Genomic DNA, 283,034 nt, shown 5'->3' on the forward strand with positions numbered 1-283,034 from the left:
ACCAGTAGCGAATGCTTTTACACAGCAAATATTACGTTGCTTTGGGGAGGAGGGGGGGTGTCACAGTCGCCGAAGGCACATTTGACGTGGGGCGGCCTGCCTTGCCGTCCGTGGGACCCAAAAGGGAGAAGCATCCGTCCTCGGGACCGCCTGGGTGGGCAGCGCCAGACCCCCGGGCCGTGTTGCTGGGGGCGCTTTCTCTGCTCCTGGGATCCCAGCCCCTTCGAGGATGGAGCAGCGGAAGGCCGCCGCGGCGAGGCTCTCCTCTCTGCCGGAGGAGCTTCGGGCGGGCCGGGCCGGGCCGGGCCGGGCCAGGCCAGGCGCGGACGACGGCGGCCCAGGGCCTGCCTCTGGCAGCTGAGCCTCCCGAGAGGAGGGGACGCGAGGGCGGCTGCGGAGACTTGCCCTGCTGCTCCGCGTTGGCTGGCCCGGGGCTGGGCTGGGCTGGGCTGGGCTGGCGTCGCTTCCCCTCCCCTCCGTCGGGCGTGCGGGCGGGCGCGAGAAGGCGGAGGGCTGGGCATGCATGTCACGTCCCCCCTGTTGGCTTCTTGGGGAGGGGGAAGCGGGCTGCGAGCCTGGCAGTATGATAATGACTCGGGCGTCTGGCAGGAGAAAAGCCCCTGCTTGCACCCGGGTGTCTGTCACGCCGCTTCAAGGAGAAGGAGGCAAGATGGCTGCGCGGTAGCGGCGGAGGCTCGCCTGCGCTGAGGAGGGCTGGGGCGGACGCGGGGGAGCGAGGAGAAGGCGCGGGGAGGCCCCTGGCTGGCAGCGCGGAAGGGCTGAAGAGGACTCGCGCTCGCCAGGTAACCCATCCCTTTCTTGCCTTGCCAGGCAGACTCCTTCTCCCCCGTCTCCGTCTAGGGAGATTCATCTGAATGGAGGAGGGACCTTTAAACTGTGCATTAGGGATCCGTTCCAGGAGCAAATCCTCCTCTCCGGTGGCTTTGGCTTTCTCCGCTTCTCAAAGTCACTTTCCATAGTTTTAAAAACCTTCCTCTTTGTAAGTGGAAGCGTAGAAATTCGGGTACAGGCACAAGTGCCAGGAGCGGGGGAAGCCGTGGCTCTCCCCCTTTCTTTGCCAAGACAAAAGCCTTGATAAGCGGGGGGGGGGTGCGACGAAGGGAGCATGCCTGACTCCATAGAAAGACAAAACACTCCTTGGGAAATTGTTGTGAAGCCTGTCTGTGGGGGTGGGGGGTTACGTTTCTGCGCAAGTTTTCTTTCTGAGCTTTTCTAACCCTGAAAACGTCTGAAATGGTATTTCCTCCAGTCCTTCGGATGATGGACTGAGAGGAGTCTGCTCCGTCCTTCGCCCCCCACCCCCCACCCCCGCCGTATTGCTGGTGAAATTAGTAAAGGAGTCAGACTCTTCTTTAAGGCAGCAGCGGTGACATCACCCTGATGTCACTCAGCAACTGCCCTAACTTTTTTTTTTTGCGATGCAGCCTCGATCTCGTGGTGATGGAAAAGGACATTGGATTTCTTAATTTGGTGAGGTGCCAAGAAGGAGATGCTTCACATAGTGTGGTCGTTTATTTCTTCACGGCCAAATGCCACTTTCTTTCTGTGCCGGGGTGACCTCAAGAGCAATTAGCTTGCTACCCAGGCGTACCAAACTGATTTGTATCTCAGACCTGGGAGCAGCTCAATGGGAAAATCCCTAGGAGGAGTAGGCAGTTAGTGATGATGAAACTCTTTACTCAGCATTGCAGTTTGTGGTGGTTGGAGGTTCTTGAGGAAGCTGGGAGGGGGAGGGGAATGAACTCTGGGGAGAGCATTTTGCTATAAGCAAGAACAACAGATCCTACTAACCTGGACTAGAGCTGAAGCAAAAAGTAGGGATTCATCAGCTGTCCATCAGGTTGTGACCATCAAGTGACTGTGCAGAACAGCTGGATGTTTCTTTAGGCATTGGCAGCCATGTTACTTAGTGGGGTGGAGGGGGACATCCAGATCCCATGATAGCACTAAGCCACCGAGAAAGAGGCTAATATACAAAGGGGGGGGGAGTTCTGAATTTGCAGCATGAACTGGAATGTATTGCCTACTCTGTATTCAGTCAATCTCTTGAGATGCCAGGAGGGTTGTGGGATACAGCTATGGCAACTCTAAGGTTATTTGGGCATCAAAGCCAAAGTTGATTTTTTCTCATTGTTTTAAAATTGTAAAACCGAATATTCACATAGTCTCACACGCTACTTGGAATGTGCAGGAAGAAAACCAGTAGACATGTTAGCAAAGCTAGGAATTAATATTAAAATAATTAGGACCCATATCAAGCAGAATAATTCCTTGATTTGAAAACATGTGATTCTCTTCCTCCCCTTGCCCCGTCTCATTTTTAGCTGTAGAAAATTCACTTTCAGGATCTCTTTTGAACAGCTTCATAGTGCTGCTCTTAAAGATTGCCCTTTTGCCCATTGTTAACATAACTCCAAGTGAATCACTACAGAAGACCTCTGTTGTTGGTTCACCATAATGTAACTTTTACGTTTTTTTAACAAAACAATTTCTTCACAGTTTCAAGATTGCTTTATTTTTAATTATTTGCTCTTCTGTGTTTTCAACTTACTTTATTTAAGAAATAAGCAAGTCTTTGGAAGGGAAACCAAGATATGTATTGAAAATACAGAATCATGGAATCCTACAGTTGCAAGGGGCAAATTCCCTGCTTGGAGCAGAACCCAATATAAGCCAAGTGGCTGTCTAGCTTCTGTTTGAATGGAAGTCAAGAATCTCTTCAAGTTTTCCATCCTCCACCCCGCCCCCCACATGTTTTCTGCTTGTTATGTCTAGAGAGTCACCCCTATGTGATGCTGGGACTGATTTTAGCCTTATAAAATTGCTGAACAAGGGGGAATACTTTTATGTTTTATGTATTTGTTAAACTTGTTTTTTGTTTGTTTGCCCTAAATTTTCATGCCAAGATTTTTGACTGTGCCTCTTCAGAATTAGTTGAAACATACAGTCCTAAGAACTGGTGTGCTGTAATTGTCAACAAATTGGAACTGGAGGAATGAGAAGATTCAACTTCTAGTCACTGCATCACTGGGCAACTTTGGGGAAGTTATTATGAACCCCAACATCCATCACAGGGTTGTTGCTACGGGGAAAAATAGAAGGAGGTAGTATTCTATATGCTACTTGAGGTCCAGAATAAAAAATTGACTGCAGGTAGTCTTTGACTTACAACAGTTTGTTTAGTGGCTGTTTAAAGTTACAACGGCACTGAAAAAAGTATAACTGGTTTTCACACAACCGTTGCAGCATTATTATTATTATTATTATTTATTTGATTTTTATACCGCCCTTCTCCCGAAGGACTCAGGGCAGTGTACAGGCAAAAGTAAAAACAGACAATACAATATACAATTTAAAATGCAAATTAAAAAACTTATTATAATTGGCCTAAAACTTTAAAATATATAAAAAACTAAAACCCCATTTAAAAATTGGTAGTAGAAAATTTAAAATCAATACAATTTAAGCCAGCCCCGCGCGAATGAAAAGATATGTCTTCAGTTTGCGGCGAAAGGTCCGAAGGTCAGGTATTTGGCGTAAACCCGGGGGAAGCTCGTTCCAGAGTGTGGGAGCCCCCACAGAGAAGGACCTTCCCCTGGGGGCCACCAGCCGACATTGCTTGGCGGACGGCACCCTGAGAAGTCCCTCTCTGTGAGAGCGTACGGGTCGGTGGGAGGCATGTGGTAACAGCAGGCAGTCCCGTAAGTACCCAGGCCCTAAGTCATGGAGCGCTTTAAAGGTCATAACCAAAACCTTAAAGTGCACCCGAAAGGCCACAGGTAGCCAGTGCAGTCTGCGCAGGAGCGGTGTTACACGGGAGCTACGCGAAGCTCCCTCTATCACCCGCGCAGCTGCATTCTGGACTAACTGAAGCCTCCGAGTGCACCTCAAGGGGAGCCCCATGTAGAGAGCATTACAATAATCCAAGCGAGAGGTAACGAGCGCATGAGTGACTGTGCACAAGGCATCCCGATCAAGGAAGGGGCGCAACTGCCAAACCAGGCGAACCTGGTGGAAGGCCCTCCTGGAGACGGCCTTCAAATGATCTTCAAACGACAGCCGTTCATCCAGGAGGACACCTAAGTTGCGCACCCTATCCTTTGGGGCCAATAACTCGCCTCCAACAGTCAGCTGCGGCTGCAGCTGACTGAATCGGGATGCCGGCATCGACAGCCACTCCGTCTTGGAGGGATTAAGCTTGAGCCTGTTTCTCCCCATCCAGACCCGTACGGCTTCCAAACACCGGGACAGCACTTCAACAACTTCAAGCATCCCATGATATTGTGATCTAAATTCAGATGCTTGGCAACTGGTTCATATTTATTACGGTTGCAGTGTCTTAGGGTTGTGACCTCCTGATAAGCAAAGTCAATGGGGAATCCAGAGTCACTTAACCGTGTTACCAATTTAACAAATGCAACAGTGGCAAAAAAGGTCATAAAATGGGGCAAACTCACTTAACAAATGTTTCACTTAGCATCATAAATTTTGGCTTCAATTTGTGAGGACTATCCTTATAGTATACATTTAAGAAACAAATAATACAACAGTGATAATGTTCTTCAGAAGCCCAAAATGCTTCATATCAGTTACTGCAGTATCAGCCCTGGTGGACAGGGCCAGCTTGCCCCCTGGGCTTGGACCAGGGGAGGGTTTCAAAACCCGTCGCTACCTTTTTGCTCGTGGGTGCGTGCACGCAATGCTTCTGTGTATGTGCAGAAACATCTGGGCAGGTGGACGGAGTCTCCCGCTACCGCCGCTACCAGTTTGCCCAATCCGGGGTGAACTGGTAGCAACCCACCACTGGCTTGGACCTTCCTGTTGCAAGATTTGCGATTTAATGCCCTTCCTTTCTTTCTTGACAGCAGGAGAACTGAAAAGTTAATTAACGATTGCAGTTAAATACCTAGATTTTAAATGTTGTGCTTGATTGGAAGGTTGTGTCCTATTCTTTGCCCAGCACCCAGTCTATGTCCTGTGGCATAAGAGTCCCCAAAACATGCCGTGTTCAGCCTTACAGGTTTATACACATTTCCATTTTGTTTTTTTTTTCATTGCAAAAGTCTAAAAAAGAAGCTGTATAACCAACAGATTAATTTCAGTTGTGTACAGTTGCCAGGAGACAGAATACAGGAAGCGCAAGTCAATTTAGACTTAGAATAAGTGCAACATTGCCATTGAGAACTAGTCTCTCATCAGGGCTGGATGAGGGTCAGTGTCACTGATTCATTGTGCAATTAAAATTAATATTTGCATGCTTGAGAAAAGTTACTTTTGATAAAACTGTTGTGCTATTGGTAATATTTGTCATCCTACATTTTTAGGGTCTCATTACAATTCTAACACTGAAATCAGCAATCTCAGAATATTTATAAACGTTAACACATTTGCTGCTATAATTTGTCATGTATCCTTCCTTCCTTAACAAAAAATAATCTCATGCATATTGTCCACCTTGTGTGAAACCGGCCTTTCCTGATCTTTCCCCTGCAGGCCCTTCATTAACCGAAATACATATGTAAAAAAAGTGCTTGTCCCACATGGCTTGCAGACCTTCTGCTATAAATTCCTCCAGGCAGGTAACTGAGGCAAGGCAAAACGCAAGTAAAGGAACAAAAAAAAAGTTATTGCATGCCCTGATTATTTTGGGAGAGAAGGAAAAGTTCTGAAATTAATGGCTTGGCCCTGTGGCAGAAATTCTTCTAGAGGCCAATTTCACAGTCAAGTTTAAAACTGTCTGAATTACAGGCATGCTTTATGCATGGGAAGAACCACCTACTAGATTTCTTCATGAAGGACAAAGATATTTGTGTGCTATGTCAAGGTGTGTGTACGTGCTTCCTAAATGGCCCTTGGTCTGGTCTAGGAATCACTGGCATATCCTCTCTGTAGTAGAAGTGAAAAAAATATTTGGGAGGTATTTATATTCATTTTCATGGGGTATAAATAAGGCATCTCTGTTTCCTTCATTCCTTCCCAGCAAGTCCAAGTTTGGTTAAACTTTTATTCCCTTTTGTTAGCCTTGGTTTATGGGCCTAGGACAACTTGGCATGGCCACCAGCTCAGCGTAGTTGGCTCACTGCCACCAGCTCGCCACCACCGCCACTGCTAACTCGCTGCCGCGAAGTCCCTGCAGGACAACACCACACAGCCAATTCACCATGGGGGCAACTTGCTGCGGCAGCCAGAGGGAGAGCCAGCTGAATGGGTGGGCACATGAGCAAGCAAGCAGGTGGCAGAGCGCAGAGCAATGGTGGCTCCCCTCTGGAAGCAGAGCCAGGCAGATGGGTGAACGAATAGGTGGGCAGAGCGCAGAGTAGTGGCAGCAGCTGGGGGCTTCCCATTTTCACACACCCCTGCCACTGTTGTGCTGAACTCCAGAGCCATTCGGGGTTCGGACTGTTTGGTGACAGTGGTGTTTGGCTGTTCGGTGGTGGCAGTGGGTGGGGCAGGAGGCAGGAGGTGGTGGCCAGGCACACACCCCACCACTGCTGGGAAATCCAGACTCGGTGCAGCGGCAGCAAGTTGGCAGGAAACTTGGGGGCAGAGGAAGAATAAAAAACCCTAAAAAGTATTACCTGTCAGCTAAAATTTAAAGTGATATAGTTGTAAATTTTACTGTCTCATATTAAGATATATATTTCCTAGCTCTGAACTTCCTTTTTTCCCTGTTAAACATGTTAGACATTCTTGATGCATTCCGCGCAACTCTCTTTGCTTTGCCTGTACTTTGAGCAAATTTTTGGTGACTGGCTGAACTCTCCTTCCTTGAGGAAAAAAATATCTAAAGCTGTGCTATACAAAACAGCTGTAATTTACTGTTTTGGCATAAAAGACACAATGTTCTAATGAACTCACTTCCTCACCATATCCCTGCCAGTGATGCAAATGAAGGAATGGAGCTGCCTTTAGGCTACTAGGCTGGCTTTCCTAGGGCAGCCTTTTGCTTTTGGCTTGGGGCTACACGTCAGGCTACTTTTTCAGTGCCACAAATCTGGCTGCATCTACAGAAGGATCCTGGAGGTGACTGTGACTAATTTTAGAGCACTGGGCTGTGGAAAGAGCACTCCTCATCTCCTCCCACATGTTTAGGACTGTGGCCTCCTAGCGGGGCTGGCACTCTTGACTGGCTTCTGCTGCCCGCCTGCCCACCCGCCTGCCTGCACGTGGCTTGGTAGGTTTACAAACATTGCTGGCCTTGCATGCCTGCCTGTTCCTCTCTGACTCAGCAGACTCCAGCTCAGTCCCAGGCTAGGCAGCGGGAAATGGAGCAATTTTCTATCTCCTGGTCCTCCTGCGGCCTGTGCGGTGGCCACATAAGGCATCGTGGTTCCTTTCTTGATTCATTTGGAGAAACTTTATAAAGCCTGCAATTTTCAGCTTTGGCTGCCCAGACCCTTGCCAATTATGATTATCCGTATGGTCCACAAATGACCTGCGATCTTGCAGGGAAAAGGGCTACTAATAAGTTAAGTTACGTTGTTTTTGGAATAGGATGTTTGGAACAGAGGGACATAGGTGGGGCTAACTTAGCAAAAATGTGAATTGCTATGCGGGGGAGGAAGGACAGTGCTTGTGTCTTTTTGCTGAATATAGGGTTATTTTTGTGCTGGAATGGATGGCACTGTATTTTTTCAGCATTGTATAGTTTCCTCCAGCTGTTTTTTATATTGTACCTGGAAAAAGAGAATGAAATAAATTAGATCAAATCTGATGAACTGTGATGACAACAGATCATTCCAGTCTTTCTCTTCCCTGATGCTGGGATCTCTAACTGGAATGCTGAGAGATCTCGTGGGATCCCCTGCAAAACTGGCTGCCATTGAGATCAGTCATAGAACTCTGAGCCTTCCTTTCCCCCCCCACCCCTTGGGATTCTGCTCCAAAGGGCCCTCCCTTCCACATGTCCGTCCTTCCTCCCACCAGCCCCCACCTCCTTCCCTAAGTAAACTGGAACAAAGTTACCCTTGTACAAACAGTCAAGGGTTTTAGAAAAAGTTTTATATAGGGAATATCAAGATAAGCCATAGGTTTAGCCTTGTTAACAGCATTTGAGACTGAAATGAAACATTGCTGCATAAAGAATTATATTTTTGTTAATGACTGCTAAAGAGACTTCACAGCCCATGTTTGATACAGCAATGTTGGCAAAGTGCCCTAATAGAGAAACTGCGTGCGGGGCAACTTGCTTGATATAGCTGACTTCAGTAGTGGGTTTCAAATCCCGTTGCTACCGGTCTGCTTGTGGGCACACACGCTTCTGTGCATGCACAGAGAAGTCCGGGCGGGTGGGCGGAGCCTCCTGCCGCTACTGGTTTGCTCAATCTGGGGCAAACCAGTAGCAACCCACCACTGGCTGACTTTCTAACAGCTTGGCATAGCTGTACTGAACATGCAAAAGTTGACACCAACTTAACATACTTCACCTAATAATTTATGGTCTGGTATTTATTAAAAAGCACCCAGTCCTGTATAGTGTTATTCTATAATAGTGTATTAGCATAAGCGATGTTTTATTGTACAACAGCTAAATTATCTCACTGTTCTAGGTAATGAAATTTAATATTTAAATAAAAAAGCGAACCCTCTGGCCTGGAGAAACTACTGTTAGGGCCAGTCCATTAAGAGAAAGATGCAGGGGGAGTGTTTGGAAGAGAAATGGTTGCTGGAAGGGAAGGGTGTGCCAAAATCCCCAATTCATCCCCTCCACCCACCAGCTCCAAGACCCTTGTGCTGAAAGACAGCCTTTTCCAGGAGAGTTATTCTTAGCTGGGAGACAGATGGGAAGAAGATTGTGAAAACTTCATGTGGCATTGAAAGTTATTTTTCCCCGTTTCAATCCTCTGTTGGTATTCTAGAGGTATGAGTATTGTCTTTTCCTTTGCTCACCTTAGGGCTATGCCAGAAAAGAGGGCAGATCTGATAGGGGATTGAGAGGAGCCCCTGATGACCACAAGGGATGGAGCGCGGGCACTTCCGGCCAGAGGTTTTGGCAGAAGCCTTTGGTGCCTTGAGTCCCAAAGGGTGGTGTGTGCTCTCAGCCAATGCCAGTCCTGTCTCACCCTTCAGCCTCATTCCTGGGATCCAGCATGAACAAGCATTGTACTGGGATAAAGCACTCGACAGACAATGGACTAGCAGTTCTCTTTTTATCTTGATGGAAAGGAGGGTACTTGTTTAATTGCAAAATTATGCCTCCCTACTCTCAACAATTTGGAGGCATTCGGTATTTGTTAGCAGCTAAATACTAACTTCTCTTGCTGAGGATTCTCTCTGGGCTCAGGTAGTGGCCAGGAAGGGCAAGTGTGAATTGATTGGCCATTCTCTGGGAGCATTAACCCCTGGGCTGGGGTCTGGTATTAGTGACCACAGGCAAGCATGTGTGTGCAACTCCATTTGTGCGAGCAGCGGGCGTTTGCGTGTCTGTGTGAATCTCCAAAACAGGCTTCAGAATTCCAGATGTATCCACTACTGCAGTAACTCATATACTAAGGGGAAAACTGCATTGCTTTTCAGTTTGCAAAGTTCAAGGTGCCAGTAGTAACCTACATGGTGTAGGGCATGGACATCTGCAAGATTACTTGCTTCAAGCCTGGTGATCCTGTCCTGGGGCTTTTTAGCATGTGACACAGGTGGCTGAGTCAGTTAGCAAGGTTCTGCTGCTGGTATGATGAGGTCAAACGTGGCAAGTTGTAAGAATTATTTGCAGGATTCCTTGGAGTCCTCAGGAGAAGAAAATCTGACCATGATATATGGCAGACACGTTGAGCATGAGATCATTGCTCTCCAGGGCTTTTCTGGGTAGTGGAGGCAGCTTCTGGAGCAAATCAGTTGGCTCTTTTCTTTTTCCAGGGGAAGCTGCCTTGGTAGGAAGCAGGGTCCTGTCCATCAGGTCCTGTTGCCAAAACCACAAAGTTTTAAAAGGCCTACTTGGGTTAGGGGATAGACTTGTGTGTGAAACTGTGTGGGAGGAAGGTTAAGCCGGAGCAAGGTGAAAAGCAGATGAAAAACATTGGCCTGTTGATTGATTGCACCGAGGATGCCCTATAGGTATGCTACACAACCTCTTCTCTCAACTTCTTTCTTTTTCTCTTCAAAGTGTTTGGAAATATATTTCCTTCTGCCTCTGAAGAAAATGAGCAAGAGGCAGTAGTATATCCAGCAACTTTTCTGAACACATTTCTATGGGCTGATGCTGATCTTTCAAAGATAAGCTGGACGCATGGTGGTGAGATCTTTCTCCCCATTCCAGTGTACCATGATTTGCCCCAATGGCTCAGGGACAAAGCTTTTTTAGGAGCAGGATTCCCTCCTACCCTTAAGGAAAAACATCTCAACAGGGTTTGGGCAGAGCAGGGGAAACAGCAATTTAATATGTTGCTTTGTGCAGGTGCCCCAGGAGGTGGGGAAGGAGTGAAGCTGTGATCTTGCAGTTGTGACCTCCATCTTGAGTTTTTATCCGACTCTCATTCAGACATCCTTAGATAGGCACACTTTACCTGAGTTGTTATTGTTGGCTTCTCTCTCTGGTGGTGGAACTCTCTCTTAGTGTCTTCTAATCCAAGAGTTGGAAGGGATCATTGAGGGCACTGAGTTACTGCACTCAGAGCAGATATCCAAATTAAAACATCATCCGCAGCTTTCTAGGAGCACCTGGATCAGATTATTTGCATAAACTGTGCCAGCAACAAACTTGTAATTCTGGGTGACTTCAATGCTAGGGTGGGGACAGATAGTGATACCTAGCACAGAGTCCTTGGGAGACATGGATGGGAAAGCAAAACAGCATGGCCTGCTGCTTCTGAGCAAATGTTCCAAGCACTAACAGGATACTCAGACTTGCCAGCAAGTACAAATTACCCGGATGTGTCTCTGGTCCAAATGTTGGCACCTACCAGTATACCAGCTATACTGGACAAATTTTGATATGAACAAAATGATTGGGGGAGAACGATCATGTCTTTCTTGAATTCACCCTAAGGAAGGGGTGTCAAACTTGCAGCCCGCAGATGTCACGTGCTGGCCACGCCCACCCACATTTTAGTGAAGGGGAAAAGTTGCGATACATCACGTGACAAAAATGTGACGTGAGTTTGACACCCCTGACATAAGGCAACTCTGGGCAACTGAACCAAGTCAGACTAGTGTTTAAAGCTTTAAGACAGCTGACTTCAACAAACTAACTGAAAGATTATGAAGGATTCCATGAATGGAAATCCTAAATAGAAAAACAGTATAAGACTCTTAGAAAACCTGAAAAATGATATAATGAAGGCCCAAGCAAAAACAATGGCATAGAGAAAGAGGAACAAAAGACATCAGATGAGACCAGCAGAGTTGCACAAAGAGCTCTCTGACAAATTGAGGACAAAAGAAAAATCAAATATAAAAAAATGGAAAGAGGAACCCATATCTAAAACAGAATACCAGCAAATAGTCCAAATCTGCAAGGAGGGACTCAGGAAAGCTAAGGCCCAGAATGAGCTAAAACTGGCCAAAATAATAAAAGTTTCTTTCAATATGTAAAAAACAAGAAGAAAGTCTAGGAAATGATTAGTTCACTAGTGGGAACAGATGGCAAGAACATGACAGGGCAGCAGAGAGAAAGCAGAACTACTTAATTCTTTCTTTGCATTTGTTTTACACAAAAGGAAGAAACATCCCAATTTATCAAAAGCAGCAGCAAGGTAAATAGAACAGGAACAGAAATCAAAATAGGCAAGGAATTAATAAGAGAATAACTAGCCACCATGGATGAGTAGAAATCACCTGGACTGCATGGTTAACATCCCAGTGTTCTGTAGGAACTGGCCCGTGTTATCTCAGAGCCGCTGAATGCAATCTTTCAAAGCTCTTATAACACAGGGGAATAACCAGAGAACTGGAAAAGAGCTAATGTGTTTTCAATCTATAAAAAGGGGGAAGATGGACCCAGGAAATTCTAGGCCAATCAGCTTGACATCAATACCTCATGGAACTACATCAACATGGAAGCATGCAGTGGGGCACTTCAAGGTTCTGTCTTGGACCCAGTTTGCTTCAGCCTCACTTGTGTCCCAAGTGAACTCATTTCATCTGGTGTTCTCCTTTCTTTGCATCCTTGGCTATGTCCCTGGAGTGCCAGTCCAGGGGGACTGCAGGGCATTGCTTGGTATAGCACCATCTTCCAGGCCAGAATTCCAGCGTTTCTCTGTGTGCCTGTGCATGTGCTTTTGGTCCTCCACCAACCTCTTAAATACCTAATTTTCTCCAGGGCACCAGGGCTGCCTTTTCACTTTCATACCAGGGTGGCTGATGGCACAAGGAAATAAGTTGCCCCTAAATTTTTCCTCTGGAGAGCTAAGCTGATCACGAGTGGTGTGTTTGGCTAGCACTTAATTCTCCACAAAGCATTTAAAAAAGAAGAGGTGAGGTGAGCCCCTATTGGCTTTGTCAATTGTCATGGGGCGCTAAGAATGGCATGCAACCTTGGGGGTGATTGGTGGCTTAAAGGCTCTCCCTCTGCTTTTTAAAAGTTTTTTAACGTGCAATTTTTAACTTTAAGTCTATTTTTATGATTTTTAATTTTTGCTTTTCATGGTTTTTATTTGTAAACTGTCCAGTCACTTAAGTGAGATGGGTGGTGTAGACATTCAATGTAAGTGTGTGTGTGCATATGTATGTATGTATGTATATGTATATGTGTGTGTGTATATATCTATCTATATCTATATCTATATCTATATCTATATCTATATCTATATCTATATCTATATCTATATATTTGTTTTCGTACTTTCAACCTTACACGGGAAAAGACCCGAATACGCCAAGACCTACATATGTATATATATATATATTCAACATAAAATTATATAATATATATTATATGTGTGTATGTGCATATACAGTATGTGTATATACTTACACACACACACACACACACTGCTCCCATCACCACCTTGACTCTTTTTTAACCACCTCCCCATGGCTGCCCCTATTTCTAATAGATTAATTGGTTCACCAATTCACAGGCTTAAATTTGTCTCCTGTGCTGTTTCTTTCTGCATTCTTGTCTCCATGTAGTATCAAAACCGGCTGGTGCACTCCAGCCTATTATGCTATTTAATTTTCTTTTGTTTTCTATTGGGGAGGTGGCTGTTTGGCTCTTAATAGACTTGGAACCTGCTGAGCCAGCTTTAACCTCCCACTCTATGCTCCATAATCTAGTATTGGCACTTCCCCTTAAAAAAAAAAAATAAGTGAGCTATTAACCAACTTGGTTCAGCGACAGTTCCAAGGTTGCTCCTGATTATAACCACAGGAAGGAGGAGGGAATTCTTCCAAGGCTACTGATTCAAGTCCTTTGGAAGAAGTTCTGAAGCCAGCTTCTTCCAAATTTCTCATGAAGGGATTATCCAGAAAATTATGTAGATCAAGCTTTTTAAAAATAACATTTTGTAAATCTGAGTCTTAGGATGGAAACAGTGTTTTATTTTGGCAAGGCAAGAGATTTGAGAGAGGGGCATTGTGTCACTGTGTCTGTCTCCAGGTTCTGTTCCGCTTTTCAGGTTTTGCATATTTGTATTTCAGAAATCTGGGACAAAAGCAACACAGATGATAGATCATATTCTGGGAAGACAGGCTTCTCTTCTCCAGCTGTTCTTGTGTACCCTGACACGATTGCCGCCTCTGGCCTTGTACTAATTTACAATAGAAGCCAGTGCTCCCCAACCTTTCCGGCCTTGCGGACTGGAGGTGGGGGGGGAGGGGAGGGAATGGTTCCATGTCAGCAGCAGATGAATGGGCAGGTCCATTTGCGTGAGCAGCAGGCACTCATACACATGCGTGAAACCCCATTTGTGTGAGCGGTGGGTGCGCCCACCGCTCACACAAATGGAGTTTCACACACATGCACGAGTGCCTGCTGCTCACACATATGGACCTGCGCGCGTGCACTCGCCTGCCACTTGTGCAGCCTGGTCCCGAATGGGCCACAGCCCAGTAACAGGTCTGCGGCCTGGCATTGGAGACTCCCGATATAAGTGATTGGTTGAAACTGCTTTCCACCATGTTCTGATACAGAGAGAGGAGGGGGGAGGGAGAGAGAGGGAGGGAGGGAGAGACTGACGATACTACTACCCTAAAGATGATGAAAAACTTTGTTGTTCAGAGATTGTTGTTTTATATCAGGCCCCACACCCACAATTGTCAGGCGAGGTTACTATGAAGGCTAGAGTGGATTACATGCATATCCTTCATTCAGCTCCCATTTTAAGCAGAGTCTAAGGGTCAATGGACTACATAGGGTTGTGGGTGTGTCACCCCAAGCTTCTTGGAAGCTGCAAAGGGGCAGAGATATTGGATTTGCAGAGCTGGTTACTTGAAGCTATTCCTGGGGGGCTTGTTTCAACTCGCCTCTTGTTCTAGCCCAGCACAGAAGCAGACCGCTTTCTGAAACCCTTCTTGATCACACCTCTATTCCCTTCAAGTCCCCTGGAAAGGAATGACACGGCATTGTATTCATTCAGCAGTAGATAGGCCAAGAATCGTCATGCTCATAGTCATTTCTGAGATGTCAACCAGACAGTTTACCTTTCTCCTGCCCAGTAATTATTTCTCATTAGCACAACCATTTTACCAGTTACTGGGTTGTTTGTGCTGTTAACCATATTCACGGCATTTATACTATATTTTTGGAATGCTTAATTTCATTCCTGCAGAAGATACAGGTAACCCTTGGAGTTTTACAATTCATTTAGTGACCATTCTGATGGTGCTTTAAAAAAATGATTTATGACCGATCCTCATTCTTATGACCATCCCAGCATGTCAGGAAGTGATCGTAATACGGCTCTTGACTGCTAGGTTGCATTTACAACATTTGCAGCCTCTTGCGGTCCCATGAGCGCTATTTATGGCCTTCCCAGCCAGTCAGTGGAGAAATTGGCAGGGAAGGTTGCAAGTCACAGTCACATGATGTCTCACTTAATATCCACAGTGATTCACTTAATGACTGTGGCAATAAAAGGCTGTAAAATCAGGTGCAGCCATGTGATGTCTCACTTAACAACTGCACGGCATAGGGACAAATTTTCCTGTCTCAATTGTGGTCATAAGTCAAGGCCTCTATTTAAAAAAGCAAGTGATGGTGACTGTTCTGTGGCTTCCATAGGTCATCGAATTAATTAATTTAGAGTACTTCCCATTTGGACAACTACCCTACTCCATATAAAATCTAACTTATTGGAAAATAAGGTATATATTCTGAAGAATTTTGAAAAGAATCATTTTTTCCAGCTGCCAGAACAGTAGGAACTGTTTCTAGTCCAGAGGAATAAGTTCTAGGAAACTGTTGGCATATCCCTACATTGTCTCAAATATGGTAGACCAGCAGAACATAATATTTTAGACTTCTCTAGAATATTCTACATTTTGGACTGTTTTGGATTTTTTTTTCCAACGAGGAAAGCTGGAAAGTGATTTTCTGCTGGAGTGCTTCAGAGGGACTGAAATAATAAGACCCTGGAAAGTTCTGCACTGCTCAAAGAGACTTGGTACAGATTGAATGGCTGACTCATGCTGCTTCTAGTGGGGTACTCATCCTGAGGCAGGTTCTGGAAAAACTCAGCTTAAATGTTTCAAAATTTAAAGAAGAAACAGCTAGGCTTTTATCTAAGAAAACATCTATATTTGTGTAAACAACAAACTGCACAGTGATCATGATGGTCCCTTAAAGGCAGCATTTTTAGAGTGGATTTCAAGCTCCATTCACCTTCCAATGGTTTTGCAGTTAATTCTTACAAAGAACCTGGCACCTTGTGACTAACAGAGTAGTGGCTTTTTAGGGCTCCCCAGAGAACCTATGGATGACATAAAACATTCCAGCTTAGCATATGTTTGGGCAGGAGCTATTTCCAAAGGAGACTTGGTTTTGGAAAACAGAAGTTCTATTAAGTTACTGCACTGAGCTCAAGTGCATGCATCATACAGAACTCCAAGTATATTGTTCAAGGCCACGTGAACTCTTTAACACTTTTTATTTCCTACTTCAAATTCTGTGGAAATGCCTTGGTTTTGCTTCTGTTTCTGATCATTTATGCAGTCAAATTTTGTGCTGAATAAATTTTACTGTACTGGTAAATTTATTTATTCTGGGAGATTAGGGACGTTATATTGAAGTTACAAAAATCCCGGTTGCCTTATTTAACTTGCTCGCAGATTATGTAAATCAAAGATTTCTATAACATAATGTCATTTGCTATAAGTTGTTTTGTGCTTGAAACAAATTCTGGGCTACGAGTGGTAGAAAGACACTTTATTTAATTGCTTCCATGTAGGATAACATTGTACATTGAACACTGAAACAGAAAGTCCTGCACTAAGAGATTTGAGTAGCCAAGTTACCGAGAAATGATTAAGATTTAACATAACATAATAACAGAGTTGGAAGGGACCTTGGAGGTCTTCTAGTCCAACCCCCTGCCGAGGCAGGAAACCCTACATCATTTCAGACAAATGGCTATCCAACATTTTCTAAAAAATTTCCAGTGGTGCATTCACAACTTCTGCAGGCAAGTTGTTCCACTTATTGATTGCTCTAACTGTCAGGAAATTTCTCCTTAGTTCTAAGTTGCTTCTCTCCTTGATTAGTGTCTGCCCATTGCTTCTTGTTCTACCCTCAAGTGCTTTGGAGAATAGTTTGACTCCCTCTTCTTTGTGGCAACCCCTGAGATATTGGAACACTGCTATCATGTCTCCCCTAGTCCTTCTTTTCATTAAACTAGACATACCGAGTTCCTGCAACCGTTCATATGTTTTAGCCTCCAGTCACCTAATCATCTTTGTTGCTCTTCTCTACACTCTTTCTAGAGTCTCAACATCTTTTTTACATCGTGGCGACCAAAATTGAATGCAATATTCCAAGTGTGGTCTTACCACACTTGGAATATAAATTTATTATTTATTATTTATCATTGCGAATTTTCTTAGTAACAATAATTTATTAAGTCTCAAAAACTGTTATAAAAGAAAGATACAAGAGTGTTTTAATAATCTTGATTCCATTAAACATACCCAGTATTATTTCTTGCATTTACCTGAATAAAGTTGACCCATGCCTTGTTAAGTTTTGGAAAGAGACCAAAGAGGGATATTCAACCTTCTTCAAAATTTGAAAGAAAATAATAAAGATGATCCAAACCTGAGCAGAATGCAACATAGTGGATTTAACAGATTCAGTCAAATATCAGATTCGCTGTGTATCATTGACCCCAATAACAATTGAATTAATTCTCCAGAGACATGCTGGACTTCTGTTCATTCAGTGTTTAGGCAAATGCTGGACAATATCTGATACATCTGAATTTGGATTCCTGTAGGGTTGGATTTGTTGTCTTTTCTTCCAACTCCAGGATTGCAGAACTGAGTCATAATGCCTAAAGAATTGTATTTCAGATACAATGTCAGAGAAAAACGTGAAAAAGGATATGCCAGCATTGGGAGGAGAATTCTCTTTTCCCTCTTCTCCCTTATAACCAGGAGATAAATAAAATAGAGGTTAAATTTCCTTCAACAGATTTGTGGCTTGATATGTGTAAAGAAGGAATTTTGATTAAAAGAAACATTAGAGAAAATTTTGACTTACTTCTCTATTTCAGCATAGCTCAACTCCAGATTTCCAGACTGAAAGGCACTGATTTCTTACAGTGAAGCTGCTCTAGTGCCACACTAGCTATTTTCTTGGGTCAGGCACATGGCAGAGACCATAACAACATTGGACTCAATGCTTCTTGCATCCTGTTTCCTTCATCCTTGGAGACATCCCCACAATTGGGATTTCAAAAACTCAGAAATAGTCAGTCATGGAATGCAAAGGCATCTAAGATAGCGTGTCTCATCTCTAGATGAGGGTATAGTTCACAGGACAGTCTAAGGTTGCTTTTAAATCATAGTTCCTGGTTCTTTTACAATGACAAACCAAGAGTCTCCTAAAGTGAAATGAAAATCTGCTCTATTTACCTTTGTTTACACAAGGAGAGCAGAGGGATAGTACATGAGGCTTTGTGCAAATTCATGTGCTCACTTGCAAAATCGAAAATTGACATGATGTACAAATCGTAACAGTCATTGATTTGTGTATCATATAGTTCATACTGATAGTACTCCACAATGACTAAACTGCTTACCTGTGGGGTTGATTGTTGAGGATTGTGTTAAACAGCATAAAAATATCCCTGCAATGCACATTTTAGAAAGCATTCTTGAAAGGAGAGAGGGGATCAGTCCCAACTTCAAAGTGAGTATTCTGCAGCTTGGGACATTATCAGAGAAAGCAGTTTCGGAGGGAGGGAGGGAGGGAGCACCCACAACCCCAGGAGGCAATCTGTTCCATTAAGTAATTGCTCTTATTGTCAGAAAATTTTTCCTTCCTTCTAGATTGGATCTCTTTAACAAGCTTCCATCCATTGCCTGTCTTACCCTCTGGTTCTATGGAGAATAATTCAATCCTTTTTTTCTGTGACAGCACATTAAGTAATTCTTCTCCTTGAAAGGCTACACATACTTCTCTTAACCATTTATCATACGATTTAGCCTCCAGACCCTTTTTCATCTTTGTTGCTCTTCTCTGCACACTTTTTGGGATCTGAATATCTTTTTTGTATCGCGGTAACCAGAAGTGTATGCACTATTCCAAGTGCAGCCTCACTAGTGAGGTATAAAGTGGCATTATCACTTCTTGTGATCTTGATGCTATCCCTCGGTTGATGCAGACCAGGACTGCATTGGCCTTTTTGGAAGCTGCAGCACATTGCTTGTTCATAAATAAGCGATGGTCCATACCTAGATCTCTCTCACAGTTACTACCATTGAGCCAGATACTACCTATTCTGTACCTGTGTGTGTGTTTTTTCCTGCCCAAGTGCAGATCCTTCCTTTTCTCACTTCTGAACTGCATCTTGTTGGATAGGGTCCAATGATCAAGTCTGTCAAGATCCCTCTGGGTCTTGAGCCTATCTCCTAAAGTATTAGCTATTTCCCCCTGCATGGTGTCATCTGCAAATTTCATGAGTTCCCTTTCTGTCCCCTTGTCTAGATCTTTTATAAAGATGTTGAAGTAGTGGGCGAAAGAGAGAACCTTGGGGTACCAGACTGCATGCTTTCCTCCATGTAGAGGTAGCTCCGTTGAGGCCAATTTGCTGGATGCAGTTGATCAGCTGATTGCAAATCTACCTGGTGATGGTACTTGCTATCCCACATTGATCTACCTTATCATGAAGTAGGCTGTGGTGTACTTTATCAAATGCTGAAGTCCAAGTATATTATGTCCACAGCATTTTGCTGGTCCACTAATTTAGCCACTTTTATCAAAGAAGGTGATAAAATTTATCAGGCATGATTTGTTTTTAACAAACCCATAGCAGCCTCTTGTAATCACCTTGTTTGTAGGTGCTCACAAATCCTTAGCTTAATTACCCTTTCCAGGATTTTCCCGGGTATTGATGTCACGCTGATTGGCCTAGAATTTCTGGGTCCATCTTTCCCCTTTTTGTAGATTGAAAACACATTAGCTCTTTTCCAGTTCTCTGGTTATTCTCCTGTGTTATAAGAGCTTTGAAAGATTGCATTCAGCAGCTCTGATATAACACATGCCAGTTCCTTCAGAATGCTGGGATGTTAACCATGTGGTCTAGGTGATTTCTTCTCATCCCAGAGTGGCTTGGCATTAATTCCTTGCCTATTTTGACTTGTATACCTGTTTTATCTCCCTTGGTGCTCTTTTGATAGGTTGGGCTATTTCTTTCCTTTGCTTATAAACAGTTGTAAAGAAGGAATTAAGCAGTTCTGATTTCTTCCTGCTGCTTGTCACCTTCTTGCCATCTGCTACCATTATTATTATTATTATTATTATTATTATTATTATTATTATTATTATTATTATTATTATTATTATTATTATTATTTCAATTTCTATACCGCCCTTCTCCCGAAGGACTCAGGGCGGTGTACAGCTAAAATGAAAACAAACAATACAGTATACAATTAAAACAAGAATTAAAAAACTTATTACACAATTGGCCTAAGACTTTAAAACATTTAAAATTCTAAAAACCCATTAAAATTCATAATATAAAGTTAAAACCAACAAAATTTAAGCCAGCCCCGCGCGAATAAATGTGTTTTCAATTCGCGGTGGAAGGTCCGAAGGTCAGGTATTTGGCGTAAACCAGGGGGAAGTTCGTTCCAGAGGGTAGGAGCCCCCACAGAGAAGGATCTTCCCCTGGGGGCCGCTAGCCGACATTGTTTGGCAGGGACGGCACCCTGAGAAGTCCCTCTCTGTGTGAGCGTACGGGTCGGTGGGAGGCATGAGGTAACAGTAGGCGGTCCCGTAAGTACCCAGGCCCTAAGCCATGGAGCGCTTTAAAGGTAGTAACCAGAACCTTGAAGTGCACCCGAAAGACCACAGGCAGCCAGTGCAGTCTGCGCAGGAGTGGTGTTACATGGGAGCTACGTGGAGCTCCCTCTATCACCCGCGCAGCGGCATTCTGGACTAACTGAAGCCTCCGGATGCACCTCAAGGGGAGCCCCATGTAGAGAGCATTACAATAATCCATTAGTGGACATTGGTTCCTCAGTTTAGTTTTCCTGACTCTCCTCTCGTTGAGATTCAGGCTATTTGCTAGTATTCTGTTTTAGTTATGTAGAATGCTTTCCATTTTTTATATTTGATATCATCCCACAATTTATCAGAGAGCTCTTTGTGCAACCATGCTGGTCCCATGTAGGTTTTTTTCCCCTTTCTCTATGGTGTTGTTTGTGCTTGGGCCTTCATTATCTCCTTTTTCAGGGTTCCAAGCATGTTGAACTATTTTCCATCCATGGAATCCTCTCTCTTAGCTTGTTGAAGACAGCACTCTTAAAGTCTAAAAAAATAATCTTGGTCCATTTACCTTAACCTACAATGAATTAAATATAACATAGTCACTCTCCTCCAAAACTCCTATAACTTCTACTCTCTCAACCGTTTTGTCCCTATTAGTAAGAATTAAGTCCAGCACAGCTGTCCCTCTAGTCGAGTTCCTACTTCCACCTTTAGGGTGACCAAGTTGTCAGCTGGGCACATCAGGAACTTCTTTGAGCTCCCCCTGCAGAGTTTGGGAGTTTTGCAGAATTCAGAGTTTTAACCAGAAAGGGAAAGAACCACAGCAATGTGTCTTCCAGCATTGCTCCTGGGATCCAATAGCATGATTCCAAGCCCATGTACTTGACTCCAGTGAGGCTTTTTTATTTTCTCCACTTGAAAATTTGGATGGAACTGGCTGCTCGAAGTCATGATGAATGTCAGTAGGCTTTTGTTAGCACTGACAATTTTTCTGATTTTTTTTCATGGACTTGTACTTGCTAATTATCTAGCAGGGATGATGCTTCCTGCTAGTGCTTTCCCAGCTGTTCCATCTTAATTTCCTGTTTTTTTACTTTGGGAATGTTTGTTAATGCTTGCTTATAGTGAACTGCCCTCCTGCTTCAACCCCAAACCTCCAAAGACAAATATCTGGGCATTTCTCAAGGGCACATAAATGGGCATTCTGCCTGCCATTTTAATTTTGAGGCGGTTGTTATTGATATGGCGATCAAAGAGCAGTGTTTTTTCTGTCAGTGACTGGGAATTATGGCAATAGACATCCAATGCATCTGATCTTGTAGCTGCCACTCCAATGTCTTTAGACCAGCTCTAAATATTTCACGGGGTCAAGCACATGCAGGGGTCCATAGGCCAGTGCTTCTAGGGTTTCTTCCCTCTCTTGCCAGCCTGGAGAGCATTGCAAGATAGGGTGGGAGATGAGAGAGCCCCACAGCTTCAGCACTGACACTCCCTGAGCTGCAGTGGGGCCTGGTGTTGGCCAGCACAGCTGCAGAAATGATTCCAATGACCCATTTGGGAATATGAGTACTATAGGGTGTGAATCCCAGATCGGTATAAATGTTGCTCATTGAGTGGCCCGGCATTAGTCAGCATTGCCAAATAAAGCCCTCTCAGATATGGGTGTGATACTACTAACCAAAATGTGTATATCTTCTGTGCCACAAATAATTGAGATGTGACACCTTATTTTCATCTATCAAATGGTGAAAGGTGGCTTCATTTTGTAGCAGTCAACTAGAGTTTTGAAATGTGTGTCTAGTAACACGCAGTTGTTGGATGGGTAAGTTTGACACATCCCTGCCATAAAAACTTTGGAAAAGGATCTTTCTCTTGCCTGAAGAACAAATACTTCTGCCGCCTTAGACCTTGCTTGGCTTCTTTCCAGGAGCCACGGATTCTGGAGACCTGAGAGCCACGACTTACTTCTCAGTCCTGGGAATGTGATTGGAGGCTTGACTGGGAAGATGTCTGGGTGGAGCAATTCCACAATTCGAGGGCTTCCAAGTTGGATCAGAAAGAGAAGGTCAAAAGTGGGAAGCGGTGGCGGAGGCTGAAATTGGCTCACCCTGGTCGGGGGCTCGAGAGCAAGCCAAGGAGCCCTGCCCGATGGCTCCCAGAGCTGGCGCCACAGATGGCCGCCGCTGTGGCCGAGGGGTCATCCGAGGGGCTCCTGAAGGCACCTGCGGCGCTGGACTTTGGGGAGCGCCGGGCTCGGGCCATGTTCCGCAGGCGGAGGCGCAGAGAGGTGCAGGCCTTCCTCCTCGGAGCCTACCGGGGTGTGGCTCCCTCCCCTTCCAGGGGGGAAGACCGTCTTCCTGCCTCCTGCAGCAGGCCAGCCCGCTCCGATTCCGTGCAGTACCGCAGCCATCCTGGCGATGTACGTGCAATGTGCGGGAGGCATCATGGCCCCCACAGCTGTTCGGAGAGGGGAAGGGGGGGTCTGTGTCGGCTGAGTCCCTAGACCAGGGCTGCCTCCTCGGCGAGCGTCCCTCGCCCGGGCCGGAGCGCCTTGCCTTCGCCGCTCCTCCATGCCCGCCTCCCCGGGCGCGCTTTCCGCCAGGCGGCTTCGGCAACCGTAAGTGCTTCCTTCGGCGCCCTTCCCCCGCCTGCAGCTTTCCAAGATGTCCGTCCGTCCGTCCGCCCGCCTCCTTTGTGTCCCCGGAGCTGCTCTGGGAGGGCCGGTGCGGGGAGCGAGTTCTTGCCGCCGCCCAAAGCCTCGCTCGCCCGGCTGCCCTCCGCCGGAGGGAGCAAAGCTCGGGACCAGAGCCTGCCAAATGGGCGGCTTTGGGTTTCTCTGGCAACGTTGGCTTTGCGTGAAGACCCAGAGCGGGGGATTCCGAGCGCAGAGGTGACCCTGCCTCCTCCTTTGTGTCGGGGGTCTGTCCGGGGCTGTTGCGGCGACGGAGTGGGGCCTTCCTCTGGAAGCGATCGGCCACAAAGGACTTGTAACTTTCTGGAGCTGAATTCAGAATCCTGGCATTGGCCAAACGGAGAGCGGGTTCCTATCAGTGTGGCTGGCCTTTCTTTTGTTAAAACTACACAGCTTTAATATTGGAAAGGAATTGTCTGGCCTTTGATGTTTTAATTTGCCTCATGTACTTTCTTGTTTATGGGAAGGATACAGTGGAGCCTAGTGCTTCCTTTTGAAAGAGAGAAGAAGCGTCTTTGTCTGGTTGAGTGATCTGGGACCGTTTAGGCAAGGGGAAAATCCAGGGCACAACTGGTCTTTGCCATGCCATCCATCTACATTCCGTCTCGGCAGAGCTTTGTCTGCAGAGGAGGAGGAGGAGGAGGACGACGACGACGACGAGAGGAGCCCAGGGTGGTGCTGAGGTGTGTGTGGGGTGGTGGTGTCTTTTTTTGCCGGGACGGGCGAGAGATGAACGCACAAAGGCTCCGAGAGCTGCTGCGTTAAAGAGGAACAAAGAGACAGATCACAAAAATTACATGACTTTCCAACAGATGTGAATGGTGACTTTATGTACAATATAACAATGTTTAAAAACCCTACTCGCTCAAAAATAATGCTGTATTTAGCATTTGGGGAGCTAAAATTGAATTGTAATTCTAAGGCTACAAATACTTCATTCTGTTACCAGATCTGCTCTCTAGATTGCAATTTTGTGGCAGCTAAATGCATCATTAGAACAACAGTGATTTGTTTCTTCCTCCTCTGCCTTTGCTTCAGTTCAAATGCTCAAAGGAGAAAATAATTTTAAAGATACAGTTGCCTCCTTTTGAGGCACAAAGTCCTAGAACAGCTCCTGCAGACTTGTAGAGCATGCTTCAAAACTTTTTGAGGCTGTTGTGTACAGAGAACATATTGGTATTAAATTAAAATGCAGTGTATGATCTGCAGTGCAATCCATCTTTTGTCTACAGACTGAGTTTTCATGGAACATTCAAAGCACATGTAAATTGATGTGCAAATGCAAAACCCTTTGTGTATATAGCCCAGTGTCATGCCGCATGGTAGCAGGTTTGGGAAACCCCTGTTGTGATTCATTTAAGATGAAATTATATGCTTCTCTACAAAATAGAATTGCTATTGGTGTAGCTGGTTAGATATAACCGAGGTGGACAAATTATGAATTTAGATTAGATAGTGTTACTGAAGAAGTCGCAAATTTTTGATGGATCTTTCATGTTCCTGGTTTATAATGAATTTCAAAAGCAGTTGGATTCCTCCCAGAAGGCATCCCAAGTCTCCAAATTCACGGGTCGTCAGGAAGCCTCTGGAGGCTTCTTAGTGCATGTTTGCTAAGGAGGAGCATGACCATGGGGATCAGTTGGTGGAACCTCTTCATCTTGGATCTGTCAATTCAGGTTAGTTTTGCTCCCATTTGAATCTGAGTCATTGAAATGGAAGACAATTGATTTTCTAAAAGATTTCCCTTTGAGTTTGTCCATGGGGATTTGAACTGAGGCCTTTCAGATTCAGTCATAGCTAAGAGTTGTGTTTTCTCAGAGTGGGAAATTCTACAAAAAATGTCTTGGGACTGGTGCTTTCCAAATGTTCATAAATGGGCTCCACTTGGGCAACTGGTGAGGTGGCCAAAGTTGCAGATGAAATCAGGCTGGTTAAAAACCAAAGTCATTGTGAGGAGTTCCAGAATAATATTTCAGAGGGATGGTCAGCTATAGGGCAGATGTATTTTATTTGTGATGTATATTGGGGCAACAATTCCTTCATGTATAGAGTGAAGACATTTGAAGCATCTGTAACTAATCAGGAAAAATATCTCACATTGTAGTTAGCTCATTATGAGTGTCAAGTCTGCATGTAACATCTGTGAAAAAGTGAATTCCATTTTGGGGATAATTAAGAATGGGTTTCAAAACAAAGCTGCCAAGGCTATAAGGCTGTTAGACAAATTTATAGTATGTCTGCATCTGGAATATGTACAATTTTGGTGTCCAAGTTTGAAAAAAAAAAGGATAGAAAAGACCTGGAACAAGTACAGGAACAATCAATTTTTGGGGGGATTCTAACAATTTTCCTACAACAAAAAGATAGAACATTGGACATGACTAAAGTATATAAATTTCCCATGTCCTGGAAAAAATTGACAGAGTTTTTCTTCCTCTTTCCAAACACCAGGGCAAGGACCACCAATGAGGTTGATTAGAAGTAAATTTAGAAAAAATAGAACATTTCACCCTGCACAGAATTAATTTGTGGAATCTATTCCCACAAGATCTGCTGGTGGTCACTCAATTGGATGGCACTAAAAAAGGATTTTGTAGACCCTGTTTGATGTAGATATAAGGCATCTGATTAGAAATCAGAGGACTATGACCCAAAGGTGCTTTTTCAAGAGGCAACTGGACTTTCTTTGTTTTTCCTTGAGGATGTTTTGCTGCAAGGGATATAAATCCTTCCATTCTCCACCATTCACTCAGAACCAAAGAAGCTTCTTGGATGGGAAACAAAACATCTTCAAGGACAAACAAAGTCCAGTTGCCTCTTGAAAAACCGCCTTTGGGACAACCATGACCTGGATGGCGGAGAATCTCCATAAATAGGAGACAGTGAGTTCTAGTCCCACTTTAGGCATGAAAGGTGGCTTCCAGCTGGTCCCTCTCTTTCAGCCTGACCCTCCCTGCAGGGTAGTAGTTGTGGGAAATGTAGGAGGAGAAGGGTGGGGGAGAAGTATTAAGCATGTTTGCCACCTTGATGTTTTTATAATGATAAAGGTGGGATAAAAATAAACAGATTAATAAATTGCATAAATTCACAGTGTTTGGAGATTTGGGGTCAATCTGGCTTGGGGGGACAGCATTCCCTGAATTCCCAATTGCAAGAGAAGAGTGGTGGGAGAGGCCATTCTTCCTTGTTGATAAAGCACATAGAAAAACAAGAGGTAGTTTACAAAGTGCCCCAGTGTCAACCATACCTTTCATCCCCTCCCTGAAGTTAATGGTATCCTTTCTGTCAAGACTGTTCAATGCTGTTGTCTACTACAGGAGGTCCTCCATTCCATGTGGGATGGAGCTCCCTCTTGGGCTAACCTACCAGTAGGCTTTCCTGCTGCCCGTGGTTGTGCTCTGGAGAAGGACTCTTCAGAAACATGCCCTACATGATGGAGAGGCTACTTGCCAACTCTGGCTTGTTGAGACCTACTCACAAGCTATCTCTATCTTATGCCCCATAACTGCTGAAGCAAAGTCCTACCTTCCTGTAACTGAAACCAATGGCTATTCTTTCTCTGATCCTTCCTCTATTGTCTGCCCTCTGCTTAATTTTAAACTCACAAAAACCTTATGCCATGTATGTGTGAATCCTAAGTAACAGTTTTATGTTACTTTTTTGGTATTGTGGACATCTCTGTGCATAAGAGGAGAAAGAACAGCAAGGAATACTGTCATTCCCAAACTTCTTCTTTGTGAGATGGAAGTCGCTCTTTCTCCAAGGTAAAAAACAGGTAACTCTCTGTCTTTTTGGCTATATGGAGAAGAAACAAATGAGACTGGATGGAAAAACTAGACATTTGGCGTCCTTGCAGTGAAGAAATCAACCAAAGTGGGTTTGAGCTAGGAAATTGCGACTTTTTCTCATGATTCAACTCTCTTTATTCATTCTTAATTGGGGAGCTCCCTGCTCTGTGGTGCTATAATCCCCTAATAGCATAAATTTGCTGGGAAATCCCTTCCCCCCTAATTTTTTCTTTGGAATTAGGGTTGGGCAACAAATATATTATTATTATTATTATTAATAATAATAGTTTAATCTATACAGCAAATATAACAGTTGAAAGTTGAATGAAAAGCTTTTCACTGAAACAATGTAGCAATTATATGTCAGACTGCATTTTAATGGAAGGGTTGAGCTGGCTTAATTTTGCATAATTTAGGAGTTCTCAAATTAGGAGTCACAAGCAGATTTGATGGTATTGTGTGTGGGGGGGGCTCCTCCACAGAGAGTAAGAGCTCAGCTGGAACTTATTCCAGATCTACCTGGATAAACCAACCATCGGATTGTCCAAGTCAAGTGAAGACAAAGGCCAGGGCATGATCTGATAGGGCTCTGGGTCTGCATATACTTCTGTGGGCAAACCTGCAAATTCAGCAGAGGGACTTGCTTCCAAATTGTGGACTTCTGAGAGTCCTGCCTGCAGGAACACTGGATGAGTCAGAGCAGGAGTGCTACCTAGCCAGTTTATCAGGTATGTGCTAAGCAATTGTGAAATTGTGTTTGGAAAAGCAGGGAATGAGAAGCAATTAGATTTCATTCTGTCTCCCCCCCCTTAATTCACACACGCACACACATACATTTTTCCATTGGTCTTTTTTCCCTTTTTCAGTCTTAAAAGCCTAAAATCCATCTGATGGTTTCCTTTGCTGCTAGTGTTTCTGTAGAAACTGAGTTGGCTCCCGGTTAGCCCTCTGTGAGGTAGCCCTCTGCAGGGTAAAGGGGAGCCGTGTCAAATGAGCTCCTAGTCCTCCACAGTATCCAAAGTACAGCAGCCCAGGGGAGTGGGGGTGCTGGGATGCCAGCAAAACCTTAGGAAGTCAGTGCAGAGACGACCTTTCTTCTTTTGGGGGTGGTTTATTCCTCCTCCTCTTAAGCTTTGCATTCCTCTCACTCCAGAAGAACCACATTTACTTTTTAGGAACATAGGGTAAAAATATTTTGTGAGGTGTTAGCACATAGTAAATGTTTGGGAACAGGCAAAAAGGAAGGAAATATCTTGGAAAGGAAGAACTCTGTTTCAAAGAACTTTCCTTAACATTTAATGAGAAATGCAGAAAGTCATTCATGTTTTAGATAGCCTCCAGAGGTATCTGTAGATGCTTTCATCAAAATAATCACAGCAGAGTCATAAAAGTTCTAATTTATGTATTTATTTATTTAATTAAGGTAGAATGTGTGTGTGTGTATGATCCACATAAAAGGGACAAAGTTTATAACGCAACTCTCTGTATCCTTTGCTCCCCCCCACAACCCTCCTATGGACACCTCTGAAGGTTTCCTAATTTCCTAATTTGATATTTTCTCCCAGGTTGGAATTTGAGTATGATCCCAATTATCCTGCTCATTTCAGTATCTAAAATCTGTGCAGGTACTTGAGCTACTTTCTTATGTGGGAGAAGAGCTGTGAAATCCCTTCTGTTTTAGAACAATCACTTGAAAGGCAAACATCATGCAATTTTGAAACTGCCAGTGGTGGCAATTTTCTAACCAAAGGAAAGTTCAATCCAACTAGCTGGACATTCCTCTGTTATTAGTTCATAGAAGACCCTCCTCCAACAGGAGCCCTGAGCAAGTGCCACCTCAGGAACCTGAGAGAGAAATTGGGTTCTGCAAGAAAAGCCCCCAAGGGCTGAGAGCCTCAATAAACTTTGGCAAAGGGGCAGAGAGAGAATCTTGCTGTGGGGGGGTGGGGGAGGTGGAGAGGTAGGAAGAGCTTGACCATATCAGCTTTCCTGAACTGAAATGTAGTATTGTCATGAAGTACGTGACCATTTTGAGTTGGGGGGCCCTGATCCAAATTGTATTTTTGTTATTTTTGTTGCTAACATTTAAAATTCAAATGATGTCATATGAATGGTCCATCTTCCAAAACCTTCAACTACCAATCTCCTTTGTAGCTATTCGTGTTTCCCCGCTGGCAGAAAGAAGTCTTGTCTCTGACTGTGGTTTTTGGACAGCAACACCCACCTCCATGCTGGAGACCTTTTGATAGATGTGGGCATGTTGCATGAGCACTTAGAGATGCAGTCATTGGTATACAGAGAGAAGAGCAATGGAGAGAGACTACACAGCCCTGGGGGCGCCTGTGCTAATTGAACAGATTCTCTATGTGATTTTCCCTAACTTCACCTGCTGTTTTTTATCTGTCAGAAAGCTTATAATCCACCTACAAGTGTAGACAGGCACAGCTACTGGTAGCTGAGTCAGTTTAAAGTCAAGAATTTCTGGAATGATGGGACTGAATGCCTGAAGTCTACAAAAAGGACCCTTGCATATGTCCTTGGGGATTCAAGATGTCGCAAGATGTAGTGCAGTGCCATATTGACAGCATCATCTGCTGATCTGCTTGTGCAGTAGGCAAACTGCAAGGGGCTTAGCAGAAGATCTGAGATGATTTTCAGGTGGGCCAGCACTAACCTTTAAAAGGTTTTTATAACTACAGATGTCAGAGCAATCGGTCTGTAGTCATTCCAACTCCCTGATGGAGGATTTCTTGGGAACTGGGATGACAGTAGAGCATTTGAAGCAAGAAGGGGCATAACACATCTCCAATAATTAAAGATGGGGCCAGTTGTTCATCACAGGATCACCAGAGGTGGGGGGCCTAGAAGGAGTGGTGGTCGGCTATTATTGGTGTATTTGAGATGGGGAGGGTAGCAATATTTGGCAGTGATCTCCTCTCAAACCTCTGAATGTAGGAACACATTCAGGCCATCTGCCAGTTGATGATTCTCTCCAATAAGGAAGGGCAGTCTGCTGTAGCCAATGATGTTCTCCAGGCTTCTCCACACATTTGCTAATAATAATAAATAATAATAATAATATTTTAATTTGTATACCGCCCTTCTCCCGAAGGACTCAGGGCGGTGAACAGGCAAATAAAATACAAACAAAAACATACACCTTAATTAAAACCACCCTTAAAAAACTGATTCAAAATTAGCCAAAAAATTTAAAATAACCTTATACCCCATAAAAATTACAGAATTTAAAACCCACAATTAAAAATTTAAAATTTAGAATTTAAAATCAAGCTGATTCTCAGCTTTTCAAAGTAACTTTTCTTTGCTGCCCTGATCTCTTTTGTTGATACATTCCTGGCCTGATTGGGCAGCATTCTACCTCCATTCCTGTAGGCTTCCTCTTTGCTGCTTGAGCTTAGCTATGAAGCAAGATTTATTCTTACTGTATATGCACAAGCTTTTTTACTTGGCACACATATGTCCTCACAAAAACTAACATATGATGTCAAATTATCAATGAGTTCATTCAAGTTTGTTGAGGCAACTTCAAAAATGCTCCAGTCTATGCAATCAAGGCAAGTCTGCAGCTTTAACTTGCCGCCTCAGTCCAGGACCTCACTGTTTTAACCACAGGTTTTATGATTTTAAATTTCTGTCTATAAGCAGTTACAAGGTGAATCATATGATGATCAGAGTTGCCCACAGCCACTCTTGGTAGAGAGTGATAAGCATGAGGGGTCCTTGGTGCTCTTTGAGCTTGCTTGTTTTCTTGAAAACGTTTCATTACCCTAACTAGGTAACATCATCAGTGCTATTAAAGAGTGCTGTTTGCTGTCAGTTTATATTCTGGTGTTTTGCTGGTCTGTGTGGGTGAGGGGCGGTCTTAGAGATTCTTTGGGTGGGCTGTTTACTGATGGCTCTTTGGCAGGTTCTTGATTGGGGTATTGCTTACTACCTGATTGTTGGTCTGAAGTTAACCTTGGAGTTAATCTATGCTGATCTAAGTGCTGATTACTGGTAGAGAGGTGCTGGAGTCCTTTTGTTCCCTTTTGAGCTGGTTGATTATCTCTTTTGTATAGTCTATAGATATTATTTATGTCCATGTGTCTATTGATGGCTAATTTGTCACAGGGCCAGGCGTCTAGAAATTCCCTGGCATTATTGAAGTTGGCTTGATCTAGTGTGGTCACAGTTTCCCAACTGAAACTATGGTTAAGTAGTCTATCCATGTGTTGTGAAATTAAAGAGTTTTCATCATGTCTTCTGACAGCCAGTTGGTGCTCATGGATGCGTTCTGCCAAGTCTTCTGCCTGTCCTACGTAGTAGTTGTTGCGGTCCTTACAGGGTATGTAATGTATTTTCTTCTGGGGCTGCTGGATCTTTTGATTTGCTTAGGATGTTTTGAAGAGCTTTCGTTGGCTAGTGTGCCACACTGATTCCATGTGGTTGTAGTAGTTTGTTGGTGGTTTCTGAGATGTTCTTGATATATGGCTGTGTAATTCTTTTTAGAGTTTGTGTTGGTTGTGTTATATTGTGTTGAGTAGTCAGGGACTTTTTGATAAAGTTGCATGGGTATCCATTTTGTTTTGTAGGTGCTCCATTATCTGCTGTTCCAGTTGCTGCAGTGTGTTTGGGCTCTTTTAAATAAAGGTCTTACACACCTGGCCCAACTCATCAGAAGAGTTTTAAACTAAAATTGAGGGGGGAGGGTGACCAATCTTTAGAATCTCTAGGACACAAAACCAATCATAAATCCCAAGAGAACAAATCAAACAATGAGGTAGGGACTGAGGAAAAAACCCCTCAAACAACAACAATTAGGAGATGGAGGAATCATACCCATGGACAGGCATAAAAGTCTTAAATGCTTATATACAAATGCTCAAAGCTTGGGGAACAAACAGGGTGAAGTAGAAGCAATATTACATGAGGGCAGGTATGACATAGTCACCATTACAGTAACCTGGTGGGATGAAATCTGTGACTGGAATGTAATGATGGGTGGATACAAATTGTTCAAAAGAAACAGATCTACAAAAAGAGAAGGTGGAATTGCATTACATTTGAGAGATCACAACATATCTTCAGAAATACACATAAGCAAAGATAAAATCCCTCCAGAATGTATATGGGTCAATATGAAAGGAGGGGGGAATGACATTGCCATAAGTGCATATTACAGGCCACCCCACCTATCAGAAGAAATAGATGAACTCTTTGCCAACCAGTATACAAATGTATGCAGGAAGCTTACCACAGTAGTAATGGGAGACTTTAACTATCCAGGTATCAACTGGGAGACCAAATCTGTAGTGAGTGAGTATCAAACAGATTCCTAACCAACGTAGCTGACAACTTTATTATCCAAAAGATAGAGGAGGGAACTAGAAGTAAAGCTATACTGGATCTAATTCTTACTAATAGAGAAGAAGTGGTAAAGGGTAGAAGTTGCCAGACCTTTGAGTGAAAGTGACCATGTCACTATAATGCAAACACAAGCAATAGAAAATAATCCAACCAGTGCCTTAAACTTTAAAAGAGGTGATTTTAACAAATTCAAAGAGACCGTAGAAAAGATTCCATGGATGAAAATCCTAAAGGGGAAAACAACTCAAGAAGCATGGGAAACTCTGAAAAATGCAATCATAAAAGCCCAGTCCAGCACAATACCACTGAAAAAGAAAACCAAGAAAATCAAGAAGAAATAATCATGGCTGCACAAAGATCTCTCTGACAAACTGGAAGACAAAAAGGATAAGCACAGAAAATGGAATGAGGGACACATAACTAAGGCTGATTATCAGCAGATAGCCAGAACATGCAAAGATGAAGTCAGGAAAGCAAAGGCTCAGAATGAACTAAGGCTTGCTACAAAAGTCAAAGATAATACAAAAAATTTCTTCCAACATATTAATAACCACCCCATAGCCAGAAACGACTAGCACGCGTGGGAACCTTTACCTTTACCTAGTAGTGAACTAAAATATTCTTGCCTGTAGTTAGACAGCTGTCATGCTGAGTGTATGTTGGCAGTTCCTGACTGTTAAAATCTTCTAAGACAAGGAGTAGGGAGCCTGGATGTCTCTGTTCAGCCCATAGGATTTGGTCAGCTAAGGTTTGCAATGAGTTGTTTATGTCTGTATGGAGTGGTATATAGACCCAACTAATATGAATGAAGAGAGCACTCATGGGGCATAAAAGTGTCTGCAATAGTGTCTCTAAGTCCTCATCACAAAATTTCTTTAGTATGGTAACATTCTTACATCAGTGATTGTTAACGTAGAAGCAGGTGCCCCCTCCTTTCTTGTTACCGAATGCCTCCCACCAACCTGTACACTCGCACAGAGAGGGACTCCTTAGGGTGCCGTCCGCCAAGCAATGTCGGCTGGCGGCCCCCAGGGGAAGGGCCTTCTCTGTGGGGGCTCCCACCCTTTGGAACGAACTTCCCCCTGGACTTCAGCAATTGCCAGACCTTCGGACTTTCCGCCGAGAGCTGAAGACCTATTTGTTTGTTCGCGCAGGACTGGCATAGGATTTTAATAGGATTTTAATTAGTTTTAGAATAGAATAGAATAGAATTTTATTGGCCAAGTGTGATTGGACACACAAGGAATTTGTCTTGGTGCATATGCTCTCAGTGTACATAAAAGAAAAGATACGTTCATCAAGGTACAACATTTACAACACAATTGATGATCAATATATCAATATAAATCATAAGGATTGCCAGCAACAAGTTATAGTCATACAGTCATAAGTGGAAAGAGATTGGTGATGGGAACTATGAAACGATTAATAGTAGTGCAGATTCAGTAAATAGTCTGACAGTGTTGAGGGAATTATTTGTTTAGCAGAGTGATGGCCTTCGGGAAAAAACTGTTCTTGTGTCTAGTTGTTCTGGTGTGCAGTGCTCTATAGCGTCGTTTTGAGGGTAGGAGTTGAAACAGTTTATGTCCAGGATGCGAGGGATCTGCAAATATTTTCACGGTCCTCTTCTTGATTCGTGCAGTATACAGGTCCTCAATGGAAGGCAGGTTGGTAGCAATTATTTTTTCTGCAGTTCTAATTATCCTCTGAAGTCTGTGTTTTTCTTGTTGGGTTGCAGAACCGAACCAGACAGTTATAGAGGTGCAAATGACAGACTCAATAATTCCTCTGTAGAACTGGATCAGCAGCTCCTTGGGCAGTTTGAGCTAACTGAGTTGGCGCAGAAAGAACATTCTTTGTTGTCCTTTTTTAATGATGTTTTGATGTTAGCTGTCCATTTGAGATCTTGCGATATGATAGAACCCAGAAATTTGAAGGTTTCTACTGTTGATACTGTGTTGTCAAGTATTGTGAGAGGTGGAAGTATGGAAGGGTTTTTCCTAAAGTCTACCACCATTTCTACGGTTTTGAGTGTGTTCAGTTCCAGATTGTTTTGGTTGCACCACAAGGCTAGTCGTTCGACCTCTCGTCTATATGCGGATTCGTCATTGTCTCGAATGAGACCAATCACTGTTGTGTCATCTGCGAACTTCAGTAGCTTAACAAATGGATCATTGGAGATGCAGTCATTGGTATACAGAGAGAAGAGAAGTGGGGAGAGCACACAGCCTTGGGGGGCCCCTGTGCTAATTGTACAGGTATTTGATGTGATCTTGCTTAGCTTCACCTGCTGCTTCCTGTTTGTTAGGAAGCTTGTGATCCACTTACAAGTCTGTTCCGGTACCTGTAGCTGGTTTAGCTTAGTTGATGCTTAAAATGTTAATGTTTTAACATTTTAAAATTTGGGGTTTTATTCTAAATGTTTTAATTCGGCCATTTGTATAATAAGTTTTTTAAATTATGGTTTTATGTGTATCCTGTTGTTATTTTTTATCATGGCTGTAAACTGCCCTGAGTCCTTCGGGAGAAGGGCGGTATAAAAATTTAATTAATAATAATAATAATAATAATAATAATAATAATAATAATAATAATAATAATAATAATAATAATAATAATAATAATAAAAGAAAAAGACCTTTTTCTAATCCCTGTTGTGCTGCAGACCGCACTTCCCTTTCCACTCAGATAAGCTGAGAGGCAGCTGGTCCATGCAGAGTGAAGGCATTTTGTAACCCTCTCAAGTTTGGTTTATAGCTGCCTGACATGTCATGAGACCCACAGTTGGACCCTCGGATGATCCTGTAATTTTTTTATAAGGGATCCTGTCAAAAGCTCTTCTTTGTGTTACTGACTAAGCAGTGAAGGCCATGAGAAACTTGGTTAGAATTGTGAAAGCAACAAGGATACTCATAGCGGAGCCAAGAAATAGTGTTTAAAATTGTGGCATAAAATAGTTCTCCAGTCCTTGATCGGTTTCCCCTGCATGTTAACTTTAAACATTCACCCACACAATGGTTTTGCTAGCAGTTTCCTCTCTGCTTGCCCCTCCCATTTGAGAGAAAAGATCTCAAGCTCTTTGAAGTCACAGAAGAATGGAAGGGAGTGTCTTTTGCTGGTTCCTCAACAAGCTTCTCTTAGGTGTCATTGCTTTCAGATGTCTCCCCCGTAACGCCTTGGTGGACACAATAGGCTTCTTGTGTCACTAATACAAGTGACACTATTACAGTATGTAACAAAGGCATAAGCCTTTCTAGCTTCCCAGCACCCTTGTGCATAATTTTTTTAGAGTAAGCAAAAACCAGCTCTTTGGTCAGAGCCTGAAATAGGATTCCCTTAATAGGGACAGAAGGTTCCTTTTTTGGTGGCAGCCAGCTTTGGGCCTCAAGCTGATGTAGCAATAGCAATAGCTATTACAGCCTTCACAGTGCCTTACAGCCCTCTGTAGGCAATTTATAGAGTCAGCCTGTTGCCCCCAACAATCTGGGCTCTTATTTTACTGACCTCGGAAGGATGGAAGGCTGAGTCAACCTTGAGCCGCTCAGAATCGAACTTCTGAGGTGAGCAGTGAGTTAGCCTGCAGTACTGCATTCTAACCACTGCGTCACCTGGGCTCCTGAGTCGCTGAATGAGAATGACTGTATATGCAGTGAGACATTAGTTAAGGGGTGCTGCTATTATGGGTGATACCAAAGTGAGCTGTTCAGGTCAAGCTGGGCAGCTGTTCCAGAGGCAATACAGCCAGGCCATATTTGGTTTCCTGGGGAAGACCACATATTTCTTTGTTACTTGTGGAAAGAAGATTGAAAGTAGGACACAGAATAATAGAGTTAGAAGGGAGATTGGAGGTCTTTGGTCCAACACCCTGCCCATGGCAGGAGATCCTATACCTTTGTGGACTTTCTTTGCACTTGATGGGATGGATACAGAATAACAGAACAGAATAATAGAGTTGGAAGGAACCATGAAGTTCCTTCAGTCCAACCCTCCACTGAAGCTGGAGACCTTACACCATTTCAGGTAAATGGTTGTCCAGTCTCTTCTTAAAAAACTTCAATGATGGAGCATCCACAACTTCTGGAGGCAGGCTGTTCCCCTGATTAATTGTTCTCGCTGTCCGGAAATTTTTCTTTTTCTAGGTTGCTTCTCTCTTTGTTTAGTTTCCATCATTTGATGACCGTCTCCAGGAGAGCTTTTTATCAGGTTCGCCTGATTCGCCAGTTGCGTCCCTTCCTGGACCGGGATGCCCTATGCACGGTCAATCATGCTCTCGTTACTTCTCGCCTGGAATATTGCAATGCTCTCTACATGGGGCTCCCCTTGAAGAGCACTCGGAGACTCCAGTTAGTCCAGAATGTGGTTGCGCGGGTTATTGAGGGAGCAGCACGGAGCTCCCACGTAACACCTATCCTGCGCAGACTGCACTGGCTACCTGTGGTCTTCCGGGTGCGCTTCAAGGTATTGGTGACGACCTTTAAAGCGCTCCATGGCTTAGGACCGGGATATTTACGGGACCGGCTTCTGCCGGCTTCAATCTCCCAGCGACCGGTGCGTTCTCACAGAGAGGGACTCCTTAGGGTGCCGTCAGCCAAACAATGTCGACTGGCGGCCCCCGGGGGAGGGCCTTCTCTGTGGGGGCTCCTACCCTGTGGAATGAGCTTCCCCCTGGACTCCGACAACTGCCCGACCTTAGGACCTTTCGCCGCGAACTTAAAACCTATTTGTTTTGTCTTGCTGGACTGGCTTAGTTTTTTAAACTTTTAAATTGATTTATTGGGGTTTTTAAATTTTAGTGATTTTATAGGGTGTAATTGTATTTTAGCTTGGCCAATTGAATAAGTTTTTTATGGGTAGTTATCCTTTTTGTCGTTCAGTTTATCAGAGAGTTCTTTATGTAACTGTGCTGCTTTCCTCTTAGATTTCTTGTTTTTCTTTTTCAGTGGTGTTGTACTGAACTGTACGGTGAGTGGGAGGGGCAGATATGGCGGAGGCAGGGGGCCGTATCGTTTTTTGGGAGCACGTGTTCGATGTTTAAAAGCGATCACGTGCTCCGGCCCCCCCAGTCCTCACTCGTTCCCCGGATGGTCAAGACCCTCAGAGCTTGGGTCTTCGGCTGATGCTTTGCAATGCCCGGTCCGTGGTTAACAAGGCTCCCCTGATTTGTGACCTTATTCAGGGGGAGTCCGCGGACCTTATGGGCATTACGGAGACCTGGTTGGGCACAGAAGGGGGTGTACCCCTGGTCGAACTGTGCCCTCCGGGTTTCCGTGCATTCCATCAGCCGAGGACCCAAGGTAGGGGTGGGGGGGTGGCGGTTGTGATTAAAGAAAGTCTGGAGCCGAGGGAGTCCACTGTTCCTCAGATAGCTGGCTGTGAATCCCTCCTTGTGAAGTGGGGCCACCGGAATCAGATGGGGCTGTTGATCACGTACCTGGCTCCTTGCTGCGTGACTACAGCCCTACCTGAACTGCTAGAGGTGCTTGCTGGCGTGGCGGTTGAGATCCCCAGACTACTGGTCTTGGGGATTTCAACCTGCCATCTGCCGCTTGTCGCCGACGGTGGTTCAGGAGTTCCAGGCCTCCATGACGGCCTTGGACCTGATTCAAGTAACTGATGGCCCTACACACATTGGGGGAGGCGCGCTAGACTTGATTTTTATCTCTGGTCAGTGGGTAAATGATCTGGATTTAGGAGATTTAGTGAAAGAACCAGTGTCATGGTCAGATCATTTTCTTCTTCGCCTAGACTTTCAGACCGCCGCTCACCACCGCAGGGAGACGGAGCCAATGCGTTGGTTCCGTCCCAGGCGCCTGATGGACCCGGAGAGGTTCCTGACGGAGCTTGGGCCGCTTCCTGAGGATCTTACCCACGGCACGACTGAAGAACTGGTTGCGGCCTGGGAACGGGCCGCGGCTGGGGCTTTGGACCGTGTCGCCTTTGCGGCCTCTGACCCGGCGAGATCTCAATTGGCTCCTGGTTTTCCGAGGAGCTGAGAGAGATGAAACGCCGGAGAAGACGCCTAGAGAGTATTTGGAGGTCTAGCTGCCCGAGGCTGATCGGACACTAGTGAGGTCCTTTACTAGACCTACCTAGTGGCAATGAAGGAGGCGGCGCCCACGCTTCCACCCTCATTGCATCGGCAGATAACTGCCCGGCCGCCCTGTTTGGTGACCCGTTCCTCCTCCATCAAGAGGGACGGGATGACCTACAGGGACGAGCTGAGGAGTTTAACGGTTATCTATACGATAAAATCGTTCAACTTCGGGATAGTTTGGACCAAGATTGCGAGGATCCAGCTGAGATGACAGAGACACGTCTTGTTGAGGTTATTTGGGATGAGTTCGATTCTGTGGCTCCCGAGGACATGGACAGGTTGCTGGGGAGGTTACATGCAACTACGTGTTTACTGGACCCGTGCCCTTCCTGGTTAGTGCTGGCTGCTCAGGAAGTGACACGAGGCTGGCTCCAGGGGATTATAAATGCTTCTTTGATGGAAGGGGTTTTCCCCGCCGCCTTGAAGGAGGCAGTGGTGAGACCTCTCCTCAAGAAGCCTTCCCTGGACCCAGCTATTTTGGGTAATTATCGTCCAGTCTCCAACCTTCGCTTTGTGGCGAAGGTTGTAGAGAGTGTGGTTGCATGGCAGCTCCCCCGGCACCTGGAGGAAACTGTCTATCTAGACCCGTTCCAGTCCGGCTTCCGACCCGGTTATAGCACGGAGACGGCTTTGGTCGCGTTGGTGGATGACCTCTGGAGGGCCAGGGACAGGTTGCTCCTCTGCCTTGGTCCTATTAGATCTCTCAGCGGCTTTCGATACCATCGACCTTGGTACCCTGCTGCGCCGGTTGGAGGGATTGGGAGTGGGGGGCACCGTGTATCGGTGGTTCTCCTCCTATCTCTCTGACCGGTCGCAGACGGTGTTGACAGGGGGCAGAGGTCGCCCCGAGGCGCCTCACTTGTGGGTGCCTCAGGGTCGATTCTCTCGCCTACCCTGTTCAACATCTATATGAAGCCGCTGGGTGAGGTCATCAGTGGTTTCGGGTGAGTTATCATCTGTACGCTGATGATACTCAGCTGTACTTCTCCACCCCGGACCACCCCAATGAAGCGGTCGAAGTGCTATCCCGGTGCCTGGAAGCTGTACGGGTCTGGATGGGGAGAAACAGACTCAAGCTCAATCCCTCCAAGACGGAGTGGCTGTGGATGCCGGCATCCCGGTACAGTCAGCTGCATCCGCAGCTGACTGTGGGGGTGAGTTAGTGGCCCCAAAGGAGGTGGTTCGCAACTTGGGCGTCCTCCTGGATGGACGGCTGTCTTTTGATGAACACCTGGCGGCCGTCGCCAGGAGGGCCTTTTACCAGGTTCGCCTGGTTCGCCAGTTGCGTCCCTTCCTTGACCGGGATGCCTTATGCACGGTCACTCATGCTCTGGTTACGTCTAGGCTGGATTATTGCAATGGTCTCTACATGGGGCTCCCCTTGAGGTGCACCCGGAGGCTGCAGTTAGTCCAGAATGCAGCTGCGTGAGTAGTAACGGGAGCCGCTCGTGGCTCCCACGTGACATCGCTGCTCCGTAGCTTGCACTGGCTTCCTGTGGTCTTTCGGGTGCGCTTCAAGATTTTGGTAACTATCTTTAAAGCGCTCCATGGCTTAGGACCCGGGTACTTACGAGACCGCCTGCTGTTACCCTTTGCCTCCCATCGACCCGTACGCTCGCACAGAGAGGGTCTCCTCAGGGTGCCGTCCGCCAAACAGTGTCGGCTGGCGGTCCCCAGGAGTAGGGCCTTCTCTGTGGGGGCAGTGACGCTCTGGAACGAACTTCCCCCCGGCCTGCGTCAAGTGCCTTATCTCCGGACCTTCCGTCGTGAGCTCAAAACATATTTATTCATTAAAGCGGGACTGGCATAATTAGTGATGTATTCTAATTGGGTTTTAATATTTTTAACTTTTTAACTTAAATTTTAATAATCAGCCTTTAAAATTTGCTCTTTTAAATGTTGTTTTAAATTGTATATATCTTTGTTTTTATTCTGGCTGTACACCGCCCTGAGTCCTTTGGGAGAAGGGCGGTATAAAAATTTAATAAATAAAATAAATAAAATAACTGAGCATTTATAATAATATTTTTCAGAGTTTCCCAAACGTCTTGAGTTGGTTTCCCCTTTAAGATTTTCATCCATGGACTCTTTCCCGAGCTCTTTCTGAGTTTGTTGGAATCAGCTCTTTTACAGTCTAAACACTTGCCTGTGCTTGTTTCATATTCCAGTCCAGTATGTCATGGTCACTCTTCCCCCAATGTTCCGGCAACTTCAACCCCTCTATCATTTAATCTCTTTTAGTAAGAATTAAGTCCAGTAAAGTTGACCCTCTAATGCTTCCTCTACCTTTTGGATGACAAAATTGTCAGCTACTTTGGTTAGGAACCTATCCCACCGCACAGGATTGTTATTGTGGGGAAAAGAAGAGGAGGATGGAGGTTTGCTGCCTTGAGTTACTTATTAAGTATAAAAGGTGGGATAAAAATGTAATAAATAAACTGGAGTGTACTGTGAGAAAAATAGCCAAGACAGTAAGAGGTCTGGAAAGAAAAAGTTACAAAGAATGTTATGCATACTGAATGTGGCTACCCTGGAAAAGAGAAGTCTAAGGAGATAAATCACTGAGTTCAAGTATCTAAAGGACAGTTAGAAGATGGGACAAGTCAGTTCCCGATGGCTTTAGAAGAGAGGACAAGAAAGAAAGGGGTTAAACAGCAAGGAAATAAATTTTGGCCAAACATCAGGAAGGAATTCTGAAGGTTAAAACATGTTAACCCATGAAACAATTTTCCTCAGAATTTGGTGAACTCTCCTTCACTGGAGGGGTGGGAACAGAAATAGATGGTCAGCGGTCAGGGATGCTGATAGAGAGAAGATACCAACACTGGTCAGGGAGTTGGACCAAATGATGCTGAAGGTCCCTTCCATCTCTTTGGTTTCCTAATTCTATGTTCCTGTGCTTCTGGTCAAGACCTCAGCAGACCTGCTGAGGAAAAGTATAACTTTTGTCAGTTTCAACTCCCCACTCCCCCAAATTTACTTAGCCTGGGCCATTTTTGCAATGAAGAGACTTGCAAGGATGTGCAAAACAGTAACATAAAAACTAGATAACTGTTGAAAGTCTGTAGAGATTCTCAGTCATCCAGGTCATAGTTGTCCCAACTGGAACTTTCTGGTTTTTCTTTTGAAGACGTTTTGCTTCTCATCCAAGAAGCTTCTTCAGCTCTGATAGGCTAGTGGGGAATGGAACGATTTATATTCCTTGCAGACAGCTGGTAATCTGCATCCTTTTAAATAGAATAGAATAAATAGAACAACAGAGTTAGAAGGGACCTTGGAGGTCTTCTAGTCCAGGGGTCTTCAACCTTGGCAACTTTGTGGACTTCAACTCCCAGAATTCTGGGAGTTAAAGTCCACAAGTCTTAAAGTTACCAAGGTTACTGACCCCTGTTCTAGTCCGACCCACTGCTTAGGCAGGAAACCCTACACCACTTCAGACAAATGGTTATCCAATCTCTTCTTAAAAACTTCCAGTGTTGGAGCATTCACAACTTCTGGAGGCAAGTTGTTCCACTGATTAATTGTTCTCACTGTCAGGAAATTTCTCCTTAGTTCCAGGTTGCTTCTCTCCTTGATTAGTTTCCACCCCTTGCTTCTTGTCCTACCCTCAGGTGCTTTGGAGAATAGCTTAACTCCCTCTTTTTTAGAGGGTCCTTGAAGCACTTGAAGGTAACCTTTGACTCTGTTTGAAAGTGGAATTTTGGAGTCTGATGGCATTGTTTGAGCTAATATCCCTCTCTTCCCCAATGCAGAGACTGCAGCAACTGATAATCAGGGTAGAAATTGCAGGAAATGCAATTGTTTGCAGAACTGCTGATAAAGTGCAGTTGTTTATATAATTTATTTCAAAATTTATAAAGCAGTCCAGCTCAGTTTCTCTGCCTTTTTATTCAGTGCAATGGTAATGGTGTTATTACTTGAAGGTTTATTTCTTCTATTTCTTTTGAACAAACCATCATCCCGTGCCTGCTTTCTATTATATCAACATTGGGGGATAGCAATAAAGAGGAGATTTATGTTTGTTAACTACAGTGTTCATATCTTATTTCCAATGTGGAAAAATAATGATATGGCATGTATACAGGGCTGGAAAAATAGGGAAATCTTCAAACAACATCCTAAGTCTCATTGTTCAGTCTCATTAAAGGTTCAGGTTCTATATTTGTTTCCAAACTCTATATGTAAGAATTTTAAAGCAAATAGCAAGCAAGCTCTTGTGAAACTGAGCTGCTGGCTTCTATACTGTACTATAGTTGTATCCTGTTGTCAACTTATGTGATATACTGATAAGATTTTCCAGGACTCTGAAGCAGAGGCAGGAAGAGCTCAAAGACAATCTTGGAAAGAAAACTGGGGGAGGGTTGAGCTGAAAGAGGACAATGGAAGTTTGGCATTTGCTTAGTACACCTTTAATTCTTCCTATTTCCGACACAAGGGCTGTTCACTTCTGCAGTGCCGCCTCCTCCTCTTCCAAGCCCAACGGCCCTTCCTGGGACCTTCCTGAGATGGCCATGGTTTACAGCCAAGGGTCTCTGAGCAGCAGCTTCTAGCTGTTATCAGTGAAAGTTTTGATGGTGATCTTTTGAAACAGGCTTTGGCAAGGGTGCCTGTGAATACTATATCACATGTGACATCCTCAGATGACATCCCTAAAATTCCAAAATTAAATAAGAAATATTCTAATTTTTCCTTGAATGGCTGAAATCTTGTGAAATTACACGTTATTGTGATTATGGGGTTCCTTCTCAGATTTTGATAAATCTCGTAGATGCCACTTATGAAAACTTATATTTGTTTTATTTATTAGATTGTTATCCCACCCTTGAGTTATAAGTAATTCAAGGAGGCGAACATACTTAATGTTCCTTCCTTCTCTTTCCCCCACAAAAGCAACCCTATGAGTTTGGTTGGACTGAGAGTGACTTGCCCGAAGTCACCCAGCCTAAGACAGGGTTTGGGTTAGGGTTAGGTTAGGACTACAAGTCATTATCTCCTGGTTTCTAGGCCAGCATCTTAATCACTGCATCTAAAATACCCTTGGAAGTTGTGGTGGTTTCATGAAATGGTGACTGTTGGGGGGGAAATGGCACCTCCAACACATTTTTGGACCACCAAGTTTGCTGGATCACAGGCTTGGGAACTAGGTTATTGAAATGGGCTGATTGTCAATTCACAGAAATGTATGCCACTCCGTGTGATCATTTTTAAGATGCTCCCGGTGTTTTTCCTAGAAAAGACTAAAAGGAAACAGCCATTATCAAACTAATTTTTTTTTTTGTAATTTCCTTTCCAGACCAGTTTGGACAGCAGTTCGGTTGATGGACCCAAAACAGGCCACATGGAAAAAGAGCCATGTAGCCATGCCGAAGAAGGAAGGTTAAGAGGGACCCTCCCAGCTGGCCTGGCCAATGGCGGAGGAAAAGCAGTTGCTGGAGGAGGGGCCATGCTAATGGATCCCGGCATGTGGCTTGGCAGCCCGCATGCCAAGCAGGAGGTCACCTGGGAGAGCACACCTGCTGCCCTGAGGCAGGGAGACTCTTCCAGCAATGCCAATTTGGAGGATGCTCAAAACCTAGTGGCTTTCTCAGCAGCAGCAGAGGCTGCCATGTCCTCTCATGGGCTGCCACCTCTCACATCCCCTTCCGCATTAAGCATGCAGCTGTATGAAAAATTTAATGCCGAGATGAATCGTGAGATAGATGAGGGTTTGGCAGTGCCTCCTTCCAACAGCTGCCCTGGAATTGAGGATCTGAATGCCCTCAAAGCTGCGCTTAATTTGGCCAAGCAAGGCATGAAACCACCCAACTGCAACTGTGATGGTCCTGAGTGCCCAGACTACTTGGAATGGCTGGAGAAGAAGATCCAATCGGCCACCGAGGAAGAGGAGAGCTGTGTTGCCCAGCCCTTCAGCCAAGTTCACCAGCCCCCCTTAGACAGGGAGGCTAATGCCAAGCAGGGGCCGGCTGCAGGCAAGCAGGTGGCTCTGTGCCCCATGGAAGTCCTTCCCCTTTCTCAAAGTGCACTGAACATTGCAAAGGAGAAGAACATTAGTCTCCAGACAGCCATTGCAATTGAAGCCCTGACACAGCTCTCCACTGTTCTTCCAGAGCCAGCCACACAGGCTCTGCCCCCTCCTGGGAGCCCCATGCAAACCATGGCCTTTGGCTCCAAAGAGCAGCCTCCCCTCCTCTCAGCACACAACTCCAGCATGGTGCTACCTGTGTCTAGTGCTGGAATGTGCCAGAGCCACACCTCCAGATCTGAGGTGGGTCACCGCCTGCTCCCAACTCCAGTGGCATCTGCATCACCCTCCTGGCCACAGGGGGTGAAATGTGCTCAGGATGAAGCCCCCTATTGCCTTGACCGCAGCAATGGCCATCTAGAATCTGATGGCCTGTTTCCTACCTGCAACTCTACCCCCCTGAAGGCAGAGTTCAATGAGCAACAGAGGGAAGAAACTAAGCCCAAGGCCAGAGTGTGGGACCTGCACATCAGTACTTCCCCATCCTCCTTGGTCAGTGACACCATGGCGGAGCTGGAGCAACTGCTGGGCAGTTCCAACGGCTGCATGCAGTCTGTCTTCAAGCAGCCAGGAGGAATCCCAGGCAAAGCAAGAGTGGTCAAACCAAAGCAGGAGCACCTCATCCACAAGGATGAAAATGCCCACGCTGGCTGTCACAACTCCCCCTCTTCCAGCCCGCAGTTGTCCCAGCTCCTGCAGGAGAATAGTTTCCACAAGAAAACCCAGAAGGCCCTGCAGCACCACCTTCATCACAAGCGCAGCCTCTTCCTTGACCAGAACGGACCTCAGGGAGGGACTCAGGAGCTGCTGCCCCACTGGTGGGCTCCCAGTGCTCAAGTTCAGCTGCCTCCAAAGCAGCTGGAGAAGCCAGTCAAAGAGAGGAAGAAGAAGCCTGAAAAGAGTGGCCCGATGAAGCCATTCCGCAAGCAGATCCAAATCAAGAAGTCCAGGCAGAAGGATTCTCAGCCTCTCTTCTTGCCCGTGAGGCAGATCAACTTGGAGGGGTGTCGTGCAGCTGCCACTGTCAAGTGCCCAAGCAAAGAGGTTCAACCAGAACAGCTCCTCTCTTCCACTCCTACCAAGTTTTTGTCTCCCACTTCATTGGCCACCAGCCATTCAGATAAGTCTCCATTGCAGAAGCTACTTGAAAATAGAAGCCCAGCTTCCAACACTCAGGAAACCTGCCATCCTGGCCAGGAGGAGACCCAGCGTTACTTCCCAGAGAATTCTGTCTGTGAAGTTGTGCCCCTAACCAGCAACCCTGTGCTGGGCTCTGCTCCATGCTCCTCTGCTGTGGCTTGCAGCAGTGGGCATGAGGAAGCCTTCCACAGGACAACCGACTCAACAGCCCATCCATTCTTCACCCAGAATCCTACCGCAGTGGATAACAAGCTGGAGGAATTTATTAAAGAATTTGAGACTGAGTTTGGTGACAATTTCACCTTTCAGAATCCAGATCTTCCAGCCCCACTGCTTCTCAATGAAGGGCCTCTGCCAACTCATCCCCCTTCCCCCCTGCTCCCACTCTCTTCTCTGAGCCAGTCTCCAGAGCCACCAGATGGTTTGGGTGTTGCTCCCCAGCCTTCAGCCCAGGAGAGCACCCAACCTTTGGCAGACATTCCCAATACGGGTCTCAAAACCTCCCTCTTAACAGGGGCCGGTCAATCCTTGGAAAATCCCTTTGCCGCTCGGTCCCCGAAACACATAAAAATAGAATCATCTGGTGCTATTACAGTGGTCTCCACCACATGCTTTTACTCTGACGAAAACCAAAATCCAGACCCAGCAATCCTGGAAGGAACTCCAACCAAGAATAAAGAGCCATTTATGCCAACTCTCAGTGGATTTTTGGAATCTCCCTTGAAATATTTGGACACCCCAACCAAAAGTTTGCTGGACACCCCTGCCAAGCGAGCTCAAGCTGAGTTCCCAACTTGTGACTGTGTGGGTAAGTCAGAGACTCTCCCCCACCGGGCTTTGCAAAAATGAAAGGAAGGTTGGCTTCCTTAGCAAAGAGGAGGGAGGGTGTGAAGGAAAAGTGAGACTGCACACGACACTTTTTTCCTGCAACCCACACATGGAGAAAATTTTATAGTCTGAGCAAGTAGGTGAGTGTGGCATCCCCTTGTAGGTGAAAGTGGTTTCTGGGATAGTGCTGGGGTAGAAGCCAGAAGAGGAGAGGAACTGGCTCACATGCTTCCCAGGTACCTCTACACCAGTGGTCCCCAACCTTTCTGGCTTTGTGGACCGGTAAGGGGAGGGGAGAGAGAAGAAATGGTTCAGTGTGAGTGGCAGGCATGCACGCTTGTGCAAATGGAGCTGCGTGCATGTGCTCACCTGCTGTTTGCAGGGCCTGCTTCCAAACAAATGGGCCATGGCCCAGTAGCGAGCCGCAGCCTGGGGGTTGGGGCCCCTTGCTCTATGCCACATAATGAGCAAAAACAGAGCAGCTGCATTGGTTCTCAAAGGCAGAGGTTTGAAATCCAATGCTGAGGAGAATCTTGCTGTCTGGGCGCAGGTGGTCCATCCAGCTTTCAGGGCAAGCTGCAGTCGCCTTGCTTTGTTCACAGAAAGGGCTGCAATGCCACTGGCTTCCCCTGAGAATCTCTCTCCTCCTTTTTCTCACCTTGTAGGAAGCCCCACCATGGGAATAGTTATCTGATGCAGGCAACCTGAGGCGCAGGTTAAGATGATATTGGGCTTGGGATAGAATGGGGGTCCTGCACCTGTCAGGTAGTAAGCCTGAAGGGCTACTGAAGGGTCATCCAAGGTGAGATGCCTAACATTTGTACCAGCTAATTCTCAACTAATTGAGAAACTGATGAGCCCATCCACCACAGAGTCTTATTTTTTGTAGGCGTGAATAGAAAGGTATTGCAGATATAAGCAAATCACTCCTCAGGCAAATATTCAACCTGAAGAGGCTGAAGAATCCCCAAACTTGCCATGGCGGAGAATAGTGATAGCAATACCACTTAGACTTATATACTGCTTTACAGTGCTTTACAACCCTCTCTAAGTGGTTTTGCAGAGTCAGAATATTGCTCCAACAATCTGGGTCCTCATTTTACCTACCTCGGAAGGATGGAAGGCTGAATGAACCTTGAGCCTGGTGAGATTTGAACTGCCAAATTGCAGGCAGCCGGCAGGCAGCAGAAGTAGCCTGCAGTATTGCACTCTTACCACTGTTCCCCCGTGGCTCACGAATTCTTCAGAGTTCCCCCAAATAAGAACGGTTCCTCTGCCTAAGTGGCAGACCCCCCAAAGTGCACACTGCAGCTTTTCACCAGTGAGTCCGTAGGTTCCACTGAGCAACAAGTGGATTGTTTAGTGTTTGCTTAGCATGGTTGGGAGCACACAACTTAAATGGCTGGTCTGGCTTAGCAGGATGGATGAGTGCAGTCTGTGTGCATAGGAGAGTAGAGTAGAGAGAGTAGATGAGCGTGGGACAGCCCTTCCTCCCCCCAGTTTCTTCTACTAGGCCAGGCTTGGAAATGCAAGAGGTGTGCTTGGGGGAGAGATGTGGCTGTTTTGGTCCCTTGTTCTGATAATGTATCTTGCGCTCTTGCTGCCTGTGAGTGTGTGAGGCCATAGGGAACAAGGGCCACCCTCTCATTTGCAAGTGTTTCTGCACGCTTGGAATAAAAATTAGGGTTGCTTAAGAAGCAGAAGCTGCTTAATGGTGCTTAAAATCAGCTAACCTACAACCAATCACAATTACAGCTTGTGGAAAGGCGCCTGACCTTCTGGAGAGTCAGCAGTCATTGCAAAGTCTGAGTGAGACATGACAGTTGGTTCTGGTCTTGCCAGAATCTCTAGCCACTCAGTCACTTGATAGTGAGATGGGCAGGGAAGCATATAAATGTAATAAACAAATCTTCCAAAGGAGTTTAATGGCTTCATGCTCTGCACCCCTAAAACTCCCAAAAGTTGCCAGATCAAATGTGTGACATTGAGGCTTTTAAATAAAGTTCCTCTCTAGAAATACAAGGAATAATTTGTGATAGCTAAAATGCTGTGATCATTCAGAGGCTGGATTAGAACTAGTGAATCAAGTTCAAGTCCCTGTTCGGTCACAGAGTTAGATAGGCAGCTTGGGCCAGTTATTCTCTTTAAGCAATCCTATCTCACAGGGCGGTGTGAGGATAAAATAAGGTTAGACCTTGTTTACTGCAATCCCAGAAGAAAGCCCGTTTATAAATGCAGTCAGTCCATCAATAACAACACATTCCTTGGATTGCTGCAGTGCTTGAGGTATTTGGGGTGGAGGGAATCTATCCTGCTTTTAGACTACTAACTGAGAAGCAGAACACATTTAAAAGGCCAGTTTGCTGCTAAAGTGCTATAGCAGCAGGGAAAGCATTGGTGACCCTACAAAATCCCCCCCACCTTGTACTTCCCCTTGTGTTGTTGCACACTGATGAAGCTGCTACTTAAGAGCAAGTTCCGTAAGAAGTATTTCTTGGGCAGTCAACAGCCTCCTCCTAGTGCAGCCCTTGAACTGATTGGAAATGGCAGGGGCTGCCCTCCCCCGGGTGTGTGTGTGTGTGCTACTCTTCCAGCTCTAAGGGATGCAAGATAGAAACAGAGTTTTGGGGCAGGACTAGTTGCTTCTAACCCTCTGGAATCCATATATAACTGCGCCAACAAGGACATAAAATTTTGCCTAATTCTGAAGGAGTCTGGGGGCAGCTTACAGAGGGACTCCTGCAAAGCAGAGCATGGGGATGGGGATGGGCAACCATGGGCAAGAAGCAACCGTGCCAGATGCCAGTCCCTTGAAATTTGGCAGCAGAGGCTGGAAGCCCTTGAACCATTGACACTGTCTACTGAATAGCACTTCCTGTTTAAAGGAGAGGATCCAGTTTGATCATTGGATGCTTTGCTTTGTCTTTTTTCTTTTTTTTGAAAAAGCCTTTTTATGTAGATTTTCTCCAATTGAAAGGGAAAGCCTTAAAACAGCCTGCCTTGAGGAATAGTGGAACACGGGAAAACCCCATTCAGAAATCCACTAATGCTTCACTATTTTTCTTTGAGGAGCTCAGCTCTCCATCAGGATTTTTTCCTTCATCTCAGCTCCATTGTTTCCATCCTCCATAGGCCTGGCATCTTTTAGTTCCCTCTCTCTGCTGCTGCCTAACCCTTGGCTTTGCCCTTTGTCCACCTGATTCGGTCTCCTGGGTCTCGGCCTGTTGGCTTCTTGAGACTATCTTATTTACCCGGACAGCCACCGCAGGGGCTGCCCTCCACTTGCCCTGCCGATTCCTCTGGATGGCAAGAGCTGTTTGCAGGGAGCCTCTTTAGGGGAACTGCTTCACTGCGAGGAACATGGACATCTGTACACCCTGCTCGCTCTTTTGGAGGAGGCCGCTACCCACCAGAACTTGGCAGGGTGAAACGAGCCCCTGCAGTTTTTATGGCAACAGTTTGGAAGTGATTGACCATTGCCACCTTCTTCAGGAGAGAGGATTAGCTCAAGGTCACTCAACTTGCTTTTGGACCTAAGATAGGACTAGAATTGACAGTCTACATGTGTTGCTAGTCCAGCACTCTATCCCTAATGTTAGCAGAGGCCCACAAGTCAATGACATTTTAACTAGTTGGCATGTTGCAGACACCCAGTAATTGTAGGTTGTTTGGTTTACATTGGTGTGTTGCATTAATCAAGCCACTGTGGCTAGTCGATATGATTTATAATGGCAATCAAAGGTAGCTTGTTGAACAAACTATACCTTAATGCACTGTGTGAGCCCAGTCCAGTGGTAGTCAACCTGGTCCCTACCACCCACTAGTGGGCGTTCCAGCTTTTATGGTAGGCGGTAGGGGTTTTGTCCGATACTGAAGCACTTTCCTTTTTTTTAAATTTAATTGACTTTTTTAAAAAAATTCATAGCATTATTTAAAAACATTTTCATTAGGTTTTCATAAAATTCCCCGTGACAATTTAAATTTCTGAAAATATACTATTTGTATTGCCCGTGCATAAGTTTAGTTCACGTTACATAAGTGAAACTTTGAAACTCTGAGCAAGGCTCATTGAAGCTGATGGGCATTGAAGCTAATGACGGTGAATGACAAGCAATTTAAATACGAGTTATGGGAAGGGAGAGGGAAATACCAAAGCCAGCTCAGTCCCTAATTGACATTCTGAGTAATTAACACTGGCACTAAATCAGGAGCGACAGGACTTGGCTGTTTTTCAGAGAATCTGTATTCTGGTGTTCTCTGGTGTTCTCTGGATCAAGCTGGGAAAGCTGCTAGTGCTTTGAACTTGCCAAGGAAAGCCTTTCAGCAGGGAAAAGGCTTTTCTTGCAGCAGGCAATAATCCTTAGATCAAGAAATCGGATTCTGAAATCAAGATTTGCTGGAAGGCAGTTTGTGTTAAGCTTAGAAGTTCAAGCTCTTTTTCTTGAAATGTGCCTGCACTCTCATCCCAAAAGTTCTTCCATCAAATTCAGAAGCACTCATTTCATAGTTTTTTGTGGTCCTTGGAGAGACTAATGTTGCTGATGCTGAAGAGGCCTTAGATCAGTGGTAGTCAACCTGGTCCCTGCCACCCACTAGTGGACGTTCCAGCTTTTATGGTGGGCGGTAGGGGTTTTGTCCGATACTGAAGCACTTTCCTTTTTTTAATTTAATTGACTTTTTAAAAAAATTTCATAACATAATTTAAAAACATTTTCATTAGGTTTTCATAAAATTCCCCGTGACAATTTAAATTTCTGAAAATATACTATTTGTATCGCCCGTGCATACGTTTAGTTCACGTTACGTAAGTGAAACTAAATGGCGCTATAGTGCGACCTCAAACAAAAGAGCCTCATCCCAGAATAGCTCACGCATCTCCCCCTACACCACCCAGCTGTAACAGACAAGCAGAGCTGGTAGCTGCCCCCCTCCCCACAAACCCAATCCACGATGCACGAGAGGCATGCGCAGACGATGATACACAGCGCATTTCTGTGGAATCGGTGGGAGGTTAGAAAATTTTACTACTAACAGAGATACAGAAGTGGGCGGTAGGTATAAAAAGATTGACTACCCCTGCACTAAGTGAAAACGGAATTCGGCAGCTTATAATTTAGGTAAAAAAGCTGACTATTATTTTAGCTGTCACATTATGCTAGAATAGTCTGTTTGAACACTGCATGATAGATCAGCTCAGCAATTACATTTTATTTATCTGGGTTTGGTGTGCTGTAAGAACTCACACAGCATCTCATCTGTTCTTCGTTGTGTTGGGATAAGGCTTGGTTACCTTTGGACAATGTCCTGGTTTAGGAACGGGGACTCAGAAAAGTATTTCTTTTCAGTTTTTAACACAGCATTTCTCCCCCTCCAAATCTAGTTCTCCATCTGTTTAAGACTGCCATACTTCTGTTTTGGGAGGGTTTATGGCCCCCCCCCACCCCGCATTGCTTTGTGGCCTCCCCATGAAGTGAAGGTGGTAGATTGGGAAGGAGTGATCTGGTGAGTTGGGGGAGGGAAGGCAACACCTAGCTCTAAGCTTAAGTTTCTCTGGACTCTGTTTAAATGTATCTGACCTGGATGTACCAGCTGTTTTTCTGCAATGGTGACTGTGGGCAACACGATCCTTTGGTTATCCTTTGATCTTGCAAAGTCATTACTGTGAGGTATATTTTATGAGCTGGAAGAAGCCCCTCATCCCAGAAGTGCTGCAGGAAAAGAAGGAAGGTTATCTAGGAAGACCGATGGATGCCATCATTTGTCTCCTTTAGCTTTCTTTTGACTCCTTAGGTTGAAAGTCCGACTTTGTTTTCTCCTGTCAAGAGAGTTTTGTCCTGGGGCAGGAAGAAAGGCTCCGTGAACCTCTTGTGGAAACACTCTGGAATGACAGCATCAGAAATCCTTCCCAAGCTCTGTGGGATGAATGGGGGCTATTCAGGGAGGCATCATTTTGCAGCTGCTTGTTCTTTGGGCCAGTGCATTATTTCTGAGTTGTTCATCATACAGGCATTAACGCTGCTTGGTGGCAGTGTCCCAGATGTTTTATTTTAATCTGAAACATTTTTGCTTTAATCATCTTTTGTTGACTAGGGAGATTTTTTTAAACAATTGAATACTATCCAGTACAGCAATTGACTATCAAATATTCAATTGGTTGAAAGTTGAAAGGAAACAGTGAGTAAAGTGGCCATCAGAAAGTAATTCCCCTTTGCTGTTGAGGTTTCAGCTGCTGTTGAGAAAAGGTTACAAGGTTTACTTCTTTGAAATATCCCTTGTCTGCCAAACGCAGGAAAGTGGGCAACGTGGAGCATCTCCTTTCCCTGTTCATGCCAAGAAAAGCACCCATCCCAACTTACAAGAGGCATTTAAAGTTTGCTCTGGGTGCTTGTTCAGTATGGGAACAGTCCCTTGAGTGACCTGTCATCAGTCAATGATTTCCATTCCTTGGCTACAAAAAGCGAATCAACTAATTGCTTGTTCTTGCTTTTTCAACAGAACAAATAGTTGAAAAAGATGAGGGGCCATATTACACTCATCTGGGATCTGGACCAACTGTGGCATCCATTAGGGAACTTATGGAGGAACGGTAAGCCACGATAGCGATCCTGAAGAATTTGAAAAGAAAATGTCTCCACTGGTATATCAATTTTGCATACCCAGAAATGAAGCCACTAATTTTTTTAGCAGAACAAGGAGGACTTCTCTTGATCTTGACAGAGAATATGGATTAGGATGGCAATGATTGCATTTGCATTTTTAGCAGCTGCATCAGGCTGTTGGCTCAAGTTCAGCTTGTGATTCACTAAGATAGTCACATCCATTTGTATAGATTGCTGTCCACCTGCTCTACTGTAGGTTTTGCATTTGTTCCTATTGAAATTTATCTTGCTGGATCCTCCTCCATCATTGCAGCTTGTCCCCTGAATTTTAGCACTCTCCTTTAATGCATTTGCCCTCCCCCCATTTCTATGTCATCTGAAAATCGGCTGGTTTGAAATGTTTTCTAGTCCCTCTTTCAGATCACTCAATAAAAATGGCCATGGAATGTACCATTTAGCATTTCCCATATGCTGATGTGGAGCCCTGAGGTTCATTCCCTGTGCTTTGTGCCCATCCACCGGCATTCTATTCATCTAAGGATAGTGTTGTCCAGCTCCCTTTAGCATTTTCTTTTGTAGGATTTTATGCTTTGCTGAAATCAAGGTACACCGTTTTGCTGAAATTCCCCATGTCAACTAAATTGGTTTGGTAGGAAGCATTTCCTCTTGCCCACTCCCTCCCCCCCTCAGCCCGCATAGCTGGAAAGGTTAGGGATTACTGTTCTGAAGCAGAATGGTATATTGGGACTGTGAATAGCCCCTGCCCCTTTTGCCTCCCTTAAGCTGACTTTACCCTGATTTATGGGCTACAGTATAGATCCATTAAGGAATCTTGTCCAGGAGTCCTTGAGGCTTGCACTACAAAGGGAATGCAGGGATGCACAAAGAGGGACCTGGACGTAGGAAGTATGACTTCACAGAAAGAGTAGCAGAAGCTTGGAACCAACTTTCAGCAGAGGTAATGGATCAATGACCAGTAACTTAGTTAAAACATGCTTGGTATAAAACACATGTCCATCGCATCTGACAAAAAAAAATAATGGTAAAATAACAAAATAAATAAATTAAAAAGAAAAGCAAGCAAGCAAAAAAATCCTCAAAGGCGGACTCGATGGACCCTTTGGTCTTTTTCTGCCATTTCCATGTTTCTTATTTCTCTGGATGAGTTTCTACTTTTGCAATTGCCTCATACTCACCTGAGTGCTCAGAGTCATTCCTAAGCGAGCTCTCCCTGAGTCACCCTTGCATCTCGGATCAAGGGCACTGCTGGAGATGCAGGCAGGAGGGAGGCTGGGGAAGGACCTCCATGCATTGGTGGTGGCTGCTGCTGCTGCTGCAAACTTGCTTCCACTGGAAGAGGAGCCTTCTGAGATGACCCCCACCCCCGGTCACCATCCAGGGAAGGGCAGCCATTCCTTCTTTGCTTTTCTCCCAAGGTTGAGGGTCATCCTGCTACCTGATCCTCCAAATCCTTTTTCCTGCTTGCCATAATGAATAAAACTAAATGGGTCAGAACAAGGATTTAGCAAGTTGTGTGAATACTAAAACGAAGCCAGCACTAGGGGCAGAGTAGTGCAAAGCAGCAGTTTCTTCAAAATCTATTGCAACACTTGTTCTGTCCCTTATTCATGTACACATAGCCACAGAGTGCAAACATAAAAAAGGCCACACTTGCAGTATTGTGATGTTTTTTTTTATTAAAGAAAACCTCTCTGCTAAACTAGAACTTGGAGAGTCAATTTGGCCTAGTAGATAAGGCATCAGGCTGGACACAGGGAGACCTGAGTTCTAATGCCATCTTAGGCCCAAAATCAGCTGGATGGCCCTGGACCAGTCACTTTCTCTCAGCCCTGGGAAGGAGGTAATGACAAACCACTTATGAAAAACCTTTCCAAAACTGCAGGGACTTGTCCAGGCAGTCTCCAAGAAAGGGACATGATTGTACCAAAGGGGGAAAAAAATCTAAAACTTGCTTCTTATAATAGTCAAATATTAACACGTTCACAACTCTTACATTTGACTATTGATCATGAACATTAGAATTCAATTTGCATGAAACCATATTTTATTTCATTTAATTTTAATTCAAGTTGATGTATTAAGGTAAAAGTCATATTCTGCAAACTTTTCCATGCAATGTTTCTGTTTTATATTTTTATGTATTTTTTTCTTTTAAGTAAGTTTTTAAAAATGCTCTTGCTCAGGTAGCCCCATCATTGTCTGTTGTGCTGATGATGTACCTTTTTTCCACCAGGTATGGTGAGAAGGGGAAAGCCATCAGAATTGAAAAGGTGGTCTATACCGGGAAGGAAGGAAAGAGCTCTCGCGGCTGCCCTATCGCAAAATGGGTCAGTGAGGAAAATGTAACATTGTCGTAGAGCAGGGCTTCTCAACCTTGGCCACTTGAAGATGTGTGGAGTGCTGGCTGGCGAATTCTGGATGTGTTAAGTCCACACATCTTCAAATGGCCAAACATTGAGAAACACTGTCCCAAAGAGTTGAAAAGAACATTGTTATTTGTGTCTTAGGCTCTCTCTTTTTTAGCTTCATTTGTGTAACTAGAGTGCATAAGGTGGTTGGACCGTTTTGATTGGACCAGCCTCTAAGCCCTGCAAATAATTAGAAGGAAAGGGGGTGATGGGGTGTCTTTTCAACTGTGATAACTCAGAGTCCCCTTGCTTAGAGAGTTAGGTTACTAAGCCATTTATCTTTTGCAAGAGTGCAGCCATGGGAGAAGTTCTAGCCTTCAAGTCCTCTGGCTTGAGGCTTGTCTACCAAGCCAGCCTGGCCTTCAGAATAGAGAGTAGGGCCCTATCCAGCCAAGCTTGGGCTTTGTACAGTGGACTACTGTTCGTCATGGCAACCTTTGTCATGGCATGGCTTTGTCCAGTCTTGCCAAGTTGCCTTGTCCCCAGGGAGGCAATCCAGCCTGCCAAAGGAACAGAAGGGGGGGGAGAGGGGAGGAGTCCCTTTTTGGACCAACCAACATCTTTGCTTACATTCCAGGTCATCAGGAGGCACAACATAGAGGAGAAATTGCTGTGCCTAGTGAGACACCGTGCTGGCCACCACTGCCAGAATGCTGTCATTATCATCTTGATCTTGGCTTGGGAGGGGATCCCTCGGTCCCTGGGGGACACCCTCTACCAGGAGCTCACTGACACACTCACAAAATTTGGAAACCCTACCACTCGGCGATGTGGGCTGAATGATGAGTAAGTTTGTCTGGCTCTTCCCTAAAAGCAGGAGAGGAAGGCGAAGGGAAGGCTCTTCTTGGCTAACTCCTTGGCTCCAAGGAGTTAGCAACCCTGTTTTGTGTTGGTTTGTTGTTGCCTTCCTGTAATACCTTTGAACTGAGAAGTAAAATGGTTTGCTTTTGGCTTCCACATTGTCTGCTGCAAGAAAAGTAAGAGTCTTGCAGCACAGAGACATTTACTAAAAGAGAACCTGCTGATAAATGGATTGGAGTTTAGATGCCCTCCTGCGTTATCTTTCTTCTTGGGAAATGGAGGCTTGCATTGGGCAGGTGATAACCCGCCTAGAGGGAGGCAGCTGTCTTGCAAGTTTAAAGACCATCTGATAATATCAGGCATTTTAATTTTTTAGCATCAAATTCCTTCTGTTTCCTTATTTCTTTTTTCTTCTTTTTTTTCCTACTTTGTCTCTAGTGGACTCCTTTCTTCTCTTAAAAGATGACTGAGGACTATGTGTAGAGAAGGATGAAGTGCAGGCCCTTTGCTAGGCTAGGACATGATCTTCAAACAGAATAATAAGTAATAATAAAGCCCACAGGATACATAGAAAGATACTGTTAAGTAAACATAAAGATTTAAAAATAATAGAGTTTAATTGTAATTTACTTTCATTTCAAGTCAACTCCAACCTTGACTAAGAACTTTTCTGCACTGCAACCTTAACCTGCTTGACTCCTCAATGGATGCTGGCTAGAAAAGCTAAGATAACCCATTTTTTAAAAGAAAAGTTTCAGCCATCCAGCAGCCAGGGGGTTGTTCCTTGGAACCCTGATACCTGGTGCTTGGCTTAGGAAGATGGGATGTTTCTGTTATGGTACACAGAAGCCAACTGAGAGGAAGGGCTTGACTTACAATGGAGTGAAGGACGGTAGGGAAACCAATCCATTCACCCTGAGCCAGCCTAGCCCCTACCTTGTGGGGTGTCCCAGGATTTGGTGCTGCTATTCAATATGAGGTCTTTAAGTGCAATCATCCATCACCATGGGGTGAGGCATCACCAGTATGCTGATGATACTCAATTCTATATCTCTACCCCAGGGAATTAAGCAATGCTATGGATGTCTTATCCCCATATCTGGAGGCTGTGAAGGTCTGGGTGGGGAACAGGCTTCAGATGAACATCATCATCAGCAAGACTGTGTTTTTGGGGCTTGGCTCCTGCTGTTTCTAGGACTATGCCATCTTTGGTGCTGGATAGGGTTATATGGCTGCAGATAGATCTGATGCACAATTGGAGGGCCCTCTTGGACTCACGATTCCGGCTCAAAGAGCAAATGGCAGTGATGCTAAGGCAGGCCTTTTTGCACATCTTCGTGTTGCATGCCAGTGACACCATTTCTGCATCAAGGGGCTCTACTCAATTACTTGTGCGCTGGTCACCTCCAATTGCACTACTGTACTGTACTCTACATGGAGCTATCGTGGAAGAGTATCTGCAAGTATTAACTGTTTCCATATGCAGTGGTATAGGCAGTATGCTTCCTGAACATCACGTTATGCCTCTGCTCTGTGAGTTGCATTGGTTGCCAGCCTACATCCAGCTCCAGTTCAAGTAGTGGTTTTGACCTTTAAGGTCCTTCATGGCATAGGAATAGGTTATTTGAGGGACTCCTCTCCCCAATTACATCTGCTGGTCCCACCAGACCCACCAAGAGAGGCATGCTGTAGGTCCCTCTTGGAACTATACTTAGACCTGGGAGCCAGGCCTCCTTACTGTGTCACCACCTTATGAAACATTCCCCTTCCTGAAGTGGAGTCAGCTCCATCTGTCCTAATTTTCTGGAAATTTTTTTTTGTCATCAGGCCTGGGGGTCTCAGTAGTAGGATCTTGAGGTAGCTCCATTGCTTATTGAATTATCTCTCTGTGTTTATATAACTATGTTTCACATGTCACAGTTTCTATACTTTTTATTGGGGTATGCTACTTAGAGTAAGTTCTTGTCAGATAAGCAGCCATATAAATTTGATAAATAAATATATTGGAGTGCATCTCAAACAAGTGAGTCTGGATAGCTGTCCGCAATAAAACCAGCAAAAGAATAAAAATATTCAGAATAAATAGACAATTGACAGGTGAGATATAAACCACCCCCTCCCCAATCATCTGAGCCACATCTTTAGGGTCTTGTAAAAGACCAATTTCTGATTTCTTCTTATGTCTTACCAAGTGGCTCTCTTTAATAGACAGGACCCATAACAGGTACCATGACTCAACTTCCAGACAAATCTACCTAGATGACCGAGAGTCTTCATTGACTATGGGCAAGACGTCTCTCCCACATCAACAGCAACACTTTCTGGAGGAAGAAAACTAGTGTGACTCAGTGCCACTCACTCCTGACCCTGAAGCTGGTCCATAAGGATATCATGATCATTAGTATCCAAAGGTTTAGCATAAGCCTACCTATATTGTGTCAATTGTGATGTATCTGGCTGCCATTTGCTTAGGAAACTGCTGAAGATGCTGTGCTCTTGGTTCTCTGCTCTTTTGTGTGGGGTGGGCAGCCTAGGACTCCTTTTTACAGACTTGATAGCCTGTGATCCCCACTCCCTTTGGATTCATTGCAGCCGAACCTGTGCATGTCAAGGCAAAGATCCCAACACCTGTGGTGCTTCCTTCTCTTTTGGCTGCTCTTGGAGCATGTATTTCAACGGGTGCAAATATGCGCGGAGCAAAACACCCAGGAAATTCAGATTACAGGGAGACAATCCCAAGGAGGTTAGTGTCCTGGTCATTCTTGTTCTAGAGCAGTGGTAGTCAACCTGGTCCCTATCGCCCACTAGTGGGCATTCCAGCTTTCATGATGGGCGGTAGGGGTTTTGTCAGATACTGAAGCACTTTCCTTATTTTTAATTTAATTGACTTTAAAAAAAATTCATAGCATTATTTAAAAACATTTTCATTAGGTTTTCATAAAATTCCCCGTGACAATTTAAATTTCTGAAAATATACTATTTGTATCGCTCATGCATAAGTTTAGTTCATGTTACGTAAGTGAAACTAAACGGCGCTATAGTGCGACCACAAACAAAAGAGCCTTGTCCCAGAATAGGTCGTGCATCTCCCCCCCACACCTCCCAGCTGTAACAGACTAGCAGAGCTGCTGCCGGTGCCCACCCCCCAAATGCAATCCACGATGCGTGAGAGACATGCGCAGACAACGATACACGGCGCATTACTGTGGAACCGGTGGGCGGTTAGAAAATTTTACTACTAACAGAGATATAAAAGTGGGTGGTAGGTATAAAAAGGTTGACTACCCCTGTTCTAGAGGGATTTATTGGAATCTCCCAGTTTAACAGATGGAAGAGTAACAGTGAAGGGTGGTGGCTTTGAGGAGGGCCTTTCCCTCCATGTAGACAGCCTGAAATACCATAGACTGGTTTCTTGATTTCCCAAGAATCTATATTCATACAAATAGCCATACATTTATTGATTAGTCCAAATATATTTACTTGGAAGGAAGAACCACGTACATCGGATTTTCTCCCAAGATTTCAGTCATAGTCATGGAAGAAACTTACATTTTCAGACAAAAAGAAACCACATTATCTAATGCTATTTAAGGCTGCAGAATGTACTTTTTTAAAGACTGTATTCTCAGTTGATCCATCCTGTGGGGATGTTTGGGAAGAGGTTTCTTCTAGAGTGAACTGCTTTGAAAACCACATTTTCTTATCAATAAAAGTACCTTTGGAAAGAAGTTGGGGCATTTTATATAATAGGAAATAATGAAGGATTGACTACCTGCCTTTTAAAAAAGATTTTGCATTTTATTATTTTTACAAAGGACTCAAGGTAGTGAACCTATGTAATATTCCCTCCTCTTACTTTTCCGACAACAACCCTGTGAGAGTGACAGGCCTAAAGTCACTCAGCTGGTTTTCATCCCCAAAATGGGCCTATTACTCACTGTCTCTTGGTTTCTAGCCTGGTGCCCTAACCACTAGACAAAACCGGCTGAGAAAGGGTTAATAACTTCAGAGAAGGAAAAGAGGGGAGTCTGTGAACCTTAATCTCTTTTAACTTCCAAATTCTCCTGGGTGTAGAAACAGTTGTATGCATAGCTCAAAGCTGTGTAACATGTACCTCCAATCATGAGTTGGGAAGATGCGATTGTGTTTATGTTCATCTGCTTTGCCTGAAGAAAGGAAGGCAGTTGCTTTGCAGAAAAACTGTTCAAGTTCAAACTTATTTCCAAAGGAACTTGGGGTAGAGAGAGGAAGTATTTCTAGGAGTTGCTACTGAGAGCAGCAGGCTCACTAGAGACACTAAGGAGCTAATCTTGACCTTTTCTCTTTCCAGGAAGAAGTTCTCAGAAGAAGCTTCCAGGATTTAGCTACAGAGGTTGCACCACTTTATAAGAGACTGGCACCCCAGGCCTATCAAAACCAGGTGCCTAGATAAATTTTCCATGATTTGTTTGGGCCTCTGATAAACATCTACCTACCAAAGGTCTGCAACAGACAAAACATGGAATCCAGTAGCTGAAATTCTCAAAGGCTCTACAAGTAAAATCATGTGACTCCTAGGAAAAGGGTTGCAGTCCCCAAATCTCAAAGGAAGAACTCCATCATAGAGTTTGCTTTTTTGCATGGAAGTTGCTATTTCCTTATGCTACAGTGGGGTAAAGCTGCTCTCCTTGGGAGATGCAGTATAACAAAATGGGAGAACATCCGTTTGGCCTCCAGTTTTCTGTTTACCAGTTTGTTGTCTTCTTGTAAGAAAGCTAATTTGCAACAAGCTGGAATAGATCTTTCTTGCAAGTCAGTTTGAGTGGCTCTTGCATGGGTCCTGCCTGTTCAGAAAGTATGCCAGGTATCAGTGAGTCTCACCTGTTTGGAAAGAGAATAAAAGCAAGGTTGTTCCTGATCCACTTGCCTATATGGGTTGGGTTTGTACATTGTACTTAGCCATGGTGCAGTTTGTGCTTGTGACTGGTGAATCCTGCCATTGTGATAGGTGTGAGTCTCTGAGTTGCCCTTCCTCATGAATTCCCCATCTGCCCTGGAGGAAAGTCTTCCACTGCTCAGTTAGACATAAACTTAGAATAACTGTATTGACACTTTGAATATACACTAATCAGAATACATTAAAATGAAATTTTGTTGCATACAGGTCTCAAAGGGTCACCATCTCCAATATACACTACATAAACATGACAAAATAAATAAATAAATAAATAAATAAATAAATAAATAAATAAATAAATAAATAAATAAGCATATAACCACATATATGACACAGAGAAACAACACAGTCTAGTCCGGATGTAAGCATATACATGGCGAAAAAAACAAATCTTGCTAGTTTACCAGACAGATGGCGTAGGAAACAAAGCTGTTACAGAATCTGGTAGTCCTGCTAAAAATACTTTGAAACCTCCTCCCAGAGGGGAACAACAGAAACGGACCATAAAGTGGGTTTGTAGGGTCTCTAACCGTGCTTTGAGCTCTAAGCACATAATGCTTATAAGCAGTATCCTGAATACAGGAAGTGAGCTTCCTAAAATCATCTCGGCTGTCGTTACCACTCTCTGAATGGACTTTCTATCTAAGGCACTGCTGCCATCAAACCAAACAGTGATGTAATTTGTTAAAATGCTCTCAATCGTGCCTTTGTATAAAGTGGCCAGGACAGAAGGAGAAAGATGTGCTCTCCTCATCTGACGCAGGAAGTGCAGATGCTGGTTTGCACACTTCACTAAGGATGACATGTGGAGAGACCAGTTCAGATTGTTAGTTATTTGAGCCCCCAGGTACTTAATATTGTTGACCACCTCTATAGCTGCATCTGATACTGAGTGGAGTATGACTATGACGGCTCTTTCTTAAATCTACAATGATCTCCTTCATTTTATTAACATTTAGAACCAGGTTATTTTTATTGTACCAGTCCATCAGAGCCTTCACCTCTTCCCTATAAGCATCTTCATTGACATCTCAGATAAGACCCACCACTGCTGTGTCATCCTCATTCTTCAAAATATGATTCGTAGTAAATTTGGCACAGCCGTCATGGGTCATCAAAGTGAACAGTAGTGGTCTCAAGACACAGCCCTGTGGGGAACCTGTACTTAAAGAGAAACTTTTCTTTCAACTGGCACAAACTGACGCCTATCAATAAGGAAATCAGGTATCCAGTTATATAAAGGACTATTAAAACCTAATAGTTTGTTCACCAAATGCTGAGGAATGATTGTGTTGAACACCAAACTAAAATCAACAAATAGCATTCACACGTGAGTATTCTTCACTTCCAGGTGCACCAAGTTAAGATGAAGAACATAGGAAAGTGCATCATCTATAGAGCGGTTCTTCCGATAGGCAAACTTAATGAGTCAAATGTAGGGGGAAAGCATGAAATCATATAGTCCTTTACCAATCTTTCAAAACACTTCATCATAATGGAAGTGAGTACAACTGGATGGTAATCATTAAGGCATGTGGTTATAGATTTTTTGGGCACTGGTACAAGAGATTAAAGATGTCTGTGAGAACAGTGGCCACCTAGTCAGCATACTCCTTAAGTACTTGCCCAGGGATATTATCAGAATCTGCGGCTTTTCGAGTGTTGACTTTCAGCAGGACCGTCCAAACAGCAGTTGTATTAAACCTGAGCACCTGTTCTTCAGGAAGGGGAGCAGCCTTCCTTGCTGGAATATTGTTTGCAGCCTCAAACTGTCCCAAAAACATATTTAGCTTGTTTAGAAAATCCGTGTCATCCTTACATGTCAGGGAAGCTGCCTTATAGTCAATAATAACCTGATCACCTTGCCACATTCATCTAGGGTCCATAGGATCTTGAAAGAAATTCTGTACTTTCTGACTACAGGACCACTTTGCTGTTTTCATAGCACATCTCAAATCAGCTCTTGCTATTCTAAGTGCTACCACATCGCCTGTTTTGAAAGTGTTTCAAATCAGGAGATGTGTTTCTTACCTTCAACATCGCATGGACCTCTTGAGACAGACAAGGCTTGCTCGCCTAACAATAGGGCCGTTATAAAATAAAATCTTGGATTTATCAATGGACGAGATCACAGGCCTTCCAGATTACATGAAACTTGACCCAAAGCTACATTTCTGACAGGAGTGGGGACAAATAGTCAGACACAGTTGCTTTTTCACATTAAGGCCATAATGTGAAGTGTGATGCAATAACACAAATCACTTTTCTTTCCTTTTGATTAGGTTACAAATGAGGATGTAGCAATAGATTGCCGACTTGGACTGAAAGAGGGGAGGCCTTTTTCTGGAGTGACAGCATGCATGGATTTCTGTGCTCATGCACACAAGGACCAGCACAACCTTTACAATGGGTGCACGGTGGTAAGGGGTGCTTTCCTTGTCTTCAGTTCTGCCTGTGAAATATTCCAGAAGGGCCAAAAGCTTGTTAGACTGTCCCAGGAAAGGCAACGAGCCTTAAAGGTTGTTTTTCACAAACTACTCCTCCTCCTCCCAATTCAAGCCTTTGAAATATTTGATAACATGGACTCTAGTCTATGGATACTTCTTCCATAATTACTGTATTCTCACTGCTATTTTCTAGTAAAAAATATAAATTTCACCCTTTGCATTTGAAAAAACACTTTAGTCCACCTAGTCAGAATTTATTTATACAAAAATGAAAGGTGGCTTTATACCACTAGGCTCAATTGGGGTTCTGTGTGGTAGACAGTAGAAGGAAAATTCTTTTTTTTTTTAATGTTTTTGTTTTATTTATATAACATTCAATTTTCATCAAAACAATGTGTGGTCTGGGTACAGTTATTTTTAAACAATCATGATACACGTTATTTGTTGTGGTATTCTTCACCGTAATATTGATAATATAATAATCTATATATATAAAAGTGAAATACTACTCATGCATCATCACAAAATCTCCAGAATCGTAAAGCCTACAAACTTGAAATTTGCCATGTATGTTCCTCTTGGCTTCTAGGTGCTCACTAAGAAATGATTTTTTGAAATGGCCATCAGAGCATTAGTATTTCCTATATTATTATTAATATGCTATCAGTGGTGGGTTTCAAATTTTTTTACTACCAATTCTGTGGGCATGGCTTGCTTGGGGCGTGGCTTGGTGGTCATGTGACTGGGCCTGGCTTGGTGGTCATGTGACTGGGTGGGCCTGGCTTGGTGGTCATGTGACTGGGTGGGCATGTGACTGGGTGGGCATGGCCAACTCAGTGTTACTCACGTCAAGGAGTGCCTCGCCTGGCGCATCCTCTCCCAGCCATTCCTTGTCACACCCAGCCTCAATGTATCTATAGTTCTGTAAAAATGTTTTTCATCCTTTTTTCAACTTTATTATCTACTTACCATATAGATGTACTTTCATGGACCACTGAAAGGAGGAAATGGCTCACATGCTTTGCCCAAGAGTATGATAGGCAACAGGCTTTTAAGGGGTTGCCAGAAAGAAGTGGGGGGGGCAATGTATTTTCCTGAAACTGAACAAAGAAAGAAGCAACCTAAAACTAAGGAGAAACTTCCTGACAGTGAGAACCAATATAGGTGCAGAAATATTTCAGTCATAATTTCACATATAAAATAGCCATTCCTGTAATACAACCTGCATATTGTTCAAAACAGTAATCAGTATTATGGCTGATGTTTGACAGCAAGCCTAAAAGTCAAAGATCACAAGAGTGCTTCTTTCTCTGTATGTATACAAAACATCACATACCAGGAATAGCATATTAAGCTGGACTGATGCAACCTGATGTACAAAATAAACACACGTGTATTTATGCTCTGGATTATGGACATTGAATGCATGTAAATCCCTGAAAAATATGTGGTAGCCATGGGCAAAAGAAAGGCAGTAAAATCACTCTAGGTGTAGGGACAGTGTAAAATATTAACACATGATAAATAATGGAACAATTAAAAATAATAGCACAGTTTTTCTCTCTCTCTCTCTTTTCCTCCTTCTTTCTTTCTTTCTTTCTTTCTTTCTTTCTTTCTTTCTTTCTTTCTTTCTTTCTTTCTTTCTTTCTTTCTTTCTTTCTTTCTAAATCATTCTAAGGTTTGATAAAAGTAGTCACAAGCTTACGGTGAATTAAGTCTTTCTCCAAAACTTAAACGAGGATTCCAGCAAAAACCACTAGGACAGCATCAAACTCAGGTTTCGACTTTTATCCAGAGCCCACCAGCTTCAAAAGTTCGGGACGGACCAGGTCTCTCCCAATTACCCCTGGCAATCAGGAAACCATGGGTGTGTGCCACCTCCGAATCCTCAGCCACTCTTGAGACCGCAAGAGGACATTGATGCTCCACTATCATGGGCTTTGGGAGAGTGGGCAGCACAGGGATGGAAGGCAAGCAAGGCTAGGAGGCATCAGAAAGGAAGGTTAGGATGAGGGATGTCTATAGGGATTCTCAGTCATCCAGGTTGTCCCAAAGATGCTTTTTTTTTTCAAGAGGCAGCTGGACTTTCTGCTTTTTCTTCAAAGACCTTTCGCTTCTCCTCTAAGAAGCTTTTTCAGCTTCTTCCAGAAACTTCCTCAGAGCTGAAGAAGCTTCCTGGAGGAGAAGTGAAAGGTCTTTGAAGAAAAACCAGAAAGTCCAGTTGCCTCTTGGAGGGGGGGAGGGGGAGAAAAGCACCTTTGGGAGAAACAGATGAGGGCACCTGGGCCTAGCCTGTGCCCTCGTGTCCAGGCATCTATCCCAAGGAAGGACTCAACCCGGCTGGGGCGGGCTTGAAAAAGGGTCCATGCTCCATAGCCCTCCAACCTGCAAAAGTGTGGAGGGGGATGGGGGCGCATGTCCCTGCGTTCAAGACCAATCATGCCCGAGTTCCCCTAACATAGTGCCTGGACACGGGTGGTGGATGGGTGGGTGGGTGAGGGATAAAACTTACGGGTATGGCATCCCCCCCAAAAAAAGCATCCCCACCTTTGGATTGGGCGGCTTCTTTGCCCAGCCCGGCCTGGTTGAGCAGGGCCCTCTGCTGCACTGTGCTTTTGCAAAACAAGCCCACTTCGACCAAAAGCGGGTGGGTGGACGGCTGCCGTTGTTACTCACGTTGTTGCTGAGCTCCTGGAGATGCTCATGCTGGCGATCTAGAGGGCAGGGGAAACCGGCTGCTGCCTCCTAGCTTGGGAGCCAGCCGGGGGCAAGCTGGGCAGAGGCAGTGGCAACGGCGGAGTCCAGCACTTGGGCCAGTCGGAGCTGCTCTGCCAGGGGGCCGTGGACCAGTAGCCAGCCTCTCCTGTCCTTCCTGGAGAGTGCCTCTGCTGATGGGTGGCAGGTGGGTGATGCCCGGGGAGGGCAAGGTTAGTGCGCTCTCAGCAGTGCCCTGCGGTGCCTCCTCCAGCTCAGGGCATTGGGCTCAGCTGCAGCCTGGACAAGCCAAGGAACTGTGGGGAGCCTGCCACGTGTTGCACCCTCCTCCCGTGCCTCCACTGCCTCGAAGCCGTCGACCTAGCAAGTTTTGTAGCCATGTGGCTGCAAAACTTGCCAGGATGCCCCCATCCCTGCCATGGCTGCAACACCGGCAGCTTCGGGAGACACTGGCAGCGGGGATGGGGTCACTGTCCCAGCAAGCTTCATAACCACGCAGCTGCGAAGCTTGCCTGGCTGCCCCCCATCCCTGCCACAGCTGCAACGCCAGTGGCTTTGGGGGATGCTGGCGGCGGGGAGGGGAGTAGACTAGCACAAATGCTTACCTGTGTGTAGGCAGGAGGAGGCAGTTCTGTGGATGCATGTGGCAAAGGCGAGGTAGGACAAGTGTCTGAGCACCGGTTTGGGGGCATGGCCAGCCGGCCATCACTACTGATTCGGCAACCTTGGCCAAATTTCTGCCAATGGTTCGTGTGAACCGGCTGAATGCCACCTCTGGCTCTGATGCTAAGGAGCTCTACTCCCCCTCCCCACCTGAAAAGAAATCTATTCCAAATGCAAAACACAAGCAGAGGAGAGGATTTTCAGTTTCAGTTTTACTTTCACAGCAGCAAGCAGGGGATAGGATAGGGGAGGCTTCTGTGGGGCAAGGCTGAGGGAGAGAAGGGGATAGGATAGGAGATATTTCTGGGGTAAGCCTGAGGGAGAGAAGGGTGATAGGATGGGATTGGATGGGGATGGGGATGGGGATAGGGATAGGCTTCTGTCGGGCAAGGCTAAGGGAGAGAAGGGGAGAGAAGAGGCCGATTGTAACTGCTCATTAATTTTAAAGCTGTAAGTGTCGATTTAGCAAGCCCAATCACATAGTTTCGTAGCGGAACATGGGTATTCAGCTATTGTGATAATATAATAACAATAATACTTATGATCTTCTTTAACAATTCTCCACTTTAGCATTTCCTCCTTTTATATCTCCTCTTTTCTAACTTCTGTTTCTATTGTCCAGCCATTGATAAAATATGCCCCATATAAAAAATACTCAGTTTCTGTTTTATCCTTAATAGTAAATGTTAGTTTATCCATTTCTGTGCATTCTAATATTTTCTTAATTACATTCCCCTCAGATAGAATCTCATCATTTTTTCATTGTTGCGCAAATACAATTCTAGTTGTGGTTAGTATATGCAAGAACAGATATGTTGTCTTTTTATCATCTTTTTCTGGTAGAATGCCAAACAAAAATATCTCTGGTTTCAAGTCTATATGTTGTTTTGTCATTTTTTCCAGCCAAGTATGTATTTTCATCTAATATTTTTTAGCTTTTGGGCATGTCTACCACATATGGTAATATGAACCGGGTGATTGATTACATTTTCAACATACATTCCAACATTCCAGTTAATATCTGGTCTAATTCTGTTAACTCTTTATTAAAATCATACATTTTAGCATCTTTCTCGTAAAGAGATTGTATCTGCAAATGTGGCCACCATGCAATGTCTATCCCTTGGCTACTGAGTTCCTGTTTAGTTTTTAATTCCCCTTTGTCATTCAAAATATCTTTGTATCTTACGATTTTTGCCATATTAATAACATTAGGATGTACCAATGCCTCCATTGTGGAAAGCCAGATTGGTATTTTCAAATAGTGTTGTTCTTTTATCTTGGACCAGATTAATAACAATGCATTTCTAACGTAATGTCTCTGAAAATAGCTGTGTATCTTATTCTTCCCATATTATAAGAAACCGTGCCAGCATGTCTTACATGTCTCAAGCTAATCCATTCTTTCACCCATGTGAGTATCAAGGCCTGATAGTACAATTCCCAATCTGGTAGTCTAAACCCCCCTCTTTTTTTTATTTATTCCTGCACCATTTTCAAACCTATTCTTGCTTTCTTTCCTAACCATACATATCTTAATATTATTTTATTTAGTACTTCAAAATATTTTCCCAGTTTTATTGGTATTGTTTGAAATAAGTATAGTAGTCTTGGCAAAATATTCATTTTTATAGTGGCCATTCTTCCTGATAATGACAATTGTAAATCTTTCCATTTCTCCAGGGCTAGCTTAATTTGCCTCATCAGTTTCATGTAATTATTTTCTGATTGTTGCACATTTTGCTGTTAATTGTATTCCCAAATACTTCAATTTTTTAACTATCTATATGTTAATTCTTTCCAATAACACTCTTTTTTGTGTGTGTGTGTAAGGTTCTTAACTAAAATCTTTGTCTTATCCCTGTTTATTTTGAGTCCTGCTACTTCCCCATATTCTTCTATTTTTCTGATTAGTTTTGGTCCAGTTTCTATGGGGTCTTCTAATATGAAAACCAAGTCGTCTGCGAATGCCTGTAGTTTATATTTCCCTTGTTTTATTTCCATTCCTTTTATTTCTTCATCTTGCCAAATTTTCTTGGTTAACATTTCCAAAGTCAATACGAATAGCAATGGAGACAATGGACATCCCTGTCTGGTGCCTTTCTTGATATTAAAATTCTCTATCATGTCTCCATTTACTATCACCTTAGCTGATTGTTTACAATATATTGCTTTGATCATATTGATGAATCTTTCCCCTAAATCCACATATTTTAATTGTACTATCATGAATTGCCAATTAACGTTGTCGAATGGACTTAATACCCCTTCTAATTGTTTATAGAATTCCGCCGGTAGCCCATTGGGCCCTGGTGTTTTATTATTTTTTTGTCTCTTAATCGCTTCTGTCACTTCCATCATTGTTATCCGTTCATTCAACATATCCTTCACTGTATCCGGTACCTTGGGAAGTTCAGATTGTTCCAAGTATTGTTGTATTTTATTTTCCCAAATTTCCTCCTTATCATACAATTTCTTATAGTACTCTTTTATGATAGCTTTTTTTCTCTTCATTCTGATAGTGAAGAGTCCCTTTCTCATCAATTAGTCGATGTATCCATTTTTTCTCTTTTTTCAATATATATGCCAACCATCTTCCAGATTTAATCGCATTTTCAAAAAAGTTTTATTCTGCACTTTTAGTTGTATATGCCAATTCTTCTTTTTTCACTGTTCATTTTATGTTTTATTATATCTATTCGATTTTTCAATTCCTTTTTTTGTGGTTCTCTCTGTAATTCTGATTCCAATTTTTTATGTTCTTCTTCTAACATTGTCTTATTTTGTTTCTTTTTCTTTTTCTTTCCTGTATTGCTAGTTCCCCATGTATATGCTTTAACAGTATCCCATAGTTTGTAGGGAGTTCTCTTCCATCCTGTTCTCTTTGAAGAAAAAATCCAATTCTTTTTCCATCTTTTGTATAAATTCTTTTTCTTGCAATATTGCTTCATTTAATATTCAAACATTAGGTTCTATTTCTACCTCTTGCACACGTTTTCAGTTCTGATGTCATCCATACCATATGTATTCTGGATCAGAATTTATGCCTATTTGAATAGAACAAATGTTGATTTTTCTTAGGATGAATCTCTCTCCATACATCTTGCATTCCTATTTCTTCCATTGTTTTAAAAAAAGTGTTTGGAAGCATTTTCCTGCTTTTTTTACCCTATTTTACCGATCATATAGTCAAATTTTGCATCTACGATTGCATTAAAGTCTCCTACCACACAAATATTTCCATATTCCAATTCTATAATTTTCCTGTGTAATTTTCCATAAAACTCATCTTGCTTATTATTAGGTGCATATATCCCTATCAACAGTATTTATTTTGTTATTGTTACCTCCACCATCAATATTCTCCCCTCTTCATCTGCAAAGATTTGTCTAGCCTTTATTGTTTCTTTAATGTATAGAGCCACCCCCCTTTTCTTTTGCTGTGCTAATGAAAATTATAGTTTCCCAATTTTGGGGTACTCTTAATAACTTGCTATCTTGTTTTTTGATGTGGACTTCTTGAAGGCAGATTAGATTTAATTTTAATTTCTCTAATTTATTGAAAATTATTTTTCTTTTTCTTGGTGAATTTAGTCCATTTATGTTAATTGATAATAATTTTGTTTCTTCTTCCATTGTTTACTCATAGATAGGTTTTGTTGTTCTAGTTGATCTTATTTCTCTCTGTTCTTTCTGTCTTGCTCTAGTAGAAGGAAAATTCTTAGGGATTTTTGAGAAATGCCATTAAACCAGATCTGTTAAGAATGAAGACACAGCTTGAATTAATTTCAAATGTTGGAAGTATTAGGCTAAAGATATCCTTCTGAGGGTGAAAGCTAGTGGTCCAGTTTTGTTACACACCATCAATTTATAGTAGAAATCTCTGGTTTCAAGCAAAAAGAAGCTATTTGTTGAACAGCCACAATTACCATTTTCATTCTGAACAGAATTGTTCCTTGTCCCTTTGGCCAGGATATGAAAAGGGTGGGCTTTTTGTAGGTAATATGTGGTTTTCTGCTACCCCCACAAAAACCCTATACAGTTGACCCCCTCCACCCCCCACTCTTGTTGATCAAGTGGTCCATCAGGAGAAGTTGGGAGGAAAGCAGCTGAGGTTCACCCTTCTTTTTCTGGGATCTGTGGGTTTCTCAGACCTCGTAGCTAGAAGGAAAGAAGCTGTGTTCAGCAGAGTCTCAGACTCTCAGGCATATATTTGTTGTTTCTTTCTTCCTCTCAGCAATCTTTATGCAGTTTGAGTCTTTTGCTTTTTCCATAAGACCATGCTCTTGATTTGAGTCAGTAGAAAAGTAGGCAAATGAGAAGGAAATCTTCTCCCAAAACAAGACAAAAATGTTGATTTTTCTTAGGATGAATCTCTCTCCATACATCTTGCATTCCTATTTCTTCCATTGTTTTAAAAAAAGTGTTTGGAAGCATTTTCCTGCTTTTTTTACCCTATTTTACCGATCATATAGTCAAATTTTGCATCTACGATTGCATTAGTCTCCTACCACACAAATATTTCCATATTCCAATTCTATAATTTTCCTGTGTAATTTTCCATAAAACTCATCTTGCTTATTATTAGGTGCATATATCCCTATCAACAGTATTTATTTTGTTATTGTTACCTCCACCATCAATATTCTCCCCTCTTCATCTGCAAAGATTTGTCTAGCCTTTATTGTTTCTTTAATGTATAGAGCCACCCCCCTTTTCTTTTGCTGTGCTAATGAAAATTATAGTTTCCCAATTTTGGGGTACTCTTAATAACTTGCTATCTTGTTTTTTGATGTGGACTTCTTGAAGGCAGATTAGATTTAATTTTAATTTCTCTAATTTATTGAAAATTATTTTTCTTTTTCTTGGTGAATTTAGTCCATTTATGTTAATTGATAATAATTTTGTTTCTTCTTCCATTGTTTACTCATAGATAGGTTTTGTTGTTCTAGTTGATCTTATTTCTCTCTGTTCTTTCTGTCTTGCTCCTAGTAGAAGGAAAATTCTTAGGGATTTTTGAGAAATGCCATTAAACCAGATCTGTTAAGAATGAAGACACAGCTTGAATTAATTTCAAATGTTGGAAGTATTAGGCTAAAGATATCCTTCTGAGGGTGAAAGCTAGTGGTCCAGTTTTGTTACACACCATCAATTTATAGTAGAAATCTCTGGTTTCAAGCAAAAAGAAGCTATTTGTTGAACAGCCACAATTACCATTTTCATTCTGAACAGAATTGTTCCTTGTCCCTTTGGCCAGGATATGAAAAGGGTGGGCTTTTTGTAGGTAATATGTGGTTTTCTGCTACCCCCACAAAAACCCTATACAGTTGACCCCCTCCACCCCCCACTCTTGTTGACCAAGTGGTCCATCAGGAGAAGTTGGGAGGAAAGCAGCTGAGGTTCACCCTTCTTTTTCTGGGATCTGTGGGTTTCTCAGACCTCGTAGCTAGAAGGAAAGAAGCTGTGTTCAGCAGAGTCTCAGACTTTCAGGCATATATTTGTTGTTTCTTTCTTCCTCTCAGCAATCTTTATGCAGTTTGAGTCTTTTGCTTTTTCCATAAGACCATGCTCTTGATTTGAGTCAGTAGAAAAGTAGGCAAATGAGAAGGAAATCTTCTCCCAAAAACAAGACAAAAATGTTGATTTTTCCATTTATAGTAGCAGTAGGATTCCAGCAGTGCCAAGTAGAGGGAGCCCATTTTCCTATTTCTTCCTAGCGTTTCCTTTGTAGAAATGTGTTTGTAAGCATGAGTACCTGCAGGAATTTTGATTTCCCCCAGCGGGACATGGCTGATATGCATTAATGGGGCTTGGATGTGTGGGTGTCTGCATATGAGAAGAAACACCTGCAGCTCTCTCTTTGTTTGACCACAGCCTAGGATGTGGCAGTCAGGCATTTTCTGACTATGCAGAGAAACTTTTTAGATCAGCCCTCTCCAGCTGGATGCTCTTCACATAGCTTCACCTTCCCTGCTCCTCCAGCCAAAGTGCTGGCTGGACATGACAAGCAAGAGCTGAAGTCCGGAAAGACGGTTGTGGTGTTTTTGCATGTTGGAATTTCATGTGTGGGTGACTGTTTTGCTTGCCTTTCCAGGTGTGTACCTTGACAAAAGAAGACAATCGCACCCCTGGGAAAATCCCTGAGGATGAGCAACTGCACGTTCTTCCCTTGTACAAAATGTCCACCACAGATGAGTTTGGCAGTGAGGAGAATCAAGCTGCAAAAATGGGCAGCGGGGCCATCCAGGTCCTCACCTCCTTTCCCAGAGAGGTGAGAAAACTTCCTGAACCAGCAAAGTCTTGCAGGCAGAGGCAGCTGGAAGCCCGGAAAGCAGCTGCTGAAAAAAAGAAAATGCAGAAAGAGAAACTGATTACACCTGAAAAAATCAAGCAGGACGTCTTGGAGCTCCGGACCCTCCAACAGAATACAGGTAAGGACAGCAAAGGCTTTGTAATGGCCGGTCTTGGTAGCTGCCAAAAGGTTCAGCAAGACAAGAAGGAAGCCTGGTCACAGGTCTGGTGGAGGTCAAACTGTCCAGGTAGTCAAAGCAGTGCCCTAGCAACAGAACACTCCCAGGCAAGGCATCTCGGGTGTTGTCCCAATGCTTGAAGGACCCATGCCAAGGCTTCCGTACCGGGAGCGCTTGCTTTCCATACAAGTACCGTTGGTGGTGCTCAGATTTGTTTGGGTGACGGCAGTGGTCAAATAATTTAACAACCAGTTCTCTGCCCTAATGATTTCTTCCAACAACCAGTTCAGCAAACTGTTCAGAAAGTTAACAACTGGTTCTCCCGAAGTGGTGTAAACTGGCTGAATCCCACCACTGGGTGACCGACTTAATAAGGAACAGTATCCTGCTCCCTGTCATTCTCGTGGCATTCTTTCCAGCCATTTGTTATTATTTAGCTTCCTGTGGCTACATATCTGCTTCTGAAGAATGTAGGATGGTCAGATGGAAGGACACTGCTAAGAACTGGCCTCAAATTTTGCAGTTTCTTTCTTCTCCTACTACATGAAGGGGGACCAATTTAAGAAAGCCACGACATTCCTCTTTCTTTTTTAACCCTGATCCTGATTCAGTTAACTTACAGAGGTAGTCTTCGCACCTTCTGCTTTCTACAGTCTTCTTATCTGTTATGGCATCTCTGGGTGCTTGTGTAGAAACATGGCCTCACCAGGAATTCCAGAATGCCTTTCAAGTTTTTATTAGAACAATCACTTGTATAATGTGAGGACCTGTTCTAAAACAGGGTTCCCAAGAAGTTGCAATCTAGATGGTTCTATACATTTCCATTCTTCCTCAGCTTTTGAAGGTGGTATCAGGTGATGGCAAGCAAAGTAATTGGGCTCCATTACTAACTTTTTTCATTGTTGTTTTGTTATAATTCCTCCAAGTACATATCAGGTTATTAATCACCAGGAGCAGAGCAGCCTAGAAAAGCAGTAAATGTTTGCCTTGTTTCCTTCTCTGTTGTCTTGTCATACCAATTCGTGAAATAGGTGAGGTTGAAAGAGCGCTTTCTGGGTAAGCTTGATTGCTGATTTGAACTACAGTCTCTCACAGTGTTTAATAATTTAAAAGATGCTCCCAGAATTCCTCAGCGAAGTCCGTGGCCCATATCTTCAGTGCTTGTGCTAAGGAAGCCAAGGTGACTCTGCAAATTCACATTGATTCCTTTTGTGCATCTGCAGATACAGCTTTGAAAAGTGGATTCTCCCAGCCAGCCATCAAATCTTCCATCAAGGTGGAACCTCAGAGTCATTATAATGCATTGAAGTACAATGGAAATGCAGTTGTGGAGAGCTACTCAGTGCTTGGCAATTGCAGACCCTCTGACCCATACAGCATGAACAGTGTTTACTCTTATCATTCATACTATGCACAACCTAATCTGCCTTCCGTGAATGGGTTGCATTCGAAGTTCTCTCTTCCATCTTTCGGGTATTATGGATTTTCCAGCAACCATATGTTCCACTCCCAGTTTTTGAATTACGGTGAGAACAAGAATGCACCCTGGATAAGCAGCCCCTATGAGAAGAAGCCTGACGTCCAAAACTTACAAGATAATTTGAGCCATGCTTACAGGAATACTGAACTACTGGATGACACACCACCCACTGTACGGAGCAAAAATCACCATCAGCGCACCTACGAGAAAGCCTGCAGACATGCAAGCAAGACCCCAGTGGTGCCTCAGAGATGTCACTCTGTTCCTGCAGAAGCCTTGTCATTTGCACAAAACACAAACTGTTTCAGCAACCGAACAATCAAGCAAGAACCAATTGATTCCTTGACACATGCAGAGTCCCTTTCTCAATCACCTGCTCTCAATGGCCTAAATTCAAACCTGAGCCCATCTGATTTATCCAGTTTATCTCAAAATGCTGGTCCAGAGCAACAATGGAGCCCTTATAAAGTCAACAGAAATCAGTCCGAACCTGAGAGAAATAGTAATGCTGAAAACTCGTGGAACATGTTTACACCAAATGACAGTGTCAGCATGCTTAATGCAAGAACCCAGAATAAATCAAATTTGTTTGGTTCCCATTCAAACGTTAGCAGGTTATCACAATCCTACCTTATGGAGAAACAGTGGAATTTGTTTCCGGGGGAGGGGCAGAATCTGTCGCCTAGCCCTGATATGCTAGGGAAACCATGGAGCCCTTGCAAAGTGGATGAAAGCCCATCCCTGTTTTCTGCCAATTCGGACCTTCAGGAGAAAGCCTGGAGTCTTGGGCAATTGAACTTCAGTTCCATCCAAGGAAGCTCCAGGCTTCAAGATGAACTTTGGCATTCCAGTAAAGTAGATGAGAGGAGAACTCCGATGCCAAACACAGGTTTACAGAGCAGATCATGGACTTCCTTTGCGTCATTGCCCTCTACGACCTCAAGTGTTTGTGGGGAAAAGCCCCCATTTGCTTCCTTGAAAGAAGAAGGAAGTACATCATTGCTGGGGGCTGAAAGACCCTGGGATTCCTTTAGTTTGGACGACAGCATGGAAGAAACACCCGAGAAGAACATCAAGGAGGAAGAGGATGATGAAGAGGTCTGGTCAGACAGCGAACACAACTTTTTGGATGAAAACATTGGTGGAGTGGCAGTAGCTCCAGCCCACGGCTCCATCCTCATTGAGTGTGCAAGGCGAGAGCTGCATGCCACCACCCCACTGAAAAAACCAAACCGATGTCATCCCACACGCATCTCTCTGGTATTCTACCAGCACAAAAACTTGAACCAACCCAATCACGGACTTGCCCTTTGGGAAGCAAAAATGAAACAGCTGGCAGAAAGGGCAAGGGCAAGGCAAGAGGAGGCAGCCAGGCTCGGCCTTCAGCAAGACATCAAAAACCTTGGCAAGAAGCGGAAGTGGGGAGGCAACTTGGTTGTTGAGCCCCAACATAAGGAGAAGAAAGACTTGGTCCCAAAGAGGCAGGCCTTGGCTATCCCCACCAACTCGGCGGTCACTGTGTCCTCTTACGCTTACACCAAGGTAACAGGACCGTACAGTCGCTGGATATGAGAAGAGGACAGCTCTCCGGGGCCACTTTACCTCAACACGGGCAGCACTGAAATGCAGTGCTGGTCTGTGGTGCTTTTTCCTTTGGAGAGAAACAGAATATCAAACCAGGTGTGAAGTTTCTGTACTTTCACTTCAGAGTTGAGTTAAAGAAACTTATTGCTGTCAACCTTTTTCAGTAATCTAGTATTTATATCTTTGCATTTTAAATCTGTACATCACAGTAATGGCAGAAAAAATTTATAGTGTCCTTTTAAAAAGGACAGCTTTTTAATTCCATGTCCAATACTTACGTATATTGGATTTTTAACTGCAATTATTACAACTCTGAAGCAGATTATGTGATTAACAAAAAAGACAACACCCCACAATAAATCAGGTACAAATTTGCACCTGTCGGGGCTGGCAAATATCTTCCTTTGGAGACCACCCAGAAACATGAGTTTCCAATTCAATCAATGGACTGTTTGAATAGAGTTCAGTGGTTGATGCATGGTGGTTTCTTACTGATTCAGTAGGTTCCGGTGGCTGATAAGATATGGAGAGAAGGCCTATGCCGTTCCAGATAAGTAACCATTCCCTGCACAGTTGTCTCAACAGTGTTTAAAACTGTTCAATTGACATTGCCTTCTCTGCTTCAGATCTCGTTAAGATGAGCTGGACCCTTTCTAGTCTTCTACCAGATCCTGAACAGTAGCATAAATAGTGAAGCCTGAGCAGAAATAAAGGAAGGAAAACAAGAGGATTATGAGATCTACCAGCAGATACATTTTTCTTTTGTAAATTTCAAGGCACATTTTATCTCTATCATCAGGTAAAAGAAAAAGATAGTGATTTACACGGCAGGCAGTAATTTTGCTGCTCCATTTTAAATAATTTATTCAATGAGTCCAGCTTAATTTAGAGGGAGGAAAAGTTTTTAAAATGAAGTTCTCACAGAGAAGGGGGAAAAAAGAAATGAAAGTGGAAGGCAAGAAAAATCCAGGGAAAGACAACTTAGGGAAAATAACCTTTGGCATCTTGATTTCTTGCTCTTTATTTTGTGAGATGAATGAAATTACATAGTAAAGACATAAGATTTCTTTTTTTCCTTTTGTTAGCAGTGCTATTTAACTTAACTTTAAAGTTTGCAGTACTGTACTATATAACCATGCTAATTTCCTGGGATGGGAAACTAGTTATGCTTATAATAATAGTGACAAGCAATGCTAATATGAAAATGGCAGCTTAAACTACTGTATCTTTAAGAAACCACTCCACAATACTTTTAGTGAGCAAATACAGAACCTCTTTTTTATCATCTATGGTGCAGTCAGCTTAAAAGGGGGACTTCTTACTGTATTTTCCAGTGGTGCAGGCATACCAAATTAAAATAGTTCCCCTTGCAAAAGTTGTCCTAAAATATTAACAAATGTATTGCAAGATTTATTTTACTTTGCCACCTTTGAGAGGAAAGGAGAAGTAAACTTATATAGTAACTAATTCGGTACAGCATAGCTGGTGCTTTGAAAATGTTGAATCTAGTGTTTAAAACGGATCTATCTTTCTTAGTCTTCTCTTAATAAGATGCCTGATTTATATAGTTGGCTACAGATCTCTGCAGCTAGACATTCCCTGGCCTAAAGTGATGGTGGGAGGCATCCTTCCTAAATTAGAATGGAATTCAGTTCAGTCCGGTTTCATCATTTTGCTTAAACTACATAAAAAATAGCTTTGGGCATTTCATTTGTTTTATATCACTTATTGATCATAATGACAGAAGTATAAATGTTTTAAATTGCCTGTCAGAGTAAGTGGATCATTGTATGTTTTTCCCCCCAAATCATTTGAATTTCACCCTTTACTAGAAAAGTTCTGAGTTAATGCATGAAGAACTATTTGGTTTTTAAATGCTCCCACCGAATCTGTGTGGAAAATACCCATTGAACTCCAAGGAAATGGGAGATGGGAGCTCTCAATCCTGGAGGTGGCACCTTTGGAACATTTCCACGTTCTCTTTTGTGCCATCTTCAGATTGGGTGGTGGCAACTCTTATAATAAATGTAAGAATCCTTGCCACCTTTTACTACGGGTCTTTCTGTAGAAAAATGGAGATCTCACTCCTTCACCAGAGTAGATCCCCACTGGCTTTAATAAGCCAACATGAGTGGTTTCTCAGTGGTGCAGAAGGCAGAAGAATCAAACCTATGAAAGATCACCTTCTGAACTTAACCGGTGCCTTTTGAGAAAAGATGGCTTGCAGATCCAACTCTGTACATAACATTTGTTTACTAGGAAACTTTCTCAGTCCTTGCGCTTCGCAACAGGAGCAACGGGTGGGGGGGATCACTGTAGAGCATCCTGTGTGTTTTATGTGGTTCTGATTTTAAACTGTAAATAGCAAAAAAAAAAAATTTTTTTAAAAAGCACTTTCACCAAGATTTAAAAGAAAGAGATACCCAATAACTTGAAGAACAGTATGTTTTAAAACAGATTATTGCGGGAGAAATGTAAATAGAAACAAAATATTTAACAAGCTTTTCCGTCCTTAATTTCTTTTGTTTACTGCATTCTGTAAAATTGCTTATATTTTGCAAGGAGAATCAATGAATTATAATTGATTTTGTATGCATACCTATGAGCATATCATAGCTGTTAAGAATTATTCCAAGGCAGATTTATAGGAAATGTTCTGAGTGTCATAGGATTAAACTGACACAAGCCACTAATTTTCCATTGGTATCAATCAGCCAGGTTTCAGGGCATCTGCACCAGAGGGTCAATTAAACCCAAAGTAAAACTGTTGGTTAATCATTGGTTCTGAATTGTATCACTTCAGAGTCCAGATGCAACAACTGCAATTTAAGAGCCACTTTGTTTCAAATTAAGGTGGTTGGCAGAAGGGGAAGTATTGAGAAGAGGTTGCTTTCAAGCAGGGGAAATAAACAAGGCCTTTGCAGTCTGTAATGGTTCCATCTAGGAGCCCCCTTTGAACAACCAGTCACGAGACACAATTTCTCTGCCTTGTTAGGCCAACTTCATGCCTGTCTTTCATTGATAGTTGTGAGGTGGCTCTATTAGAGAAAGAGAAAGAGAAAGAGAAAAGAATCTCTTCCACCCCAATATTTTGTATGGTTTGTTTAAGCTTATGTAAATTCCTTGGTTTAGTGTCTCATTTGGTAAATGTTGCTGGGGTGACCTGAAAGCTTCACTTAGATTATTTTAGAGAACAAGAATTTGTAAAAGTATATGGAAAAGAAGGGGCTCCAATACATCTGATTTGTTGAAATAATGTTAGTTATTCAACTTCTGTCTTTGGAACTGTCCAGCCTTGAGATTATAATTTTCTGAGCTGGAAATCTTGTTTACTGGACCTTCTATAAAAGGAGGGTTCCATGTTCTGAATCTTCAAAAACCAGGAACTACCTGATAGTCAAGTGGTGTTGAGTTGTAGGTCCCTATTTGATCCAGGATCAGTTTATACAGAGAAAAGGAGAAATGGTAATGCAAAAGTCGGCTCCTCAATTTGTTTTATTTTCACTAATAATTAAAAAAGACCAAATTATGTTCTTTGTTCAAACTTGTGCAAGTCCAAAGCAAGTTAAACTGGAATGACTAGTTTTTACTGAAATAGAATACTTTTTAAAGACCTGAATGACTGTGGTACAAATATAAAGAAATCTGGTCATAAGTCAGTATTAAATCTATAGAATATGAATGCCATCAAAATCTGGCACATTCGTTATTTACTGCAGTTCAAAATCACAAAGTAAACATGGACAATACAAAACACAAATAGAAATCACAGAAAACAGAGTTACCATGAAGTTCATGGTTTATTATACTTTTTCACATGCCTGATTTAACATAAAGGTGTTTTAAGTAAAAACAAGACTGATCGCAGATAAATTTATGTTTTTAAGACAAAAAGTCAGCTGCAGTCTGAGGTTGTTTTCATGCTATATATAAAACCTACCTCATATCTCAGTTGTGAAAAAAAGTTTGCTTCAGAATTACATGTGAAAGATAGATCTATGCACGGGATTCTCTGCTTTAGCGTTGTGGATATAAATTAGAAATTCTTTTCATTGGCTCTGTCATTTTCTCCTGGTTTGTACAATTCAGAAAATTTATTTATTTGTATTTAGAAGCATATGGGTAAATGGTGTCTTAAGGCTCAAAGATGACCCAGTGAGGTGCTGCTGTGTCAACTCACAAGATCTGTAGGGCTAATGATGCTATTAATTTCTTGCAGTAAGCTTGGTGAGCACTGCCAGTTTGCACTTGTGACTGAATATCCTGAGACATAGGAAGTCAAGGTGCTAGGCACCCTGGTCATTGCATTGTCTTCTCTAAAAGCATGAACAAATGCTACAAGCATTGTCTTTTGAACTGACATGTCAGTTCATAAATCAACAGCGAAATAAGTAAATATAATACTGAAATGTATTGGAGGAGGTGTAATGATGGAAAAAGGTTATTAAGCGCCATCAAGCTTAACCCTGGTGCTATAGACAAAAAAATCCATAATCCCTGGAAAAATTCTTGAAACGTTGAATTGTGTTGCACATGAAGACTTGGCTAGTTCTCATTGACTTCTCTGGGAGGAGTTTGAGGTTGTTTGGCTATAGGACACAGTCTCTGCTTTGGGCACTTGAATCTCTTTTTGTCAAATCAGGAGTTGCTCCCATCAGTTATTGCTTATGCACAAAGCATGGAAGGGTCAAGTGGCAGATGAGCACTTGACATAATTCCTTTACCAGCTTTTCAGCTCGACAAAAAGTGGCTGCTTGTCTGCAAAACTTGTTACAAACTTTTAATGGGTGTGTGTCTCCTTGTTGCTGCTCTGTGATGAGTAGCCAGCTAAGCAGCATCAAAAGAAGGCCTCACAGTGTATGCCTTTCTTGCCCAGCCTCCTGTGCAGGGATTCCATTACCTCCAACTGAGTGGGGAAGGTGGGGAAGGCTCACATTTGCCTAGGCTGAGCTTCCACTCAACTAAAGGCAAAAGAGGAAGGAACAAAAATATTCTGAGATGATACAGCTGATGGTGCATAATGCCAGAATGTGCTTTGTAGGCTCATTCAAAGGCATATTTTTAATCAACTAAAATCTTATAATAAAAAGGTGCTACCATGATGAGTTCTTTAAAAACAAGTTGCTTTTTAAGGTGAGGAAACAGATTCCATCTTGCTTAGGTGCTATTATCTAACCAGAAAACTACAATTAACTAAAAACAAAAAGTTTGAGTATTTTAAATATTTGTAATTTCTAAACTTCTATTCTGGATCTAAAATACATAACTGCATAATCTGATTTCATTTACATGTATGTAGATCCAGGACAGATTTCTTTGGTTTAAATGACAGTTCTGCACTCCTACGGCTGGTTCTGAGAATGTAAGATTTGTAGTTTTACAAAATTAACATCTCTGGAAAGGGCTTTTGGGATCAAGCTACAAATTGTTTGATACAAATGGGTAAATGAAAACCCATTTCTTTAAAATAAAGAAAATAAGGTACTGCAAACTGTACTCACAGTAACACTTGTGCGAATTTAGCAAGTGTGCATGGTGCAACAATCCATATTACTGTATATTGGTAACTATTATGCAATACTATGGGTGCTTAATTGAAGTTTTGAGGTCACTCCGAGAGAGCAGCTATTTGTAAAAGCAGTGTAGTTGCCACCTTGCTTGGCTTGCTTGCTTTCATTGTTACCAGCAAACACTTTAAAGCTGTCACCCCAGTGCTGCTTGCCTTACCCAAGGAAAGTCCTTGTTGGACCATAATTACACCTCAGTGTGAGCATATTTATCAATCAAGAGTCCAGCCTGTTAGCAGGCTAGGTTTGGGCAGGTGGTGTGAATGTGGATCTGATCATACAAGGTTGGCTAATCTTTAGTCTAATAAGTCAGCTTCAACTTGCTATTATGGCTTTGTGTATTTGCTATTTGTAAGTAGATGTGTCTAAAACTTTTACAAAATACTATTTTGGTGCTATTTATTTTCCATTTCTTCAGTCTCTTTTTTTCACTTTGGTTCACAGAATTTGCTTAACGTGTATAGAACCAGGATTTTCTCATATAAGCTTGCTGTTACCACAATACATTCAAAATACCTCAGAAAACAGAGTATTGTGGCAACGTGTGATTCAGATAAATAATGGCATGGCTGCAAATATTAGAAATAAGGTTGTGTATTTTATTAATTCAATACTGTAATTGACATCTTAGTAACTGTACAGCCTTTTGCATTCTATTCTTGGGCAATTTCTCACTTTCAATATTAATGAACTATCTTGAGGAATATTCTAGAGCATTTAAGAGATGGTGCATTCTTGACAGTACACAGGGCCTTCCTGAAGTAGCTCATAGCAGAATGTGACCCACAAGAGAAAATAGTTTTAGAAGTAACATCTTAAGAAAAATATGATCAGTAATAAAATAGTTGTTTTAATTAAAAATAAAAATTTGGCATAATTGATAGATTTAAGCAAGTTCTTCTCTCTTTTTCTCAAAAACATTTTGGGGCAGGTTCAACAGGATCCTGGTTTTATTATCATGCATAACCAAAAAGGACATGACTTTTCAAAGCTACTATGTGATGATTCTTGTGTGGTCGATTAGTAAAATGAAAGCAAGATCAGTGCTGAATGATCATGACAAAATTTAACCTGATATGCAAAGGTTAGTTAGTGATATACCCAACTGGATTAAACCTTCAGTAAAAAATATCTTTAAATGATACTATTTTACACTTTTAATGTCTGGAACATTGCTTTCAAGATGGCAAAATGTAGCTGTTCCATTGAAGAGCAAACTAATGTTATTACTGTCCCTTTTAAAAGCAATGAATGCATTGAGATTCTTTGCATGCAGAAAGATTATTATTATTACAAGGTCAAAACAGATTTTAAAAAAAATTATTATTCTTGCCCAAACATAGTAAAGCAAACTGGCTATGTTTTCTTCTGCTCCAGTATCAGGGATTTATTTTTATTTTACGATTTTTGGTTGCTTTTTCTCATTTTAGCACCTGCTTTTGGAGATTTACTCCCTGCTATTCAGTCTATGGAAATATCTATTTAGCGGGCTTTTGGCATTTATTTTCATTTGTATCTGTCTTCTAAACAAATGTTATATCACAGTCTTTTAAATCCTTTTTTTTCATTTAAAGAAATGAGGAAAAGACCAGTTCGGATTTGGCAGACTAATTCAGTTTAGTTAACCGAAGGGGCTAATTAAACTGTGACTACTCAAGGGGTTGGATTTCTTGTCCCCTTGAATTCACATTTGGTAAACGAGACCTCCAACGGAGGCCACCTTGTGACCACACATGAAGATTTCTTTGTTGATTTGACTGTGGCTACTTGAAATGAAGTTTTATCTGGGGTTGGTTGACAACAGTAGATTTACAATGTCTCAAGGCAATAGGGCTTGTGTATTAAACTGTAGATAACCTTAGTACAGTAAGTCTATGCTGATAATTTTATTTTGTATAATTTCCTTGTATTTTTTTCTTTCATACTTTCCCCCCATCAATGTCTTGGCAAATTTATTTCTAGGATGCAAAAAATGGCAAGTATGACTCTTTCTTTTTTTTAATTTGTATTTTATTATGTTACACAGCCAACTGGTTTGTGAAATGTATTATTCCGGATATCTTAAACTATTGTGGGTGTTTTAATAAATTTTATATTTATTTTTTGCACTCAAATTCAGTGTGTTTTTCTCCCAGTCAACAAATACAGGGCTGTCCTATTCAGGATATGTGGCCCACAGATCTATCCTCTCATACAATCCCAATCCATTTTTATTTTAGCTCTTTCTCTTATTTATTTTTCCTCACAACTGAACAAGAAATGGCTTCCCTCTTCGTTGCATCCATTCCTTCCCTTATCTGAATCCCCCCCAGTCCTTCTTCTGTCATGTGTCACTGAATTGGTCACCACTATTCCACAGACCTCTGGCTGCCACTCTTGGGTTCATCTTAGTATTTTAGAGTTTACTCAACCCATCCCCCACAAAAAACATGAACTTTTTGTGTCTTTTAAAAGGCATTTTGAATTTAAACATTGTAAATATGTCCATTTACAAATCCAAGGGGAGAAAGTTACTAAATGCAGTTGAATTTGATCAGGATCTAGGATAGGCTATTTATGAGACTGTTTTCACCAACTGAATGGCATATTGCAAGGGTGGTTTTGACTACTTATGTGCAAGCAAAATCATTTTGTGAAACAGTTCTGAACCAAGTACAGGCAATTGATTCCTTAAAGCTAATGGTTAGTCAGTCTGGGATGACACAAGAAGTTTAAGACAAGCTATAACATAGTTTGTGGGCTTGTGATTTAATATGCTCTGTGAATTCAGCCAACACTGATTTTCAGTAAGCTAGTTAATCAAGCCATGTGACCCTATTACTTATTTAGTTAATTCCAGTCTTGGCTAAAACAGAAACAAGAACAGCCAATTCATTTTCTGGTTCTAGCAAAAAAACCAACAAGCCATGTTTATGGAGATTCATGGTACCAGCCTGCAGCACCTGTTTGACTGCTCAGTTCATGTGACTGACGGACTCGGTTTCCTTTTAGAGAGCTTGGGCCTTTTCCTGAGGGTCTGGTGGGCAGTTTGGTTGAGGTCCTGGTCATGGCCTAGAATAGGCCCTTGGACTGTATTGCTCCTACATGGCCTCTCCCTGGGCGGCAGTCCCAAGATACATCCTGATTTACTGAGGAGCTTCAGGAATTGAAATGCAAGAAGAGACACAAGGATCATAACTGGAGGGAAATAAAGGGTGCACCTGATACAGGCTGAGTAAGAACCCCTGTTAGGGATTATATCATGGGGATTACAGTGGTGAAACGTTTTTATTGTCCGCCTGCATCTGCCAGTAGCAGTCTGGCAAATCTGGTCCTCAGGGAACAGGCCCAGAATCCATCATTGATAGCAGTGGTGACAAGCTTGAATGTAATTATTTATTTAGGGTATGGCATACAATGCATGGACCAGCAATGTGTATTAACATTTCATCTAGATTACTAAAACACAATAAAATTTAAATATTAAAAAGATCTATGTTCAAATACCAATGTCTAAGGCTATCTAACCATTAGAGCACAGCATCCTTTATGTTAAAAAAAAATCATATACTGGATTATATCAACTATTAATATCAATACTTGATACTTGATATTGTGAAAACATTTAGGAAAAAAAGTATTATACAAAAAGTGTTTAGATGGTTCCCTCCTTTTCATTCTCACCCCATTCTTTTTAATAATTTTATTAATTTAAAATGGAATTTTTTATGAAGTTATCAATGATCATGGTCCCTGTGCGTGCAACTTGAAGCTCAACATATTTTTTAAATCTTTTTGGGGAGAAATCTTTTGCCTCTCTCAGCCTTAAAACAGTCTACTCAGGTAAACATTGCTGAGAGATTGCTGGACCCAACAATCATGAACAATTGTCATCCAGCCTCCAAATGTCCCTTTCTTGGGAAGGCAGTGTACAGGATGGTCAGGCTTCAGCTTCAGGGGAACCTGGAGGAAATGGCTTTCAGGTAGCCCTTGACTTACAACCACAATTGGGACCAGACTTTCCATGCTAAGCAAGACAGTTGTTAAATGAGTCCTACCTGATCTTTTGCCGTGATTAAGTAAATCAACTGGTTGTTAAGCAAATCTGGCTTCTCCCATTGATTTTGTCAGAGCCCATCTGGGAAAGTTGCAAAACACAATCATCTGACCCCAAGACACTAAAACCATCATGTCAAGCACCCAAATTTTGATTTGTGTGACTGGGGATGCTGCAATGGTCATAACTGTGAGGACTTAGTCAGTTTTTTCAGTACCACTGTAACTTTGAATAGTAGCTTAACAAATGGTTGTAGGTCAAGGACTATCTATATTTGAACTAGTTTTGATCAGATTTCAGCCTGCAGGCGGCTTTTGTCATATTTGTTGATGACTTATGGTAGAGCAGGGATAGAGTTGATGCATCCAGCCTCGTGCTCCCTGACCTCCCAGCAGCTTTTGATATCGCTGACCATCCTTTTGGACTGGCTTCAGGGGCTGGGCATGGGTTCACATTTGTGGAGGGCAATAGGGTTTGACTTCTCTTTAAAATCTACATGAAAAAGCTGGGTAATGCTATAAGCCAACCTGGGGTCAGGTATTATCAACATACAGATGATACTCAGTTCTGAATCTCCCACCTAGCTGGTTAAAAAATAACGGATGGAAACTTACCAAGGAGAGATCCAACTTGGAAATAAGGAGAAATTTCCCAATAGAACAAATAATCAGAGGAACGGCTTCCCTTCAGAAGTTGTGGGTGTTCTATCACTGGAGATTTTTAAGAAGAGATAGACAGCCATTTGCCTGGAATGGTATATTTATTCTATCTCTCATGTCCTGGTTACATCTCAGTTGGTCCAGAATGCAGCAGCATAGGCAGTGAAAGGGGCACCACATTACCATCTTCTTCAGTCGCAGGAGGATGAACTTGAGACACCCCTTCCTTTGCAAGACTTATCGGATGCCTGAGGGCAGGAAGAAGAGCCACAACCAAGCCCTTGGTCAAACATTCAGACAACCAAATGTGGGTTGGAACTGTAATCGGAGAAAGCCTCTCAGACTTGACCTCTTGAAATGGGAGGGGGAAGCACACCCAGACTTGCAAGATGCAGATGTTGTAACATTATTAGATTTTTATCTCGTTTTTTTAAAATAAAAGGTCAAGGTGGTATATCTAATATTCCTGCTACCTATTTTCCCAACAACAACCACCCTGCCAGGTGGTGCACTGACAAAAAGTAACTGTCTCAAAGTCATCCAGCTGCCTGCCTCCTGGTTTCTAGGCCAGCATCTTCTCCTCTACAACAAATGGTTCCCTTTTATAATAAAAGTAGTACAGGAAGTCCTCGACTTACAACCACAGTTGAGCCCAAGATTTACGTTGCTGAGAAATTTATTGAGTTTTGCCCTATTTTACGACATTTCTTGGCACGTTTATTAAGCGATTCACTGCAGTTGTTAAATTAATAACACGGTTGTGAAGTGAATGTAGCTTTCCCATTGAATTTGCTTGTTAGAAAGCCGGAAAAGGGCCTGATCACGTGACCCCGGGGCACTGCGACCGTCATAAATGTGAACCAGCTGCCAAGCATCCGGATTCTGACGACGTGACAGCTGAAACCGTCTTTTTTCAGTACCGTTGTAACTTTGAACGGTCACTAAACGAACGGTTGTGAGTCAAGGACCAGCCGTACCTGTCTGCATGACTGCGCTTTTCTGGGGCCCTCTTGCCAGGGCCCCCCGAGCCCCTCCCGCTCTCCCCTCGCCCGGCGCCTCCGAAAGCCAGAGCGGCGCAGCAGGGGGGCGGAAGGGGGCGGAGCACCGTCCTTGCCCTTCGGCCGCCGCGTCACAGACGCGCCTTGGAGCCGCGCCGATTGATGGCGAAGGGGCAAGCTCTACGTCACCATCCGGCGCCGGCGGCCCGCTCCGACTTCTGACGTCACGGCATCATGGCCGCTGCCGCCTGGTTTCCCACCTGCCGGAGAAAGGTCGGTGCTCGGGAGGGAGGCGGGGAACCTCCGGGGGAGTCTGGCGGAGGACAACCAAAGGGATAAAGTGGGCGCGGACTGCCCGAAGCGGGGAATCCCTCGCTGCCTTCCCTGCGCACCTTCAGGATCCCGGAGCTGAGTCTCCCAGAGGGCTCGATCCAGCATAAGTTGCTGCTAACCAGAATCCTGTCCGTTTCCCCGCAGATCGCTTTTCTTCTGCGCCGCGGAGGGCGATCCTTTGCTTCCCAAACTGAGGGGGAAATCCGGGTGACCCGAGTCCTTCAGGAGAAGTTCCCCCAGGCTGTTGCGATCAAAGTCGTCGATATCTCAGGTGAGGAGAGACGTTTCTCGCTAGATCCCCACTGAAATCTCTGGGATTCTGGGGGTTTTCTGCGATAGATCTTCATGCCGCTGTCTCATTCGCATCTGTGGATATGAAATGGAGGATTTGTCTGCTTATTCTATTGCCGTAGCTCTTGTCTTCTCTTGGTCATTTTACTGCAACGTCAGATTTGAAGAAAGGCGTTGATTAGTGTTTCATTGCATTTATAATCTTAATCCTTAGGTTAAGATTGAGACATCTTTTTTTTTTAACTGTTAAATGTACATTAGGTTTTGAAAGTTCTCAAAAAGTTGGAAGATTGAAAATAATCCAGTCAAATAGCACATAAAATAATCCTAATCAAACAGCACATAAAAATGTCCACATCCTGAAATATATACTGATAGTTGTTAGAATGCAAGCAATGTTATATTGATTTAGAGAGATCTTAGCTGATACAGAATAGTGTGCACTTCCTTGGGGTAAATCTGTTAAGAAATGGTATACTGCATGTGGTATATTGCACATCATCTTCAAATTGGTATAGCAGGGAATACTGCATGTAGTTGCTACTCATGCAATTGAGGCTTGTAAATCGTGCTACTTTTTTCTAACTTACTAAAGCATTTTTAGAAAGCATTTATTAACCAAAGGCACAATGAATGGAGAAATTCAATTTTAGGCCAGTTTTCAGCTTTGTGGACAGTGGGCATGGGGGGGGGGGAGGAAAGGGGGTGGTCCCACATGACCGGTGGGAATGCAGGCAAGGGGCACGTGTGCACGCACCTCCATTTGTGTGCCCAACGCTCATGCAGAACCATCCCCTTTCCCCCCACCAGCACACATGCTCACCCACCACTTCTGCAGCCCGGTTCCAAATGGCTGAAAGCCTAGTATTGGACTGCGGCTTGGGGGTTGGGGACCCGTGTTCTAGGTGATCTAGTCATGTCCATGCTGTATTGAAGATTGCCACTTGCAGTGTAAGAAGAGTAAATAACAGGGAATGAATTTATGACTGAAATGAAAAAAATTAATATGCATATGTGAATTTGAAAGCAAGGGTAAACTATAAAAAATCTAAAAGAAGATGGTCTGATTGTGTGGACGGCGTTGATGAATAAATGCAGCGAAGTGAAGAAATATGTTTAATTAACGAATGAATGGGCTAAAACATATGCTAGAAAGTATGAATTGATGGCATCTAAGTTGTTGTAAGTCAGTTGCGTATGAAACTAAGAGTGTATGTTATTCTCCATAAAAGTCATAATGGAAGAACCAGAGATGAGTTTTGGGAAAAATAATGCAACATTCTTAATGACTGCAATCTGGAGAGAAAAATATTCTGATATGAATGGATGAGTGGAACAAAATGAGAGGCAGCAGAAAAGCTGGGCCTTTGAAGTTCCCACATCTCACTAAGAGTGCTGATTGTTTGGTGAATTTCTTTATAGAAAAATAACTGTTTTGAACACATAAATTAAGCATAAACAGAATATAATTCTAAAATCATAGTTGGTTTGATTTTTTTTAATGAAGAATTGAGATAGTTTGTGAAGGATACATACAAGATGATGAAAACATTCTGAAAGTGGGGACAAAGTAGAGTGACTGCATAAAACAATCCATAATGATAATAAAGCATAAATCTTCTGTGAGAAAATAGATTACTCTCTCAACAGAATTAATTAAAAGTAGATAAAAATGTGTAGTGACAAGAATGATATTCCACTGGACAGAAAAAGGGACATGACATAATGGGGGCTCTATAATTATATATGTCCACTTAGATGGACCTCCCAGAAGAGAGAGTTGAATTAAAAATCTTTATCCCAATCTAAACACCATAACAAAATCCAAATGAAATAGAAGCTTTGAATAGCAACACTTTCTGAATGATACAAGATAAAATGTTAGTGACGTATCTCAGAAGCATATGGGATTATTTCAATGGAATGCATGAGAAAATATTCTTGACAGAATAAGTGAAATGAAGGAAAGTGGATGAGAAAAAAATAGTCTGAGAGACTGAAGATTAAAAAAGGTAGAGAAAATGCACAACACTTTTGATGGAAATAAAAGTGATTTGGAAGTAGATGAGGCGGGCTAATACCACATTGCCATACCTTATTCTGAGGGTGAGTGAGTGATTATCAGCCAATTAATTTAGTGCCTAAGGCAGGACTAGAACTTACAGTCCCTTCATTGCTTGCCTAATACTCTCACCAACACACTAAACCAGGTTTCCTTGGATGATGGGATATTGTACAAATATGGAGGAAGTGAATACTGTAAATGGAATTGATGGGTGAATAAATTGACATTGAAGAGGGAGTAAGACTAGGGTGTGCACCCTTGGTTAATAATGCATTTTGGATAAATATATGGATAAATACCCTGGAAATAATTTAAAAGTTTGGTTAAGATGGTTTCTATCTGAGAGATGTGAATGATCATGTTCGTTTGTTTTTAGATATGGTTTTAACTGAGAATCCAACTGATCTGTAGTAAACATTAGTCTGAACGATACCTAAAATGAGCATCATTTTGTCCCATATTATTCAAAAGATGCTTCCTAATTTATTAACTACTAACCTCCTGATTTATTAACTTTGCTATTTTCTGCTTGTGAGCTACTGTTTTTTATATTCAGTTATGAAATACTTATTTCCCATGATAGAAACATATAATCTGTACTTAAAATAGTCTTAATAAGATTAAAAATGTGAAGTTTAAACAGCTGAAAAGATTGAAGCAGATTAATCCCTAAATGTGATAAAAACTCATTTTGTCAAGGTGGTTGTGGAGCAATGTATGAAATACATGTAGAATCAGAAGATTTTAAGGAAAAGAGAACAATTCAGCAGCACCAGATGGTTAATCAGGTAAGCAGATGGACCTTAACACTATGGGAATTCTATGGGAGCTTTGGATTTCAAGTATTTCCAATTATTTACTCCTTTGGGCTTCATGCATGCCTCTCATGATTCTTTTGCATTGTTCAGATGTCTTAATTTTAATTGGAAGGAGCTCTGTTCTCAAAGGTGGCCTAGAAATGTTGTTCTAAGTAAAATGAAAACTGCTATATTTAGTATTTGGGCTTGTTTCTTATCCTATGAATGGATAGTTTATTTATTATATGTTGCCAGTTTGTGCCTGAACTTATTTTTTTCTTTTGCATAGCTGTTTACAATGCTCCTTCTTCTAGGCTCTAAGTGAAGAAATTAAAACAATGCATGGACTGCGGATATTCACTTCTGTTCCCAAGCACAGAACTGACTGATACGAAAACTGTGCCTTTCAGAAGTTGTGAGAAGATGCCCACAGGAAAATCATAAAACTAGTGGGCTGTATTTCTGTCTTTCCCCCTTCCAATCGCCAATGCCTGATTTCAGCAGCAATATTTATGTCAGATGGAAAATTTAGCTCATTTAATTGTATTAGAGTTTTTTCAAGAAGACTAGTTGAACTTACAGTGAAAGTCTCCTTATCCACGGTATTAAAACTAAGAATGGAAAAGAATAGGAAAAAATACTTGCAACATTACCTTGCTCTTATTTTTAATTTTCAAAACTCTGTCATGGCTCAGATGGAAATTTATTTGAAATATAATGCAAATTTCTGCTGCTTTTGTTGACGTTTCTGATAGTAGGGGATGCTAATAGTTGTAGACTCACAAGTATTAAAATTGCTTGAAGTCTAAAAAGCCTTTCTTATAAAAAGGCTGCTTTTATACCAATTCTCGGACAGTCGAGTTTTCTAAGATTATCTTTAAACAATCCCAGTAATGCATCTTCATTAGCTATGATGGGCAGGACTGCCTTTTCCTTCTGTTGTTAAGAAGGTGACATTTGTTGTTTTATTGCTTTAAATGTAATACCAAATAAGGTAGAGTTTTAATGAGGAATAGTTCGACATTATAGCATTCTGAAGGTGGGAAATAAATTTAAATGACATTTTTTTTCTTCCAATTCAATTGTAAAGCCCTATATCCTGTTATTCTTTTTCTAGTAGGGCTCTGCATGCTTAAAACGTTATTTAAAGGATTACAGGTAATCTTTGGTTAATGACCTTTTGTTCAGCAGTCATTCTGAGTGATGACAGTAGTGAAGGAAAATACTTGAGGCTCTTGCAACTTCCCTGGAGTCACATGATTGCAATTTAATCACTGGGCAACCAGCTCACATTTACAATGGTCACGTGATCTCCACTGCTGGCTTCTGAAAAGTAAAGTCAGTGGAGAAGCTGGCAGGAGTTCACAAATGTAACATACTTAATGACTGTGGAACCTTTGGAGCTGCTGGCATAAGCCAGCACAGGCATGTGATGTCATGCTTTATGACCATGCCACGTCATAATGGGATTCCCATTCCCAGTCCATTACTATCATTAATCAAGGACTGCGTGTATTTTGGGTTTATCCTAAGCACTGCACCAGAACTTGAAAGGTGCCACAGCTTTAAGAATCGTACTTCCTTAATAGAGTGGTATTCTTTTTATACATATGTGGGGAAGCTAGAAAAATAGTCAAGCTCATTTAAAACTCTTAGAAATAATCATCTTCTTTTAATGATATAGTCTCAGTGTGCCCAGTATCTACCTCTGCCTAGGATCAAAGTCACAGCCTCCTGATTGTGAGGCGAGAGCTCCACCTCTGGGCCACTACATCACTCATTCCTCTTAGAAGTAATACTATTTTGATTTCAGTAGTATTCTTTATTTTTCTTTCCCACTAATTGAGAGAACTAAACCAATGCCAAATAGAAAAGTCCTTATGAGCAGTGATATGTTAAGCTTTCTGACCCACATGTACTTTGTGTTTCTGAACTGGGCAGAGCATTGGATGGGTAGATGGATTGTGTGTCATCAAATCATTTTTGACTCCTAGTGATTACATTGAATATAATATAGACTGATATTAGTGAAGAGCACCCCTTAAGGTATTACACAGGGTCTGTAAAGGGGAAGCACAATATTGGGGCTCAATATTTCAAGGGGGAAGTGTAGTATTGTGCGAGTAGGTCTCTTCCCCCCTTCCTGCATCAGAGAAGTTGCACCCTCTATAGTACGGCTGTCAAACTCATGTCATCACTGTGGCATCATGTGACGTATCAGGATTTTTCTCCCCTTTGCTAAACTGGGTGGGGGCGGGGCCAGCATGTGATGCTTCCAGCCAGTGGGCCACAAGTTTGACACCCCTGCTCTATAGCTCTTCTTAGTCAATCAGACAAGGAAGTCATCCACTACAGAAGTGGCTGCCAGCTCAGGGAAATAATTTGAGTTTGGGGTAGGCACAACTTTGTGTGAACTGCAAACCCTCATAAAGTAGAGGCCTCCACGCTGAATGTATCCTAATTCTTTCCAAGCTTGTAAACAACTCATGCAAACGTTACCCTGACACACTTCTTTGTTATGTGGAATCATACAACTATGTTTTTGTAGGAGGTCATTCTGACAATAAAATGTCTATTTGTGGAATAATGTACAAAGCTTCCATCATGAACCTTAATCATGTTTTATTTTTGTTGGAGAGCGTGGGAGGAAGAGAGAATGATGGCTTTTTAAAAACTATTAAATGTATTTTACAGCTTACACTGCATTTTTTATGGGATCTTTGTCTGTAAAGATGTTGCTTTATTGGCTTCAGCTTCTACTTATATCTGGTGTGGTTTCCTCAATCTGCAACTATTTGGAATTATTAGAGCCAGTTTGGTCTAGTTGTTAAGACACCAAGCTAGTAACCGGAAGGCAATGAGTTCTGGACTAAACCTAGCCTTAGCCATGAGAAGCATTTAATGCTGGAAGTTGCCTAGAGTTATTTACTATGAGATGGATGGCAAATAAATTATACAAATAAGTCAACTGTTCTCTCAGGCCAACTTACCTCACCAGGGTGGTGGTTGTGAGGAAAATAGGAGAAAGGTGGTTCACTGTGCTGTTATTTGAAAAAATAATAAAGGTGGAATATAAATAAACAAACCAGGATTATCTTTGACACAGCATAATTGTCCAGCAAAAGTATGGCTGTTTAACCACCATATTGGGTTCAGCAGCCAAAAGTTTGAATTTCAACTAAAGATATAAATTTCCTACCCTGTTTTCCCCAAAATAAGACATCCCCTGATAATAAGCCCAATTGGGCTTTTGAGCGCATGGTAATAAGGCCAAGCGCTTATTTCAGGATTCAAAAAAATATAAGACAGTGTCTTATTTTCTGGGAAACACAGTAAAAATGTTCTGATCACAAGAAAACATTGGGGTTGGGGGCATGAAAAATTGAGGATAGAATTGGGGAAAAAACCACATTAGGTCCTTAATACAATGAAAAAAGAATTTTCCTTTAAATCTGTAATTAAACAACCATGACCTGTTGTGTCATCATTTTAGAGGGTTGTTTTTTTTTTGGTTTTTTTTTTACCTAAACAGAGAAACGGAATGAACAAGGGCAAAAAAGCATTGGGAGCAGTAGTTCTCTGCCAGCTTGGCCATGGCTGACTGAGAGCTAGGGCAGGACCAGTCTACTTGATCTTCAGCAGCCAGAGAAGAGACCGTTAAACTTCTGCCTGGTCTCTGGACAGCTGTGGGGGAGGGGCTACTAAACTTCCAGGCAGTGGCACACCAGCATGGCATCACTGAAGCGACCACAAATTTGCCAAATTTCAATCTCGCAGAAGTCACGGATCTTAGATTTTGGATGCATTCTGTGATAGCCTATTTGAGGTATCTTGGTCAAAAATTGTTACCCTATGACGCACCATTTCACCTAGTTAAAGGTTACAGATACAAGAGTTTTAGTAATATATATTTAGTATGAAGAGTCAGTCTAACAAAACAAACCAGCGCAGCACAAACTTATTTCTCACAAGCGCTGATCTTGTACAATGTTGACATAGAAGCTATACAGAGAATCATGTCATATTTTACATTGGAAAACATCCTTGCCTATTAATTGCATTCACTACAGGTTTCAGATTTCTCCTTTGCTGATGAGAAAGGATATAATCAGTTCCAGAACAGAATTTGTCAAAAATTCATCTGGGTCAAACCATTTCCTTCAAAATGGCGGGCTTTCCTATGGTTTCCTTCACTACTGCAAATTGAATATTGACAATTAGGATCCTGAGAACAACTCTGTGATCCAATTCAGATTAATTGGATTTCAGGTCTGATAACCCCTCTGGCTCTGAAGGACAATGGGTTTGGAAATGGTTTTTTTAAAATCTGTGATCCTTTAGATGTGAGTGCTCTGATTCGATGTTCTCAAATTGGGACTGGGGCATGGCATCTCTAGTTCCAGCCATGATTGCTGAAGCTAAAGAGTGCACCAGAAGTCGCCAGGTTCCTTATCCTTGATTCTGCCAGGATCTTAGTTATAATAGTGTTTTGCTGCCTCTAGTGGAACAGAGAATTAAAAGATGCAACTACTTCACTGGGACAATTGTTCGTGCTTGTGAAGTTTTCCTCAGGCATGGTGGCGTTTTCAGCAAAGCAAGACAAACTGAATAATAGAATAGATTAACAGAATGGGAAGGGACCTTGGAGGTCTTCTAATCCAATCCCCTGCACAAACAAGAGATCCTATACCTATACCATTTCAGACAAATAGGCTGTCCAATCTCTTGTTTAAAAACTCTAGTGATGGAGCACCCATAATTTCTGGAGGCAAGCTGTTTCACTGCCAGGAAATTTCTCCTAGGTTGGTTCTCTCCTTGATTACTTTCTCTCCATTGCTTCTTGTTCTGCCTTTAGGTGCTTTAGAGAATAGGGTGACCCCCTCTTCTTTGTGGCAGATATTGGAACACTGCTATTGTGTAACCCCTATTCCTTCTTTTCATTAGACAAGACATATCCAATTCCTGCAATCTTTCATCATATGTTTTAGCCTTTAGCCTCCTAATTGTTGTTCTCTGTGCTTTCTAGAGGCTCAACCTCTCAATATCAACATCAATATCATAGCAACCAAAACTGGTTGCAATATTACGTGTGGTCTTACCACAAAGCATTATAAAGCGCTACCAACACTTCACATGATCTTGATTCTATCTCTCTGTTAATGCAGCCTAGGACTGCATTGGCTTTTTTGGTGGCTGCAACATATTGCTGCCTCATATTTATGCGATTGTCAACTAGGACTCCTAGATGTTATTAAACCAGGTACCACCTATTCTGTACCTGTGTCATTGCCTAAGTGTAAAATCATACTTTTTTCACTATTAAATTTTATTTTGTTAGATAGGGCCCAGTGTTCAAGTCTGCATCTTGAGTTATCTTCTGGAGTGTTGGCTGTTTTCATCAGCTTGTCATATGCAAATTCGTTTTGATCCGTTGCCCTTCTAAAGAGCTTCAATATAAAAGAGAAAGATATAGTTTAGCAGCTGCTCACTATCTGTAAGAAAGGAAGTGCAATTCCCTTGGCAATGAGGAACAGGATTCTGACTTCAGGTTCTGGAAAAGTAGTAAATACCTACTGACCTTGAATGATTTATGGGGATAGTTCAGAATGCCAACACCGAAGGCTGCATGATACGGAAGTACTAATATGGATTAAAGGTGCAATTTATAAAAACAATAACTCCAGTATATTGTTTTCTAGCTAAGCTGGTCCTCTCACGACTTTACTGTTTTGGTTACAGGGTACTGAGAAAATGTATTTTTAACATTTTTATAGAATGACAAAATTTCTGATCCCAGAATGCTTTGGGGGAAATTATTCAGCCTGAGCACTTGTGATTTCAGCAATTCGATGCAGTTGCCACCGCTGTTACTAAAAGCTTTCACGGGTTGGGAAGAATCAGCTGCCACTTCAAACCAGTCACCCTTTTATTGGGAATTGATGCAACTGACAATTGATGCACCATTTGTGGTAACCCAGATAAATAGTAAAAAGTTCTTTTTTTAAAGGACAGGAAGTTAACTTCCTTGATCATAAAATTAATAAACTGAATACATTGGATATCTCAGAGAATGTTTAATAGTGATAATGCTAATTTTTGCTGGATATGCAATTTGGGAGCTAGATGTAATTTGAACTTGTCCCATTATTGGATTTGACTTATTCTTGCCACATTTGGAACTAAGAAAATTGTTACTATTATTCTGAATTGATCATTTGTGTAATAAAGATACTTATGTTCTTCTTAGCTATATTTCAAATATTTTGAATTTACCATCAACTTGGGACTTGGGTTCTGGCTAAAAGAATTTGGAAGACTTTATCTGATTTGAAACAACGGTATTTGTGAAAATTTTTAAAAAGCCTTTTTTAAAACAAAGATTTTCTAGTAATGTTGCCAAACTTAGGTAGTTACTGTTTTTGGTGCAATAATAATCAGTTTATTATATTCTTCAGGGGATTTTCCACTGTCATTTACTATTAGTAATATTGCTTTCTTGATTGGTATGGCTAAAATTAATACACACTATTATCTTTAGGAACCCTTGGTCCTGGAGCATTAATAGGTTGAGGAAGGGCAAATCTTGTCCCTTTTTTCACAAGGAGAAAAAAAGGCTTAGGAATTAGTCATTTTAATACATATCTAGGAAAAATTTACAGGAAATTGCAAAACAATTTATACATTTTGAAAAAATTAACACTAAAAGTCAGCGTAGATTTTTATTATTATTATTATTTTTTTGCATTTATATCCCGCCCTTCTCCGAAGACTCAGGGCGGCTTACACTATGTCAAGCAATAGTCTTCATCCATTTGTATACTATATACAAAGTCAACTTATTGCCCCCCAACAATCTGGGTCCTCCTTTTACCTACCTTATAAAGGATGGAAGGCTGAGTCAACCTTGGGCCTGGTGGGACTTGAACCTGCAGTATTGCAAGCAGTTGCTGTTAATAATAGGCTGCATTAGCCTGTTGCGCCACCAGAGGCCCTTTGTACAGATTTGTACAGGCAGAAAAATTTCGGGGAATTTCCTTTGTAAAATTGTGGACAGCAAATCATTTAGCACGGGGCGGATCCCTGCTGAGTATTCCCCTGCAAGGAGCCTCGAGTATAAGAGCAGTCTATCCTTCAGCTCAAGCACAGGCTGCGCGGGGGGGGGGGACGAGCCAATGAGCGCAGAGCTTGCCCTGCTTCACGAATCAGAAATCTCGGCAGGCGCCTCGGCCCGCCTTTTGTCCTTGTCGGTCCGTGTGTTGCGTCAGTTTTTCCCTCCGCCAATCGCCGAGTTCCTCGCTGTCGTCATCGCCTGCGCAAGAGCCCCTAACGTTTTAGCCAATGGCGCCGCGCGGGCGGGTGAGCGGGGCGGGGTCGGAGTTTTTATAAGGCGAGCTTTGCGAACGCCTTCCGCTTTCCGCTTTCCGCTTTCGAGCCGCCTCTGCTGCTCCTCGTCGTTCTCGCGGCTATGGCGCCTCTGGGTTACCCGCGCTTGCTCCTCCGAGCCTCGGCCCGGGCCGCCTGGGGAGGGGGCGGCGGCTGCGATGGCTGCGGCTGCCGACATCTGCCGAGGGCTGCGCGGCGGCTGCATCTGACGGCCCCCAGGTAAGCGAAGGGGATTCGATTGGGGCTCCGCTGGGGAAGCCTCCGAAGCCGGCCGCGGCATCCCGGAGGGCGCTGCCCGGGGCTCCAGCTCCCTTGGCGTGCGCCTTTCGGGGAGGACCCAGCCGCGCTGAGCTGGCGGTGGACCGCTCCCCCCAGTGGCCGCTCGCCGCGCTGCAGGCTGATGAAATCTTGCGGGCTGCTTGCATCGCCCCCACCGCACGGCCCCGGGAGCGCTTGCCGGATCCCCCATAGTACTGAATCCTGCCCAAAGCGATGGGTGCTGTAGTCCAGCCCACCTGCCGGGCAAAGGTAGCTGGGCCAGAGCTCCGCGTTCGCTGCCTGGGCTGCGTGCCTTGCCTCGGATTCCTCTAGCGGGGAATTTTCGCACCCACGAAAGCCTCATGGATGCATGATGCAATACTGAGAACGCGGTTGCTAGTTTGGAGCGCCTTGTCCTGAAAGGTCTCTCTTCTCCCCCCCCTCCCCCCCCCCAAGCAGGAGGCGCTTTGTAGCTTCCTTGCTCGGGGAGTCGCTTGACTTGGCTGCTTTTTGCAACGAGATAAGCAAGTTGTGATGGCGACAATTTGCCCTCTGGAGTAACGGGTCATAGGAAAGGCTGCCCGGGCCTTCGTCTTTGAATTGCCCAGCAGCGACTTGGTTGAATAGGGTGGTCAGTGGGGAAAGCAGGATGTGCTTTTGGGAACATCAAAAAGAGAGCCAAAGCTGGATTGAAGACTCCCGCGTGAAGTTTATAGGGAAAACCTGCGTAGGCTAGAAAGGAGAATATCAAACAAAGAGGAAGTGGAGTACCAGGAAAAACCAAACACTGCAGCCTCCCATCCTGAGGTCAAACCATCATTCTGCCTAAGATTCCACAGGCTGTGGAATGTGGTATTTCACAGTCTCAGAGGGAGGTTTCTGGGCACCCAGTTGGGGCTCAGCTCTGAAGTTGCACCAACCTCTGTGCAGCCACTCCTTGCGGCTGAGATGTTGTGTGTGGCCTCCTCCTGCAGAGAACCTACTTCGATTCATTTTTATTTGGCCCCGTGTTTGTCAGCTGGGGACAGTGTGCACAAATGGCCCGGGCTGCTTAGGGAAACCAAGGCTCAATTCTTGGAAGTCTGAAGAGCTCCTCCTTTGCAGGAATGAAGCAGTTGTCATTTCTGGACAGAAGCTGGCCCGGCAGATTAGGCGAGAAGCCTGCCACGAAGTAGAACAATGGGTTGCTGCTGGCCACAAAAGGCCCCATCTCAGCGTAGTTCTAGTGGGAGAAAATCCTGCCAGCCACTCCTATGTGCTGAACAAGACCCGAGCAGCCGCTGACGTGGGTGAGTTTGCCTGAGCTGACTTCCCCAGCTAGCTGTCGGGAGTGGGGCAGGCTAAATCTGGGGTGTCTGTCCGCCTTCTCTCTGGCCTTCTGCCAGGCAGCGCTTGCTTGAGCAATGCTGTGAGCCTGTTCTTCAGAGAAAGAAAGGGTGGGGTTGTCTTGAAGGTCCATCTGCCCCCTCCTCTTGAAGACAAGCAGCTGCTGCAGCTTCACTTCAGAGTCAGAAAGTGTAACATGCAAATTTTAGGACAGTTCAAGCCCAGATCATAAAAATACCCAAATGCAGCATAAATCTCAGCTTAAGGGAATCATCAGCTTTGGCACTGGTGGGTCTGCACATGACTGGGATGCAGAATTTAGCAATTGGATAGGAAATTTCAGGCCCTTGGATGTTTCATGGCGGATGAGGATGGGACCTTGCAGGAAGGTTTGTCATTCACAGCTGATTTCTGGGTTGTTCCTGCAACCGGTAGATGTGGTCGCAGCAGCCAGGACTGCAGTCCCACAGCAGGATCTTGGACAGCTGCTGAGAGGTTCCTGAACCGCATGTTGTCAGCCTCTTCTATTTTGGGCCACATCAACTGGCATGCGGAGAGGCCATTTCGAGTAACTTCAATCTCCTTATATTGCATTTGTTCCTTGCAGGAATTAGTAGTGAGACAATCCTGAAACCAGCCTCTGTCACAGAAGAGGAGCTGCTTGATTTAATTGTCAAACTAAATCACGATACCAATGTCGATGGCTTGCTTGTGCAGCTTCCTTTACCAGGTGAGCAAGTCCTGGGCTTTTGGAGGGAGATTTGTATCAGACATTCCTGATCTTTGGAATGTTTGGAAAGTTGAACTGTAATGCTGCGAAGCAACCTGTCACTTCTGAGTTTTGCAAGTCCAGTCAATTGTACTTTGTGCAGTAACCCTCCTTCAGATGAATTCCTATCATCCGGCAACACTTTGCAGCCTCCCGTGTTGATAAGTCCCTTGGCTCTTTGCCAGTGCCCCATTTTGTGGTCAGACACTGAGAGTCTCCCTTTTTTTGCAGAGCATATCGACGAGCGAAAGATCTGCAACGCTGTGAACCCTGAAAAGGATGTGGATGGATTCCACGTGGTGAATGTAGGCCGCATGTGCTTGGACCAATATTCCATGTTGCCTGCCACACCTTGGGGCGTGTGGGAAATCATCAAGAGGACAGGTAGGGGCAGGGTACCTATCCCGTGGCACAGGGGTTAGGATGCAGTATTGCAGGGCCATCCTAACCGGCTCAAGGTTGACTCAGCCTTCCATCCTTCCGAGGTTGGTAAAATGAGGACCCAGATGGTTGGGAGTAACATGCTGACTCTGTAAATTGCTCAGAGACTGCTGTAAAGCGCTATGGAAAGGGTAGTCCTTAGCTTACAACAATTCACTTAGTGACCATTCAAACTTACAATGGCACTGAAAACAGTGACTTGTGACCATTTTTCACACTTACGACAGCTGAAGCATCCCCATGGTCATATGATTTACATTTGGATGCTTGACAACTGGCTCATATTTATGACGGTCACAGTGTCCTGGGGCCATGTGATCCCCTTTTCAATCTCCTGACAAGCAAAGTCAGTGGGAAAACCAGATTTATTAAACAACCATGTTACTAATTTAACAACTGCAGTGATTCACTTAACAAATGTGGCAAGAAAAGTTTTAAAATGGGGCAAGATTCACTTAACAAATTTCCCACTTAGCCACATACATTTTGGGCTGAATTGTGATAAGTTGAGGACTACCAGTATATAAGTCTAAATGCTATTGCTTTTGCTATCCTGTTGATGCCGATATTCCCAGGAAAACACATTCCCTGAGAGGCTTTTGTGTGCTTTATTGTAGGGATCCCAACCCTGGGCAAGAACGTGGTGGTGGCCGGGCGATCCAAGAATGTTGGCATGCCCATCGCAATGCTTCTCCACACAGACGGACGGCATGAGCGCCCAGGAGGTGAGGGTCTAGATGAGTTAATTCATAACTTTTGGGGAAAATTTGTGTGCCCTCATTGTGGCACACGGAGGCACATTTTAAGAGGGGTGAGATGGCCAAAGAGCCAGCTTGCCAGCCTAAAGGCAAAGCAGGCAGGCAGAGACCACTGAGCTGCATCTTTGTGTTGTTGCATTTCCAAGATGCTGGTTGTTGGAATCAAGAGTCAAGAGGAATCAAGAGTCCTCTGAACTGGAGCGTAGATGTGAATGGCCAGTAGGGGAAGCCTCCAAGGCTGCAATCCACCCACTTTTATATTTTGGGGTTATAGTTGTCTTCTCAGGACTGTACAAACCTTGTTTTCTTCAATGAAACCCACAAGATACCTCAACTGTAGCCCGGTCTGAGGGGCTTCCTGTTAAAACCAGATTGCTTAGTCCAAGAGTTGTTTTGAGCAGGATAGAATTTCTGGTCCTTTCAGCCCAACCAATCCCAGATCTTGATCCTAGTTTCTATTGTAGTGCCACTGCTATTAATTATGATGCAAGAATTTAGCAAGTTGTTTGCAAAACTTTCAGGCTCTCTATTAAACATGAGCTTCATTCATTTCTGCTTTATATGGCTTTTTAATGGGTTCAGAGTAAATTGTTCTATCATTATTATTGTTTTTCATATTTTTATTGTTATATTTTATTATTTTTAGGGGATGCAACAGTAACAATTTCTCACCGCTACACTCCAAAAGAGCAGCTCAAACAGCACACAATCCTTGCTGACATTGTGGTTGCAGCCGCAGGTAAGGTCTTGAGCAGTTTGTTTAGGAGAGAAAGTTGAAAAAAGAACTTCCTGAGGGGAAGCTGTTGGCTCCCAACCAAGTGACAGTGCTAGAAAGCCTCTGCAGGGGCCCTTCTGCATTCTGGAGAGCCATGTGGAGCTCTCGGGAGGGGTCCCAAGCCAAAGGCCTGGCCGTGGATCTGCGTTTTCTGTCTTTCTGTCAGCTCGGTGAACTATGCAAACCATAGTAGTTTTTTTAATATTAACTATTGTTTTTCAGGCATTCCCAATCTGATTACAGCTGATATGATCAAAGAAGGAGCTGCTGTAATTGATGTTGGCATAAACAGAATCCAGGATCCTGTCACTGCCAAGCCAAAACTTGTTGGAGATGTGGATTTTGAAGGTAGGCAATTGATTTGTAAGGTCTAAATCCCTTCTTGATATGAAGATTTGTAGCTGCATTCTGATAAGTGGGTAGGGGGTTTCAGCTACAGGAGCTATCACTTGCCTCTACATGCCCATTCTAATGCAGAAAGTAATTTGTAATTTTGAACATGTTAGGAAGCTAATCTTTGGACAATTTGCATCACTTTTCCAAATGGCAGGAAATGAAGTTGGTGGTAATGTAGCTAACTAGTAAATACTTTGTCCCCAGAGCCTATAGTTCTTCCCTGTAACTTCATACTGCATCTCTCTATTGGGAAAAGCTTTGGGTAGGTTATGGGATTGGGAAAGTTGTTGTGGCTTTCTGTATGTGATCTTATTTCAGTCATTCAAAGCCAAGGGTTCAGAAAATGAGTATGTATCATCTGAAGCCTGACCTTGAGTTGCTGTACAATTAACAAAAGCTGGGGGCCATTGTGAAAAGGAGGGAGGAGGGCAGTTGCAGGAGGATATTCTGTGAAGGGGGAACTCAGTTACGAGACAAGGGACTTTCAAGAAATTCAATACAATGCAATGCAATTCAGTAATGAAAAAAGTAAGGTTTTACACAGGCAAGAAAAACTTAATGCAAAGTTATATAGAATATGAAGTACTTGGCACAACAGCAGTAACTCTGAGAGGTTCTAGGAATCCTAGTGGACAACCACTTGGGTATAAGCCAGCAGTGTGCTGCAGCTACCAAAACCCCCAGGATAGTCCTAGGCTGCACTATCAGAGGGTTAATGTCAAAATCATATGAAGTACTGCTTTATACTGCACTGGTAAGGCCGCATTTAAAATACTGCATCCACTTTTGGTCACCACAGCCCAAAAAAGCTGTTTTGAGACAGTGCAAAGAGTGCAAAGAACAACAAAGACGATTAGGGGACTGGAGACTAAAGCGCATGATGAATGGTTGCAGGACCTGGGTGCGTCTGGTCTGACAAAGAGAAGGACGAGGGGTGACATGATAGCCTCTCATGTATTGGAAGACTACTATCACAAGAAGGGATCAACTTATTCTCCAAAGCATTTGAAGGCAGGATAAGAAGTAATAGATTATTAAAGAGAGATCCATCCTAGAACTAAGGATAAATTGAGAGTGAGAAGAATTAACCAGTGGAACAGCTTCCCTCCAGCAGTTGTGAATGCTCCGTCACTGGAGGTTTTAAGAAAAGATTGGATATTTATTTGTCTGGGTGCTGCCTGAGCAGGAAGTTAAACTAGAAGCCCTCCAAGGTCTCTTCCAACTGTTATTCTGTTATTCTTAGATCTGTCATCTAAATACTGCACTTCTTTCTTTCTTTCCCCTTTTTCAGGAGTCAAGCAGAAAGCCAGTTACATCACGCCAGTTCCTGGTGGGGTTGGCCCCATGACTGTTGCCATGCTTATGAAAAACACCATTATTGCTGCCAAGAAAATGCTGCGAGCCCAGCATCTTGAAACCTTCAGTGCTTGATGATGGACTTCTTGTGGCCAAAAGTGACATTCCAGATTGCCTCCCTAGAAGCAATGCAGTATTTATTTATTTGATGAAATGTTTGGCCAGCTGCTCTGCAATATTTATATAAAGCAATTTGCTTCCAAGGCAGAGTAACTCCTGCCAGTCGTATACATGATTCCTACCTTTCAAATTGCTATTCTGAAATGCAGAAAATGAGAACACAACTTGATTGAGAAAGTTGATTCCTCACTCTTTAGGCAGCCTGAAAGAGTAACAAAGGGCCAAAAATGTGTTTTTATAGTAGAAATGTTTTAGCATACACTTGAATTGACTAACCTTGGCTGAACCCAGGATGTAAATTATTTGTTAGGATTATAATGCAGCTAATCTGGAGTCAGATGTTACTATTTTCTACAAAGCCATATTTATATTTAATAATGCTTAGCAAAGCAGTTGATAGCATGTTCAATACTCAGTTTTTTCCTGTTTTAAAGGAAGAATTGGCATGAAAGCTAGAAAATGCTTAGACAAAATTAAGGTGAGCTCTCCATGCTTATTCCAACTTGCTTTGTGTTTATCTGAGCAAGTAGTAATATTGCTGGATGTATCTGAATAAAAATAATTGTTACTTGCTTGTAAAGTCTTGAGTTCCATCATATATTTTGTCAGATTGAATTTAGCTTGTGGCATGGCTGGCAGTCTCTTTCTGTCTGACATTGCAGGGTCTTTGCTGGGAAGGTAATCCTGTGTGTTTCCTTGTGGCCAAATTAATGGATGTTGCTGCCATCCTGGGATTGGCAGAAAAGAGTGTCAGCATAATTTGTTATCCCCTTCCCAAAACCAGGCAATATTTGCCTCCTTATTGATTTCATGTGGGAGTTTCAGGATAGGAACTGCTGGATTGTTTTCAGTTTTCTCTTTTGAACAGGTGACTCCTGGGGTTCACTGGCTGCGGAAATTGGAAATTCTCTTTTGTTTGGCTTGATTTTTTTTTATTTAAAGAAAATTTGGGCTGTCATTTGGCACAGAGATAGTACCTGCAGCTTTATTTATTTATTTATTTATTTATTATTTATTTATTATTCGTACTTTTATACCGCCCTATCTCCCTAGGGACTCAGGGCGGTTCACAGCCACTTAAAAAACATATATGTACAAGATAAAAACATTAAATTAAAAAACTTATTACATAGGCCGAATATTTAAAATAGAGCTATAAATAATAAAACCCCATTTAAAACCAAATTTAAAATTTAAACATTTAAAATTTAAAATTGTAGTCCAGTCCTGCGCAGATAAATAGATGTGTCTTAAGCTCGCGGCGGAAGGTTCGAAGGTCAGGAAGTTGGCGAAGTCCTGGTGGACGCTTGTTCCAGAGGGTGGGAGCCCCCACAGAAAAGGCCCTTCCCCTGGGTGTCGCCAAACGGCACTGCCTGGCCGACGGCACCCTAAGGAGTCCCTCTCTGTGAGAGCGCACGAGTTGGTGAGAGGTATTCGGTAGCAGCAGGCGGTCCCGTAAGTAGCCCGGCCCTATGCCATGGAGCGCTTTAAAGATAGTTACCAAAACCTTGAAGCGCACCCGGAAGGCCACAGGTAGCCAGTGCAGTCTGCGCAGGAGAGGTGTCACATGGGAGCCACGAGGGGCTCCCTCTATCACCCGCGCAGCCGCATTCTGAACTAACTGAAGCCTCCGGGTGCCCCTCAAGGGGAGCCCCATGTAGAGAGCATTGCAGTAATCCAGACGAGACGTCACGAGGGCGTGAGTGACCATGCATAGGGCATCCCGGTCTAGAAAGGGGCGCAACTGGCGAACCAGGCGAACCTGGTAAAAAGCTCTCCTGGAGACGGCCATCAAATGGTCTTCGAAAGACAGCCGTCCATCCAGGAGGACGCCCAAGTTGCACCCTCTCCATTGGGACCAATGACTCGCCCCCAACAGTCAGCCGCGGCTGCAGCTGACTGTACTGGGAAGCCGGCATCCACAGCCACTCTGTCTTGGAGGGATTGAGCTTGAGCCTGTTTCTCCCCATCCAGACCCGTACGGTTTCCAGACACCGGGACAACACCTCGATAGCTTCGTTGGGGTGGTCCGGTGTGGAAAAGTACAGCTGAGTGTCATCAGCGTACAGCTGGTACCTCACACCGAAACCACTGATGATCTCACCCAGCGGCTTCATATAGATGTTGAACAAGAGGGGCGAGAGAATTGACCCCTGAGGCACCCCACAAGTGAGGCGTCTCGGGGCCGACCTCTGCCCCCCCGTCAACACCGTCTGCGACCAATCGGAGAGATAGGAGGAGAACCACCGATAAACGGTGCCTCCCACTCCCAATCCCTCCAACCGGTGCAGCAGGATACCATGGTCGATGGTATCAAAAGCCGCTGAGAGGTCTAATAGGACCAAGGCAGAGGAATAACCCCTATCCCTGGCCCTCCAGAGATCATCCACCAACGCGACCAAAGCCGTCTCAGTGCTGTAACCGGGCCGAAAACCGGACTGGAACGGGTCTAGATAGACGGTTTCCTCCAGGTACTGGGGTAGCTGACATGCCACCACACTCTCTACAACCTTCGCCGCGAAGCGAAGGTTGGAGACCGGACGATAATTACCTAAAACAGCTGGGTCCAGGGAAGGCTTCTTGAGGAGAGGCCTCACCACCGCCTCCTTCAAGGCGGCCGGAAAGACCCCCTCCAACAAGGAAGCATTCGTAATCCCCTGGAGCCAGCCTCGTGTCACCTCCTGTGCGGCCAGCACCAACCAGGAGGGACACGGGTCCAGTAAACATGTGGTGGCGTTCAACCTACCCAGCAACCTGTCCATGTCCTCGGGAGCCACAGGGTCAAACTCATCCCAAATAGTCTCAACAAGACGGCTCTCTGACATCCCACCCGGATCTACCCAATTTTGGTACAAGCCATCCCGAAGCTGAATGATTTTGTCGTATAGATAACCACTAAACTCCTCAGCACGTCCCTGCAACGGGTCATCCCGCTCCCCCTGTTGAAGGAGAGAGCGAGTAACCCGAAACAGGGCGGCCGGGCGGTTATCTGCCGACGCAATGAGGGAGGAGACGTAGGAACGTCTCGCTTCCCTCATTGCCACTAGGTAGGTCCTAGTATAGGACCTAACTAGTGTCCGATCAGTCCGATCAGTCCGAACGACTGGACCTCCAGGTACTCTCTAGGCGTCTTCTCCAGCGTTTCATCCTCCTCAGCTCCTTGGAGAACCAGGGAGCTGGTTGGGACCTACGCCGGGTCAGAGGCCGCATAGGCACGACACGGTCCAAGGCCCCCGCCGCGGCCCGTTCCCAAGCCGCGACAAGTTCCTCGGCCGTGCCGTGAGCCAGACCCTCAGGAAACGGCCCAAGCTCCGTCTGGAACCTCTCTGGGTCCATCGGGGCCTGGGACGGAACCAACGTATTGGTTCCGTCTCCCTGCGGTGTTGAGTGGCGGTCAGAAAGTCCAGGCGAAGGAGAGAGTGATCTGACCATGACAAAGGTTCGATGACTAAATCCCTCAAATCCAGATCCTTCAACCACTGACCAGAGATGAAAATCAAATCCAGGGTGCCACCCCCACTGTGAGTGGGGCCATCAACTACTTGAGTCAGGTCCAAGGCCGTCATGGAAGCCGTGAACTCTCGAGCAACTGAAGATGACATGCCGGTCGATGGCAAGTTGAAATCCCCCATGACAATAAGTCTAGGGGTCTCAACTGCCACCCCAGCAAGCACCTCCAGGAGCTCGGGCAGGGCAGCTGTCACGCAGCAAGGAGCCAGGTACGTGACAAACAAGCCTATCTGACACCTATGGCCCCACCTCACAAAGAGGGATTCACACCTGGCCATCTGAGGTACAGTGGTCTCCCTCGGCTCTAGACTCTCCCTAATCACAACCGCCACCCACCCCCCCACCCTGGGCCCTCGGCTGATGGAATGCCCGGAAACCCGGTGGGCACATCTCAACAAGGGGCACGCCCCCTTCTGCGCCCAACCAGGTTTCCGTAACGCCCATAAGGTCCGCAGCACCCCCCTGGATAAGATCATATATTAGGGGGGCCTTATTGACCACGGACCGTGCGTTGCACAACATCAGCCGAAGGCCCAGGTTTTGAGGGTCTCGACCATCCGGGGAACGGGAAAAGTCTGAGGGATCGGAACGCACGATCGCCTTTAAACATCGAGCGCGCGTCCCCAAGAAACGATGTGATCCCTCGCTTCCGCCATATCTGCCCCTCCCACTTACCATACAAATAGAACCACCCTCACCAAAAGGAACGCAATCTTCCCCCGTAACCTTCGAACCTGTTAAGTGAACGCCGCGAGCACGCGCAGGAACTGGATCCCCCCCCCGACGGGCTACCCCCACCTGCCCTTGCCCTCCCACCCCTTAAAAATTCCCTATCTAAAAAACCCCAAAGGCTCTTCCTCGACGCATGCCACCTCTGTGGGCCCCAAGACCTGTCATTGAGGCCAGCCCTTGGTAATAAAACAGGCCATTCCTGCGAGGCGGGGGCACCTCGCAGGCGCAAGAGTTCCTGTACCGAATAGCGTATACAAATCGTAAAAAATAACACATCGCTAGGAGATAGAAGTCGACGGGAGATGATAATTTATTTATTTATTTTTTGCATTTATATCCCGCCCTTCTCCGAAGACTCAGGGCGGCTTACACTATGTCAAGCAATAGTCTTCATCCATTTGTATACTATATACAAAGTCAACTTATTGCCCCCCAACAATCTGGGTCCTCATTTTACCTACCTTATAAAGGATGGAAGGCTGAGTCAACCTTGGGCCTGGTGGGACTTGAACCTGCAATATTGCAAGCAGTTGCTGTTAATAATAGGCTGCATTAGCCTGTTGCACCACCAGAGGCCCTTTCTAATTGTCCCAGGATGGCAGGATATTATACAGTTCCTCAAATGGATGCCCATCGACCGATGACTCGTCAAATGGTGGCTGGCACATGATGACAAATAAGATAAGGATGGAAAAGATGGAAAAATAGCTCAGTCCTAAAATCTATAAAAAGTGAGGTAGGTGGGTCTTCTATCACCGCCAGCAATGTCTACAGCTGTTTCTGGATAAGTCCCCCGGGCAGATCCCAAACCGGTCTCCAGGCCTCTTCCACCACAGTTCCAAGGAACAATCCTGGCCAGAATCCCGAAAGGCCATATAAGTGCCGATGACAATGCATATTAATAATGGGAAGAAGCGGGCCCACAAAGGCCAGGACACCTCCAATATCCACCGCACCAATCCCCTCCGCCAAGATGGTCCAAGGCTGAAGATCTCTCCAAGCAGACCCCATGCTCCAATTAATCCAAATACTGGCCATAGGCCAAAGGCCTGACCACTCCTCAAGTCCGGGGCCTTTCCCAGGAACCGGGCCAGGCACCTCTGGAGCAGGCCGGCACGATGTAACAGGCCGCAGTTCCCAAACGCGGCAGGAGCGGGATAAAATGTCCTCAAGGAGAATCCCATACAGGCCAAAGGCCTGGCCACTCCTCAGATCCGGGGCCTTCCCAGGAACCGGGCCAGGCACCTCTGAAGCAAGCCGGCATGATGTAACAGGCCGCAGATTCCAAACGCGGCAGGAGCGGGGTAAAAAGACCTCAAGGAGAGACCCATACAGGGAGGGCGGTGGAGGAGCCAGAAACAACCCTCAACCCCCATCGCCCCGAAAAACCAGGCTGGGGGGAGGTTGACACACTAAGGATAGTCCAATGCGGAACAACAGAAGAACAAGCCGCGGTCTCGTTATCAGCGACGAGCCGCGGCCTCACCTCGCGTCCAGGGAAATGGCCGCCGTCCGCCACTCGCCCTTGCCCACCCGGCGTCCTTCTCAACAGCCGTGACACCGAGAAGGCCCGCAGACCTCTCCCACGGCTGCCGAGAGAGAGCTTTGTCCTGCTCCCTCAGGTGTCCCACCAAATGTTAAGTTGGGGTGACTGGTTTGTGCAGCCCCTCAAGCAGCTCAACCCAAAGTGGGCGTTAGTGGCAAGATCTGCCAACACAATGGAAGGCAGGTATTGTGGACAGGTTCATTGTTTTTCTCTGTTTATTACACTCGCTTCACTGATCCTTGCTCCAGCCAATCCCCATGTTGAGAACACTCACGTGCATAGGAAGACCAACCTCCACTGCTGCTTCTTTGAGATGGCCACATTGATCAGGAAGATGCACATTCATTTAGATACATGGATGTTTCTTGACCAATTCAGTAACCCCAAGAGACAGGGAAAGCTTAGGGTTAGAATCAGGAACCTTTGCAGGACTTGTTTTCCAAGGCTATAGCAATAGCACTTTGACATATATACCTCTGCACGGTGCTTTAAGCACTCTGAGTGGTTTATAACATCAGCGTATTGACCCCAACAGTTTGGGTCCTCATTTTGGGAACTTGGGAAGGATGGAGGGCTGGGTCAACCTTGAGCTGGCCAGGATCAAACTTCTGGCAGTCAGCAGAATTAGCGTACATACAGTATTCTAATGCACCACCACTATCCATGCACTACCATGGCTTGAAATATTGTTTTTTTATATTTACCTGTAAAACCTCAAATTCCAAATTTTAGAAAAAGGATATGCAATTTGTAAAATAAGGCACAAAAGATTCAATTTCAGATATAGAACCAAGGATTTTGTTCGGGATATTCTAGAGTGGTTCAATTCTGGTTTTTCTTTAATGCAAATAAAGTTTAAATGACAGCAGGACCTCCCACTTGGTTCAAAATGGCAAAATTATACTACAATTTGCGGCTGTCTTATGAGAGATACCTTCCCAGAGTGTGGTACTTGCCTTAGGTACCAACAGGATATTATGTATTTTTTCTTTATATCGATTTGGAAAAATAATTCTTACCTAAATTTGAACATTACCTGTTCAGATTCATCTCAGCAAGTAGTAGAAATGAGAATTGGAATTTTGCTAAAACATTAATTCACAATGAAAAAAACTGGTTTATTTTTTGGCCACTGCAAACATAAATGGATGGACAAAACTTGGATGGACACCAGGGAAAGGAAAACATTAAATATCATGAAGTTGATATTGATTCTTAGTAATTACCTAGTATGTTCTAGTCTTTCTCTAGCATTATCTTCTTCAATCTAGAGGTCTCTTAATGGTGCATTCATTGCTATTGCAATGGAATGCATTCACTTGCTGCTGGTTGTCCTTTCTACAAAAGCTTTAGGATTCAAGTGTTCACAGTTTGGTAATTTGAGCTGGTCATTTGTGCCTCAGAACTGAATGATTTGCTCTAGTTGTTTATTTTCCTTGCTATCATGATATTCCCAAGAGTCTTAGCATCACCCAAAATCATCAATATTTTATCTATCCCACTTCTTCAAAGTCCAACTTTGCTTTCATGCTTTGTCACAAGAAAAATACCATATTTTTCAGAGTATAAGACGCAAATTAGTTTTTGGGGAGGAAAATAGGGGGGGAAAATCTGCCTACCAGGTATTCATCTTTAGTCTGGTCAGCTTCAGCACATTAGTTTGCTGGTTTTGAGCGTGCGCGCGTGCACTTTTTATCCCTTGCATGGGGATAAAAAACAGCTTCTAAAGCACAGTTGATCTTTGGAGAGAGAAGCAATGAGAAGAGCAAGCGAAGCTTGGAGATCGCTTCACTAGCTAGCATCTCATTAGGGCTGGAAAAAAAACTTCAAAAAAGCTACGTTCAGAGTATAAGACGCACCCAAATTTTCAGCCTCTTAGGGGGGGAAAAGTATGTCTTACACTCCGAAAAATACGGTACATATCTTCACATTTATTAAAAGCTATAATTGGGGTTCATTCACTTTCCTCATAAGATTATGATGCCAGCTGTTTTGCCACTAATGCTGTGTAGCATTCAAGGATGGTCACCATGGTGTCAATGCAATAAGTTTCTGCTAGGTGATGGCTCATCATCCAATCCATTTTGAAGAAGAGAGAAATAGGGTTTTGGTTAAAGAGGAGAGCAACAGTAAACTTAATTTTCTTTCCTTTGCTAGATTTTGGCCCCATAGGTAAAGATCACTGGCATCCACAGAAAGCAGGGTGGCAGGAAGGAGGGGATGGGAAACCAGCCCAAAGTTTTCAACACAGTTGTTTTTTTCTTGTTCAGAAAAGCACAGATCAATTCTTCCATCCATTTGGTAGGACTGGATGAATGGAATGGGAGCGTTCCACCCATTTTCTCAAATCATAGTTTAGGATTGATGCCTGCTTTGTTACTTAGAAGTTTAGGTTTAATCAAGTGTGCAAAAAAAGTGCGAAATCAGAGGGGAGGTTTTATGGTTCCTTGGATTAAATGCTCAGCTACTGGCTCAACTGAATTCCAGACTGCTGCAACACAGAATAAGTTCAAGTTAAAGATGCTGAAGAATGCCCGGAACATCTCATCACAAAGATGTAATCTGATAAGCTAAAATTGCTCCCAGTCTAAGGAATTCCTTTACCCCCATAGACTCGGGTCCTGAACTATCTTTCCCACAATGTCTGCTGAATCAAAGTCTGCTTGAGTTTCACAACTCATCTAATGTTTGTGTTCAATTCTTTAGTGGCGGATAAAGCCCAGGAAGACCCAGTGACCTCTGGGTCTGTAATATAGGGTGGGGGGGAAAGGCATGTGGAGAGAGACTAGAGGGTAGTTTCACTGCCCATGTCCTGCGGGTGCTGTCTCTCGGTGTCGGTATCTTCATAATTGGATCCCATCTCTATCTTCACCTGGGGTACAGTACAGATGGGGCTTCGAGAATAGCTAAAGGCAGGAGAAGATGGGCAGGAAATCTTCAAATGAAGTGTAATACTACAAGAAAGGCAAATAAATTGCAATTAGGAATCTTATCTCAGACAAGAAGCTGCAGTCAAACAATTAAGATCCATATTATTTCTTTGCCCTTTATTTCTCTCTAACCTGGCAAGCAAAGATGGTGCCATGGCATAGAAATTAAAGCTTTTTCTCTCAGGGCCTGAATAGATTAAGCCGTTTTCCCAGTCGGCTCCAGAACTGCCAGATTAATTTTAAATCCCACTTTACTCTGGGACAGCGTAGGACATTTTCCCATCTCTTTCTTGCTATTTATATTTTACTATTCTCATGTTTTCCACTTTTCCTAATGCTCTCAATCTTTCCTTGAGAATCAGTGTGGTGTAATTAAAGGTACCAGGTAAAAACCAGACGCTTGTGAATTCTAATCTTGCTTTGAACTGGTTACTCTCTCGCAACCTCAGGGAAAAAAGCAAGGAAAACCCAATTCCGAAGTGTGCCAAGAAAACAGTAGGAACTTGTCCAGATGGTTGCCGAGAATCAACTGACTCGGAGGAATACCCCCTCCTTATTTTTAAAGCATTAATTTCTAAAAATAGCTGTTTTATGACATCTCAAAATTAACAATTTTTAAATTATGGTTTAGTGGATGGTTGTCTGCTTTAATAGAAGGCTGGAGTTGAGTTGTGAAAGAGGAGAATTGTACATACCCAACAGCTAGGATTGGGGCAATGAATAAAGAAGGAAAAGAGAAGAACAGAAGAGGGGTAGGTGAAACGATTGCTTTAAAGTGAGCAAACATAAGTCTTCACTGATATATCCTTTCACTGAATAGCTAGCTAATATATGCAAAATATTAGGGAAGCCTTTATCTTTTTTTAAAGGTAAAAAAACCCCTAATGAATTTCAGTTTCAATATTTTGAAATGAAATTGGACTTTGTATGGAATTTGAGATAAATTTCAGTACTAAACAATCACTTAGTCATCCTACTAGCAGTCTGTAGCGCTTTCTCAAACTAACCAATTGCATTAAAAGGTATAAGCATGGCACAGGTCTCCTCGTAGCAGTGAGAATATCACTATTTATTTAGCATTCCTTACAGGCACAGGTAAAATGCTGAATTTCACTGACATGTACAAAGCACCCCACAACCTATGGAAAAATATGCCACGCTGGAAGATTTCTCAGCTGGGGACATTCAATTCATTCTGAGAGAAGCCAAATTGGTACACAGATAGCCAATGTCCAAATGTTTTGCCTATTTCAGTTGCACCAAATATATAATGATATATTTCTACTTTAACCAAAGTATTCTTTTTGTGATTTAAAGTCAGTTTTTGACTCCTGGTAACTACCTGAAGCTGCATTTTTTTTGGCAATATTTTCAGAAATGATTTGCTTCCTTCTCCTCCTTTCCCCTTGCTGAGAGAAAATGACTGGCCCAAGATCACCCAGATGGCTTTGTGCCTAACGTGAGACTAGAACTCACAATTTCCCAGTTTCTAGCCTGATGCCTTAAATCACTACACCAGACTGATGCTCAAAACAAGTGACAAAACTTTATACTTTGGGCATAAAAGTAGATTTTAACACACACATGAATATTTCGAAAAACAAATTGGAGAACTAGTTTGGTGCAGTAGACATCAAGCTAGAAACTGGCCAAGTTTTAATCCCACTTTAGGCATGAAATCTATTGGGTGGAAAAGAAGAAGAGGAGGAGGAGAAGGAGAGAATCAGATTGTGAAAAGCATAATCAGCTCTGACTTGAAGACACAAAAAGAATAAAACTAAATAGAGATTGTAAATATAAACTTATTGGAAAACAAATTTCTATAGCAATTAATAACTAAAATAAGACAATGTTGATAGTTTTTAGCATCCTTTTACTTCTGCTAAGAAAAGGAAGCAAGATTCATAAACGTAAGATTCAAAAGTTTGGGTTTGACAATCATTTTGAGTCAAAACTTTTAAAAATGTTTGAGTCCCTCTAATTTAAGAACTCCACTTTAAGCATAGTTGATAACTGACATAACTGATTACTTTTACTGTAAAAAAATTAATACCTACAAACTTCATGGTAAATTTGAGAGTTGTAAAGAAATTAAAACCAATGCAAACTCAGCAAAATATATTTGTTACCTGCGATCTGGATCAGAATTGTTAGGGGAGGAATCAGAATGCAAAACTCCAACTGGAAGATTCTTCTCCTGGAGAGAAACATAAGATGCACATGAAGCTGTTCCAAAGTAGAAGAACAAAACAGTGAAGAGATGAGAAGAAAAGAGAAGGCTGAAAAAGGCAAAACCATTTTGCCATAAACTTCCTTTTCCTGCATCCTCTCTGTCACTCTGAAGGAAGATTTGAAGGGAAAGGAAATTAATTGGCTGCACAAAAGCTTAGATCAACCAAGGCCATGTCCAAAGCCTGAAAAATCAGGAACTCAGGATGTGATGATGTCTTGAAAGTGGAAAGACAGCAAGGAGTGAAATGGGAAGAGTTACGTAACTTTCGTGCTCAGGCCAGCCTTTTGAGTTTCCTTCCTTTCATGAACCGGCCTAGGGCACATCCACCTGAACGTTCTCATTAGAAGCCATCCTGGAACAGCTGGAACCAACAGCGTCTGCATCAAACTGCAATGCTGCCAAAATGACTACATGCAATGAAATAAACACCTGATGCTTAAGACATAAGTTGACAGATTTTTGCATGCCCGTGACCAGAGGGTCTTTGATTTTCAACTCTCCCATGGCCTCCCCTAAGATTCATGTGACTCATCATTGGGTAGAAGTTTTCAATATTTTAACCTGATTGGAAGGTGTACCACGTAAAGGATTTATAGGAACCTGCATGCTGCCAACCCATTAGAAAACAAATTGGAATTGGTTAGTTCTAGTATTGCTCTAAATCATATAAATGCCACGTAGAAGCAAGTTAGGATTAAGGTTGTGAATAAACATCAACTACCAACTAGTTGAGTTAGTAATAAAGAACACAGCTTCTGGGGTCCCAATTGCAGCATACCTGCAGGAACCTCTACAAGCCAGCACACAGTCTGACTCTGTTACCATAATTCTTGTGTGGAGAACAATTTCCCCAAATTTCTTTATGGTTATGTTAGCAGTTAATTTAGCATCTTGGTAAAACTTGAGTGTCTTACTTACTGGAAATACAATGGATACTGTTTGGGGGTTGAGGCAAGGCAGGTTCCAGTGGGACTGGTATAATAGAGGGAAACTTGGGCTGGGGAAAAAGAAAGGGAAAAGACAGTGAGCAACTCTGTGGACAGGCAGATTCAGATGGGGCAGATCTTGGGGTTTAGAAGCCGAGGCCATCAGCCATTGAACAATATCAGTAGGTCAGGTGCAAGATGCCTGTGCAGTTGCCTAGTCCAAATACTTTCTGTAATTAATCCAAAGATTGTGTGATTTAAGCCAGGGGTCTCCAACCTTGGCAACTTTAAGACTTGTGGACTTCAACTCCCAGAAGCTTTGCTGGCTGAGGATTTCTGGGAGTTGAACTCCACAAGTCTTAAAGTTGCCAAGGTTGGAGACCTCTGATTTAAGCTATTTCACCTGGTATGTGAGTACCACACACTTAATAAAAATATTTATTACGAATACATGAAAATGATACAGTAATTGCTAAATAAAATAAAAGATAAAGTCTCCTTTGAATCAGACTGGATGTGTCCATGTTGTTTTCTTGCTAAGAATTTTGTTGTGGCTTTCTTCCAGGACTTTGCCCCCTGATTTTCTTGTGGTCTCCTGTCCAAATACTAACCAGGATTGACCCTCACCTAGTTCTTTCAAGATTAGCTGAAGATGGTTGCATGCCACTGGCAATTCAAAATGCAGGGTAATTGCAAAAACAAATACTGGTGACAGTTTATTTGACACAAACACATTCTCCAAAACATTTGAAATGCAAATTGGGATGTATAAACTTCACAGGAAAGAAGCAAGAAGTGAAGTTTCAATTTCTTTTGCCAAGGCACCAATCTGCTCACTCTTGGAATATTGTGAGGCACACTCAACCCCTCCTTTAGGACAGTGGTCTCCAACTTTTTGGCTTTGTGGACCAGCTGAGTGGGGGAGAGGAAATGGTTCCATGTGAGTGACAGGTGCACGTGCCCGCAGCTCCATTTGCATGACTGATGGGCACTCGTGCATGTGCATGAAGCTCCATTTGAGCACAAATGGAGCTTCACGCACACTTGTGAGTGCCCGCCACTCGTGCAAATGGAGCTGCGCGCAAGCACTTGCTTGCTGCTTATGCGGCACAGGACCAGATCATGGCCCGGGGGTTGGGGACCCCTGCTCTAAGACATGAAATGGCACAATCTTCTGTCCATCCGACACACTTCACTTGTTAGGCAGATTGGCCAAGCCTTACTAATCAATCTACTGTCGGCTATTGTCAGTAGATTGTACACTGTTGTATAAAATCACCCCCTCCCTCACCAAGGTTTCTAACACACCTCATCAGGGTGCCCCTCCTCGGTTCTTTGGCCTTTCTTTTTCTTTTCTTTCTTCTTGTCATCCACCTTCTCTTTTTCAGGAATAATGTTATCAATCCAAGCCAGATCGTGCTGGGAAAAGACAAAGTCCAACATCTTCCGGACTAAAATTAAGGCTAAAATCTGAAAGGTGAGAAACAACATAAAAATAAGTATCTAAGGTCAGAATTGGCTAGGCTGCAGCCATCACCCCCAAGTTGCTATAAACAACTGGTGTCGGAAAGGAAGGGATTGTGTGGTGCACAGAAGGGCGAGATTTATTACACTGTACTCAAAATAAGACACGAATTGGCCTGGAAGTAAGAGAGAAAGATTACTCCTCATTTGTCATGCTGAGAGATTGTACTCTCCTGCAGCCACCACCATTGATTATGGTTACATCTCCATATCCAGTGCAAAGGATTGCTTGCTGGGGAAAGGATATAGGTGCTGTAGTCTTTCATTCTTAACAGGTTTTAGAAGAAGAGTATATTAGTCTATGGTAGGCAGCTCAAAAGGAGCCTGACATGCCATTCCTGGCTAAGAGGTTTTATTAAAATGCGCAGACTTTTCATGAGCTGCAGTTAACTGTATTTTAGGAAGCTCCACAAACAAATGGAGACTCCTTAAAAACAGAGCCTCCTGCAGTCTTGCAAAAAGCCCCACTTGTTAGAATGGCACAAGGTTGCCATGAAGCTAGCAGCCTCTACAGCAGTGATTCCCAATTTTTTGGGCTTGGTGGACTGGCCGGAGGGGGGGAAGGGGAAGAGAGGAAATGGTCCTGTGTGAGCAGCAGGTGCCCACGCTCGCACCCGCAGCTCCAGTTGTGCAAGCAGTGGGCATTCACGCACATGCATGAAGCTCCATTCGTGCAAGCGGTGGGCAAATGGAGCTGTGTGTGTACTCGCCTGCCATTTGCCCCACTGATTGGTTCTGAACGGGCCGTGGCCCAGGACCAGGCTACAGCCCAGAGTTAGGGACCCCTGCTCTACAAGAAAGCTGAGCTTTGCATTGCATCCCATTGCATCCCCTCAGCCAGGTGCCTCTGCAAAAAACAGATAGGTAAATTGGGTGCTGCTGGGCCTGGAGTTGGGTGAGGAGCAGGCCAAGCCCTGCAAGTCCCTTGAGGTGGCTGGACGGGAAGTAGGCCTCTGCTTGCAGCCTGTAACTACCCTCCATGTGCTGGTCACCTTTAGGCTCCCTTGCCTGGCTGAGTGGCCAGCTTTGGAGCAGGCCGAGGCTGGGAGAACCTGGTGGGATGTGGGGGGAGATGGGGATGGGAATGCTGTAGTCTCCCTGCAGTTGATCATGAAGCTGAACAAGGTCAGGGCCATTTCAGCAGCTGTAACTTTGAAACTGGGTTGTAAGTACCTTTTGGAGGATCTGTTGAAACATCAATCACTAAGCAACCTATTGTACATTTAGGATTAGCTGTACTGGATGTTTATAAACCATATTTTGTAAGCCTAATAATTTTTATAGATGGATCCATGATGTGTCAGGAATTTCTAAAATGGGCTTTAGGAGCCACACAGTCCACTGTTTGTCAACCCTAAGAGTTGTCTTTCTGTCTGCAAAGTAGCTCTTGTTTTCTTTCGCTCTACTGTACTCAACTGAAAGTGAGAGACCCTTAATCATTTAAGAGTAATCAAGGTTCTGGATAAGGAATGGAGAGAAGCAACTTCTGGTCCTCCTTTAGGTCAACTGGGTGACGTTGGGACAGTCCCTGCTTCTCAATCCAAGAGCCAGAGATGAAGCTGCCTTAGAGACCAAGCGGGGTCATGCTGAAAATGGTGGACTATGAGCAGCCTCAAGCCCTCCCTCAACCACAGATGCTCCCTTCATGAATTTGGCTTCCTCTTTCTCAGCCCTAGACTAGGAAGTAGCACCAACCTGCCTTGGATTAGCTGGTATCCATAACCTTCAATCCTGCTTCAGGCTGCTGCTGATTGATTTAAGAGTGGATCTTCACCAAAGAACACATCATTTGGACCAAGATTTATAGGTGGCCCCAGAGCAAGTTTTGACATGATACGGAGGTGCCTACCATCACAGGGAAGATAATGGCTGCCACTGTGGATTTCAGGATCCAGAGGATGGCCAAGCAGACAATCTGAGTGGTAGTGAACAAATGGATTTTTCGAAGGGGCACATGACGCAGGTAGGCATAATCTGGTTGGTGCTTGGCCGGCATCAAGAAGAGTTTGCAGCGCTCCCAAAACTATTAAAAACCAATGAAACATTAATATTGGTTGCAAGGAAAAAGCACTGGAAAGCGGTAGAACTGCATCTAAGAAAGTGTATTAAAACAGGATTTTTACCAAGAATATCCCAAGGCTTAAAAAGTGCAACTAAAGTGTCTACCCACACAACACATAAAAAAACACAGGCAGAGCTTTGATTGTGCTCTCCGTTGTGGTTGCTGTCTTGATCTTTTGCTCATATCCTGCTGAAATCCCTGATCACTATAATTCTTTCCCTTAAGCAGATGATGCTAGAGAAGTTGAGGTGTACCATAATGTCCTTCTGGACTATGTCAGAGGTGGGGTTTATTAGCTGTGGGGTTAGGGGAGGAGCCAATTAAATTGGGTCAAGAAGAAACAGATCACCTAGACTTTTAGTTATACATCTTTACACCTGGCTGTCCAAGTCAGGTTGTCAAGTTGCCTTCCCAGTGATGGAGGCTGTTCAGGTTTCAGCTCAACTCTGACCGAGCTAAGTGGCTATGGGTTGTAAGGTCTTCCAGGTCTTGAGACCTCCCATCCTTAACTCTGGATTGGACAACACTGTTCTGACAGAGAGAGTTGGTACTTGGTAGACAAACTGGGGCTCCTCCTGGACTCATGGCTCCCAATTGATGAGTAGGTGGCAGACATGGCCAGGAGAGCCTGTTGCACCTGTTCCTGGATCAGAAGAATCTGCTAATGATCACTCCTTGTAGAGAGCGTAGGCAATGGCCTTGAAGGGCAGAAGAAAAAATGGCTACCAAGGCCAAGGTTAGATAACCAGAATTTGACTCCTTCAAGATATTGGTTGGTTTCTTGAAAGGGGAATTGTGGCTCCCAAGGGTCCTTTCCAATTTTGTCTCACCCTCTTCCACCATGCCTAATTAAAAAAATAGGAAGAAGCCCAACCTGGCAAGGTAGCTCCTTGCATGAAATTGCAGTGGTGACAGACGGCACAAATGCAAAGCTCCCAGCTGAAGCCCCTGTGTGCATACCTGAATGCCATTGAGTGAGGCCACTCCCATGTAGAGGAAGATTCCGTACAGGACTGGCATGGGGATATACTGCGGCAGAGAAAGCAAGTAGCCAGGTAAAGGACACAGACACATATTGCTGAGTTGTCAAAGGTGAACCTGCTTTTCAGAAATCAACTACTTAAAACTGCAATCTGATACAAGTAGTCCTAATTGACTCCCTCATTAAGTGACTGTTGGAAGTTACATATTTGCTTAACGATCAAAGGAGAAATGAGGTCATAAGTCCATTGTGGTCACAAGATTTCCACTTAGCAACCATGGCACTTACTGATCAAGTGTCCAATCCCAGTTGTGGTCACTAACTAAGGACTATCTGTACTGCACAGAATGAACTTTATTTTGAGTAAATAGCTATTAATCTTGCCTGTCATTTCAGATGGTGATTTAAAATTTCTGGGCCATTTGCTAAATCCACATCATGCGGCTAAGATTCTTTACCTTGAGAATAGGTGCCAGGAAGACCGAAACCCCAGTCAGAATGAAGACAATAATTCCTGTGAGTCTCTGCTCCCTGTTAGATCAGAATAAAGAGATGGAATTCTGCCCTTGAGTGCAATGTTTACATATTTTATTAGATTTCCAGGATTAATGACACCTTCCTGCATGCCTGATGTTGAAATGCCACCCATCCCAATGTCCATGGCGTTTGTTCCAGAGGAGCTGCAGAGTTCAGCCACAAACAGCAGAAAACAAAGCTCCAGCGATATCTATTTTCACCCAATCCTTCTGCTGCTTTGCTGGGATCATCCATCTCTCTGCCTGGAGTGTCTCTCCAAACTGAAGTCGAGGAGACAAGGAGCCTGTCATAAATGCCTCTTTTTTGGGGGTGGGGGAAAGCCCCCTAAAGAGTGAAGGCAGTGAATGAAAGCATGGCAGGGCTTTGCCTGGTGGTTTTCCTATCCCGGGGGCTAGTGGTGGTGGGAGGTTAGCAGCTCTGGGAGAGATGGCTGTTATTGTGTCTGCCACTATCTGTGATTATGTTTATTAGTGATTAGTTTTAATTTTACGTTAGCAGTTCCAAGTTGTGAGATGAATAGCTATATATATTGATCTAAATAAATAGTTCACCTTTTATAACTTTTACTAACTCAGCTGCAAATGAACCTAATACTTCTGCTTCCTAGTTTTCTCACATAAATGACTGAAATTGTGCCACCATATTTAGTGTTTCCAGTAGCTTATATCATAAAGCCAATGCACACATAAAATAAAAATGCCATTAGAAATTAAAAAATTGAATCCACAGAACATTCAGATTCCCTATTTCCACAATTGTTCCCAAATTTCACAGCTTTCCAAATGTTGGGGATGGGGGATGCTATTCCAAAGTGAGGGGTCTTCAGTGCTCTCTGAGCTTGGTTGTTTTCTTGCAGATGTTTCATTGCCCAAACTAGGTAACATCGTCAGTACTAGTAAGGAGTGGGGTTTGCTCTCAAGTTTGTGTTTTAGTGGCTTGCCCTATCAGTGTTGATGGGTGGGTGGGTGGGTGTGCCTTAGAGGTTCTTTGGTTGGGCTGTTTTTACTTTTGGCTTGTTTGGCAGTTCCTTGATTGGGGCATTGTTTACTTGGTTGTTGATCTAATGTTACTCTTGGCCATCCACTGTCCACTGCAGAACACAGGATTTTACAGAAAGGACTCAACTGCAACACAGGTGATGTCATGCAACTTTATCAAAAGGTGCCTGACCACTCAATCCAATAGAGCACAACCAACACAAACTCTAAAAAGAATTACACTGCCATACATCAAGAACATCTCAGAAATCACTAACAAACTACTACAACCACATGGAATCACTGTGGCACACTAGCCAACTAAAGCCCTTCAAAACTTCCTAAGCAAATCAAAAGATCCAGCAGCCCCAGAAGAAAACACATTACATACACTGTAAGGACTGCAACAATCACTGCATAGGACAAACAGTCAGAAGACTTGGCAGAACGCATCCATGAACACCAACTAGTAGTCAGAAGACATGATGAAAAACTCTTTAATTTCACAACACATGGATAGACTACTTAATCATAGTTTCAACTGGGAAACTGTGATCATCCTAGATCAAGCCAACTCCAACAATGCCAGGGAATTTCTAGAAGCCTGGTCTTGTGACAAATTAGCCATCAATAGACACATGGACATAAATAATATCTACAGACTATGCAAAAGAGACAATCAACAAGCCAAAAAGTTCTTAAGCACTCTCTACCAGCAATCAGCACCCAGATGAGCACAGATTAACACCAAGATTAACACCAGACCAACAATCAAGAAGTAAACAATATCTCAATCAAAGAACTGCCAAAGAAGCCAACAATAAACAGCCCAACCAAGGAACTTCTAAGACCACCCCCACCAACCCTGGCATGGCAAGCCATTAGAAGGGGGAATCCAATGGGAGCATCTGTTCCCAGAATTGCCCAGTCATGATTGCTTAATGGCACTGATCTTCAAATTGCTGCAACTCTAGAAGACTGCTCAGCTCTTTGTCCAGCATCGTTGCATCCTTGACACAGGTGAGAGAAACCTATTCAGTGGCTTCCAAGAAACTCTTACCTCACTCCTAGGAACTGTGGTTGTTCGCCTGGTGCACTGGTCTCTGTCTCCATCTTCAAACTATCAATGTGTGCTATGGAAATTACAGTGGCTGCCACATACCACGGTAGCCCCATGAATGAACACACAGCCAAGAGGACTCCAACCCAGAACAAGTCCAAATGGTAGCCTGCAGCTTTCTAAAACAAAGAGGGAAGGACAGTGTGAAAAAAGGAGGAACTGGGGCAAAAACACTGAGAGCTGTAAAGTGTGCTGAAGTTCTTCTTTCTCCAAAGTAAGAGAAACCCAAAATCACTATACCAGGAATATACTTCCAATGTGATTTTTATTGGCCATTTGGGATATGCAGGAACGTGACTCAAATATACAACCCAACATAATATGAAGGGAAACAGAAGGAATGATGAAAACTCTTCTGAGAACTCACTAATTAGCTTTGCCAATGGTTGTTGTGTATTTGGATAGACAAATTAACACATACAAAATTAAAACATTAAAACAATATGTTGGTAAACTATTATATCCAAACAATACAACATGCCATAAAAACTGACCAAGGTTAAAATTAGCCCAATTAGACTCTGTTTCAGCTGATTTGGTTTAATACATCATGCCAGTTCCATTGCCTCAGGTCTGAATTCTTGCCCAACATGAGAGAAATGGGGTTGAGCAGCACCCCCCCTTTCTTTGTGTACCAGTTCACAATAGTAGTGTACAAGAAGACAGAAGAAAAAAACAGACCTTCAGCTTGTGTTCCTTTCTGTTCACAATCACTGCTGTAATTTGCTGATCCATGAAGATCAGAATAGTGACCAAAAGAGCTGGAAGTGCACTTGCCAAGTAGACCCACCAAGGATTTTTTCCAAAGGGGAACACAAACCACCCTCGATCTAGGCGTGTGGGCTAGAAGTAGAATTCAGAAAGAGCATGTTACCAGAGAGACTCGCACAACAGGGAAGGTTTGTGCTCCTTATATGCTCCCTCTTATGTGCTCGCTCCTATTCTCAGCTAGCTCCTAAGCTATATATGGCTGAGAACACATACTCTGCCACAGGCAGAAAAGTTATTTCTCTCTTCCTTTACTTTTTGACAAAAAAAGCCCTAATGCCGCAAGAAGAATGTTTCCCAAGGCAACCAATGAAAGATGGATCACTCCAAGACAACACATTGTTCAGAAATCCATATAATATCCTGCACAGCCAGGCATTTGCCTACATGAAGCAGTTTGGGAGCCAAGGTGTAGCATTCATTTATTTACCTTAAATTCTGTAGGCACTTGCAGTTTTGGAGTGTTCAGCCCACACAAAACATCAAGACCAACAAACATTAGTATGGACATGAAGATAGAGAAGTCACTAATAAGTTTACGGAACTAGAAAGAAGAAGAGAAAACACAAGTATACGAGAAATAGCTATGTTAGAATGTCAGCTGGGGAAGAAAAGAATTTCATGCAACCCTTTTGCCATCAGAGAGAAACACAGAACAGTCTTACCAACACTACATTCAGCCCAGCTCTAGTAGCCATTTGCTACCTCCAGAGGTTCCTCTGACTTGGCTGTGAAATTAGAATGGTGAACTTCTTTCTGCTCCCCTTCAGAGGAAAGGAAGGAAGGGAAAGCAAGGTGGGGGCCAGGGAACATGGCCTCCTTGGGAATGGCTCCAGAAATGCTGCCACAACCAGTGATGAGTTGCCCCCGGTTCGGACAGGTTCTTGCGAACCAGTAGTAAAACCGGGGGGCAGGCTCCGCTCTCCCACCTGGATGTCATCATAGACAATCTGCACATGCACAGAAGTTTAGCGCGCACACCAGCAAAGCGAGCACGTGTGCGCAATCCCATTGTGAACTGGTAGTAAAGGTAAGTAGAACCCACCCCTGGCCACAACCCAGAAAAGGCCCAGCTTTACTGGTGCAATTTGCAGGGACACAAGCCATTTTCTCCCCTTGGGCTTAGGCCTGACTGTTTTTGAACTCCCTGGACCCAAACCAGTGCATTCACACACACACCCGCTCCCCCAGTTCACTTTCAAGTAGAACCTTGAGGCTGTAGAAAGCTGAAGCTACTAGAGAAAGCAATCCAAGGAACAGGACACCGGAGCAGAGAGAGGAAAGGGTGTGTGAAAACCTAGTTGGGTATCCAAACCTTAATGATACTGGGCACATGCAACTTGGGAGTATCCAGTCCAAAACAGAAATCTATTCCACAGAAGAACAAGATGGAGAAGACAATGGAAAAGTCAGCAATTAGGCCCCTGACCTAAAAGTGGTGGGTTGAAAAGGGAAAAAAAAGACCAAGTTATAGGGCACTACAGAATATTATTTTATGTCTTCTGGGAGAGGAAGACCTTTTTTTGAACAGCTGACACCCAAATCATCGTTTACCTTACCTTGGTTGGAAAATAGCGACTAAACTTGAACTTTTTCAGAGTCAGAGTCATGGAATATGTTCCAAAGAAGAGAATGAAAGACATGAGGGCCAAATCAGGGACAAATTTACAAGACGTCCCCACCAGACTTCCTCCATATTTCAGGCATTCCTTTTTGCTCAACTGAGTCCAGTCCAGAACTGTTATATTAATAGGATTATACTTGAAGGATAAGAAAATAAACCATATTATTCAGTATTGAAGAATAAAACTAATAAGCAAGCTAATTACTATGCATGCAAGAGATACAAGCCGGCTAATTCTTTTAAATATTATATATAACAGAATAACAGAGTTGGAAGGGACTTCTGAGATCTTCTAGTCCAAGTCCCTGGTTGTCCAATCTCTTCTTAAAAGCCCCCAGTAATAGAGCCCCTACAACTTCTGAAGGCAAGAGGTTCCACTGGTTAATTGTTCTCACTGTTAGGAAGTTTCTCCTTAATTCCAGGTTGCTTCTCTAATATCCATCCATTGCTTCTTTTCCTGTCCTCTAGTGCTTTGGAAAATAAGTTGACCCTTTTTTCTTTGTGGCAGTCCCTCAAATATTGGAACACTACTATCATGTCACCCAAGACATACCCAATTCCTGCATATATGTATCTATATACCTGCATATTACATATATCTGTGTATTATATATTATATATTTTTAAAAAACAACCAAAATCATAGCTGATGATACCATTGTTAGGATGAAAAGAGTGCTTCCCATAGGTTATTTTCCCCTCCAAAAAGGGGTAATGTGGAAGATAGAAGTAGACTTTATATTTAAAGGTACCTATTTTGTAATTTTAAACTGTGATTGTTAAGGTATCTCGGGAAATTTTTGTAGAATTCTTTTCAAGATTAGCAAAATTAATTTTCAACTCGAACAAATTGGACTCTTTTAAAGAGACTGTAGAATGCAATTGGTCTGAGTAATCTCAAAATGTTTGGAGGTTCTAAGACAAAGATCCAATAATCCATCCAGTGAATGCAAAAATAATCCCCAACTGACAGCAAGATTCAGAATTCAGTTGGCAATTTGGAATTTATAAGCCCCCAGAACACAATCCCATAGCTATGTATTTTCAAGTCCTCTTGCATTCAATGGAGTTTACTTCCAGCCCCTGATAAACATACAAGAATTGGAGCCCTATGTATTTTCCTACAGTCTCCTTCTTGCCAGAAGACACCTGATGGTTAGGTATCAAGTTTGAAAGGGGAATCATGATACTTTCTTGATTGCTGGCCTTGATCAGTTGAACAATTGATCTATAGACTTCTGTAAGTGGAGATACAAATTATGAATCCGGCAGGTCTGTCTTAGGGATAGCAAACAATGTGTGTTTGGCATGGCAGGGGGTTTCCAAACTTATCAATTTAAGTATGTTTATCAGGAAGTGGATGAGAAACAATTCTGATCATTGCCATTAAACGGTCAAGATTGATCACTGGAGCAAGGAATTTTTCTCACAGCTTTAAGAGATTTCAATTGATGTTGCTTAAAGCCTCTTTGGGCAGGTTAGATCAGAGATGGACCAACATTTGAGGCCGAGGAATCATTTAAGCTAACACCCACCACTGATGAGAAAAGAGAGGTACTATAAACAGTTTTTGATTTTGCAATTAAAACATTAAACAAAGATATACACAGTATTTTGGATTGGTGGGTGGGAAGAAAAGAGAGGAAAAAACTTACCATAGAAATATTAACATTGTTTGGTACCAATGGAACTGAAGCATTGAACAACGATGTATTTGCTGCAGAAAAGGAGTTTGTAATTATTAAAACATATATTAAGAAAAAATGTTACTCCATAATACACAATCATATTTTTCATTTGAACTTTTTGAAAAATTCTCTTTTAGTGTTAAAGCAGAACCAGAATCCATTTTTGGCTACATATATTAAAGAGGTCTCATCAGCTTCATTTTGGTCACCATCTCACCATCCAGAAAGCCATTGTTGCAAGTATTTACAGAACTCTCTGAGTTTGTAATCCAATGAAAAGAAGAGTGGTAAGAATTACTTCCCCACAGCTTGTAAAAAAACAGCTGCTTATATGAACAACAGTTCAATAAGCTACGAAGTTGTTCTGATTCTAATTCCTGCAGAAACATCTCCCTAATTAACCTATGATGCGCTCTTTCAGCTGGGATCTCAGAAAGCAAGCAGGAGGAGGCATCCCGGAGGCACAGAATGTGCTTTCGAGCATACCCCAAACAGGTATTTTCCCTTTGCTGGAGCCTGAGCATACCTAAAATATTGATGTCTGTCAGGAGCCGATTCTAATTTAATCCGAGGGCAGAATTCATAGCTGGGATGGATCCTACCTACATATTACTTTCTTCTCCAGATAGTTTTGGCGACAATCCAAACCCACTATGCAGTAATATAGAGACACCTCAATCTACACCAATGTGACCTAGTCCTAGTTGATATAGATGGTCTGTATTGTCACAGAGTTTTGAGGTGGATAACTCAGTGGTGCCACCTCGATAGCACAAGGACCCCTTCAGGCCTTATCACTGGATATTGCACTTATTATTTTTAACATGGACAAGAGTACCATGGCCTTACTTACTTTCCATGGCTGAAAATAACCTCTAAAGGCCTGGGCCTTACTCAGAGTTGCTTTACAGGGAAGGCAGAAAGTGTCAGGGCCAATATTTCATTTGTGTGATGAAAGACCCACTGACTTCCTCACTAATAAGGTTGGGGTAACTCTTCTCTCTGCCCTCAGCTCACAGAAACCTAGATGTCTTTTGGATTTGAGGTAACTGATCATACCACTCCCCACTGAGATAAAAACAAAAAACCTTGGGTATATTTTCTAATTCTTCATCTCTATCCTTTTCTAGAAAAAGATCAAGAGTCGGCCAAGCAGGACACATTTCATCTGACATGCAAATAGACACTCCACATTAAACCATAGTACAGAATAGCTAAAAAGAAAAGCACAATAGTATCTATTGTTTCGAAACACCATTCTGGACGAGGTTGCACTACCCTAGATTGCACTACCCTGGGGTTTCTCCTGGACTTGTGGTTCCTGCTTAAAGAGCAGGTGGCGGTCATGGCTAGGAGGTCTTTGTTCATGTTGTGCACCAGTTGTACCCTTACCGGTGAGGCTCTGCATACAGCCAGTCGTAACTTAGTCATCCCTCAGATGAATTGCTGCAACATGCTCCACAAGGGGCTACTCTTGAAGAGTATGCAGAAGCTACAGCTGGTGTCTAGTACAGCGGCATGCACAGTCCTGGGGGCCCCTAGGGTGGCACAAAAACCTCTGCTGTTTTGCAAGCTGCATACAGTTTGCTTCTGGGTTCAATTCATGGTGTTGATTATTATCTTTATAGACCTATACTGCCAGGGTATCTGAGGAGCCATGTCACCCAAATGGGATTAGCTCATCCCACTCAGGTCAGCGGAAGAGGCCTGCTACAGATCCCATCTGCTGAGGAATTCTTCACTGTGGCTCCAACCTTGTGGAACACTCTGCCACCAAAGGTGAGAACTACTCTCATAATTTTGGCCTTCCAGAAGGGTAATAAAAGTTGGCTTTGCTGGTGTGAGTTACATGAAGAACCCCTGAAGTTATCATCTGTCTGGAGTATTGCTGTTCTGTAGGGGGGACACAAAAGCAAAAGCAGCCAGAAGCCTTTCTTTGGCAGGCTCCCTTTTTGTTTGTGGCGCTGTGAACATGTCCTCTGGCTTTTGGCTTAGGGAATGATCACGCTGGCAGAGAACAGAGCAGGAAGGCAGGGCATGTTGTGGGTCTCAGCTATCAAGGATTTGGCACCTGGTGGGACCTCGAAAAAGAGCCTCCCTTGGGAACGGCATTTCCCCAGAGGTAAGAGTGGCCCCCATCTTGTTGCTTTTCACAAGACATGGGTTTGTCAGCAGGCTTGGGGGATAAATTTATTTAGCAAATAAAGTAGAGTAAATAAAAGGAAAACCAGTGCTTGACACAAACCCTTGCCTATGGCAACTCGGGAGCAAGTCAGGAAAGCTCCGCAAGTTGACAGTTTGGAAAGAATATTTGATCAGACTAAACAGGTTCTGACTTATCTGCAGAAATTGTATTGAATTTCTCTTTTGATGCCAACGAGTCAGGCTGTGACAATTGATTTAATTATTTTTTTTCTCTGGAGGAAAACAATGTTCACACAATTAATGAAGGAAAAGCAGTTGTTGGATTAGAATCAGATTTCTTGCTGCAGAGAAAGTACTGAATTTCAGAGGAAAAACAGGAAGAATTGGGCAAAAGAGGGATAATTCTTGCTATTCATTCCAGACTTCTTTTAATGTTGCTTCTCCCTACAACCAGAAGCTTTTCCAAAAACAGACATATTAGGGTGGCCTTTAACAACTTCAAGTGTAAAATAACCAGATCTTGTACTGGATGAATAATGCATTTTTAAAAGGCTGATTTAATGCTTTATGTAGATTGTGTATGCTAAAGTAGAAATAACAATAATTAAAAAAATAAGAGTATCAAATATTTAATAATCTTAATATTTATAAAATGATACTCACTTGAGAATGAAACCAGCCAAATAGAAGGGTGCAGCAGAGACAAATATGGTATAAATAAGTTACAGTAATCCAAAACGTTGATTTACAAAAATAAGAGTAATAAAAAAATTAAGAGGTCTTAAAAGAATATTACGGATACTCCCCAGTGGCTTCTAGAAGGGAGATCGAGAAAATGGGTGCAGTAGCACAATAAAAGCCGCCCCTTTTGTGGGTCGATACAAACATGGACAAAGGAGCAGAGCTTCAATCTGGGATACTGAGACTACATCAAGACTTTTTTATTCCCCACTCTGAATGCCACTTACAGAAAGGTGAGAAACTTAAATGGGATTCAGTTTTAAACAGCTGAAATAGAGGATAGAAAACATTACTGCTATTTTCATCTAGGTAGAAGCTAAATACCACCCATATTTGAGCATTTCAGAGATTGGTTCTGGATTCTTCACAGCCATTGAGCACATGTCCAGACCACAGGAATTCCTGACAAAATATCACCTGCTTTTTTGGCATGCAGTGTTGTAGCATGTCACTTGACTTTGGGTCTACAAGGCTCCTCTAAAAGAAACTTCCATAACTACATATGCCAAGCTGCAGCCAGAAATTAGACAGACAGACACACACAGTGACGAAGATAGATAGATAGTGAGAGAGAGAGAGAGAGAGAGAGAGAGAGATACAGATAGATAGATAAATAGATAGATACAGATAGACACAGATAGATAGATAGATAGATAGATAGATAGATAGATAGATAGATAGATAGATAGATAGATAGATAGATAGATAGATAGATAGATAGATAGATAGATAGATAGATAGATAGATAGATAGATAGATAGAAATGAGAGCGAGAGATTATCAGAACATGTTTGGACAAACCAACAGGAATATGCAAGAGACCACCTGTTTGCTTTGGGCAACACCTTGGAAAATAGGTGATAAAAGAAGGGAGGGTGTTGGGGAGTCCTAATCAGAGCAGGCATGTTTAGACTCCTGGCATGTCCATTTGGTTTTTCTAGGAGGATAGGGGTTTGTTAGTCACATTTTATATTTTGGCTGCCTTTTAATTGACTTTTTAAAAATACACTTTTTTATACTTGACAGTGTTGCTTTATTCTGTTAATTGTATTCTGTTATAACAGCTTTTACTAATAAGTTGACTAGCAACTTTCCCAATGGATACGAATCACTTTAGAAATAACATTTTCTGTTTGCAACATTGCTTTTTATTTCATACATTTGCACTCCCTTCATAATTATAGTATAGGGATCAAGATTCCCCATCTGTTTCACTTGCTGACTCACAAGAATCAGAGGATAAGAAAGGAGCTTAGTAGACCAAAGAAGGTGTAGTATCTTCACATCTTTCACATATTACACTGAAACGGAGAATCTTCTTGTGTGGTAAAAAGGGTCCATTAAAAGGCCTAAAGTTGAGTTGCGGGCTCCAACTTGCAGATCTTTTGCTGCATTCACATCACTCAGAGGCCCCTCCTTTGGGGGGGGCACCCATGGCTCAATCCATTTAGTTTTACATTATGAACTGAGTTGAAAGAAGAATAAAATTTGCTGATTTTATTTTTCCTGCTTGTGTAAGTCATGTATATATCTTATCCTCCTGATTTTTTTTTTTTATTTCTATGGAAGCTAAAAATTGTAATTGGTTATACAATAGAATTAGAAAAATGGCAGCAATTATGGGATAGAAACTATAAATTAACAATGTCAACCGCATATAAAGAAAACTTGTATAAGATGTTTTATAGATGGCACTTTCTGCTGGCAAGACAGGCAAAGATGTTTAAAGACAAATCAGTTAAATGTTGGAAATGTCACCAGACACCTGGGTCGTATTACCATATGTGGTGGAAATGCACAGAAGCCAAAAAATACTGGACAAAAATAAACACATGGTTGGAAGATGATACAATCACATACTGATTTGAAACCCAAAATATTCTTGCTGGGGATTTTACCAGAAACTTATAGTAAAGAGAATGTATATTTGATTATTCATGTAATATCAGCAGCTAGGACTGTATTTGTGCAAAACTGGAAAAGCGAAGAGATTCCTACAGATGAGAATGTGATTAGGAAAATATTAGAATGTGCAGAAATGAATAGGTTAACACTTGCAATTAAAGAAAACGAACAAACTGAATCTTATAATGTATGGAAACTATTTTATAGATGGTTAGAGAATAAATATGAAAGTTAGAAATGAAAGTAGATTAGTGAAATATAAAAAAATATACTAATGGAATTTAATAAGTTAAGAGAAATATTATAGTATTAGACATGCAATGTATATCAATATTAAATTTAAGAATAGATAAATAATGAATATGATAGTACATTTCAATTGTTATTGCACAAGACATTTGTACGCAGATGACACACTGTTTAATGGAAGATGGATTGTTTGTATTAAAATAAAATAAAAACAAAGTACAAGAAAAAAAAACTTGCTGATTTTATTTTCCCTGCTTGTGTAAGCCATTTGTATATCTTATCCTCCTGATTTTTTTTATTTCTATGGAAGCTAAAAATTGTAATTGGTTATACAATAGAATTAGAAAAATGGCAGCAATTATGGGATAGAAACTATAAATTAACAATGTCAACCGCATATAAAGAAAACTTGTATAAGATGTTTTATAGATGGCACTTTCTGCTGGCAAGACAGGCAAAGATGTTTAAAGACAAATCAGTTAAATGTTGGAAATGTCACCAGACACCTGGGTCGTATTACCATATGTGGTGGAAATGCACAGAAGCCAAAAAATACTGGACAAAAATAAACACATGGTTGGAAGATGATACAATCACATACTGATTTGAAACCCAAAATATTCTTGCTGGGGATTTTACCAGAAACTTATAGTAAAGAGAATGTATATTTGATTATTCATGTAATATCAGCAGCTAGGACTGTATTTGTGCAAAACTGGAAAAGCGAAGAGATTCCTACAGATGAGAATGTAATTAGGAAAATATTAGAATGTGCAGAAATGAATAGGTTAACACTTGCAATTAAAGAAAAGGAACAAACTGAATCTTATAATGTATGGAAACTATTTTATAGATGGTTAGAGAATAAATATGAAAGTTAGAAATGAAAGTAGATTAGTGAAATATAAAAAAATATACTAATGGAATTTAATAAGTTAAGAGAAATATTATAGTATTAGACATGCAATGTATATCAATATTAAATTTAAGAATAGATAAATAATGAATATGATAGTACATTTCAATTGTTATTGCACAAGACATTTGTACCCAGATGACACACTGTTTAATGGAAGATGGATTGTTTGTATTAAAATAAAATAAAAACAAAGTACAAGAAAAAAAAACTTGCTGATTTTATTTTCCCTGCTTGTGTAAGCCCTTAAAATTTAGTTCCGTTGAGGATTGCCTGTTGAGTGCAGTTGGTCAGCCAGTTGGTTGTGATACTGTCTACTGTTTTTCTATCTTATCAAGTAGTAGGTTGTGGTCTACTTTATAAAATGCCTTACTGAAGTCCAAGTAAATTACATCCACAGCATTCCTCTGGTCCACTAATTTTGTCACTTTGTCAAGGCTGATAGATTTGTGGTTTCCTGCATCTATTTTTTTTTTCTTCCTTTTTTGAAGATGGGAACTACAGCAGCTGTTTTCTAGTCCTCTGGTAGTTCCCTGGTGCTCCAGGATCTTTGAAAGAGAGAGTTCAGTGGTTCTGAGATGACATCTGCCAGTTCCTTCAGAATCTTGGGGTGTAATCCATCTGGTCCTGTGATTTGAACTCACCTAGGGTGGATTACCATTTTCTTGCTTATTTTAATTTGTATTCCTAATCTGTTTTTAAGGTACTGTTTTTGATAAGTTGAACTTTTTTTCCTTTTTGTGTAAAAACAAATGCAAAAACTATTTAAACAGTTCTGATTTCTCCCAGTTGCTTGTCACCTTCTTGCCGCTTTTTCCCATTAATGGATCAATCATTTCTTTGACTGTTTTCTTGTTTTTACATGTTGAAAGAGGCTCTTCTTTTTTTGTTATTTTTGAGCCATTTTGAGCTTTAGCTTTCCTCACTTCATCTTTGCAGGCTCGGACTATTTGCTGATACTCTGTTTTAGCTACATGTCCCTCTTTCCACCTTTTTATACTTCCCCTTTTTGCCTTTCAATTTATCAGAGAGTTATTTATGCAGCCATGCACATAAAGGTCAATAAGGCCATTTCTTTTGAGAGCTGTTATTTTTCTTCTTCATTGGCATTGTGTGAGATTGGGCTTTTATTATTTCAGTTTTCAAAGCTTCCCAAGCTTCTTAGCTTTCTTATGCTTGCATAATGTTGAATTCCAATATTGCATGATTACTCCCCCTCAAGGTTCCTGTAGCTTCAACACCTTCTATCATTTCATCTCTGTTAGTGAGAATTAAGTCCAATAGGGCTGATTCCCTAGTTCCTTTCTCTATCTCTCAGGAACACAAAGTTGTCTGCTAGGTTTATCAGGAACCTGTTTGATCTTCCACTTGGTGCAGAGTTTGTCTCCCAATTGATGTAACAGTAGTTAAAGTCCCCCATTACTATTGCTTCCGACATACCTCAGTTAACTGACTAGCAAAAAGTTCATATATTTCCTCTGGCTGGGTGGCCTATACGGTAATATACATCTATGGCAATGTCATTTTCCCCCTTTATACATTGACATATTTATTTTTTATATATAGTGCAACTCTACCTCGTCTTTTATTTGGTTCGTTTCTTTTAAACAATTAAAATTCCTCTAGTTGTATCTTCCATTGGTGGGTTTTTTAAGTATCTGACAATGCAAAGGACTTAACTGTAATTTTGAAATATAAATCTGACACCAGTCTCGATGATGATTATGATGATCCTTTAAATACAAGCCTTCCAGTACAATTGAAAGAAGAGTTCCAAATAAATCTACACTTCTCATAAGAACAAACAAGACTGAGAATCCCTTGAAAAAGTTTATAATTAGTTGATAGATATTCCAGAGAAGAAAAAGATTGAGAACAAGTTGGAGAGAGTGACTTAAACTTAAGGAGCTAATTAGAGTTGGGATGGATTTTTAATGGTCTGATATATATAATAGAGATAGCAATAGAAATGGCACTTAGACTTATATACTGCCCAATTTCTGGGTGGTTTAAAATGTCAGCATCTTGCTCCCAACGATCTGGATTCTCAGTTTAACAGAAAGATGGAAGGTTGAGTCAACCTTGAGCCCCGTTAGGATTGAACTCCAGGCTGCAGGCAGAGCTTGATTGTAATATTGCATTCTGATCACCAGGGCTCTAATGTATAATTTTGTGTCCCTAAGGTAGGTTTGAAATTGGGGTTCTTTTCTCTTTTTTTTATATATAATGCTTATTACCTAAAGATTGTAAAATATTATTAAGTGAATGAATGTATGTATGTTAAAAGAAAGTTTTAAAAGCTACATTAGAATTCATCAACTTTAGAAATATTTTTAAACATAAAAGTTTACAATTTTAAAATTAGTAGATAATTCTTCTTGATAGAGAACATGTTTTTCAAATAGGGCATTCCTTTCACTTGGAAACTTCTGTGTATTTATAACTGTATTTTTTAATTCAATATGACAGTAGAGCGCTTTTTACTATTTTGGATACAGGTGGCTTAAATAAATTAAATAACAGTGTGTCTTCTGCAAATCTGGTTCCCGTTCAGACGCTGGCCTGCCCTATGTTAAAGAGGCAGTGGGAGTGTCCCTCACCAGCTTTGATGCTTGGAGGTGGGAATGCATCAGCCTCACAGTCATGGACTGATGATGGGTGTGAATTGTCTGCTGTGAATTTTGCTGCAAGAAACACCCCCACATCACTGAAATGTATTGTGTTAGCACAGGCTTCAGGTTTCTCAGTAAAATGGTCCTGGCACAGTAAATTTTCAGTAATTTCCTTCCATTCCCTCTTGTGATTTATGTACACTTTTTTCTGGCCAGGAAGGACAGTACTGAAGAGAAATGTCTTGAAACCAACCAGTTCAGCATAAATTTATGATACAACCTTGACAACAGAGGGAACTCTTGTCATACACTGACAAATATTTGATTCAAGTTTTGCTGGCTAAGCTATTTCCAATTTCAGACAGAATAAATGATATTAACTTGCATTTGCAAAGAACTTTCAGAAATCTTTGGAAGACATTTTTTAAAAGTTCATAATATCAAGCATGAAACACTGCTCCATTATAAAGGGTAATGCAATGGTTTTGCAGTGGGACACAGGATTTGCACTTACCTGCATCTGGAGCTATGCATTCACATTTATACATAGTCACATAGTCTGGATTGTAGTCGACATTGATAGGGTAGACCTTAAAGGCTCCAATCATCTTTTTAATGGCATCATAGATGAAGATGAAGCTAATCAGAGTGGAGAAGCCTTCTTCAGTGAAGCGAGTGATGTACTTAATTATGAAGCTGGCATCTGTAACCACCAGAATAAGGCACTGGGCTGCTGAGTGTAAGCCGATCCAGAGGCGAAATTCTAGGTAATCAATATTGTTACCTCTGAGGGGGAGAACAGAAACACTCTGTTGACCACAACAGCAGAGCCCCAGCAGCAGCAGCAAGATATATTCTGACCGTGAAAAAGTATGAAGACAGAAGCACATTGTTGATGCTGCCATAAGTAAACTTTAATGTCTACATGACATTCTGAAGCAGTTTAGATGCAGCAGCCCCACTGTATCCTTATGGCACCCCAAGAAAGCACAAGTGGCTACTCATGTAACATTATAGGTAAGCAATTGGATGTTCTTTGTAGTCTTTGTGCATTGCATATGTGGGAGAAGGCAGTGGGCAGCATCTTGGCAAAAGATGGCAGAGAGTAGGGCTTGGCCAAAAGAAGCATCTCCTCTTGATATGATCTAACTGGTAGTATCTGATAAATGTTGGGAGAGTTTCTTACAGGTTGGGCAACATCTGCAACAGGTCCTGTTACATTAGCAAATGGAGTCTTAGTGATTTGAAGGACTTGTTTTGGACAGCCCAACAGCTGTGCCCAAAACCTAAATTTTGCTCCTTTCAGAACTCAATGTGAGATCTCAAGAGCTGATGATGAAGTAGTGAAAGTCCACTTGTGGTGGGCATGTGGCCCGGTTCTGCTATAATGGATTGCCTTCATACACCAATTGGATGAGATAAGCCTCACAACTGAAAAGAAACAAATTCCTTAAGTTTGGAGTCACTTTGTTTGAGATGGGCTGCCACATAAATGTGCTAAACAAACAAACAAACAAACTGATTGATAATTAATAAAAAGTACTACAAGATTTAGAATGAGTTGTGCCCTGTTTGAAACTGCAATCTAGACAAATTTCACAAAACAGTATGAAAATTCATCTGTTTTCAATTCAGCAGTCAAACCAAAGCCAAGAGTGAGAGACATTCCAGAAAAATGTAGATTGTGGAAAATCAGTTTGTGCTGTCAAGGGAACTGTATTAGGAATATCAATCCCATGATATTTGGTCATGTAAACAAAACAGAATCGCAGCTCAAACCAGGAAGTGGGAATTACCATGGCCAGGAAATGGATGTTCAATCTTTTCCTGAGAACCTTCAGGATGGAGCACCCACAACTCTAAGAGGGAAGCTGTTCTATTAATCGTTCTCATTATCAGGAGACTACTTCTTAATTCTAGGTAGAATTTTTACCTACGATTGGGGCAAAAATTTATGTTGTTAAGGGAAACATTTGTTAAGCGAGTTTTGCCCCATTTTACAACCTTTCTTCCTCCAGTTGTTAAGTAAATCTGGCTACCCAGAATTTCGCAGCTGTTAAGTTAGTAACACGGTTGCTAAGTGAATCTGACTTCCCCATTGACTTTGCTTGTCAGAGGGTTGCAAAAGGGGATCATGTGACCCCAGGACACTGCAACCGTCATAAATATGAGCCAGTCGCCAAGCATCAATTTCGATCATGTGACCATAAGGAAGCTGCAACGGTCATAAGTGTGAAAAAGGGCCATAAGCCACTTGTTTTAATGCTGTTATAACTTTAAATGGTCACTAAATGAGCTACTGTAAATTGATGACTACCTATAATCACCTTGTTCATTTCTAGTTTCTTGGGCTAATTCCATTTCCTTTCTTAATACTGCCCAAGAGGCAAAGAGAACAATGCAAAATTGTCTCCAGTGCTTGTGTGATGCCCAAAGCCTAAAAGGTTAATGCTCACGCCAGTTGGAAAGGGGAACCTCAAACTGCCCCCCTCCCGCCCCATATCAGCCAGACAGGGATTTCTGAAGCAGTTAAAGAGGTCTTCACTTACTTGCTGAAATCATAGAGCAGCTTTTCAAAGATGAGGATGGGCCCTGTGCTGCTCAGGATGATGAGAGGCTGCCCTGCCAGCAAGCAGAATGCGGAACCTGCAATTGCTGTTCCCAGGAAGCTCTCCATAACACCCTGGTGGGAGAAAAAAACTATTGTAAAAAATTGTTAAAAAGTTGTAAAAAATGCTTTTAAAAAGTAAAAAAAAGGCTCTGATGATCATAGCTGAGCCGTGTGATCATCAGAGCCTCTTTTTTTTTACTTTTAAAAGCAGTTTTTTACAACCTATTCGGCTGAATAGGTTGTAAAAAAATGCTTTTAAAAGTTAAAAAAAAATTGTGCGCCACAGCTGATCACCACCCCCGGCACGCTGTTCTACTTCCCCCATGCCTCCTTTTGGCGTGCACTGTGCACACGCATGCACTTTGCATTTGGTGCATGGTGCACATTGCGCATGTGCGCACACAACACGCATACACAGCCAGCGAACCGGTAGTAAACTAGTTCAGAATTCATCACTGATAGACAGGGATGCCCCTAGCCCTATGGAAGCCCTCGGTCCTGCCTTGTGTGTCAAAGGTCTTGGGAGCAAAATCTGTGGAGAAGGGGCATTATCCTTGAGGAGCCCACATGCCACCACCATGTTAGGAATTGCAGATGGGCACAGAGGTTGCTCCCATCTGTTCTCCTTCTCCCTCTTCTAAAATATTGCCAGGGGATCAATTGGCTGGTGCCCAGTAATTTCCCAGGAACTTTTAATTCCAGCCGCACTGAAGAGCAAGGTTTGGAAGCATACTAGCTGTGATTTTCAGACTGGATATTCAAACTTCAGCTGACTCCACAAAGCAGATCTGAAGGGGGTGCTGAAGTGTCAAAGCCTCCTTGTTCCTAGCTGCTCAGGCCTTGGGATGCCAAGAGCCAGAATAGTACGGATTCTCAAGTGCTAACATAGAGAATTTGGGGGTGGGGGGCTGTTTGGGTGGCTGGCCCGAACTTGCCTGGTAGTTGTCAGTAGCATCCCCCAACAAGCCACCAAATGTAATGGCATTGGCAATGCAGCCCAGGTAGATGAAGAGCACAGCAGAGATCGACTGGATATGGAAGCCATCACAGAAGTCGCTGAGGAACCAGGGCAGTTTCCTCTTGAGATCCAAATATAGCCCCCCGCAGAACCTGAAAATGAAGCAGGGCCAGCTGTGCTCTCTTTGCACTGAAGGGCTTTCCCATTCTGTGCCCAGAGAAGTCCAGTTTTACCCCTTAGCTTAGTTCCTCTTGGCAAGATTTTCTGAACCACAAATTATTCTGCTGCTACTGCTGCTGCTGCTTATGGCAACACCATTCCTATCCTTCCTGATTTCACTGAGCACCCATCTCATTGACCACCTTGTATTGGCCCTCCTAGATCTTGCCCTGCTAGGTGAGGGACGATCTTCCTGAAGGTTCTGCACACAAAAGGGAGGAAAGGGGCCATACTGCACGATGCCCGCTGGCTAACATTCATGTCACCCGGTAGTGGCCAAACTACCACAGTTTGTGTCAATCACATTGGAAGCAGGGATAGGGAGAAAAAGAGTGAGGGGCTGGATCCACACTTCTCCTTCTCTAAAATATGTGCCAAACCTGATTTTTCCCATCCAGGTTTCTGCACTGGCCAGACAACAAGAGCTGGGATAGAATGGGGAGGATTAAAAACACGTCTTCCAGGGGCTTATGCTGCTCTTTTGAGCAGGCACTTTCTTTCCAAACATGGAAAGACAGATCTGTAGGCTCATCCTTCTTCTCCACCAAATGAAGTAAGTTCTTCAGCGGAAGAGGTGTATTCAATGCTTCCCTGTACCCGAACAACAGGGTTTTTTTCTTCACTACTGCCAGCTGATTGCAGAGACATTTTTCTCACCGTCCAGTCCAGATTAGCTCCTCTCCAATTTCATGGACAGCAGGAAGATCATCATCTTCGTTGCCCCCACCCCCACCCCCGGCTGCTCCTCCAGCTGCCCCGTTCATCTGGGTTGCTTCGCTCAGAGAAAACACAGATTTTCTAGGAAGAAAATAACATGGAATGTTAGTATACAAAGGGTGCATATGTCTCCTGTAATACAAGTCAGGGGCAGTTGAAGGCAGATATTTATTAGATTTCTATCTTACTTTTCCTCTAACAGCTCAAGCAACATACAGAAGCCCTTTCTCCTCCTCAAATGGGTCTATAATGACTCAATGCGTCCAGCTAGTGTCATCAAGTCCTCCCATTCCATCCTGGAAACAGCCTCTCTGTGAGGTAGAAGGACCATGATTGGTCCAATGTCACCCATCAAATTCTACAGAATTTGAGTCTCCTTTCTCCTAGTCCAGACCTGTGCATTTTACGGGCCCTGGGCCACATCCAGCCCTTTGGCTGTGCCTCTCTGGGCCATCCTGGTTTGTACATAGATCTAAAAATATGAGCAAACAAAATACATACACCTATAAATTGTGGAAAAAGTTAGACCACAGATTAATTGGAAATTAGAAATCAAATATAAATAAGTGGGCCATAGGAGGCAGGAGAAGCCAAGTTGGGCCAGCTCTGCACCGTGGTCTGCACTACTTCATATGATGGGGCAAGGAGAGAAAATACTTTTCTGGGCTTGTGTGGAGCTTGCCCCTCGCCTGGAGGGGGTGGGAGGCGACAGTGCTCATCATATGTGGGACCCAGGCTTGGCCGCCCACCACTGCCTTGGTTGAAGCTACCCAGCTGGTTCTCATAGCTAAAAGGCTGGGTGTCAGGATCTCCATCATCGGCCTGGCACCTTGCTGGCATCCTGCCATCAAAGGAAAAGGGAGGGGGAGCCATTTGGGGCAATCCACACCTGTGTATCTAATAGTGGGAAATTGGGAGGGTGAGCTGACCTTTGAAGAAGACCAGAGCTGTTTGTACCAGTTAGGCTGGGCACCTTTGGGGCTGCTTGCCCTAGGTGTGAAATTCCAGCAGCCTAAACAACCCAGAGTTTTCCACAAGATTGTGGTGATCCTGGATTGGATGGAAATGGACCAGACATTGGGGGGAAGGATGGGGAATGTTGGGTTTGGCTCTTTGTATCGGTGTGCTTCAGATCCCGCCTCACCTGTCTGCAGCTTCACCTTCCCGCAATCTTTAGTCAAAGCCCAATTCAGTCAATGTTGTGGCTCCAGCCCACCCCCCACCCCCCCGGGCCTGGCCCCCTGCCAGAAAGTGACTCAGAGAGTGAGGGGGAAGGGCCATCAGGGCTCCCCTCTGCAGGGCCGGCCTCTCTGGCTCAGCTCCAGGAGCCAGAGGCAGGCCAGATGGAGGATATGATGAGGCCTCTGTCTCCTGTATCTCCCCCCGCCCAGGCAACGCTTCCAGACCCAGCTGTGGACAACCAGTCCTGGTTAGATCCCAGGTTTTGTAGACAAGAGAGGCAGGAACAACAAAAGAAGGGGTGGGATAGGCGTAGAGAGTGCTGAGTCATGGAACCACACCCCACAGGGTATAAAAGCAGGAGGGGCTTTGACGGACAAAACAAACTGACTGAAGAAAACTTGAGCTGAACTATTTGACTGAGCATTTGGCCTGGATTGCTGTTTGTTCCTGACTTCCTGGTTGCTCCGGTAACGAGCTTCTGTGATGCTGGCATCAGGGAAGATAAAGAAAACCTTGGCAGACGTTCGCTGGTCTGCTGCCAGAGCTGATAGCTGCCGTGGACTAAATTGCTGGCTAATTGAGTCAGTTCACATGTCTCCCGGACTGAGGTGGGGGGGACAGAACAGTCAATTGGAGTTGAGAGTCTGCTTTCCTAAATGATTGTTTGGGGGGCAGGTCTGACACAGGGCTCAGTTTCTTGTTTTCTAGCATTGTGCCTTAACCATTAGACCCATGATGGCAAACCTATAGCATGCGTGCCACAGGTGGCATGCATAGCCGTATCAATGGGCATGTAAGCTCAGCTCCGGTGCACATGCGCGCACCGGCCAGTTAATTTTTGGGCCTTCTGGGCCCACTAGAAGTATGGAAACATGCTGTTTCCTGCCTCCAGAAGGCCTGGGGGGGGGTAGGGAAGGCCCATTTTTCTCTCTCACCTGCTCTAGAGCCTCTCTATGAGTCTGGGGAGGGCAAAAACAGCCTTTCCCACCCACCCAGGCCCTCCGGAGGCCAGAAACTGCCTGTTTGCCAACTTCCAGTTGGACAGGAAGTGACTTTTTTGCTGTCCCCAGCCTCCAGAGCGTTTCTAGGAGTCTCTGGAGGCTGGGGACAGCAAAAAATGTCACTTCCTGTCCAACCAGAAGTTGGCAAATGGGCAGTTTCTGGCCTCTGGAAGACCTCCAGGGCTGGGTGGGAAAGGCCGTTTTCACCCTCCCCAGACTCATAGAGAGGCTCTGGAGCCAGATGAGAGAGAGAAACAGGCCTACCGGGCCCTCACGTGACAAGAGCAAGAGGAGAGGGGGGTCATGCATGCATGTGCAGAGGCGGGGTGCATAGAATTATGGGTGTGGGCATGCATGCATGCGACCCCCCTGGCCCCCCCGACCCCCCCGCCTTCTGGCACATAATGGCAAATCACTGCACTAGACTATACCAAGCATTAAAGATCAGCTAGTCCTGTTTTGATACACCATAAATTGACCGGGCTAGATGCATTTTTACATTAAGATGGCATTAATGCTGTAGTTCAACTTTTTCCATGTATAAATCATGTATGTAGATGTTATGTCCCACTCCCCCTCCGACGACCGGGTCTAGGAAGTCCATATCAAGCGTGGCCACGAAGCCTCTGCAGCTTTGCCAAATTCCTTCCAGGTTTCTCAGGGCAGGCAGGAGTCCAAGTTGTGACTTCAGCGATAGGGTCCGATATCAGCAAACTAGATAAGACTTTGCTTGACTCAAGGTTGGAATGCCACAAGCAGGTCCTTTATATAGGCTGTGGGGTGTGACTCCATGACTCAGCATTTATCCAGGCCTGCCCCTCCCTTCCTTCTGCTGGCATCACCTGTCAAATCTCCAGAAGCGAGGATCCTCCCACTGTGAATTCTCTTCAGCTGGATCTGCTGTCGGTAATTCTAGCACATGGCTGGCTCCCTGCTCACACACTGTAGGAGTGAGGTTTGTTGTTCATTCCTGACATCCTGTCCGGGCATGGGGCCAGGGCCGGGGGCTGGAGGCATGACAGGCCGTTCATCTTCATTATCAGACTCCGAGTCTGATAACAGGCCCGGGTGTAGGCGGGAGGGGCCCGGCTGAGGAGAGGAGGGAGGACGAGGCACAACAGTATGTGTTTTGTTTGCTCATATTTTAATATATGTAAAAACCAGGATTAATCCCAAAAGTGGTCCTTTCGAAGGAATGAGGCTCCCTTGGACAAAGGAAGCTGGAAGCACCAAGCACCCACTTACCTCTTCTCTGCAGAGGGCACTTTCTTGGGTGGCTCTATTCGAACCTTTGGATCCCACCCGCCTGGAGGAAGGACTGTAACTTCATCCAAAAACTCATCTAGTCCTGCTATCAGATCTTCTCTGTCTCTTGCTTTGTAGGCTACATCACTGAATAGCTGCACAGGAAAAGGAAGAGTCATTAGCTAGGAAGCCATGGTGGAGAGAGCAGCCAATCTCCCGTATACAATCACGGTTAGTTCTTCACTTCTTGTATTGTATTTAAGAACAATAGTATTGAATGCATGAATGAGAAAACATTCTGATTGAATCACTAGAAGCCATGCACCAATAGATGAATCTTCAGAGACAGTCAAATCTACTATGCACTGGAAATTTATTGAGTAGAAAAAAAACAAACTTCCCGTAATGGGGAGAAAGAAAATGGTAGTATAAAGGCAGGATGTAAGATAGATATGTAGGCAAAAATTAGCTGTGTCTTCAGAGTGGGAAAAAGAAGAATACAAGCTATAAAAACAGATGCAAGGGGAAAGACTAGCCAGGAAAGATAATTGAATTAGAAAACAGGAAAGGCTAAACTAAAACTGAAAAACAGGGAAAAAAATCTATTGTCCTATGAATCCATTGAAAAAGCCCAGAACTCAAAACAGGCAACTGGGCATGCCTAATTAGCTGATTAATATTATTTGACACACCTTGCACCCATTATCTCCTAATTGTAATATACATGTAGTGTATGATTTAGTATGTAGCAGGAAATATATAGGAGGAGGTCAGGAAGAGTGTAACCTTCTAGTAGCTCAGCCAGTGGGGAACGAGGAGGGATGTGGCAGCTGGGAGAGGTTTGTATAAAGAAGGGAATATTATGGGTTGGCATTTTGGAGAGAATCAAGCTTTGAAAGCTTCTCTGCCCATTTGTTGCAATAAATGAAACAAAAGGCCTTCCCTGTGTCTTGGCTAGTTATTGATCAGGCTTCTGGTCACAAAGGAAAGTAGCCAGGAGCACATAACACAGGGGTGAAATCCTCCCAGTTCGGACCGGATTGCGCGATCCAGTAGCGATGGTGGCGAGTGGTTCGGAGAACCGGTAGCAAAAATCCCTGGCCCGCCCACCCCCATGACCAACTGAGCCTCTTTTTACAAAAGGTTGTTTAAAAAATGCTTTTAAAAGGTAAAAAAAAGGCTCTAATGATCACAGCTGAGCTGCGCGATTGTCAGAGCCTTTTTTTAAACTTTTAAAAGCATTTTTTACCACCTGTTCGGCCGAATAGGTTGTAAAAATATGCTTTTAAAAGTTAAAAAAAAGATTGTGCACTACATCTGATCACATACCCCCTGCGCTGTTCTACTTACCCCATGCACAGTCAGCGAATTGGTAGTAAACCAGTTCAGATTTCACTACTGACATAACAGCTTTAAGTAAGACAATACAATCACAATGACTGAGTATTTAAAGTACCCCAAGGAAAGAGTCTTTCCAACATATTTTGGTTCACCCACTTATCACCTCCTTGCACAAGATATGTAGTAGATCTTTGGGATCAATTATGCTGCATTGTGCTGTTGCATTTGGGGGGCTTCAAGAAAACATTGACAAGGGGGTAGATGGCAAAGGCCTGCAAAATTGACTTACGTCATCTACCAGAAGGGTAGCAATGGCTCGGCCAATTTCATTGTAGGATTTTGCTTTTCCAGAGGGACCCAGGAGTATAAATAGGAATCTGGTGAAGGAAAGCAAACCAAGATATGAGCATTTGCAAGCCAGTTCAACATTGTTCCCAGATAACAAGCTCCTGCAGGAGAAAATGTCTTGCCCTTTAAATAGCTAACAAAAGTATCACAGTGTTGAGGAGGACATGTCCTGCTATGACCATTTGCTAAAAGCTAATTCTACCCTTTTCATTTGAATAGGTGCAAGTTAACATCATTCACAAGTAGAGTAAGCCAGGCACTTGTGCCATGTTAGACTGCAAGGAATACCTGAGATTTCTCTCCTCATGCCTGATTTTATTTGATTTTAAATGAAATAAAAAGACTAGAATCCTATGATTCTGGGAAGACAGGAGAATAATTCTGAATGGAACATAGTTAAATGCGATTGTTAGCTGAGTCTTCTGTTAAATTAGTGGAAGAAATTTTAATAATGGTTTAGAAGTTTTGAGAGGGAGAATACTCATACTGTATTGTCCACAAAATGAGCAAATTCAGAAGACTTTTAAAGCAAGTATTAATTCAGTATTTATGGGTTTTGCATTCAGTGAAAGAAGAATACAAGCTATAAAAACAGATGCAAGGGGAAAGACTAGCCAGGAAAGATAATTGAATTAGAAAACAGGAAAGGCTAAACTAAAACTGAAAAACAGGGAAAAAAATATATTGTCCTATGAATCCATTGAAAAAGCCCAGAACTCAAAACAGGCAACTGGGCATGCCTAATTAGCTGATTAATATTATTTGACACACCTTGCACCCATTATCTCCTAATTGTAATATACATGTAGTGTATGATTTAGTATGTAGCAGGAAATATATAGGAGGAGGTCAGGAAGAGTATAACCTTCTAGTAGCTCAGCCAGTGGGGAACGAGGAGGGATGTGGCAGCTGGGAGAGGTTTGTATAAAGAAGGGAATATTATGGGTTGGCATTTTGGAGAGAATCAAGCTTTGAAAGCTTCTCTGCCCATTTGTTGCAATAAATGAAACAAAAGGCCTTCCCTGTGTCTTGGCTAGTTATTGATCAGGCTTCTGGTCACAAAGGAAAGTAGCCAGGAGCACATAACACAGGGGTGAAATCCTCCCAGTTCGGACCGGATTGCGCGATCCGGTAGCGATGGTGGCGAGTGGTTCGGAGAACCGGTAGCAAAAATCCCTGGCCCGCCCACCCCCATGACCAACTGAGCCTCTTTTTACAAAAGGTTGTTTAAAAAATGCTTTTAAAAGGTAAAAAAAAAGGCTCTAATGATCACAGCTGAGCTGCGCGATTGTCAGAGCCTTTTTTTAAACTTTTAAAAGCATTTTTTACCACCTGTTCGGCCGAATAGGTTGTAAAAACATGCTTTTAAAAGTTAAAAAAAAGATTGTGCACTACAGCTGATCACACACCCCCTGCGCTGTTCTACTTACCCCATGCACAGTCAGCGAATTGGTAGTAAACCAGTTCAGATTTCACTACTGACATAACAGCTTTAAGTAAGACAATACAATCACAATGACTGAGTATTTAAAGTACCCCAAGGAAAGAGTCTTTCCAACATATTTTGGTTCACCCACTTATCACCTCCTTGCACAAGATATGTAGTAGATCTTTGGGATCAATTATGCTGCATTGTGCTGTTGCATTTGGGGGGCTTCAAGAAAACATTGACAAGGGGGTAGATGGCAAAGGCCTGCAAAATTGACTTACGTCATCTACCAGAAGGGTAGCAATGGCTCGGCCAATTTCATTGTAGGATTTTGCTTTTCCAGAAGGACCCAGGAGTATAAATAGGAATCTGGTGAAGGAAAGCAAACCAAGATATGAGTATTTGCAAGCCAGTTCAACATTGTTCCCAGATAACAAGCTCCTGCAGGAGAAAATGTCTTGCCCTTTAAATAGCTAACAAAAGTATCACAGCGTTGAGGAGGACATGTCCTGCTATGACCATTTGCTAAAAGCTAATTCTACCCTTTTTATTTGAATAGGTGCAAGTTAACATCATTCACAAGTAGAGTAAGCCAGGCACTTGTGCCATGTTAGACTGCAAGGAATACCTGAGATTTCTCTCCTCATGCCTGATTTTATTTGATTTTAAATGAAATAAAAAGACTAGAATCCTATGATTCTGGGAAGACAGGAGAATAATTCTGAATGGAACATAGTTAAATGCGATTGTTAGCTGAGTCTTCTGTTAAATTAGTGGAAGAAATTTTAATAATGGTTTAGAAGTTTTGAGAGGGAGAATACTCATACTGTATTGTCCACAAAATGAGCAAATTCAGAAGACTTTTAAAGCAAGTATTAATTCAGTATTTATGGGTTTTGCATTCAGTGAAATAAGATTTAACAAACGAATAGTCCCTTTAGGGACCATTTTCAGTAACTCCAAATGGACTTGGGTAGAAATATAGGAATAGAAATGAAATGGCGAAGATAGGAAATCCCCTCCAAGTCTTAGCCCCGTTTCTGTCTTTTAAACTGGACGAAGATGAGGAGTGTTCCTGACGATTGACCTACCTGGTTGGAATAGGCACTTCGGTCATCCCACCCAACATGGTAGACTGTATAAGCCGGACAAAGGCTACAAAAGGTTTGTCTAGGAAATCCACTTCTCCCACCAGAACATTTGAGGCTTCAGCATTTTTGGGGATCTTCTTCATGAACTTGTTTCTGAGCTGGGGAGAAAAAAAGTATTTCTCAGAAGATGGGAAATGTTCCTTCTCTTCTGAGTTGTCTCAACATGCCTCTAACCAGCACAGTCCAGGGGAAAGAGGCATTCCGACCGACCCTTTTTCTTATGGAATTTATGATTAGAATAGATATTAGCTTGGAACTGTTTGGAAGATTCAGGGAGACACTCAGTTATGGCATGCAAAGCTAGTTTCTTCCATGTTCCGAATTGTGTATGGTTTGTGTCCAATTTTAGAGTAAAACATAGAGGCCTATCCAAATTTCTAATTGGAAGGTACATTGGCTATTTTTAGCAATATCTTTTTAAATGCTGATTCCTTTCCTTCTGCATCCACCCCAATATTGCCACGTTCAGGTAATTGGAATAATGAAGAAAGGGTGCACCATTGGACATTGAAAAAAAAGCAGCCCAGCAGAAAAGTAGCCCAATAAAAGAAAAATAATAATTAAAAAAACATATGCTGCTGGCTTTTGAAGGATAATTTGCCACATAGACATTATGCTAGTAAGAGGTAGTTCTTATGACCAAAATTGAGCCCAACATTTTCATGGCTAAGCAAGACAGTTAAGTAAGTTTTATCCTATTTTCTTGCCATAGTTGCCTACCTTTGATAGATAGTTGCTACCTTTCTTGCCATGGTTGTTAAGTGAATGACTGCAGGTGTTAAGTGAATGCGGCTTCACTTCATGGATTTGCTTGTTAGGAGGTTGCAAAAGGTGATCACGTGACCTCAGGACATGGCAACCATCATAAATAAATGCCGGTTGCCAAGAATCTGAACTTGATCATGTGACCATGGGGATGCTGCAATGGTCATACGTGTGATAGAGGGTTGTAAGTCATTCTTTTCAGTGCCATTGCAACTTTGAACGGTCACTAAATGAATAGTTGTAAGTTGAGGACTACCTGTAAAGAAGAGCTGCAATAAAGGACCCTGCAGTAAGATTCTGCTTGAAAGTCATGCCATGGGTGTGGGTGTCCGTCTTCCTCCAACAGCAAAACAGTCTGTCAAAGGGTGGAAGGATAAAAGGCAGCACCTCTTGACGTGGGAAAATACCGGCATGAAAGTACAGCAGGAAAATATATCAGGAGAGAAATAGGCTGTGGTCTACGTCAAATGACTTACTGAAGTCTAAGTAAATTATATCCACAGCATTTCCCTGATCCAGTAATTTATTCATGTTGTCAGTGAAGTCAGTAAGTTATATGGCTTCTGGTAATCTTTTCATTTCTAGATGCTCACAAATCTGCTGCTTTTCTTTTCCAGGATTTTGGAAAACAGATGATTGGCTCAACCCAAGGCAGGCTGGTAGCCACTATTTTTTCTGCAGTTCTAATTATCCTCTGAAGTCTGTTGGGTTGCAGAACCAAACCAGACAGTTATAGAGGTGCAGATGACAGACTCAATAATTCCTCTGTAGAACTGGATCAGCAGCTCCTTGGGCAGTTTGAGCTTTCTGAGTTGGCACAGAAAGAACATTCTTTGTTGTCCTTTTTTGATGATGTTTTTGATGTTAGCTGTCCATTTTAGATCTTGCGATATGGTAGAATCTAGAAATTTGAAGGTCTCTACTGTTGATACTGTGTTGTCTAGCATTGTAAGAGGTGGAACTATGGAAGGGTTTCTCCTAAAGTCTACCACCATTTCTATGGTTTTGAGCGTGTTCAGTTACAGATTGTTCCGGTCGCACCAAAAGGCTAGTCGTTCAACCTCCCGTCTGCATGCGGATTCATCATTGTCTCAAATGAGACCAATCACTATTGTGTCATCTGTGAACTTCAGAAGTTTAACAGATGGATCATTTAAGATGCAGTCATTGGTATAGAGAGAGAAGTGGGGAGAGCACACAGCCTTAGGGAGCCCCTTTGCTAATTGTACAGGTATCTGATGTGATTCTGCTTAGCTTCACCTGCTGCTTCCTGTTTGTTAGGAAGCTTATGATGCACTTACAAGTGCATTCAGGTACCTGTAGCTGGCTTAGCTTAGTTAGAAAAGTGTCTGGAATCATGGTATTGAATCTATAAAGTCTATAAAATGACCCTCTATAAAGTCTATAAAGATGACCTTCTATAAAGTCTATAAAGTCTATAAAGTCCTTGTGTAGGTCTTTGGAGATTCAAGATGTTGTAGGATGTAATGCAGAGCCATATTAACAGCATCATCTGTTGATCTATTTGCTCAGTATGCAAATTGCAAGGGGTCTAACAGCGGATCCATGGTGGTTTTTAAGTGGGACAACACTAGCCTTTCAAAGGTTTTCATGACTACAGATGTTAAAGTAACTGGTCTGTAGTCATTCAGTTCCTTGATGGTGGGCTTCTTTGGCACTGGGATGACAGTAGAGCATTTGAAGCAAGAAGGAACATAGCACATCTCTAGTGATTTATTGAAGATATGGGTGAAGATGGGGGCCAATTGGTCAGCACAGACTTTTAAGCAAGAAGGAGTTATCTTGTCTAGGTCTGGAGCTTTTCCTGGCTTTTGTCTGTGAAATAGGTCTTGCACTTCCCTTTCTGTGATCTCTAGGGATTGTGAACCCAATGGGATGGGGTCAGTTGTAGGAGGCTTGGCTGTTGTTGGTGTATCTGAGATGGGGGTTGTGGAGATAGGTGGCTGTAGTTTCCTTTCAAACCTGCAGTAAAACACATTCAGGTCATCTGCCAGTTGTTGATTTCCTTCAGCCTGGGAAGGAGGTTTGCCGTAGCCGGTGATATTTTTAAGAGTTTTCCACATGTTTGCTGGTTCATTTGTTGAGAACTGATTCTTTAGCTTCTCAGAGTAGCCTCTTTTTGCTGCTCTGATCTCCCTTGTTAATACATTTCTGGCCTGATTGTACAGCATTTTATCACCTTTTCTGTAGGCTTCCTCTTTGGAACGACATAGCTGCTTAAATTTAGCTGTGAACCAAGGTTTGTTGTCACTGTATATTCGCAAGTTCCTGGTCGGTACACATAGGTCTTCACAGAAGCTGACATATGATGTTACAGTATCTGTGAGTTCATCCAGGTCTGCAGAGGTATCTTCAAAAATATTCCAATCAGTGCAGTCAAAGCAAGCTTGTAACTTTAATTTTGCCTCCTCAGTCCAGGTCTTCATTGATTTAATTGTTGGTTTTGTGGTTTTAAGTCTTTGCCTGTAAGCAGGTACAAGGTGAATCATGCAATGATCAGAGTATCCTACAGCTGCTTGTGGTAAAGACCAATAAGCATCTTTTAGTGTTGTGTAGCAATGGTCTAAAGTATTCCTGCCTCTAGAGGGACAATTGACATGCTGAAAGTATTTTGGTAGCTCTTTCCTTAAGTTGGCCTTGTTTAGATCTCCCAAAATAATGGCCAGTGAATCAGGGTATTTGGCTTTCAGCCTCCATAATTTGGTCAGCTAGAGTTCGTAATGCCTTGTTTACACAGACTTGTGGTGGGACATAAACAACAATTAGAAGAAATGAGGAAATTTCATGAGGCAAATAGCATGGTTTGCAGTTGATAATTATTTATTATTTATTTTTATTTAATCATATTTATATACCGCCCTATCTCCCGAAGGACTCAGGGCGGTTTACAGGCACTTAAAAAACACATAAACACATAAATACAATATAAAAACAATTAAAAAACTTATTCTATAAGCCCGTTAATTAAAATATAAAAATAAAACCCAATTAAAACCCATAAATTTAAAATCTAGCTCAGTCCTGCACAATTAAATAGGTATGTTTTAAGCCCGCGCGGAAGGTCCAAGGTCCGGAAGCTGACGAAGTCCGGGGTAGTTCGCTCCAGAGGGTGGGAGCCCCACAGAGAAGGCCCTTCCCTGGGCGCCGCCAGACGACATTGCCTCGCTGACGGCACCCTGAGGAGACCCTCTGTGAGAGCGCACGGTCGGTGAGAGGTATTCGGTAGCAGTAGGCGGTCCCGTAAATAACCCGCCCAATGCCATGGAGCGCTTTAAAGGTGGTCACCAAAACCTTGAAGCGCACCCGAAGGCCACAGGTAGCCAGTGCAGTCTGCGCAGGATGGGTGTCATGGGAGCCACGAGGGCTCCATCTATCACCCGCAGCCGCATTCTGACTAACTGTAGCCTCGGATGCCCTTCAAGGAGCCCCATGTAGAGAGCATTGCAGTAATCCAGGCGAGACGTCACGAGTGCGTGAGTGACCGTGCATAGGGCATCCCGTCCAGAAAGGCGCAACTGGCGTACCAGGCGAACCTGGTAGAACGCTCTCCTGGAGACGGCCACAAATGATCTTCTAGAGACAGCCGTCCCCCCAGGAGGCCGCCTAAGTTGCGAACCCTCCCCATCGGGGCCAATGACTCGCCACCGATGGTCAGCCGCAGATTTAGCTGACTGTACCGGGATGCCGGCATCCACAGCCACTCTGTCTTGGCGGGAATGAGGTTGAGGGTGTTTGTCCCCATCCAGACCCGACGGCCTCCAAACACCGGGACAGCACTTGATAGCTTGGGGTGGTCCGTGTGGAAAAAGTACAGCTGGGTGTCATCCGCATACAGCTGGTACTTCACACCGAAACCACTGATGATCTCACCCAGCGGCTTCATGTAGATGTTAAACAGTAGGGCGAGAGGATCGACCCCGCGGCACCCCACAAGTGAGGCGCCTCGGGCCGACCTCTGCCCCCTGTTAACATTGCGACCGGTCGGAGAGATAGGAGGAGAACCACCGATAAACGGTGCCTCCCACTCCCAATCCCTCCAACCGCGCAGCAGGATACCATGGTCGATGGTATCGAAAGCCGCTGAGAGGTCTAATAGGACCAGGGCAGAGGAACAACCCCATCCCTGGCCCTCCAGAGATCATCCACCAACGCGACCAAAGCCATCTCCGTGCTGTAACCGGCCGGAAACCGGACTGAACGGGTCTAGATAGACAGTTTCATCCAGGTGGGAAACTGATATGCCACCATATTTCTACAACCTTCGCAAGCGAAGGTTGGAGACCGGACGATAATTACCTAAAACAGCCGGGTCCAGGAAGGCTTCTAAGGAGGGGCCTCACCACCGCCTCTTTCAAGGCGGCCGGAAGACGCCTCCACCAAAGAAGCGATCAGAACGCCTGAGCCAGCCTCGTGTCACCTCCTGAGTGGCCAGCACCAGCCAGGAGGCACGGGTCCAGTAAACACGTGGTGGCATTCAGCCTACCCAACAACCTGTCCATGTCCTCGGAGCCACAGGGTCAAACTCATCCCAAACAATATCGCCAAGACCACCTCAGCATCTCACCCGGATCACCGCAATCTTGGTCCAGACCATCCCGAAGTTGAACGATTTTATCGATAGATAATTAAACTCTCAGCACGTCCCTGCAACGGGTCATCCCGCCCCTGATGTAGGAGGGAGCGAGTCACCAAACAGGGCGGCTGGGCGGTTATCTGCCGATGCAATGAGGAGGAGGCGTAGCTACGCCCGCTTCCTCAATGCCACTAGGTAAGTCCTAGTATAGGACTTCACTAGTGTCCGATCAGCTTCCGAACGGCTAGACCTCCAGGAACTCTCTAGGCGTCTTCTCCGGCACTTCATCCCTCTCAGCTCCTCGGAGAACCAAGGAGCCGGTTGGGACCTGCGCCGGGTCAGAGGCCGCAAAGGCACGACACGGTCTAATTAATGTCTCTAAGTTTTTGTCACATGATTTATATATTATAGTTATATCCTGAGACCAGCTGTTGTTAATATATAAGCATAAACCTCCTCCCTTCTTTTTACCAGATGTTTCTGCAATTCTGTCTAATTGTTGAATCTGAAACCTTGAATTGAGGAAAATACTATAAAAATTTAGCAGCCCAAGAAACGCCTGGAGTTCAGTTTTGTTCTTTATTTATTTTAATCATATTTAATCATATTTATATACTTTGGGGTTGGGGCTTCTTTAATTGCCTTGATTTTACTATCTGTGGGGTGGATCCCTGAACCATCAATTAGATATTGCAGGAATTTGACTTTCTTCAATGCCAATTTGGCATTTTTCCTTTTTGACCTTAAGTCCCTTCTTTCGAAATCTGCCCAATGTCTTTTCCAATCAGTTGATCAATTGTTCTTTGTTCTCCCCTGATATGAGGACATTATCAAAATAGGGGACTACTCCTGGGATGCCCTGTATACTTGTCTAGGCTCCTGTCGAAAACGTCCCCAAACTTTGCCAGCAGTTGATCTAGTTCATTCCCGCTGATTTTGTTGATGCCGGTGACCCCTAATCCTAGGGGTTTGAACCACTCCAGGCCCAGTAAAGTTGGTCTGTCATTGTCGACAACGATTAGGGGAAACTGTCCACTGAAGTCGTTGAACTTGACTTGCACTGATGCGCTTCCTAGCACAGGGATGTTGTTTCCCTGGAAATCATTTAAAGTGATGTTTTGCAGTTTGAGTTGTTTTTTCTTCATAGTCAGGATGAGTCTCTTCAGTGTCTGCCATGACACAATGATGAAGAAGGACCACGTGTCTAATTCTTTGCTGCACGGGGTCCCCTCTATAGGGATGGTGATGTGGTATTTATCAGCGTCACATGTGTCTGAGTGGCCCACAGTTATTTGATTTATTCCTCTTGCTTCGGGATATAATTCTTCCCTGCACTTGCTTCTTTGGGGCCCCAGTCTCACGTGTCCTTGCCTCCCTGGCCAGTCTGGGGTCTGGGTTGGTATGGTATAGACTGGGTGGCCCTGCAGTCTGTTCTTTCTGGGTATATTTGGTTCACTGCCTCTTCCTCCTCCCAGTCTTTGTTGTTGTTGTCGGGGATCTCAGTGGCCCAATTGGGCTCCTGTTGGGTGCGATTTCCTTTGCTGGTCTTTCGGATGCCGGCGGCGGAATTATCAGACGGTTCTGCGGCTCTGGCTTCCTCAACCACATCTTTGAAAGTGACTCCCCTCTGAATCAGCAGCTTCTTCTGTAGGTCAGGTCCCTCATCCCCAAGATGAGTCTATCTTTCATCATCTCTGCCAAATTGACAAATTCGCACTTAGTTGCAATTTCTCACAGTTTGGCCACAAAATCACTGATGGTCTCACCCTCTCTTTGCCGCGGGTGGTCTGCTCACCATTGGCTTTGCTGTTGGGGCATAATGGTCCCTTAGGATATTCTGCAGTATGGACCAGATCATTGATTCAATGTCTACTGGCGATGCGAGGGTCTGAGCCATTCTGTAAATTTTTGGACAGCAGTAGGTAACAAAGAGGGCTCTTTTTCTGTTGTCTGGGAGGTCTTGGTAGTTGTTGGCTTCCAGGGACATTCAGAATCATCCCATATAGGTATGCCATTTCTCTGCCTGTAGGTCATAGAGAGCTGGTGTAGGAGAGTTTTGGCTGGTCATTTTTTTTGTTTCCCAGACAAGATCATTCCTTTCGAGAAGTGGCTGCGGATGCCATGAGGTGAAGGTCAATGCCCTTTGACTCCTTTCTTGTCACCTTCAAAATCCCACCTTCGGGGGCGTGGCCATGACCGTGGTGGGGTAAGGACCTTTCCTTCACTTCACAGGGCTTATTAATGAAGATTTATGAGGATTTATGCTGTTTGGAATGCACCGTTATGGATGAAAGTTAATAAATCATGAAGTGAAAGTGTTAATAGCCCAGCAGACTGAATTTAAAACTGGTAGGTCATCTGAAACTGCTTGAATTAAGGAGTTTTTACAGCGTGGGGGTGACCGAGCCGACTGGCAGACACGATAAGTTTGGAATAAATTGTTGTCTTTTGCTTTTCCTATTATAACTATCGTGTTCTGTGTTAAAAAAATTTTTTTTATTGCTGAGGCTAAGGAGTGAATATTAAAGACTGAATTTGTTAATGAGAAGAATTTAACTGAAGAGAAACCGATCTTTTGTGTTGGACTGACTGGCAGCAATAGGATTTCACTGGGCGGATAATTTTTTTTTTTTTATTTATTTTGAGAGGAAATTAATAGCTTGTTTATATCACAGAAAACAAAAAAAGGACTTTGTTTTGAAGTTTAAGCTGGTTTTTTTTTCTTTCTCCTTTGCTGACGTGGAGAAAAAATGGCGCTGATTATTGTTTAAAAGCTGTGAGGTATCTGTGTTTCTTTGTGGAGTGACTATGAGTCACAAGCTACTGAGAGATAACGAGTGCAAATAAGCCGCTTCGCTTCAATTAAAAGACTGCCGTCCCTTGATCTTCATCAAGACCCTCTGTAAAATTGGTTTGGAATACTAGTTTGGAAAAATTTTTAGGTTTTTTCAAAATGACTCAACAACTTTTAGAAACGCAGCAACTTGCTGCAGCTTTAAATAAAATTGGGGAAAAAATAGCAGGACTATCAGAGCGTATGGATAATATGACATTGGAAATGACATCGGAAATGAAAAAGATGAAACAAGAGATGAATGAAAATTTTGCAAAGCAAAGAGAGGAAATGACAATTATTAAAGATGAAATGGAGCAGATTCATGTACATGAGGTAAAAGTGGATCGGCAAATTGGTGAAATATTTTATAAAAATGAGCAGCAAGATAAGAGAATTTGTCTCTTGGAAGAAGAGATGAGGAAATATAATTTGGTTATCCGAGGAATTTCAGAAGAAAAGGAGGATAAATTGAAACAGCGGGTTTTGAAATGGATTAATGATCTGGATACGCAACTTACGTTTACAATAGCAGACCTGGCAAGTGTTTTTAGAATTGGATATAGAAGGCAAAATGGCTCTAACAGGAATGTGCTTGTCAGGTTCGCAAATCTTGGTGACAAGCTGGAAGTTATGGCCAAGGTGAGAGAGATGGGAGATGCTTTGAAGTTTGAAGGGAAGACTATTCAAGTCTTCCCGGATATATCAAGAGAAGAAAGGGCATGGAGATTTTTTTTAAAACCAATTACAAAAGTTTTGAGAGATAATGGAATTAAATATAATTGAGGCCACCACAACAATTGAAATTTTTTATAAAGGAAGGATGCGTACAATTACCCCAGACATAGATGCATTATTATATTTACGGAGCTTGGACTGATTGAGATGGAGGATTTAATGGAGATAAAAGATCAAATGCTTAAGATGGGTGGAACATACGGAAACATCAACCCCAGAAGAAGAAAAGGGGCTATTGGAGGCAAGACCCTAAAGGGTTAAAGAGGAAAGAAATATCACCTGTGTTGGTTGAACAGAAGAAAAGTCGTGAGGATACAGCAGGAGAAGAAGCAGATAAGAGTCTTGGAAAATACGGTTGAATGCGGAGAGAACCATCACTATCTTTTTCTTGAGTGATGAATTTAAATAGACAGCCCGAAAGAAGTGGCCCGGCATTGGCACGTCCCTCTCCCCATTCTCTTTATAGAGGCGAAACCGATGAGGATGTGGGGGAAGAAGATTGTTTGTATTTTATTGTTTGTCTTGTTTTTGGTTTTTTTCTGGTTTTCTTATCGTTTTTTATATGTTAAATGTTGGTTATATGGGAGTTTAATGTTGGGTTGTGGGCACAGAAAGGAAGATGCGGGATAGGATTGAAAATTTATATTTTAAATGGGAGTTATAAAATAATGTCATGGAATGTGAAGGGTACAGGGAATCAGATTAAAAGAAGAAGATTGGAATTTAAGATTAAAAGAGATTTACCAGATATTTTATTTCTACAAGAAACCCATCAGAAATCTGAAGATTCAAATAGAATGTATATAAAAGGTATGCAAATATATGAAAAGCATTTGGAACTTCAAAAGCTAGAGGAGTTGCAACACTGATATCAGATAGGGTGTATTTTGAAAACATCAGGTAATTTTGGATGAAGATGGAAGATATGTAATAATTGTTGGAAATCTTAATGAGGAAAAAGTGACACTTGTTAATTTATATTTACGAATGAAAACAAAGAGAATTTCTTGAAAAATAACAAAATTTTGGAGAATGAAAGTGTAGGAAAGTAATTGTGGCTGGGGATTTTAATTTAATCAGAGATAAAATAGACAGTACTAATCCCACCCGCTGTGGAGGAGCAAATAAAATGGGGATTTTAAATACGTGGATGCTTCAAACGGCGTGTGATGTGTGGAGAGAGGTCAAAGGAATTGAAAGAGTATATACTTTTTCTCTAAGATATATAATACATATTCTAGAATTGATTATATTTTTCTTTCTAAAGATTTGTTGAATAATGTGGATAAGGTAGATGTGGGAATTTTAAAGATTCTGATCATGCAGAAGTTATGGTGGATTTAGATTTTAATTTTGAGAAAAAGAAGCTATTGGATATATCAAGAGAAGAAAGGGCATGGAGATTTTTTAAAACCAATTACAAAAGTTTTGAGAGATAATGGAATTAAATATAATTGAGGCCACCACAACAATTGAAATTTTTTATAAAGGAAGGATGCGTACAATTACCCCAGACATAGATGCACTATTATATTTACGGAGCTTGGACTGATTGAGATGGAGGATTTAATGGAGATAAAAGATCAAATGCTTAAGATGGGTGGAACATACGGAAACATCAACCCCAGAAGAAGAAAAAGGGCTATTGGAGGCAAGACCCTAAAGGGTTAAAGAGGAAAGAAATATCACCTGTGTTGGTTGAAAGAAGAAAAGTCGTGAGGATACAGCAGGAGAAGAAGCAGATAAGAGTCTTGGAAAATCTGAAGCTGAATGCGGAGAGAACCATCACTATCTTTTTCTTGAGTGATGAATTTAAATAGACAGCCCGAAAGAAGTGGCCCGGACATTACGTCCCTCTCCCCATTCTCTTTATAGAGGCGAAACCGATGAGGATGTGGGGAAGAAGATTGTTTGTATTTTATTGTTTGTCTTGTTTTTGTTTTTTTTTTGGTTTTCTTATCGTTTTTATATGTTAAATGTTGGTTATATGGGAGTTTAATGTTGGGTTGTGGGCACAGAAAGGAAGATGCGGGATAGGATTGAAAATTTATATTTTAAATGGGAGTCATAAAATAATGTCATGGAATGTGAAGGGTACAGGAATCAGATTAAAGAAGAAGATTGGAATTTAAGATTAAAAGAGCTTTACCAGATATTTTATTTTTACAAGAAACCCATCAGAAATCTGAAGATTCAAATAGAATGTATATAAAAGGTATGCAAATATATGAAAAAGCATTTGGAACTTCAAAAGCCAGAGGAGTTGCAACACTGATATCAGATAGGGTGTATTTTGAAAAACATCAGGTAATTTTGGATGAAGATGGAAGATATGTAATAATTGTTGGAAATCTTAATGAGGAAAAAGTGACACTTGTTAATTTATATTTACCGAATGAAAACAAAGAGAATTTCTTGAAAAATAACAAAATTTTGGAGAAGGAAAGTGTAGGGAAAGTAATTGTGGCTGGGGATTTTAATTTAATCAGAGATAAAATAGACAGTACTAACCCCACCCGCTGTGGAGGAGCAAATAAAATGGGGATTTTAAATATGTGGATGCTTCGAAACGGCGTGGTGGATGTGTGGAGAGAGGTCAAAGGAATTGAAAGAGTATATACTTTTTTCTCTAAGATATATAATACATATTCTAGAATTGATTATATTTTTCTTTCTAAAGATTTGTTGAATAATGTGGACAAGGTAGATGTGGGAATTTTAATAGATTCTGATCATGCAGAAGTTATGGTGGATTTAGATTTTAATTTTGAGAAAAAAAGAAGCTATTGGAGATATGAGGAGAAATTGTATAAAAATGAAAAGGATAAAAAATGGATACTTAAAAAATTGGAGGAAAGTTGGAGATTAAATGATAACGGGGAGGTTAAATTTGAAATTGTTTGGGATGCGATGAAAGCGGTGTTTAGAGGGGAGAGTATTAAATTATCAAGTAGGAAATATAAAAATTATAAAATTAAAATGGAAAGAGATAAAATCAGATTAAAGAATTGGAAAATCAATTTTGCTTACTAAAGAAAAAAAATTCTTCAGGAGCTTAATATGTTAAGAAATAAAATGATAGAAGAAGATACAGAGTTAGTAAAAGAAATTTGAGATATTTTAAATAGGAATTTTTGAATTTAGTAATAGAAATTCTAAATTATTGGCAAAGATGGCGAAAAATAAAAGAGAGAAGAGAGAAATTGGAGTTTTGATAGATGACAGAGGTATAAGATGTTATAAAAAATTAGAGAAATGTGAAGTGGTTAGAAATTTTTTTCAGAATCTATATTCAAAGAAACCAGTTAATCGGGGAAAATTGCAAAGCTATTTAGAAAAGTATGTGGTGAAAATTGATCAAACATATAAGGAATTGATGGAAGAAGATATAACACAAGATGAGATTAATGGAATTATACAAAAATAAAATTAGGAAAGCTCCAGGTGAGGATGGATTACCTGTTGAGTTTTATAAAGAATTTTAAAGAATTAATAATACCAAGATTGCAAAAATTATTTAATGGAATATTACATGGTGGAGAAGTACCTTCGTCATGGAATAGAACGGTGATATCCCTAATTCCTAAGCCAGATAAAGATTTAGAAAGGATTGAGTCCTATCGGCCCATTTCTTTAATTAATCAGGATGCAAAGATATTTACTGCTATTATAAGTAATAGATTAAATAGATTTATAGATAGATATATAAGTTACAACCAAGTAGGTTTTGTGAAGGGTAGATACATGAGTGATATTGTTAGAAGAGTATTAAATATTATAGATGTAGCTGAATATAACGGTGATAAAATTGGTATAGTATCATTGGATATTTTTAAGCTTTTGATTCTGTACAATGGGAAACTATTAAAGTAATTGTGGAGGCTTTAGGCTTTGGTAATAAGTTTATACATGTTATTTCAAAATTGTATCAAAAAGCAGTGCAAGAGTGAAGGTGAATGGAATATTAACTAAAGAGATAAAATTAGAAGCAGGTACGAGACAAGGATGTCCTTGTCCCCAACATTATTTTTATTGGCTATGGAAATTTTAACAAAAATGATAGAAAAAGATGAAGAATTAGAAGGATATAAGGGGTATAAGATAAATTTGTATGCGGATGATACTTTAATTATTTTGAAAAATGTAGAGAAAGACCTGAAAAAGATATATAAGCATTTGAAAGAATTTGAGGAAATGACAGGTCTGAAAGTAAATTGGTCAAAGTCAGAATTATTGATGGATAGTAATGGTAATGAGTGTGAGAATATGCAAGAGCAATTTGGGATAAGGATTAAAATACATTGAAATATTTGGGTATAGTGCTTTCACTCAAGGTTAAAGAATTGAAAAAACTTAATTATGATGTGGTGATTAATGAAATTGAGAAGAAGATAGACAAATATAAAATGTTAAAGTTGTCTTGGTTTGGTAGAATTGCAATGTGTAAGATGATGTTGCTGCCCAAGTTCAACTTTTTATTCAAGATGCTACCCCTAATTTTGACAGAGAAAGATTTTAAAGGTTACCAGAAAAAATTGGACAAATTTTGTAATGGTGGCAAAAGACCTAGATTAGTGAAGAAAATGTGGTATCAAAATCAAAAGGAAGGTGGATTAGGAATCCCCAAATTATTTAATTATTACTGTGCGTATGGTATCCGGATAGTGGTAAAAATATTTTAAAGGTGAAGATAACTATTGGAGAGACTTAGAGTTAAGGGATATAGAGAAATTTGGATCAAGGTGGTTTTTAGATAAAGCAAACTCAAAATGTGTAATTAGAAGTTATTGGTTAAAGGGATTAAGTAAAATGTGGAATAAATTTGTTAAAATTTTAATTCCGGATATAATCTTTTTGGGGGAGACAATTGGAAATTGGCCGATTAAAAATAATATAAAACGTAATGAAGTGATTAAAGAGGAAAATATAGAAATTATTAGAGATTGGATAAAAGTTATGGAAAATGAAAGGAGGAATAAAGAAATTATTGAAAAATTAGGGTTAAGTTGGTTTGAAAAAATACAGATAGAAAAATGGACAAAAAAATTAAGGGAAAATTATTCGATAAATAGATGTGAAACTGAATTTGAATATTTAGTATCTCGGATTATGAAAGATGAAATTGGGCTAAAGGGACTCGTTAGTAGGGTTTATAAGATTATAAATTCTGATGAAAAATTACAAAGAGTGATGAGGACAAATTGGGAAAAAGATCTTAATATTGAAATACCAGAGTCAGATTGGAATGTGAATTGGAATAGTAGAATTATGAGAACTTTATCTATAAGGATTAAAGAGCATAATTATAAAGTTGTTTGGAAATGGTATTTGACTCCAGTAAGATTGTCACAAATGGATAAAAAAATTAGTAAAAAATGTTGGAGATGTGAGATGGAATTGGGGACTTATGAACATATGTGGTATAAATGTGACAAGGTTAAAAAGTTTTGGCAACAATTGGAGAAAATGATATTTGAAATGATGGGGAAAGTAATAATATTGAGAGTGGAAACTATATTATTGTTGGTAATTAAGGAAATAGAATTAACAAAATATGAAAAAGAATTGATTAGAATTATGATTATAATAGGTAGAATTATAATAGCTAGATATTGGAAATTAGATGTGATTTTTAGAATAGAAGAGTGGAATTCTGAAATGTGGAAATTAGCCATAAATGATAAAATGACATGTGATATTAAAATTAGAAGTGGTGTGTATAAAGAAGATATTTTCTGGAAGACTTGGAAACCATTCGTGGACTATGCGCTTGGAAAATTGGACGCTTCGGTACCTGTACCTCGAGAACGTGGATTTTGGCAATTATGAGGACATATCCGAAGACCCAAATCTTCCTTTTTTTATGTATAGCACAAGGGTGTAATAATGTATTTTCTTTTTTGTTTGTTGAAAAAAAGTAATAAAAAAAGTAATAAAAAACAAAAAACAAAATCCCACCTTCGTCACCAGTGTTAGATAGGGGGCATGAATAGAAGAAGCGGGACACCGTAATCCATTTCAGCACTTTATTTCCAGCCACGATCAGGAGTGAAGGGACAGCAGGCGCTCTTTTTTTAAAGAGCTCCGGCAGTCTCGCCGGCCACTGATAGTGGTTTATTTTTCCCGCCACTAGATTAGCCAGTCAGTGTCGGGCATGTAAATAAGTGCTCCGTATGTCCGTACATAACAGTAATACTGTATTATTACATTACTAAAATATAATACCAAATATTAAAAAGCAACACGTACCAAATATAATATTGTTGATATTACCAATTTTACTAATTACTAATTGTTAATGTTACTAATTTATATCTGCAGCTATACATATGTATACACAGCAGCATATGTTAATATTAAGAAAGCCAGTTTGGTATGGTGATTAAGGCATGAAGAGAGAAACTGGGAGACAAGCAGTCTGGGGGTAAACATGTTGGACGAAGCACAAGAAGACCCAGATTCTAGTCCCGTCCCCTACATCAGCTACAGAAGATACTGGAGTGCATTTGGACCGTTGTCATTCTTCCTCTTAAATGAACTCAGATCACACACCACGAGAGCAATAATATCTAGATAAAACAATGCTTGACTTCAAAGCCCCTTTCCTCAGCTGTAAACATTAAAGAGCAGGGGCTTCTTCTGAAGTTTCTGAAAGGGGGTGGTGGTGGCTGGTGTCCCAGTGGGCACAAAAGCTCCTGAGCAGGGAGGGACAGCAGTGCCAGGTACCTAGCCAGGGAGCTGCCCATTAGATAGCCATCCACATCCTGCCAACCTGGAAATGTCTAAAAGAGAAGCGGCTGGTGGATTCCTACCTGTGCTGTGCTTGGAGTGTCCGTGATGTCATTCATGCTTCGGCTTTGTGTGTGGCCTAAAGGAGGAAAACATTTGTTTATTTGTTTATATAAAGTATTTACATGGCTGCCCATTTTCCAATCAACTTTGAATGACTCCCAATGTGCAGAGAGACCTAAGAGGAGGAGAGCCTTTTCATTTCTTCCAGCACGAGTACAAGAAGGAAGCAAGTACCCTAGTCTACTCTTGTATCCTGTGCCCCAAATCTGGCAACAGACTAGTTTTGCTTGAGTCCATCGACCAGACAACTCAGGCTGGTCCTGCTGGGCAGGAAGCTCCTCCCTCCTGTGTGCTGGGCTCTGCTGGAGCCACTTCTCAGGCTGTGTTGGCAGGGGGATTCTGGGAACTGCAGTCCCAATACATCTGGATGACTAGGTTGGAGAAGTCCACTTGTCTCCCATTAACATGCAGGTGGAAATTCAAGCCTGACCGAGTCCCTTCCATTGACTCGGCTGTTGCTTGGTAGCTCAGTTCCAGGGACTGATCCTTTCGTCTGGTGATGGGACTTTAACTCATGAATTTACTGTTTTCCTTTCTGTATTATATTTGTCAGTGTTGAATAAAGATGAGAACTTTTTAATTAGGAAATTTGAAGAACAAATATTCAGAGTACTGATAAAAAAAAATCCCTCAAATAAAGCTGCGGTAAAAATAGAGGACAATAGAAAAAGTATTGAAAACATAGAAAATCTACCGTAACCAGTAAAAATCCACAACAAACAATTAAAAAAAAACTAACAAAGCCACTTGGCAAATTTTTAAGTGGCTACTCAGACGGCTACAGTTGTACAAATGGTATAGAGAAACACTGGTCTTAAACATATCACAAATTTCCAGGAGAAGAAGGTGTGCTGCCCCTGGCACCAGGCCCCCTAGACCTTCGGGGAGAGTCTGGCTCTCTGGCACAGATTGAATGATGAAGAGTCCAAGAGGACGCCAAGCTCATCGCAGTCGGAGACCGCTTCCACAAGGAGAGAGGCATCTTAGAGCTGGGCATTTTGCTGGAAAAAAAAAACCTGGCAGCCATTGAATGCCATGCTGTTTTCAGTCAGGAAGATCCAGGTAGATGGCATCTGTAGGGGTAAGAGCCATTAAGTGAAAAACACTTAATGGCTCTTATTGAGGCGATATCCTTGATTTGCATCAGGTGTTGGGACACAAGTAGATAAGAGCAAGATTTGCATAATAACATCACAGTATGTGTCGTGTGTGTGTGTGTGTGTTTTCAGTTTGGTGTTATTGTCGTGTGCTGAAGACACACACACACACACACACACACTGTCTTTGGACATTTGCTTCTCATGAAACAATTTTTTATTTATTTATTCATATTATTCATGTTTTATTATTCATTCATTCATTCATTTTACATTCTGTTCATCTTGCAGTTCACCATTACTCTGGGCAGCTTACCATAAAGATATATTAGGGCACTTTCATCTCACTGGTGTCCACCTGGTTTCCTATTTTGGTGAAATAGGTGTTTTGTGACCAGTTGTGACTATTATGGACATTTTTTAAATGCACCAAGCTATGCTCTCAAAATTCTAAATGATTTCCTAGCAAATTTACATACCTCTGCATCAATCACTACCCTTAGATTTGGTGCTACTTCAACTCCATCTGTTCACTACTTTCAATTATTATATCAAATGGTGAGGAAATGAATAGTTCCCCTTACAATATTTGATCTGTAACAGCAGAACTAACATGAAACTTACGTAATCTTCCATATGTTGAGTTCTGTCTTATTCTGAGGTCTTCAGAAGAACGATAAAAGCCAACTCCTGTAGCTGGACTCTGGACTGGGCTACGATCTGTTGGCAGGCAGAAACATAATGGGGATGACCCTATCATAGCCCACAACTTTGATAAAAATGATCAGCTAGTGAAACATTGGGTTTTTGATACCAAGCAAGAGCCCAAACCACTGGAGAAACACTGTCACTGTTCTTTGAGTACGAAGGCAGATTTTGGGTGAGGTGGACCGCAGACAGAATTGCCCACAATACTTTTTCTGTGGGCACCAGATACAGGGAGGCAGGTGGGGGAGAAGAGCACACAACAAAGGACAGCTTGACCACTGCAATCTGAGCAGTTGGTTCTTTGCCAACTTCTATTTCAGGGAATTTCTGAATGTCATAATGTAACTCAATAATTCATATACTGTGAATCTTTTTGGGAAGAATCAGTCAATCAGAATAGAGCTGGAAGGGATCCTGGAGATCTTCTAGTCCAGCCCTCTGCTCAAGCAGGAGATCCTATACCTGTGATGGCGAACCTATGGCACGTGTGCCAGAGGTGGCACACAGAGCCATCTCTGTGGGCACGCGCACCGTTGCCAGCTGCTCTTCTGGTTTCTGAAAATGGCCTGAAAATGGCTGGAAAAGGAAGGAAAATAGCTTGAAAAATGGCTAGAAAATGGCCAGAAAATAGCCCCCAAACCAGCCTGAAAACAGGCCAAAAATGGCTGGAAAATGGCCCCCAAAACAGCTGGAAAAGGTCCCAAAAAAGCCCCCCAAATGGCTTGAAAATGCCTCAAAAAACAGGCCCTTTTTTGGGCCAAAAACTGCCTGAAAACTGCCTGAAAACTGCCCCAAAACAGTCCGAAAAATGGCATGAAAAACAGCCAAAAAAACAGCGTGTATGTGCTGGCCAGATGGTCTTCGGGTTTCCGACGCTCTGGCGTGTGCAGATGCACGCACGTTCCAGTTTGGGCACTTGGTGCCGAAAAGATTCGCCACCGGTGACCTATACCATTTCAGACAAGCGACTGTCCAGTCTCATCTTAAAAACCACCAACGATGAAGTATCCACAGCTTCTGAAGGCAACTTCTGTTCCATTGGTTAATTGTTCTCACTGTTAGGAAGTTTCTCATTTGCTCCAGGTTGCTTCTGTCCTTGAATAGTTTCCATCCATTGTTTCTTGTCCTGCTCTCTGGTGGTTTGGAAAATAAGTTCACCTCCTCTTCTTTGTGGCAGCCCCTCAAATACTGAATAATGCTATCATGTCACCCCTAGTCTTCTTTTCTCTAGACTAGGCAGATCCAAATGCTGCAGCTGTTCTTCCTATGTTTTAGTCTCCACACCTTTAATCATTTTAGTTGCTCTTCTTTGCACTTTTTTCCCAAAATCTCAACATTTTTTTTGTAATGTGGTGACTGAAACTGGATGCAGTATTCCAGGTGTGGCCTTACTAAGGCTTTATAAAGTGGTAGTAATATTTCACATGATTTTGATTCTATGCCTCTGTTTATACAACCAAGAATTGTATTAGCTTTTTTGGCTGCTGCTGAAAAATCTATTTTTAATCCCCCCAACCAGTATTGATCAGAGCCATATCACCTTCCCACTTCTGCTGTCCTTCAGGGTCCTCTTGATGATTTTCCAGCAGCAAAAGAAGCCCATAAGAAGGAACTCAAGATTTCCCTTTAGCTGTCACCCTCTTCCCTGCTTTGCCAAAAATGGTACTCTAGAAACTTCACTCACTTAAGCTTGAGACAGATTTGCCAATATCTGCCAAGGATCGGTGGATGGATTTCTTCATCTGATGTCGGTGCTTTCTCAGGAGCACATAGCTTATTTTCTCTCGGAGCTCTGGCTTTAGAAGGCCATCTTCTATTTGTTTTTCAATGACATTATCTGAAAAACATATATTATATTATTGATGATGTCCATCCAAAATATTCCCAACTTCTGTCAGTCCTGTATGGCTCTTGAATTCCCAGACCTGATGGATTTAAGGTAATAGACATAATTTTTTTGTTCATGCTAATTTTTCTTTTTTTCTTTTTTCTTTTATTTTATTTTGTCACAACAGTATAATCTTTGAGAAGATTAGAGCAGAAATGGGAGATGAAACCTTTAGAAGACAAATTTAACCAAGCCTTAATCTTCCTTCAACAACCTTCCAAAGATATCCTGACATCCTGAACTGCGGCTGAAATTAAGCCATTTTGCTAATGTCTTTCAAGGTGCCTTCTGGGAACACTGGCTTGCTACACAGAGACTGCAAACGGTTGCCCAACACAATTCATCAAGACGTATTTCAATCTGAACTAGCAGTAACGTAAAACTACACATTTTTTTCAAATATCTTCAGTTATTGACTTAAAAGTTATATAAAAATGTAACTATGATCCTAGATGACGATAACACAAAATACATACATCAGTGAATATAAAACTCAAATCCATGAGCGGAAAATCAAAAAGGCAACATAAGGCTACCCGTGAAAAACATTCAAGAGTTGCAGCTGGTGCAGTTGTGCAGGCAGCTTTTGAGGGTCCTAGAATGGCCCATGTTACCACTGCTGTGTAAGCTGTCGTGGCTGCCAGTGTGCTTCTGGGTGCTGGTAATCATCTTTATAGCCTTTCATGGCATGGGTCCAGGTTACTTGAGGGACCGTCTCACCCCACCGGGATCAGCCGGTGCCACCCACGCTGGCAGAGGAGGCAGGCTCCAAGCCTTGGTGACCGGGGAATTCTGGCTGGCTGAGGCTGACCATCTAGGGGCTGGTGGGGCTGATAGATTAACAACAGATCACCTCCCCCTCTGCTCATTCTACCCCCCTCGCTCCCCATCTTTTAGTCATGGCTGATATTTTGCATTTTGATAGTATTTTATTCTTATTAGATACATGTTGTGGTACTGCTTTATTCTTTTAAACCTTGTAAGCTGCCCAGAGTGGCTTCGTGGTGAGATGGGCATAAAACAATTTAATAAATAAACAAACAAAACAAAACTGATTAAAACTGAACCAATATCCAACGAGAGTATAAAAGTAATTATATATTCTTTTATAATGATATTTGTTATTATGCAAGAAAGTATAAAATGTGACTTTTAAAGCTATAGATCTAATAATAGCTGTGGATTCCTTTTGGACTGGTTAATGCTTACCATTCATAATGTCCCACTATTAGTTACATGTTGCTATGCAAAACATATCCAGAAGTAGCAGGTGGGCATAAAATTGTTCTTTTCAGTCTATTAACCTTAAGAGGAATGATGGGCTGTGATTGTTTGCATAGAATATACAGTAAAGAAGGATGTGTTTGACTAAAATTATTGGATCAAAGAAATGTGGCTAGACTTCAGTAAGGCCTTTGACAGAACACTACCTACATCTTGGCAAGATAGAAAACTGTGGGATAGACTGTACTACCAATGTATTTGCTGTTGGCTGACCAAGTGCACCCAGCATGTGGTCCTCAATGGAACTACAATTAAATGGAGGGAAGCATAAAGTAGGGTTCCGTCGAAGTTCTGTCTTGGGTCCAGTGCTCTTCAACATCTTCATTAATAATCTAGATAAGGAGATTGAGGTGCTCATCAAATTTGCAGATGACACCAAGCCAGGGTGAATTGCCAATATTTTAGAAGATAGACTCGAGACTCAGAAGAATCTTGACAGACTTGAACATTGGATACTATCCAACAACATGCAATTCAGTGATGAGAAAAAACAAATATACAGGAGCAGACTAGGCAATACTCGGCTGAACATAGTACTTGTGAGAGGGATCTAGGAGTCCTGGTGGATCATCAAATGAGTCAGCTGTGTGCTACAGCTGCCAAAAAAGCCAATGCATTCCCTCTATATCACCAGAGGGATAGCATTAAGTGATAATATTGTTCTATAGTGAACTAATGAGATCACGCTTGGAATACTGTATACCGTTCTGGTCACCATGATATAAAAAAGATGATGAGGCCCTAGAATGAGTGCAGAGAAGAGCAACAAAAATGATAAGGTATCTGGAAGCCAAATTATATGATGGATGGCTAAGGAAACTAGCTATGTTTAGCCTATTGGAGAAGGTTTAGGGGTGACACGATTGCTATCTTCTAATATTTGAAGGGCTGTCATAGGAAAGAGGAAGCAAATTTGTTCTCCATAGCACCTAGAGGCAGGAGAAGAAGCAATGGGTGCAAGCTCATCAAAGGAAGATCCAGCTTCAAACTAAAGACACCTGACAATGAGAATAATTAACCAAAGGAACAGCTTGCCTCCCGGAGTTGAAGGTGCTCCATTGTTGGAGGTTTACTAGAAAAATTTGGACGACCTTTTTCCATGGTGATATAAGGTCTTCTGCCTTGAGCAAACAGCTGGACTAGAAGACCTCCAAGGTCCCTTCCAGCCCTATGATTCTATGATGATTTCATCCTGTACATTTCCTTGGGGCATAAATGTATCACCTTCTTCTAGAATGGCTGAGGCGAAAGTAAAATGCTAAAATTAAGAGCCTCTGGTTGTATAAGAGACAGGTGCTGCAAAATATGTTATAGTTTCATTACCAGAAAACGGTGAACTTTGGCAAGGTCTGATTGTCCTCCACATCCAGTATATGCTGCTTTGGGGTGGGGGTCCTATCTATAATATGACACTAAAGGTGAGTGGGAAGGAGGTAATCTAAGTGCTGGAATTTTTTTCAGGATGGCTCATTTCCATGGTCTCACACTGAACTAGTGTATGGACCGCAGCACGGTCCCAAGAGAGACCATGCTTGCCAGTCCTTATGTCCTTGAGGCACAAGGAGGGTCCTGAAAATTGGTTACCAAAAACTGAATGAGCCACATAGCATGAGAGCAAGTTTAAGGGTGAACTCCTTAAAGATGCTCACCCTGAATGTTATTAAAACATATCAGCCCACTATTTTTGTAAAAATTAAACAAATGTGGATTGAGAATATGAGCTTATCTAATATCTTCATGTTCAAATGAGATCAGATAAAGATTGCCAATTTTGAAGTACATATTGTTATACAGGGTATGCATGAGTAACGGCAAATGCTAATTAGTTTTGGGGGCTTTCAACTTTTCCTATGATTTGATTCAGGCACTAGAATGAAATGATACTTTTGAGTCTTTAAAAGCTCTATGCAAGGAAGCTGGAGTTTGTAGATTTCTCCTGCCTTGTGTTGTCCCCCCACCAACTCCTCACTCCCCCCCCCACCTTTCCCCTTTCACATTCTGGAAGGAGATCCAAAATCAGTGTGTTCACAGCCAAGCATAAAACTTGTGGAGCTTTTTCACCACAGTAGGGCTTTAAGCCCATATTCAACCAAATGTATAGGCAGAATAGCAAGTCAGACATGAAGATGAGAAGTCATTAAAAGAACTGGACCAGCATGGCCATCCTATCTCTTCTGTCACTTTCAGTCCCATCTGTATATTAAAAGAGCCACCGTGTGACTCTAGTGTAAGATGTGGATCGCCCTCCAGTATGATCCTGTAAGGCAATAATGGCCACAGGCCTACAACATGTGCTAGAAATAAGTGCACTCTCCAAAGAATTCTGCCAGGATGATTGATGAGGATGATTAGCCCTGGATGCCAGGAATTGCCTGAGCTGGAAGGGACTTTATAGATGGTCTTTGAAGGTTATGCATTTGTTAAACCCCAGCTGAACTCCATATGCCCCAGATTAAGGAGGATTCTAATGTCTTTGGAAGAATTTGATACGAATATGGAAGGATTGTGACAATCATCTTTACAAGGATGCAGGCACTACAACATATCCCATGCTCCTGAAGCAAGGACTTGTGCACATAAATAGGTCATCACAGAGAGAGCATTCCTATCACCTCAGACACAGGACTCCTTTAACACCTGAGCTGTCAGTAAGACCAATGGAACATTCTCTGCACCTTACTTCCATATGTCATATTACTGTTTGAAAGCACTTTGGTGGGCCCTTTATTTTAGTGAAGCAGGGTTTGGATGGGTTGAGCCTTTAATTTCAGATCTTTGCAGATCTTACCTTACCTATGATTTGTGGCAGGAAGTAGCCATCAAGATCTAACAGGATGGTTCCCATCTGCAGGCAAGTGCGCAGTTCAAACAAGCTATGCAAAGTCAGAGTTGATACATGAGGTTTACTCCATCGCTCCCCTCCTTCTTCCACCTTCTCTTCAAATTTAATCCATCTGAAACAAAGAAAGAGCATCTTTTCTGCCACATGAAATGGTCTGTGGGAATAGCCTGGAAGACCAGAGCCGCAGACTGGACAACAGTAAGATAAGAGACAGCTGAAGGAAGAGGGACACAGCAACCATTCCAGAAGGAAGGCTCCCTAGTTTCTTAGGATAAAAGGTGGAGGGAAGAAAGATGTACTTTATTCAGTTAATGTAACCTGACAATAAAATTAGAACAACTATGTAACTCTATTTCCAGTACTTGAGGACCACTCACAGAGCTGAGGGGTGATTCTCTCAAGCTCCTGAGGGTAGGAGAAGAAGTAATTTTTTTTAAATTTACATTTATATCCCGCCCTTCTCCGAAGACTCAGGGCGGCTTACAGTGTGTAAGGCAATAGTCTCATTCTATTTGTATATTTACAAAGTCAACTTATTGCCCCCCCAACAATCTGGGTCCTCATTTTACCTACCTTATAAAGGATGGAAGGCTGAGTCAACCTTGGGCCTGGTGGGACTCGAGCCTGCAGTAATTGCAAGCAGCTGTGTTTTAATAACAGGCTATCTTACAGCCTGAGCCACCACGGTGGAAGCTTGTTAAAGAGAGAAAAACAACCTACTCTCTAACAAGCAGTTTGGCTTCAGAAAAAAAATATCCTGCAATCTGCAACTCCTACACTGCAAAAATATATGGACTTCACAACTCGATCAGGGTAAATAGAATAGAATAGAGTAGAATAGAATTTTTTTACTGGCCAAGTGTGATTGGACACATAAGGAATTTGTCTTGGTGCATAAGCTCTCAGTGTACATAAAAGAAAAGATACATAAAGCAATACACACAATTTATATAGACTTCTGTAAAGCCTTTGATTCAGTAGTACATGACAAGCTACTTCTAAAACTAAAATTTTATGGCATTTCCAGATCCCTGCATAAATGGATAACTGCGTTCCTATCAAACAGACAACAAGTAATCAAAATAGGGAACGCCCTATCAAACCCTGTACCAGTTAACAGCGGTGGCCCCCAAGGAAGCGTTCCAGGACCCACACATTTTGTACTTTACATAAACAACCTTTGTGATCATATTATAAGCAACTGCGTTCTCTTTGCTGATGATGTAAAACTATTCAACACCACCAACAATGCTGCTATCCTACAAAAAGACCTTGACTATCTATTAGAATGGTCAAACAATTGGCAACTCCAAATCTCAACCAACAAATGTTCTGTCCTACATATTGGCAAAAAAAAAATATCAGAACACTAAATACAAGCTGGGTGGATACGACCTCGTAGACGACCCTCAATCTGTTAAGGACCTTGGAGTACTCATCTCAAATGATCTAAGCGCCAGAGCTCAGTGTAACAACATTGCCAAAAAAACATTAAAAGTTAACCTAATTTTATTTATTTATTTATTTATTTATTTATTTATTTATTTATTTATTTATTTATTTATTTATTTATTTATTTATTTATTTATTTTGTCACAACAGTATATATAAGCATAAGCATGAAAATAACTATATAATATATAAGCATATATATAAGCATAAATATATAATAACTATATTAATTGGATATAATGAAAGGAAACAAGACAGGAATGATAGGCACGTTTGTGTTCTTATGCACGCCCCTTACAGACCTCTTAGGAATGGGGTCAATAGTAGACAGTTTTTGGTTAAAGCTTTGGGGATTTTGAGAAGAGACCACAGAGTCAGGTAGTGTGTTCCAAGCATTAATAACTCTGTCACAGAAGTCATATTTTCTGCAATCAAGATTGGAGCGGTTAACATTAAGTTTAAATCTATTGTTTGCTCTTGTATTGTTGTGATTGAAGCTGAAGTAGTCTTCAACAGGAAGGACATTGCAATAGATGATTCTATGAGTTAAACACAGGTCCTGTCGAAGGCGGCGGAGTTCTAAGTTTTCTAAACCCAAGATTTCAAGTCTGGTGGCATAAGGTATTTTGTTGTATTCAGAGGAGTGGAGAACTCTTCTTGTAAAATATTTCTGGACATGTTCAATTGTATTGATGTCTGAAATGTGGTATGGGTTCCAGACAGGCGAGCTGTATTCAAGAACTGGTCTAGCAAATGTTTTATAAGTTCTGGTTAATAGTGTAGTGTTTCTGGAGAAGAAGCTATGTAAGATTAGGTTTACAACTCTTAAAGGCTTTTTTGTGATGTAGTTGCAGTGGGCTTTGGCACTTAGATCATTGGATATGAAAACTCCAAGGTCTTTAACAGGGTGGGGGTCATCTGTAAGGTAATGTCCATCGAGTTTGTATTTAGTGTTTAGATTCTTTTTTCCAATGTGTAAGAACTTCACCGTCTTCAGTCAAATCTAAGTGTAGCACATAAAATTATCTGCTACAATGTCTTACCTGTCAATGACTACTTCAGCTTCAACAACAATGCACAAGCACATAATAGATACAAACTTGTGGTAAACCACGCTAAACTTGTTTGCAGCAAATACGACTTTAGTAACAGTCATTAATGCCTGGAATGCACTACCTGACTCTGTGGTTTCTTCCCCTAACCCCCAAAACTTTAACCTTAAACTGTCTACTGTCGACCTCACCCGATTCCTAAGAGGTCTCTAAGGGGCATGCATCAGTATACCAGTGTGCCTACCATCCCTGTCCTAATATTCTCTTTTATATGTATCCATTTTATGTATTCATAATTATGTTTATACTTATATCTGTTACCAATTACATGCTTGACAAAAAATAAAATAAAAAAAATAAACTTGGAAATAAGGAATTTCCTGACAATAGGAACAATTGGCCTACTGAGCCGCGGTGGCGCAATGGTTAGAGTGCAGTTCTGCGGGCTACCTCTGCTGATCACTGGCTGCCAGCAGTTTGGCAGATCAAATCACACCAGGCTCAAGATTCAGCTGATTCAGTTGATTCAGCTTCCATCCTTCCGAGGTTGGTCAAATGAGGACCCAGATTGTTGAGGGCAATAGGCTGACTCTGTAAACTGCTTAGAGAGGGCTGTAAAGCACTATGAAGCGGTATATAAGTCTATTGCTATTGCTATTAGTCAATGAACAGCTTGCCACTTGGAGTTGTGAGTAAAGGTTAGGGCCTTTTCCAACTCTGTTATTCTGCATTCTGTATTCTAAAAGTTTATGAAGGATGCTATAATAGAAGTAACACCAAGTTCTGGGAAGAAAATATATTTTCTTTAGAGACTGAGAGAAATAAAGTTCTGCCCGTCACAGATCTCCTATTTTTACATGTCAGGAAGAGGAAATACCTGAGGTGGTTGCCTGATCATTGGGATTAGAGCAAATCCCTTTTCATCAGTCTGCATGCAGCAAGGGAAATACAGCAATTATTTGATGGAGAAGTGATTTATCCTGTGCCAAAATCTTTCACCTGCAGGCAAAATGAACCTAACAATGGGAGTCTAAAAAGCTAGTCTCTCTGCTATGCTGGGCTAAGAGCTGGGTCATGTTGAGCTAAACCAACCATGATTCAATTGAATAAAACAAATAAGTGTTTTATTCAAACTTTGTGACACCTGGTATATCAGAAAGTGGTTTGTTTCTGGACCTATTTCCAGAAGGTCTATGGAAAGTCTTGGTCATCCAGATCAAAGGTACTGCTGAAAGGGCAACTGGACTTTCTTGGTTTTTTCCCTTTGAACAGCACCTCTGGATGGAGAGCCATGGGAAAAGTCCCCAAGCTTTTTACTTAGTGTTTGCTCAAGGTCGTTTATATTGGGCCACTGTGAACAGCCCAAGGTGTGGAATGCGTCTTTCATGGCTTAGTCTCCACCCTCCACAATGGAGAGATCATGTGATACAGTCTAAAAATAACCCTGAACAAGAAAGACTAATGAATTATTTAAAAATAGAGCTATGTTATTAGTTGCTTGACTTTAGTTTTGTTTTTCTTGGACATAAGCACTCACAATGCTTTGTTCTTCACAATTAAGAGGTTGAGATGAGATCAAAAGTGCTATTAGAGTCTCCAAATTCCACTTCCTCCCCCAATGCAGAGAGACTCAGTATATTAATGAAAAATAACTGGCTAATGCCTCTAGAATCTCAGCTGATAGAGGACATTCCATAAGGATTTGTATTGGTATTATTTTAAACAATGGTGAACTTAAAATTCAATAATATAAGGACGCCTTAACATTTTCATTAATACTTTGATTTAAGAATTTAAAAGGGTTTGTTTTATATATTTGTTGTAAGTAAGCAAAGTTAACTCTTCGCAGTTACAATCACAACCTTTGCAGGATCCCTATGGTCATGTGGCGAAAGTTCAGATGCTTGACAACTGCTTCATATTTATGACGGTCGCAGTGTCCTCGGGATCACGGGATCCCCTTTTGTGACCTTCTGACAAGCAAAGTCAATGGGGAAGCCAGATTCATTTAATAACCGTGTTACTAACTTATCAACTGCAATGATTCACTTAACAACTGTGGCAAGAAAGCTCATAAATGGGGCAAAACTCACTTAATGAATGTCTCACTTAATAATGGAAATTTTGGGCTCAATTGTGGTCGTAAGTCGAGGACTACCAGTACATTGGTTACAGTCCTACATCTCTCTACCTCAAAATCCAGATTTCACGGATCTGATGTGAGTAAGGAGCTGCAGGATGCCTTTTTTTTCGTCCACCCAAATGAAGAGTTTTTCATTTGGAGATGAGCCGGTTTCAGATGTGGCTTTTCATGAGGCAACCTGCCTCCTCAGAGGGCAATGCTCTGGGGCCTCTTTCCTGATTCTTTGGCTCTTAGTGGCTTGAAGGCACATCCTGTGGGGGGCACCGCCTGCCTCATCCTGGTTTCTACCAAGAGTGGACAGAGGAGCATATGGAGGAAACCACGCTGGGACAATCTTTTATCCCTTTGAAGACAAGGAAGAAGGATGCCGATGGCACAGTGGGCAAGGCTATCCTGCAGCTGGTGGGATGATGCTTCCTGCATGGAAAAAAGTCTATTGTAGTATTTCGAAGAAGGTGGCAAATGGTTGGAAACATTCATGGTAATATAACTTGGGGATTAACTGCAATAGGGAGGGATGTGGACAGAACCATCTGTCACCTGGAAGGACTGGAACATCTCACAACTCCTGGTTGCAAGGTCAGTACTGTACTTCTTTCTTCTAATCTATATTACTTGATTTACAATTGAATTGCAAAATGTATTAGCCAACCATCTTACTACACGGTAACCATGAGCGGCTAACAATATTAAAAGATAAAACTATATAAACCTTAATAATATAAATACAATACTATAAAACATCAAATGAGCTAAAAAGATGGGGAGGCAGGGAGTATGATGAGAAGGGGGTGAGTGGGACCTGTTGTTAATCTATCAACCAGCTCCTGATATGATACCGGGAGGCAGGGAATGCTGTGGGTCCCATCCCCTAGGGAGATACACCTGGTGGGACACAGAAGAATGGCCTTCTCCGTGGTGGCACCCTCATTCTGGAACATCGTTCCCCCAGAGATTAGAATGGCCCCCACTCTAACGCTCTTCCGGAAGGCCCTGAAGATCAGGCTCTGACAGTGGGCCTGGGGAACCCAGAGCATGATGGAGCCCATTAAATGGCTCATGTGATCTGCTGTTGCTGGGGCGGGTAATTTTATTTTATTATATTAATTTATTTGATTCTTTTTTATTAGTTTTATTGTTTTAAATGAGGTTTTATATTCTGTAAGCCTCCTTGAGTCGCCATATGTGAATAGGCGGCGATATAAATTCAATCAATCAACACCTCTCAGTTGGAGCCCCATGCCAACTGGCAGAGCCAAGAGTTCAAGCTCTTGCAGAAAGTCAGGAGGGTTGGAGCCGACCTCACTCATGGTGTCAAGATGGACCCACCAGCAGGAATACTCTGTCCTATGGGGCCTGCAGCCTGCTTCTGGCAGCATGGATGGGGTGAACCAATCCCAGTGGGATGAGACGGTCCTTTAAGTAGCCTGGCCCCTGCCCTGAGGAGCTTCAAAAGCAGACTCTCACAAAGATGGCTTTTAAGCACTGCCACTGCCCTGGAATTACACACTGCCAAACAGTGTTCTGTTTCTGACCCAAGTCATACACATGGCAATAGGTATTTATTTATTTATTTATTTATTTATTTATTTATTTATTTATTTATTTATTTATTTATTTATTTATTTATTTATTTATTTATTTGATTTTTATACCGCCCTTCTCCTGAAGGACTCAGGGCGGTGTACAGGCAAGATAAAACCAACAATGCAATATACAGGTTAAAATACAATTTAAAAAATTTATTTAAATTAGCCTGAAGATTAAAATTTGCCATACTAAAAAACCCAGTTTAAAAATTAGTAAATTTAACCATATTAAAATTTGCCATACTAAAAACCCCGTTTAAGCCAGCCCCGCGCGGATAAAAAGATGTGTCTTCAGTTCGCGACGGAATGTCCGAAGGTCAGGTATTTGGCGTAAACCCGGGGGAAGCTCGTTCCAGAGTGTGGGAGCCCCCACAGAGAAGGCCCTTCCCCTGGGGGCCGCCAGCCGACATTGTTTGGCGGACGGCACCCTGAGAAGTCCCTCTCTATGGGAGCGTACGGGTCGGTGGGAGGCGTGTGGTAACAGCAGGCGGTCCCGTAAGTACCCAGGTCCTAAGCCATGGAGCGCTTTAAAGGTCGTAACCAACACCTTAAAGTGCACTCGGAAGGCCACAGGCAGCCAGTGCAGTCTGCGCAGGAGCGGTGTTACATGGGAGGTATGAGTAGAGTATGCTCATTTCACCACTCTAATTGTTATACCAATAACCCCCCAAATTCCTTAAGTCACAAACTCGTCTCCCAAGCAATTCAGTGATTAAGTCCAAACACACATGCATAAAGCTGAATGAGTAAGTTCTCAAGAAAACATAACCCGGGTCCAAATACAAATCCAAATCTGAACCCAAGTCCAGGTCCAGGAAAAGCCAACAAGACAAACTCAAGGATCACAGCATGAAATCAGGATGCAGGAAGCACGGAGCTGAAGTTGACACTCAAGAAAATGAATGTTGTGTCTTCGCCAACCGCTCCCTCTCACTTGCCTGACTAATTCACAATCTGGTGTCCCTCTTTAGAAGGGGCAGGCTGCTTCCTCACAAGCAGCCTCACTCACCTCTGAGCTTCCTATCTCCCTGCTTTTCGTGTCCATGGATCGGGAGGGTGCAGCAGCTGCTCCTCATCACAGGAAGCCTGTTGCTGATCGTCAGTGTTAACTGGTGGCACCATGCCTCTCCTTCCTCATCTTCAGCACACACGCACACATGCACGCGCGCACACACACACACACACACACACACACACACACACACACACACACGATGCCTGGTGGACCTGGGCCTGTGTCTCCTCCACCTCCAGGCCCTCTGAATGCTCCTGGGGACCCTGGATCCCTCTGCCTGATGGCCCCAGTTCCAGCTCATTTTCCTCCTCTGGGTCAGCAGCCAATGGGGCCATGCCCAGAATCACTGCCAAACAGCTGAGGCAGGTGCCAGGGCTGCCGTCCTTAATTGGCCCTCACTGCAAACTAACAGCTGCATCTGGAGTTGTTCCCCCAGCAAGCAAGTCTCAGATGGAAGTGCAAAGAGCCCTGGGGCTACTCCCAATCTCCCTAGGGAAGCCACTGCTCTGGCCTTGATCCCAGGTCTGATCTAATCTCAGTCCCTGAAGCTCCCTCCTATTGCCACCTCCATCAGCACTGCCCCTGCAGTCAAGCCAGCGGCCCGATCCGAGCACAAGGCTTTGGGTAATGTACCCTGTTGCCACTGAACAGCTGAACCCCATGTGGCGATTCTTTTCGGTGTTACAGAAAGTGACCTAAGCCAGAACATAACAGAATTATAGTCTTGAAAGAGCTACCTAAACCAAGGAGTTCAATCCCCTGTTCAGTGCATGAGCGGAAGCTAAGCTTTCCTTAGGAAGATGGCCCTTAAGGCATGTCCCTTTTGAATGAAATTCCCTATTGTTGAACTGCTCTTATGGTTGCATAGTTTTCATGAGATGAAGATGAATGAAAATCACATTTCCTCTAGGTATAGTTTTCTTTGATTCTGTGCATGTGTGCACAATATTATGTCAATTACTGTTTTGGTGAAGGTGCACCATGACTTCCATTTGGTTATTTATCCTTGATACTGTACCAGAGACAATACAGGAAAATGTCCATCTAATACTGAATTTCCTTCACCTCTGAGCCACTTTCCTTGGTGTACAGTAGCTGCAATATAGGAACTAATAAGCCTATAAATCAGACAAGTGATGACAAGTTTCTAGAATTACTCTACAGTATTCTGATCCCCCACTAAAATTAAAGATAGCTTTCAAAGTGGTATTAGGAACCATTGGCATTGGGCCGGGCTATCTACGGGACCGCCTGCTGCTACCAAATACCTCTCACCGACCCGTGCGCTCTCACAGAGAGGGACTCCTCAGGGTGCCGTTGGCTAGGCAGTGCCGTCTGGCGACACCCAGGGGAAGGGCCTTCTCTGTGGGGGCTCCCACCCTCTGGAACGAACTCCCCCCAGGACTTCGTCAACTTCCGGACCTCCGAACCTTCCGCCGCGAGCTTAAAACACATCTATTCGTCTGCGCAGGGCTGGACTAGGTTTTTTAAATTTAGATTTTAAATGGGTTTTATTATATATATTGTTTTAATTATCGGGCTATATTTAATAAGTTTTTAACGGACATTTTATCTTGTATTTATATTTTATTTGCCTGTGAACCGCCCTGAGTCCCTAGGGAGATAGGGCGGTATACAAATCTGAATAAACATAAACATAAACAAACATAAACATTGACTAAGATGACAGTCTGATCCCAAATTTTCCCATTGGCAAGATAGATTTTAAAGGATTTATCATCATCCATCAAAGCTGCTTGGCTAGAGGCAACAAGCAGCATGAGAAAAGTAAGAACAATACACCTGTATATAACAGGAACCAAAGTCTCTCCCATATTCCTTTCTGCAGTCTTCTAGGTCATTAACTATATCTATCCAGCCATGAATTTAGCCTTCATAGCCAAATGGCTCCTGCCTTCCCAGTTTTCCTACCTGGCTGCCTCCTTCCATTCCATTTCTTCTCCGTCATGTTGGAGAGTGTCCATCTCAGTGAATAGTGTTGGGTTGGGGGGGTCATCATCTTCACCCAGGATATATCGAAGGCGCTCAGCAGCAGGTGACACTAAATCAAAGATGAAAAGCTGATTAAGGACAGGCAGAACCTGTCTTTAAGGACAGGCAGAAAACATGAAAACCATGTCATTTTGACAAAATGACAAAATTAGTAGACCAGAGGAATGCTGTTGATATAATTTACTTGGACTTCAGTAAAGCATTTGATAAAGTAGACCATAACCTACTACTAGATAAAGTAGAAAAATGTGGGTTAGACAGCACCACCACCAGATGGATTCGTAACTGGCTGACCAACCGCACTCAACGTGTAGTCCTCAACGGAACTACATCCACATGGAGGGAAGTATGCAGTGGAGTACCCCAAGGCTCTGTTTTAGGCCCAGTACTCTTCAACATCTTCATCAATGACTTGGACGAGGGGATAGATGGGGAACTCATCAAATTTGCAGATGACACCAAGCTGGCAGGAATAGCCAACACTCCAGAAGATAGGCTCAAGTTACAGAAAGATCTTGACAGACTTGAACATTGGGCGCTATCTAACAAAATGAAATTCAACAGTGAAAAAAGTAAGGTTCTACATTTAGGCCAAAAAAACAAAATGCACCAGTACCGTATATGTGGTACCTTGCTCAATAGTAGTACCTGTGAGAGGGATCTTGGAGTCCTAGTGGATAACCATCTAGATATGAGCCAGCAGTGTGCAGCAGCTGTTAAAAAAGCCAACACAGTTCTGGGCTGCATAAACAGAGGAATAGAATCAAGATCACGTGAAGTGCTAGTACCACTTTATAATGCCTTGGTAAGGCCACACTTGGAATATTGCATCCAGTTTTGGTCGCCACGATGTAAAAAAGATGTTGAGACTCTAGAAAGAGTGCAGAGAAGAGCAACAAAGATGATTAGGGGACTGGAGGATAAAACATATGAAGAACGGTTGCAGGAACTGGGTATGTCTAGTTTAACAAAAAGAAGGACCAGGGGAGACATGATAGCAGTGTTCCAATATCTCAGGGGCTGCCACAGAGAAGTGGGAGTCGGGCTGTTCTCCAGAGCACCTGAGGGTAGAACAAGAAGCAATGGGTGGAAACTGATCAAGGAAAGAAGCAACTTAGAACTAAGGAGAAATTTCCTGACAGTTAGAACAATTAATAAGTGGAACAACTTGCCTTCAGAAGTTGTGAATGCTCCAACACTGGAAATTTTTAAGAAAATGTTGGATAACCATCTGACTGAGATGGTGTAGGGTTTCCTGCCTGGGCAGGGGGTTGGACTAGAAGGCCTCCAAGGTCCCTTCCAACTCTGATGTTATGTTATGTTATGTTATGTTTTCAACCTAGTTTTGAAGTCCTTGGGAAAGAAAGTGGTTTTAAGGTCAGCAGCAAAACAGCTGTTGAAACCAGCTTTTTAAAAGTCTAAGACACTGGTTTGATTATGTTCTATTGCTTGCGATTGCATTAGATTGAATTCCAATATGACATGGTCACTTTCCCCCAAATTCCTGCAACTTCAGTTCCGTCTATCATTTCTTCTCTGTTAGTAAGATAGCCATGGATTTCATAGTGGAGCTGCCCGAGAGTTGGGGGAACCACTGTAATATGGACCGTTGTTGACCTGTTCTCAAAACAGGCACATTTCATACCATGCCAAAAGCTCCCTTCAGCCTGAGTCTTAGCAAAAACGTTTGTGCAGCACATCTATAGGCTGCATGGGGTCCCAAAATGGATTATCTCAGACCAGTTTTGGCAGAAGTTTTTGTTAGGGTCACCTCAAGCGTGGTGGAAAGGCTACCCCATAGTGGATGCAGAGTGGGTGGCAGCAAGGGATGTTAAAGCAGCTAGGCTAGTAAAAAGGTTTCATTCCAGATACCCTAAATGACGGAAATGAGACTAACCATTTATAAATTGGTGAATTGTTCATGCTAATGTATGTTCATATTTATTCCAGATATACCTTTCTTTGGGGTGGGGGGGTGGGTCAGCATGTCAAGAGTGATTTGCTCTTTCACCTGTCGTGTCCCACTCCTCCGCTGACGGCCGGGTCAGGGAAATCCGAATCAGGCGTGCCTCTGCAGCTCTGCCAAAGTCCTAGCAAAGTCCTCAAGGCAGGCAGGAGACCAGAAAGTGACTTCAGCAAGATATGTTTAGACTTTGCCTGACTCAGAGAATGCCAGAAAGCAGATCCTTTATATAGGCCATGGGGTGTGGCTCCATGACTCAGCACTTATCCAGGCCTGCCCCTCCCTTCCTTCTGACGCCGCCGCCTATCAATTCTTCTGAAGTGAGGATCACTCCAATCGGCAGCTGTTGGTAATAGACCTCCCTCAGGCTCACATGCTGTGGGGGAGGGGGAGGGGTCTAGTTGCTCCGTTTGCCTGGGCATGGAGCCAGGGCTGGGGCCGGGAGGCATACTAGGACATTCCTCAGCGTTCGGAAGCAGATAAGAAGGCCCCGGCTGCAGTGAGGGCGGGCAAGACACAACATCACCTAGTTACTTCTTCACTCTTAGCTTGACAACAATCAGGAGGGGGGCTTGGATTGTCTGGGGGGGGGTGGAAGTGGAATTGCAGGACGCCACCTGCAGATCGTGAGACCCTGCTGCCACCCGCCAAGGTGTTTGAACAATGCACAATTCAATTCAATTCAAAACACAATTCAAAATTCAAAATTCACAATTCAAAACACAGGTGTTTGAACAATGCAGAACATTGTCATAACAAACAGAATGAATTCAATTGGACAACGCAATGAACTGAGGGGCAAGGCCAAAGGGGAAAGTCAGGTTTAACTATGTAGGCTTTCAGGTGGGAAAACCAAAGCTGGTTTTTCTTCTTGTGCCAATGTAGTGTATCTAATAAACTTTTTACTTTTTGGGAAAAACAATGTCACTGGAGTTCCTTTTTTGGATTCACTAGCTGGGCAGCTGACAACTGCATTCAGTTTTGGTCCCCAAAATATAAAAAAGATGTTGAGATTCTGGAAAGATGCACAGAAAAGTGATAAAGATGACTGCAGGCCTGAAAGCTAAAACATATAAAGAACATTTGCAGGAATTGAATATGTCTAGTCTGGTAAAAAGAAGAACTAGGGTGACGTGATAGCAGTATTCCAATAGTTGAGGAGCTGCCACAAAGAAGTGGGGAGTCAAATTATTCTCCAAAGCCCCCGAAGGCAGGACAAGAAGCAACAGATGGAAACTAATCAAGGAGAGAAGCAACCTGGAATTAAGGAAAAACTTTCTAATAGTGAGGACAATTAACCGGTGGGACATCTTTCTGTCAGAAGTGCTTCATCACTGGGGTGGGGTGGGGGGGGAATCGGAAAGTCCAGTTGCCTCTTGAAAAAACACCTTTGGATTCAACACTGGAGGTTTTTAAGAAGAGACTGAACAGTCACATCTGAATTATATAGGGTCTCCTGCTTCAGCAGGGGGCTGGACTAGAAGACCTCTACGATCCCTTCAAGCTCCATTCTGATTGATTGGTCAGGCACTTTTTAATAAAGTTGCATGGATATCCATTTTGTTATAATAACAAAATGCTCTGTTTCCTTTTTTCTGCTGATTGGGGTTGCTACAGAGAGTCTGTGCTCTTCTAAATAAAGTTCTTACACAGTTTCTCTTATGTGAGGTTGGGGAGTTGCTTTGATAGTGGAGCACTTGGTTGGTGTGGATAGTTTACCTGTACGCTCGTGTTTTAAGAAAAAACTGGACAGTCACTTATTTGAAATGGTATAGGGTATTGAGCAGGGGTTGGACTAGAATATCTCCAAGGTCCCTTCCAGCTCTATTCTGATGGATGGGTGGGTGGATGGGTGGGTGGAGTGTATAGGCATCTGTCCTTTATGGCTGACCCTGGGTATGCTTTCTACATCTTCTAGTTTGTATCTGAGATTTTCTTCCTTTCCATCACTCTCTACCTCCTTGTCTGATTGGTTGACTTGGGGTTTATGCTTGGGATTAGGTCCTAAAGATCCTAAAGATTGCCCCCCCCCCCCCATCAGTATTACTTTAAAACCCTTTGGGTAAGTCCAGGCGCTTAAAATGTATATAAAGCTGTATTGCAAGCTCATGAATCTACAAGAATCTGAACTACTAATGGTCAAAGCAAATAGATGGTAGATAAGAGCTAATGGAATTCAAAGTGGGCTGGACTTAGATTTCTTGTGGGCATAAAAGACTTGAGACTGATGAAACATTTGATCTCAACCACTTATCTGGAATGGCATAGCGTCTCCTGCTTGTGCAGCGGGCTGGACTAGAAGACTTCCAACGTCCCTTCCAACTCTGTTATTCTGCTATTTCCTACATGAGCATTGGTCCAACCATGTGCTAAAATTAACCTCCCCCCTCCAGAAACACAGCCTATATAGAGCCTTAGTGGTTGCAGTGGTTAGAACGCAATATTGCAGGCTAATTCTGCCAACAGCCTGGAGTTTGAGCCTGATGGGCCTCAAGGTTGACTCAGCCTTCCATCCTTCCAAGATCAGTAAAAGGAGCACCCAGATTGCTGGGGACAATATGCTGACATTGTAAACCACCCAGAGAGTGCTGTAAAGCACTATGGGGTGTTATATAAGCCTAAATGCTACTGCTATTGTTCTCTTTCATCAGACAATTCCTTTCTAACCTTACCCTAGAACTCTGCAGGGAATTAAAGATCACACCCTCAAGGTTTTATTATTCTCTCTAAGCAACATTGATATTACAAAATGTATGATCACAATTTTCCTTGGAATCCAGAATCTCTGAAAACCTGTTTTCATTGACCTTTCTACTTGGGACTTGTTGTTAAAAAGTCCACTGTGACTTTTTGCATGCATGATTCATTCTTCCAGCTCCCCTAATAAAAAAGTTGTTTGGATGATAATAATCTTAAGGTATTGCAACTCATTAAAACAATATACCACTGCAAAGAATATTAGTTTGTTTGGACCAAATGCTTTCCACAAGGAGGGCTGATAATAAAGCACATAGCAAAGGGTACAGGTCAATTTATGGCCATAACTGAGCCCAAAAATTATGTGGTTATGTGAGAAATTTGTTGAGTTTTGCCCTATCTTATGACTTTTTTGCCACAGTTTATTTATTTATTTATTTATTTGATTTGATTTTTATACCGCCCTTCTCCCGAAGGACTCAGGGCGGTGTACAGGCATAATAAAAAAACCGGCAATACAATATACAAATTTAAAATACGATTTAAAAAACTTATTTAAATTAGCCCAATGATTAAAATTTACCCTACTAAAACCCCGTTTAAAGTTAATAAATTTAAGATTAAAATCCCAATTTAAGCCAGCCCCGCGCGGATAAAAAGGTGAGTCTTGAGTTCGCGACGAAATGTCCGAAGGTCAGGTATTTGGCGTAAACCCGGGGGAAGCTCGTTCCAGAGTGTGGGAGCCCCACAGAAGGCCCTTCCTGGGGCCGCCAGCCGACATTGTTTGGCGGACGGCACCTGAGAAGTCCCTCTGTGGGAGCGACGGGTCGGTGGGAGGCGATGGTAACAGCAGGCGGTCCCGTAAGTACCCAGGTCCTAAGCCATGGAGCGCTTTAAAGGTCATAACCAACACCTTAAAGTGCACCCGGAAGGCCACAGGCAGCCAGTGCAGTCTGCGCAGGAGCGGTGTTACATGGGAGCTACGTGTAGCTCCCTCTATCACCCACGCAGCTGCATTCTGGACTAACTGAAGCCTCCGAGCGCACTTCAGGGGGAGCCCCATGTAGAGAGCATTACAGTAATCCAAGCGAGAGGTAACGAGCGCATGAGTGACTGTGCATAAGGCATCCCGATCAAGGAAGGGGCGCAACTGCCGAACCAGGCGAACCTGGTGGAAGGCCCTTCTGGAGACGGCCGTCAAATGGTCTTCAAACGACAGCCGATCATCCAGAAGGACACCCAAGTTGCGCACCCTATCCTTTGGGGCCAGTAACTCGCCTCCAACAGCCAGCCGCGGCTGCAGCTGACTGAATCGGGGTGCCGGCATCCACAGCCACTCCGTCTTGGAGGGATTAAGCTTGAGCCTGTTTCTCCCCATCCAGACCCGTACAGCCTCCAAACACCGGGACAGCACTTCAACAACTTCATTGGGGTGGTCCGGGGTGGAAAAGTACAGCTGGGTGTCGTCAGCGTACTGCTGGTATCTCACCCCGAAACCACTGATGATCTCACCCAACGGCTTCATGTAGATGTTGAACAGCAGGGGCGAGAGAATCGACCCCTGAGGGACCCCACAAGTGAGGCCCCTCGCGGTCGACCTCTGCCCCCCTGTCAACACCGTCTGCGACCGGTCGGAGAGATAGGAGGAGAACCACCGATATACGGTGCCTCCCACTCCCAATCCCCCCAACCGGCGCAGCAGGATACCATGATCGATGGTATCGAACGCCGCTGAGAGGTCTAATAGGACCAGGGCAGAGGAATATCCCCTGTCCCTGGCCCTCCAGTTGTTCAATGAATCACTACAATTGTTAAATTAGTAACATGGTTGTTAAGTGAATCTGGTTTCCCCATTGATTTTGCTTGGCAGAAGGTTACAAAAGGGGATCGCGTGACCCCAGGACCCTGCGACTGTCATAAATATGAGTCAGCTGCCATGCAAATTTTGAGCCCATGACCACAGGGATATTTTAACGATCGCAAGTGTGAAGAACAGTAAAGTTACCTTTTTTAGTGGCATTGTCACTTTGAATGGTCACTAAATGAACTATTGTAAGTCCCTTGACTTGTACAGCCAAATGAAAGCAAGGCATGCCACTAGTTTAAGGGGTCCCTGTCCCTAAATCCATTGCTCAAGAAACAAGTCCACACCCAGGGCTTGGCACTAAGGAGGAAGTCCTTCCTGTCGAAGACTACTTCAGCTTCAATTGCAACAATACACAAGCACGCAATAGATTTAAGCTTAATGTTAACCGCTCCAATCTTGATTGCAGAAAATATGACTTCTGTAACAGAGTTGTTAATGCTTGGAACACACTACTTGACTCTGTGGTCTCTTCCCAAAATCCCCAAAGCTTCAACCAAACACTATCTACCATTGACCTCATCCCATTCCTAAGAGGTCTGTAAGGGGTGTGCATAAGAGCACAAATTCCTGTCCTATTGTTTCCTTTCGTTATATCCAATTAATATAGTTATTACATACTCATACTCATATATATGCTTATATATTGTATAATTATTTCATGCTTATGCTTATATATACTGTGTGACAAAATAAATAAAATAAATAAATAAATAAATAAATAAGTCAGCATCCCTGCCCAGGACAGCTGGTGTCCAGAGTGGAGGAAAAACCCAGTCAAGAGTTCAAGGTTGCTTCTTTGCTTCCCAGACCTGTTTCCCTGCTCATTGGCCCAGAGGGTATCAGGCAGGACTGGAGGCCCCATGTGCCGGACTGCAGAGACATTTCTCTGCAGTCTCCCCTTATGATCCAGCTGCATAAGTGATTGAACCATTTGGGACCAGTTTCGGCAAGTAGCCTTTGGTTCGCTGGCTCACTTCTTTCAAATTATTTTTTGCTAAGGGAGGGGAGGGGAAAAATTTAATTGTTGTTGTAAAACTTTTTCAATAAAAAAAAAAAAGAAATGAAATGAAAGAGATTGAAATGTGGTGATTTGGGGAATCTCAGATAGACCTGTTTATTTCCTCTTCTCTCCCGTCTCCCAGCAAATCTATTCCTTTAAGAAGTGTAATGGGATTCGAAAGGGGCCCAGGCAAGCAAACAGGGCATGTCCTGGGGAGGATGGGTGTTGTGATCTACCAGTGGCCTACGGAGCTGGCAGCAGAGTCAGACAGTGAGGAGGTTGGGGAGGAACATGGGTCAGTCCTGAAGCCTGGGGAAGGCTCGGACGAGGGCTCTGCATTGGAGCCAGAGAAAGGGCCATCTGGGAGGTAGGTGCTGCCTCCGGAGCCTCCAGAGTCGGACCTCAGCAAGGCAGAGGAACAGGGGGAGCCTCTTCCCATTGCACACATGTGCAGAGCTGCCAGAAGGCAAGAACAGTTAAAACAAAAGGGACGACTTGGGAGTAGGGCTTGGAGATGATTGGCCCCTCCTTAAAAGAGGAGCAAAGACACATGGGCCTTTGCAGGAAGCAACTTTGTTAATTCTCTTCAGTTTAAAGTCTGAAGCTCTGTTTGATTCTGGATTTCATGTGGCTTTGCCAATTAGATCTTTGGCAGCATGTCAAGGGAGATAAAGGTGGGTGATTATCAGCCTTATCCTGAAAGACTCTTTACAACTATTTGGGACTCATCTGTGAATGAACAGAATTCACAGCTGTTGCAATAAAAGAGGTTTTTGGGACTACTCGTGTGTTTTACTGACTCAGGAAGCCTAGGTCAGAATAATGGGATTAAGATGAAGGCTACAACCATGGGACTTCAAGCCCAAATTCACAACCCCCAACCTGATTTTTTAAATCTCTGTGGGCACCCATGCAAGCTAAAGAAACAACCAAACAATTATATCTTAAGGTTATCCATTCCCTATTCTGGAAACCTCAATTTGGGGGAAAGCACTTGTATCCACATTTTGCTGTGGACAAAATCAAAGGGGAAAGAGAGAGTGTAACGGCTAAAATGCCTTCCATTGAGGGCCTGTATACTGCACGAATCAAGATGAGGGCCGTGAAAATATTTGCAGATCCCTCGCATCCTGGACATAAACTGTTTCAACTCCTACCCTCAAAACGACGCTATAGAGCACTGCACACCAGAACAACTAGACACAAGAACAGTTTTTTCCCGAAGGCCATCACTCTGCTAAACAAATAATTCCCTCAACACTGTCAGACTATTTACTGAATCTGCACTACTATTAATCGTTTCATAGTTCCCATCACCAATCTCTTTCCACTTATGACTGTATGACTATAACTTGTTGCTGGCAATCCTTATGATTTATATTGATATATTGATCATCAATTGTGTTGTAAATGTTGTACCTTGATGAACGTATCTTTTCTTTTATGTACACTGAGAGCATATGCACCAAGACAAATTCCTTGTGTGTCCAATCACACTTGGCCAATAAAATTCTATTCTATTCTATTCTATTCTATTCTATTCTATTCTATTCTATTCTAAAATAACTAGGGACAAAGCCAACTGGATGTAGCACTATGTTCTCTTTCATCCTTTGCCTGCATCGCTCCCTGTGTGCCCACAGAGGCTGTGCAAAGACTCTGCACGCATCTCTTCAGAGTCTCCCCAGCTGCAGGGGGCCTTATCCCAGGCCAGCCTCCTTACAGAGAATCTAAATATACATTTCTCACACAAGTAACAGGACTCACATCTGTCTTTCTTGCCCTATAATAGACTGACAAAAAAAGGACTTCTTTTCTGTAGAGTATTTTAATAAATTGCTATTTGTGTAGTATAATTTCATCCAACCCTATTCAGATGTGCATCCAATTATATTCAGTAAGATTTGTCCTCAGGTTAAGAGAGAAACAGAATTGTAGTACAATCAGAATTAACTGGCATTTGCAAGTTTGCAGCCAGTTCTGGGGGTGGGGAGGGGGAGAAAGACAAACGTTGTTTTACTTCCCACTTTGTGTCAACTGGTTCATAGTATATAAACAAAGTGTAAAAAAGACCCAAAGTAAATACATTTTCATCAAAATGTTACCAAAAGACACAGAAACATCTCCATTGTGTTCCTTTCCATTGCTCAGGCAAGAGATAAGTTCCTGAGACCCTGGATGGAAGACAATGGGAAGGTTAATTTATGTTATCAGTCCCCTTGCCCTTCACTAACTGCACAAGATTATTTTTCCAGAAATATCAGCAAGATGAATTAAAATGAGCCAGTGGCAAAGTATCCCCGTGGAGGGAGCCTTTCTGAGAAAGTGGATTGTTCTTGAGGGAGCCTGAGAGTCTTCAGGAGAGGGATTTGCATCTGGCTGGGCAACTGCTGACCACTAGGTTCCCTGCTAGGCCTTTTGAGTCCTAATATTTGGGACACGTTTACTGTATGTTCAGAGTCTCTGATCATAATGTTATACAGCAGGTCTTAGAGCAAGATGGCCCTGCTTGCTGCCTTATGATGCTGGCAAAAACCTCATAAGAGCACCAGCATGCCTACCGTCCCTGTCCTAATGTTCCCTTTAATTGTATTCATTTTATGTATTCAATTCATGCTTATACCTATATATATTATCTAATATGTACTCGACAAAATAAATAAATAAATAAATAAATAAATAAATAAATAAAATCTCTGTGAGCCAATCCAGACATAGGCAGTGAGAGCCTTTGTCCCTTTCTCTTTTTCCCCTGGGACTCCATCAAGAAGCTCATTTGAAACATCTTAGAAGGACGATTGACTGCTGGGAACTTCTTGAGATGAGCATCCACCATATCCATGTAGTAAATGGGGTGAAGGATGCCCTTTGTTCAAATTACTTCATTGGATTCATTTGCATGATGTCATTAATACGTGACATCATTCTGATTTCTAACAGGTTATGTTGACAAAGTCTTTTAGGGGCTAAATTCACCAATTGTGCTAATGGCAGTGTAGAAAACATCCATTATTACTTAGATAGTAAGCCTTAGTTAACAAGAGGTAACAAGTGTATGGATCACCTCAGGACTACTACTCATGTCCTTTGTGTGATACATGAGAGAAAAGATTAATCAGAGTTGCAGTGCAGTTGTCAACCTTTGATAGAAAAAATCTCAGGCGTTGGCACAGCCTTCAGATTTGGAGGGGGCGGTGTCTCAGTGCCCAGGTTTAGCAGATCCATTTGAGCCAGTGACCTTTGGGGAAGTTAGAGGTCAAAACTAAACACTCCTTTCTCCCAGATGGAGGGAAAACAATAGCATAAAATGCTGGCGTTTTTAGAAGATGGAGAGGGGAAGCATTCTGCCCTCCAGCTCCCAAATGAAACCCTTCAGTCTCAGGCTGCCCTGCCCCTTGGTGAGCTCAGCCTTCTGCTGGCACTGCTGGGCCCCTGCTCGTTTCTCATTAGTCTTGAACTGAAGAGGGAGACAGACCCAGGGATGGTGTCAGTCAAATTGCTCAATGAGGCTGAAAGGATTGGACGGGGATGGGGTGGGCTGTTGCAGTTCAGCATGTGATGGGAACACCGCTCTTTGGCCACAAATTGTGAAAACCAGGCTATCACTTTACATTGTTACTTTCAGCATCATTTGCAATTCCATTCATTGGGAAAGGATGTCAAAAAAGTCAAGAAGGCAGCTGTGGCTCTCAAGACCTTCCCTGTCAACTGTCTGACTAGTGAACCCAAAACAAAGAAACATTCTCGGGACATACGTATGAATTCCCAAAAGTAAAACTTTATTGGGTACACCATATTGGTACTGAAGAAACAAAATCAGCTCTGGTTTTCCCGCGCAAATGCTTGCCATGTTAAGCCATAGCTTCCTCTTCTCCCCACCCCTGGGTGATCACATTGTCCAATTATGAGACATTCTTTTGTTATGGGAACAGTCCACTCCTTCTCAAGCACCTGCAGTGGTGACCTTGATGGCTTCCATGCTCTCACAATCTCCGCATACATTCTCAGCATTCCCCCTTCCCTCCCCCCCAATTCATTGGCAAGTTGAAAAGCATTAAGTTTTGAAAGAAGCAAAGCGATTCATCCCCCTTACATGTGAGACACAGATGAAAATGGGGCAAGACTTTGATGACTGCCATCAGCTGCCATCTTGAGTTTTTACATTATTAATGGGTTGAGTGAAACCAGAACATGATTGTGCAATGAGACATTTTTTCCAACTCTGACCATAGATTGACATGAACAGTCCCTTGAGGCAGTCAAGATTGCAGTTTATGTGGCCGCTTCCTCTCTGCCCTTCACGTGTAAGAACACTGTGTGAAAATAGGGTGAAAATTGGCTGCCCCCCAGCTTCAATGCCTGACCCCAGCCAGACTGCCAATCTCTATTGCCTGGCAGGTTTCCTTTGGATTTACTTGTTAATTATCAGAATGCCTGTTTTCAGAACTACTTAACTTGTTCCTCAAGAATGAGCACTAAGCTTCCAGGGCTGGGACTAAAGGTTTTGCTGCCTAAGACAAAGAACAAGATTGGCAGCTGGTTCCCTATCCCCAGCGGTGGTGGTGGGGCAACAGCTTCCCATTTTCTCCAAGGCAGAGCAGTTGTCCCCCTGGCCAGCAAGTGCTGACTTTCTCCCTCACTGTCTCAGGGACCTGAAGACACGGCTGGCCCCCAAGCACTAGAGCGGAGGGGCACAAGAATGAAGGAAAACTGAGCCAGCAAATAAATGTGCCTCATATTCATTACAATTCCTACTAGTTTAATATGGGGCTTTTCCACCATAATGGTTGCAGAAAAAAAATAAAATATTCATTGTATTTTAGCCTAATCTGATTAACCTAACTAAGAGCATTAACACTGAACTGCCAGGACCAAGGAACTATAGGCAAAGCAGTTCAGACCTCAACATTTGGTTGGTAAATCTATTTCTGGAATATCCAGGGATCTTTGGGGCTAGGAAGGGCAAAAATAAAATAGCATTTGTCATGTATTAGTTCAGAATGGCATGTGAACCCAGATTGTGGTCTACGGTTTAGTGTGAAGTGTGAACAAAACCAGTGATGTTTTTTCAGTAAACCACAATAATAAACCATGACCTTGTATAATGTAACAATATAATATATAGAATTTATAGAATTATATCATGTAATTATGTTACATATATTCATATTTTATGGAATATCAGAAATCAAAATCTAGTCATTGACAAGCACTGTAAGAATTTGTAGCATAGATACAGCAATGGAATTTGGCTTAGAAATGTGCTACAATAGTAATAAAGTGGAGTAAAATCACAAACAAATATGGAATTGAAAAGCTGAATGGCCAAACCATCAGGGACTGTCAGATGAAGCCTACAAGTATATGGGCATTTTACAGTTGAATAACATAGATAGATAGTTGAAATATGATTAATAAAGAATACATTCAAAGAGTGAGAAAATTGCTAAAGACAATGGGCTCTATACCTGTGAAATCACCAGGGTTAGGGTGTTTAAATTGTTTAAATCACTAGGATCAGATGGATTAACACCCAGAGTTCTGAAGGAACTGTTAGGCATGATTTTAGAAACACTGAACCATATCTTTCAAAGATCCTGGAGCACCAGGAAACTATCAGAGGACTGGCTGATATGGTTCCCAACTTCAAAAAAGGGGAAAAATTGGACTCAGGAAACTACAGATCAGTCAATCTCATATCAATACCTGGAAAGATCCCGGAAATGATAGTCAAACAATGGATCTGTGAATACCTAGAAACAAGCAAAGCTATTACTAGAAGCCAACATGGCTTTGTCAAAAATAGATCATGCCAGACAAAACATTCTTAGACTAAAGTGACTAAATTAGTGAACTAGAAAAATGCTATTGATGTAGTTTACTTGGACTTCAGTAAGGCATTTGACAAAGTGGACCATAGTCTACTTCTTGGTAAGCTATAAACTGTGGGATATAGAGCCCCACATGGATTTGTTACTGGCTCACCAACCACACGCAATATGTAGTCCTTAATGGAACTACATTTACATGGAGCAAAGTAAGCAGTGGGATACCCCGTGGTTCTGTTTTAGGCCCAGTATCCTTCAGCTTCTTCTTAAATGATTTAGAGAGGGGATAGAAGGAGTGCTTATCAAATTTGCCATAAGTGTATACTAATGGCCACTTAACCAAGCAGAAGAAATAGATGAACTTTTGCTAATCAGTTAACTAATGTATGTAGGAAACATACCACAGTAGTGAGGGGGAAGTTTAACTACCCTGACATCAACTGGGAAACAAACTCTGCATCAAGTGGGAGATCAAACAGGTTCTTTACCAGCTTAGTTGACACCTTTGTCTCTCAAATGGTCAAGGAACTAGAAGGTCAGTTATACAGGACTTAATTCTCACTAGCAGAGATGAAATGATAGAGGGGGTTGAAGTTGTAAGGATCTTAGGGGAAAGTGACCATGTTATATTGAAAATTAATATAATCCAGACACAAGCAATAAAACAAAATTAAACTAGTGCCTTACATAATCAAGCAACAGATTTGCAAGCACCAAGAAACAAACAAAATTATAACCAAAAGCCAACATGGGTTTGTCAAAAACAGATTGTGCCAAAGAAATCTTATTTTATTCTTTGACAAAGTATCTATACTAGTGGACCAGAAAAATGCTGTGGACATAGTATACCTAGACTTCAAAAAGGCATTTGACAAAGTAGACAACATCCTACTTCTTAGTAAATTAGAAACATGCGAGATAGACAGCATCACCATTAAATGGATTTGCATCTGGTTGATAAATCGCACTCAATGTGTAGTCCTTAATGGAACTACATGTACATGGAAGGAAGGAAGCAGTGAGGTGCCACAAGGTTGTGTTTTAGGCCCAGTACTGTTTAATATTTCATAAATGGTTTAGATGAAGGAAGAGAAGGAAAACTCATCAAATTTGCAGATTAGCAGGAATACTCAATACCCCAGAAGATAGGTTCAAGATCCAGATGGAACTCAATAGACGAACACTGGGCCCTATCTAACAAAATGAAATATAATGTAGAAAAGAGTAGTTTTACACTTAAGCAAGAAAAACCAAATGTGCAGGTACAGACATAGGTGAAACATAGTACAGCAGTGGTAACTGAGAGAAGGACCTTGGAGTCCTAGTGAATAATCATTTAAATATGAGCCACCAATGTGCTACAGCTACCAAAAAAGCCAATCCAATCCTAGGCTGTATTAACAGAGAGATAGAATCAAGATCATGAGAAGTGATATTACCACTTTATAACATCTTGATAAGACCACACTTGGAATATTGCATCCAGTTTTGGTCCCCGATATATAAATAGATATTGAGACTCTGGAAAGATGCACAGAAAAGCAACAAAGATGATTGTGGGGCTGAAGGCTAAAACATACGAAAAACATTTGCAGGAATTGAATATGTCAAGTCTGGTGAAAAGAAGGACTAGGGGAGACATGATAACAGTGTTCCAATATTTTAGAGGCTGCCACAAAGAAGAGGGAGTCAAGCTATTCTCCAAAGCACCTGGGGACAGGACAAGAAGCAATGGGTGAAAACTAATCAAGGAGAGAAGCAACTTAGAACTAAGGAAAAATTCCCTGACAGTGATAACAATTAATCAGTGGAATGGCTTTGCCTGCAGAAGTTGTGGGTGCTCCAATAATGGAGGCTTTTAAGAAGAGATTGAATAGCCACTTGTCTGGAACGGTATATGTCTCCTCCTTGAGCAGGAGGCTAGACTAGAAGACCTGCAAGCTCCCTTCCAATTCTGTTATTCTGTTCTGTATTTAAAAGACCTGATTTCAATAAATTTAGAGAGAGTTTGGGAGGGTTTCCATGGATGAAAATCTTAAAAGGGAAAATAATTCCAGAAGCTGGGGAAACTCTGAAAAACGTGATTATAAAAACCCAGTCCAGCACAATACCACTGAAAAGGAAAAATAAGAAATCCAAGAAGAAGGTTGGTTACACAAACACTCTCTGATAAACTGAAAGATAAAAAGGATAGGTATAAAAAAATGGAAAGAGGGACTCATAACTAATCAGAATACCAGCATATAGACCGAATCTGCAAAGATGAAGTCAGGAAAGCTAAGGCTCAGGATGAACCAAGACTTGCAACAAATGTCAATAATAATAAATTAAAATGTTCTTTCAACATGTTAAAAGCAATAACAAAGTCAAGGAAACAATCAGTCCACTAATGGGAGAAGATGGAAAGGAAGTAACAGGCAGCAGGGGGAAAGCAGAGCTGCTTAATTCATTCTTTCCATCTGTCTTCATGCAAAAGGAAAAAATAGTTCAATCTACCAAAAATAGAACTGTGAAAGGCAGGCTAGGAATACAAATTAAAATAGGCCAGAAAATGGTAAGAGAACACCTGCCCACCCTAGATGAGTTCAAATCACCAGGGCCAGATGGATTACATTCCCTAGTTCTGAAGAAGCTGGCAGACATGATCTCGTAACCACTGAATCAATTTTTTCACAGATCCTGGAGCACTGATGACAGTCTGGTTTTTAATGTGCTGTAGCAATTGCATCTGGATACTTCAAGTCAAATTAGAAAATTCAGAAAACAACTAAGACAGAAATTCGTTTTTTACTTTGCATTCATTTATAACTGTCAACTCTGGAAGATGTGTTCTCAAGGCAGTACATCCTTTTTATTATTTTCTTTTTCTTTTTTTGCATTCTACTTATATTGTTTTAAATTTAAAAAGGCTGTTTGTTTTAAAGAACATTTGGGGATTACCTGAGTACATGAAATCTCTGCTTAAATTCAAATGCAGGAAATGCATTCCTGGTATTACAATATGAGTCAATAGTAATTCCAACTTTTACCTTCTTTATTATGAAGTTCTAATAAATCTTGAAGATGACTTTGTAGGCAAGATGCCAGATTCTTCAGTATCCTTTTCCTACTTCTCAAAATTTCCAAATCAAAGTTTCCAGCTCAAAGGTGCCAGTTTCCTAGAAGGTTCCCTTCAAGAGTTCTGGGGAGGTTGCTAATTTGCTATTAGTTGCGATAGGTCTACTGCCTCTCTTCCACCCCACACTTTCTGAGCCTTTCATGCTCAGAGTTTGTCCGTTTCCCCACCGGTTCAGAAAAAGGAGGAGAAGCCTGGCTGTATCAGAGTTCCTCTAGTTGCCACCTGTCTTATGTGACCTGGAAGGTCACCTAAATGTCCCTCTTATATGTAAAAGGTTGCATCACTTGCTAGAAGAGGCAAAATTGATTGCCTTAGCCCTGAGCTTCCCTTCAGAACTTCCTAAACTTTCAACAAACCCCACACATGCCTATATTGGAACTTCTCCAATGACTTTATTTTTTAACTGAAAATACATGGAACGGTTTCTTACCTGGGAATGGTTGGAGCTTTTCCCCCATTTTTTTTCAGGCAAAAGAGCTGATCACAGCACTACCCCCAGCTCTTCCTAGCTTCAAAGACTAATAAGAGCTGCAGCCACAAAAATAATCCCCACCTTCTGTTTACTTGAATAACCAGATTATGAGGCATATCAATCCTCTCCTTCACTCCCAGCCCTCATGACACAAAACCACCAAATCAATGTAGTTTCTGTGTTAAGTGGGAGGCCTGCTGGTGGTGCTCTGCACAAAGGAGAGGGTCTGAAAGCATGCCCATGTTGGAAGGCATATTATCCTTTTCCTACTTCTCAAAATTTCCAAATCAAAGTTTCCAGCTCAAAGGTGCCAGTTTCCTAGAAGGTTCCCTTCAAGAGTTCTGGGGAGGTTGCTAATTTGCTATTAGTTGCGATAGGTCTACTGCCTCTCTTCCACCCCACACTTTCTGAGCCTTTCATGCTCAGAGTTTGTCCGTTTCCCCACCGGTTCAGAAAAAGGAGGAGAAGCCTGGCTGTATCAGAGTTCCTCTAGTTGCCACCTGTCTTATGTGACCTGGAAGGTCACCTAAATGTCCCTCTTATATGTAAAAGGTTGCATCACTTGCTAGAAGAGGCAAAATTGATTGCCTTAGCCCTGAGCTTCCCTTCAGAACTTCCTAAACTTTCAACAAACCCCACACATGCCTATATTGGAACTTCTCCAATGACTTTTTTTTTTTTTAACTGAAAATACATGGAACGGTTTCTTACCTGGGAATGGTTGGAGCTTTTCCCCCATTTTTTTTCAGGCAAAAGAGCTGATCACAGCACTACCCCCAGCTCTTCCTAGCTTCAAAGACTAATAAGAGCTGCAGCCACAAAAATAATCCCCACCTTCTGTTTACTTGAATAACCAGATTATGAGGCATATCAATCCTCTCCTTCACTCCCAGCCCTCATGACACAAAACCACCAAATCAATGTAGTTTCTGTGTTAAGTGGGAGGCCTGCTGGTGGTGCTCTGCACAAAGGAGAGGGTCTGAAAGCATGCCCATGTTGGAAGGGGCATATTATCCTTTCCTATCCAGAGACTGTAGGGCTACCTAGACTGCAAAGCCAGGAACAACAGTCTGAAGATCATTGATTAAAGAACTGAACCAATTCAGTTCTTTGTTTTACATTTCACGAATGTTAAAAGTTAAATCAAGCCCTCCCTCCCAACAGCACAGAACCACCACTAAACAATCATGATGTCACTATTGGTGGGTGGTTTTTTCCATCTTCCTTGAACAATATGGTGACAGCAATAGTTTTACCTCAGGAAGATGAAACCAGGTTTCTAAAAGAGCCACTGAGTGGCTGGTGTCTACTTGGTTTCAATAAGAATGATGTAGGAAGGGAGGGAGGCTCATTTCACATTAGAGAGAAGCAGTTGTGCAGGGCTTTGCAAACAAGAGAGGGCAAATACATGCTGTGTGCCCTCCCACCCATTCTGCAAACTCTGATTCCTGCCCATTGGCCTTTGGAAAGAAGACGGGAAAGACCAGGAAGACCAGGTGCCCTTCATCTCTTTAGGAAGACAGGTAAGGTTTGACATTTCATCCTCATTATGTAATGGATAGTGTCCACTTTGTGCAAGGCCACTGGCTCTAAGTGGGCCACGTTGTACCTTCCAGACATGGTTGCGAACCATGTCTGTGCATTTACACACGTGTAAATTCGAATGCCAGCAAACATGGGTTCACAACACCCCCTTCTCCAGAGGCTACACCACTAGGGCCACCCTCCTGGCTCTTCTCCTCCTTTCTGCCTTTAAGGCAGCTGTCACCACTTTGCTGAGCAGCTCTTACAGTCCTCCTGCACAAGCCGTGTTTTGGCTCTTGCATTGCAAGGGCTTGTGATGATTGCTATAAAAAGCATTTTAACCAGCACTGAAGAGGGGATCACAAAAGATCCTGAAAAGCTGTGTGTGTTTCTAGAACCATGGTTGCCTGCTCTGGTCTGGAGAGTAAGGTACTGAGAGGTGGGCCTGGCTCTGGAATCGTTTTATGGAGTCATTTTCAAGAATAAGTGGAGTGTGAAACATTTTCCTTGAACGCTTTGCTTCTGATTGCTGGGGGAAGAACTTTCTCTCCTTTGGAAAAGGATGGGTTTAACTCTTACACAAAAGTGTTCCTTTCTGCAAAACAAGTGTGTACCATGTCCCTGTTCACACCTGTGTCACAAAACAAAGGACCATGTTGCCAAAGGAAGCCCTAACTTTTTAAGATTGGGCATCCCAACTAGCAAGTTCCAGAAGGCAGGACAATGGCCCTCTGTGGACAGGAGGAGGACCGGGGGTGGGTGGGGTGTCACATAGTTCCTCCACCCCGCTTAAGGATTGTATAAAATCTCAGCAGGATGCCTTTCTGAGAGCACCATAGAAAGTAAGCAACTATTCTGGTATGCGGCCTATTAAGCTTTTATAAGTAGCTTATCAAGTAGGCTGAAAAGAACATTTCTGTTTTGGGCTGCAGCAATTCCAAAAGCAGAACTAGTCATTCCCTACCTAGGGTGAGAGCCAACAATTAACATGGGCATTTAAAAAAACCTCCTTTCTTTCTAAAATAGAAGGTGGTATCTCCACATGACCTTTGGATTCTGCCCTTGGAGGACAGCTTCATCTTTTAGGTATCTTTAGCTAAGTGACTGTTTCTACAATGCTCTAAAAGCTGTTCCCAGCTTTGAATATTGTAAGAGACAATTAGTAGAAGTCAATTTATCACTGATATATACTCCAGCCTTAATTATTAATTAATTAATTGTAAAAATTGCTGGGAATGTAATGGGCAATCAAAAAGGTTTGCGTATTTGGTAGCAATGGGCTCTACACAGGGCTACCCTTGAAAAGTGTTTGGAAGCTACAGTTGGTGCAGAGTGTGGCAGGGCAGGAAGTTCTTGGGGTCCCAAGAGTGGCCTCTGTAACACCGCTGCTCCACGAGCTGCCCTGGCTGTTGGTGTGGTTCAAGGTGTTGGTAATCACCTTTAAAGCCCTTCATCATCACCATCATCATCATCATCATCATCATCATCATCATCATCATCATCATCATCATTATTATTATTATTATTATTATTATTATTATTATTAATTTATTGAATTTTTATACCGCCCTTCTCCCGAAGGACTCAGGGCGGTGTACAGCCAGAGATAAAATACAAAATATGTACAATTAAAACAGATTAAAACATAGCAAAATTACAAAAACGGCTAATAATTAAAATTAAATTTAAAATATTTAAGAATATTAATAAAACCCCAATTTAAAATCAAACTATTATGCCAGTCCCGCTTGAATAAATAAGTATGTTTTTAGCTCACGACGGAAGGTCCGAAGATCAGGCACTTGACGTAGGCCAGGGGGGAGTTCATTCCAGAGCGTCGATGCTCCCACAGAAGGCCCTACCCTGGGGCCGCCAGCTGACACTGTTTGGCGGACGGCACCTGAGGAGACCCTCTCTATGAGAGCGCACGGGTCGGTGGGAGGCATAGGGTAACAGCAGGCGGTCCCGTAAGTACCCGGGTCCTAAGCCATGGAGCGCTTTAAAGGTGGTAACCAAAATCTTAAAGCGCACCCGGAAAACCACAGGAAGCCAGTGCAGACTACGGAGCAGTGGTGTTACGTAGGAGCCACGAGCGGCTCCCATTACTACTCGCGCAGCCGCATTCTGGACTAACTGCAGCCTCCGGGTGCACCTCAAGGGCAGCCCCATGTAGAAAGCATTGCAGTAATCCAACGAGGCGTAACCAGGCGTGAGTGAGTGTCCATAAGGCACCCCGGTCAAGGAAGGGACGCAACTGGCGGACCAAGCGGACTTGGTAAAAGGCCCTCCTGGAGACGGCTGCCAGATGTTCATCAAAGGACAGCCGTCCATCCAGGAGGACGCCCAAGTTGCGGACCACCTCCTTTGGGGCCACTAACTGCTTCAACAGTCAGCTGCAGATGCAGCTGACTGTACCGGGGTGCCGGCATCCACAGCCACTCCGTCTTGGAGGGATTGAGCTTGAGTCTGTTTCTCCCCATCCAGACCCGTACAGCTTCCAGCACCGGGACAGCACTTTGACCGCTTCGTTGGGGTGGTCCGGGGTGGAAAAGTACAGCTGAGTATCATCAGCGTACAGATGATAACTCACCCCGAAACTACTGATGACCTCACCCAGCGGCTTCATATAGATGTTGAACAGGGTAGGCGAGAGAATCGACCCCTGAGGCACCCCACAAGTGAGGCGCCTCGCGGACGACCTCTGCCCCCGTCAACACCGTCTGCGACCGGTCGGAGAGATAGGAGGAGAATCACCGATAAACGGTGCCTCCCACTCCCAATCCCTCCAACCGGCGCAGCAAGATACCATGGTCGATGGTATCAAAAGCCGCTGAGAGATCTAATAGGAACAAGGCAGAGGAACAACCCTGTCCCTGGCCCTCCAGAGGTCATCCACCAACGCGACCAAAGCCGTCTCCGTGCTGTAACTGGGTCGGAAGCCGGACTGGAACGGGTCTAGATAGACAGCTTCCTCCAGGTGCCGGGGGAGCTGCCACGCAACCACACTCTCTACAACCTTCGCCACAAAGCGAAGGTTGGAGACTGGACGGTAGTTTCCCAAAATAGCTGGGTCCAGGGAAGGCTTCTTCAGGAGAGGTCTCACCACTGCCTCTTTCAAGGCGGCAGGGAAAACCCCTTCAACCAAAGAAGCGTTTATAATCCCCTGGAGCCAGCCTCGTGTCACTTCCTGAGCAGCCAGCACTAGCCAGGAAGGACACGGGTCCAGTAAACATGTAGTTGCATGCAACCTCCCCAGCAACCTGTCCACGTCCTCGAGAGCCACAGAATCAAACTCATCCCAAATAACCTCAACAAGATGTGTCTCCGCCATCTCGGTTGGATCATCGCAATCTTGGTCCAAGCTATCCCGAAGCTGAACGATTTTATCGTATAGATAACCGTTAAACTCCTCAGCCCATCCCTGTAGGGGGTCATCCCGTCCCTCCTGATGAAGGAGGGAACGGGTCACCCAAAACAGGGCGGCCGGGCGGTTATCTGCCGTAGGAACGTTTCGCCTCCCTCATTGCCACGGCCTGGGTCCAAGCTACTTGAGGGACTGTCTCACTCCAGTGGGATTGGCCCATCCCACATGCGCCAGCAATGTGAGCCCCGTTGGCCAGGAAGTTCTGACTGGCAGGTCCAGGAGAAGAGCCTTTGGAACATCTTGCCCCCTCACGTGAGGTCGGCTCCAACCCTCCTGACCGCAGGAACCTGAAAACCTGGTTCTACCAGTTGGTCTGGGGGTCTAATAGGGGCCATCAGGCTGAAGTTAGTTGACAGATTCTATTCCCTTCCTTCTCATCTTTTAGTTATCGCTAATATTTTGTATATTTGTAGTATTTTATATAGGCCATCTATAGGTTTTGTATAGTTTTATCTTTTTAACATTGTAAGCCATTCAGAATTAACCTGTGGTAAGATGGACAGCCAATAAATTAAATAAATAAGAAATAGATACCGATAGATAGATAGATGATAGATAGATAGATAGATAGATAGATAGATAGATAGATAGATAGATAGATAGATAGATAGATAGATAGATACCCTGTTTCCCCCCAAAAATGACAGCCCCTGATAATAAGCCCAATCGGGCTTTTGAGTGCATGGCAATAAGGCCAAGTTATTTCAGGGTTCAAAAAAATATGACAGGGTCTTATTTTCAGGGAAACATGGTAGATAGATAGATAGATATAGATAGATGGTGTGAAGCTCAATAAAGTTCATGCTAGAATGAATGACATTTTAAAATTTGAATTTCCATTTCAGTTTGCAACAGTCTTATTCAATATTATTATGCCATATATTCCTTCTAAAGTATACTTAATAAGACTTGGGTATGTTAATTATCATGAGAAAATTACAGTGTATTAGTAGTTCTCAACCTTTTCTTCATCACAGACCTCCTTAAAATTCTTGTTGTGGCCACGGAACTCCAAGACTTAACTCAAGATTTAAATCCTAATAGTTCTTCAAGCCTTTGTAATGACATTGTTGCCGCCCAGCGTCTGCGGACCAGAGGCTGAGAACCATTGCAGTATAGTATATAATTCTTATTGAAAAGGTGATCTGATGCCCTCTACCACTAACATTGCTGGATCAACTAAAAAAGGATTCTAAGGCATGCAAATTACTTGGATCACCAGAAATGGCTTCTTCTGCCTCAGATTGCTTCCTGTTCAGTCTAGCTCTATGATGAATTTATCCTAAATTGTCCCATCAGTTCTTATTTCCAGCTGGAAGGATGAATTTTAATTAATAGTTCCTCATGATTATTTTTCTTTTCTCTGATTTATAGCAGAAAACAAGGAAAGAAACATAAGGGGCAATTGTTTACAGTAATCCAATTCAAGCAGAACAGGAAGCAATTCAAAAAAATCACAAAAAAGAATAGCCGAGAGAAGCTTTGTGGAGGGGAACATGGTTTTTTAGGAACTTTTGGCTGTGAGGGCAGGGGAAGTGGGGGACAAGCCACAGGTTCTAGAGAGCTACACAGAGCCATCATTGCAATTTAATTTTTTACTTGCTTTTTAAAAAGTACACTTCTCAGCTATACTAACACAAAAAATCAAGAAGTTAAAAAGTAATTATTTTGCATCTAGTGACAGATTTGAATCTGATTAGACCTTTGCTATAGGTGGTGAAGCAATTCAATCAATTTTTATAAATGTCTTAAACCGGCCACTTGCTCCGGTTTGAAAACATATAAAAGTAGATTGTTACCTTGTTTAACAATTGTTTGAAGCTATGACAATGCTGGAAAAAAAAGACTTTGTGACCAGTTCTTGCACTTACGACTGTCATAGCATCCTGCATGATCGCATGCAGTTGTGCGATCTCATTTCGCCCTTCATAACTGGCTTTTGATAAGAAAAATCAAAGGAGAAGCTGCAGTAAAATCCCAAGCCAAGGCCATGTGTCTCACTTAACTATCTGCAATGGCATGCTTTTAATGACCCATGGGAAGTGATGTTCTAAATCTGTTGTTGTTGTAAGTCTGTTGTATTGTGCTTAGTGTTGTTGTTGCAGGTCTCACTTGTGATTGCTAAGTGAGTAATAACTGTATGGGCACCTTTGTATACTATATATTACTGGTAAAAACCCATTTGATCAGTAAATGGCAACAAAGAGATACAGAAATCTTTGTTTCATTGCTGCTATCCTGTGATTACCCAGATATGAGGTGGCAGTGGCCCTCACGATTCCTGCATCAGTAGAGAGCTGTTGGAGATTCTTCTAAGTGCACCCTAATTCACCTCTATTTTTATCTGGATTTTGAAACTCTTTTCTCATAAAATGTTTAAAATAAGAGATCCCGTATTTTCCTTCCATTTTGCTACTTTATATTTCTGCATAATATATGCCTGGCAATCAACTACCTGCAGCCATAGGAGTAATTCGGTCATTACTGAAATGAAATTTGCAGGTCCTTATAGCACAAGGTCAACCCTTCTAAACATGATTGAATTCTGGCTCATTTTTAGTGCTCTATTTTCTTTCCTCCTCTACTCACTGGTCCTGCTGGCGTGGTCATTTCCACTCACATCACCTGTCCGCCTTCCTTCTTCTGTGTCCAATTGGATCTGCTGTTCGTAGGGCCTTTTGCGTTCACCATTTTTATCTTGGCTGAAGGAAGATCTCCTTTTGCGTCTTTTTTTCTGGTCTCTATGGGGCATTGGTAGCCCAATGTAAATGGAATGGTAATCTGCTAGAGGAGACAGCCAATCAGCACAAAGAGAGCGAATGAGAAGGCTCCCTATTCATGAAAATATCACACAGCATATATAGTGTGTTAAAATAGTCTCCCAAGAATAGAATATTTATTGGACAAGTGTGATTGGACAGACACTGAATTGGTCTCCAGTGCATAAGCTCTCAGTGTACATACAAACAACGAAGTTATATAATCACAAGATATCAATAAGAGAAGTTGAGTTGACACAGGAAGAACATTCTTTGTTGTGCCTTTTTAATGATGGTTCTAATGTTACCCTTCAAAATGACCTAGACTATGTATGTGAATGGTCAAACAATTGGCAACTCCAAATCTCTGCTAACAAATGCTCAGTCCTGCACATTGGCAATAGAAATAAGAACATTCAATATTTGCTGGCCGGAAATGATCTAAAAGTTGACCCACACTCTGTCAAAGACCTAGGAGTACTCATTTCAAAAGATCTAAGCCCCAGAGCTCACTGTAACATCATTGCAAAAAAGGCATTGTCAATCTTATTTTACAAAGTTTTCTCTCTGGTAACGTTATACTTCTAACTAGAGAATACAAAACTTTCATCAGATCTATACTTGAATACTGCTCACCTGCCTGAAACCCTCACTGTATTTCAAATATCAATACATTAAAGAGTGTCCAGAGATATTTTACTAGAAGAGTACTCAAATCCTCTGCTCGATATAAAATTCCCTATACCAACAGGCTTGAAATTTTAGGCCTCGATAGCCTCAAACTATGCTGTCTACATTCTGACCTAAGTTTAGTTCATAAGATTATTTACCAAAACGTCCTACCTGTAAATGAGTACTTTAATTTCAACCACAATAACACAAGGGCTATCAATAGATTCAAACTCAATGTAATTCGCTCTAATCTTGATTGTAGGAAATATGATTTCTGCAATAGAGTAGTAAATGTCTGGAACACTCTACCTGATCCTGTTGTTAGTTTCTCTAACCCCCATACCTTTTACCTTAAACTGTCTACCGTGGATTTTTCACGTTTCTTAAGAGGTCCCTAAAGGGGCATGCATAAGCGCACCAGTGTGCCTACCGTCTCTGTCCTACTGTTCCCATTTATATGTACTCATTTTATGTGTTTATGGCTATGTTTTGCTTATTTATTTCCTTTTATTTATGCCAATTTTTTCTTTGAGTTTAAGGGAGTTGGTCTGTATATGCTGTTCTGATAGTTCCCACTTATGAAAGATGTTCTGCAGCTACATTCTTGGGCATGACCAGTGATTATTACCCCTTCTTGGTTCCTGATGCTGCTTTCAAAGAGGCTTCTTGAGGAGAAATTGAGCATCTAGATTCTGCAGTAGTTGTGTAGCTGCCCCTTGAAAGGAGCAGGTGGGGACAAATTGGTAAAAGCTAGACTTTTTCTAGCTAAATGCTTTTAAGTGTTCAGCAGAATCTGCAAACAATTTGGGACCATATCCTGGACAAGGAAGGGAAGAATTTTTCCAGCTACAGATGTGATTTACATGTAACTAAAACATCTAAATCGTATTTTACTCAGGGAAGTACGTAAGGGAAATGAGGGACATATTCCATGCCCAAGGGAAGTAGGACATCAGAACTGGAAAAATCATTCTGCCACAGTAGAAGAAGGGAGTCTGAATGAAGGAGACGCACGGGGGAAATTCCCTTACCCTCTTCGTCATCGTACTGCATTCTGAAGGTGCTGAGGCATCTCTCACCCATAGCGTCATTCTCGTACATCATGGCCAACCAGTAAATGCTATCATAGATTTAAAGGTAACGAATTATTAAATAATAATGAAATACTAATGCAGCTAGTGAGAAATTACTAATTCAGCACTTTAAAAGAAAAAAATTGAAATAAGGAGCAATGAAAAGATTAATGAGAAATAATTACTCAATATACCATTCCTTTTGGAAGAAGCAAGGTTCTGCAAAGTGAAGAAAATGAGTAATTAAGGTGTAAATAAGAAAATAATGCAATTATACATGAGCGGTGTTGGCTCAGTGGTTAGAAAGCAGTACTGCAGGCTAACTCTGCTCACACTGCCAGGAGTTCGATTCCTTCAATCCTGAACGGCCCATGGTTGACTCAGCCTTCCATCCTTCCGAGATCAGGAAAATGAGGATCCAGATTGTTGGGGCAAGAGAGGCTGACTCTGTAAACTGCTTAGACAGTGCTATAAAGCATTGTGGAGCGGTATATAAGTCTAAGTGCTATTACTATATTTTAGGAAGCTACATCAGCAGGAGGAAATGAGTGTAGACAGGTGGCTAGACTAATTTTAGCCATCTATCAAAACTCACTCAAGTTTACCTAAAGCACGATCAGCATTTGGGAGATGGAGCCCCACATTAAATTCCCTATATGCCTCCTCCCAATTAGATGGGCTAAATTCATGTTTAAAAATAACCTGCTTATCAGCTATTAAGTGTGGGGAATCCTACTTCATTACCCATCTCCCTTTGTGCTAGTTGTAATGGAATCAGTGTTTCTGTGGAAGAGTAGCCTGACTCCGTGGAGAAGTTGTGTGGTGTGTGATCCCTTTCACCAAAAGGACCTCTCTTGAAAAACATCTCTGAGCCAGGCAGAGAGCTAGATTCTCCTGCTGCTCAAACCAGAATAACTTTGGAGGGCAGAGCCTGGGAAAAAGAGTAAGCATGTGCAGACTAACCTCAAGAGGCCAGAGGGACATCAGATGTTGACAACCCCTGGAAGTCATTTGAATGGGATATGAAGGAGTACCAAAAAAAGCCAATGCAGTCCTGGACTGCATCAACAAAGAGGCAATATCAACATCACAAGAAGCAATAATTGTGCTTTATCCCACACTAGTCAGGCCATATTGTTGTGGTCCGCCAGCAGCCTGCAGAGCTGGCAGCAAAGTCGGACAGTGATGAGGCTGAGGAAGAACATGGGCCAGTCCTGGAGGCTGGGGAAGGCCCGGATGAGAGCTCTGCGTCGGAGGCAGAGGTGGGACCAGGGCCATCAGGGAGTGAGGTGCAGCCTCCAGAGCCTCCAGAGCCTGATGGTGGTGAGGCAGAGGAACAGGAGGAGCCTGTTCCTAATGCATGCATGAGAAGAGCTGCCAGAAGGCAAGAGCAGCTCAAGCAAAAAGGACAACTCGGGAATAGGTCCAAGAGATGATTAAGCCTCCCATAAGGCTTAAAACAGACCAGCAACGACGTTTGGACTTTGTCAGAAAACAACGTTGATAGACTTGCTCCTTGCCTTGCTGTATTTATTTCTTGTCGGCATCTTCTGCTTTTGAACTTTTGTCAAGGAAAGCCTTTGGCAGTTTGCCTAATTAGACCAAGGTTGGTGATAAGACTGAAGAATTGTGTTATGAAGAATTTGCTTTGATTTAGTTTGGATGATGCTGAGAATGAGTTAATTCTCAGCTGTTCTAATAAAGTCTGTTTGTTTTTGAACTGATTGCGTCTACTACTACCTACTTGGGCTGGGTCACAACACATATTTGGAATACTGCATCCATCACCATGATACAAAAAAGATGTTGGGCACCTGGAAAGTGTGCAGAGAGAGCAACAAAGGAGGCTGAACCATCTGACAAACAATTGAGATAGTAAGGTAACATAACAACATAACAGCAGAGTTGGAAGGGACCTTGGAGGCCTTCTAGTCCAACCCCCTGCCCAGGCAGGAAACCCTACACCATCTCAGTCAGATGGTTATCCAACATTTTCTTAAAAATTTCCAGTGTTGGAGCATTCACAACTTCTGCAGGCAAGTCGTTCCACTTATTAATTGTTCTAACTGTCAGGAAATTTCTCCTTAGTTCTAAGTTGCTTCTTTCTTTGATCAGTTTCCACCCATTGCTTCTTGTTCTACCCTCAGGTGCTTTGGAGAACAGCCCAACTCCCTCTTCTTTGTGGCAACCCCTGAGATATTGGAACACTGCTATCATGTCTCCCTAGTCCTTCCTTTTGTTAAACTAGACATACCCAGTTCCTGCAACCGTTCTTCATATGTTTTAGCCTCCAGTCCCCTAATCATCTTTGTTGCTCTTCTCTGCACTCTTTCTAGAGTCTCAACATCTTTTTTACATCGTGGCGACCAAAACTGGATGCAATATTCCAAGTGTGGCCTTACCAAGGCATTATAAAGTGGTACTAACACTTCACGTGATCTTGATTCTATCCCTCTGTTTATGCAGCCCAGAACTGTGTTGGCTTTTTTAACAGCTGCTGCACACTGCTGGCTCATATCTAAATGGTTATCCACTAGGACTCCAAGATCCCTCTCACAGGTACTACTATTGAGCAAGGTACCACATATACGGTACCGGTGCATTTTGGTTTTTTTGGCCTAAATGTAGAACCTTACTTTTTTCACTGTTGAATTTCATTTTGTTAGATAGCGCCCAATGTTCAAGTCTGTCAAGATCTTTCTGTAACTTGAGCCTATCTTCTGGAGTGTTGGCTATTCCTGCCAGCTTGGTGTCATCTGCAAATTTGATGAGTTCCCCATCTATCCCTCGTCCAAGTCATTGATGAAGATGTTGAAGAGTACTGGGCCTAAAACAGAGCCTTGGGGTACTCACTGCATACTTCCTCCATGTGGATGTAGTTCCGTTGAGGACTACACGTTGAGTGCGGTTGGTCAGCCAGTTACGAATCCATCTGGTGGTGGTGCTGTCTAACCCACATTTTTCTACTTTATCTAGTAGTAGGTTATGGTCTACTTTATCAAATGCTTTACTGAAGTCCAAGTAAATTATATCGACAGCATTCCTCTGGTCTACTAATTTTGTCATTTTGTCAAAGAATGCGATAAGATTAGTCTGGCATGATCTGTTTTGACAAACCCATGTTGGCTTTTGGTTATTACTTTGTTTGCTTCTAGGTGTTCGTGATTCGTTGCTTGATTATCTTTTCCAGAATCTTCCCGGTATTGAGGTCAGGCTGATAGGTCTGTAGTTTCCTGGATCTGTTTTTTCCTTTTTTGAAGATGGGAACTACATCAGCTCTTTTCCAGTCCTCTGGCAGCTCCCCTGTGCTCCAGGATCTTTGAAAGATATAGTTCAATGGTTCTGAGATCTCGTCTGCCAGTTCCTTCAGAACCTTGGGGTGTAATCCATCCGGTCCTGGTGATTTGAACTCATCTAGGGTAGACAGGTGTTCACTTACCATTTTCTTCCCTATTTTAACTTGTGTTTCTAATCTGTTTTTTGTAGTGCTGTTTTTGATAGGTTGGATTGTTTTTTCCTTTTGTGTAAAGACAGATGCAAAATATGAGTTAAGTAGATCTGCTTTCTCCCTGTTGCTTGTCATCTTCTTGCCACTTTCTCCCATCAATGGGCCAATTGTTTCCTTGACTTTTTTCTTGTTTTTAACATGTTGGAAGAAGCTTTTTTTGTTATTTTTTATTTTTGTCACTAGCCTTTGTACATTGTGAGCCTTAGCTTTCCTCACTTCATCTTTACAGGCTCGGGCTATTTGCTGATATTCTGCCTTAGTTATTTGCCCCTCTTTCCACTTTTTATATTTGTCCTTTTTGTCTTTCAATTTGTCAGATAGTTCTTCAATTTGTCAGATAGTTCTTTATGCAGGTATATTTAGCCTATCAAAGAGAAGGGGTGGGGCAGTCTTCCAGCACTTGTGGGGGCTCTCACAGAGAAGAGCCACCTATTCTCTAAGGCACCCGAGGGCAGGACAAGTAGTAATGGGTGGAAGCTCATTAAAGACAGATCCAACCCAAAGTAAGGAGAGATTTTTTGACCGTGAGAATAATTAACAGATGGAACAGATGACCTCCCAGAGTTGTGGGTGCTCCAGCATCAGAGGTTTCCAAGAAAAAAATTGAATAACTTTTTGTCCAGGATGGAATAAGATCTACCATTTGTCTGAAATGGTATAGGGTCTCCTGCTTGAGCAGGGGTTGGACCGGAAGACCTCTGAGGTCCCTATGAAAAGGGATGGGGATAACCGTGACCACCATTTTGCTTTTAAAAAATCCCCACTGCAGATGGCTTGCCCCCCCCCCACATTAAAACAGAGATCCAAATGCAATTCTCTGACTCGTCCAGTTCAAGAAGTATTTCCTTAAACCTGCATTCTCATCTGTTATTTGGAGATAAATTCCATGAAGCTCTCAGAGGTGGCCGCCTTTACGTATCTATCTATCTTAAGAAACAAGAGTTGCTGCAAAAATGTGATTTTGCAACACACACACATACATACACATATAAAAGTATAAATAAGTTTCAAAATCATATTTTTGCAGCAAATCTTTATTTATTTATTTATTTATTTAAATTTTTATACCGCCCTTCTCCCGAAGGACTCAGGGCGGTGTACAGCCAAGGTTAAAACAGTTAAATATACAAAATTAAAATATCAATTAAAATACATATTCAATAATGGCCAAATTAAAATCGTCAAATTGACCCAGCCTAAAATACCCCATATAAAATAACTAAAAATTTAAAATTTGAAAATTTAAAAATCAAGCCAGTCCCGCTTGGATAAATAAATAAGTTTTTAATTCACGGCGAAAGGTCCGAAGGTCAGATAGTTGGCGCAAACCGGGGGGAAGTTCGTTCCAGAGAGTAGGTGCTCCAACAGAGAAGGCCCTTCCCCTGGGGGCCGCCAGCCGACATTGCTTGGCGGACGGCACCCTGAGAAGACCCTCTCTGTGAGAACGTACGGGTCGGTGGGAGGCATAAGGTAACAGCAGGCGGTCCCGGAAGTACCCGCGCCCTAAGCCATGGAGCGCTTTAAAGGTGGTAACCAGAACCTTGAAGCACCCGAAAGACCACAGGTAGCCAGTGCAGACTGCGCAGGAGTGGTGTTACCCGGGAGCAACCTGGAGCTCCCTCAATCACCCACGCAGCTGCATTCTGGACTAACTGGAGTCTCCGAGTGCACTTCAGGGGTAGCCCCATGTAGAGAGGCTGATTGCAATAATCCAGACGAGAAATGACGAGAGCATGAGTGACCGTGCATAAGGCATCCCGGTCCAGAAAGGGGCGCAACTGGCGAACCAGGCGAACCTGGTAAAAGGCTCTCCTGGAGACGGCCGCCAGGTGATCTTCAAACGACAGCCATCCATCCAGGAGAACGCCCAAGTTGTGTACCCTCTCTGTTGGGGCCAGTGACTCGCCCCCAACAGACAGCCGCGGTTGCAGCTGACTGTACCGGGGTGCCGGCATCCACAGCCACTCCGTCTTGGATGGATTGAGTCTGAGTCTGTTTCTCCCCATCCAGACCCGTACAGCCTCCAGGCAACGGGACAACACTTCGACAGCTTTGTTGGGGTGGCCCGGGATGGAAAAGTACAGCTGAGTGTCATCAGCGTACAGCTGATAACTCACCCCGAAGCCACTGATGACCTCGCACAACAGCTTCATATAGATGTTGAACAGGAGAGGCGAGAGAATCGACCCCTGAGGCACCTCACAAGTAAGGCGCCTCGCGGTCGATCTCTGCCCTCCTGTCAACACCGTCTGCGACCGGTCAGAGAGATAGGAGGAGAACCACCGATAAACGGTGCCTCCCACTCCCAAACTCCCCAACCGGCAGGATACCATGGTCGATGGTATCAAAAGCTGATGAAAGATCTAACAGGACCAGGGCAGAGGAACAACCCCTATCCCTGGCCCTCCAGAGGTCATCCACCAACGCGACCAAAGCTGTCTCCGTGCTATACCCGGACCGGAAGCCAGACTGGAACGGGTCTAGATAGACAGCTTCATCCAGGTACTGGGGAAGCTGCCATGCCATCACACTCTCTACAACCTTCGCCACAAAGCGAAGGTTGGAGACTGGACGGTAATTACCCAAAATAGCTGGGTCAAGGCGGCGGGAAAGACTCCTTCCAACAGAGAAGCATTTATAATTCCCCGGAGCCAGCCTCGTGTCACCTCCTGAGTGGCCAGCACCAACCAGGAGTGTCCAGTAAACATGTAGTGGCATGTAACCTCCCCAGCAACCTGTCCATGTCCTCGGGAGCCACAGAATCAAACTCATCCCAAACAACATCAACAAGACGTGTCTCAGTCATCTCATCCGGATCATCACAATCTTGGTCCAAACTATCCCGAAGCTGAGCGATTTTATTTATTTATTTATTATTTATTTATTTTATTTGATTTTTATACCGCCCTTCTCCCGAAGGACTCAGGGCGGTGTACAGGAATAATAAAACCGACAATACAATATACAAGTTTAAAATACGATTTAAAAAACTTATTTAAATTAGACCAGTGATTAAAATTTACCATACTAAAACCCCGTTTAAAATTAATAAATTTAACATTAAAATCCCAATTTAAGCCAGCCCCGCGCGGATAAAAAGATGAGTCTTGAGTTCGCGACGAAATGTCCGAAGGTCAGGTATTTGGCGTAAACCCGGGGGAAGCTCGTTCCAGAATGTGGGAGCCCCCACAGAGAAGGCCCTTCCCCTGGGGGCCGCCAGCCGACATTGTTTGGCGGACGGCACCCTGAGAAGTCCCTCTCTGTGGGAGCGTACGGGTCGGTGGGAGGCGTGTGGTAACAGCAGGCGGTCCCGTAAGTACCCAGGTCCTAAGCCATGAGCGCTTTAAAGGTCATAACCAACACCTTAAAGTGCACCCGGAAGGCCACAGGCAGCCAGTGCAGTCTGCGCAGGAGCGGTGTTACATGGGAGCTACGCGTAGCTCCCTCTATAACCCGCGCAGCTGCATTCTGGACTAACTGAAGCCTCCGAGCACACTTCAAGGGGAGCCCCATGTAGAGAGCATTACAATCGTATAGGTTATCGTATAGATAACCACTAAACTCCTCAGCACGTCCCTGCAAGGGGTCATCCCATCCCCCCTGGTGTAGGAGGGAGCGAGTCACCCGAAACAGGGCGGCCGGGCGGTTATCTGCCGACGCAATGAGGGTGGAAATGTAGGAATGTTTCGCCACCCTCAGTGCCACTAGGTAGGCTTTCGAAAAAGACCTAACTAGTGTCCGATCAGCCTCGGAACGGCTGGACCTCCAGGTACTCTCTAGGCGTCTTCTCCGGCGTTTCATCTCTATCAGCTCCTCAGAGAACCGAGGAGCCAATTGAGATCTACGCCGGGTCAGAGGCCGCAAAGGCACGACACGGTCCAAAGCCCCAGCCGCGGCCTATTCCCAGGCCGCAACTAGTTCTTCAGTCGTGCCGTGGGCAAGATCCTCAGGAAACGGCCCAAGCTCCGTCAGGAACCTCTCGGGGTCCATCAGGCGCCTGGGACGGAACCAGCGCATTGGTTCCGTCTCCCTGCGGTGGTGAGTGGCGGTCTGAAAGTCTAGGCGGAGGAGAAAATGATCTGTCCATGACACCGGTATCGTCACTAAATCCCCTAATACCAGATCATTAAACCACTGTCCAGAAATAAAAATCAAGTCCAGTGTGGAACCCACCCACCCCCCGTGTGTGTAGGGCCATCAGTTACTTGAATCAGGTCCAGGGCCGTCATGGAATCCTGGAACTCCTGAACCACCATCGACGACAAGCCGGCCGGTGGCAGATTGAAGTCCCCCATGACCAAAGTCTGGGGATCTCAATCGCCACCCCGGCAAGCACCTCAAGCAGCTCAGGCAGGGCTGTAGTCACGTAGCAAGGAGCCAGGTACGTGATCAACAGACCCATCTGATTCTTATGGCCCCACTTCACAAGAAGGGATTCACAACTGGCTATCTGAGGCACAGTGGACTCCCTCGGCTCTAGGCTTTCCTTAATCACAACCGCCACCCCTCCACCCCTACCCTGGGCCCTCGATTGATGGAATGCTCGGAAACCCGGAGGGCACAGTTCAACCAGGGGCACACCCCCTTCTGTGCCCAACCAGGTCTCCGTAATGCCCATAAAGTCTGCGGACTCTCCCTGAATAAGATCACAGATCAGGGGGGCCTTATTGACCACGGACCGGGCATTGCACAACATCAACCGGAGGCCCGGGCCCTGAGGATCCTGACCTTCCGGGGAACGGGTAAGAACTGAGGGACCGGAGCACGTTATCGCTTTTAAACAGCGAGCCCGTGCTCCCAGAAAATGATACGGCCCCTTGCTTCCGCCATATCTGCCCCTCCCACTTACCGTACAGATGGAACCAACCTCTACGCCTGGAACGAACCCCTCATCCCCCTCCCTCGGACCAGATAAAACGCCGTGAACAGACCCCGGGACTGGACCTACCCTCCCCGACGGGTTTCCCCCCCCACCGTCGCTTCCCTCCCCCCCTTTAAAAAACCCTTATTAAAAAACCTATTTACAAAACCCCAAAGATTCTTCTTCCTCGCATGCAACCTCTCCGGGTCCCAAGACCCCTCGTTAAGGCAGGCCCTCGATAACCCAGAGGGCCATTCCTGCGAGGCGGGGGAACCTCACAGTCGGAGAAGGTCAGCAGACAAATATTTCATGCAAGAGATTATAAATAACAGTAGGAGAAAAGGGGTTCCCTAGCCGCTCAATGATATCGCGGCCTACGTACAAAGTCAGCAATCTTATATATGCAGTTATTGTATTTGTATATGTGTTGCATATAACGTTAAAGAAAAAATGGAAAAATTTATAATTTAAAATATGTGAACTCTGCATCTTAAACAATTTATAAAATTGCTGAGTATAATAAAAGCTTAACAAGCTTAATAAAATCCATATAGCTTTTATGAAAAGTATATTGCAACTTGGATTGTTCCTTGCTATAATTCACTTACTAATTGTACCATGCCACTAAGTCAACTGAATTCAATGTGATCCCTGCCTGGGGAGGAGTTTAATCTCTTTGAATACAGCAAGGCTCATTTCTGACTGACCATCTGCTGGATTGTCTGATTAGGCTAAAGGGAAAGCCCTGACTAGCATTTCTGCCCCATCCTGGGATTGATATGCCTGAGTTAAAGCCCTGGGCTAGAAACCAAGAGACAGGGAGTTCTAGTCCCACCTTAAGCACAAAGCAGGCTGGGTGACCTTGGGCCAGTCCCTCTCTCTCAGCCCTGAGAAGAAGAAAGCAGCCAGGGCAAAGCACTTCCAAAACTTTCCAAGAAAACCGTGGAGACTCATCCAGGCAGTTGCTGGAAATGAACACGGAATTGAAGGCACATGTACACCAAAAAGTATATGGGAACACACAGCATAAAATAATCTGGTACCCTGTAGTAGAACACGAGTCAGGCCGCCAAAAAGGCAGAAATGGTTTTGTGCCACTCTCACAGAAAGAGGGTTCCTTTATCAAAGACCCAGAGTTTAAGCCAAGGCCCTCTTCCCCCTCTATGGGATTTCTTGTTTTTGTTAAATCAGGAATACATATTAATTTTGGTAGTGGTTTACTCTCCAAGCTTGTTTCAATTAAGTTTCTGAACATTCAGCTGACCCCACTGGCACACAAGACATAAATAAGCTAAAGAGGAAGAGGAGGACAAGAAAAGCCTGATGCTGATGTTACCTAGTCTGGTGAGGAAATGTTCAGAAACTAAACTGAAACAAGCTTGGAGACAAAAGACTGCCAAAATCTAAAACTAGAGCTACAAGTATTTTCTATTATTTCAATGCATGTTAATTTCCCAAATGCCCTTTATGGGCGACTGGGAAAGATGTGGTCACGTTTCATAGCAGAAAAATCAATCCCTTCCAAAGTCACTTTGAACCCAACCCTGGTCTCTCCCTGTGGCATCTACAGGCTGTTTATTACTGTACACTGAGAAAATCAAGAGAAAATGTTGTCTTATTATAGCTAGGTCAAAAGTAGACTTATATGAAAGTATATTAAAAGTGGAATATACATTAAAACTGCCACCAGTGAATATGGTAAGTTGCTTAACCATGCTTTTTTATGAATTACACATCAAAGCTTAAATTAAATAAATGGCTTTAAGCACAACTCAATGAACTAAAAAAATGCTGCACTAGAGTTTGGGGATCTTGTATTCAAGTATTCTCCACTTCAAAAATGGAACATAAATTCAGACCATTTTTTTACAAATAGTACAGATGAATACCTTCTTGCATCTATGATAACTTCCTTTTTTCAGAAGCCTCTCCCTCTGAAGCGTTCAAAGAATTCTGAATGTACATCCAGACAAGGTACTTACAGTTGAATCTTCCCAAGAAATGCTCCAGACTACATTCAGGGGACTGGTCAGGTTCTGGCCAGCTGCAGGCTTTGGATCCCACTGAGTCCTGGACAGCTCTCAGAGTCAGCAAGAGGCCAATGGATGCTGGGATTGTATTGACCCACAAATGTTGCCGCAGCTTCTCTGTTGAAATGTATGTGACATGACGTGGATTGATCCCTTCAGAGCTGCAAGGAACTGGATCATGGGATGCTTCTCATGCTCATACATGAGTGTGTTCAGACAAATTCTGACCCATTTAATATGCAACCAACGTCAAGTAGCCAATTGTCCCACAGCTGATAAAGATACTAAGCAGAATTTATTTCGAGTTCTTGGATGAGTTCAGATGGTTGGTCGCAGGGATGAAAGTGCCTTGGCTGAATGTTTTGGTCTGAATGAGCAAATCTGTTGGAACCCTGGCAAAAAGAGGCCTCACCCCACACATCCCTCCTCTGGAGTTTTCCCAGTATCACTAGTCTGAAAACATAGTAGAGAGAGAGTTCCAACTTCGATGGAATCCTTTTGTTTTTAAGTAATAACTCTAAGTGTAGTGTTCTTAGGATAATTCCTTTGCATACAAATTTAAGTTATAACCTTTCTCAATATCCTATAAATTATGTATTATTAATCCCCACCCAAGGCTGAAAGAGAACAAACAGCTTGCCTAGAAAAGTCGTGGTGGAGACAAAATTTGAACCGAGGATAAAGCCATTGAACCAGATATACCTCCATTAAAAAAGGAAAGGGTGACAAACATGTTGATGAGATTTTAGGGCAAATCTCCTGATTTCAAATGGGCTGAGCCACTTCATGTCACTTGATGATTATTTCCCAGCAACTTCCAGGGGCTTTTAAGCACCTCTGTCCGTGCTCCCCTTCCAAGCAATGGAGAAATCTTTTTCCACTATTACTTTAAAGAAGTAAAAAGTCATTAAAGTTTTGGTGGATTTCTAGCACTTTGAAGGTTGACTCAGCCTTCCATCCTTTATAAGGTAGGTAAAATTGCTTGACATAGTGTAAGCCGCCCTGAGTCTTCGGAGAAGGGCGGGATATAAATGCAAAAAAAAAAAAAAAAATGAGGACCCAGATTGTTGGGGGGGCAATAAGTTGACTTTGTATATAAATATACAAATAGAATGAGACTATTGCCTTACACAATGTAAGCCGCCCTGAGTCTTCGGAGAAGGGCGGGATATAAATGCAAAAAAAAAAAAAATGAGGACCCAGATTGTTGGGGGGGCAATAAGTTGACTTTGTATATAAATATACAAATAGAATGAGACTATTGCCTTACACAATGTAAGCCGCCCTGAGTCTTCGGAGAAGGGCGGGATATAAATGTAAACAAAAAAAAAACCTTCGATATCAGAACATCCCTCTGGGTCTATATACGTGAATTTTTGCCAAGTGTCAGGCAGTGGCCAGGTGCAGATAAACGGGTCTTTAAGAGTCCAAAGACAATGAACACACTAGTGAGGAAGGAGATTTCAAGCTTTATTGAGAACCCTTAGCAGGTAAACTAAATACAAGAAAGCATAAGGTAACGAGAATTCAAATTAAGTCGATATTTAATCATTATAGTTGTTGAACGAAATGAAAGAACACCATCCTCTTGCCACATAGGAAAGACAGGGGAAAATACAATTTCTTCATATCTGCACTTGCAGGGTGAGAGGCAATAGTAGAGAATCTCTGTAGCACAAGGTTGAACCTATACGCTGGTTCCGTCCCAGGCGCCTGATGGACCCGGAGAGGTTCCTGATGGAGCTTGGGCCATTCCCTGAGGATCTGGCCCCCGGCTCGGCTGAGGAACTAGTTGTGGCCTGGGAACAGGCCGCGGCTGGGGCCTTGGACCGTGTCGTGCCTTTGCGGCCTCTGACCCGGCGTAGATCTCGTCCAGCACCTTGGTTCTCCGAGGGGCTGAGGGAGATGAAACGCCGGAGAAGACACCTAGAGAGCACTTGGAGGTCCAGTCGCTCTGAAGCTGATCGGACACTAGTTAGGTCCTACTCTAGGACCTACCTAGTGGCAATGGGGGAGGCGAGGCGTTCTTACACCTCCACCCTCATTGCGTCAGCAGATAACCGCCCGGCCGCCCTGTTTCGGGTGGCCCGCTCCCTCCTTTATCAGGAGGTGCGGGACGACCCTTTGCAGGGACGAGCCGAGGAGTTTAGTGGTTATCTATACGATAAAATCGCTCAGCTCCGGGACGGTCTGGACCGAAATTGGGATGATCCAAGCGAGGGAGAGGAGACATGTCTTGTTGAGCCGGTTTGGGATGAGTTTGACCCTGTGGCTCCCGAGGACGTGGACAGGTTGTTGGGGAGGCTTCACGCCACGACATATTTACTGGACCCATGTCCTTCCTGGCTGATACTGGCCACTCAGGAGGTGACACGAGGCTGGCTCCAGAGGATTATCAACGCTTCCTTGCTGGAAGGGGTTTTCCCTGCCGCCTTGAAAGAGGCGGTGGTAAGACCCCTCCTCAAGAAGCCCTCCCTGGACCCAGCTATTTTAGGTAATTATCGTCCAGTCTCCAACCTTCGCTTCGTTGCGAAGGTTGTAGAGAGTGCTGTGGCGCGACAGCTACCCCAATAGATGAAGCCGACTATCTAGACCCGTTCCAGTCCGGCTTTCGACCCGGATACAGCACGGAGACAGCTTTGGTTGCATTGGTGGATGATCTCTGGCGGGCCAGGGACAGGGGGTACTCCTCTGCCCTGGTCCTATTAGACCTCTCAGCGGCTTTTGATACCATTGACCATGGTATCTTGCTGCGCCGGTTGGGGGGATTGGGAGTGGGAGGCACCGTTTATCGGTGGTTCTCCTCCTATCTCTCCGACTGGTCGCAGACGGTGTTGACAGGGGGGCAGAGGTCGGCCGCGAGGTGCCTCACTTGTGGGGTCCCGCAAGGGTCGATTCTCTCGCCCCTGCTGTTCAACATCTATATGAAGCCGTTGGGTGAGATCATCAGTGGCTTCGGGGTGAGATACCAACAGTACGCTGATGACACCCAGCTGTACTTTTCCACCCCAGGCCACCCCAATGAAGTTGTTGAAGTGCTGTCCCGGTGTTTGGAAGCCGTACGGGTCTGGATGGGGAGAAACAGGCTCAAGCTTAATCCCTCCAAGACGGAGTGGCTGTGGATGCCGGCATCCCGATTCAGTCAACTGCAGCCGCGGTTGACTGTTGGAGGCGAGTTATTGGCCCCAAAGGATAGGGTGCGCAACTTGGGTGTCCTTCTGGATGATCGGCTGTCGTTTGAAGATCATTTGACGGCCGTCTCCAGGAGGGCCTTCCACCAGGTCCGCCTGGTTTGGCAGTTGCGCCCCTTCCTTGATCGGGATGCCTTGTGCACAGTCACTCATGCGCTTGTTGCCTCTTGCTTGGATTATTGTAATGCTCTCTACATGGGGCTCCCCCTGAAGTGCACTCGGAGGCTTCAGTTAGTCCAGAATGCAGCTGCGCGGGTGATAGAGGGAGCTACGCGTAGCTCCCATGTAACACCGATCCTGCGCAGACTGCACTGGCTACCTGTGGCCTTTCGAGTGCACTTTAAGGTGTTGGTTACGACCTTTAAAGCGCTCCATGGCTTAGGGCCTGGGTACTTACGGGACCGCTTGCTGTTACCACATGCCTCCCACCGACCCGTACGCTCTCACAGAGAGGGACTTCTCAGGGTGCCGTCCGCCAAACAATGTCGGCTGGCGGCCCCCAGGGGAAGGGCCTTCTCTGTGGGGGCTCCCACACTCTGGAACGAGCTTCCCCCAGGTTTACACCAAATACCTGACCTTCGGACTTTCCGCCGCGAACTGAAGACACACCTTTTTATCCGCGCGGGGCTGGCTTAAATTGAATTTTAAATGTTAAATTTTATTAATTTTAAAAGGGTTTTTTTTTAGTGTATGGTAAATTTTTAAATTTTCAGGCTATTTAAATAAGTTTTTTAAATTCTGTTTTAATTGTATTTTGTATTGTTCGTTTTATTCTGCCTGTACACCGCCCTGAGTCCTTCGGGAGAAGGGCGGTATAAAAATCAAATAAATAAATAAATAAATAAATAAAATGTGGAGTTCTTGGTGCTCTCTGAGCTCAGTTCTTTGCTTGCAGGTGTTTCACTCCCAAGACCATTTATCATTATTAGCGTGTTGAGGTTTCTTTCCGATTTATATACAATACAGGTAGTTTTCGACTTACAATCATTCATTTAGTGACCATTCAAAGTTACAGTGGCATTGGAAAAAGTGACTTGGGAGTGGTCCTCTCACAACCGTTGCAGCATCCCCATTCAGGGTTGGGAGGGTCTTCTTGCCCCTGCTGGCCCTGCCATTCCAAGCAGGTCTTGCTCGGCATCTGCTCTATTATTCAAACAGATTTTCAGTTTGTGACCACGAGGGGTCACTACAACCACACCAAAAAAGAAAAAAGTCAAGGAAACAATGGGACTCCACTAATGAGACAAGATAGCAAGGAAGTGAAGGGCAGGAGAGAGAAAGCAGAGCTGCTCAATTCATTCTTCGCATCTGTCTTTGTACACAAAGATAATGCATCTCAGCTCAAAGATAATGCATCTCAACTCCGCCGCCTTCGACAGGATCTATGTTTAACTCATAGAATCATCTATTGCAATGTCCTTCCTGTTGAGGATTACTTCAGCTTCAATCACAACAATGATGGATATCTGCTTTTCTGTCTAACAGACAACAAGTGGTCCAAATTGGCAATGCTTTATCAAACCCTGTTCCTGTCAAGAGTGGCGTTCCTCAAGGCAGTGTTCTTGAACCAACACTCTTCATACTATACATAAATGATCTTTTACACTTACAGACTTATAAGTGGATCACAAGCTTCCTAACAAACAGGAAGCAGCAGGTGAAGCTAAGCAAGATCACATCAAATACCTGTTCAATTAGCACAGGGGCCCCCCAAGGCTGTGTGCTCTCCCCACTTCTCTTCTCTCTGTATACCAATGACTGCCTCTCCAATGATCCATCTGTTAAGCTACTGAAGTTCGCAGATGACACAACAGTGATTGGTCTCATTCGAGACAATGACGAATCCGCATATAGACAAGAGGTCGAACGACTAGCCTTGTGGTGCAACCAAAACAATCTGGAACTGAACACACTCAAAACCGTAGAAATGGTGGTAGACTTTAGGAGAAACCCTTCCATACTTCCACCTCTCACAATACTTGACAACACAGTATCAACAGTAGAAACCTTCAAATTTCTGGGTTCTATCATATCGCAAGATCTAAAATGGACAGCTAACATCAAAAACATCATTAAAAAAGGACAACAAAGAATGTTCTTTCTGCGCCAACTCAGTAAGCTCAAACTGCCCAAGGAGCTGCTGATCCAATTCTACAGAGGAATTATTGAGTCTGTCATTTGCACCTCTATAACTGTCTGGTTCGGTTCTGCAACCCAACAAGACAGATACAGACTTCAGAGGATAATTAGAACTGCAGAAAAAATAATTGCTACCAACCTGCCTTCCATTGAGGACCTGTATACTGCACGAATCAAGAAGAGGGCCGTGAAAATATTTGCAGATCCCTCGCATCCTGGACATAAACTGTTTCAACTCCACCCTCAAAACGACGCTATAGATTTATTTATTTATTTTTATTTATTTATTTATTTATTAAACTTTTATACCGCCCTTCTCCCGAAGGACTCAGGGCGGTGTACAGCCAAGATAAAAACAATAAATATACACAGTTAAAAATCAATTTAAAATACCTATTCAATAGTGGCCGAATTAAAACCGTCGAATTGACCAACCTAAAATACCCCATATAAAATTACAGGAAATATAAAAAATTTAAAATTTTAAAATTTTAAAATTTAGAAATTTAAAAAATCTAAAAAATCAGTCCAGTCCCGCTTGGATGAATAAATAAGTTTTTAATTCCCGATGAAAGGTCCGAAGGTCAGATATTTGACGCAAACCGGGGGGAAGGTCGTTCCAGAGAGTAGGAGCTCCAACAGAGAAGGCCCTTCCCCTGGGGGCCGCCAGCCGGCATTGCTTGGCGGACGGCACCCTGAGAAGACCCTCTCTGTGAGAGCGTACGGGTCGATGGGAGGCATAAGGTAACAGCAGGCGGTCCCGTAAGTACCCGGGCCCTAAGCCATGGAGCGCTTTAAAGGTGGTAACCAGAACCTTGAAGCGCACCCGAAAGACCACACCAAGAGCACTGCACACCAGAACAACTAGACACAAGAACAGTTTTTTCCCGAAGGCCATCACTCTGCTAAACAAATAATTCCCTCAACACTGTCAGACTATTTACTGAATCTGCACTACTATTAATCGTTTCATAGTTCCCATCACCAATCTCTTTCCACTTATGACTGTATGACTATAACTTGTTGCTGGCAATCCTTATGATTTATATTGATATATTGACCATCAATTGTGTTGTAAATGTTGTACCTTGATGAACGTATCTTTTCTTTTATGTACACTGAGAGCATATGCACCAAGACAAATTCCTTGTGTGTCCAATCACACTTGGCCAATAAAAAATTCTATTCTATTCTATTCTATTCTTTGTGACCATATCTCAAGTAATTGTGTTCTCTTTGCTGACGATGTCAAACTATTTAACACCACAGACAAATACATCTACCATTCAAAAAGACCTTGATCATCTAACCGCTTGGTCTAAAACTTGGCAACTCCAAATCTCAACCAGCAAATGCTCAATCTTACATATTGGAAAAAAGAACCCAAACACTAAGTACATACTTGATGGACATTACCTTACAGATGACCCCCACCCTGTTAAAGACCTTGGAGTTTTCATACCAAATGATCTAAGTGCCAAAGCCCACTGCAACTACATAGCAAAAAAGGCTCTAAGAGTTGTAAACCTAATCTTGCGTTGCTTCTTTTCCAAAAACACTACACTACTAACCAGAGCATATAAAACATGTGGAACCCTCACCACATTTCAGACATCAATACAATTGAACGTGTCCAGAAATATTTTACAAGAAGAGTTCTTCACTCCTCTGAAAACAACAAAATACCTTATCCCACCAGACTTGAAATCCTAGGCTTAGAAAACTTAGAACTCTGTCGCCTTCGACAAGACCTAAGTTTAACTCATAGAATCATCTATTGTAATGTCCTTCCTGTTAAAGACTACTTCAGCTTTAATTGCAATAATACAAGAGCAACTAATAGATTTAAACTTAATGTTAACCGCTTTAATCTAGATTGCAGAAAATATGACTTCTGTAACAGAGTTACTAATGCTTGGAACACACTACCAGACTCTGTGGTATCTACTCAAAATCCCCAAAGCTTTAACCAAAAACTGTCTACTGTTGACCTCACCCCATTCCTAAGAAGTCTGTAAGGGGCATGCATAAGAGCACAAAAGTGCCTATCGTTCCTGTCCTACTGTTTCCTTTCATTATATCCAATTTATATAGTTATTTCATACTTATACTCATATATATGTTTATATATTATATAGTTACTTCATGCTTATGCTTATATATACTGTTGTGACAAAATAAATAAATAAAAATAAATAAATAAAAATAAAAATAAAAATAAACCTACCAAAAACATAAATGTAAAAAACAGACTAGGAATGCAGATTAAAATAAGGAAGAAAATAGTAAGAGAACTCCTGTCTGCTCTAGATGAGTTCAAATCACCCGGACCAGATGTGAAAGAGCAGACAGCAGACCTGATCTCTGGACCAGTGAACCATATCTTTCAAAGATCCTGGAGCACCAGGGAGCTACCAGAAGACTGGAAAAGAGCCACTGTGGTTCCCATCTTTCAAAAAGGAAGAAAAACAGATCCAGGGAACTACAGAACGATCAGCCTGACATCAATTATTTTTCAGCGGAGGTTGTCTTCAATGTGGCTCGATTGGCTTATCCAAGACGAGGCCTCCCTGCAGGGGTGCCTTAGGCAGGAAACTCTTTCCCAAACAAGGCCAATCGGCTCTCTTCTAAGTCTGAGGCCTGCAGGTTTTCATCGGACTCAGATACGCGTCTTCACTTTGGGTGCCTCTGAGACTTTGCAGTCCTCTTGACATGTTTGCCTTGGCCCTCTTCTTCCTGGAATTGAAAAGGAGGGACTGCCAATGGTTACCCTGTTGGCTTCCTCCTAAGGTAGTACAGGTAGTCCTCAACGTAGAACCATTCACTTAATGATTGTTTGACGTTACAATTGCACCGAATAAAGTGCCCAATGACCATTTCTCACACGTATAACCACTGCAGAATCCCCGGGGGGTCACGTGATCAAAATTCAAATGCTTGGCAATTGGTTCCTATTTATGACAGTCACAGTGTCCTGGGGTCACGTGATCCCCTTTTGCGACCTTCTGACAAGCAAAGTCAACGGGGAAGCCAGATTCACTTAACAACCATGTTATCACTTAACAATTGTTGTGATTTACTTTTCAACTGTGGCAAGGAAGGGCATAAAACGGGACAAAATCACTTAACTGTTTTGCTTAGCAATAGAAATTTTGGATTCAATTGTTGTCGAAGACGAGGACTATTAGAACAGACTGTAACCTGATTTCTCACCTGGTGCTTTAACCATTACACCACACAGGCCCTCTTGAGGCACTCGAGACTAATCTCCACACATGTGATGACATGAACTGTGACCCACAAGGGTGTCTATCCACTTATTGGTAAGTCTTTGTGGATGCAAAAGACGGTGTGTTTGCTGCTAAAGATGAACACAACTCCATGTCCAACCACTTATTTATTTAATCAGTCAACTGATCAGTCAATTGATCAATCATAGTCACTACACTCCCAAGGTATCCTGCTTACAAATAGGGGCTTACAAAAATCATGAAAAATAGAAGCAAAGTATATATATAGCAAAATTCAAAAGCAGGATGATTAGAAATGAACAAGATTTACAAGTGTTTCTGTACCTTGTCAACACGGGCCTTTTTTCAAAACAAGGAAATGCCTTCTGCACGGGCCATTTCCTAAGGCAGATTTAACACCCTATGTTGCTGTGAGATTTTCATCAGTGCAGAACACGCCTCTTTTTCAGACACTCTGCTCAAGTTCAGTGAAGGTAATAACACGCTTTGTCCTCCGACACCAGTTCATTGTGGATCCACTGGGTCACTAAGCTGCATTTGATTGGTTACATGACACTACATCACACAGTCCATTTTGGCGGCCCAAGACTCCTATCACCCATGAACGTTCTGGGAGAGAGCCAGAATAAAGGTTAATTTTCAGAGGGGCAAAAATATGGGATTGTCACATTTGTAAATGTTCCACAATCTTTCAAATGGGAAAATAAGATTTATTTTATTTTGGAGATCCATATATCATTACCTTGTCACGCCAAATCCTTGCTTTTCACGGTCATCAGAATTTTTTGATGGTGATATTACTACTGTATTCTGTAAACTGGAAAGAACTGGAAACGTCTGCACTACAAGGTTCTTGACTGGTTAGGTTTTTGTAGTGAAGAAACTGCTTTCAAGAGACTTTTTTTGGAAATTAAAGCATTAATTCAATTTGAAATGAGTGTAAAAAATTGGACCATCTTCTAGGTAATATGTAGGAAAATGCAGGGGCAATATTTTAACTATCTGGTGTACAAAATACTTGGGATTCTTTTTTCTACTAAAGTTCTAAAATCTAAAAACTATAAAATAAAAAAGCTTCTACATTTCAGGTTTTTTTTAAAATAAAAAATATATTAAAAGTTCTGAGTCCCAAAACTGGAAAACCTACCTGAATTTTAAACTCAACCTAGTATGCAAAAACAATTACTGAGTGGTTGTATATATTTCAGAAGGCAAAGCACCCTTTACAATACCCACAAATCTCTTTGCTTAACAGTCCAAGCCACTTTTGGCCGGCTAGCCCTGACCAGTCTCTCTGGAATGGGCACTGGAAGTGACCTAAGGGCTTCATACTTTGCTGTGGCTAGTGGCAGCCTCGACCTCACTCTCATCATCTTTGTCACAGACTGGGATGTAGCCACCTTCTCGAGGCAAACACCAGCACCAGCCAGCCCCCGTGAGGTCCAGAGTGGCAAAATTGAAGTCGCTCCAGTCTAGCTGCTTGAAGTCCACAGTGTCCATCTGGGAATGAATCTCATTGAGCTTCTGCCAATGTAGCCAGGCCATCACCAAGCCAAAGACCTGCAAGAAGAAAGGGGAGACAAGACCTCTTAGTATGTGGCCATCTTGCTCTACGGGTTGGTTGCCTGCAGTGTAGTGAGCAAGACCGCTAGTCCTAAACAGTGAAAAGATCAAGGGACAGGATGTACCCTCCACTATGGGGAGAGTCCTGTACCAGGGTGGCTGTGCCACCGAGGTTGGTGAGGTGAAAATCCTTCTGCTCTTCAAACGCTTCCAACCCTGGTGCCTGAGGCACCAGTACAGACCCTGCAGGCATGTGAGGCAGGTCGGAAAACGGAATTCTCTTTCTCCTCCTTTGTACTTGGTGACTCTATGAGCTTTGCAGTTCTGGAAACTGAGGGACGCTTGGCAGCAGCACTACTGAGCTTGCTCCAGGGTTGGTTGTGCTGCAGACCAACAATCGCAGGACCGTTGATGCAATGGGTGGTGCTTTCATATCTCCCAATTTTAATGCCTGCATGAATGGAACATTTCCTACAGTATGCCTGGCCCTTGTGTACATGAACAAAATAATGAAAGAATGCCAGCTCTGGAGCCTTTAAAAATGTGACTGCTGAAAGAAAACTGTGGGGAACAACAGAAATTTGGCATCTGCCCAGCTTGTTTCTATTCTGAATGTCCCCGTGGCTTCCTTTGCAGGAACCGGGGTTGGAATGCCCAGGGATCCCAATAAAGAAGAAAGATGGCAACTGGAGAGAAAACACCAATTATCCTGGCTCACTTTGGGGCCAACAAAAACAGCTACTCTGGACACGTTATGGATCCTGATGGCTTGTGGGCATTTAAAAACCTCAAGATCGGCACCACAATGCAAAGGTTGCAAGCACCATTCCCAGGATTGGGATCTTCCCCCAGCGGATGGATGCTCCAATGTCTTGCATTTGCAGTCAAGTCTCCTGATGTGCTAAAGATGCTTCTTTTGTGCCGCTTTTTCAATGGCAAAAATACAAACACCCCCAAATAACTATCAGAGAACAAAATGGATTTTTACCTGAGGAAGGAGCAAAGAGCAAACAATTGCTAAAGTGGCTTCAAAATTGTCTTTGAACCAAAAGCTCACTGCGTGAATGCAGCCGCGTACGTGGATGGTATTCACCAGCTCCAGTCGCTACAAAAAGAATAAATCTCCGATTGCGTCTCATCCCATCACAAGTCATTGGCATTTATTTATTTATTTATTTATTTTTATTTATTTATTAAATTTTTATACCGCCCTTCTCCCGAAGGACTCAGGGCGGTGTACAGCCAGAATAAAAACAAAATATATACAATTTAAAACAACATTTAAAAAGAGCAAATTTTAAAGGCTGATTATTAAAATTTAGATTTAAAAATTTAAAATAATTAAGAATACCCAATTAAAATTCAACACTAATTATGCCAGTCCCGCTTTAATAAATAAATATGTTTTGAGCTCACGACGGAAGGTCCGAAGATCAGGCACTTGACGCAGGCCAGGGGGAAGTTCGTTCCAGAGCGTAACTGCCCCCACAGAGAAGGCCCTACTCCTGGGGGCCGCCAGCCGACACTGTTTGGCGGACGGCACTGAGGAGACCCTCTGTGGGAGCATACGGGTCGGTGGGAGGCAAAGGGTAACAGCAGGCAGTCTCGTAAGTACCCGGGTCCTAAGCCATGGAGCGCTTTAAAGATAGTTACCAAAATCTTGAAGCGCACCCGAAAGACCACAGGAAGCCAGTGCAAGCTACGGAGCAGCGATGTCACGTGGGAGCCACGAGCGGCTCCTCACATTACTCACAAGAGCCGCATTCTGGACTAACTGCAGCCTCCGGTGCACCTCAAGGGCAGCCCCATGTAGAGAGCATTGCAATAATCCAGCCTAGACGTAACCAGAGCGTGAGTGACCGTGCATAAGGCATCCCGGTCAAGGAAGGGACGCAACTGGTGAACCAAGCAAACTTGGTAAAAGGCCCTCCTGGCGATGGCCACCAGGTGTTCATCAAAAGACAGCCGTCCATCCAGGAGGACGCCCAAGTTGCGAACCACCTCCTTTGGGGCCACTAACTCGCCCCCAACAGTCAGCTGCGGATGCAGCTGACTGTACCAGGATGCCGGCATCCACAGCCACTCCGTCTTGGAGGGATTGAGCTTGAGTCTGTTTCTCCCCATCCAGACCCGTACAGCTTCCAGGCACCGGGACAGCACTTCGACCGCTTCGTTGGGGTGGTCCGGGGTGGAAAAGTACAGCTGAGTATCATCAGCGTACAGATGATAACTCATTTAGAACTCCAATCATAAATTTGGCTATTACATTTGATTGATGGATGTTTTAAAGAATTACTGAGATCCAGCAGGTACCCCCAAATTTACCCAAGATACTGGTTTCTGCAACACGAACAAAGCTAGTAAGGTGGCCAGGCTAATCTTTATCAGAGGACGTGACTAAGTACGTTGGGTAAAGCGAACCGTTTGGTGAGTTTACACAGTGCTAAGGGGCCAATTCAGTAACCAGATCATGCTGTTGTGAGAATCCACCACATAATTTGAGAAGGCTTTTTCCAGAGGACTCCTTGCCTGGCCATTCACACAACTCTCACAGGTATCTGTTCTTAGCCATTTTGAGCAGAATGGCTTGAAAGACCCAATCTCCTCTTTGGGGTGCAGTGACCAGGAGTGTGCACTAAATTCCTATGGTGCTGGCTAAGATTGCAGTCAAGAGCCCAGATACGCTGGAATTCTTGTCTGCAGTCTTGCTCCTAATGATGTTCATCAGCAACACTCCCCAAAGCACTTGTTTGTTTGTTTTTTGTTTATATACATCACGCTTCTTAGCCACTCATCTCCCTTCCTTCCTGCCCGCTGCTGTTTGGCATTCAACGCAGCCCAGTGAATTTCAGTTTGCTACCTCTTGATTTAGTGTTCGGTATCCACACAGAGTGTTGATGACTTCTCCTGGCGCCTGTGAAGACAACAAGAAGAGTGGCCAATGGCAGCATATAGAAGAAAGTTCAGGTGGTTATGTTTAAGACACCGGGAAGAAGAAAAATAAAGCTGGCCGTTTTGATTATCTTCGGTTGTTCTCGCACGGAACAACTGCATTTTGCATCTAAACAACCATCAGTTCATATTCACAGCACAGCCTTGTATTTGCTTTGCTAAGGTTTTTCTGTCCTGAAGTCACTTATGACTGCTTAAAATAAGAGCTGCCGTCAGGAAAGGCTGGCTCGGCCCTTCGCATCAAGAGCTCTGCTGGTTTCTGGGCTGAATAAAGCCGAGGGGAACTGAAACCACCCGCCCGTTTCCTGATGGTCGAGATAATTCTAGTGGCCGGTCTTTACTTCTGGAATGAAACACTTCAGAACGGAATCTGCTTATTACCGAGCATTTTTCATCTACAGGTACCCATCGGGTTTCTTTGTATTAAGCCTCAGAATAGGTCATTGGCTCCACGGAAATGCCATTTCCAAATCTATTTTACAAAATGAAATCTGCTTTTTTAATATTTCATGGAAATGCTAATCTATATGATACTGCTATCATACACTGCTATTCATAACTAAATTAACAATGTATCCATTTTCAAAAATAGACCTATTAAGGGAAATGGGTGCAATTTCATTTTGCTCAAAACACAACCAGAGCTTTGCAGATTAGCACTTTCAATTTGACAAAATAGGCATTTTGGGATTGTGTTTTGGTGTACGAGGAATATGCTGCCTCATTTTGTTGATAATTCTCTTGCAAGTATTATGGGGAAGGGGGCTGAAGGTTCAACCCTCTCTTCTGCTAACATCTCTATGGTTTTATATTTAACCAATAGATGGATTGGCAACTGGCTGACCAACCTGACATCAATACCCGTGAAAATCCTGAAAAAGATATGCAAGCGGAGGAGGAGTTGTGAGAACCTAGAAATGAACAAGACAATTGCTAGAAGCCATCTAGTATGGGCAGCCTAGAGAAAAGAAGGACTAGGGGTGACGTGATAACAGTATTCCAGTATTTGAGAGGCTGCCACAAAGAGGAGGGGGGTCAACTTATTTTCCAAACCACCAGAGGGCAGGACAAGAAACAATGGATGGAAATTATTCAAGAACAGAAGCAACCTGGAGCAAATGAGAAACTTCCTAACAGGTGAGAACAATTAACCAATGGAACAGCTTGCCTTCAGAAGTTGTGGGTGCTTCATCATTGGTGGTTTTTAAGATGAGACTGGACAGTCGCTTGTCTGAAATGTATGGGATCTCCTGCTTGAACAGGGGGCCTGGACTAAAGACTTCCAAGTTCCTTCCAGTTCTATTCTGATTGATTCTGATTCTGACTTCAATAAGGCATCGGACAAAATAGACCACAGCCTACTTCTTGTGGAGAATGCGGTCATGGATTCTTGACCACCAAGAATCCATGACCACATTTTTCCATAGTACATCTGACTTAACCAAATACACCAAGTTCGAAACACTCAGGATTATAGATCACATAAACCTCTGCTTAACTTCATACTTCCAATTTGATGGACATATTTACCAACAAATTAAAGGGACACCTATGGGATCACCACTTTCAGGACTTATAGTGGAGGTCATCATGCAACATCTAGAAACCATAGCACTTCCACAAATACACCCAAAAATATGGACCAGATATGCAGATGACACCTTCACCATAAGAAAAAAGGATCAATTAGAGAACACCAATAGAACCATCAATAACATTTTTGAAAGAATCCAGTTTACTATAAAGGAAGAAAACAACAACTTGCTACCCTTCCTGGACATCCTGATCAGCAAAGACCACAATGACAAACTAGAAATGCAAGTCTACCGAAAAGCCACCCATACTAACCAGGTGCTCCACTATCAAGAGAAGCTGCATAAGAACTTTATTTAGACGAGCCCAAACACATTACAGCAACTGAAATAGCAGAAAAAGGAAATGGAGCACCTATACAACATGTTCCAACAAAATGGATATCCACACAACTTTATCAAAAAGTCCCTGACCACTCAACCCAATACAGCACAATTAGCAAAAACCCTAAAACAAATTACACTGCCATACATCAAGGATATCTCAGAAACTACCAACAGACATCTACAACCACATGGAATCAGCATAGCACACAAGCCAACTAAAGCCCTTCAGAACATCCTAAGCAGACCAAAAGACCCAACAATCACAGAAGAAAAAACTGCAACATTTTAGAAGTTCACAGACACCACACATCATCTCCCCTCATCTCTGTAGCAGCCCTTCCAGGCAGCTATCATGCCACCTGTACTCCATCTTTTCGCTAAGCTCTTACTGTTCATCCTACAGTTTAGCCTCCAGCCTTCTAATCATCTTTATTGCCCTTCTCTGCACCTTTTCTAGAATTTTAGCATCTTTTTTGTATCACAGCGTCCAGAACTGAGTCAGTTTTCCAAGTGCGCCCTCACTAGTGCAGTGCACAGCAGCACTTCCATTTCCCCTGATCTTGATGCTACTTCTCTGTTGATGCAGCCTGGGACTGCATTGGCTCTTTTTGCCAGCTGCAGCACAAATAAGCACTTTCTTTTACAGGATTCAAAATCCAGCCTTCTCTAACCTGGTCACCTTACAGATATATGTCCTTTAAACTGTTCCAGTACAAGCTGAACTTCATGTCTGTGGAAGGGGCACTCAGTGAGGGAGTCTGCGGTAACTGAACCTGAGGTGTGGCCTGAAAAGAAGCATGCCATTTGAACAGGAGGAGATTGTGGCCCTGCCATGAAGCAGTCCAAAGGGATACCAGTGCAAGGTGCATCAAGCCACCTTCCCTTCTGGAAGACCCCTGTGTAAGCCTCACCTTCCTGATACAGCAGGTGTAGGGCACTCCACAGGCCAGAGGGCCACTGCCATTGCATGAGTGGTATGGATTCACATGCCAGTCGCTGAATTCATCACCTCCACAGCAGGAAAACTACAAGACAAAAGAGAAGAGCTGAGTACATAGCTTCATCTTCAATTAATAAAACTAAAACGATACAGCAGTTCCAGGAAGTTCCAGAACAGAGGCCTTTAGTCTTCAAAGAGAATGGCCAACTCTAAGCATGCAAAACTATTTATCTGAAGAGGTCTACTGCCACTTTGTGAAGCTGAAGGAAAGCATGTGCTATAGCCATGGCTGCTTTGCCCAGGGAAAGAGGGAACAGAGGTCGTCTCTGCTTAACAGGCAGTGCTTCCTTCTGTTCTACAAATGTCCGAGCTGCTCCCCGAGGTTCTTCTAAAGGATCAAGGGTTAGTGAGTGGAAAAGGATCTTCCAATGGCTGAACCTTTCACCTTTTCCTGCTGAAATACCAAGTGACAGAAATGGAAGGCCACTTTCAACAGAATCATCAGCAGACTGGAATGAATTTGTTTTGGGCAAAAGTTTGTCTGAGGCCAGAGCAGTCTAGTTGAGATTTTAACAAGACTATCCAAGTCACTTCCTTCTGGGAGTGGGGTGAAATAGCGAAGTGGCAGTATAGACCTGAACAGCTGCAGCAATTCCTATTGAACCCACAGCAGAAGGTGAGTCTTTGTTAATTCCTGTTCAAATCAGTGGTGGGTTGCCCTTGGTTTGGTCCAGTTCTTGCAAACCGGTAGTAAAACCTGGGGCATGCTCTGCCAACCCACCCGGATGTCGTCATAGACCATCTGTGCATGTGCAGAAGCTTCACGATCCCCTTGCGAACCGGTAGTAAAGGTAAGTAGAACCCACCCTTGGTTCAAATCCAAACTTCCCCTCTGGCCACAGTCAAATAAAAACAGGGGGTTTTTTCCTGCGAAAAAGCCATAACAGAGATAAAAACTCAGACAATGGTAAAAGCACTCTGGACTAAGAAAGAACACTTACACTTTCTACCTATCAGTATCTCTGTAGATGAGCCAAATTCTTAAGCTTTGTCACCCAGCACCTTATTAGATTGGGAAAGTGAGGAACTTATATTTCACAAGGAAAGAAGGCAATTTCCGACCAGGGAGGGAAAAGGGCATGAAACCCCCTCCAGCAAAAGTGATGTGGAGCTGCTAGCTAAAAACTGATTGTTACAGCTTAGACTGTGATCTCAACCTATGGCCAACTGCCAGCAGTTACTAATAAGTATGATGAGCTATAATGGCTCCTGCATCATCGATATGGAAAGACCGTAGTTATAATTTTAAGGAAAAGTTTTATTATTAAGAATCCATCAAGGGTATTTAATCCTGGACAGACCACAGACAATGACTGTAATGGTTAAAGTTTAAATTGAAACTGAAGTCATTGCAGACTTTCTGTGAGAAAAACACATTAACGGATTGTTAACAGAGGTTTTGAAGTAAGTTTCTGTTGTTGGGCTTACCTGTTAACTATTTCTTTTTACAGTAGATAAATGATAGGTCAAATTGTTCAGGTAAATAGAGTTGTAGAAGCTTATATATTGTAGGCCTGTTCCAGAAAGGGGGAAAACTACTAACATCGTAATATATTTAGCAGTATTCAATTAAGGGGGACAATATATATATATATATATTCTTTTTTTAATTAATGCACTTATTTTTGTTTTTGTCCTTAGTTTTGTTCTGTTTTTGGTTGTTTTTTTGTGAATTTGTATTTTAACCCTTGAATAAAAAAAATATAAAAATTGAAAACAAAATGAAACTAAAATAAATAATAAAAGGCATAAACTTTGTGAAGTACAGCTCCCTTCATTAGATGCATCATGCATCACTAAAGTACAGTCTATGCCTTTTAATAAAACCTGTTAGACTAAAAAGGTGCTACTAGGGTCCTCTTGACTTTTGTCTATTATAGACCAACATGGTTCTCCTGCAGCATCTGCTATGAGAAGCAAAGGTCTCTGAAGAACTATGGGGAGTCCTGGGGATCTTCCTCAGTTCAGAGGTTATTCCCTAAGAATTCTGTTTTGTCCTTTGTGTTTGATGTTACCAGTTTAGGGAATTCTGCCGTTTGCAAAGAGGCCATCCAGAGTCCCAAATGAATGAGAGAATCCAACAAAGGAGAATATTTTTAGCTCAGAGTTGAAATTAGGGATTCTTGGTGCTCTCTGAGCTTGGTTGACTTCCAGCAGATGTTTCATTGCCCAAACTAGGTAACATTATCAGTGCCAGAATGGGAGAATCTATCCCAGATTGCACATGTATTGTTTAGCAAAATAAGGCATTCTGGATCCGTCTAGCCATCTAACCTTTCTCCAATAACATTTTTGTTATAACAAAATGACAGTTGACCCAAAAATATAGCGTTACCTTTTGCTGAACATAGTCCAAAATATTTTTGAAATCCAAGTCGTCATAATAGTGTCTTATTCCATCCTGAATGCTGGAATGGAACACTGCATTCATCTGCAAGAAAAAGGGCCCCAGGCATGAGAGGAGTTTCCACAGGCCCCTGAAAAGATCACCCAGGTTGGGAGTCATCTGCAAGGCCAGCAGCTTCCCCCTCTGGGGCAGCCATAAATGTCAAAACAGCGTGTGCTAAATAATTAGAAGCACCATTTACTTTACAAGGAAGATGTTTGACAGAGACCTATGTTGTGGTCCGCCAGCAGCCTGCAGAGCTGGAAACAGAGTCGGACCGCGATGAGGCTGAGGAAGAACATGGGCCAGTCCTGGAGGCTGGGGAAGGCCCGGATGAGGGCTCTGCATCGGAGGCAGAGGTGGGGCCAGAGCCATCAGGGAGTGAGATGCAGACTCCAGAGCCTCCAGAAACTGACAGTAGTGAGGCAGAGGAACAGGAGGAGCCTGTTCCTAATGCACGCATGAGAAGAGCTGCCAGAAGGCAAGAGCAGCTCAAGCAAAGAGGACAACTCGGGAGTAGGGCCAAGAGATGATTGGCCCTTCCCATAACGCTTAAAACAGACCAGCAATGGCGTTTGGGCTCTTTGTCGGAAAACAATGTTGATAGACTTGCTCCTTGTCTTGCTGCATTTATTTCTTGTCGGCATCTTCTGTTTTTGAACTTTTGTCAAGGAAAATCTTTGGCAGTTTGCCTAATTAGACCAAGGTTGGTGATAAGACTGAAGAATTGTGTTATGAAGAATTTGCTTTGATTTAGTTTGGACGATGCTGAGAATGAGTTAATTCTCAGCTGTTCTGATAAAGTCTGCTTGTTTTTGAACTGATTGCATCTACTACTACCTACTTGGGCTGGGTCACAACACATATTTGGAATACTGCATCCATCACCATGATACAAAAAGATGTTGAGCACCTGGAAAGTGTGCAGAGAGAGCAACAAAGGAGGCTGAACCATCTGACAAACAATTGAGATAGTAAGGTATATTTAGCCTATCAAAGAGAAGGAGTGGGGCAGTCTTCCAGGACTTGTGGGGGCTCTCAGAGAGAAGAGCCACCTATTCTCTAAGGCATCCAAGGGCAACAAGTAGTAATGGGTGGAAGATGATTGGCCTGTCCCATAAGGCTTTAAAAAGACCAGCAACAGCGTATGGGCTTTGCCGGAAAACAACGTCTTCTTACATTTATTTTTGAATAGGTGTCTTCTGAACGTTTGCCAAGAAAGGCCTTTGGCAGTTTGCCTAATTGGACCAAGGTTGGTGATAGGACTGAGGAATTTGTGTTGGGAGGAATTTGCTTTAATTTCGTTGGACTACACGGAGAATGAAGTATTTCTCAGCTGTTCGAATAAAGTTTGTTTGTTTTTTTCACTGACTGAGTTTCCTACTACCTACAAGGGCCTGGGTCACAATACCCTGGTCGTTTCTGTTGAATTTCTAGCATCACAGAGTCACAGAATCATAGGGTTGGAAGCACCAAAGATTGTCAGTAATTATTGTTAGGGTAAATGTATCTTGCTTGATTGTTTCATAGATGGCCACACAGTGACCCGAACCCACTGGGAGAATCAGGTCCCTTCCTGCCCCAGATCAGCTTTGAGACTGTGTGCTGGGGAGCAAGGTAGGGAAGAGAGCCCAGCAGGAAGCAATGAAGACCTCTAGCGAAACGATTAAGCTCAGGGGGTCGGGTGGCCTCTGCTGCAGCCACCCTGAATAGGGTTTCAGCAAAACGGGAGAGAGCAGCTTCCCCCTCCTTCCAGGGCTCTGGCCAGGCTCAGAGCAGGGCTCCTTCTCCCCTGAGCAGAAAGAGAGCCAGCAGAGTCCGTCCAAGACCTCCAGCTCAGAGGCCTCCACTTCAGGCATGATCAGGGCATCTATGACAGGCAAAAGAATGAGTCGAAATGTCAGGTCCTGACTCTCTTTGGCACTCCTGGTTTTCCATCAATATCCTTGGTCCTTCTCACCAACAGCAAGAGCAGGTCAATGTCACCACACGGCTGAGACATGATTGGGACCTGCACGTGTGAGCTCAGTAGGTCAATGTGGCCCAAAAATGGGAAGGAAGACGGGTGAGCTCTCTCCTGTAGCAGGAGCCCTGCAGCGTTCAGGCCCAGCCCTCCACTGGAGACTGTGAGGCACCTTTCCTGCTAAGAAAGGGGGAGGGACTTCTGCATGTGTATGTATGAGTGTGTGTCTGTTAAGAGAGAGAATGTATTTGTATGTGGGAAGAAAAACAAGATGGTAGCAGGGGAGAGAGGAAGAAAGCAGAAAACCTCGAAACAAAATCAACTTGTGGGTTGCAGAGGACAATTGGCAGCCACGATTCAGACAGGGCTGAGGAGTGTGGCAGAACCTGGCCACCTCACCATCCCCCAAAGTGGCAGAACTGGGTGGCAGCTGATGAAGGTCTTACCCGCTCCAGCCAAAGACAGAGATGCCAAATTCGCTGCAAAGACTAGGCAGCTGGAAAGTCAGGAAAAACAACAACAACAGCCCAAGCTAAGATGGTCAAAGGAAGACTAAGAGTGACTGCATCTCAGGCTGGGCAATTTCCCCATAGTCCACCGCTGGAGATCAGCCAAGGACAGGGAGAAACAAGTCAAGTCTGACTGCCAGAAAAAAGAAAAGGAAGAGGAGTTTATCAAAACTCAAGAAAACCGTAGATAAGGAATCTCTAAGACAATGCAGAACACCTACAGAAATTCCTAGATCCTGCTAGACGCCCTGAAATAATTATAGCTCCCATCAGAGGACAATATTTGGGGGAAGGAAGCAGAAGCCCTTAAACTAAACAATGGGGTACAAAGAGTTAATTGATACAGAACATTTCTGTCCTCAGCAATTTAAAATTAAAAGAGTTATCAGTGCATGTAACATACATGTTAGTGCACGTAAGAATATCAACCTTGCTGTCAAGCAAAATCAAGCTTTTAATAGTGAGTGCTATACCGTGTGCACTAATCAAACAGGTGGTAAGGAAGTAGGGGGACAGGCACAACACAGGTTATGTAGACAGTAAACGCAGGCTCAGGACTCAAATGTCTATACACCGATGTACAGAGTATGAGGAATGAACAGGGTGAATTAGAAATTCAAGTAAATGAGGTCAGATATAATATTGTTGCCATTATGGAAACATGGGGGGATGAAACCCACAAATGGAATATACAGCTAGAGGGATTTAAATTATTTAAAAGAAAGAGACCAAATAAAAGAGGAGGTGGAGTTGCAATATATATAAGAAAAAACTACATCTCTACAGAAATAGAGCACAACAATGATGAAAACTGTCTTGAATGCATTTACTGTAGGTCAATGCATAAAAGGGGGAAAATGACATTGCCATAGATGTATACTATAGGCCACCCAACCAACCAGAGGAAATAGATCAACTTTTTGCTAGTCAATTAACTAAGGTATGTAGGAAGCATATCACAATAGTAATGGGAGACTTTAACTACCCTGACATCAACTGAGAGACAAACTCTGCACCAAGTCGAAGATCGAACAGGTTCCTGACAAACCTAGCAGACAACTTTGTTTTCCCAAAAGTAGAGAAAGGAACTAGGGAATCAGCCCTATTGGACTTAATTCTCACTAACAGAAATGAAATGATAGAAAGTGTTGAAGCTACAGGAACCTTGGGTGCAAGTGATCATGCAATATTGGAAAACATAAGCAATAGAACAAAGTCAAACTAGAGTTTTGGACTTTAAGAGAACTAATTTCAATAAACTTAGAGAGAACTCTGGAAGTATTCCATGGATGAGAATCCTCAAACAACCCAAGATGCTTGGGAAATTTTGAAAAATGAGATTATAAAAGCCCAATCTAGCACAATACCAATGAAGAAGAAAAATAACAGCTCTCAAAAGAAATGGCCTTATTGAACTTTATGCGCATGACAGCATAAAGAACTCTCTGATAAATTGAAAGACAAAAAGGACAAGTATAAAAAGTGGAAAGAGGGGCATGTAACTAAGGCAGAATGTCACGAAATAGCCCAAGCCTGCAAAGATGAAGTGAGGAAAGCTAAGGTTCAAAATGAACTAATTTCAACAAAAGTCAAAAATAACAAAAAAAGAGAGTTTCTCTCCACATGTAAAAAACAAGAAGGTCAAGGAAATAATTGGTCCATTAGTGGGAGAAAGTGGCAAGAAGGTGACAAGCAACTGGGAGAAAGCAGAACTGTTTAACTCATTTTTTGCATCCATCTTTACACAAAGTCCAACCTATCTTTGGAATATATGGTTCAGAGATCACATCTGCCAGCTCCTTCAGGATTCTGGGATGTAATCCATCTGGTCCTGGCAATTTGAAGTCATCTAGAATGGACAAGTATTCTCTTATCATTTTCCTGCCTCTTTTGACTTGTAATCCTAATCTGTCTTTTATGGTTCTGTTACTGTTGAACTATTTTTTTCCTTTTGTGTAAAGGCAGATGCAAAGAAGGAATAATTCTTCCCCCTTTCCAATTCATAGTCTCTAATGGGCAAGGTATCTCCAGTCATAGGAGCGATTGACATAGACAGCTTACCTGCTTCTCGAAGATGATTTCGACCAACAATAGCAGCAACTCAATGATGAAGATGGCCAAGAGGACCCAGAAGAACTAGGCAAAAGAGACAGAAAGGGGGCAGGAAACCAAGGGTCATTAAAACAGGAAGGGGTGTGCTCATTGTTTAGCAATGCTGGGGCATTAGAACAAGTTTGGTCACCTTCCTAAAATACAAACGAGATGCAGAAAAAACTTTTTTCTTCATCCAATGAGCCGGAGATGCCACAGAAGAAATGTAGAGCAAAGCCAAATCCTTTATGATAATTTCAGCTTGTTTAAGAGCATCAGCTGCTGGATTCAGAGGATTTCTTCTTTTTTTCCCTTTGACAAGCGGGCTCCATAATCTTTCAGACAAATGGTCTTGAGATGGAAGAGCATGTATGAAACAGGAATCAACCCCCCTCCCCCAAAAAGCATGTGTTTTAGTGCCAGGCATGAAAGACCAGGTCCACACATGGAGATTCAATTAAACCGATTTGCCGCAAAAGCCCATGGACAGGAATCTTCTCAACCAATGGTAGATACAATTAGATAAGGGTCAACCACACTCAAAGGGGTTGGACTTACTTTTGTTTTTGGCTTCATCCTTCCCTCAGACTCTGTCATTCTGCTCCTACATTTAGGCTTCTAGATTACTACAATGAATCACTTTTAATAACTTATTAAATTTAATAAAGTGTATATAAACTGCTGCAATATTACATACTTCCTATTTGCCCGAGTGGAATGTGATTGCAATGTATTTACCATATTTAATTTATTTACAATATTAACAATATTTGAAAGGCTGCCACAAAGAAGAGGGGGTCAATCTATTCTCCTAAGATCCTGAAGGTAGGACAAGAAGCAACAGATGGAAAGTAATCAGACAACTAACCTAGAACTAAGGAAAAATTTCCTGACAGCGAGAACAATTAACCAGTGGAATGGATTTACACTGTGAACTCAGCCACAGAGGTAGGAACTCCTGCATAACTTTAGCTACTTATTAAAATGGATCACAAGCTTCCTAACAAACAGGAAGCAGCAGGTGAAGCTAAGCAGAATCATATCAGATACTTGTACAATTAGCACAGGGCCCCCACAAGGCTGTGTGCTCTCCCCACTTCTCTTCTCTCTGTATACCAATGACTGCATCTCCAACGATCCATCTGTTCAACTACTGAAGTTCGCAGATGACACAACAGTGATCGGTCCCATTCAAGACAATGATGTATCCGCATACCGATGGGAGGTTGAACGACTAGCCTTGTGGTGTGACCGAAACAATCTGGAACTGAACACACTCAATACTGTAGAAATGATGGTAGACTTTAGGAGAAACCCTTCCATACTTCCACCTCTCACAATACTAGACAACACAGTATGAACAGTAGAGACCTTCAAATTTCTAGGTTCTACCATATTGCAAGATCTAAAATGGACAGCTAACATCAAAAACATCATCAAAAAAGCACAACAAAGACTGTTCTTTCTGCGCCAATTCAGAATATTTACTGCACGAGTCAAAAAGAGGGCTGTGAAAATATTTACAGACCCCTCACATCCTGAACATAAACTGTTTCAACTCCTACCCTCAAAACGATGCTACAGAGCACTGCATACCAGAACAACTATTTATTTATTTATTTATTTTATTCAATTTTTATACCGCCTTTCTCCCGAAGGACTCAGGGCGGTGTACAGCCAAGTAAAAAATCACAGTATAAATATTAAAAGAAATTAAAACAAACATATTATAAGGTGGCCAAATTTAAAACGATTTAAAATATTAAAATATAAATAACCCCAATAAAATTTTAGGCCGGTCATGCTTGAATAAATAGGTGCGTTTTCAGCTCACGGCGAAAGGTCCGAAGATCAGGCACTTGACGTAAACCAGGGGAAGCCTGCTCCAGAGCGTGAGCTCCCACAGAGAAGGCCCTGCCCCTGGGGGCCGCCAGCCGACATTGTTTGGCGGACGGCACCCTGAGAAGGCCCTCTCTGTGAGAGCGTACGGGTCGGTGGGAGGCAAACGGTAACAGCAGGCGGTCCCGTAAGTACCCGGGTCCTAAGCCATGGAGCGCTTTAAAGGTGGTAACCAAAATCTTAAAGCGCACCCGGAAAACCACAGGAAGCCAGTGCAGACTACGGAGCAGTGGTGTTACGTAGGAGCCACGAGCGGCTCCCATTACTACTCGCGCAGCCGCATTCTGGACTAACTGCAGCCTCCGGGTGCACCTCAAGGGCAGCCCCATGTAGAGAGCATTGCAATAATCCAGGCGGGAAGTCACGAGGGCATGAGTGACCGTGCATAAGGCATCCCGGTCAAGGAAGGGGCGCAACTGGTGCACCAAGCGTACTTGGTGGAAGGCCCTCTTGGAGACGGCCGCCAAATGATCGTCAAACGACAGCCGCCCATCCAAGAGGACACCCAAGTTGCGCACCCTCTCCATTGGGGCCAATAACTCGCCCCCCACAGCCAGCTGCGGCTGCAGCTGACTGAATCGGGGTGCCGGCATCCACAGCCACTCCGTCTTGGAGGGATTGAGCTTGAGTCTGTTTCTCCCCATCCAGACCCGTACGGCTTCCAGACACCGGGACAGCACTTCGACAGCTTCGTTGGGGTGGTCCGGGGTGGAAAAGTACAGCTGCGTATCGTCAGCGTACAGATGATAACTCACCCCAAAACCACTGATGACCTCACCCAGCGGCTTCATGTAGATGTTGAACAGGAGGGGCGATAGAATCGACCCCTGAGGTACCCCACAAGTGAGGCGCCTCGCGGTCGACCTCTGCCCCCCTGTCAACACTGTCTGTGACCGGTCGGAGAGATAGGAGGAGAACCACCAATAAACGGTGCCTCCCACTCCCAATCCCTCCAACCGGTGCAGCAGGATACCATGGCCGATGGTATCGAAAGCCGCTGAGAGATCTAATAGGACCAGGGCAGAGGAACACCCCCTGTCCCTGTCCCTCCAGAGGTCATCCACCGTGACCAAAGCTGTCTCCGTACTGTGACCAGACCGGAAGCCGGACTGGAACGGGTCTAGATAGACAGCTTCATCCAGGTACTGGGGAAGCTGCCATGCAACCACACTCTCTACAACCTTCACCACAAAGCGAAGGTTGGAGACTGGACGATAATTACCCAAAACAGCTGGGTCCAGGGAAGGCTTCTTGAGGAGGGGTCTCACCACCGCCTCTTTCAATGCGGCGGGGACAACCCCTTCCAACAATGAAGCATTTATAATTCCCTGGAGCCAGCCTCGTGTCACTTCCTGAGTAGCCAGCACCAGCCAGGAAGGACACGGGTCCAGTAAACATGTGGTTGCATGTAACCTTCCCAGCAACCTGTCCACGTCCTCCCCTTTATATATGTATAGTTTTTCCTCTAGTTCCCTCTTCTGCCTTTTCGATCACAAAGTTGTCAGCTAGGTTGCACCAAGACAAATTCCTTGTGTGTCCAATCACACTTGGCCAATAAAAAATTCTATTCCATTCTATTCTTTTGGGCGGGTTGCTGTTCAGGAACTGGCTTCAAATATTCCAGCCACACTTATCTCAACACACACACACACTGCCCGCCTAAGGACGGTCTCCTTGGATCTGTTATGAATCAAGCAGAGTCTTTCGTTGGATGGATTTAGCACAGATACCTGACAGTGACATCACCTTGTAGGCAAGGAAATGAAGATGAATCAAAATCAGCTAATGAAAAGTTTCAATTGCCATTTGCCAGATTCTCAACATGACAGGAAGAACAGAGCAAACTCCTCATCCTGACTCAATTCCCAACTCCAAAACCTTGTTCCAAATCCAAGGTTAAAGTTAGTAATTTCAGAATGGCCCAAAGATAATCCAGTACTCTGCCTTTAATTTCACTGAACCTGTACAGGCTTATTACAGTGACAATGAGCTGACCAAGCGTTCCCAGATCAATTTGTTTTTAAATGCTTATGGCATACAAATGTTTTAAGCTCTGTGTTGGCAGAAATTATCGTACTGCTAGTGTCAAGGTTTCAGAGGGAAGATGCCTATGTTTGTTGCTTTTATAGTCTCCCTGAAGAAAAGCCAATCATATGACAAGCACTGTCTCATGTTCCTTTGCTCCTCTCTGGAAGCCCATCCCCTCGTATTCCAAGGTTTTGATTCATCCTCCACTTACAAGTGGCCTCAAAAATTGTGAGAGCAGGACCTCCTGTGAACATGGCCCACGACTGACATGCCCAGAGAGGCTTCTCTCTCTGGATCATTGTTTTTTTCTACTTATTAACAGAAGGAACAGGCATTCCTTTGAATTCATATATCCTCCACTTACAAGTGGCCTCAAAAATTGTGAGAGCAGGACCTCCTGTGAACATGGCCCACGACTGACATGCCCAGAGAGGCTTCTCTCTCTGGATCATTGTTTTTTTCTACTTATTAACAGAAGGAACAGGCATTCCTTTTGTTCATATGACTCTCCTGGGAATCCTGGAATCACCCCACAAGATCCCCCGTACAGCAGCGGCCTGCAAGGAGCCCCAGGATGGAGCTATACTTTGGAGCAGCTAGGGAGCCGTTCAGCAGCTACAGGGCAGGGCTGAAATCACTTCGCTCTTGAAAAAGCAGCCATTTTAGAATTTATTTGTCAAAAGGACAATAACATTTCTTAACTAATTTATGAAACTATTATCTCTATTAGCTAAAAGAGGCTCCCTTTAGTCACAGCCTGTTACCTCTTTTTGAAGCTCTGCATCTTCTTTATTGTTAAACAACTACATAGAGGGTTCCTGGAGGCAAGCTACAATAAAGAAATATGGAGTATCTTTTCTTCTTAATTCTGATGGAGAAATGTAAGGATGTGGAATGATGAATGATGTGGTTTTATTTTACTATTTTTAAATAATATGTAGCCTTGGATTGCTTGCTTATGGGTGGCTGAAATTCTCTGATTTTTATGAACTCTGATTGGCCAGAAACAAACAAACAAACAAACAAACAAACATTTTTTGACCCCTAGAGGGAGCTAGGATGGCCAAATGTGAGATAATTTTTGGTAAGTTTTTTAAATTCTTTACAGAAAATTACTCATTTTATAGATTGATTAGGTTCTAAGGATATAAATAATATGGATAATATCAAAAAGAGCAAGAGGTGCAATTATGTCTAGAAAATTATCAAATCACTAAGGCAATTTTATAAATTTATCTGACAATGTAAAGGACTTAACTACAATTTTGGAATATAAACCTGACACCAATTTTTATTAGGATGATGGTTTAAATACAACTGTCTTAGAGCAATTGAAACAAGAATTTCAAGCAAATTCACAACTTTCAAGAGGACAAGTTTGGGACATCTTTTTCATGGATACTAAAAAAGTTGAAAATTCTTTAAGAAAAAGAGATTCCATAGAGGTTTCAGAGAAGATTTTATTCTATGAGCAAGAGCTCCAAGCAAATCTACAACTTCTAACAGAAGAATTCTGGGACTTTTTCTTCATGGATATTAACAAGGTTGAGAATTCCTTGAGGAAAATAAACTTAACAGATATTACAGAGAAGAAAAAGGTTTTATTCTAAGGGAATGACTTAACTTTAATGAGTTAATTGGAAGAAGGATGGATTTTTACAACTTTGACACATGTAACTAAAAGAAAGTTCTAATGTAGTTTTGCTTTTATAAAGTGGGTCTGAAACTTTTTCTGTTTCTTATATATGATGTTTGAGTCATTCCTAAAGTTTGTAAAATATTATTGAAAGTAAATTTGAAAATATGAATGATTAGAAATATTTTAAAGAAAAGTCTAAAGTTCTTAAATGGATGGGGTTTTAAGATTAAATAACTTGAGAGTGTATAATAAATTATGTTAATATAAATGATGATAATTTGTAAAAATCAATAGGTACGAAGAGAAATATAATTTCCCACAGCAAAAAGAAAAATAAAGTAGAGATGGTGAAATTGATTGTTTTGTTGAAAGAAAAGAACATGTCTTACTTTGTTTCCATTTGGAAATCGCTTCTAGATTTTATGTTTATGAAGGAAAGAAGGAAGTTTTGGTTTAGGTTTTGCTGATTACATATGTTGTTATAGAAATGGCTACTATATATTATTGTGTAAAAGTAAAAAGTTGAGGTTGTAGTGCTATTACCTTCTACCTTGCTAAAGAGAGTCAGAGGTCCTTTTTTCCTTTTCCCTCCCTTTGTTTTTCACTATTTTCATTCTCTTTGTATTTTATAATCTGATAAACCAATAAAAATTTTCAAACCAAAAACAATGAGAGCAAAGAACAACTCACCCTCTTGGAGACAAGCAAGTGCTGGGGAAGAAAGGCAGACCCATCAGAGCATAAACATATCTAAGATACCATCCTTGGCACATTGTAGATCACCGAGGAAATGGGGCTTCCAACAGCCATGTTTTGCTCGGCAGGGGATTGAAAAGAGGAAAGCGTTTTTCATCCCCAAGCAAAACGTTATTAATTTTAGAAAGGAAAAAATATTTGACATTTGTAATTCATAGGGGAGATGAATTTCTGATATACAGATGAAAGATAGTGTCAGGCAGGAACAGTTTGTGATATTTATTTAACCAAAGTGGCCTCCATTTGTGAACTGAACATGACGGTAAATAAAATTTTACTTCTGATTCCTGTACAAAGTTGATTATTTGGAACTCCAATTAATTTTCTCTCTTTGCAGAAGTTACTCAAACTTGCACAGTAAAGTAGTGAGGACAAAGTTCAAAGTTTAGGGAACAAACAGGGTGAACTTGAAGTATTAGTACATGCAGGCAGCAGTGGTGGGTTTCAAAAAATTTTACTACCGGTTCTGTGGGCATGGTTTGGTGGGCGTAGCATGGTATGGCATGGCTTGGTGGGTGTGGCATGGGAAGGATACTGTAAAATCTCCATTCCCACCCCACTCCAGGGGAAGGTTACTGCAAAATCCCCATTTCCTCCTGATCAGCTGGGACCTGGGAGGCAGAGAATAGATGGGGGGCAGGGCCAGTCAGAATTTTTACTACCGGTTTTCTGAACTACTTAAAATTTCCGCTACCGGTTCTCCAGAACTGATCAGAACCTGCTGAAACCCACCTCTGGCAGGCAGATACAATATAGTTACCATTACTGAAACATGGTGGGATGAAACGCATGATTAGAATGTACTGATGGAAGGATACAAACTGTTCAAAAGAAACAGACCTAACAAAAGAGGAGGTGGAGTTGCATTATACAGTACAGGTTTTCTACAGAAATACACAAAACCAAGGATGAAAACCTCCTAGAATCCATATGGGTCAATATAAAGGGGAGGAAAATTGAGATTTCTATAGATGTATATTACAGGCCACCCAACCAAGCAGAAGAAATAGATGAACTCTTTGCTAATCAATTAACAAATATGTGAAGGAAACATACCACAGTAGTAATGGGAGACATGAACTACCCTGATATCAACTGGGAGACAAACTCTGTAGCAAGTGGGATATCAAACAGATTCCTAACCAACCTAGCTGACAACTTTGTGATCGAAAAGGCAGAAGAGGGAACTAGAGGAAAAACTATACTGGACCTAATTCTTCCAAACAGAAAAGAAGTGTTAGAGGGAATTGAAGTTACTGGAATCTTGGGCGAGAGTGACCATGTTATACTGGAAGAGGTATATAGAATATGGGAGAGGTTTATAGAAGAGGTCTGTAAGGGGCGTGCATAAGAGCACAAATGTGCCTACCGTTCCTGTCCTATTGTTTCCTTTCATTATATCCAATTAATATAGTTATTACATACTTATGCTTATATATATGCTTATATGTTATATAATTATTTTCATGCTTATGCTTATATATACTGTTGTGACAAAATAAATAAAATAAATAAATAAATAAATTCAATATAATGCAAACACAAATATAATCTTCATCCAGATCCAGTCTAACCCAGAGCTTACTATAAGGTAAAGCTGACTCCTTCAAAATTGTCCAGGAAAGAAAATGGTAGGAGAACACCTTTTCTCTAGACAAGTTCAAATCACTGGGACATAACAGATTACATCTGTTTTGAAGGAGGTGGCAGCTCTCAGAACTACCGAACAAAATCTTTCAGAGATCCTGGAGCACAGGGGAACTACAAGAAGACTGGAAAAGAACTGATGCGATTCCAATCTTCAAAAAGGCAAAAAAATCTATGGAACAATCAACTTGAAAATATCTGCAAAAATCCTGAAAAAGATAATTAAGCAGCAAATTTATGAGCACCTAGAAGTGAACAAGACAGTTACTAGAATCCAGCATGAATATGTCAAAAACAGATCATGCCAGACAAAATGTATTGCTTCACTGACTAAGCAACTAAATTAATGGATCTGGGAAATGTTATGGACATAGTTTACCTAGACTTCAGTAAGGCATTTAGCAAAATAGGCCACTGCCTATTTCATGGTAAGAGAGAAAAATGTGGGATAGACAGCATCACCACCAGATTGATTTGCAGCTGGCTGACCAGAGAAGAGAGGCCAACCTATCTCCAAAGCACCATAAGAAGATCATTAAAGAGACATTCAACCTAGAACTAAGGAGAAATTCCTTGACAGTGACAACAATTAGTGAATGGCTTACCACTGGAAGTTGTGGATGCTTCATCACTGGAGGTTTTCAGAAAGAGACGGGACAGCCATGTGTCCAGAATGGTATAGGAACTCCTGCCATGGGCAGGGGGTTGGTCTAGAAGACCTCCAAATCCCTTCCAACCCTATTATGATGTCTTCTACTTTCTACTTTACCAGGTACTCCCGAAGGACAACAAGGGCCAAGTATTCTGGACTGCTCTTGATAAAAGGGAATAACCAGGCCCCCTCCCCCGTTTCCATGATCCTCACCTTGGGCTTGCTTGTAGGGCAATGTCTCCAGACAGAGGGGCAGCGTAGAATTCAAAAGAGATCTTCAGCAGAACAGTTGGGCTGCTCTGCCAAACCGCTTTATATTTTCTGGGTTATTGTAATAATCTGACAGTTGCACTTCTCAAGAACTCATTAAAAATAATATTCCTTTTTATCTTAACATAAAAGATGTAACAATGCTGTTGAACATTCAGCTAGAAATTCAGTTTCAGTATCAGAGGAGATTTTGCAAAGCAGAAAAGAAGGAAAGAATAAAAGCAACTCCAGCAAAATCAATTCAGCATTTGATTATGAGGTTTTGAGCTAAAAGTGTTTAAGACAAGTGACCCCCAATTTTTCTGGTTTTGTGCATTGGCTGTGAGGGGGAGGGAGAGGAAAAGATTCTGTGTGAGTGGCAGGTGCGTGCTTGCACACACAGCTCACACAAGGTGCGGAGACCCCGTGGTACTTGCTACTGCTTCTCTCTGGGAAAAGAGCCTGCCGATCCTTTCTTTGGGCCGATGGGCCTTTCTGCCTACGATGCTGCAGCAACCAGCAACCAAGCAGCAATGGGCCTCAGATGCTCCTCGTGGAGGTGCCCTAGGATTGCCCCCCCCCTTCAAAGGAGACTACTCTGGGTGGGAGTTATAGACCCAAAACAGATCAGGAGCAGTGTTAAAACCTTGGGTAGCAATTTGCAAACTCCAAGAAGGAGCGAGCGAGCGGGAAGCCTCCTTTCTGCTAACTTTTTTTGCCACAAACTTGAAACCTGGACCGAGGAGGCAAAATTACAGCTACAGGCTTGCTTTGACTGCACTGATTGGAATATTTTTGAAGATACCTCTGCAGACTTGGATGAATTCACAGATATTGTAACGCCATATGTGAGCTTCTGTGAAGACCTATGTGTTACCGACCAGGAACTTGCAAATATATAGTAACAACAAACCTTGGTTCACAGCTAAACTTAAGCAGCTATGTTGTTCCAAAGAGGAAGTCTACAGAAAAGGTGATAAAATGCTGTACAATCAGGCCAGAAATGTATTAACAAGGGAGATCAGAGCAGCAAAAAGAGGCTACTCTGAAAAGCTAAAGACTCAGTTCTCAACAAATGAACCAGCAAACGTGGAAAACTCTTAAAAATATCACCGGCTACAGCAAACCTCCTTCCCAGGCTGAAGGAAATCAACAACTGGCAGATGACCTGAACGTGTTTTACTGCAGGTTTGAAAGGAAACTACAGCCACCTATCTCCACAACCCCCATCTCAGACACACCAACAGCCAAGCCTCCTACAACTGACCCCATCCCATTGGGTTCACAACCCCTAGTGATCACAGAAAAGGAAGCGCAAGACCTATTTCACAGACAAAAACCAGGAAAAGCTCCAGGATCAGACAACATAACTCCTTGCTTAAAAGTCTGTGCTGACCAATTGGCCCCCATCTTCACCTGTATCTTCAATAAAACACTAGAGATGTGCTATGTTCCTTCTTGCTTCAAACGGTCTACTATCATCCCAGTGCCGAAGAAGCCCACCATTAAGGAATTGAACAGTTGCTCTAACATCTGTAGTCATGAAAACCTTTGAAAGGTTAGTGCTGTCCCACTTGAAAACCATCACCGATCCGCTGTTAGACCCCTTGCAATTTGCATACCGAGCAAATAGATCAACAGATATGCTGTTAATATGGCTCTGCACTACATCCTACAACATCTTGAATCTCCAAAGACCTATGCAAGGGTCCTCTTTGTAAATTTTAGATCAGCATTCAATACCATCATTCCAGACACTCTTCTAACTAAGCTAAACCAGCTACAGGTACCTGAACAGACTTGTAAGTGGATCACAAGCTTCCTAACAAACAGGAAGCAGCAGGTGAAGCTAAGCCGAATAACATCAGATACCTGTACAATTAGCACAGGGCCCCCCCCAAGGCTGTGTGCTCTCCCCACTTCTCTTCTCTCTGTATACCAATGACTGCATCTCCAATGATCCATCTGTTAAACTACTGAAGTTCGCAGATGACACAACAGTGATCGGTCTCATTCGAGATAATAATGAATCCGCATACCGATGGGAGGTTGAACGACTAGCCTCGTGGTGTGACCAAAACAATCTGGAACTGAACACACTCAAAACCGTAGAAATGGTGGTAGACTTTAGGAGAAACCCTTCCATATTTCCACCTCTCACAATACTAGACAATACAGTGTCAACAGTAGAGACCTTCAAATTTCTAGGTTCTACCATATCGCAAGATCTAAAATGGACAGCTAACATCAAAAATGTCAACAAAAAAGGACAACAAAGAATGTTCTTTCTGCACCAACTCAGAAAGCTCAAACTGCCCAAGGAGCTGCTGATCTAGTTCTACAGAGGAATTATTGAGTCTGTCATCTGCACCTCTATAACTGCCTGGTTTGGTTCTGCAACCCAACAAGACAGATACAGACTTCAGAGGATAATTAGAACTGCAGAAAAAACAATGGCTACCAACCTGCCTTCCATTGCGGACCTGTATACTGCACGAATCAAAAAGAGGGCTGTGAAAATATTTACAGATCCCTCACATCCTGGACATAAACTGTTTCAACTCCTACCTTCAAAATGACGCTATAGAGCACTGCACACCAGAACAACTAGACAGACACAAGGACAGTTTTTTCCCGAACACCATCACTCTGCTAAACAAATAATTCCCTCAACACTGTCAAACTATTTACTAAATCTGCACTACTATTAATCTTCTCATCGTTCCCATCACCCATCTCTTTCCACTTATGACTATAACTTCATTGCTTGTATCCTTACGATTTATACTGATATTGTTTCCTGATTGCTTATTTGTACCCTATGACTATCATTAAGTGTTGAAAAGTGTTCTTTTCTTTTATGTACACTGAGAGCATATGCAACAAGACAAATTCCTTGTGTGTCTAATCACACTTGGCCAATAAAATTATATTCTATTCTGAACATGTGTGTGTGTGCGGGTGTGCCATCTTTCCTCCTCCCGGGTTACATGGGGTGGGGTGTCTTTTACTGGAGCCCCCTGGCAAAGATGCCAAAGCCTTTCAAGGGGTCCTTGAGAAGATGGATGACCGGTGTGGCCAAGCCTCTTCCTGCCCTGACTTCTGGAGGGCTTGGTTTTCTTTGGTTCGCAGGGGGAAGGGGACTTTTAGGGTAGCCTTTGTTCCATGCTGCTACCCAAAGCAGATAAGCCTCAGGAGATGGGCAGGTATCCAGAATGTCTGAATGCAGCACCGACAAAGCACTCTGAATGGTGAGGGGGTGGGGAGTAGCAAAGGCTTCCTTCCATCTGCTAGGTCTTTTGTCTGGTTTTTAATTCAGGCAGAGAGGCAAGAGACAACAATGGGCGGGGAGGCTTTCATTCCTTGCAAGCACAATTGGTTGGCTTTAGAATTGGGGGGTGGGGGGTGGGACTTCAGTTTCTTTCTCAGGAAAGCCAGGAGCAATGTGGCTTCAGAGGGGAGGAGTTGGCTGGTTGTCCCAAATGCCTGGGCTGAGGGAGCAGCTGCAATCTGACATGTTCCAGTAAGAGTTATGGGGAAGAATTTTGCAGCCTGCCCTACAGGCAGTTCTGTGAGCCTGCTGTAAATGATGGGCAAATAGAATAGAATAGAATAGAATAGAATAGAATAGAATAGAATAGAATAGAATAGAATAGAATAGAATAGAATAGAATTTTATTGGCCAAGTGTGATTGGACACACAAGGAATTTGTCTTGGTGCATATGCTCTCAGTGTACATAAAAGAAAAGATATGTTCATCAAGGTACAACATTTACAACACAATTGATGATCAATATATCAATATAGATCATAAGGATTTCCAGCAACAAGTTATAGTCATACAGTCATAAGTGGAAAGAGATTGGTGATGGGAACTATGAAACGATTAATAGTAGTGCAGATTCAGTAAATAGTCTGACAGTGTTGAGGGAATTATTTGTTTAGCAGAGTGATGGCCTTCGGGGAAAAACTGTTCTTGTGTCTAGTTGTTCTGGTGTGCAGTGCTCTATAGCGTCGTTTTGAGGGTGGAGTTGAAACAGTTTATGTCCAGGATGCGAGTGATCTGCAAATATTTTCACGGCCCTCTTCTTGATTCGTGCAGTATACAGGTCCTCAATGGAAGGCAGGTTGGTAGCAATTATTTTTTCTGCAGTTCTAATTATCCTCTGAAGTCTGTGTTTTTCTTGTTGGGTTGCAGAACCAAACCAGACAGTTATAGAGGTGCAAATGACAGACTCAATAATTCCTCTGTAGAATTGGATCAGCAGCTAGGAGGATAAATGTGATGCATAAGACTCCTTGCAGGCAGGCTGGCATTATTGTTCCTGGCAGCAGCTGTAGAGCCATGCAACGAACAGGAACTCCCTTTCTCCGTGCTTTGCTACACACCTATGGACACACAGAGGCATCACTCTCATAGCTAAAGTAAAGTCAAAATGCTCCATAGAAACATGTTTTACCCTCCTGCCTGAGTGGCATATTCTTGATACCTTATTCTGGCCTCGCTTGTTTATTCTTCATGAATCACCTATTGGGGTCCTGTGCTCAAACAGCTGCTCCATTGGGCAGCCCTCCGGTTTGTGAGGGCGTTCCCTGGCAGCTGGCCCAGAAAGAGGATTCTGTTGGGGTATGAAGCACCCCAGAGCCAAAGCAGGCCCACCCTGCATTAGGAACGGTGAGACTCACGGAGCAGATTCATAGATGGCCAGCAAAAGGAGGGCATGTCCTCCTTTGTCCCAAAGGTGCTTTTTCAAGGGGCAACTGGACTTTTTGGCTTTTCTTTGAAGATGATTCGCTTCTCATCCAAGAAGGTTCGTCAAGAGCTGAAGAGGGTTAGGGTTAGGGTAAAACAGATTATTAAAGAGAGCCAACCTAGAATTGGGGAGAAATTTTTTGACAGGGAGAACAATTAATCAGTGGAACAGTTTGCCTCCGGAAGTTGTAGGTGCTCCATTAGTGGAGTTTTTCCAGAAGAGACTGGACAGCTATTTGTCTGCAATGGTACAGGATCTTCTACTCAAGAAGTGGGTTGGATTAGAAGACCTCCAAGGTCCCCCCTTCCAATCCTATTATTCTGTGTCCTGCAACAGGCTGAGCCTCACATTTGTCCAGCTTGGTGAGCACTTAACCAGCTTATTTCTTTCAGAATAGCTTTTCCCCTGAGATACTGGTTTTTCCTAACAAGCTCTGCTCTCGCTCTCTCCTCACAATAATTTTATTAGAATTTTAAAATAAAATATAAATAATTAAAATAAGAAAAATACAGAAAGTAAGAAGATTAAAAAAGATATAAAATTATGACGCCCTTCTTTCTATCAAGTAATCGATGCCTTATTTTTCCCGCCTTCCTCTTTGACTCTTTTATAATCCCCATATCCACTCTGTGACATTTTCCAAACATTGGGATTTCTTTTTCAAAATTGTATCCTAGTTCTGCAGTTTATATTCTTGACTGCAAGTGTATGTTGTTTCAAGATGGCAGTGCCCAGGGAGGACACTTATGGGGACATGCAATGCGTGGCAACTAAGCCCAGAGTTCACGCTCAGGGGTTCTGCCGAAAGGAAGCCAATGTTGTCCTTTTCCATTTGCAAGATTTCTAGGAAGGAGGGGCAAAGCCATGGCTATTACAGCACTATCATCAGAGACCAAGTTGAGGTGAAGGAGGAGCTGGGAATAAGGAAAAGGCCCCAGGTTGTGGAAAATTGCCTTACGGTTTTCAGCAGCGTCCGGTTGTCTCGGAGGGATCCCACCATGCCAATAAAAGAAACGGCAAAGATTGTCAGGCCCAGGAGGATGAGAATGACAGCTGGGGCAAGGAAGAGCCCTTCCAGGGTCCGGTGCTTCTGTCTTTCCACTTCAGCATAAATGCCCACACAGAAGATGACAAGGCCGACCATCTGCAGAGGAGTGGAAGGAAAAGCAACTTAGACCCTCCCTGCCAAGTCCCATCTCTAAGCCAAGTGAGGACTCTCTGGGCCTTCCACTTGGCCCCCGTCCAGCCAGCAAACACAGCTGGTGGGGAGATGGCAAGGAAGAATCTGTAGAGGTGACCTGTCAACATTTCTTGACACCGGAAAAAAAATCTTCCAATATGAAAACAGGAGCGACAATAATATTTCACAAGTTAAAATCAATGCATGAATGTCAGACCAAAGGGCTATAGATCTGCATGTATTAGATCTTCCATAATTTATCATGATGAACTATAGATAGCCGTTTGCTGTTTTCATTATTAAAATATCTTATAAAGTCATTCCATACAGTAAAAGCACTTTTCTTCCTTATTTTTTCACTTGGTTTCAATTTACATATTTATTTTTTCCAATAGGGCAATAGACTGCACGGTATCAAATGAATTTTTCTTGGATGTTTCCAATATTTTACTAATCTAGAAGCTATTCGTTAAAAATCTAACACAGGTATTGTTTCTTAAACTTATATTCTTACCGGAAAATAATGACCAAAGGCCTAATGTATCTTTTTCTATGCTTTCGTTATGGTGCAATTTTCTGAAACACCCTACCCTCAAATGGCTACCTTTGAGCAAGATCACACATAAAGGCAAAATAGTTCTGGCAACCCCTTTAGCATCAAAATGTGTTTGCTTTAACTATAAATTAATTTTTTTCTGGGCTATGCTGCTAATATTGGAAAATCTTTCAGCATGGTTTCTGCAAATTTGTGAAGAACTTAGAAACATGTTTCATTCATCTATACATTTGTGAAAAAATCCACCAAAGGAGCTTTTTCAAGAGACAACCACGGGACAACCATGACCTGGGTGACTGAGAATCTTCAAGGTGGCTGTGCCTATCAAGGAGTGAGCAGGAAATGCCTTGGTAAACAAATCACCCACCCACCGCCTTCTAATACACAGCAGCAAGGCCGCCATAGCTATCCATTCTTCACACAACAGATCACAGGAAAAGACAGCAGTTTAATTCCGCTTTAAAGGTCAGTTATTTCAAACCAAGTAGCAGCAAATGCCTTATTAAAAACAGCACCAGAGATCCTGTAAATGCCACCCGTCTCTCTCAAGCTTTGCTCAGAAAAAAGCAGCCAGGGGTGGCATTCTCTCAGCCCCCCCACAGGCCCAGGTGCTGCTGCTGCCACCAGTATATTAGTAGTAACAGTCCTCCTCCTCCTCGCAGCTTTCAACCACATATGCTATAAGACATTCAAATAGAATAATAATCACACCACTCAGAAGATGAGCAACAGCTAACAAACATCACAGTAAGGATAGCAGAAAGGTTGATTCTTATTGTGATAGTGATACCTATTAATCTCTTTGCATTTGTAGGCTTTTGAACTGCTAGGTGGGCAGGAGCTGGGCAAGTAAGGGGGCTCATCAACATTGTACTTGTTGGGTCTCCAACCAAGACTGTCAGCTCTCCAGCTGACAATCTCAGCATCTTTAAGCACTGAGCCATTGTGCCCCCTATTGTAGATGTCTACAATAACTAACAATTGGTATGGACCAGAAGAAAAGCTGAAAGAAACCCAGCAGTGGCTTTCATTTTTTCTATCATTTGTGCCTTCAGCTGCCGAGTTCTTAGCGGACCCTTTCTGAAAAGTGTGGGGAAGAAGGGCACTTGCTCTGGGCAGACAGAAGACCAGAAACAACACTGGAAAGGAAGAGGTGACAACCCTAGAAGACAACTAGCAATCTGTCCTCTAGAAGAGAATATTTGTAGCTCAGGATTGAACTGTCCCTAGGCACTAATAGGGCTACCTAGTTGGCTAATGAAACATCTGCAAGGAAAAAAAACAAGCTCAGAGGACACAAAAGACCCCACAATTTCTCCTGTATTTCTATTAGCACCCCAATATGCTAATAGAAAATGCATGATTTATTTATTGAAAATGCATGATACGGGTTCCATTAACAGAGAGAAATTAACTGGCAAAGAATCCAACGTGTGCCAGTGCACATTTTCCATTTATTTTCTTCCTAGAACCCAGCAAATGTGCAAAGGGAGAGAGCAGCCGATGGTCTTTCTACAAGTATTTCCATGTGCTCTTTGCTCTTCTCAGAACTTTAACAGATTAACAGAGGTGGATGGGACCTTGTACGTCATCTAGTCCAACCCACCCACCCCCGCCCAAGCAGGAGACCCTACACCATTTCTGACAGATGGCAATCCAGTCTCTTCTTGAAAGCTTCCAGTGATGGAGCTCCCAAAACTTTCTAAATGCAAACATCTTTATTCTTATTGCCATAAAAAATAACTATAGTACATGGGTAATCATAAATGGCACTAAGCCATGGTATTTTTAGTCATGGTTTATTAAAACCATAACTGGCAAAGTTCATGCTTGCACTAAGCCTGAACTCCAGTTTGAACAAATTACAATTGCTTACAAGTTTCCTTGTCATTAAACAAGCCATCACTTTCATAATTATGATGATGGTGAATAAATCATATAAAAACATCAAGACTTCTACATAGTGAACTTGTGTTAAATTAAAAAACAGAGGAGAAACAAAAGCCTCAATTCAATATAAAATTCTTCAACAAAGCAGAACAGAGATGACAGCAAAACAGAAGATGCAGGCTGGACCTACAAAATGCCGTAGCATCCAAAACCGGTTCAACATTTCCACAAAAATCCCCAGGCCAAAGCCCTGAGACCCAAGCAATTAACGAGAGCCCCCGAGTGTCCTCTCCAAGCAGATAAAATTGAGGATCTTCAAGGATCTAAGCGTCCTGGCTGAACACTGCTTAAGTTTGCTCCAGCAATGTGCCTATCAGCAGGTGTGCAGAGCATACTTTTTTATTATTTGCAACAAGATTTTCTTTCAGATTTCCAAAAGAATTGAGGAACAAAGAGGCTACGGATAGTCCTCATTTAGCAACCACAACCAGGATTAGCAATTCGGTCATTCAGGCAAGAAATGGACTTACTCCATACTTTGCTTTACAGATCTGCCATAGTTACTGAGTACAAGGATTGGTCATAAACTTACTTTTTTATCACCATCCTAATTGCAAACAGTTGCTAAATGAGGGCTAACTGTGTTGCCAGAGAAAGAAAAGATCCTGTTTTCCCAAATCTAAAATTTAGCCTCTGCCCAGCTTCCTGGGAACACCCACAAACTGGGATTGATTGTGTCAAGATAAAATCTGATTTTCTTTAAAAATGTTTCATTTCTCATCCCAGAAAAAATTTCAGGTCTTCAGCAGAAGAAAATGTTCAAAGAAAAAAACCAAGAAAGACTTTGGAAAAAGCACCTTTGGGACAAACGTGACCCAGATCATTGAGGACCTCCGTAACACTGAGCCACTGTGATCTTCTGACAATCAGGAAGATCTGGCAAATAACAAAAAACATTCACCAAAAATCAAAATTAAACATGGTTCTATTTACTACAATTGTCGTGGAAAGGGGTGCCCCCCCCCTTTACCAGTCCAGAACCAAAGAAGAGATGAAACAGGCCTGATTTCTATTCTTCTTCCATTGTCTAGGTCAAACTTTAAACCACCAGAATGAAGCTGCCTTCCTGCCTTTGTCTTTGGCCAAAAATAAGTCATTATTGGTACATGTTTGTGGTAGAAGCAGGCTGGCAGAGCTCTGTATCTCTCCACATTCACACAGTGCCAAGAGCCCCACTTTTTATATATTTGACATGATTACTTCCACATGATTGGATGCAGGATGGGGAAGAGGTTTGCCACATGCTAACCAGAACGGGAGGCCAGTGCTTAGCATTTAGGCTCAGGCCCCATGGAACCAGAGATGGGGACAGAGCCTCCCCACTCCTGGGGTTCCAGAAGGTTCTTAAAGTCAAATGGTTTTGACTAGGGTTAATGTAGTAATCTATTTCAATGTGTGTTGCTTTTAAGATAATTTTAGTCTGGGCTGTTAGCATAGTTTTATGTTTTGTTTTTATGGGGTGCTGTCCAGAGTACATTGCAGCTGAGGGCTATAACAAATTTGAATGAATGAATGAATGAATGAATGAACACACTAACGTATACAGAATCTGTTCCCAGACTTGTCCCACTTGAAGCCCATCAGATAGGTTGGAGCTGGGCAAGCTTTTTCCAGCTGTGTTTCCTGAGAACATGATGTGGCTCCATGAGAAACTATGAGCAAAAAAGTAAATGTTTACTGAACCACAGCCAATGTCCTCTCTCTACAGCTTTGCCCCTTGTTTAGAGGTCTGGGATCTTCAGAAAAAACCCTTCCAGAGAAAGCTTGGAAACCTCTGGACAAGAGTCACATCTGGGAGGACACATGGCTCTTTGAGGCTGGTAGCTGTTGCTAGAGGGGTGCCCAGGTAGATAGATGGTCACAATCAGTTGTCTCCAGTTGAGAAAAGAACCAATTCCCCAGAGTAATTTTCTTGGCCGCGACATACAAAGGGCTTAACTTGCATTCCTGGTTAGCGCTTGAGAGGAGACCAACCAGCTCGGAGTTTGCAGAAACGGAAAAAAACATCCGGGAAGAATCCAAGCGGAGCCCTTTCTGCGCAGCGGCTGAGAAAATTGTTGCTCAGGCTCCGTCCGGCAACCGAGCAGCGGCCAAATTGCCGAAAGAAACGAAGGGCCGACTCTCCGAGAGGCGGGGCGGGGCGGGACGGCTCCGATGGCGGGAAGCTCGGACAGTCCGCCCGACAGGCCCCGCCGACAGCCGCGCACCGCCGGCCTCGCTCCACCGGCATAGGCGCGGCGCGAAGCCCGGGAAAGGTGCAGGCGGCGGCCGGCAACGCGGAGGCGGCTGGCCAAAGGAGCCGGCGAGCGCGCGGCCAGGGCGAGGCGGGCAGAGAGGCTGAGCCGGGCTCCGCTTGCCGCCCGCCCGGCGCGTCTGGAGGGGTGGCCTACCGAGAAGAGGGTGGAGGACGCCGAGAGAGAGAACTTGACGCAGTAGTAGTAGGGCAGCGAGTCCCGCCAGGCCGGCCCCGAGCCGCCCATCGCTCCGCAGGGCCGCCGAGACGCCGCTCCGCCGTCGCCGCTGCCAGGAAGGCCAGCCGGGCACCTGCGCTGGGAGGCGGCGGCGTCAGCTGTGGCCGCTGGGCGCGGCGCTTTCTCTTTCTCCGGGGGTTTCGTCCACTTCCGTTCGGAAAGCGAAGGCGAGGAAAGGGGCGGCGAGCCCCAGGCCCGGTCGCTAAGTAGCGGCGGCTGCCTTTCGGCCCGGAGAGGCTGCGCGGGGAAGAGAGCGACCCGCACAAAGCCCCGGGGGGCGCTCGGCTCAGCCTGCTTCCCCGTCTCTGGGGCGGCCGCCCACCGTCCCTCCGTGCAAGCGCTCCGGGTCCCGTGGAAGCCAAGGCAGAGGCTCCGGCGCCAAAGCCCCCAAACCCTGGCCAGGGGCCTTTTCAAACGGAGGAGCAAGGAAGGATCCCGAAACAGCCTCCGGCCAGGCTTGGCTCTTGAAAGAGGGACCGTCTGCCCAAAGACAGGGCCAGGCTTCGCGGGTAAAGTGCCGGAGCCAGGCAAAATTTGGGCCGTGGAAGGCGCAATGGGCCGCCGAGGCTTTGGTTGCATCTCCCCACTTTGGTCAGGAACTCCGTCTCGAGTCCGGTTGCCCCAACCTTGGTTATAATTCGTTCCACTTTAAGAGCTTTTCCCACCATATTCCTCTGGAATATGGAATACAATACACGAGCAAATAATAGATACAAACTCAAGGTAAACCGCTCAAAACTTGATTGCAGAAAATAGGACTTCAGTAACAGAGTGGTCAAGGCCTGGAATGCACTACCTGACTCTGTGGTCTCATCCCCAAACCCCCAAATTTTAAGCTTAAATCGTCTGTTGATCTCACCCGTTCCTAAGAGGTCTGTAAGGGGCGTGCATAAGTGCACCTGCGTGCCAATTCCGTTTTGCTTACTCTTTTCATGTATCCAAATTATGTTTATGCTTTTACCTGTTACATATGATTGACAAAAATAAATAAAATAAACCTTCTTGCCATTTAGGACTTTATTTTGTGTTCTACAGTGAGAGATCATCCAGGAGCTGTCACCACTCTTCCCAAAGCTCAGCAGGGGGTCACCGGTTTATGGGGCTTGGTTTCAAATCTCCAGATAATTCTGGACTGAACCTCTCACCTCTTGTCCCCCCTTTACTAAATCTTTCCTAAAAGACGGCATTTAAATCTGGACACAGGACAAGCAGCAGGAGTTTGGCCAGGGGAGAACGGAATTGAACTTTTTTTCCTGGGATTGAAACTGCTTGCAGAATCCAATCTGGGTCAGTCACCGGGACCAGAGGTGTGGTTTGGACTCGTGCTGGAGCCCATCCTCTGGGGAACTTCTCTCTACCCGAATGTGTATAGTGAGCTATTCAATGTGTCCTCTTTATGTGATACCTGGTTGGGTGTGGCTTCTTAAGTACCGGTACCTGATAAGCTGGTGATAAATCAGCACTCCTGTTGACTGATAAAGGGCCCGTTTCCCAAGCTTCAATCTTTTCCCTGGCTGTCTTTGTACCTGCTTGGCCAACAATCTTAGTAGTTGTGAAATTAAATGTATGTTCATCGCAATGTGAGGCTACCAATGAGTTCAGGTCTCCTAGTCTGACCACTCACTTGTGTTCTTGCAATCTGGTGATTATCTTCCTCCCTGTTTGTCCTACACAGTCACAAGGGCAATCCATGCAGGGGATCCAGTAGATTATATTAGAAGCACTACATCCTACAACATCTTGAGTCTCCAAAGACCTATGCAAGGGTCCTTTTTGTAGACTTTAGTTCAGCATTCAATACCATCATTCCAGACATTCTCCTAACTAAGCTAAACCAGCTACAGGTACCGGAACAGACTTGTAAGTGGATCACAAGCTTCCTAACAAACAGGAAGCAGCAGGTGAAGCTAAGCAAGATCACATCAAATACCTGTACAATTAGCACAGGGGCCCCCCAAGGCTGTGTGCTCTCCCCACTTCTCTTCTCTCTGTATACCAATGACTGCATCTCCAATGATCCATCAGTTAAGCTACTGAAGTTCGCAGATGACACAACAGTGATTGGTCTCATTCGAGACAATGACGAATCCGCATATAGACGAGAGGTCAAACGACTAGCCTTGTGGTGCAACCAAAACAATCTGGAACTGAACACACTCAAAACCGTAGAAATGGTGGTAGACTTTAGGAAAAACCCTTCCATACTTCCACCTCTCACAATACTTGACAACACAGTATCAACAGTAGAAACCTTCAAATTTCTGGGTTCTATCATATCGCAAGATCTCAAATGGACAGCTAACATCAAAAACATCATTAAAAAAGGACAACAAAGAATGTTCTTTCTGCGCCAACTCAGTAAGCTCAAACTGCCCAAGGAGCTGCTGGTCCAAGTTCTACAGAGGAATTATTGAGTCTGTCATTTGCACCTCTATAACTGTCTGGTTCGGTTCTGCAACCCAACAAGAAAAACACAGACTTCAGAGGATAATTAGAACTGCAGAAAAAAATAATTGCTACCAACTTGCCTTCCATTGAGGACCTGTATACTGCACGAATCAAGAAGAGGGCCGTGAAAATATTTGCAGATCCTCGCATCCTGGACATAAACTGTTTCAACTCCTACCCTCAAAACGACGCTATAGAGCACTGCACACCAGAACAACTAGACACAAGAACAGTTTTTTCCCGAAGGCCATCACTCTGCTAAACAAATAATTCCCTCAACACTGTCAGACTATTTACTGAATCTGCACTACTATTAATCGTTTCATAGTTCCCATCGCCAATCTCTTTCCACTTATGACTGTATGACTATAACTTGTTGCTAGCAATCCTTATGATTTATATTGATATATTGATCATCAATTGTGTTGTAAATGTTGTACCTTGATGAACGTATCTTTTCTTTTATGTACACTGAGAGCATATGCACCAAGACAAATTCCTTGTGTGTCCAATCACACTTGGCCAATAAAAAATTCTATTCTATTCTAAGTATCTCCCACCTCCAAGCAATCTTCCCAATGCATGATTTGTCCCTGCATGGTAGCCTTTAGGCCTGAGGCCCACTAGCAGATCTCCAAGGTCCCTTCCAACTCTTATTCTGTTAATCTGAAATACCAGAACCCACAAGTGCATCTAAGGTACAGTTTGTTCTCAGGCATGCTTTTTATAATTTATGCAAATTAGAATCACTAATTTAGAGAGTCCCTTGCAAGCCACCACAATGTTCCATGTATCCCACTGCCTAGGCGGTATATGCTTATGTGCTGATACCTGCTCATTTCTTTAATTGAAACTCAATTATGGCTGGGCTACTTCCATGTGCAATTCAGATATTAAGTAGGTGATGAATTAGTACTGCCGAGTCTTTCTTTTGAAGAATTGCATGCCTGAAAGCCCAAAAGGTTTCAGTGCTTCCTCTGAGGCTGCGATAACTCAATTTATTCAGCCAGAGCTGGCATTCAACACCAAGCTGGCAGGAATACCCAACACCCCAGAAGTTAGCTCCAGATGGATCTTGACAGACTTGAACACTGGGCCTATCTAATGAAATGAACTTATTTATTTTATTTATTTATTTATTATTTAAATTTTTATACCGCCCTTCTCCCGAAGGACTCAGGGCGGTGTACAGCCAAGATTAAAACAATTTAAATATACAAAATTAAAATAGCAATTAAAATACATATTCAATAAATGGCCGAATTAAAACCGTCAAATTGACCCAGACTAAAATACCCCATATAAAATTATTAAAAATTCAAAATTTGAAAATTTAAAAATCAGGCCAGTCCCGCTTGGATAAATAGATAAGTTTTCAATTCACGGCGAAAGGTCCGAAGGTCAGGTAGTTGACGCAAACCGGGGGGAAGTTCGTTCCAGAGGGTAGGTGCTCCAACAGAGAAGGCCCTTCCCCTGGGGGCCGCCAGCCGAAATTGCTTGGCGGACAGCACCCTGAGAAGACCCTCTCTGTGAGAGCGTACGGGTCGGTGGGAGGCATGAGGTAACTTCAATGGAGAAAAAAGTAAGGTTTTATAGTTAGTTAAGAAAAACCAAATGTATGGGTACAGATTAGGTGAAACTTGGCTCAATATCAATAACTGCAAGAAGAGTCTTGGAGTCCTAGTGGACAGTCATTTAAATATGAGCCAGATGTGTGCTACAGCCGCCAAAAAAGCCAATGCAATCCTAGGCTGCATTAACAGAGGAATAGAATCAAGATCACGTGAAGTGTTAGTACCACTTTATAATGCCTTTGCAAGACCACACCTGGAATTCTGCATCCAGTTTTGGTGACTATAATATAAAATAATCTGGAGACTCTGGAAAGAATGCAAGAGCAACAAAGATGATTGGAGGGCTGGAGACTAAAACATATGAAGAACAGTTACAGGAATTGGCTATATCTACTCTTGTGAAAAGAAGGACTAGGGGTGACATGATAGCAGTGTTCCAATATTTGAGGGGCTGCCATAACGGCATCTTAGTATATCTTGATGACATTTTGATATACACAAAAACGATGCAGGAGCACATAGCGTTAGTCCGGCAAGTCCTCACAAAACTCTTGGAAGCCCAGTTATTCATAAAACTACGTATCGTATCTCCCGCACAGGGAGGCCCTACCACTGACCGATGTTCTCAGAACAAAAGGCATAGCTGGGAAACCTCGACTGGAAGTTCATTGTGCTGGACTATTCAGTGCCAGCAGGCTTTTGAGCAGTTGAAAGCTCTATTTGCGAGTGTAGCACCATCCCGATCCAGCTACCCCTTTTGTAGTCCAGGCTGACTCCAGTGATGTGGCAGTGGCCGCCGTCCTCCTTCAAACCAACAAAGAGGGGACCCTCCAACCCTGCGCTTACACATCACGAAAATTAACAGAAACTGAGAGAAATTGGCCTATTTGGGAAAAGGATTTGCTTTCTGATGGGCGTTAACCACATGGTGACATCTGTTGTGGGGGGGTCTGCCGTTTGAAGTGTGAACAGACCACAAAAACCTGGAGGCCGTGAAAATCCCACACCGTTTATCACCAAAGCAAGTGCAATGGGCTCTCTACTTCAGAAGGTTTAATTTCACCCTGAAGTATATACCAGCAGGGAGAAACTTCCTAGCCGACACGTTGCCCAGGAAGCCCCAGTATGAAAGTACTTGAGTGGAAATAATACAAGCCATGATCCCTCACCAGTTAGCAGATCCACAAATCCCTCAGGGGATAGCTCACACGAAGCCATCTATTGATGTAGCCCAGGCAGCCCAGGTGAGCCGCAACCCTGCTGGTCATTGAGAAGACCTTTAAGACTGGCTATCCTCCCAGGTATGAGAATTGGGAGGTTAAGTAAGCCTGTGAGTTATTGTTTTGTACTGCTAAGCATTATTCTCAGCAGCAATTTGGATGTTGAATTGATTTGTTGGCGGAAGGCTCAGCATAGATTCTTTTCTCCAAAAACAGCTCCAGGCTTGCCATAGAAATAAGAGTGCACAGAAAGTGTTGTGTCCCCAGAGATGGTGAGATCAAGGAAGAGAGTCCATCACCAGGCTGGAAGACTGATAAAACAGGTTGCCCAGATCCCTTCTTCTCAGTCCCAGCAGATAACAGAAGGAAAGTGCTGGCCAAGATAAGCGAACACGAGACTAGGAAAGCACAGTCATGCAGGCCAATATTACTTTTATTACAAAACTAACAGAATTTTGCAATTCTGAATGTGCTCCTCTTAGCTGAGAACTAGGGTGAGCCTTGTATGAGATGTTTCTGCCTTGGACTCCAGTTTCTTTTATCTGACTGCGTCTTGGTAGCAGTTCTTCCTCTTGTTCCTGAGAGTCATCTTTCTAGGCATTGTCTTAACTGTCACACCTTGCTCTCCTCTTTCCAGACCCTGACTTACTGCAGGCCTCCTCCTTCAAGATCTTGTTCCACTCACCGATGCAGGCTTTATATGGATGGTACAGCCATAAAAAGCCTGCTGTGATGACATTTGCACAATTACTGGCTATCATTTCAAATTTTAATGAACTCATGCCTCCAAAACCATAGGTGGCCACCCCCACTGCACCAGTTCAATTGTCCTCAATAACTCTTTCATTCAGCCATGTATTAATGCTCTAATTCAGGACAGCTCAACCTGTGGTCTGCAGACCCCTGGGGGGGCACAATGTCATCACATGGGGGTCTGCAAAGGCTTGAAGAAATTTGAATCTTTTTAAGTTAGAATAGGATAGAATAACAGAGTTGGAAGGGACCTTAGAGGTCTTCTAGCCAAACCCCCTGCTTTAGGCAGGAAACCCTACACCACTTCAGACAAATGGTTATCCAACATCTTCTTAAAAACTTCCAGTGTTGGAACATTCACAACTTCTGGAGGCAAGTTGCTCCACTCATTAATTGTTCTGTCAGGAAATTTCTCCTTAGTTCTAAGTTGGGCCGGAATAGCTCAGGCTGTTAGAGCCTGTTATTAGAACACAATAGCCTGCAATTACTGCAGGTTCAAGCCCGGCCCAAGGTTGACTCAGCCTTCCATCCTTTATAAGGTAGGTAAAATGAGGACCCAGATTGTTGGGGGGGCAATAAGTTGACTTTGTAAAAATATACAAATAGAATGAGACTATTGCCTTATACACTGTAAGCCGCCCTGAGTCTTCTGAGAAGGGCGGGATATAAATGTAAACAAAAAAAAAAAGTTGCTTCTCTCCTTGATTAGTTTCCACCCATTGCTTCTTGTCCAACCCTCAGTGCTTTGGAGAATAGCTTGACTCCCTCTTCTTTGTGGCAACCCCTGAGATATTGGAACACTGCTATCATGTCTCCCCTCGTCCTTCTTTTCACTAAACTAGACATACCCAGTTCCTGCAACCGTTGTTCATATGTTTTAGCCTCCAGTCCCCTAATCATCTTGGTTGCTCTTCTCTGCACTCTTGCTAGTGTCTCCACAAATTTTTTACATTGTGGCAACCAAAACTGAATGCAGTATTCCAAGTGTGGCCTTACCAAGGCATTATAAAGTGTTATTAACACTTCATGTGATCTTGATTCTATCCCTCTGTTTCTGCGTAGATCTGTGTTGGCTTTTTTGGCAGCTGCTGCTGGCTCATATTTAAATGGTTGTCCACTAGGATCCCTCTCAGAATTACTACTATTGAGCAAGGTACCACTTATACTGTACCTGTGCATTTTGTTTTTCTTGCCTAACTGTAGAACCTTACTTTTTTTAACCATTGAATTTCATTTTGTTTGATAGCCCCCAATGTTCAAGTCTGTCAAGATCCTTCTGTATCTTAAGCCTATATTCTGGAGTGTTGGCTATTCTTGCCAGCTTGGTGCCATCTGCAAATTTGATGAGTTCCCCATCTATCCCTCGTCCAAGTCATTGATGAAGAATCTTGGGTTAAGTCTTGGGGTTCCCTGGCTATGGTCTGTGGCCACAAAAGGTATTTAAAGAAAAGGTTGAGAACTACTGCTCTAATTCATTCATTAAATTTGCATAAAGGAGAGGGGTCTGGAGGCGAGTCCATGACAGATGGAGCTAATGAAAGAAGAGAACCAGCCTAGAAATAAGGAGAATTTTCCTGACAATTAGGACAGCCGATCAGTGGAATGGCTTGTCTTCAGAAGTTGTGGGTTCTCCATCACTGGAGCTTTTAAAGAAGAGATTGGGAAGGCGGCATTGACTCATTCTCCAAAGCACTGGAAGATAAGACAGGAAGCAATGGGTGGAAGCTCATAAAAGAGAGATCCAACCTGGAAATCGGAAGGGATTTCCTGACCATGAGAATAATTAATCAATGGAACTGCTTGACTTCCAAAGTTGTGTGTTCTCTATCATTGGAGATTTTCAAGAAAAGATTGTAGAACGTATAAAAACTTATAAGAATTCCTGGCTTGGGCAGGGGTTGGACTAAAAGACGTCCATGGTCCTTTCCACCCCTGTTCTATAGTTTAATTCAAGTGACTTCAGATACCACAGCTTGGATCAGAGAGACCTTAGAGTTCAGTCTAATGTGTCGATGGACAAATAGATTGTTGCAAGTGGAGCCTGTTTTCCAGAACAGGTTCAGACAATCAGTCACATTCTCTGTGATGAGACATAGCTGCTGGTTATATACCGAGTCAGATTACTGCAGCCCTTCCCTTTGTTGACATTTGAAAAATATTGTTTATTTTAAAACTTGGGCAGAATGCCAGAGAATTGGCATTCTTTTTCTTTTCTTTTTCCCTTTTAAATTGCCTTTTAGATGCTTCATTACCTACTGAGGCCTAATGATTTTCATCCTCATTGGGACTCTTCAGGCATAGAATACAGAATGACAGAGCTGGAGGGGACCTTGGAGTTCTTCTAGTCCAACTTCCTGCTCATGCAGGAGACCTGTACCATTTTAGACAAGTGGCGGCCCAATCTTGTCCAGAAAAATTCCAGTGATGGAGCACTTGCAACTTGTTCCATTGAATCATTGTTTTCACCATTAGGAAATTTCTCTGTAGTTCTACAGTGCTTATCTCCTTGATTAGTTCCATCCGTTGCTTCTTGTCCTGCCTTCGGGTACTCTGGAGTACAGGTATTCCTCAAAGTTGCAGGTCAAGCAGGCAGGAGACTGCTTCCCCAGGCATGGCCTCTGTCAACAAATCAAGGAATCTATTCAGGGCAATCTTGGCTGAAGAACTTTGCTCATTTGCAATCAAGGAAGGCTGATTACAGTTCTGCTGCATTGCCCTAAAAAAGCCTCATTATATTTAATTTCATTATGATTTTGTGTGTCATTTTTTTTCCTTTGATGTAATAAAGACTGGTCTGATCTTGGCTTGGGAACAGATGTTGCAAATTACTAGTGATAGTGGCTACTTGGTAGGCAACAGAATTGTGTGCTTATACAGACTGGCCTTTCTTAACTTGGTGGCCTCCAGAGTTTTGGAGCTAAAATTACAGCTTCTAGCATCACACCCAACTTTATTTTCCTTCCCTCCACTTTTGACACTGGCTCAAAACAACATGTTAAATCTTCATGTCAAATTAGCAAGTCACAAGGGCAATGTTCACAAGACCTCCTGTGTCCAGATACAATTCATACATTATGGTGAGTTAGATCCTATAGTTGCTTTCTTTGCGAGAACAGCCCTTGAACATTTGACAGTGATATTCTGGGAAATCCTGGGAAAGATAATCAAGCAGCAGATTTGTGAGCATCTAGAAATGAAAAAAGTAATTACCAGATGCCAGCAGGAGTTTGTCAGAAGCAGATCCTGCCACGCAAACCTTGGTGCCGTCTTTGATAAAGTGACTACATTAGTGAAATAAGGAGATGCTGTGGGTATAGTATACTTAGACTTCACATCTATGTGGAGGGAAGCATGCAATGAGGTACCTCATAGTTCTAGCTGAGGGGACAGAATGGAAACTCATCCCATTTGCCGATGATGCCAAATTGGGGGAAATAGCCCATGCTTTAAAAGATAGGCTCAAGATCCAGGCAGATCTTGACAGATATGAACACTGGGCCTTATACCACAAGATGCAGTTTAGTGGTGAGAAAAGGAAGGTCCTGCACTTAGGCAGGAAAAAAACCAAATGCACAGGCCCAGAATAGTTGCATGCCTTGTCCTCAGGATAGGACAAGAAGCAATGGTGGAAACTCATTTAAGAGACCCAGCGATATGTGGCTCAAAGCAGTAACTAAGATGTAGATTTCAACTGCCAAATTCTGGCTGGCTGAGGAATTCTGGGAGTGGAAGTTGCCAAGGTCGGAGAGCCTAGCGTTAGGTCTTTTATTTATTTATTTATTTATTTATTATTTAAATTTTTATACCGCCCTTCTCCCGAAGGACTCAGGGCGGTTCACAGCCAGGTAAAAATACACAATGATACAGTATAAATACAATTAAAATACAATTAAAAAACTTATTAAATTGGCCAAGATTAAAAAATTTAGGATAAAAACCCATTAAAAACCCATAAATTTAAAACTAACCCAGTCCAGCGCAGATGAATAAGTGAGTTTTAAGCTCGCGACGAAAGGTTCGGAGGTCCGAAAGTTGACGGAGCAACTTTAAAGTGCTTGTATTTACTAGGAGCCACCTAGAATTTCATGACTGGGACGGCCTAGAAATAAAATAAAAATAACCAGAAACAAAATTTAGAACACAGTCAGAATTCAAGCATTGTTTTAAAAATTTACATTATTTAAAATGCTTTTTAAATCCACGTCTAAGTGCCTCCATTCAATTCTCGTCTTCATTTATGAAGACTAAAATGTGTGGCCATTCTTCAAGGGGCTCAAATACAGAATAGCAGAGTCCAGTGGTGGGATTCAAGTAATTTAACAACCGGTTCTCTACCCTAATGATTTCTTCCAACAACCAGTTTGCCAAACTGCTCACAAAATTAACAACCGGTTCTCCCGAAGTGGTGCGAACTGGCTGAATCCCATCACTGGCAGAGTCGAAAGGGGCCTTGAGGATCTTTTAGTCCAACATCCTCCTCAAGCAGAAGACCCTATAGCTATTGTGGTCCGCCAGCAGCCTGCAGAGCTGGCAACGGAGTCAGACAGCAATGTGGCTGAGGAAGAACATGGGCCAGTCCTGGAGGCTGGAGAAGGCCCGGATGAGGGCTCTGCGTCAGAGACAGAGGTGGGGCCAGGGCCATCTGGGAGTGATGTGCAGACCAGAGCCTCCAGAGGCAGACAGTAGTGAGGCAGAGGAACAGGAGGAGCTGCCAGAAGGCAAGAGCAGCTCAAGCAAAGAGGATGACTCGGGAGTAGGGCCAAGAGATGATTGGCCCCTCCCATGAGGCTTAAAAGACCAGCTAGGCATTTGGGCTCTTTGCCGGAAAACAACGTTGATAGCTTTGTCTTGTTGCATTTGTTTTGTATCAGTGTCTTCTGAACTTTTGCCAAGAAAGGCCTTTGGCAGTTTGCCTAATGGGACCAAAGTTGGTGATAGGACTGAGGAATTGTGTTGGGTGGAATTTGCTTTAATTTATTTGGACTACGCTGAGAATGAGTTTATTCTCAGCTGTTCTAATAAAGTTTGTTTGTTTGTACACTGACTGAGTTTCCTGCTACCTACTTGGGCCTGGGTTACAACAATAGCTCTCTGGACAAATGAATGTCCAATCTCTTCTTAAAAGCCCCCAGGGATGGAGCAACCACAATTTCTGGAGGCAAGCTGCTTCCTTGGCTAATTGCACTCAATGTCAGGAAATTCCTCTTTATTTCTAGGTTGGGTCTCTCCTTGATAAGTTTCCACCTGTTACTTTTTGTTTTGCCCTCAGAACTGGATGCAGTATTCCAAGTGTGATCTTAGCAAGGCAGTATATAGCGGTAGTAATACTTTGTGTTATCTTTTTTTAATTTAATTTATTTTATTTTGTCACAAAAGTATATACAATTATCAACATAAACCATAACCCATCATGAGAGAAAAAGTATATACAAGTAAAAGTATGCATATAATACTATAATGAAGAGAACAATAGGACAGGAACGGTAGGCACTTTTGTGCTCTTATGCACGCCCCTTAATACTTGATACTATCTTGATAATATTTGATATTATCAAATATTAAGTAGTATTAAATATTAAATTAGTTTACTATTTACTATTAATATTAGTTAATATTAATATTAATATTAATAATAATAATAATAATAATAATAATAATAATAATAATAATGATGATGTAGTATTAAGTAGCCCCTTAATACTTGATACTATCTTGATACTATCCATCAGTTGATACAGCAACAGGACTACACTGGCTTTTTTGGTGACTACAGCACATTGATGGCTCAGAGGTTACTGCTGCTGAACCACTTACTATCTCTTCTATACCTGTGCATTTGGTCTTTCTTGCCTAAGTACAGGACCTGACTTTTCTCACTACTGAACTGCATTTTTCTTTTGAACAGGGCCCAGTATTCCAGTCTGTCAAGATCTTTCTGGATCTTAAGTCTATCCTCTAAAGTGCTAGCTATTTCCACTAACTTGATTTTGTCTGCAAATTTGATACATTCCCCTTCTATCCCCTCATCTAAAACATTTATGGAGTCTTGCTGGCTTTCCCATTGTTTCCCTCCACCATTGTTGAGTAAAACCTGCCTGGAAGGAGTCAGCTGGATGAAGATTGGAAAAAAAAGAGGGAGCCCAATTTGGTGTCACCTACAGACACCCGCTTGCTTCCCACTTGTTCAGTGGGAGGGAATTCTGCATTGGTGTAGAGAAGCCGGTTCATACCAGACAAATGATAACCCAACAGACACTCAATAGCAATAGTACGTAGACTCATATACTTCTTCATAATGCTTTTACAGCTCTCTCTAAGCGGTCTTACAGAGTCAGCATATTGCCCCCAGCAATCTGAGTCCTCATTTTACCCACCTTGGAAGGATGGAAGGCTGAGTCAACCATGAACCGGTGAGATTTGAACTGCTGAACTGCAGCTAGCAGTCAGCTGAAATAGCCTGCAGTACTGCACTCTAACCACTGTGCCACCTGGGCTCAGAAGCTAAGCAAGGTTGTTGGGTTTCATCCAGCAGGAATAGGTGTGCAAAATCTACTTTTGACTGGGACTGACTTGCCCAAAACCAAAGTTGTGGCACAAGCAGCCACGTTTCATTTGAAGATCTAACAGGGTTGAATGTCTCCCAGGAAGACGGTTGGCACTAGAGATCAGGGATAGAGTTCAGGGACTCCAGAAATGGTTTTCTTTATTACTAAAAGGCCAGGAAGGAAGAGAAGTGAAGGGATAACTGTAAGAGCAAATGAGGCTGCTGTACTATTATGCCAAGGCAGCAGCAGAAAGGAGATGGGGAGAAAGAAGCGAGGGAAAGAGGCTACGAGGAATACTGGGAAGCATTCATGAATCTATTGAGAAAGGAAGGAAAAATCCTGCACAGCAGAATCAGATCCAACAAATCAGAACAAGCTAACCTTTACATTGACTACCGTGCTGACTGCATAAAAAGAAAATCCTTCAATCAAATCCCATCACTCAACCACACTTCAATCAAAATATCCAACCATCCATCAAACAAGGCATCGATCCATCTGTCAATCGAAACATCCATCCACCCGTACAATCAACTATCGATCAACCTACTAATCTTCAACCACCCATACAAAACCTCCATCCATCCAACGATCAACCACTCATTGCTCAACCAACCTTCCTTCAACCACCTGTTGCACATAACCCTCAATCAACTACCAATCAAAACTAGGTATGCACGCCCCTTACCTCTCCTACACCAAACACTACAGGTCTCAAATGTAAATTAATAAATGCAAGAAGTATTGTAAACAAATTACCTGAATTTATCCTCTTATTAAACAATGGTACATTTGATATAATAATTGTTTGTGAAACATGGCTGAATTCATCCCTCACTGACTCCATTATTTCAAACAAAGAATATCAAGTCTTTCGATCAGATCGTGAACATCGCAGAGGTGGTGGAGTAGCTATCTTTTACAAAAAATCACTGAACTTAAAAAATATTCAAGTTGGACATAAACTTTCTCTTCCTGAAACTATTGTATGTGACCTGTCCACTAACGCCACACTTAGATTCATACTATGCCCTGACTACGACATCATTCATGCAAATATGTTAACCTCACTGCTAACATGGGCTACCTCTTGCCCATATCCTCTCATCTTCCTCGGTGACCTAAATCTACCTTCTATAAACTGGATAACAAATGAATGTACAACCGAACCAATCCATACTACACTATACATCGCCGTTACAAACCTAGGTCTTGAACAACTAGTAACTAACAATACAAGATTCAAGAACTGCCTCGACCTTATCTTTTGTAATAACACGAACTCAATTTATGGACTACAAATAAAAGAACCCTTTTCCAACAGTGACCACTACATGATAGACTTTTGTCTCAATATACGCCCTCACATAAATCGTCATAGCAATAGTACTCCAAACTACAATTTTAAAAAAGCCAACTATGACCTTATAAACAACTATCTCTCATTTCTTGACTGGCAAAATTTATTCTCAACCTGTATCACTGCAGAAGACCACTATAAAGTATTCCTACTTGAAATCAATAAAATCATCAAACTATACGTACCACAAATCACCACCAAAATAAAAAAACAAAAACAAATTACCCATATCAATAAAAAAGCTTCAATCCAAAAAAAAAAAAAATCTCTCTGGAGAAGAAACAAAAAGGGCTATGTAGCAATCTTCAAAAACCGCTACAGAAATATTTGCAACCAAATAAAAACTGAATGTAACATTTACCACACCAAGCAAGAAGAAGACTTTCTACGCACTAATTCCAGTCGTGCTTTTTATAATTTTGTGAACAATAAACTTAAAGAAACAAGATCCATTCCACCACTAAAAGAATCAAACGGCAAAGAATGTACTGATGAAACAGTTAAAGCAAACCTCTTTAACACATTCTTCGGCTCAGTCTTTGTAAACAGCAATAGCTCATATCCGACATTCCCCAATCGTACTAAAAATGTTAACAACGACTTAAAACATATAGACTTCACAGAAGATAATGTTAAAAAAGCTCTTTGCAACCTGAAACCATCATTATCTATTGGACCTGATGGACTATGTGCATATTTAAAAAAAAAACTTTCAATTAATATAGCAGAACCCCTAAGCTTAATCTTTAATAAAGCTTTCACGACTAGTTCCCTTCCCAAACTCTGGTCTCTAGCCACAGTCATCCCTATCTTCAAAAAAGGAGATCCCAGCCTAGCTGAAAATTACAGATCTATCTCTCTATGTTGTGTCTCATGCAAAGTAATGGAATCTATCATAAACCAATCCATTACACTTCACCTTGAAACAAACAACCTACTCTCTAATAAACAATTTGGTTTCAGAAAAAAATTATCATGTAACTTACAATTTCTTCACTGCAAAAACAGATGGACTACTATCATTGATCAAGGAAAAGCAATAGATGCAATCTACATAGACTTCTGCAAAGCTTTTGACTCAGTAGTACATGATAAACTTCTCCTAAAACTAAAATCCTACAGCATTTCAGGACCTCTTCACAATTGGATAAACGCCTTCCTGTCAAACAGACAAGTGGTCAAAATTGGCAGTGCTCTATCAAATCCTGTTCCTGTCAAAAGTGGTGTTCCCAAGGCAGCGTTCTTGGACCAACGCTCTTCATACTATACATAAATGATCTCTGTGACCTTATCTCAAGCCATTGTGTTCTCTTTGCTGATGATTTCAAACTCTTTAACACCATAAACAATACTTCTACCCTTCAAAAAGACCTTGACTTTGTATCCAATTGGTCTAAAACTTGGCAACTCCAAATCTCAACCAGCAAATGCTCAGTCTTACATATTGGAAAAAAGAACCCCAACAATAAGTACAAGCTCGATGGACATTACCTTACAGATGACCCCCACCTTGTTAAAGACCTTGGAGTTTTCATATCAAATGACCTAAGCGCCAAAGCCCACTGCAACTACATAGCAAAAAAGGCTCTAAGAGTTGTAAACCTAATTTTACGCAGCTTCTTTTCCAAAAACTCTACACTACTAACCAGAGCATACAAAACATTTGCCAGACCTATTCTTGAATACAACTCACCTGTCTGGAACCCATACCACATCTCTGACATTAATACACTCGAACGCATCCAGAAATATTTTACAAGAAGAGTTCTCCACTCCTCTGAAAACAACAAAATACCTTATACCACCAGACTTGAAATCCTGGGATTAGAAAACTTAGAACTCCGCCGACTCTGACATGACCTGTGTTTAACACGCAGAATCATCTATTGCAATATCCTTCCTGTAAAAGACTACTTCAGCTTCAATCGCAATAATACCAGAGCAAACAATAGATTCAAACTTAATGTCAACCGCTTCAAACTTGATTGCAGAAAATATGACTTCTGTAACAGAGTTGTTAACGCTTGGAACTCACTACCTGACTCTATAGTCTCTACTCAAAATCCCAAAAACTTCAACCAAAAACTGTCTACTATTGACCTCATCCCATTCCTAAGAGGACTATAAGGGGTGTGCATAAGAGCACAAAAGTTCCTACCGTTCCTGTCCTATTGTTCCCTTTCATTATATCAAATTAATATAGTTATTGCATATTTTTACTTATATATATGTTTTTCTTTTATGATGTGTTGTTGTTTTATGTCGATGTTTACGTATACTGTTGTGACAAAATAAAATTTAAAAAAAGTTAATCCTGGTTAATCCCAACTGCATGAATGTTTCTTGAGGGGAGGGAGGGGGACACATCTGTGAGACTTCTTGCCAGCTTTGTCAACATGTCCATCGTAACAGACAAATCCCAACGGGCTAACTAACGGAGTGGGAAACTTTTGCATGGTTTGGATGTCATCGGTGCACTGGAAATAAATTAAACCAAATGTCTTTGAAATTGTTGCTAGATGAGAATAATAAAAGATAACATAATGCTTTAGCATCCCAGTGAAAATACCTAAAATGTATTGATTTAGCAATTTGTCTTTATGACTACCAAGACATGGTCTTTTCTGAATAGTTTTTCCATCTTACCTGTGTATGCTTGAAGGGGTGGGCATTGGAAGCCCCTTTTTGTCCTATTTATTATTCTGCCCGATATTTCTTTATGGTTAACATTTGCAACAGCCCTCCTGATCAGATCAAGTCTCTCACTTAGTATTTTGTCTCCAGCAGTGGGTGGCCTCATATTCCAGTGAGACCATGGCAGACAAAGGGCAACGGTGTGTGTCTATATGGGTGGGTTTTAGAGGGTGGGGGAGAAAAGGAAATGAGGCATAAGCACCCAAGAAATGTGGCTGAATTTCTATGGATCTATCCTAGTCTTTGCAGTTTGGGTCGGACCAGTGGGTTCAACTGTAGACAAAACACCAGAATACAACCCTTCCATTGACAATGTCCTTCTGCAGCAGGACACTAATCAGCACATCAGTTCCCCAGATTCCCCAGAAACCCACAAAGGTTTCTGGAAGCTGCTCACCCAGGGAAGTAGCCACCCAGTAGTCCCTTTTTGGTCATGGCGATGAGAGTTGTGCACTTTTGGTTCTGTGGTTCTCCTTTGCCTCTACGCTTGCCTAAGTGGCTCCAGGTGTTAGAACCAGCAGGGCAACCAGGCTATTGCTCTCATCTGCTTGAGAAAAGCTCCACCCAAGGACAACTGCTGTCTCAGGGCTGAAGGCTCAACCTGGAAGCCTGAAAGGTCCAAATGGAGTGGAACCAACCATCTTCCTGGGTCAGCCCCAGATTGCATGGCCTGCTGTGATCTTTACCCTCTGTCTGACAATTGGAAAATACAAAGTTAGAAAATTGATCTCTCTTCAAGCACAACAGCTTCCTTCCAACATCATTATTTCCTTCTTTCTAATGTTCTTTACCTGAGCTCTGATTCATTTGTTCTGGAATCCAAATCCACTGAAGGGAAGAGAGGGAGAGGGAGACATTGCCACAAGCCCTGTGTTTTGGGGTGCTTCCCTAAGGAAAGAATTCAATTATACAACAGAAGCCAGCAACTGGAACTGGTGGGACAACCTTCAGTAGATGCTAGGGAAGAGCCACCAGGGAAAATGGGTTGAGACACACTCAGTGGAAAGGGAACAAACTTCTCAAGTCCTGCTTGAAGATCAACTGAAAGAAAATGATACCAGGAGAAAGGAACCTTTCAGAGGAGCAAAGAGAGTAATTTTAACCAATACCCAAAGGTGCTTTTTTTTCAAGAGGCAACTGGACTTTCTGGTTTTCCTTTGAAGACATTTCGCTTCTCATCCAAGAAGCTTCTTCGGGTCTGACTGGATGGTGGGGGAATGAAAGGATGTATACTCCTTGCAGACAGCTGGTCATTTGCATCCTTTTAGCCGGTAGTTAAGGTAACCTGGAGGTTTTTCTGTGTCATCAGTGTCACCTGAGTGGTGCAAATGGGTGTGGAGCAGTGGTGGGATTCAACCCGTTTGCACCACTTCGGGAGAACCGGTTGTTAACTTTCTGAGCAGTTTGGCAAACTGGTTGTTGGAAGAAATCATTAGGGCAGAGAACCAGAGAACTGGTTGTTAAAATTACTTGAATCCCACCACTGGTGTGGAGCCTTCTTGGAACTGTTGAAAGGACAGTGTTGTAGATTGGAGATAGATGATGTTGTATCCCTCCCTCTCTGTTGAGAGAGGGCTGTTCAATTTGGGCATAGATGGCCTCTTTGTTAAGCGATGACCATGCAGCAGGTGCCTCTTCTTTGCCAGGTTGCCCACTCCATAAGAGAATGCAAGAAGCTCCCCCTGAATTCAGGCAACCTCCAAAGCAGACCAAGCTTTAAAATGTCGAAGTCCAAGTAATTGGAGTGATAAATCAAAGACGGAGTGTTATTATGGAAGGGCTCCTAGGAGGCCAGCCAATGGAACAGAAAATAAGGGAAGAAAGGTTGCATATTGTGACTTCCAGACAGTAGAGGCTCCAAGGTAAGGGGGAGGAAGAGGCAAGGTACAGAAAAGAAAGGGAAATGTTTTGCATTGGGCTTACAGGAAATTTGCAGACAGATTGTTTTTAAGGAAAAATAGGACCATGGCATGCTTGGTCTGCCAAGTCTCAATGTAAAAACACTCCATCCTTTGGGTGGATCCAGGCTTGAATTGGATGCCTTCCAAGTAGATTGTGGGCATCAGCCAGAGCCTGGCAGAGCTATTGGCTTTCCAATCTTCTCTTCTGGTTTCTTGAACCCAACCACGCAAGCAATCCTTGCATGTCCATTTATGCAAAACAATGGAGTACAGCAGCAGCTGTAAGACCAGTAGCAATAAAGCGGACAGGTTATATTCTGTGGGCCAGCAGGAAACACGGATACTCTGGGGCAGAGTACCCCCTCAGGCGTTGAACAAATTCCTCTTCAGGGTGCAGCCCTTAAGATGATCCTCCAAGCCCCCCTGTCCCAGGAGGGACCAAGCGATCCTGAACAGGTTGCTGAGCGACACTCTGCAAACACAATAAGGCAGGGGTGAAATGTAAAATTTTTCCCTACCGGTTCTGTGGGCGTGGCTTGGTGGGTATGGCAGGGGAAAAGATTGTAAAATCTCCATTCCCACCCCACACAAGGGGAGAATACTGCAAAATCCCCATTCCCACCCCACTCTGGGGCCAGCCAGAAGTGGTATTTGCTGGTTCTCCAAACTACTCAAAATTTCTGCTACTGGTTCTCCAGAACCTGTCAGAACCTGCTGGATTTCACCCCTGCAATAAGGACAGAGAAATAATGATATTTGGCCGCTCTAACCACAAGAAGATAGGCCTTAATGGCAGCTCTAAGTTGTACTTGGTTGGAGTCATCCCTTGGTTTCCTCCCGCAGCACTCTGGGCACCTCTTATTCTTGCCCCTCCTGGCATTCTGAATGACAGAATGCCAGGCATTCAGCAGCCAGACCGCAGGGCCCCCAAGAAGAGTCTTCTGTCTAGGGGCTGGGAGTGAGCTTCCAGGGACAGAATATGCCGCTAGTATTACATGTCTACATGTAGCGCTGTCTGTCTGTCTGTCTACAGTTTAGCGCTGTCTGTTCTGGAACCCACTCCTGGCCTACCGGTCCTTGGCCCCCACCCCAAAAGTTCTGGGTGCCAGCCCCCTATTCTAAAAGTCTCCAACGGTTGGCTGCATTTTCAGGCCCCAGTGTTGGTGTTGCTGCATTGCAGCTCAGCCTTGGCTCTCACAGCTCAGCCCATGTTATGTTGTTATCTGAGCAACACCGTTAAAAATGCGCAGAGCTTTGATGGCACCAACATCTTAACTTTTATCACCTTGCAGACATTTCTGGGAAGAGTCCATGAAAACCAGATGCTTTCTCTCTTTGTTTATTGTTTGGGATATTTTCTTCCCTTCCTTGAACAACTTCATCTTAATTTGGAAGGAAAATACGACTTTCTTGTTTTGCATCGAATTCCTCCTGAGCCTTTTATGTTTTAAATTCAAATCCTGTTTTGCTTCTTTTACCTTGTTTTTCATCAGATGTTGTTTGAATTAATCCGCTGTTGGAATTCTCTTCCCTCCAGCGTAAGAAGCTTTCTAAAAGGAGCCTGGAGGCTTTGGGTACAAAATTAACCTCCAGAGTTGCTGTGGTTAAACAAAGTGATGATTTAGTCAATGTGCTTCTTACTTTGACTGGGCTGTAAAGTGTCACTTGGGCTTTGCAGAAGACTTATTTCTGTCCCATTTGCTCACCATTTGTTCAGAGGTGTCCTTAGCTCAATTTGGACTAAGTTCGTACCAAGTATGATGACACTAAGCTGGCAGGAATAGCCAACACCCTAGAAGATAGGCTCAAGATCCAGACGGACCTTGGTAGACTTGAATACTGGGCCCTACCTAATAAAATGAAATTCAGTGTAGAGAAAAGTAAGGTTTTACACTTAGGCAAAAAACTCCATATGTACAGGTAGAGAATAGGTGAAACCTGGCTCAACAGCAGTAACTGCAAGAGGGATCTTAGAGTGCTAGTGGACAGTCATTTAATTATGATTTATAATTATGATTTATACTGATATTGTTTCCTGATTGCTTATTTGTATGACTATGACTATCATTAGGTGTTGTATCATTAAGTGTTAAATTTGTACCCTATGACTATCATTAAGTGTTGTAAGTGTTGTACCTTGATGAAGGTATCTTTTCTTTTATGTACACTGAGAGCCTATGCACCAAAGACAAATTCCTTGTGTGTCCAACCACACTTGGCCAATAAAAAATTCTATTCTATTCTATTCTATTCTATTCAAGGTGACCATGATTGAATAAATGGTTGTGCATTCAGGCCAGTTTGCTCAGGCTGAAAGTGATCGACATTTTTCTAGTTTTTCTAAAGATGGTCAGGCACCATTGCCTTTTTTCAATGCACAAGGGAATTGTGTGGACTTTCTTGCTTGTCTGTGGGGCAAATGGGCAGCCTCCCCCACCCCGCATTGTCTCAGGGTCTCCTTCTCTGCATCAAAGTTGAGGTGCCTTCCATAAACAGCCAGTTCACACCCAGGATTGTGACTTCTCCCTTTGAAGGTTTCAGTGCTAGAAGAGCACCAGCTCCCCCTGGGAGGAAGTCAACGTTGCCTGAGAACAATGGGAAAGAAAGCCAGAGAGCTGGAAGGGGATTTGGTAACTTCTCCATTTAGAAATAACACCTTATTTGTTCTAATGATTTCTCTCTATCTCAAAAGACATTTCCAGCAGCAAATGTCTATTTCTTTCTTTTTCTTTCTTTTTTCTTCTGTTCAATTGTGTCCAATTCTTGGGAACTGCCTGGACACATCCCTGCAGTTTTCTTAGCAAGGTTTCTCAGAAGTGGCTATTGCTTCCTTCCTAGAGCTGAAATAAAGTGACTGGCCCAAAGTCACCCATTGGCAATAAAACAAGTCATCTATCATACTCTTTCCATCATGATGTCAGGAAGGCTAAAAACTAAAATCCTACGGCATCTCCGGACCCCTCCACAATTGGATAACAGCGTTCCTGTCTAACAGACAACAAGTAGTCAAAATAGGCAGTGCCCTATCAAATCCTGTTCCTATCAATAGCGGCGTTCCCCAAGGCAGTGTTCTTGGACCAACACTCTTCATATTATACATTATGATCTCTGTGACCATATTAAAAGTAATTGTGTTCTCTTCGCTGACGATGTCAAAATATTTAACGCTACCAACAATACAGCTACTCTTCAAAAAGACCTTGACTGTGTCAGAATGGTCAAAAACTTTGGCAACTCCAAATCTCAACCAGCAAATGCTCTGTCTTACACATTGGAAAAAAGAATCTAAACACTAAATACAAACTCGATGGACCTTACCTTACAGATGACCCCCACCCTGTTAAAGACTTTGGAGTTTTCATATCCAATGATCTAAGTGCCAAAGCCCACTGCAACTACATCGCAAAAAAGGCTTTAATCTTACGTAGCTTCTTCTC

At 42.9% G+C, this 283,034-nt stretch overlaps 5 protein-coding genes across 15 annotated transcripts; 3 read left to right on the plus strand and 2 right to left on the minus strand.

Moving 5' to 3' along the window:
* Positions 1 to 505: 505 nt before the first annotated feature.
* Positions 506 to 84,113, plus strand: TET3 (tet methylcytosine dioxygenase 3). 8 transcript variants are annotated; one of them, XR_009156511.1, is made up of 11 exons: positions 21,365 to 22,802; positions 43,618 to 46,294; positions 52,810 to 52,900; positions 55,168 to 55,261; positions 55,920 to 56,128; positions 58,736 to 58,886; positions 60,474 to 60,563; positions 63,362 to 63,499; positions 72,999 to 73,335; positions 74,598 to 76,534; positions 82,450 to 84,113. XR_009156511.1 is itself a non-coding variant. In XM_058194813.1 (10 exons), exons 2-10 carry the CDS (start codon positions 43,663 to 43,665, stop codon positions 76,424 to 76,426), a joined length of 5,571 nt encoding a protein of 1,856 aa, XP_058050796.1. In that variant the 5' UTR covers positions 506 to 803; positions 43,618 to 43,662; the 3' UTR covers positions 76,427 to 84,113. The 8 variants fall into 8 exon arrangements, 6 of the variants coding, with proteins under 6 accessions (XP_058050796.1, XP_058050794.1, XP_058050792.1 ...); XR_009156512.1 differs by having other exon boundaries at positions 83,968 to 84,113; XM_058194813.1 differs by lacking the exon at positions 21,365 to 22,802 and adding an exon at positions 506 to 803 and having other exon boundaries at positions 74,598 to 84,113.
* A 3,704-nt stretch (positions 84,114 to 87,817) lies between these two features.
* On the plus strand, positions 87,818 to 93,793 carry BOLA3 (bolA family member 3). 2 transcript variants are annotated; one of them, XM_058194819.1, is made up of 4 exons: positions 87,818 to 87,971; positions 88,176 to 88,302; positions 91,087 to 91,175; positions 91,474 to 93,793. In XM_058194819.1, exons 1-4 carry the CDS (start codon positions 87,933 to 87,935, stop codon positions 91,507 to 91,509), a joined length of 291 nt encoding a protein of 96 aa, XP_058050802.1. In that variant the 5' UTR covers positions 87,818 to 87,932; the 3' UTR covers positions 91,510 to 93,793. The 2 variants fall into 2 exon arrangements, with proteins under 2 accessions (XP_058050802.1, XP_058050801.1); XM_058194818.1 differs by having other exon boundaries at positions 91,499 to 93,793.
* Positions 93,794 to 97,812: 4,019 nt separating this feature from the next.
* MTHFD2 (methylenetetrahydrofolate dehydrogenase (NADP+ dependent) 2, methenyltetrahydrofolate cyclohydrolase) lies at positions 97,813 to 105,338 on the plus strand. The gene is made up of 8 exons (XM_058194815.1): positions 97,813 to 98,786; positions 99,930 to 100,114; positions 100,759 to 100,881; positions 101,152 to 101,304; positions 101,979 to 102,086; positions 102,766 to 102,858; positions 103,117 to 103,242; positions 104,582 to 105,338. The coding sequence occupies exons 1-8, from the start codon at positions 98,650 to 98,652 to the stop codon at positions 104,719 to 104,721; spliced, it is 1,065 nt and encodes a 354-aa protein (XP_058050798.1). The 5' UTR covers positions 97,813 to 98,649; the 3' UTR covers positions 104,722 to 105,338.
* Positions 105,339 to 113,374: 8,036 nt separating this feature from the next.
* Positions 113,375 to 206,130, minus strand: SLC4A5 (solute carrier family 4 member 5). The gene is made up of 25 exons (XM_058194866.1): positions 206,043 to 206,130; positions 181,480 to 181,609; positions 172,248 to 172,408; positions 167,967 to 168,119; positions 166,199 to 166,294; positions 164,438 to 164,493; positions 148,636 to 148,793; positions 147,826 to 147,913; positions 144,427 to 144,581; positions 140,939 to 141,079; positions 140,040 to 140,214; positions 139,043 to 139,176; positions 137,008 to 137,279; positions 127,893 to 127,954; positions 126,173 to 126,373; positions 125,929 to 126,042; positions 124,527 to 124,688; positions 123,786 to 123,964; positions 121,670 to 121,742; positions 121,190 to 121,258; positions 120,017 to 120,190; positions 117,952 to 118,113; positions 116,636 to 116,714; positions 115,614 to 115,681; positions 113,375 to 113,508 (listed from the first exon to the last, which is right to left on the minus strand). Coding segments are annotated over exons 1-24 (3,030 nt in total). The 5' UTR covers positions 206,044 to 206,130; the 3' UTR covers positions 113,375 to 113,508; positions 115,614 to 115,646.
* A 20,940-nt stretch (positions 206,131 to 227,070) lies between these two features.
* Positions 227,071 to 262,607, minus strand: LOC131204057 (tetraspanin-15-like). Of its 3 annotated transcripts, XR_009156523.1 has the most exons (9): positions 261,022 to 262,599; positions 255,904 to 256,089; positions 241,291 to 241,365; positions 236,707 to 236,802; positions 234,283 to 234,396; positions 231,361 to 231,414; positions 229,489 to 229,605; positions 227,680 to 228,497; positions 227,071 to 227,546 (listed from the first exon to the last, which is right to left on the minus strand). XR_009156523.1 is itself a non-coding variant. In XM_058194879.1 (8 exons), exons 1-8 carry the CDS (start codon positions 261,679 to 261,681, stop codon positions 228,264 to 228,266), a joined length of 1,536 nt encoding a protein of 511 aa, XP_058050862.1. In that variant the 5' UTR covers positions 261,682 to 262,599; the 3' UTR covers positions 227,071 to 228,263. The 3 variants fall into 3 exon arrangements, 2 of the variants coding, with proteins under 2 accessions (XP_058050862.1, XP_058050864.1); XM_058194879.1 differs by having other exon boundaries at positions 227,071 to 228,497; XM_058194881.1 differs by lacking the exon at positions 241,291 to 241,365 and having other exon boundaries at positions 227,071 to 228,497; positions 261,022 to 262,607.
* Positions 262,608 to 283,034: the final 20,427 nt, after the last annotated feature.

This window comes from Ahaetulla prasina, chromosome 9, assembly GCF_028640845.1.
Source record: "Ahaetulla prasina isolate Xishuangbanna chromosome 9, ASM2864084v1, whole genome shotgun sequence".
Classification (NCBI taxonomy): domain Eukaryota; kingdom Metazoa; phylum Chordata; class Lepidosauria; order Squamata; family Colubridae; genus Ahaetulla; species Ahaetulla prasina.

Excerpts from the sequence above, each read along its gene's own strand:
- TET3 (XM_058194809.1), top strand. The coding sequence starts at position 22,557 with ATGGCCGCCGCTGTGGCCGAGGGGTCATCCGAGGGGCTCCTGAAGGCA. Across the intron at positions 22,803-43,617 it reads ACCGCAGCCATCCTGGCGAT|ACCAGTTTGGACAGCAGTTC; the intron begins GTACGTGCAATG and ends TTTCCTTTCCAG. Across the intron at positions 73,336-74,597 it reads GACCCTCCAACAGAATACAG|ATACAGCTTTGAAAAGTGGA; the intron begins GTAAGGACAGCA and ends GTGCATCTGCAG.
- BOLA3 (XM_058194818.1), top strand. The coding sequence starts at position 87,933 with ATGGCCGCTGCCGCCTGGTTTCCCACCTGCCGGAGAAAG. Across the intron at positions 87,972-88,175 it reads TTCCCACCTGCCGGAGAAAG|ATCGCTTTTCTTCTGCGCCG; the intron begins GTCGGTGCTCGG and ends GTTTCCCCGCAG. Across the intron at positions 91,176-91,498 it reads AGCACCAGATGGTTAATCAG|GCTCTAAGTGAAGAAATTAA; the intron begins GTAAGCAGATGG and ends TCCTTCTTCTAG.
- MTHFD2 (XM_058194815.1), top strand. The coding sequence starts at position 98,650 with ATGGCGCCTCTGGGTTACCCGCGCTTGCTCCTCCGAGCCTCGGCCCGG. Across the intron at positions 98,787-99,929 it reads CTGCATCTGACGGCCCCCAG|GAATGAAGCAGTTGTCATTT; the intron begins GTAAGCGAAGGG and ends CCTCCTTTGCAG. Across the intron at positions 100,882-101,151 it reads TGTGCAGCTTCCTTTACCAG|AGCATATCGACGAGCGAAAG; the intron begins GTGAGCAAGTCC and ends CTTTTTTTGCAG.
- SLC4A5 (XM_058194866.1), bottom strand. Across the intron at positions 166,295-167,966 it reads CAAATCTGTCTCAAGCTTAA|ATCGTAGCCCAGTCCAGAGT; the intron begins GTGAGTGAAGTT and ends GCCTGCCAACAG. Across the intron at positions 148,794-164,437 it reads ACACTCCAAGCACAGCACAG|CTCAGAAACAAGTTCATGAA; the intron begins GTAGGAATCCAC and ends TTTTCTCCCCAG.
- LOC131204057 (XM_058194879.1), bottom strand. The coding sequence starts at position 261,681 with ATGCAACCAAAGCCTCGGCGGCCCATTGCGCCTTCCACGGCCCAAATT. Across the intron at positions 236,803-241,290 it reads AAATCATCTTCGAGAAGCAG|ATGAATGCAGTGTTCCATTC; the intron begins GTAAGCTGTCTA and ends TTTTTCTTGCAG. Across the intron at positions 228,498-229,488 it reads GCTCTTTGCTCCTTCCTCAG|GTCTTTGGCTTGGTGATGGC; the intron begins GTAAAAATCCAT and ends TTCTTCTTGCAG.